The sequence below is a fragment of the Pelophylax lessonae genome, assembly GCF_965119305.1.
Source record: "Pelophylax lessonae genome assembly, chromosome: 5".
Classification (NCBI taxonomy): domain Eukaryota; kingdom Metazoa; phylum Chordata; class Amphibia; order Anura; family Ranidae; genus Pelophylax; species Pelophylax lessonae.
This window is the reverse complement of record NC_138772.1, coordinates 326,416,138-326,704,495: the sequence shown is the minus strand read 5'-3', so window position 1 is coordinate 326,704,495 and position 288,358 is coordinate 326,416,138. Positions and strand designations below refer to the sequence as shown.

The following is a 288,358-nucleotide window of genomic DNA, read 5'->3' as shown; positions in this document are numbered from 1 at the left end:
GGGGGAGTAGAAGGGGTACATGCCCTGGGCACAGTGACACTACCGACGCAGGGACATTTTTTCTTTACAGCTACATCACTGATGCAGGGCAATTTTCTCATTTCAGTGACACCACCACCAATGCAGGGAATTTTTTTTCATTTTAGTGACACCACTGAAGCAGGGACATTTATTTCTGGCCAGGGGGCAGTAAAACCATCTGGTTGAACCCCCCACCCCTCATCCACCACTGATATGCAGCAATTCAAGGGTCTTCACATACCGCAGCAGCAGCAAAAATTTAAACAGCATGTAGCACTCGTCAGGCTTTACTGCCACCAAACACAAGTCTATTGGGGCAAGGCTGCAACTGCATACAATGCATGTGATTTTGGCACAGTAATGTGGCATTTATAGGTTTAAAGCAGTTAAAACAGTGAGGAGGCAATATAACACATCCTTATCCATTGAGGGATTTGCTGAAAGGAGAGGGTTTGTGCTGGGGAAGGGTTGGGAAAGGTTTAGTAAAATTGGGGGTCGGGGGGAGGATTGTGGTAGGAGGAGAAATTTGGGGGAGGAGGGTTTTTGTCTTAAGTGGGAGAGTTTGGGGGATATTATCTGTGGGAGGAGAGATTTGAAGGAGGAGAGGCTTGGGTCCTGGGGGAAAGGGATTTGGGGGGGAAAGATTTATTCTGGGGAGGTAGGATTGTTGGGAGAGAACGTGTTCTGGGAAGACTGATTTAGGGGTGAGAGGACTTGTGCTAATATTGGATTTTGATAGTGCTATGAGAGGGGATTGGGGAGGGAATAGTTAGTATGGAGGAGGGGGGTTGGGACATCATTTGGATGAGAAGATTTGTGCTTGGGGGGATAATATTTGTGCTGGGTGGTGAGATTTAGGCAGAGAGATTAAAGAGTCCTGGGAGATTGGGGGGGAGGGACTCGTTCTGGGGGGGGGGGGGGGTAGAGGTGTAGTGCTGAGATGAGAATGAGAGGGGGATTTGGAGGGTAGAGGATTTATGCTGGGAGATTAAATTTGGGTGAGAATGTGGAATTTATTCCAGAAGAAGGAGGCTGGGGGGGGGGGGATTTGTGGGAGTTGCGGGTTAAGGGGGGAGAAGATAAGTGGTAGGAGTAGAAGTTTGTAGGGGATTTGTGCCTGAGGTGGAAATTGAGAGAATTAGTGTTTAAGTGAATTAGGTGCGATTAAGAGGGGAGAAGATTTGCCCTAGAAGGTGGATTTTAAAGGGAAGGTATTAAAAAAAAACGAACTAACAGTGTATAGCTAGCTTAACAGACTCCTTCACTATATATATATATATATATATATATATATATATATATATATATATATATATATATATATATATATATATATGTATATATATATATATATATATATATATATACTGTATATATATATATATATACTGTATATATATAGTATATATATACTGTACAATATAGTATATATGTATATATATATATATATATATATATATATATATACATATATACTATATTGTACATTACATACTTCTGACCAAAGTGTTTATTGTATCCATGGTTGCTGGTTGCTAAGCAGTCCCTGACTAAAGTTGTTCTTTAAGGTAGGCTCAGATAAAGTATTAGCTCTCCGTTTATCTTCAGTGTGCACAAAATCAATGTAATAGGAATGTTTAATTTTTCAAAATGATTGTGCTGAGGTTTATGCATGTCTGGGAGACTCTTGTTTGTAGCACAGCAATTAAAGAATATTTTATGGGTTAAAAAAGGTTTTTGTTATTTAAACGTGCCATTACCATGCCCCTCTCACTGTTAATGCAATTTGGCCATACCCACTGTTCACCGCAGTGCACTATGCATGCAGCTTTGCTGCTCTGCTTGAGATTCCCAAAAGTGCCTCAGGTGTTTTACAACCTTAGTAATGCCCCTGCAAGCATGCATATTTTTTCATAAGGGTCCTTTCACATGGGCTTTCCGCCCGGCGGACTCTGGTTTGCTCAGCAGGGAATGATCCCCCGATCCCCACTGAGCAGGCAGATGACAGGTCCGTCTCCGCTCTCTGTGCAGAGACGGACCTGTCAGATCTCTGCTCTCCTCTATGGGAGATTGGATGAAAATGGAGCGCCTGTCCTTTTTCTTCCGATCCTATCTAATCCTCCAGACAGATGGAAAATAGGGTTTCCATCCGTCTGGATTTCACAGACAGGATCGGATTGGATAGCAGCGGGTGTCAGTGGACATGTCCCCGCTGACACCCGCTGCTTCATAGGGGTGCATGGAGCATCCGATCAGATCCGCCTGAAAAACTGACAGACGGACCTGATCAGAAAGCCTGTATGAAAGGGCCAAATAGTAGTGAAAATTTACTGACTCGTGAAATTCTTCTACAAGAGCACACCAAACCAATAGCGATAAACAGGCTTTATTGAAATAGCAATAAGCCCTGTGGGAAAGGAATTGGTCAATAAAGTTTGACAGCTACAAAACTGACACATTATTAGCTACAAAAATATATATAGACACAGTGATGTGAGTAAAGAAAGCGTTTATTCCCATTAGTTGTGAATGGCCCTGCCAGAATTCACTAGTTCAATGAGAGATGAATGTGGCCTTTCGGTCGTGTTTTGGGCCTATGTTGCCAGTGTTCAGTCAGTGTGAGGTAAATATAAGCAAAGTCTTCCAGCAGTAGGGTTAGAGCTTTCATTCTCAAGATGAGGGTATTTGTAGACTACTGTTAAGTACCACTTGAGGACCAGGTCTATTTCTGACACTTGTTGTTTACAAGTTAAAATTTGTATTTTTTGCTAGAAAATTACTTAGAACTCCCAAATATTGTATATATATATATATATATATATATATATATATATATATATATATATATTTAGCAGAGACTCTGGAGAATAAAATGGCGGCTGTTGCAATATTTTTTGTCACGCGATATTTGCGCAGCGACCTTTCAAATGCAATTTTTTGGGGAAAAAATACACTTTACTGCATTAAAAAAAAAACTAAACAGTAAAGTTAGCCCAATTTTTTTCTATAATGTAAAAGATAATGTTACGCCAAGTAAATAGATACCCAACATGTCATGCTTCAAAATTGCGCAAGCTCGTGGAATGGCGACAAACATTGGTGCTTAAAACACTTGATAGGCAACGATTTCAAAATTTCTACAGGTTACCAGTTTAGAGTTACAGAGAAGATCTAGGGCTAGAATTACTGCTTTAGCTCTAACAATCGCAGTGATACCTCACATGTGCGGTTTGAACACCGTTTACATATGTGGGCGCAACTTGCATATGGGTTCGCTTCTGCATGTGAGCTCAGCGGCATGGTGCGCTTTACATTTTTTTTTTTCCTTTTCTTATTTATTTTACATTTTATATTTTATTTTTACACTGTCCCTTTAAAAAAAATAAATAAAAAATGTGATCATTTTTATTCCTATTACAAGGAATATAACATCCCTTGTAATAGAAATAAGCATGACAGGTCCTCTTTAATGTGAGGGGTCAAAAAGTCCTCAAAAACCTCAAAGACCTCAGATCTCACATCTACACTAAAAAGCAAAAAAAAAGTCATTTTTTTTTATTATGGAAAAAAAAGAGCCCTTTAAGGCCGTTGGGAGGAAGCGACGTATGACGTCGCTCTAGTCCTCCAAGGCCATAGAGTCTAGTGGGGGCCATCTTTCCCTCACTTGACTTCCTGCCTAGAGGGGGAGAAGACCGGATCTTTTTCCCTGCTATTGACGCCTCCGGTAAGCTGGGAAAATGACTGGAAGGCGGCATGAGGGGGGGCACCTCTCCCGCTGGCCATAAAAGTGATCTCGTGGTGAATCTGCTGCTGGGACCACTTTTATGGAAAAGCAGACCGCCCGTCTTTTAAAAGAATACTAATAGCTATCTGCTGCCATAACCCCAGTATTTAACATCAAACTAGCGACATAAATACATGGTGGGCGATCCGTAAGTTGTAAAGAAACCCTCCAAAAATATTTTAAGGTAGAGAAAGATGTATAGAAATAGAGCCCCCTTTTCTTTTCTATTTATTTTTTATTGAAAGTATGAAAAGGATTACAAGTTTCCAACACTGTCAAATAGTGATCGACCGATATCGTTTTTTCGTTTTCGTTCGGACGATATTAGCCGTTATTTTCGCACATGTAAAAATTACCCAAAAAAACACCAAATTCGACACAAATCTCTTAATAAACATGTTAATCTTTATTTATTAACATTTTTAACATTAAGTGCTCGTTCTTCACACCTTAACTGCATAAAAACTGATTTGAAAACTTCAATTGCAGGGACATTTGCTTTGCATTTCACATCATCTGATTGTGCATTAATGCACAGTAAAGTGCTGCAGTAGTGGACTTGCACAGTGCAATATGTTACTGCAGTGCAGTCAGTGCAAAACAGCTAGAAAAAAAGCTAGGCAACAACAACAGATACACATACACATTGGATTGGATGGACTGGAGTCAGTGGAAGAGGACCACCTCTGCAGTAAGGCACTGACTGCAACTAATGCAGTTCAGTGCAGTGCAAAACTGCTAGAAAAAAATCTAGGCAACAACAACAGCTACACAATATACACCGTGACCACACATACACACAGGGGCAGACTGGCAACTTTCAGCCCAGGGGGCAAGTACATGGTGCAGTGATTCGGCCCCCCTCCCACTCTCCTTCTTTCTGTCTTCCTCCTGACCCCCATTCCAGGCTGAAGCCCTGCTCCAGATACTCTCTACTCACCAGCTGAGTCCGGGTTCCCAACCTGGCCAGCAGGGGGGGTTGGGGTGGAGCTGGGACAGCTCAGTTGGGGCTGGCCAGGGGAGGAGAGTCTCAAGTGGGGCATGGAACAAACCTCTGCTCAGACGCAGTTTACACCATCCATGCTGGGAGTGAGGCCTGAGCTCTGTTCTTGTCTTCATCCCGCACTTGGTAGGCCAGTGGCAGAGATTTTTTACTTCTCTTCACCAGGAATCCTGGCAGAAGCTGTGCAGCCTTTTTACAGGACATCAGAACGGCCCAGGGGGCAATTGCCCCCCTGCCCCCTGGCCCAGTCCTCCCCTGCATACACAGTGGATTGGATGGACTGGAGTCAGTGAAGGAGGAATACCTCTGTAGTAAGGCACTGACTGCAACTAATGCAGTGAAGTCAGTGCAAAACTGCTAGAAAAAGAGCAAGGCAACAGCTACACATGTAACAGTGGATTGGACTGGACTGGAGTCAGTGGAGGACTACCTCCACAGTAAGGCACTGACTGCAACTAATGCAATGCATTCAGTGAAAAACTGCTAGAAAAAGAACAAGGCAACAGCTACACATGTCACAGTGGATTGGACTGGAGTCAGTGGAGGACTACCTCTGTCTGCAGTATGGCACTCACTGCAACTACTGCAGTCAGTGCAATACTGCTAGAAAAAATCACGCGAACAGCTAGACAGACTGAATTGGATTCGAGTCAGTGGACTACCTCTACAGTAGGGCACTCACTGAAACGACAGCAGTCAGTGCAAAACTGCTAGAAAAAAAGCTAGGCAACAGCTAGACATTGGATTTGGACTCTTAGCAGTAGGGCACTCACTGCAACTACAGCAGTCAGTGCAATACTGCTAGAAAAAATCACGCGAACAGCTAGACAGACTGAATTGGATTTGAGTCAGCGGACTACCTCTGCAGTAGGGCACTCACTGCAACTACAGCAGTCAGTGCAAAACTGCCAGAAAAAAGCTAGGCAACAGCTAGACTGTGGATTGGAGTCACTCAGTGGACTACCTCTGCAGTAGGGCACTCACTGCAACTACAGCAGGTGGTGCAAAACTGCTAGAAAAAAGCTAGGCAACAGTTACACATTGGATTGGATTGGACTCTTAGCAGTAGGGCACTCACTGCAGCTACAGCAGTCAGTCACAAAACTGCTACAAAAAAAGGTAGGCAACACCTAGACAGTGGATTGGAGTGGAGTAGAGTGGACACTACTCTTTTCAATACTCCCAGTTAAGTAGAACAATATTATAATGCGGAAAGCAGAACATTTCAGCATGTCCATGGACACCTGTTTAAGGTCTTCTGTTTTGTTCAAACAATGCTGCAACTTCGTAAACATGCTAAGGAGGAGTGGAGGACAGAAGAGCAGAGAGATAGAGGTATCTTCTAGCATGGGAAGCAAGTCTTTTGTAGCGTGCCTCATTTTCTCTCCACCACTGAAGAGGATGACTTCTTCTGTCAATTACGGCTTCTTTCAAATAGAGATGAAGTTCATCATCAAGGCTCATCATTGCAGATTCAGAAGAAATTGAATCCTCCGCATGAGGCCCCAATAAAACACTGAAAATGTCCTGATCAATTCGACAACGATGAAGCAGATTCTCTTCTGTTCGTTGACGTATTTTTGGACATTTGTCTGTTTTTTCAGCAAGCTACCCTTCATAAAAGTAGTGTTCTGGACTTTTCTTTTCGGCAGGAACCTCCTGCACCTCCATATCTTCTGTCAGCTATTGTTTCACCTTAGCCAATACATCATCAGAAGAGAAAGCATGGTTCTTGTATCGAGGATTCAAAAGACTTGCAAGCACAACATTTTTAATCTATTCATGCTTCTCAAAACATATATCAATCAAAGCTCTTTGGCTTGACAGACCATCATTTGAAAGTTGGAGGGTGTTGTGTGCCATGATGACACAGAGGTCTGAAATACCAGCAAGCCTCATTCCTTTAGGCATGTTTGCTCCACTGTCTCAAAGTTGCGCAAGCATCACTCGGTCTTTGATTCCCCATTCTTCAAGCATGCCTGGAAACATTTCTCTACTGTACTCAGCTGTGTGGGATCCTTGCATCACATTTGTATTCAATTGCCTTTTTGTCCATCCGCTGTCAATTAAGTGGCATGTAAGAATGAGCAGTGACTCTGACTCTGTTTGTGACCAGCACTCCGTCGTTAATGAGAGTGAGTTGCCAGCATTCTCTGGTTGCAGCATAGCCTTTACTTTGTCAACTACCTTTTGGTCTAGCTTTGCCAGCATTTTGGTTTGATAATACTTCATTGTGTAGCTTGGCTCAAGGATGGACATCAACCGCTTAAATCCTGGGTCAGACACCATTGTAAATGGCTGGTTATCAGTGACAATCATCTGTGTGATTACTCTGTCCAGCAATTGGGATCTTCCATCTGGCTCTAGAAAGTGACATCTGCTTTTTTCACAAACATATCTAGTATTGTTGCCTGGGATAGTGGAGGAGGTATTGAATCAAAATCACATTGATATGCATTTTGTTTTTTCTGTGCTGCATGATACAGTTCAATATGATGAACTCTCAGATGGGCCCAAAGATTTGACATATTTTTGTTTTTTGCAGTTACTGATCCCATGCTTATGTTGTTTATACATGTGTTGCACACTGCTGCTTTTCCTGGAGATGGTTGAGACGAGAAATAGTCCCAGAGCACACTTTTACTCTTTCTCTCCTCATCCATCTCCATTTCAACTTGAAAGACACAAAAAAGATTAACCACTTCCCGCCCGCCCTATAACAGATTGACGGTGGGAATGTGGTTGTATTATCCTGACCGGACGTCATATGACGGCGGCAGGATAATACAGCTCTGCGCGCCCCCCCGGGGGCGCGCAGAGCGGCGATCGGTGATGCGAGTTGTCAGCCTGACACCCTGCATCTCCGATCTCGGTAAAGAGACTACTGACATAGCTCTTTACCATGTGATCAGCCGTGTCCAATCACGGCTGGTCACATAGTAAACAGGAACAGCCGTTGATCGGCTTTCCTTAGTTCGTGCCTGACAGGCACGAGTAAAGGAGCGCCGATCGGCGGCTCCCCTGACGGGGGGGGGGGGGTCGGCACTGGTAATCAGATCATTGATTACCAGTGCAGACCCTCGGGGGGGATGCCACTAGAACCACCAGGGATGCCCACTATGACCCCAGGGATGCCCACTATGACCCCATGGATGCTCACTATGGCCACCAGGGATGGCAATCAGGGCTCAGGGAGCCCCCCATTGCCCTCCCCATCAGTGCTGCCGGCCAGTGCCCTCCCTATCAGTGCTGCCCACAAGTGCCTATCATTGCCATCTTTCAGTGTCACCCACCAGTGCCCATTATTGCCCACCAGTGCCGCCTATCAGTGCCCATTAGTGCCCATTAGTGCCACCCGTCAGTGCCGATCAGTGCCGCCCATCAGTGCCCATCAGTGCCCATCAGTGCCACCTATCAGTGCCCGTCAGTGCCACCTATCAGTGCCCATCAATGCCGCCTATCAGTGCCTAGCAGCGCCGCCTATCAGTGCCCACCAATGCTGCATATCTGTGCTACCTATAAGTGCCACATATCAGTGCCTATCAGTGCCGCCTATCAGTGCCACCCCATCAGTGCCACCCCATCAGTGCCTCCTCATCAGTGCCTGTCAGTGCAGTCTCATCAGTGCTCATCAGTGCAGGAAAAAACTTATTTTTTTACAAAATTGTATAACATAAACAAAAAAACTTTTTTTTTTTTTTCAAACTTTTCGGTCTTTTTTTATTTGTTTAGCAAAAAGGAAAAAACCCAGAGGTGATCAAATACCACCAAAAGAAATCTCTATTTGTGGGGGGAAAAATACATAAATTTGGTGTAGGTACAGTGTTGCATGACCGTGCAATTGTCATTCAAAATGCAACAGCGCTAAAAGGGGAAAATTGGCCTGGGCAGGAAGGGAGGAAAGTGCCCTGTATTAAAGTGGTTAAAGAAATGGCTTGCTGAAGTTGCTGCTGATGCTGGCACTGGCACCCTGTTGTCGGTTGGTGGCTGACGCCTGGCAGTGTGGCTGGCTTGGTGTCACCCTGTTGTGGATGGCTTGCTTGCCGGAACACTGTGGTGGCTGGCTGGCGTCACCCTGTTCTGGGTGGCTGGCTTGCAGGAACACTGTGGTGGCACTGGCTGGCTGGCTTGGTGTCACACTGTTATGGGTGGCTGGCTGGCCTGGTGACTTGTGTCACCTCGTTATTGGTGGCTGGCATTCAGAAACAGTCTGTGGAGGCTGGTTGGATGGCTTGGTGTCACCCTGTTATGGGGGGCTGGCTTTCAGGAACAATGTGGTGCCTCGTTGGCTTGCTTGGTGTCACCCTGTTATGGGTGGCTGGCTTGCAGGAACACTGTGGTGAGTGGCTGGCTGGCTTGGTGTCACCCTGTTATGGGTGGCTGGCTTGCAGGAACACTGTGGTGGCTGGCTGGATTGGTGTCACCCTGTTATGGGTGGTTGGCTTGCAGGAACACTGTGGTGGCTGGCTGGATTGGTGTCACCCTGTTATGGGTGGCTGACTTGCAGGAACACGGTGGTGGGTGACTGGATTGGTGTCACCCTGTTATGGGTGGCTGGCTTACAGGAACACTGTGGTGGGTGGGTGGCTGGCTTGGTGTCACCCTGTAATGGGTGGCTGGCTTTCAGGAACAGTCTGTGGTGCCTGGTTGGCTTGCTTGGTGTCACCCTGTTATGGGTGGCTGGCTTGCAGGAACACCTGTGGGTGGCTGGCTTGACGTCACCCTGCTATGGGTGGCTGGCTTTCAGGAACAGTCTGTGGTGCCTGGTTGGCTTGCTTGGTGTCACCCTGTTATGGGTGGCTGGCTTGCAGGAACACTGTGGTGGCCGGCTTGCTTGGTGTCACTCTGTTATGAGTGGCTGGCTTGCAGGAACACTGTGGTGGCTGGCTTGCTTGGTGTCACCCTGTTATGGGTGGTTGGCTTGCAGGAACACTGTGGTGGCTGGCTGGCTGGCTTGCAGGGAACACTGTGGTGGGGGGCTGGCTTGCAGGAACATTGTGGTGGGTGGCTGGCTTGCTGGAACACTGTGGTGGGGGGCTGGCTTGGGGTCATCCTGTTGTGTGGGTGGCTGGCTTGGTGTCACTCACTCACCCTGGCCTGTTGTGGCGGGTAGCCGGCTTGCTGGAACACTGGTCACCGTGGCAGGTGGCTGGCTTGGTGTCATATGGGTGGCTGGTTGCTTGCTCACTGGGCTGGCACCCTGTTGTGGTGGGTGGCTGAGGCCAGGGCCTGTGGGTGGATGGATGGCTGGCAGCGTGACCAGACCGGACTGCAGCTGGCTGTAACACGAGGCTGTGTGAGGCATGGGAGGCGGTCTTAAGTTCAGCGCACGGTGAAATGGCACCACATATGGGCCGTGCAGGCGTGTGAGGCGGTGTTAGAGGGAATAACGTGTGCGTGCAACATATACGAAATGACGTCACAAAAATATCGGCAATATCGGTAAATCAAAAGGCCGATTCCGATATATCTGGGAAAGTGCATATCGGCCCCTGATATATCGGTGTTGCCGATAATGTAGTCGATCTCTACTGTCAACATAGAAAAGGAAGTATGCCAACATATAATAACAATACATCTAAGTTCAAAATAATTGTATACAGTAGCTGTAGCCTATGAATTTATTTCGATGAGCACACCTCTTACAAAACTTTGCTCAATTATAGAGTCCCCTTTTAAATAGAGTTCCACTGGAAGCAAACAGGAACTGGCAGTAACCAGCAAGATCAGTACACACACAGATGGCTAAAGGCCCCTCACCACTAAGATGCCCTGTGAATGCCTTCTTGTCAGTAGCTCGATAACTGTCTCAGCAGACCAGATGGCAATGGATGCAATATAAGCCACAAAATCCCCAAGCTGGGCAATGATGGCTGAATACTTTACTCTGTTTCTAAATGTTCCTGAACTGATAGCACTTCTTCAGGGATCAGATGAAAAGGAACATAGCAAACCGAGGCTCCCCTCTGCAGCCAGCACTTCTCTGTCTGTTCTTTCAATGTGTGTGTCTCTCACTCCCCACTGCAACCTTGCTTCTTCCTTTGGCTCCTCTGCTTCCTCATGTTCTGGTGCCATATGGACAGGACGTGAGGGAAAAGTAGTTATTAGGTCTCGTCAACACTATTAAGTCTCTTCAACACTATATTAAGTTTCTTAAGTATATTAGGTCTTAAGTATATTAAGTATTTTAAAGAATATGTAAACTCAAAATGTCATATTCCTGCCTGCTGTACCGTGTACTTGTATGAAAAAACATCCTGTTCTCTTTGTATAAAATATACTACTAGGTAAGGTTTTACAATCTCCTTAAGTCTTAGGTATGTTAAGTCTGTTCAACACTATCCTGTATTTTGTCACAGTTTCTCTTGAGTCAGGTGTTAGGTAGGTTAACACCTTCCCACCCAGCCTGTAGTACAATGATGGCAGGGCAGAGGCACTGTTGTTCTGGGAGGAGATCATATGACGTCCTCCCAGAATACACCTCTCACGCAGCTGCCAGGCTGTGCAGCAGCACATCCTGTCAACGGCTGTGTCCACCGCTGCCAGTACCAAGTGATCGCTATGACCAATTACAGAAGATTGCATGACAATTGTAAACAACGGATGGCTTCCTTTCATGCCATCCATTGTATACAATTGTGTTGCTAGCTGTGATTGGTCCCAGTGATCACATGGTACAGACAGGGCAAATCACAGCCAATCTGTACCATGTGATTAGCTTTGGCAAATCACAGCTAATAACAACAAAACACACTGAATGAATCAGTTTTATTCAGTAACATGGTTTCTTATACCAATGAAATTCACTGGTGTAAGCAATCATAATGTGTAAAGAAAAAAAAATTCTGATCACTTCCCTAGAGTGGTACAGTGCTACTATGGTAACATTGTATTGCTCTGGTCACAGTGGGTTAGGAAAAAAAGAAAAAATAATAAAAAAAGATAAAAAGAAAAAATTGTAATATATATATATTTTTTTACATACTGTCACCAGTCAGTGTCCCTGATCACCACCACACCAGTTATATGATAACGCTGTACTGCACTAGTGACAGTATGTAAAATAAAAAAAAATGAGCTTCCTCCTCAATGAATGCATGGAAATGCTATATGATGTTCCGCCCAACCTTTACTTTGGATGGGTATAGCTCAAGGCCACTTAGATTTTAGCCTACGTATTTTGTAAATCAATGCCTGTTCACTAGGGTTGAGCGAACACCTAGATGTCCGTGTTCGACGGGTTCGGCCGAACTTTAAAAAAAAGTCCGGGTCCGTGTCCCGGACTTTTACCGAACTTTTCCCGGACACCGAACCCCATTGAAGTCAATGGGGACCCGAACTTTAAGGCACTAAAATGGCTCTAAAACACCAAAGGAAAGGGCTAGAGTGCTGCAAATGGCAGCAAAACGTAATTAAGAGCATGGCAAGTGCTCTGCAAACAAATGTGGATAGGGAAATAACTTAAAACAACAAAAAAAAAACAGAAAAATAAAACAATGTTCTTCTTCATCTCTGAAGGACGAGGCCCATATGGAGTAGGAGGGAGGTTGAGGTGGTGGTGGATGTGGCGGTGACATAGGCGTGCGCACAGGGTGTGCTGGGTGTGCCTGGGCACACCCTAATCACCTAGGGCACATAGCATTGCCAGTGAGGAGATGGGAAAGATCTCCCTGGGACCTGCTCTGCTCTATTTCTCCTTGCCTACAGGTACATGGCCCCGATACATTACTCTCCCTGCTGGCAAACACATGCATGTGTATTTCAACTTTGGGGTGCACACCTTAATGCAATAGGCTGCGCACACCTATGGGCGGTGTAGGTGGAAGCGGCGGTGGAGGAGGACCAGGGCCGGATTAACAGCATCATGGGCTTGGTGCTGAGGATTTTGAAGGGCCTTAAGGGCCGTGCCTTGCCATGCACCCAGAGGAGGAAGGGTGCAGCCATGCATGCCTAATTCAACATGGGATGCTGTCTCTGAAGCCCATAAACACATCCATGCATCGCCAACTGTCCCTCCTTGTCCGGCCTTCACGCTGTGTGGGGAGGTTCTGAGGGTGCTGCCTGGGGAAGCGAGCATAGAAGCCAGACTTCTGTGTTTACAAGTGACAGAAGAGCGGTAACAGTGAATATGGCCAACCCGGGGCCTATATAAAAGGTAGGGGCCTGGAGCTGCAGCTCCAATAGCCCCTACATTAATCTGGCCCTGAGGAGGAGGACGAGGTAGCCAACACTGCTTCTTTTCAAAAATTTTAAATGAGGGTACACCCCAAAAGAGTGAGAAAGAGCAAAAATGGAACAATGGGTGGGTAAGGTCGGTATCCATTGCTATTCTGCATAAGGTACGGAAAAGTCCCGTGGGATCCATGCCTGGTTCATTTTAATGAACGTGAGCTTGTCCACATTGTCTCTGGACAGGCGGCTGCGCTTGTCTGTTATAACGCCCCCAGCCGTGCTAAATACCCGTTCAGATAATACACTGGCTGCAGGGCACGCCAGCACCTCCAAGGCGTAAAGGGCAAGCTCAAGCCATGTGCCCAATTTGGAGACCCAGAAGTTGAAGGGGGCAGACCCGTCATTCACTACATGTAGGCGTGTGCACACATACTGCTCCACCATGTTGGTAAAATGCTGCCTCCTGCTAAGACGTTCCATCTGAGCTGCTGGTGCTGCTGTTTGTTGTGGCGTGCTGACAAAGCTTTTCCACATTTCGGCCATGCTAACCCTGCCTTCTGAGGTGCTGGCGGTGCCCTGGTTGCGTTGGCGACCTCCTCCTCCTCCTCCTCTGCCTTGTGCTTCCACTGTGGCCCCGCTGTCAGATGGGAATGCCAGCAGCATGGCGTCTACCAGCGTGCGCTTGTACTCGCGCATCTTGCGATCGCGCTCCAGTGAGTGAATTAAGGACGGTACGTTGTCCTTGTAACGGGGATCCAGCAGCGTGGCCACCCAGTAATCAGCACAAGTTAGAATGTGGGCAACTCGGCGGTCGTTGTGGAGACACTGCAGCATGTAATCGCTCATGTGTGCCAGGCTGCCCAGAGGCAACGAAAGGCTGTCCTCTGTGGGAGGTGTATCGTCCGTGTCCTCTGTATCCCCCCAGCCACGCACCAGTGATGGCCATGAGCTGGCCTGGGTGCCACCCTGCTGTGAACATGGTTCCATCTCCTCCTCCAGCTCCTCCTCCTCCTCATCCTCCTCATCCTCCAGAACTGTGCCCCTGCTGGACAATTGCGTCCCTGGCGTTTGCGTGTGCAGGAACCCACCCTCGGAGCCCCTTGCGAATGACTGCCCTGAAAGCCTTGGAAATGTTACCTCTTCATCCTCCTCCTCCTCCTCATCCTGTGCCACATCCTCTTCCATCATCGCCCGAATTGTTTTTTCAAGGAGGCATAGAAGTGGGATAGTTAAGCTGAGAACGGCGTCATTGCCACTGGCCATGTTGGTGGAGTACTCAAAACAGCGCAACAAGGCACACAGGTCTCGCATGGAGGCCCAGTTAAATTAAATAGCGGAATAGAAAATATGATCCAAAAAAAGTGTATGTATATCACACGTACACAACCACACTGGGCCCCAATTACTATTGTTTGTACCCCTAAAAGGCTAGATGAGGAGTAGGGGGAGTATGGAACAGGCAGCACCCTCAAACCTTCAGAAGTATGAGATGAACCCCAACAACTTGGAAAGGTGGATCTCTCTCACACGTACCGACACAGACTATCCCGCAATTCAATTGATCCTCAAAGGTTTTTATTGAATAGCGGAATAGGAAATATGATCAAAAAAAGTGTATGTATCTCGCACGTACACAACCACACTAGGCCCCAATTACTATTGTTTGTACCCCTAAAAGGCTAGATGAGGAGTAGGGGGGGTATGGAACAGGCAGCACCCTCAAACCTTCAGAAGTATGAGATGAACCCCAACAACTTGGAAAGGTGGATCTCTCTCACACGTACCGACACAGACTATCCCCCAATTTAACTGATCCCCAAAGGTTTTTGATTAAATAGCGGAATAGAAAATATGATCCCAAAAAAGTGTATGTATATCACACGTACACAACCACACTGGGCCCCAATTACTATTGTTTGTACCCCTAAAAGGCTAGATGAGGAGTAGGGGGAGTATGGAACAGGCAGCACCCTCAAACCTTCAGAAGTATGAGATGAACCCCAACAACTTGGAAAGGTGGATCTCTCTCACACGTACCGACACAGACTATCCCGCAATTCAATTGATCCTCAAAGGTTTTTATTGAATAGCGGAATAGGAAATATGATAAAAAAAAAGTGTATGTATATCACACGTACACAACCACACTAGGCCCCAATTACTATTGTTTGTACCCCTAAAAGGCTAGATGAGGAGTAGGGGGGGTATGGAACAGGCAGCACCCTCAAACCTTCAGAAGTATGAGATGAACCCCAACAACTTGGAAAGGTGGATCTCTCTCACACGTACCAACACAGACTATCCCCCAATTTAACTGATCCCCAAAGGTTTTTGATTAAATAGCGGAATAGAAAATATGATCCAAAAAAAGTGTATGTATATCACACGTACACAACCACACTAGGCCCCAATTACTATTGTTTGTACCCCTAAAAGGCTAGATGAGGAGTAGGGGGGGTATGGAACAGGCAGCACCCTCAAACCTTCAGAAGTATGAGATGAACCCCAACAACTTGGAAAGGTGGATCTCTCTCACACGTACCAACACAGACTATCCCCCAATTTAACTGATCCCCAAAGGTTTTTGATTAAATAGCGGAATAGAAAATATGATCCCAAAAAAGTGTATGTATATCACACGTACACAACCACACTAGGCCCCAATTACTATTGTTTGTACCCCTAAAAGGCTAGGAGTAGGGGGAGTATGGAACAGGCAGCACCCTCAAACCTTCAGAAGTATGAGATGAACCCCAACAACTTGGAAAGGTGGATCTCTCTCACACGTACCAACACAGACTATCCCCCAATTTAACTGATCCCCAAAGGTTTTTGATTAAATAGCGGAATAGAAAATATGATCCAAAAAAAGTGTATGTATATCACACGTACACAACCACACTAGGCCCCAATTACTATTGTTTGTACCCCTAAAAGGCTAGGAGTAGTGGGAGTATGGAACAGGCAGCACCCTCAAACCTTCAGAAGTATGAGATGAACCCCAACAACTTGGAAAGGTGGATCTCTCTCACACGTACCAACACAGACTATCCCCCAATTTAACTGATCCCCAAAGGTTTTTGATTAAATAGCGGAATAGAAAATATGATCCCAAAAAAGTGTATGTATATCACACGTACACAACCACACTAGGCCCCAATTACTATTGTTTGTACCCCTAAAAGGCTAGGAGTAGGGGGAGTATGGAACAGGCAGCACCCTCAAACCTTCAGAAGTATGAGATGAACCCCAACAACTTGGAAAGGTGGATCTCTCTCACACGTACCAACACAGACTATCCCCCAATTTAACTGATCCCCAAAGGTTTTTGATTAAATAGCGGAATAGAAAATATGATCCCAAAAAAGTGTATGTATATCACACGTACACAACCACACTAGGCCCCAATTACTATTGTTTGTACCCCTAAAAGGCTAGGAGTAGGGGGAGTATGGAACAGGCAGCACCCTCAAACCTTCAGAAGTATGAGATGAACCCCAACAACTTGGAAAGGTGGATCTCTCTCACACGTACCAACACAGACTATCCCCCAATTTAACTGATCCCCAAAGGTTTTTGATTAAATAGCGGAATAGAAAATATGATCCCAAAAAAGTGTATGTATATCACACGTACACAACCACACTAGGCCCCAATTACTATTGTTTGTACCCCTAAAAGGCTAGGAGTAGGGGGAGTATGGAACAGGCAGCACCCTCAAACCTTCAGAAGTATGAGATGAACCCCAACAACTTGGAAAGGTGGATCTCTCTCACACGTACCAACACAGACTATCCCCCAATTTAACTGATCCCCAAAGGTTTTTGATTAAATAGCGGAATAGAAAATATGATCCCAAAAAAGTGTATGTATATCACACGTACACAACCACACTAGGCCCCAATTACTATTGTTTGTACCCCTAAAAGGCTAGGAGTAGGGGGGAGTATGGAACAGGCAGCACCCTCAAACCTTCAGAAGTATGAGATGAACCCCAACAACTTGGAAAGGTGGATCTCTCTCACACGTACCAACACAGACTATCCCCCAATTTAACTGATCCCCAAAGGTTTTTGATTAAATAGCGGAATAGAAAATATGATCCCAAAAAAGTGTATGTATATCACACGTACACAACCACACTAGGCCCCAATTACTATTGTTTGTACCCCTAAAAGGCTAGGAGTAGGGGGAGTATGGAACAGGCAGCACCCTCAAACCTTCAGAAGTATGAGATGAACCCCAACAACTTGGAAAGGTGGATCTCTCTCACACGTACCAACACAGACTATCCCCCAATTTAACTGATCCCCAAAGGTTTTTGATTAAATAGCGGAATAGAAAATATGATCCCAAAAAAGTGTATGTATATCACACGTACACAACCACACTAGGCCCCAATTACTATTGTTTGTACCCCTAAAAGGCTAGGAGTAGGGGGAGTATGGAACAGGCAGCACCCTCAAACCTTCAGAAGTATGAGATGAACCCCAACAACTTGGAAAGGTGGATCTCTCTCACACGTACCAACACAGACTATCCCCCAATTTAACTGATCCCCAAAGGTTTTTGATTAAATAGCGGAATAGAAAATATGATCCCAAAAAAGTGTATGTATATCACACGTACACAACCACACTAGGCCCCAATTACTATTGTTTGTACCCCTAAAAGGCTAGATGAGGAGTAGGGGGAGTATGGAACAGGCAGCACCCTCAAACCTTCAGAAGTATGAGATTGTGTTCACTGTACCCCACAAAGATTGAGTTCACTGCACCCCACAATGATTGTGTTCACTGCACCCCACAAAGATTGTGTTCACTGCACCTCACAAAGATTGTGTTCACTGTACCCCCCAAAGATTGTGTTCACTGCACCCCACAAAGATTCTGTTCACTGTACCCCACAAAGATTGTGTTCACTGCACCCCAAAAAGATTGTGTTCACTGCACCCCAAAAAGGATGTTGTTCACTGCACCCCAAAAAGGATGTTGTTCACTCCACCCCAAAAAGATTGTGTTCACTGCACCCCACAAAGATTGTGTTCACTGCACCCCAAAAAGATTGTGTTCACTGCACCCCAAAAATGATTTTGTTCACTGCACCCCAAAAAGGATTTTGTTCACTGCACCCCAAAAAGGATGTTGTTCACTCCACCCCAAAAAGATTGTGTTCACTGCACCCCAAAAAGATTGTGTTCACTGCACCCCACAAAGGATTTTGTTCACTGCACCCCAAAAAGATTGTGTTCACTGCACCCCAAAAAGGATGTTGTTCACTGCACCCCAAAAAGGATTTTGTTCACTGCACCCCAAAAAGATTGTGTTCACTGCACCCCACAAAGGATTTTGTTCACTGCACCCCACAAAGATTGTGTTCACTGCACACCAAAAAGGATTGTGTTCACTGCACCCCAAAAAGATTTTGTTCACTGCAGCCCAAAAAGATTGTGTTCACTGCAGCCCAAAAAGATTGTGTTCACTGCAGCCCAAAAAGATTGTGTTCACTGCAGCCCAAAAAGATTGTGTTCACTGCAGCTCACACACAGAAAAATGGATGTGGATCACTGACACCTGCCTATCTCCAATCCCACACCACACAGCAATATCGATTGTAGTTTGTAGAACACAGTTTCCCTAAAATTCAGCAGACTCTGTCCCTAACAGGATTGAGAAGAGATCGTAGATCAGGATTGAGTGCAGATTCACCCCACCCCCCACACAGCAATATCGATTGTAGTTTGTAGAAGACACTGACCCTATAATTCAGCAGACTCTATCCCTAAAATGCCTACAACTCGCCCTGCCTAAACACTCCGACCTGTCCCTCAATTCTATCCGGACACAAATGGTTTTTTCCTGCCTATCTTTCCCTAATCAGCAGCCAGCACGTTGATGTGTGCTCTGTCCCTGAATCTAAGCAGCATAATGACGCCGCTGCGGCTGCCTCGAACTTATAAAGACTTGGTCACATGCTTCAGACGGCCAATCACAGCTACTGAGACATTTGCAGGCATGGCTGGGATGGCTTAAGGCACACCAGTTAAACGATTGTTGATTGGCTGTTGAAAGCCCGCCATGAAAAGAGCGCCAAAGCATGCAAAACCCGGAAATAAAACGACCGAACACGGATTTTTACCCGAACATACAGTAAAGTGTCCGTGTCCGTGTTCGGGTACAAAAAATCCAATTATTCGGTACGAACACGAATAATACAGTCCGTGTTCGCTCAACACTACTGTTCACTATTCACTGTCTTTGAATGCATGCGCCAGGGTTCTGGCTGTTGTAATGATTAATGTGATACCTCTTTGTCTGATTTACATTTTTTTCAATAGAAATGATTGAAAGTAAAAATAAAATTTGGGGAATTTCTTTTTTAACTTCTTCGTTTTCCAAATAATTGTGACAAAAAAAATACAACTTTAAAAAAATAGTCATGCTTCTTATAAAATACCTTAGATTGTCTACTTTCCAAAAAGGGTCATTTGGGTGTATTTGTACTGTCCTGGCATTTCCGGGCCTCAAGAAATGAGATTGATCAATCAGGATTGATCAATTTTCATATATACTGTATATAACATAGTTTGTGGACACTATTACTTTCCTACAGACTAAATAATAAACACTGATTTGGGTTATTTTTCAAAAGAAATGTAGCAGAATACATTTTGACCTAAATTTATGAAGAAAGAATATTTATTTGCAAAATGTTCTTACAGAAACAAAGAAAAATGTGTTATTTTTCAAAATGATCGGTCTTTTTATGTTTATTTAGCAAAAAACAAAAACCCAGTGGTGATAATATACCACATAAAGAAAACTCTATTTGTGTGAAAAAAAGATTTAAAAAAGTCTAATAGGTATAGTGTTGCATGACAGCGCAATTGTTATTAAAAGTGTGACAGCGCTGAAAGCTGAAAATTGGCCTGAGCAGGCAGGGAGTAAAAATGCCCAGTATTGAAGTAGTTAAGCTGTTTAAGTAAGTGGCAACTTCATGTAGGATCCCTACTCTATGCGGGAGTGTTTGTTTAACCACTTTAAGACTGGAAGAGTTGACCCCTTTTCTGACCAGGCTCTTCTTTGCTATTCGGCACTGCATTACTTTAACAGACGATTGCGCGATTGTGCGACGCTGTATCCATACAAAATGTATCCAAATCTCCAATAGAGATTTCTATTGGTGGTAATGATCACCTGTGCGATTTTTAATTTTTGCACTATAAACAAAAAAAGAGCAACAATTTTGAAAAGAAAAACAATATTTTTCACATTCTGCTATATAACATTCCCAAAAAAAAAAAAATGTAAAATTAAAATGTTTTAAGATTTTAGGCCAATTTCTTTTCTGCTACATATTTTTGGTAAAAAATTGCAATAAGCATATTTTGATTGGTTTGCGCAAAAGTTATCGCGTTTACTAACTACGGGATAGATTTATGTAATTTTTATTGTTTTTTTTTTTTTTTAGTAATGGCGGCGATCTGCGATTTTATGCAGGACTGCAAGATTGCGGCGGACAGATCGGACCCCTAACTGACATGTTTGACACTTTTGGGGGGACCAGTGACATTACTACAGTAATCAGTGCTATAAATATGCACTGTTACCATAATAATGACACTGGCAGGGAAGAGGTTAACCCTATGGGTGATCAAAGGGTTAAATGTATGCCTCATGCTTACTGACGTGTGTGTGTGGGGGTTCTGTGACCCAGACAGAGATCGCAGGTTCAGCTATGCTGAATCCTGTGATCTTTCCCTGTCTGTCACTGAAAAGATCCGCCTGCTTGGTTTACATAAGTAGGCGGGTCTTCTCACACTTTTCCCGATGATTGGGGAAGGGAGGCGGCGATTGCCGCCTCTCCTCCTCTGGCCCGACTCCCCCTGTGTCTAAAAACAGTGGGAGCGAGCCTTCGGCGCGTGAGCCGCGAGACCATTAGGAGTGCAGCGACGTAGGTCTACATCGCTGGACCCAGGGGAGCCGCACTGCCGCAGTAGGATTACTGTGAGCAGTCGGCAAGTGGTTAAATTTAGAGCTGCTAGGCTTTAGTCGGCCGAAGCTGAATTGATAGTCTAGTTATTTTGGGTCTCTCCTAAACTATTAGACTACAGAATTGTATTTTTTGCAACAACTACTGTACGTCATTATTTAGTAGAGATATATTCTTCAACCAGTAGATGGCAATGTTTATAAGTTTATAGCTGCATCTATGGTACTGTAAACTCTTTGGGGTAGATATGCTAAAACTGGCGCACTTAAAATTTGCTACAGGTTTGCACTGTAGCCAATCAGCTTCTAACTTCAGCTTGTTAAATTAATATTTGGCAATAACACCTGGAAGCTGATTGGTTTCTATGTAGAAGTGAGCCTGATTTTGCACTCACCAGCTTTAGTAAATAAACCGCTATGTCTTTTCTCTATAATAAAGTTTCTGTTACCTGTCTGTAGTTAAGCAGCATAGCCCGTGTAGACTGTACACTGTCTGTCTATTCTGTAGGGCTCTATACAGACTTTTTTAATGGATTTTGAGCCCAGACATAGCCCAGACACCCACCCAGACACTCAGTCTTAGCCTGCTACAACAGATAAGTGCAGATACAGCATCAGAAAGAAGACCGCCATAGAATAAAAGAAAATTGCCAGTAAAACAATTGCAACAAAGCTTTTTTGCAAATCTGACAAACCATAACTACTAGTCTTGGAAATGAAAATGCTGCTAATAAGAGAAAATGTATAATTGAAGTCAGACCAGAACACCCTTCTGATGAGTGGATAGAGAAAGGTCAAAAAGCTCAGAGTACAATATCTCTTAGCATAGAAGATGATCAAATCATACATATATGTAAGTGCTAAACTGCTAAAGAAATGTGGGAGGGATTACAAAAGGTGCTTGAAAGAGCTAATCTCAGCAATAAACTGTATTTGATTAGAAAGCTATACCAAACAAAACTGATAAAAGGCCAGGATATGCACGATTACATAAGGCACACCTTGGAAATGGTTGAACGCCTGAGAGGTATAGGACAAGAAATAAAAGATTTCCATGTCGCAGCACTATTAGGGTCCTTTCACATGTGTTTTCTGCCCGGCGGATCAATCCCCACTGAGCAGGCAGATGGCAGCTCTGTCTCCGCTTACTTTGCAGAGACAGACCTGTCAGATCCCAGCTTCCCTCCATGGGAGATCGGATAAAAATGGACCGCCTGTCCGTTTTCATCCGATCCTATCCCGTAATATCCTCCAGACAGATGGAAAATAGGGTTTCCATCCGTCTGGATTTCACAGACAGAATCGGATCAGATGGCAGCGGGTGTCAGCGGACATGTCACCTCTGACATCCACTGCTCCATAGAGGTGCATGGAGCATCCTATCAGGTCCGCCTGAAAAAACTGACAGGGGGACTTGATCGGAAAGCCCGTGTAAAAGGGCTTTACTCAGAAAGTTATGAAATGGTTGTCACAGCACTTGATGCACGTCCTGGTGATGAACTGACATTGGAATATGTTATGGGAAAGCTTGAGGATGCGTAAGCGTAAAACAGAAAGCAATAATAGTAACAGTGCTATTGTCACAGAGCCTGATTTAAAGACGAAAAAAAAAGAATATAGAGGTAACATGCAACAGGAAATACATGAATGTTGTGTGTGAAAGAAACAGGGCAATTTAAAAGCAGACTGCAGAATATGGAAAGCTAGAATGCAAAAACAAACTAAACTATAAAAGGCCAAAAGTGTGAAGGAAGAAACTGATTTTGCTTCAGATAATGAATGTGTTTTTCAGTCCAAAAGTTGCAGCTTATCTTTGCAGGCATGGTGTGTTGATCAGGAGCTACGAGTCACATGACAAATGACAGAGGTTTCTATATTCTCCATGACCAGAGTCAAACAGAAAAAATTACCACAGCTAATGGGCAAATAATGGAATTGGAAGTAATAGGAGACGGTTTTATTTACTGTCCTATTTTACAGTTTATTATCAGAAAGATACCTGTAAAAAATGTCCTCTATGTCCCTGCTCTTGAAATTATTCTTTTGTCAGTGAAGTAGCTCACAAAACAAGGCAATATATTGACCTTCCAAAATGACATCACAAAAGGGATATAATACTTGCAAAGGCTAAAATTACAGATGAACTGTATCAGCTGAACTGCAATGAGGTGGTTAATACTGCCAAGGAGAAAAAGCATGCAAACTGCATTTACACATGGCACAGATATATACCAAATTAGTGTAGCGCTAATAGACAAACAGAAAAAGTGCATATGAGTGCCACATAAATCTTAAATACATGTGTCGCAACAAAAAACGATAAACGATACAGTCCACAAAAAACGAGACGTCGTCCGGGGCGTGGTCACATATGACGAAACCGGTAGGGCGGTATCGGACACCACACTGACCACGCCCCTATGAACGCCGGCTTGCTTTACACTTCTGCGGGACGCCGCGGTTTTAATATTTGCCTGTATTTGTCTACGATAATAAAAGTGTGATTTTAATAAATGCTTTGGTACATCTTACTGGATTATGCTATGGTCTCCCTTAATCTTCCTTCCCATGTGTATGATATCACACACTGTTGGAGCTGCATCTGAGTCTATCGCTTCACCTCCTTACATTTGGAGTCAAGGTTGATTATTGGCTTATGGATCCATGCCCATATCCCTGTATATGTGGAGGCAAGATTGTATGCTGAATTTCTACCAAGCCCTTTGTGGCCTGTCCATTAATTTGGGGGCCCATATATTCTGGTAAGCAGCCATCTCTCATTACCTTTCATGGGTGTCTTCCCTCCTGCTTCACCATCTATTGGGATTCCATCTTTGGATTACAGCTTTCCATCCACAAACCATTCTGGGACTCACGTTTTTTGTGGACTGTATCGTTTATCATTTTTTGTTGCGTTACAACACGTGTATTTAATATTTATGTGGCACTCATATGCACTTTTTCTGTTTGTCTATTAGCGCTACACTAATTTGGTATATATTGTGTTGGATTCCTATAGTTCCAATGTTTAGCTGCTTTTATTTTTATAATTTTGGTACACTAATATTTTGAATTAATATTATTATTATTATTTCTTGTTTCACATTTAGCGCAGGGTCCCCCCTTGATATATTTTGCTACACATGGCACAGATGCCTTGGGCACAGAAGACCTGAGATAATAAAGAAATTAACTAAGAATGGCTATGCAAGTGGAATAAAAAGTAGTTCTTGTGATCAAACAATGAAATGTACCAGCTGTATAAAAGGAAAAATGGCAAGAAAAGCCTTTCCAAAGCAGAGTAACAACAGAGCTAAGAAACCTCTAGACTTAAATCATTTAGATATTTGCAGTCCAATCGAAACATTCACTCTGGAAAATAAGAGGTATTTTCTCACTTTTATGGATGACAACAGGGTGCCAGCCAGCCACCCACCCACAGCAGGGTGCCAGCCAGCCACCCACCCGCCCATCCACCAACAGCAGGGTGCCAGCCAACCACCCACTCACAGCAGTGTGCCAGCCTGCCAGCCAGCCACCCACAGCAGGGTGCCAGCCAGCCAGCCACCCACCCACAGCAGGGTGCCAGCCAGCCACCCACAGCCCCTGTGCCATCTAGCCAGCCACCCACCCACAGCAGAATGCCAGCCAGCCACCCACAACAGAGTGCCAACCAGGCAGTGATGTACCAACGGGGGGTCGGTGGGGGGGGGGAGGCCGCTGAATGCCTGATTCTCCTCATAGTTACATAGTTTGCAAGGCAGAAAAAAGACACCAGTCCATTGAGATCAACCTGTGGTGAGTGTGTGTGATAAGGGTTTATGTCAATAGTACATTGTATATCCCTGTATGTTGTGGTTGTTAAGGTGCCCATCTAATAGGTTTTTAAAACAATCAATTATCCTTACCACTCTGACGGTATAGAACCCTTTACGCAGTTTAAGGTTAAACGCTTATCTTCTAATTTTAGCGAATGGCCGTGAGTCCTTTTGTATTCCCTTTCACTGAATAGTTTGTTCCCTAAGCTAGGGTCACTAGTACAGTATTTGTACATTGATATCATATCCCCTCTCAAGCGCCTCTTCTCCAGAGAGAATAAGTTCAATGCTTGCAGTCTTTCCTCATAGGGGAGATCCTACAGTCCCTTTATCAGCTTTGTTGCCCTTCTCTGGACTCTCTCTAGTTCCAGCACATCCTTCCTGAGGACCGGTGCCCAGAACTGGACTGCATACTCCAGATGTGGCCAGACCAGAGTCTTGTAGAGTAGGAGAATTATTGTTTTATCTCTGGAGTGAATTCCCTTTTTAATACATGCCAATATTCTGTTGGCTTTGCTTGCAGCAGCTTGGCATTGCATGTCATTGCTGAGCTTGACGTCTACTAGGACCCCCAGGTCCTTTTCAATCTTTGATATACCCAAAGGCTTTCCCCCCCTAGTAAGTAACTTGCGTTTGTATTTCTGGCATCCAAATGCATTACCTTACATTTTTACATTTTTCATTTTTTCCATTGCTCCATTGCTCTTTAGCCCCCCCCCCCAGTGCACTTCAGCTCCCCCCCTGCTTTCTGGCTCCCCCAGTGCTCTTCACCTCCCTGTGCTCCCTGACTCCCCCCCTCCTCAGTGATCTCCAGTCACCCCCCCCCCGTGCTCTCTGGCTCCCCAGCGATCTTTGGCTTCCCCAGTGCTCTCTGCCCCCTCAACCCTGTGCTCTCCGTCCCCCTGATTTTCCCTGCCCCCCAGTGCCCTCCACCCCCCCCTCGCTCTCCAACCCCCCTGCAATGCTTTCCAGACCCCCCTAATTCTCCCAGATCTCCCCTCCAAATGCTCTCCAGTATTACTGTAGCTATCTGTTTATGCTGAAGGTAGGACTGTGCAGGGGAGGCAGAGAGTGTAAAAGGGGGCACTGTGATTAGAGAGATGGGGGGGCAGACTGCAAGGGACACTGTCATGGGAGGCTGTGAGATTTGCACAATAAATATTCTTGAAAACATTACACATTTTTGTGGGTATTTTTACATTTTAAAGTTTGAAGGGGTGCCAGATATAGGATCCGCCCCAGGCGCCAAATGCTCTAGGTACACCACTGCAGCCAGCTACCCACAGCAGAATGCAGCCAGCCAGCCACAGCAGGGTGCCAGCCAGGTCATGAGGGACAGCCACACCAAACATTTTGAGAAGCATAAGGAAAATAAAAATGTTTTGTTGGCATGTCTTTTGGATCCTCAAAACAAGAATCATGCTTTCTCCTCTGATGATGTACTGGTCAAGGCAAAACAATGGCTGACAGAAGATATTCAACAGGAGGTGCAGGAGGTTCCTGCCAAAATATCAAGTCAGAAAGAGCATGTTTTGTAATTTGGAAGAGCAGGATGCGGCAAAAACAGACAAACATCCAAAAAGACAAGGGAGCGAGAAGAGAAACTTCATTGTGGTCGAATTGATGCCATGTACAATGTTTTATTGGGGCCTCATGTTTAGGATTCTTCTGACTCTGCAATAATCAGCCTGGATGTTGAACTTCATCTCTATTTGAAGAAACCAGTAATTGACAGAAAAAGTGGTGATTCTCTTCAGTGGTGGAAAGAAAATGAGACACACTACAAAAGACTTGCTCATGCTAGAAGATACCGCTCTGCTCCTCGTTCCTCTGTACCAAGTGAGCGTGTTTTTAGTGAAGTGGCGGCAATATATGAAAAAACAGAAGCCGTTTAAAAGGTGAACATGCTGAAATGTTACGCTTTCTGCACTATAATATTATTCTACTTAACTGGGAGTTTTAAAGTGAGTGTAGTGTCCACTGTCTAGCTTTTGCACTGCAGTAGTGATTTAAATGTAATCATTGAAGTGCACTGCAGCAGTTTATGCCATTTTTTTTATGTTTTGGGAAGCCTTTAACAAGTTATTATTTTTCAAGCACTTTATTTTTCACAGTTGTCTACTTCTAGGCCTCATTCGTTCACACCATTGTGCAGACAGAGATGTCAGTTTTTCTGCACACGTTCTGCAAGTGCAAAAAAAAAAGAAATGGTTCTTCTCTCTACTCTTCTTCTTGTTGTGCTCTGTTCACACCACAACATGCAGATTTTTTCTGCGCAGGAATGTGCAAAGTGTCGTCATCGTCACTGTGTCGTGTGTGCAGTTTTCTGCACAGGAAAAACAAAGGATTTGACATCAACATCAGTGTGAATATAGGGCACTGATGTCTCTGCAAGTACAATCTGTGTGGTTTTCCCTTCAGTTTTCATTCAGGTATGGTGTGAAGAACGAGCCCTAAATGTAAAAATATTTTAATAAACATTAACATGTTCATGTAACGTAAATGTCGTATATAGAATAGCTTTGCATTAGCGAAATATGAAATATGAAGTGATCTGTAGAAATATGTAGTGAATTGTAGATGTAGTGTCATTTAGGGTGAATTAATGTATTATCACACACATGTCCTGTTGGTAGCATTTGAAAGGACACAGCTGGTCTCTCTGGGATAGGGTTGACACCTGGTTGCCAATTAAGGTCCCCCATGCAATTGAACAAAAATTGTCACCTTCCAGGAACTTCAAAAGAGACTGCTAGTCATTTTGGCTGTGGAAATCAGCAGAAGGCGGCCATAGGCTCCAAACAGTCTACAAGCATGGAGTGATACCATCAGATCAAAGGAATGTATTTTATCTCTCATAAAAGTTAAAATATTAGTGGCAGAGAGATGAAAATAATTCCTTCTTGTGGCTCACGTATGGGACTTCGAGTACATATAAATTTGTGTCTGTGGCATGGGTGGGGTCCTGGAGAATTGCACAAAACCGTTGTATGGCGCCTGATTGCGATGGGCAAGCAGTGTTTGATACTGTCGTGATCAGACCGATGCGCTGGTGTCAGAACTCCTATCCCTGGCCCAGTGGTCAGCGCCATTCTGGGCCAATTCAACTCTGGTCAGTTCAGAACTCAGAACTTTGGGTGGGCTGAGATGGGGGCAACCCCTTGTGGCTGATTGGGTAAGGGCTAAAGCCCAGCCCACATCAATATTCCAATAAATTGGGGATCTGAGATTTGCACATTGTTCTCCCTTGAAGCCAGTTCTGAACTGAGGAGTTCCTGCACAATTTCCAGTATGCTTCTGCCAAAGAGATAAGCTTAGGTAAAGTTTATTTCTGTCTTATTCCCTTTTTATTTTCATAGCAAATTACCAATTCTTATCTTTTTGTGTATTTTTTGTAAATGCTTTTGTTTTGTATATATTTTTTATGCACTGCCCACTTTTCGGGATATTAAATTATAAAATTAATAAGTGACTTCTGTGTACTAAGCTAGGACTCATACCTCTAGAGAGATTTTGTTTGCATTTTAGCGCCTAAATTATCGGTCTACGCTACGTGCCAATCTGTATGCAATTGCACTGTGCGTTGGCAGATTGCATGCAGATTGTACATCAGACGGAGATCTTCGTGTGTGTGGTGTCCCAGCAGACCAGTTTGCGGACAAACTGTTGGGTGGTGGCAGGCTATCGTTTTGGTGTGTGGGTGTGGGGACAGTGGGAAGAGTGATTAGCACAGGGATTCTGGCTTGTAGGATAGCTGGAGGAATCCTAGTAGTGTGTGGTAATTGCTAGACTGCTCTCCAACCCTCAGAGTGCACCAGATTGTATGTAAGATTTGTATCTGCCTGTGTGTGGTCAGCCAGCTGGATTGGAGTGGAGTCTCCCTCTAGTGGTGACCGAAGGCAGTGCAGGCTGTGAAAGTATTGCAGCCAATCTAATTACTTAGTAGGAAGTTTCTTTTTTTTCTTTAATCTGTTATCCCTTATACTTCCCCAAGTCACGATTCACCGCGTCTCGGTTAGCTAGTCGCTGTGGGAGTGGTCGAATCGTGACAGTTCAGTACCAGATTTTTGTCGAAAATTGTGTTGATTTTTCAAATCTTTAAATGTACAAAATATCGGCACCTAATATGAACTATCGGCCTAAGGGGGAGACCGGAAAATTGGTATTGGCCCTGAAAAAACACCATCGGTCGATCCCTAATTTATATCATCCTAGCCAACCACCTATAAGCTTATTGCCCATTGTGCAGGATGGAAAAAGGTAAAAATATTCATGGGACCTTGGGAAGTCAATGTTCCACAAACAAATGGTTGTTAAATTTATAGAAGTCAGTGTTCCCTCAGGCCCCTGGTGTAGAGATATAGAGGGCTGACAGATCCTCTTAGGCCTGATGTTGGGATGACTATGTATTTGGATAGTGGCGTATCCATACTTCCCAACTTCCTGAAATCACAAAAAGGAATACATTTTAGCACACAGTATATAAGAAGAGGACACGTTACTGCAACAGCCCAGGTTACATGGGCCAAAAAAGATCTATTGTGCACAAAATGATTGGTTAAACCACACAGTTGCATTTTTTTACCTTTATTTTTCCTTCATATTGGCTTTCCAAAATAATAAATGCAGTAAAATAAAGGTTGGATAAAAAGTTTAGTGCAGCATAAAACTTTTGGTAGTAAAATAGGTCATTCTTTATAGAGACATACATATCAGACAGAAATGAGCAACAACTGAGGATGCACAAAGGACAGAGGGATTTGTTCTCAAAAGAGGGACATTTGGGAGCTATGCCTAGGTTTAAGGTCAAGTATGCTGGCTAGGAGATTGAAGCACCTTAGAGGAACTTCTCCCTTATTGGGGATCCTGAGAAACTGGTCAGAAGCTTGGTCCTTGACTGAAGGGTACTGATCTTTCAATAAGGATAGCTGGTAGCAGAAGGTGGCTAAGCCTTTCAGTATTTTCCAGCCAGGACCTGATTTTATAGAATATCAGATTGACTTCAAGGTCTTCTACTGTATCTGTTAAGACTGTAAGTACTTTTGTAGCCCCTCTACTGGAGTTTGCCATGTAGATGGGTGTTCTGTGCCCTAACCCTCTCTGCCAGGAGTTTGTGTGAGTCAATAAATGTGTTTGCTCTGTAGTGACTTTTGCCTATCTGTTCACATTGTCCCAATACTGAGATGAAATGCTAGCCCACTCTGCCTTTGAGCTTTCTCATGTGATTTTGGGGGTCAGGGGGATGCTACATTCAGAATAGTATAAAATGGAAAGTTTCTGTTAACCACTTGCCAACCGCCGCAAGTACATATACTGCGGCGGTCAGCCCCGGCCAGGCAAAGTGACGTACCGGTACATCACTAGCCTGTCACTGGCTTGTGAGCCAATAGTGGACGAGCGTGCGCCCCCCCCGGCTCGTTCCCTAACAAGTCAGTGCGTGTGACCGGCGGACCCGATGTCCGCCGGTCACTCGCAATCGTTCGCCGGGAAGGGAGAAAGGCAGGAGGCTAATGTTAACAAGCCGCCTGTTATTCTCCCCTGTGTAAAAATGGAGATCAGACGGTTCTACTATGTAGGACCGTTGATCTCTGTTTTTACAGTAGTAGCCATGTCCCATCACAGTTAGAAACACGCCCCTAGGACACACTTAACCCCTCCCTCTCCAATACAGTTAACCCCTTCCCTGCCAGTGTCATTTTTGCAGTAACAGTGCATATGTATAGCACTGATTACTGCAATAATGTCACTGGTAACCCCAAAAGTGTCAAAAATGTCAGTCAAGGGTCCGATCTGTCCGCCGCAATGTCCCAGTCCCGCAAAAAAAAAACGCAGATCGCCGCCATTACTCGTTAAAAAAAATACCAAAAATGACAAAAATCTTTCCCTTTGTTAGTAAACGCGATAACTTTTGCACAAACCAATCAAAATATGCTTTTTGCGATTTTCTTTTACCAAACATATGAAGCATAAAACAAATTGGCCAAAAATGTTAAAAAATTTTGATTTTTACATTTTTTTTTTTTGGGAATTTCATATTAAAAAAATGTGAAAAATATTGTTATTTTTGTAAAATTTACGCTCTTTTTTTGTTTATAGCGCATGATCAAAAAATCGCACAGGTGATCAAATACCACCAAAAGAAAGCTCTGTTTGTGGGAAAAAAAGGACGTCAAATTCGTTTAGGTACAGCGTCGCACGACCGCGCAATTGTCCGTTAAAGTCACGCAGTAAAAAATCGCAAAAAAAACCCTGGTCAGGAAGGGGGTAAAATCTTCCGGGGCTTAAGTGGTTAAAGATCACTCTAGATTTAATAACTCAAAAAAAAAACAGTGGTGACACAGAGCTTCCACACTGACCTTTTGATAGCACCTCTCTGCATACAGTATAGGTTGTCACAGCAAACACATGGTAGACAGCAATTTAAAAAGTGCTAAGGAAATTGCAGGCTATTGGTTGTGAATGGAACAGAGAGGTCAATTACCCAGGAGAGAAATAGGAGACGAAGGGTTAAGTAGTCAGGAGTGGTAATCATTTGCCTGATTCTCTATCTCTAGGTAATTAACATGTAATAATTCAATAAATTGGTTCAAGATTGCACTAATAAGTTAATAACATTTTCATTTGAAACTTGATGTTTTTTATGATTGTGGTAACCACAACAAATGGCCGGGCACATATGACTCAGTATTTCCTTAAAATGTCATTTGTGAAATAAGATCATGAAACCTAAAATACTAAAAATTACAACTAGCCAGAGTGAGCAAAGAGGGTCTTGAAAACAGTTAAAAAAACAATTCCCTAGAACTAGAGAAGAATAATACAGTTTGCATGTTTTCATTTAATATGGCTATATGCAAACATTTGGTTATTTGCACAATTTTTAATCCCAAATCATCAGACATAAACTCCACATTGCTGGAAAAAATGGTCACCATATACAATACAATGGTGCAAAGTACTACTTGTACAGATAGTTTATCATAGCAGTAAGGTAGGAATTGCTCTCCTTCAATCAGACTGGTTTCAGTAAGGGCCCAATCACATGTAAATAGCAGATGTTTACTAAGCATTTGTGAAAATAGTTTTACACCTGTATTGTGTAATCTTATGTAGCACCCTCCTAGGTAGGTGCTAGGAAAAAGCATCTATTGCTCCTGCTGCTTATCAGGGGAGCCTGATCCATTAGTTTGCCTGTCATATGTTTCCAGGTGTGATTCACTGGGCCTGAGGGAGTGTCCCCACTGCATCCAATGAGGGAGCTAGTTGGACAGTGGAGGAAACCTAGCCAATTACACATTGTATGGCAGTGCCAGTGGGCGGGCATTCTCGCAATGCATCCTGGGATTGATCATAAATACTGAGGGGACATGCGTCTTTAGCGGGATGCAGAGTCCCAGGAGAAGGTGGACGGCTGTCTCTCCTCCTGCAGTGTGAGAGGAAGGTGGTTCAGGCAGTCGGCCTAGTGAACCAGGTGTGGAGCTGAGCTGCAGAGGATCCAGAGTGCTGACAGTGGAGCTGCTGGCAGAGTCTCTCGGAAAAACAGTGCTTGTGAGTACCAGGAGATTTGCCTAAGGGTCTGCCCAGGAAGGGGAACCACTCCAGTGAAGTCAGGGGATCGAAGAGCTAGCTCACACAGAGAGTATTACAGAAAAGGGGGTGCCGTATAGATAACCCTGAAGAATAGGGACAAGGGGGTGCCAGGAAGGACCCTGAAGAGTGTTCTGCAGTACAGTCAAGTTTACCTCAATAGTTCATTAACTACTTCTTCACCGCTACTGACAAAGTGAAGCAGCGCCCTTGCCGCAATCAGCAATATTCAGTCGTCCCAGCAGATTGAACATAGTTATATAAGTTGGAGTATCCCACTCATTCCCTTCTCCTACCCAAGTTCTCATAAAGACACAAAAACCAAAGCTATTGGACTGTTTCCTGACTGAGCTAAAACACTTGGGAAAATGTTGAACTGTCATGCTGTTGCTAATGGTAACCCGGGGGGGGGGGGGGGGGCTGTACCCAGCAGCTCCCAAGGGAGTAGTGCTACACTTACAAATGTAAGTGAAAGTGATGGTACTCATTTCTATTTCAAACAATCTCTTGTATTGCTTTGCTCTTCTATGCTCTAATATTGAACCTGCAAGCAACCATATTAAAATGTGTGAACCTGTAGACACGTCATCTATAACTGAAGTCATTGAGAATGCTTCTAAAATGCTTGTCAACTACTTCTCAATACCTGCATAGCATTTGGAAAGCATTTGATGCCAATTTTCTACGATTCTGGAACCAATGGTTAACATTCAGTGCAGTAGTTATTGACAGGCAAAAAAAGCCTATCAGGCAGAATATACATCACAAGCATGTGTCAGTGCACATTGGGGCATTTTGTAAGCCCTGATTAAAAACACCTGTGTAAACTAAGTCTAACTGCCACTGAATGTCAGTAATTTTCTTTATGTGTCACAACTAGTTGCCATAAACATCATCATCCATCAAAGTCACAGACAGTAAATGTAATATATTCCAACAGCTCAATACCGCTCACTACTTTTCAGTGTCACTTGGATGAAGTCATACAGACACAAGCTAACAGATGTTAGAAATGGTCAGCTTTATGCTTAGTGTCTGAGTGAAGTTTTAGGCCTCATTCGCACTGGAATTAACAATTATATGGATTTATTTGCATTTATAGGACATTTCTAAACACATGTAAATGCAAATATTTTTAAGGATGGGTTCACATTATTGCGATGCGGGAACCAGTGCGATACCAGTGCGGCTTCCCACATCGCATGTCTCTCGCGGGTAGCTCACACTGCCCTCTGCGAACCGCTGCAGGTGTCAGTACAAAGATCCGTTTGCAGATCGCAGTGCGAATTGACATATGTTGCAGGAATCACCCATGCGATCCGATTCTAGTGTGGGCCAAAAAAATGGTCCTGCAACATTTTTGTCCGAATGGGATGCAAATTCAGCCATACAATCTGTATTTGCATCGCACAGACATCTCATGTGATCTGAACAGCAATGCGGTGCGAATCACATGTGATGTCTGACATCGCAATAGTGTGAACCCAGCCTAAATGGTATAATTCACACTTTGCATTTTTATGTGCTCGGTTATTTTAAATTTAGTGGCATTTAGAACAAATATGAATTCTATGATTCCTGAAGCATATTAGAAACTCAAAACACATGTAAACGAATGATGCGATTGTATGCATTTAACAGATGTACTTTTAGGGGTTTTCTTCATTTTTATTGACCTGTAAATACAAATAGGGGTACAGTTACTAAAGGCAAATAAACTGTGCACGTGGCAAGTGCAGTTGCACTAATTTTTTGTAAATGTGGTAAAGCTTCACTTTGTAAAGAATACCCTATTAAGTGCAAGGAATTTTACATCATTTTTGCTTGAACATGATTGGATAATGGAAATCAACAGAGCTTTTGCACATTTACTAAGCTCTGAAATGGGATTTAACTGCCCTTGCAAACTGCACAGTCAATTTGCGTTTAGTAAATTCACCTCATAAAGTTTTTGATATGTATTATATGCATTATTGCACAATCCCACAATGTACTGAGTTCTATGCACCTTATATTTATATATACCGTAGATTTATGCACTTTATACATATTTATAGGTAATACCAATGCACTTTATATTTATTTAGATACAACATGACTTGTCACGTATTAGAGCCCATTCACATTAGCGTGACTTGTCAGGTGACTTGTCAGCCTGACAAGTCGCGGTAGGTCGTGGTCCATTGAGTAGTACAGGACCCGTTCTAATAGGAGCGACACAAGTCGCTCCGACTTAGAAAAAGGGTCCTGTACTACTTTGGGGCGACCTCGGAGCGACTTGCATAGACTTCCATTATGTGAAGTCTCTGCAAGTCGCGCCAAAGTCAGGGTGCACAGCGGTGCACGCGACTTCACAGGTTGCCCCCCAAAGTCGTGTCGCCTCAATGTGAATGGGCTCTTAATCCCGGTGCACATTTATTTATTCTATTAATTATTGTTTACCTATAATTGCACATCAACGATTGTCATATTTATTTACAGTTAAGTTCTAATAGTGCACACATTTATTGATTATTTATTGATTTTTCATGTATTTAAGATCCAATAGTGCACATATATATTATTGAACAATTATTGAATATTTATGAGTTTTTAAATAGGTGGTTATACCCTGAGATTATAAGTCGCAATTACCACCCTTGAAGCGCAGTACTTCCCCCCCCACCATTGTCTAACTAAACTGTTTGAGGTACCAGTTACTATATGAGCAGCATCAGGGGGAGAATTGTACAGAACGTTCCCATGACAGCACAAGAATAATTTCAATAAAATAGAATCTTTCTATGGGAGTATTTATTTGCAAACATTAGGATTTAGGAGTTTCATGCATTTTGATGATGCATGTTACATTGTCACATCTCAAAATGGCAAGAGATGTCATCGTTCTGAGCTAACTTTTGGTGGTTGAGGAGCATCCTGTTGTCTGGGACAGTGTTTCTCAACTCTGGTCCTCAGGGCACACTAACAGGCCAGATTTTAAGTATTACCTTGGGGAGATGCAGACTAGAATACTGCAATCACTGAGCAGCAAATTATATCACCTGTGATGTATTTCAGTTTTCTTGAAAACCTGGCCTGTTGGACCGGAGTTGAGAAGCACTGGTCTGGGCTATAGAGTACTCTGATTATTCAGGCTGGGCATTGGGAAAAAAAAAAAAGTGGATTGATGTCTGAAGCCCCTGCCCCAAACTTGAAGTGAAGATGCAAAGGAGACCAGAAGTAAGTGTGTGAGCCTATATTTTATGGTACAAAATCTTGTGGGGACTAGTTTTATTTCACCCCAAAAAAATGTATTTTGTGGCTTTAAATTGCCAAATTGCTGAATTTCATTGAGTATAACAACTTAAGGATGTGTAAAAAAACAAATACATTAAACAAAAAGTAGTGTCTAGCCCAGTGGATGGTTGCACAATAATAAAACATTTTAATTTCACATATAGTGAATACAGACTGTTAAACTATTGGATATTTGTAGGTATCAGTAATCATGACATTATAGGGCATTATGTTCTTTGGCCACTAGGTGGAGTGCCAGTTGTGGTTTAATGAAAAGTTCCTAAGGATTGGAATAAGAGCTTGGAAGTAGAAACCAAGAGTAAGTAATGCACAGAATGCATAGTTCAGGAGTAAGTGATGCAAAGAGTGCAGGGGGCAGAAGTAAGTGATGCACAGAGTACAAAGGTCCGGTTTAGGTGAAATACAGCGTATGGTGTCAGGAGTAAGTAATGTGCAGAAGTCTAGAAAGAGAATAGGTGCAAGTATCACATGAAGCAAAGGTTGGGAGTAAGTGTTATATGGAGAGAAGAGGTAATGAGTATGGGTTCTTTCACATGGGCTTTCCGCCCAGTGGACTCTGTTTTGCTCAGTGGGGATCAATCCCCCCAATCCCTGCTGAGCAGGCGGATGACAGCTCCGTCTCCGCTTACTTTGCAGAGACAGATCTGTCAGATCCCTGCTCCCCTCTATGGAAGTTCGGATGAAAACGGACCGCCTGTCTGTTTTAATTCGATCCTATCCGATCTGATCAGAGAGCAGAGGCTGACTTTTGTAAAGGAACCTGCTGGAAACAGTGTGGCCCACTGTCAAAATACAATAGCCGCAGCAGGAGATTGGTAATCTGTGCTCTACAGTATAGTGGCAGTGGAGGAATCTGTGTATGGCCAGCTTTACAAAAAACAATGTCGTTTTATATGTTGTAAATGGCTTTTAACCTAAACCTGAATTGAAATCAAACATAACAATGTGTCTTAAGGTGACAGAACAGACCTTTACCCACTTAAGGACCGGAGGGTTTTACCCTCTTAATGACCAGGCCATTTTTTTGTGATTTTGCACTGCGTTACTTTAACTGACGGTCGTGCAATGCTGTACCCAAATAAAGTTGATGTCATTTTTTGCCACCACGGCAAAAAAGCTTTCTTTTGGTGGTATTTGATCATCTCTGCGATTTTATTTTTTGAACTATAAACAAATAAAGAGTGAGAATTCTGAAAAAAAAACAATATTTTTTACTTTCTGCTATAAAACATTCTCAAGAAAAAAAAAAAGAAAAAATCTAACTTTTTCATCATTTTTAGGCCAATTTGTATTCTGCTACATATTTTTGGTAAACAAAAAATCCCAATAAGTGTATATTGATTGATTTGCGTAAAAGTTATCACGTCTACAATCTAGGGGAAAGATTTATGTCATTTTTATTTATCTAATTATTTTTTAATAGCAATGGCGGCGATCAGCGATTTTTAGTGGGACTGCAACATTGCGGCGGACAGATCAGACACTGAACTGATACTTTTGGGGGGACCAGTGTCATTACTATAGTAATCAGTGATAAAAATATGCACTGTTGCTGTACTAATGACACTGGCAGGGAAGGGGTTAACACCAGGGGTGATCAAAGTGTTAAATGTGTGCCTAGGGGATGCTTTCTAACTGTGTGGGGGTTGTATTCACAGAGACCTGTGTTTCTCAACAGGAGGAACACAGGATCTCTGTGTTCATTACTGACAGAACAGCGGTCTGCCATGTTTACATAGGCAGACTGCCATTCTGTCTCCACGGGGAGCGGATATCGCATCCGCCGGACCCGCTGATTGGCTCCCCCTCTAGCCAATCAGCACGTGCGCGCGCCTCCAGCGGCGTGCGTGTGCCCCCACTAACTGCTACACTAAACGACTTATGTGTACGTCGTTTCACATAACACAGCCAACTTGCCGCAGTATAACTATGGCGGCTGGTCAGCAAGTGGTTACTTGTGCCTGGTGATCCCATTAAATTCTGCCAAAACACCTACACAAATTTGCATAGCATTTATGCTTGTATTTTTTATTTTTTTGGGGGGCAGCGATAGCCTAGCAGTACTGCTCTGAATTATTTTTTGAGATGTAACAGTGGTTTATTTGGAGCAGAAAATATCACAAAATAAAAGTTTTGAAAGTTATTAAAGGAGTTGTAAAAGTAGGGTTTAACCCTCAAACATCAATCAACATCATCATAAGGAGCTCCAGATAAATGGCTATTGCCAGAAACATGTTGGGCATGGTCGCCCACTGAAGATTATATCAGTACCAGCCTTTGGGAGTAGTATACTGATCTTCTATTGGTCTTTTTCATTTACTTGCATTGATGATGACTGTTTGTAGGGAGCTTAAGAGAAGATTCTGGGGTGCATACCGATTTCTTACCTAGCCTTTGCTGTTGATGGCGAGTGATTATTTGTGCTCTGGTGAGTTTGCACTGCATGATGGGTGAAGGAATCGTGCACTTGTTTAACTGTGTCATTTGTGTTGTTTTGGACATATCCTTTAGTTATTTTAATTATTTTTGGTGGACATTTTCCATATATGGATTATTTTTTCATTATTTGATAACATTTTATGAGCGCTGCAAATTTTTTATGCTAATGGTACTTTGATGACCATTGCGATGTGAGCCTCGATTTCACAACGAGGTTTGATACTCACGCATTGATGCCATCTCGCTTGACAGTAGTGGGACAGTATTCACATCTACATCCAGCAGTGTCATAGGTAATCTATCTCAATTGGATTCCTAATTTCTATAAATACGCAATGACAATGAATGGCTGCATACCCCAGTTGATTGCAACCATCCTCGTCCCTTCCTAACCAGGTGTAGATGCATCACTGCCTGTGTTGACCCATTAGGCTTTTGCCAAACTGGGTCCAGTTGCTCTGGTACGCCTCCTTGATGTTGGTGGTGGCTGATTTATTCACATTTTCTAATAGCGTTGTTAACAACCACTTGGGTCACAACAAGTTGAAGATTCACATCTCCATCCCAATATGGACTTTAGATATATGGACTTTTTTCTTGATTTTGTCCTTTATAATCCTTTGGATGTTATTTTCAGTTTGTTGTTACTTTAACACGAATGATTACGTTTATTATGTACTATTCACTATTCACTGCACTATGTGTAACTGGTTACAGTAACCTCACACTTATATTTTTATTTATTTTGAAAGTTTTTACACATACATTGACACACTTTAGATACAAATAGCACTGCACATTTTGTTTTTAAAATGTTAATTGCTTAGGCAAATATTGGACATAAGTGTGTATACTACAGCTTGGGCATCATACAAAAATTGCTTGGAAAAGGTTTATGGAAAATATTAATATGGTATTTGGAAAATGCATTTTTAATGGGAAATGTTTGTTGTTTTAAAATAAATTTAATTTTTTAAAAAACGTTATACTTTTTGAATTATATCTTGTATTCGTGCCATTAAAATCCTACCATCTGTAACGCTCCTGCGTTTTTTGTTAGTGAATGGATTTGCAGCCGCAGAATTATTACACTCAGTAGTCATGTAGAGAATGTGTTGAACAACATATCCAACTCTCAGGACTTCATCACTGTGTACAGCCTGCTATGCAAATATACATACACTCAATATGATGTTCCTGGAGTGATAGAATGTATATGATAGTATAGAGGTGAGAGACAGGCAATAGAATGGTGAGCACTTAGTAGTAGTATTCAGGAGAGTGGTAGGTGATGATAGCATGCAGATAGGTTTTAGCAATCATGTATAGTAACAGGTGGTAGGGGACAGCAGATGAAGTATGCAAGAGAGAGTAACCTAGTGCAATGATAGATGATGGTAGTCCCAAGAGCTGGCAATCTATGCAGATGATAGAAATAGCTTAGATAGTAATAGTCCCTTTAGTATGCAGTAATAGATAGTGAAAGTTAGGTTTAGGAAGGAATCCCCTGCGGGGTACTTATCACTAGATGGGTTAGTAGTAGCAAGGTCCAAGAGTAATGGAGTAATCCGGTAGCGAGATACGAGATCGGTAGCGAGGTTCCGGTCTTGTTCAGGCAAGGGGAATAGCTTGAAGCTCCGGCAGCATTGGACAAGACAAGGCAACATGCGGTTTGAACGAGCAATGAGTGAGAGAAAGCCGGCGATTGAAATAGCCGCTCATAGCGGCGCCCGGCAATGACGTCATTGCCCTTAAAGATGTATGCGTTCCATTTGGATAGCAAGATGGGACGCAATATTAAGAGAGAAATGTGAAAATAAGGGTACCAGAGGTACCAGAACATTACAGTACCCCCCCCCCCCCTTAAGGCCGGCTCCGGAAGGCCTCTAGAACTGTTTTTTCCGGGTATTTCGAGTGGAAATTGCGAATCAGTCTAGGGGCATGTATATCGGAGGTATCCAGCCAGGTGTCGTCTTGGAGCCCATAGTTCTTCCATCGTACTAGATATTGGAGTCTTCTTCTATGGATACGAGAATCCAGAATCTCCTTTATCTCAAATTCTTCTCCGCCTTCAACTTGTACAGGAGGTGGAGGTGAGATGGAAGGCCTTATTCCTTGGTTAGTAGAGACACATGGAAGATGGGATGTATCTTGAGGTCTGTTGGTAATGTGAGTTGTACTGCAGCTTTTCCAATAAGCTTCTTTATTGGGAAAGGTCCCAGGAATAAAGGTCCAAGTTTTTTACTAGGGATCTTTAATCTCAAATTTTTTGTAGAAAGCCAAACAAGATCCCCAATGGCATATTGGGGAGAGGGTTTTCTACGAAGATCGTAGTACCTCTTTTGTTGGCTATGGGCATGTGAGATGGTGGTGTTGAGTAAACCCAGGGAATCCTTTATTTGGGTAAGATAATCAGAGGCCACTGGATTACTTGATGGCAAGATACGTGGTGGAAGAAGTGTGGGATGAAACCCATAGTTTAAGTAGAATGGACTTTGTTTAGTAGTGCTGTGGGTCGCGTTGTTATAGGCGAATTCTGCCAGCGGGAGGAGGTCCACCCAATCGTCTTGTAGATATGAAGTATAGCAACGTAGATATTGCTCAATGCACTGGTTGACTCTTTCTGTCTGTCCGTTGGTCTGAGGGTGGTAAGGAGAAGTAAGTTTTCGCTCTATTCGTAGAATCTGACATAGAGCTTGCCAAAACTTTGAGATAAACTGTGAACCACGGTCAGACAGAAGTGTTTTTGGAATACCATGTAACTTAAAGACATGTTTCACAAGTAATTCCGCTGTTTGCTTAGATGAAGGTATTCTTCGGATAGGAATGAAATGTTCCATCTTGGTCAGATGGTCCACTGACACTAAGATGGTGTTGAATCCTTTGGAAGGTGGTAGTTCTACTATAAAGTCTAAGGACACCACTTCCCATTGAACCTGGGGTATTGGTAAACTACAAAGTAGACCCGATGGTTTTGTAGTGTCAATTTTGGACCTTGCACAGATGTCACAAGATGAAACAAACTTTTGTACGGTCGTCTTCATGTCAGGCCACCAAAATTGCCTAGTAAGTAAATTGAATGTTTTAGTCATACCCATATGTCCTGCCATAGTTACATCATGCGACAATTCCAAGATCTTGGTTCGCATAGTAGGGGGTATGTATAGTTTATCGTTGTAATAGAGGAAGCCTTCTGCATCAGCATTTAGTTGTGGTGGAGGTGAATCCAGTCCTATGCTGTGCAAAATCTCTTCCTTCAGGGAACGGACAACACCGACAATACGTTCATAGGGTATTATAGGAACTGAGGGAACCTCGGCGTAGCTATCTTCGGTTAATCGTGAAAGCGCATCCGCTTTTTTATTTTTGTCTGCAGGAATAATGACCATCGTACCTGCCGGTGGGAAAGAGTTCTATTAGTCTGAAGGTATTAAAGGTTTTTGTGATCTGTGTATATAAGGATTGGCAATCGAGTACCCTCAAGTAGGTGTCGCCAATTCTCTAATGCCAGTTTTATGGCTAGTAACTCTTTTTCACCCACTGGGTAATTCACCTCGGGGCTGCTTAGAGACCTTGAGAAGAAAGCAACTGGGTGAAGTGGTGAAGTGTTTGTTGGTCGTTGTGAGAGAACTGCTCCTACTGCCATATTTGACGCATCTACCTCCAAAATATATTGAAGGGATGGGTCTGGATGGCGTAGTATGGGAGCAGAAGTAAAGCTTGATTTCAACAAGCAGAAAGCTCCATTTGCTTCCTCTGACCATTTGAATTGTTTTTTTGTACTTGTGAGTTGTGTGAGAGGTCTCACAATAGCAGAGAAGTTCTTGATGAACTTTCTAAAGTAGTTAGAGAATCCGAGGAATCTTTGTAATGCTTTGCGAGTTGTTGGCACAGGCCAATCTAGAATACAGGATATTTTGCTCATGTCCATTTTGATTCCATTTTTGGATATAATGTATCCTAGGAATAGTACTTCCTCTTTATGAAATAAACATTTTTTTGATTTAACATATAAATTATGTGCAAGTAGTCTTGACAACACGAGTCTCACATGTTTTATGTGTTCAGATAAGGAATGAGAATAAACAAGTATATCGTCCAGATATACCACAACACAAACATCAAGCAAGTCTCTGAATATGTAATTTATAAATCGTTGGAAGGCTGCGGGAGCATTACACAACCCAAATGGCATCATGAGGTACTCAAACAGTCCGTATCTGGTTCTGAATGCTGTCTTCCATTCATCCCCGTCACGGATTCGAATTAAGTTGTATGCCCCTTTTAGGTCCAATTTCGAAAAGTAGGAAGCTCCGCGCACCTGTTCTATAAGTTCAGGAATAAGAGGTAAAGGATAACGATCCTTTATTGTAATGGTATTCAATTGTCTGAAATCAATAATAGGCCTGAGACTTGAATCCTTATTGCGGACAAAGAAGAGTCCTGCAGCAGTGGAGGAAGTAGAAGGTCTGATGAATCCTTTCGCCAAATTTTCATCCAAGTATTCCTTGAGATGAGAGAGTTCATCCTGTGAAAGAGGATAAACGTGACCGAAAGGCAATTTGCTATTAGGGAGTAGATCGATACAACAATCATAGTCCCTATGGGGAGGCAACACTTGAGCGTTTTTCTCAAGGAAGACTTCCGACAAATCCTGATAACATATTGGTATACTCTTATCCGACACCACAGACAGGATCCTTCCATATGATGAGAGATTACACGTGGTTTCGCAGTAGTGAGAAGAGAAGGTTAGAGTTCTTGTTTTCCAATCGATGATTGGTTGATGTATGTGTAACCAGGGAAGTCCCAAAATAATGGGAAAATGTGGCGAGGTCAGTACATCAAAAGTGGTGGTCTCCACATGAGACCCGTCAGCAGTGACAAAGAGTGCCTGTGTCTGATTAGTGATGGGACCAGAGGATAACGGAATACCGTTAATGAAACTAACAGAGACAGGTTTAAGTTTTGAAATAATAGGTATTTTATTCAAGGTAACAAAACAAATATCAATGTAGTTCCCACAAGATCATGTGTCAACCATAGCCTTGGTGGTGATCCTAGTTTGGTCCCACTGTAATGTCAAATGAATAAAAAGATAAGGATTAGAAAATGAAGTTGTTAGTCCCCCTAGCAAGACATTTGAACACTCGCCCTCTTTTTTGCGGACAAGGGGACAGCCGCTTATCAAATGATCCGGGGATGCGCAGTACATGCAGAGATGTTCGGTTTTCCTCCTGGCACATTCGGAAAAGGTCAAAGGTGGGCGTATCATTCCTACCTCCATAGGAGTAGGGTCAACAGGCGACATCCGAGAAGGACTGGACAATGGCAATCCCATCTTCTCAGCCTTTCTTTCTCGCAGTCGTCTGTCAATATTGATACTGGTCTGTATCAGGCCTTCCAAGGTGTCAGGTAAATCCGCTCGGGCGAGCTCGTCTTTAACGGCTTCTGATAGGCCGAGTCTGAACTGCGTTCGCAAGGATGTGTCATTCCACCCTGAATCAAGGGACCATCTTTTGAAATCTGCCACGAAGTCCTCAACAGGTCTCCTTCCTTGTTTTAAAGCCCTCAATTGGGTATCAGCAGTATTCTGCCTATTGGGGTCTTCATATAAACTAGCGAGTTGCGCTAGGAATAAAGGATAGGAGTTAAGAAGTGGGTCATCTTTCTCAAAGTGAGAGAGAGTCTGCCCAGGCCCGGGGATCACCCGTCAGATAGGAAATAGTGGTACAGACTTTGATTTGGTCAGTGGGGTAGGTATGAGGTTTCAACAAGAAAAGCAATCGACATGCGTTTTTAAATTCACTAAATTTACTCCGATCACCAATAAACACTAGAGGAGGGTTTATCTTAGGCTCACGGGGCTGAGCAGCAGAGAGCTGCGCAAGACGGCCAACCTGCTGTCTTAAAGCCTGATTTTCGTTTTTTACCTCTGTAAGAGCAAGTATCAATGCATCTACTTGTTGTTTTAATTGCATTACTTGAGTGGGTAATTCTGCTGAATCCATATTTTTTCTGGCTCGTTCAATCTGTAACGCTCCTGCGTTTTTTGTTAGTGAATGGATTTGCAGCTGCAGAATTATTACACTCAGTAGTCATGTAGAGAATGTGTTGAACAACATATCCAACTCTCAGGACTTCATCTCTGTGTACAGCCTGTTATGCAAATATACATACACTCAATATGATGTTCCTGGAGTGATAGAATGTATATGATAGTATAGAGGTGAGAGACAGGCAATAGAATGGTGAGCACTTAGTAGTAGTATTCAGGAGAGTGGTAGGTGATGATAGTATGCAGATAGGTTTTAGCAATCATGTATAGTAACAGGTGGTAGGGGACAGCAGATGAAGTATGCAAGAGAGAGTAACCTAGTGCAATGATAGATGATGGTAGTCCCAAGAGCTGGCAATCTATGCAGATGATAGAAATAGCTTAGATAGTAATAGTCCCTTTAGTATGCAGTAATAGATAGTGAAAGTTAGGTTTAGGAAGGAATCCCCTGCGGGGTACTTATCACTAGATGGGTTAGTAGTAGCAAGGTCCAAGAGTAATGGAGTAATCCGGTAGCGAGATACGGGATCGGTAGTGAGGTTCCAGTCTTGTTCAGGCAAGGGGAATAGCTTGAAGCTCCGGCAGCATTGGACAAGACAAGGCAACATGCGGTTTGAACGAGCAATGAGTGAGAGAAAGCCGGCGATTGAAATAGCCGCTCATAGCGGCGCCCGGCAATGACGTCATTGCCCTTAAAGGTGTATGCGTTCCATTTGGATAGCAAGATGGGATGCAATATTAAGAGAGAAATGTGAAAATAAGGGTACCAGAGGTACCAGAACATTACACCATCCTTATGGGTTTTGACCCTTTCAGAATTTAAACATTTGAATTTGGGGTGTGGCACTAAAAAAGCCAATTAAATAATTGAACTGGACACAGCAGCTGGGGGGGGGGGGGGGGGGGCAAGCAGAGCGCTTCTGAACTGGAGCAGGCACAATGACATACATGTATATGATTTGGTCTGCACGCGTAGCCCATCCACAGTATATGTACTGTGGTTGGTCAGAAAATGGGTAAAACTGAAACCATCAAAGGATTTCTAAATAGCTAGTACAATGTATTTCCTGGTCTGCATTAAAACCATTACAGTAAAGGGTACCTCATTTAATTATCCAGAATTATCTTGAATTTTTTATATCTACAGAGCTATCTAAATTGAAAGTAGAACTAAAGGCAAAGCTTTTTTTGTATAGAGTAAGGTAGAGTTATAACTCTTTTTACCATCTGTGTCCCATCAGGGAGATTTCCTTCACTTCCTGTCCCATAGTCAAAACAGGAAGTGAAGGAACCCTCCAAGGTGAGGGAATTCCAGAGTGTCACCTGAGTCACCAGAACTTTTGTCCCCATTAAAAGATTTCCCTGCTACTCCTACTCCAGGGACAGTTTACTTTCTTTTTTGATGTTAATAGTAAACAGAACAAAAAGAGATCATGAATCTCCCCAATGAGAGCACAGACATCAATACAAACTGGCAGGTGTTCTAATCTCTCTCCACCCTATCCAAAACTTAATAAAAAAAAGTTTTGCCTTTAGTTACACTTTAACACTCTGAGGTAATCGCTGTGAGATTGTCCCCCTGCCAAAATAATACTCTGTTTTTTTTCTCCTCAAAAGTCACAGGATTTTAGCAGTAAGGCCAAGCAGTAAGTGCAAACAAGACAGTAAGGCTGGCCATAGATTATACAATTTTCCTACAATTTCCAGTAAAATTTTCTTGATATTTACCTTCAACTATGTAGTACAAAGGCCTGCCTAATTGGATCCAATTGAAAGTGGTGTTTAGTTTTGACCTCATATTATATGTTTTTTGATGAATCTAACAGAAAATTGTACAAGAAAGTTGAAGATGTATGGCCAGCCTTAGGCCCCATTCACACCTCAGCATTTTCTAGCTTGAAGCTCGTTACTTCAAAACGCTGGAGAAGAAAAAAAATCAATTATTCTATAAGGAGATGGGTCACATCTCCACTCCAAGTCACCTGAAGCCAAATGCCTGAAGCTTAAAAAGTTCTGGAGCTTTTTTTGTAGCTTGAATCGGGCAGATTTGAGCATTTTTGGCACATTTTTTTCCCCCATAGAAATAAATAAATGGGAACACATCGTTCGCTGGTTTTTGTGTGCATTTGCGTGATTTTCTGCTCAAATGGAAACATTTAAAAAATAAAATAGTAATAATATATGATAAAATAAATGGAAAATAGATAATAACCAAAATCATCATAAATAGTAAATTAATAAAATACATGAATAATATGTAATAATACATAGATAATAGTTACCCCCCTAACCTTAAAAAAATGATAAATAAATGATTACTATTGTTATTATTATTAATAATGATATTAAAAAATAATAATACATAAACCCCCAACAGCAAAAAAGAAATATATTACTATAATAATAAAAACAATAATAATTTATTTATTTATTTTGTGTTAGGGTTAGGGTGTTTAGCTATTTATTAGCATTATTATTATTATTATTGTTTTTGTTTTTTTGAAGGGTTAGAGGTTTAAGTTAGGGGTTAATTATGTATTTAATTATTATTACTTAGTACTCATTTATTGAATGTATTTATTATTAATGATTTGTGATTGTTTTTATTTATTTGTGTATTTATTTTACATTTATTTATTCATTTATTATTATTATTAGTAGTAGTAGTAATAGTAGTAGTAGTATTAACACCCTAACAAAAAATAATAATAATAAATAATATATAACCCTAACCCCAAATCCTAATCCTAACCTTAACTCTAACCCCTCAACCTAAGGAAAAGAAATATTAATAAATGAATAATAATAATAAAAAAGAAATAAAAGCTAATGGAAAAGCTAAAAAAGCTGAAATGCCTAGCAACAAATGATGCAACAGATGATAGTTTTCTCTATTGGCTAATAAAAAAATGCCAAAGATCAAAAAGGCTGTATAAAAACACGCAACTCGTAGATAAAAACGCGCCAAAATTGCGCATAGAAACACGTAAAAAAAACTCTCAAAGACGCTACGCTCAGGTGTGAATGCAGCCTAAATCTCATGCATAGAGGAACAATTGTTGAACTGGGCAGTAGACTAGCCTGCCTGTCATGTATGTGTGGCACACTTAGTGCATGCATTCGACACATAATTCTTAGGTATATTTACTTCAAAAAATGTTTTTGATACATTTAGTCTTTCTTTTACATTTTGGGGTCTTTAAGGTAAAACTTCCTTTAAAAGAAATTCTGCATAAGGATTCTCCAATTTTAGTGACCTACATGAAACACTTTTGTACTGTGCTGTGCTGTGCTGTGTACAGAATTGAAAATTAGTCGTCACATCTTTCTTAGAACTGATGTTAGAGTTCTTGGCAAAAAGGTATCATCTGTATAACCTAAAAACTTTTTTAAACTCAGCCTTGTTATAACCATTATCTAGAAATTTTCTGATTTAACCCATCCCCTTGTACTTAATGATACTCTAGTTTCAAACTAATCTTAAAGTAGAACTATAGGCAAAACATTTTTTTTTTTTTCATTTTGGATACAGTAAGGGAGGGTTATAACTCCTTTCAGGTCTTTTTTTTGCCATCTGTGTCCCATTGCAGAGATTTCCCTTCACTTCCTGTCCCATAACCAAACAGGAAGTGAGCAGAAACCTCTGCAAATTAAGGGAATTCGTGGGGTCCCCCAGGTCACCAAAACTAGTGTCCCCATTTGAAGTTTTACCCTCTTTTACTTTTCTGGGGACAGCCCAAAATTTGGGATTTTCTTTTACTTTAATTTTCGATGATATTGGTAAACAGGGCAAATAGAGAGGGTGAATCTTCCTAATGGGGGCTCAGACAGCAATAAAAACTAACAAGCATTCTAATCCCTCTCCATTCTGTTCAAAACTAAAATAGTTTTGCCTTTAGTTATATTTTAAGCCTACAAAATGGCTATATGGAATGTTCTTAAAGTGGTTCTAAAGGCGGGAGGTTTTGCTCCTTAATGCAGTCTAAGGTACAATACCATCTATGCGCAGAAAACCTGTGCGGTGCACAAGAGCAGCTCTCTCTCTCTATCTTCACCGGCTCAGAGGCAGCAGCCTGTGAGGAAGGAGCCAGGGCAGGGCCGAGTAGCACTCTGTGTGTCAATGGGCACATAAAACGCGGCTCATGAGCGAGCCCATATCAATATCAAGTAGCAAGCAGTTTGTTATGGCAGCACTCAGGGGGGGGGGGGGGGGGGGGGGAGATGTAAGGCAGCCCATACATTCATCTTTTTTGTTTTGTTCAACCAGTCTGATTTATCGAATATGTGAATGGGGGAATCTTCCTGTTGTGCTATTGTGTTCTGATGGTGGGGAGCCTTCACCACCATCAGAATACAATGATCAATGCTGCTGGCAGCGGGATACAGATCGATTAGTTAAAACCTGACAGGCTGGTTGTACAGAAATCGATTGGTAGAATCAAAATTCAAACGGTCCCCGCTGAACCAGCTGCATTTTAAACCATGCCGGCTTAGGAGTTTCCCAAAATTGGTTTAAAATGTGTTCTGACTCAACCCCCATGCTTGCAGTATGTGCTAATGAGGATCTTCCTCTGTACTTTTCTTTAACCAATGGAACAAGGCAAGGGTGCCCACTGTCCCCACTTATATTCATTCTAACCCTGGAACCTTTTCTGAGACATGTACACTAGAATCTGAACATCAAGGGCTTTCCTATGACACATGGACATCAGAAAGTGGCCACTTTTGCTAATTCCCAACTTGGATAAGTTATTTGTGACTAACTTTCCACCATTGCTGTATTCCTAAAAAAAGGACCTCTGGCACTGGCATGGCCATACCTATACCTGGCTTGAAAGAAATGCCATCCTGAAAATGAATGCCATGCCCAGGGTGCTAGATCTCTTTCAAGCTATTCCAATTGCGATTACACAATAGTTTCTAAAAGCTCTCTGAAAGGAATCCCTACAATTTGTTTGGGCCTGTTCGCATCCTCGGTTGCCCTATATCTATCTCACAATGTCCAAATTGAGAGGTGGGGTTGGATTCCCAGGCCATCTGAAATACTACAGGACTACAAATCTATCTTGCATATTCACATGATGCAGAGATTAGGAGCACAAGCCATAGATATCCTTGGAGCAATTATGCTTCGATAACCCCCTGCATTGCCTGCCATGGATTCAACAGGATTTGGTTCTTGACCTAAAGAACCACCTCACTATAGGCCCAACTCCTAGAGCTGTCATTTAGATGTCTCTCGTCTGTATCCAGTGTTGGGTAACTTGAAATTCCTGCTTGGCCTTTCAGATAGACGATTCTGCCAGCTTCTGATGGCTGTAAACTTAAGACTTGTGGACTTTCTCAGCGCATATGGTCTGAAGTCCAAGTTGGCTCTCCAATAGATGTTTGATCTTCCACTGAATATTAGGTGTCTTCAACAACTGGTTCACTACCTCTACTTGATTGTCTTTCCAACCGTCTGGTCTTTTCCTTTGAACAACTTTGCCTTGCTTTGGGACCATGTTTCCATATGGTCTCATTGGCATATAAACCCCTGATTCAATCAGCAAACAGTCAGACACCTTTATGCTCCCATTCCTGCTCAAATCGGAGGGATCCTGGGATTGAGTTCTCTCCTATCCAGCAAGAAGATGCTCTTTATTTTGTTTCATACTCCTCTTAAAAAAAATAGGTACCAGGAATTTGGCTACAAGGTCATTGTGGATAGATAGTGAATATGCTTCTACATATTGTTTGGATGTGCAATAAACTCAGGAGTTTTTTGTCACAGAGGAGGGACCTAATTAAAACTGACTGATTGTGACCTGGGAGATGACCCATTAAGATACCTGCTGCACCATCTCCACCTCCCCTCCTACAGGTTTGCCTTTTCAGCGTGGCCAAGGCATGCATTTGTGCCCCCCCCCCCCCCCAGAAACAGGAACTCCCCTAATGATTACACTGTGGCTCTCAAGGGTTACTGAGATACACCACATGGAAACATTACTGCCACTCTGAAAGGGAAAGAGGAAAGGTTCTGGTGCACATGTTTCCAATGGACGATGTTCGATAACAATGTTAATTATTTCCTTTAGAAATGTCAGTATTGCTGCAGCTGGCTACATACATCGCACAGATGTGCTACTTTACAGGCACATTAGGGGACCCCCCCAGGCACGATATTTAAAGGAATTTTTCATTTTTATTGTTTCACTTTAAGCATTATTAAAATCACTGTTCCTGTAAAAATTATTGTTTTACATTTTTTTTTTATTTTTTGCATTGATTCATGTCCCCCAGGGCAGTACCCGGGTCCCCATACACTTTTTGTAGCAATAACTTGCATATAAGCCTTTAAAATGAGGACTTTTGATTTCTAAGGTTCGTGTCCCTTAGACTTTAATAGAGTTTGTATGTTCGTTAGAACTTTTTCCCTGTTTGAGATGTTCTGGTGTGAACCAAACAGGGGGGTGTTCGGCCCATCACTACTTCAGACTTAAAGACTTTGTCTAAAAGACCAGCCAACTTTTACTGAAAATCAGAAGTTTGATCTTTACCAAGTTTCACATTGGTCTGCACATTTTTCGGGAGTCTAGAGCTCTCCCTCATATAATTCCTGATATTACAAAACATTATTCCCCAAACTTGCTTGATTGCTTTACAATGACATTAGCCATATTCCTAAAACTCTTAGGGGCTATTCATTCATAAGTCAAAAGATTCAATTTATTGGATACACTTTGACCTTTCTGCAAAGATCTGGCAGTTTCCTCATAACCATGTCATGGAAAGCAATATTAAAGGAGCTTTAAGAGATTAAGACCTGAATGTGGTGTCAAAAACCTTTGGCTCAAATTGTAATCCAGGTGCTTCCAACCCTTTCACAAAAGATAACCTCACAGTGACCCTTATAATGAACCTTTGGGTCTTGCACCATCTTTGCTCTTGCTCATCAACCTCAAGAGCCCAAAGGCTATTGAAGGTGGGTAAAATAAACCTCTCAATGTTCTCATACATAGCCAAAACATTGTTTACTAAAATAGAAATGCTGCCCTTTGATTTTGGCACAAAAAGAGAGGATTGGCTTTATTTTTCTCTTGGGCTGATTCCCATCATCACCTTGTTGTGTAAACATAGGGGTTGATTTACTAAAGGCAAATTGTTTTTTTACTTTGCAAGGGAAGGCGCACTTTACAAGTAATACTCTCTGGAGCTTAGTGAATGTGATGAAATTTTTTACATTACAAATTATACATAATGTGCATGTGCAAGGAAAGTTTAAAAACAGCATTTTTGCTTGCATATAATTCGATGATGGAATAGAAGTCAGTTTTCTTGCAAACAAACTGTTTGCCTTAAGTAAATTAACTGCATATAATATGTAGCTCTATGAAATGTTGGGCCAGTAATCTTTTGTTCCACAACCTTATTACTCAACCTGTTTTGTTCATTGTCCTACTTATTTCATGAACCATGTACCCCTAGTTAGCAGTAGATTGGACTTTTTCTTACAGAATATATGTGACCTGTTTATTCATTACCTGGTTAGCCTTACCATAAGTATTGTAATTCCTGTTGGTATTAGGTCCATTAGGCTTCATATTGCTCTTTATTTAGGACAATTTTTTCAAATCTATCTTGGAACCTTTTTTTTTCCATTATTTTTTTTTACAAACCACAGGGCACTGTCCATTGGGACTATTGAAGGTATGATGTGGGGATGCATCCAAAAGGTGGTATATTTAAAATAAATTTACTAATATAAGTTGCACTAATTATTACCTAAATTCACAGTAAAAATAATGATCTAAATATAAATTAACTCATAATTCCAATAATAGTGCTAACTCAAAGTTAATGATAACACCACCTGCCACCATGAAGAGTGATCTAATACCATCACCAATGGATGAGAGACTCCCTTACCGGATCTCCTCATTACAAAAGGTCAACAAGCGCTTGTAGCTCCAAACCCAGCCAAGGCCTTCGAATCATCCACAAAAGTCTTACAATAGGCTCATCTCTCTCCAGGGGTCCTTTTAATGCTCCAGTCTCTTCCACCTCATTTGACAGTGCAATGGTGTCCAGTTTGTTAAACATTACAGATGTCTGGATATACTTTCCCAGAAAATCTGTCACTTTTGTATGGCGAGAACAGCAGGGGCAGGTGACTGTGTCTGCAATACCCCTCCTGGTAATGCAGACACAGTCACCTGCCCCTGCTGTTCCCACCACACACAAGTTACAGATTTCCTGGGAAAGTATGTTCAGACATCTGTATTGTTTAACAAACTTGACACCATTACATAGTTACATAGTTAGTCAGGTTGAAAAAAGACACAAGTCCATCTGGCTCAACCAATAAAAAACAGAAAAAACAAAACAGTAATGAAAACCCAACCCATACAGTCCCATATACACAATCCTATACCCACAGGTGATCCAGAGAAAGGCGAAAAACCCAGAAAAGCATGATCCAATTTGCTACAGCAGGAGAAAAAATTCCTTCCTGATCCCCCGAGAGGCAATCTGATATTCCCTGGATCAACTTTACCTATAAATATTAGTACCCACTTATATTAAGTCCACCTCTGGAGGGAGTCTATTCCACATTTTCACAGCTCTTACAGTGAAGAAACCTTTCCGTATTTGGAGACTAAATCTGTTTTCCTCTAGACTTAAAGAGTGCCCCCTTGTCCTCTGTGTTGACCTTAAAGTGAACAACTCAACACCAAGTTCACTATATGGACCCCTTATGTATTTATACATGTTGATCCTATCCCCCTTAATCTCCTCTTCTCAAGAGAGAATAAATTCAGTTCCTCTAATCTTTTCTCATAGCTGAGCTCCTCCATGCCTCTTATCAGTTTGGTTGCCCTTCTCTGCACTTTCTCCAGTTCCCCGATATCTTTTTTAAGAACTGCTGCCCAAAACTGAACTGCATATTCCAGATGAGGTCTTACTAATGATTTGTACAGGGGCAAAATAATATCTCTCTCTCTGGAGTTCATGCCTCTGTTAATACAAGAAAGGACTTTGCTTGCTTTGGAAACTGCAGCTTGGCATTGCATGCTATTATTAAGCTTATGATCTACCAAAACCCCCAGATCCTTCTCTGCTATGGATTCCCCCAGTTCTACTCCGCCTAGTATGTATGATGCATGCATATTCTTAGCCCCAACTTTACATTTATCAACATTAAACCTCATTTGCCACATAGTTGCCCAATGAAAATGAAAATGTGCATTGAGGTCAGCTTGTAAGTCGGAGACATCCTGTAAAGAAGTTATTCCACTGCAAAGCTTGGTGTCATCTGCAAAGACTGAAATGGTACTTTTAATCCCAGACCCTATATAATTTATAAAGATATTAAAAGGTAAGGGTCCCAACACTGAACCTTGGGGTACACCACTGATAACCTTAGACCATTCAGAGTAAGAATCATTAACCACTACTCTCTGAATTCTATCTTTTAGCCAATTTTCTATCCATTTGCAAACTGGTCTTTCCCAGCCTGTGGACTTTATCTTACACATTAGCCGGGTGTGGGGAACTGTGTCAAACGCTTTTGCAAAATCCAAGTATACTGCGTCCACAGCCACCCCTCTGTCCAAGGTTTATCTTACTTCCTCATAAAAAGAAATCAGGTTTGTTTGACAACTTCTGTCTTTCATGAATCCATGCTGTCTGTTGCTTAAAATATTTTTTTTCCAGCAAGAACTCATCTCTGTGGTCTTTTTAAACTCTCCAGTATCTTCCCGACTATAGAAGTTAAATTAACAGGTCTATAGTTACTTGGCAAAGACTTTTAACACTTTTTAAATATAGGCACCACATTGGCCCTACGCCAATCCAGTGGTACTATTCCAATCCTTAAAGAGTCCCTAAAAATTTGAAACAAAGGCTTTGCAATTACAGCGCTCATTTCTTTTAGGATGCGTGGGTGGATGCCATCTGGTCCAGGCGCTTTATCCACCCTTATTCTGTCTAAATATTTTAGGACCACATCACCTTTGAGCCATTGTGGATCATTTTGGGCTGTGTCATTACCATCCTCATTATGGTCATGAGCTCCCCTATGTTCCTTTGTATACACAGAGCTGAAGAAAGTATTTAATAAATTTGCCTTCTCTTTGTCCCCAGTCACCCACTCCTGATTATTTTGTAAAGGGCCTAGATGCTCAGACCTAACCTTTTTACAATAATATATTTGAAGATTTTTTGGGGGTTTGTCCTACTATCTTTTGCAATCTGTCGTTCATTTTGAATTTTTGCATCCTTGATTTCCTTTTTACATATTCTGTTATATTCTTTGTAACAATTAAACAATGATAGTGTTCCTTCATTTTTATATTTTTTAAAAACTCTTTTCTTTTTATTTATAGCTTTTTAAACTTTGGCCATGAGCCACATAGGTTTTATTTTTAGCCTTTTAAACGTATTACCATTGCACTGTCAAATGTGGCAGAAGAGACTGGAGCCTTAAAAGGACCCCTGAAGAGAGATGAGCCTGTTGGAAGACTTCCATGGATGATTCTAAGGCCTTGGCTGGGTTTGGAGCTACAAGCGCTTGTTGATCTTTTGTAATGAGGGGTCAATAAGATCCGGTAAGGGAGTCTTTCATCCATTGGTGGCGGTAGGGTGTTATCATCAACTTTGAGTTATCACTATTATTGGACTTTTGAGTTAATTTATATTTAGATTATTATTTTTGCTGTGAATTTAGGTAATAATTAGCGCAACTAAAATTAGTAATTTTGTATTTGAACTGTGAAGATATCACACAGATTAGTTTCTGCTTATATATTATTTTTTTATGCTTACTATATCACTTTTCAGCGTGTTTTTTTCCATTTGATTTATTTATATTTAAAAGACCCAAAGGCACCAAATAGGAAAAGCTTATATATGTATTTTTATAATTTTTATACAAGGTATTATTTAATGATATAGTAGTACCAGCATGTAACTAATTTTAAATTCACTCTTCTGCATTTGGTATTTATTTGTTTATTTTCCTTATACAGAATAAATACATTAGTACGCATCAGCAGTGTATATAACTAGAAATTCCACAGTTGCTGGAAGTTAGCTAATGTTATTGTAAAAACTAGCAGCCATGTGTTAAATTGTCTTGCTGCAGAATTTATGATGCCTTATTCCAGTTGTGAAAATGCCAACAGCTCTATCATTTGTGCTGTAGAAACAAAGAATAGCATTAAAAAATGCTCTGGTTTGGTGGTAAAGTATAAATGAACATAAGGGTAGCACATTGGAATTTTAATTAAAGAATGTTCCACTTCTGAATGCTACAGTGAATTTCTTAGATCAGTTTGCAAGTAGAAATGAATGGAGGCTTGGTTTGAAACTTCTGGGCTTCAGTGCCTGTATGAATTTAGTACCAGTGATGAACCAAGGCTTTATCCAGTACCTCATATTCAACATCCAACACCACCTATATCTCCCGCTACAACTCTTCACTTGTAATATCTCTGAAGTTTGGAAGTAAGCAAAGCCCATTCTAATGAATAATAGGGAAAGAAAGCTGGGAAAGAAAAGTCTGGTCACAGGATGCGTTATATCATGTGACCAGCCTCTTTACCAATCATAGGTTGTTCTCTGCAGCAGTATGCAGAGAACACTCAATGAGAAACCACAGGATCAACATTGCATCCTGCATTTAATGAATGGTACACAAAATGCAGGAGCAGTGTGTACTAAACACTACAGTGTCCAGCAGGAAGCAACTCTTTATTATAAATGGGGATTAGAGTTTCATAAGCCTAATTTCTATGAATAATTTGTTATTGTATATGTGTTTATATATGCATATTTGTTCAGTACATATGCAGGTTCTACTTTCTGCTTGGTAGTAGTATACTAGTGATGTCTTTATTTTTTTAATTCAAGCCTATAATTTCTCCAACTGTTTACAAAAAATGCACTCCCTATGCGGCTGATATTTTATTTCACCAGTTGTTATAGTGTATTTATTCGTACACTTTTTTTTTTTTTTTTAGTTTTAAGTATTAGTTACGTGTTTTTACTCTTTGGGGTTGATTTACTAAAACAGAAAAGTGCAAAATCTGGTGCAGCTGTGCATGGTAGCCAATCAGCTTCTAAAGTCAGCTTGTTCAATTAACCACTTAAGCCCCGGAGGATTTTCCTGCTAAACGACCAGGGGGTATTTTGCGATTCTGCACTGCGTGAATTTAACAGACAATTGCGCGGTCGTGCGACGCTGTATCTAAACGAATTTGGCGTCCTTTTTTTCCCACAAACAGAGCTTTCTTTTGGTGGTATTTGATCACCCGTGCGATTTTTACTTTTTGCGCTATAAACAAAAAAAGAGCGTACATTTTGCAAAAATAACAATATTTTTCAAATTTTTTTATATGAAATTCCCCCAAAAAAAATGTAAAAATCAAAATTTTTTAAAATTTTCGGCCAATTTGTTTTATGCTACCTATGTTTGGTAAAAAAAATCGCAAAAAGCGTATTTTGATTGGTTTGCCCAAAAATTATCGCGTTTACTAACTAAGGGAAAGATTTCTGTAATTTTTGGTGTTTTTTTTTTTAACGTGTAATGGCGGCGATCTGCAATTTTTTTTTGCGGTACTGCGACATTGGGGCGGACAGATCGGACCCTTGACTGACATTTTTGACACTTTTGGGGTTACCAGTGACATTTCTACAATAATCAGTGCTATATATATGCACTGTTACTGTAAAAATACACTGGTAGTGAAGGGGTTAACTTTATTTGGGAGGGAGGGGCTGTGCGTGTCCCTAGGGGCGTGCTTTCTACTGTGATTGGCTGTGGCTTGAGCTGTAAGGACACTGATCAACGGATCTACATAGTAGATCCATGTGATCAGTGTTTTTACAGCGAGGAGAATGACAGGTGGCTTGTTTACACAAGCTGCCTGACATTCTCCCTCTCCCCCGCCGATCGGCGAGTGACCGGCGGACATCGGGTCCGCTGGTCACACGCGCGGGGGGGTCCGTGACCGCGCGGGAGCGGGAGCGCGCCTCCGCGGGCGCGCGCTCGCTCCCCAGAGCCTCACAGGCGAGCGACGTAGACCTACGTCACTCTGCCTGTGAGGGGCTGACTGCCGCAGTAAATATACTGTGAGCAGTCGGCAAGCGGTTAAAGTGGTTGTTAAGTCAACACAATAAAAACATCCCATCCCCTCTGTAACATAACGTTATGTGCCCTTGTGTCTGTGTTATATAAAAAATATCCCGTTCTGTACCTACAGTGGGTACGGAAAGTATTCAGACCCCCTTAAATTTTTCACTCTTTGTTATATTGCAGCCATTTGCTAAAATCATTTAGGTTCATCCTTCTTCCTCATGAATGTACACATAGCACCCCATACTGACAGAAAAACACAGAATTGTTGACATTGTTGCAGATTTATTAAAAAAGAAAAACTGAAATATCACATGGTCCTAAGTATTCAGACCCTTTGCTGTGACACTCATATATTTAACTCAGGTGCTTTCCATTTCTTCTGATCATCCTTGAGATGGTTCTACACCTTCATTTGAGTCCAGCTGTGTTTGATTATACTGATTGGACTTGATTAGGAAAGCCACACACCTGTCTATATACGACCTTCCAGATCACAATGCATGTCAGAGCAAATGAGAATCATGAGGTCAAAGGAACTGCCTGAAGAGCTCAGAGACAGAATTGTGGCAAGGCACAGATGTGGCCAAGGTTACAAAAAGATTTCTGCTGCACTTAAGGTTCCTAAGAGCACAGTGGCCTCCATAATCCTCAAATGGAAGATGTTTGGGACGACCAGAACCCTTCCTAGAGCTGGTCGTCCGGCCAAACTGAGCTATCGGGGGAGAAGAGCCTTGGTGAGAGAGGTAAAGAAGAACCCAAAGATCACTGTGGCTGAGCTCCAGAGATGCAGTCAGGAGATGGGAGAAAGTTGTAGAAAGTCAACCATCACTGCAGCCCTCCACCAGTCGGGGCTTTATGGCAGAGTGGCCCGACGGAAGCCTCTCCTCAGTGTAAGACACATGAAAGCCCGCATGGAGTTTGCTAAAAAACACCTGAAGGACTCCAAGATGGTGAGAAATAAGATTCTCTGGTCTGATGAGACCAAAATAGAACTTTTTGGCCTTAATTCTAAGCGGTATGTGTGGAGAAAACCAGGCACTGCTCATCACCTGTCCAATACAGTCCCAACAGTGAAGCATGGTGGTGGCAGCATCATGCTGTGGGGGTGTTTTTCAGCTGCAGGGACAGGACGACTGGTTGCAATCGAGGGAAAGATGAATGCGGCCAAGTACAGGGATATCCTGGACAAAAACCTTCTCCAGAGTGCTCTGGACCTCAGACTGGGCCGAAGGTTTACCTTCCAACAAGACAATGACCCTAAGCACACAGCTAAAATAACGAAGGAGTGGCTTCACAACAACTCCGTGACTGTTCTTGAATGGCCCAGCCAGAGCCCTGACTTAAACCCAATTGAGCATCTCTGGAGAGACCTAAAAATGGCTGTCCACCAACGTTTACCATCCAACCTGACAGAACTGGAGAGGATCTGCAAGGAGGAATGGCAGAGGATCCCCAAATCCAGGTGTGAAAGACTTGTTGCATCTTTCCCAAAAAGACTCCTGGCTGTATTTGATCAAAAGGGGGCTTCTACTAAATACTGAGCAAAGGGTCTGAATACTTAGGACCATGTGATATTTCAGTTTTTCTTTTTTAATAAATCTGCAACAATGTCAACAATTCTGTGTTTTTCTGTCAGTATGGGGTGCTATGTGTACATTCATGAGGAAGAAGAATGAACTTAAATGATTTTAGCAAATGGCTGCAATATAACAAAGAGTGAAAAATTTAAGGGGGTCTGAATACTTTCTGTACCCACTGTATACTAGAGCGTCTCCCAGTGCTCACATGACTCCTCGGCTCCCTGCTCTGTCCAGCTAACAGCTATAGTGGACGATGCTGAGCACTCCGGCTGACGTCAGCCAGGGAGGAGGGGGGGGGGGGGGGAAGAGAGAAGAGAGAACCAAGGAGTCACGAGAGCGCCGGGAGACACTCTAATATATGTACAGATCTGCATTTTTTTTTATAAAACACAGACACATAGCGCTATGTTACAGAGGGGAGGGGATAGGATGTTTTTTATTTTAGTTATAATAGCAGCAGGAGGGGAGGGGGTGGGCACTGACACAGAGCAGACTGGCAGGGAGGGAAGGGGGAGAGGACGGAGGAGAGGACAGAGAAGGACAGAGCAGAGCTGTGGATGACAGATGCACCCAAACTAACCACCGTATCAGGGCTGAGCAGGCATGATAAACCGTAGTCAGTTTACAGGGGGGAGGGTATAGCCAGGCAAGATCAGCCAGGTTTTTTTATTTGATGGAAGGGGCAAAATTACACATCACAAGCACTGTGTTGTTATTCATTCTTTAAGTGAACATGATCTGTCATACATGTTTAATTCTCTTGTACAATTTCTCTTTAGATTTATCTTAACCACTTGTCGACCACCCCATAGTACATTTACTGCTCTTCTGGGTCTTGGACGCAAGTGCAGACCGGTGGCAGCTTGCTCTGGCTGTGATTTTACACAACGAGAGCTAATCAGCGGGTCCCACCGACCTGATGTCCGCCGACACCCGCTTATTATTTGACACTGACAGATGGATCCTGTGTTTCTTTAAAGCAGAAACACTGATCCATGCCTTCCACTAGTAAAAGCACCTCCCCCATCACACTGAAATATTAGCTAGGCACACGGTTAACTCTTTGATTGCTCATGATGTTAACCTCTTCCCTGCCAGTGTCATTAGTACAGTGACAGTGCTTATTTTTAGCACTGATCACTGTAATAATGTCACTGGTTCCCAAAAAAGTGTCAGTTAGGTGTCCGATTTGTCCGCAGCAATATCACAGGCCCGCTATAAGTCCCTGATCTCCACCATTACTAGTAAAAATAAATAAATAAATATATTATTTCATAAGTTGTAGATGCAATAACTTTTGCGCAAACCAATCAATATACGCTTATAGGGATTTTCTTTTACTAAAAATATGTAGCAGAATACATATTGGCCTAAATTGATGAAGAAATTAGTTTTTTTTACATTTTTTATTAGATGTGTTTTAAAACAGAAAGTTAACAAAATATTGTTTTTTTTTTTTTTTTTCAAAATTGTCAGTCGTTCTTTGTTTATAGCTCAAAAAATAAAAAACACAGAGGTGATCAAATACCACCAAAAGAAAACTCTATTTGTGGGAAAAAGGGACATACATTTTATTTGGGTACAGTGTCGCATGACCACGCAATTGTCAGGTAAAGTAACACAGTGCTGTATCGCAAAAAATGGCCTGGTCAGGAAGGGAGTAAAACTTCCGGTGGGGAAGTGGTTAAGCTGAAGGCCACTATCAAAGCAATCTGGGCTTCCATAACACCTCAGCAGTGCCACAGGCCTATCATCTCCATGCCACGGCGCATTGATGCAGTAATTCATACATGAATTGAATTACTGAAATAAATTAACTTTTTTCTGACATTCTAATTTTATAAGATGCACATATATAAATATATATGTGTGTGTATATAGATATATGCATATATGTGTATATATAAATATATATATATATTTATATATATATATATATACAGTGCTTTGCGAAAGTATTCGGCCCCCTTGAACTTTTTGACCTTTTGCCACATTTCAGGCTTCAAACATAAAGATATAAAACTGTAATTTTTTGTGAAGAATCAACAAGTGGGACACAATCATGAAGTGGAACGAAATTTATTGGATATTTCAAACTTTTTTTAACAAATAAAAAACTGAAAAATTGGGCGTGCAAAATTATTCAGCCCCCTTAATTTAATACTTTGTAGCGCCACCTTTTGCTGCGATTACAACTGTAAGTCACTTGGGGCATGTCTCTATCAGTTTTGCACATCGAGAGACTGACATTTTTGCCCATTCCTCCTTGCAAAACAGCTCGAGCTCAGTGATTTTGGATGGAGAGCGTTTGTGAACAGTAGTTTTCCGTTCTTTCCACGGATTCTCGATTGGATTCAGGTCTGGACTTTGACTTGGCCATTTTAACACCTGGATATGTTTATTTGTGAACCATTCCATTGTAGATTTTGCTTTATGTTTTGGATCATTGTCTTGTTGGAAGACAAATCTCCATCCCAGTCTCAGGTCTTTTGCAAACTCCATCAGGTTTTCTTCCAGAATGGTCCTGTATTTGGCTCCATCCATCTTCCCATCAATTTTAACCATCTTCCCTGTCCCTACTGAAGAAAAGCAGGCCCAAACCATGATGCTGCCACCACCATGTTTGACAGTGGGGATGGTGTGTTCAGGGTGATGAGCTGTGTTGCTTTTATGCCAAACATAACGTTTTGCATTGTTGCCAAAAAGTTTGATTTTGGTTTCATCTGACCAGAGCACCTTCTTCCACATGTTTGGTGTGTCTCCCAGGTGGCTTGTGGCAAACTTTAAACGACACTTTTTATGGATATCTTTAAGAAATGGCTTTCTTCTTGCCACTCTTCCATAAAGGCCAGATTTGTGCAGTATACGACTGGTTGTTGTCCTATGGACAGATTCTTCCACCTCAGCTGTAGATCTCTGCAGTTCATCCAGAGTGATCATGGGCCTCTTGGCTGCATCTCTGATCAGTCTTTTCCTTGTATGAGCTGAAAGTTTAGAGGGACGGCCAGGTCTTCATAGATTTGCAGTGGTCTGATTCTCCTTCCATTTCAATATTATCGCTTGCACAGTGCTCCTTGGGACTTTTACAGCTTGGGAAATCTTTTTGTATCCAAATCCGCCTTTAAACTTCTCCACAACAGTATCTCGGACCTGCCTGGTGTGTTCCTTGTTCTTCATAATGCTCTCTGCGCTTTAAACGGACCTCTGAGACTATCACAGTGCAGGTGCATTTATACGGAGACTTGATTACACACAGGTGGATTCTATTTATCATCATTAGTCATTTAGGTCAACATTGGATCATTCAGAGATCCTCACTGAACTTCTGGAGAGAGTTTGCTGCACTGAAAGTAAAGGGGCTGAATAATTTTGCACGCCCAATTTTTCAGTTTTTTATTTGTTAACAAAGTTTTAAATATCCAATAAATTGCGTTCCACTTCATGATTGTGTCCCACTTGTTGTTGATTCTTCACAAAAAATTACAGTTCTATATCTTTATGTTTGAAGCCTGAAATGTGGCAAAAGGTCGCAAAGTTCAAGGGGGCCTAATACTTTCGCAAGGCACTGAACACACACTGGAATTTAAGTAGATATCTAAGTTCATTGTATAAGTACAGATTATTCATCAATTTCATTAAAATATGATGTAAGCCTGCCTTTTAGAATTTAACCCTGTCTTCTGTGTTGTGTTAGGGCAGCTCAATCATTATGAATGGGCTGCCAATACACTGTAACAGACAACAAAAAATGACCTGACCCTTTTTTACAATGCAGGTTACCAATATGTAGTGTATGTGTACAGGCCTCTACTTACAGTTCATTATACAATGGATGGCTCTGCAGTGCATTGCACATGGAGAAGGTGCCAATTCTTGTGTGTTGCGGCAATGTGTATGTCTGAATGGGTACTCCAAAAAGTCTCAGGTTTGTATATAAAAATGGTATCACCAAACAATAACATTTTCTTATAATTTTTCTTTTTGATTTTCTGATTTTAAAAGCATTTATTTAAAGTAAAGGAACCTTCACCAGTCATTTTCTTTTTCCTAAAAAAAAAAATGTTCTTTACTATGACATATCTGTATTTTGTATCAGTTTTAAATATTTGTGACTACATAGACTAAATAGTAATACTGATATGCTATTATTTGCAGAGAATAATATGTCCTATTGTTCTACATGCTACAAGACTGTTTGTTTTACATCCCATGGCAGACTGTTACTTGACTGTTACTCGAAAAATGCTGAAAGTAAAAGGCACAACAAATGTTAGCTTGTTTGTAGCCCAATCACTGTCATCTGTTTCCTTTTACACTCAGTGACCACATTTTTCATGGAAGTCTATTTTAAAAGCAAGCATGCAACCTGATAATAATTAACAAGCTGGGATGGGTGGAGGAAATAGAGAAGAGAAACCAATGAAACCATGGTGGCAAAATGGGTGGGAAGAAAAAACAGAATTTTACAGAATTTTACAAGTCACTGCTAACTGACGGGAGAAACAGCCACAAGCAGTTAGGAGAAGGAAAAGGTATGTGCCAATTTCTGAACAAAGCTGAAAGCTCACAATATGTATTTTAATGCTTACTTTAAATGCCATTAAATTTAGTATTTAGGTGTCTCTCTCTAAAAATATTTGCAGAAATTCAACTTGATTTGTACTTGAATTTTTTAATGAATGTACTAAAGAATGGGGTTCATTTACTAAAGGAGAGAGGATGTTTACTTTACACTTCACTAAATAAAGTGAAGTTGTGTCCGTCTCAACCAATCCGCCACATGCAAGCAAAAAATATGTATTTTTTCGAATTTCCCTTGTAAGTGGTTGGGTATTTATAGTGCCACTCGTAAACCTCAACTAATAATAATAATACTGGTTAACCTCAATTATCTAATATTAGCTAACTTAAGCTTTGCTATGTGAACAAACTCTTGTCTTCTAGTAAATTAACCCTAATGCACAAAAGTATACTAAGTTCCATTACTCTGCTGGATCCTTCATACTCTGCTGGAAAACTTCATCCTATGTTGAAGTTTTCTTTTACACATTTGTTTTCTATTATAGTCATATGATGGTGGACATTTGTCTTTATTTCAGCCTAGTTAATAATGTAACTATGTACCAAGGTCTTTATTAGAAACCCAACAATGTATTAAATGCATAAACAGAAGCAGTTCATATCCACTATAAGCCATAGCAACTGCATTTCCCTTTAAATCTCTTAATGCATTGTGGGGCAAATAAAAGAAAGGATCTGAATGTTTTGTTTTACGACATTTAAGGGTTGATTTACTAAAACTGGAAAGTGCAAAATCTGGTCCATTTCTGCATAGAAACCATTCAGCTTCCAAGTTTTATTTACACAGCTTAATTGAACAATATAAAGTTAGAATCTGATTGGCTACCATACGCAGCTGCACTCGATTTTGCACTCTCTAGTTTTAGTAAATCAACCCCTTAATGTGGTTCGTAAAGCCATTTTTCCCCCTTTTTTTAGTTTTGAAGGTTTCAAACCCCTCTCTGGTTTTTATTGCTGTCTATGTCCCTGGACCCTGTTAACCAGGAGGTAAGGGGAAGTCTTACACTGAAAAACTACACTGAAGTTTTGGAGATATTTCCATATTTCAATGGTTATTACTGAAGTTTAAAGTTTTACTAAATCCACAACAGTAAAATCAGTCTGTACATGCAGTAAAGCATGCTTTTTATACTCACTGTGGAACCTAAGCGGTTATTCCTCCACATTGTGTAAAAAGGCTGTTTGATTCTGTCTTCTCTGACCTTCCCCTTCTTCCACTGTCCCCAGTCAATCTCCTGATATAACAGAGCCTTTGCACATGCTCAGTTTGGTGTGTATTGCTAGAGAGTTTTTTTTTGTTTTCTTCAGAGGGTACATGTGATTAGCACAGGGCCAATCAGCACTGTCCAGGCAGAGGGTCAGGGGTCCTGCATCCAGACAGTCGGAGTAAAATAAAAACTCCTCCTAGAATCTTTAACCAGTGCTCGGCCAGACAGTAAAAGAAGTCACAAGACTACTATATACTGCTGGTGAGAAAAAGTATTTAGCAGTTTAAAGTTACTAAAATGTAGCACTATCCCCGCAGGGCCAGCTGAATAGTGACTTGAAGGGCTCCTCCGATTACCAGCACATGGTTACCTTGAGATATAGTCCATGAATCCCTCCTTGCTCCTGATGGCTCGTCCCACAAATAAACAGTCTAGGGGTGTTGGATTTTTTGGTGTTTATTTGGAATTGAGATAGGAGAAGGGAAAAGTGGGATACTCCGGCTGAACTATTCACATTGGTTGAGGACTTCTATCTTCAGGACTTCTATGTCAATTGGAAACAGCTAGGCTGCTTAATCCGCACTGTCACAAGTGTGGAAAGGGTTAAGTCTCTTGCTCTCTTTACTCTCTGACAAGACTACTTGGTGGATAATAACTTATCTTCAGCATCCCCATTCAACTGGCACCCATCCACTGACTATCCTAGGGTCAGGGGTGGCCCCCCTCAGGTCAGGCCCCTTGACACGAGATTCTTTACTCAATGTACTGCAGAGACAGATCATCCAGTGTCTCCCCTCTCAGTCAGCTTCTCTGGACCTCCGGGTTCAGTTCCTCACTGCTACTCTCCAGGCCCTCGGGACGACCCCCTGAGGCCTGCATGGCACCTCTACAGAGGAGGAGGCAACTGCCCCCCTCTCTCCGGGACTCTGATGTCCAGACGAAAGACCTCCAGCACATGTGCTCCTGGCTTTTATACAGTATCATACCATGCACAAGACACTTTCCCTCTGCCATTCATCAGGGCTGTATCAAAAGCTCATGCACCCATTCCTCAAGTTTCCTTCCACTGTCCAACATGCCTCCATATTGGATCAGTATGAAACACACTCTAGTCACACTCTGAGCACAATCAGCAAACCTCACTAACAGACCCTGCTCTCCTGGTAAGCAGACAGGGCTCAAACTATACTTTCTCACTAGCACCTACCTAGGAGGTTGCTACAAAAATAATTGCATTTCCATGTTCTGTGCACTATGGGAGACCAGATACAGTGAATGCAGGCTCCTGGGTTTAGTAGCACTTTAAAGATTGTATGTTTGTTTTAATCTACAACCATCTGCTTGGTTATTTCTTCAATAACGGCTAAGAAAATATATGTGTGTATAGCTAAGCATAGTGGAAACTTTGCAGTTGTGCTGTGAAAGAATTATCTGTCATCTTAGTCAAGTAAGAAAATGACCCCAGGTGCCGCTAGAAGACTGTGGAGATTTGGTACTGGGCTACCGAGGCGTGAAAAATTGACAGAGGACAGATTGCCTCTGGGGACCGACCATTTTTACTGTTTTGGTTTGTTAGCAGTACATGCCTTTTGACATGTGACCAGGTCAGAGGTCAATATAAAAAAAGAGACAAAACAGTAAACCATCTGTGTCCAGTCCAAGCAATAACATTTTCATGAATAGAAAAACACTAAAGAAAAAAAAATGAATTTATTTATTATGTTTTTCATTTATTTAAAGAGAAAGTTAGAAAAAATAACTACTAATTTTAAAATATTTTGGATTTACTTCTTTCAGTTTCCACAACATTGTCATTCTGACTGTTCACAAAATAAAATGAAGCAAATCTAACCAACTATGCAAACAATAAAAATAAAATAGCATAAAAACGTACCTACTTATGATGGCAATATTATGGCTCCAATGAGCAGAATAAGGTGCTATAAGACAAGTGTCAAAAATAGCTGACAAATACCAATGCGAGATCCTGCATCACACCCGACTCGCAGGCAGTTTACACTGCCATATGCGAACTGCTGGCAGTGTCAATGCAAAGTTAATTACACCCCCTGATTAGTTCGCATATCGCAGTGCGAACTGTCAATTCGGACAAGAATCGGATCAAATAGGCATGAACACCCCTGTGATCCGATTCTTGTGCAGACCAAAAAAAGGGTCCTGGGCAACTTTGGTCCGAATGTGATGCAAATTCAGCCATACAATCGGTATGGCTGAATTCACATCACACAGAAATCGCATGTGATTTGAAAAGCAGTACGGTGCGAATGACATGCGATGTCTGATATCGCTATAGTGTGAACTGGCACTAAAGCCTAACTTTAGCCACTTTTTTTTTTTTTAGCTTTGGATACAGTGTGAATTTCTGTCAGGCCCTTATTTATGTCTGTGCCCACTATATTACGATTTTCCCTCACTTCCCCCCAACTTGCACAGCCCCACTGCATGAGGAAAAAAGTATATGCAAAGCTTAACAATGAACTTCTTTTATTTGCTACCTTTTGGTTTGTTAAGAGGGGAGAGAGGGAGAGAGAGGGAGAGAGAGGGGGAGAGGGAGAGATGGAGAGCGAGAGAGAGAGAGGGGGAGGGAGAGAGAGAGAGAGAGAGAGAGAGAGAGAGGGGGGGAGAGAAAGAGAGGGAGAGGGAGAGGGAGAGAGAGAGGGGGGGAGGGAGGGAGAGAGAGGGAGGGAGAGAGAGGGAGAGAGAGAGAGGGGCAGAGAGAGAGAGAGAGAGGGGAGGGGGGAGAGAGAGGGAGGGAGAGAGAGAGAGAGGGAGAGAGAGAGGGGGGAGAGAAAGAGAGAAAGAGAGAGAGAGGGGGGGAGAGAGAGAGAGAGAGAGAGGGGGGGAGAGAGGGAGAGAGAGAGGGAGAGAGGGGGGGAGAGAGAAGGAGAAGGGGGGAGAGAGAGGGGGGAGAGAGAGAGAGAGACCTCTTCTAAAGATGATGCACAAGAAAGCCCACAAACAGTTTGCTGAAGAAAAGCAGACTAAGGACATGGATTACTGGAACCGTGTTCTGTGGTCTGATGAGACCAAGCTAAATTTATTTGCTTCAAATGGTGTTAAGTGTGTATGGCAGCAACCAGGGGAGGAGTACAAAGGCAACTGTGTCTTGTTTACAGTCAAGCATGGTGGTGGGAGTGTCATGGTCTGGGGCTGCATGAGTGGTGACGGCACTGGGGTGCTACAGTTCATTGAGGGAATCATGAATGCCAACATGTACTGTGACATACTGAAGCAGAGCATGATTCTCTCCCTTCGGCGACGGTGCCGCATATCAGTATTCCAACATGATAACGACCCCAAACACACATCCAAGACAACCACTGCCTTTCTAAAGAAGCTGAAGGTAAAGTTGATGGACTGGCCAAGCATGTCTCCAGACCTAAACCCTATTGAGCATCTGTGGGGCATTCTCAAAGGAGCGCAAGGTCTCTAACATCCACCAGCTCCGTGATGTTGGCATGGAGGAGTGGAAGAAGCTCTGGTGAACTCCATGCTCAAGAGGGTCAAGGCAGTGCTGTAAAATAATGGTGGCCACACAAAATATTGACACTTTGGGCCCAAATTGGACATTTTCACTTAGGGGTGTACTTACTTTTGTTGTCAGGGGTTTAGATATGAATGGCTGTGTGTTGAGTTATTTTGAGGGAAAGCAAATTTACACTGTTATACAAGCTGTACACTCACTACTTTACATTATAGCAAAGTGTCATTCCTTCAGTGTTGTCACATGAAAAGATATAATAAAAAAATTACAAAAATGCAAGGGGTGTACTCACTTTTGTGAGATACTGTATGTAATAGTCACATACAGCTGCAATTTGTGGATTTAGGAGGTTCAGGAGTAGAGCAAAGTCTTTTTTTCTGGCAGATGGGTGGACATTTTTCTGAACAGACAGGGTCATCAAAGGAATAAAACATGGGGAAATGTGCGGGTACTGTAGAAATGTACTTGATTTGTCTTCTTGTTTTGCTATGACATTCACTTTAATGCAAAGCATTTGAAATTGTATAATACCAATGTGCTAAAGTGATTGTACGATCACCTTGTAAAACAACCCATTCAGTTTAAAATAGAAATGAAAGGCAAAACATTTCTGTACAGATATTAAAAAAAAACACATTTCAAATAACTTTTTTTTTATAAGTGATCACATTTACTCTATTCTCAGCTGCATAAAAGCTTGGGGAGGAGAAACAACAATACACTGAACTTCCTAGTGAAAGGCTGTGCGAGGGGGACAAGTCTGATCATTGAAGGAGAGCACACTCAGCATAGCTAGAAAACTGACCATGCGGTGTTCTCCTACTTAGTTTTTAATAGGAATGAGCGAAAGGCCCGGTCCAAGCATGAGTTCGGGCCGAATATTTGCCTTTCCTGCTTTTTGATGAACACTGGAATTTGCAGAGTGTTCGCTCCAATGAACACCCTGCAATACACTGAGCGCTGCACAGTGCAATCTGCGCCCTGATTGGGCAAAGCTTTGCCCAATCAGGGCAAAGTATAATCTAAATGTTAAGGAGCAGTGCTAAGAAGCCGGCCGCAGTGACATTAACAACCGATGAGTCATCAGCAGTCAATAGGCTTCCCCGCTGACAGCTGAATAAAAAAAAAAAAAATTGCTAGTAAAAAAAAACAAAGAAATAAATGACATGAAGTCCCCTCCCTAGTCTATAAAACATAAAAAAAAAACGATGTGGGGTTTCCCCCCCAAAATTCATACCAGACCGTTATCCGGGCATGCAGCCTGGCAGGTCTGGAAAGGGGGGGGGGGTGAGGCAGCGCAGACTCCCCCCCATTCAAGGCCACATGCCCTCAACATGGGGGGTTGGGTGCTTTGGGGCGGGGGGGGGGGTTCTGTGATGTTGATGGGGAAAAGGGCCTCTTCACGACAACCCTGGTCTGTGGTTGTCAGGGTCTGCAGGCGGGGGGCTTATCGGATCCCGCCCCCCCCCCATGTGGATGGGTATCGGGTACATAGTACCCCTAACCATTCACCAAAAAAGTGTACAAAAGTAATAACCACACAAAATAGTTTTTGACAAATCCTTTATTATAAAAAAAATAAATAAATGTCTCACTTAATGTAAATCCATCGTGAAATCACGCCGTCAGTGATGTCAGAAGAGGGTGGTGCCACAGGGTGATGTAACCAGGTGGCCCCACCCCTTGCTTATATAAGAAATATGTAAAAGCAAAACGGCATGCAGTGGGAGCCCCCCCCCCAGGAGGCTAGAGTGTTTTCCTTTTTTTTTTTTTATAGTGAGTGAGTGGCATCATTGACGATTGATTTACATTGAGAACGCTATTTTTTTTTTTTTATTTTATAATAAAAGATTTGTCAAAAACTGTCTCGTGTGGTTATTACTTTAGTAAATTTTTTTAGTAAATGGGTAGGGGTACTATTTACCCGATACCCATTTACATAGGTGGGGGGTCAGGATCTGGGGGCCCTCTTGTTAAAGGGGGCTTCCAGATTCTGATAATTCGCCCTGCTGCAGACCCTGAAAACCACAGCCCAGGGTTGTCGGTCAGAGGCCCTTGCCCCCATCAACATGGGGACAAGGTGCTTTGGGGTGGGGCATGTTGAGGGCATGTGGCCTCGGATGGTTCAGGAGGGGGGCGCTCACCCTTTCCTGACTTGCCAGGCTGCATGCCCGGATAAGGGTCTGGTATGAATTTCTTTATTTTTTCAATAGCCAGTTGCTGGCAATTGTAGCCACGAGTCATTTTAAATAGGATTTGGCATGTTTTTTTTTCTTTAGAAGTGTCATTCTAAGGTCTCTATGGTCATTTCAAAAGCCCCCCCCCCCCCATAGTTAGTAAACACTCCCCTAGGCTTACATTTAAACCCTTGATCTCCCACTAGGTTAACCCCTTTCCTGCCAATGCCATTATTACAGTAACAGTGCATATTTTTAGCAGTAATTACTGTAATAATGTCACTGATCCCCCCAAAAGTGTCAAAAATGTCAGTTAGGTGTCCGATCTGTCTGCCGCAATGTTGCAAGCCCACTAAAAATTGCAGATCACTGCAATTACTAGTAAAAAATAAAAATAAATAAAAACTACATAAATCTTTCCCCTAGCTTGTAAACACGATAACTTTTGAGCAAACCAATCAATACGCTTATTAGGATTTTTTTTTTAACCAAAAATATGTAGCAGAATACAAATTGGCCTAAAAGGATGAAAAAATAAGATTTTTACATTTTTTGGGGGGGGGGAATGTTATATAGTCGAATGTAAAAAATATTGTTTTTTTTTTTCTGAATTGTCGCTCTTTTTTTTTTTTATAGCACAAAAATAAAAATTGCACAGGTGATCAAATACCACCAAAAGAAATCTCTATTTGTGGGAAAAAAAGGACATCAAATTTATTTGAGTACAGCGTCGCATGACCAGGCAATTTTCTGTTAAAATGACGCAGTGCCGAAACCCAAAAAATGGCCTGGTCATTAAGGGGGCAAATCCTTCCGTTCCAGAACTGGTTACCATCCACCTGTGTGCCTGCAGCAGCTGCTGGTGGGTGAGAAGGGGAAGGGGGCACACAGGGGGATGCCGGACAGCAGGGGGATGAGGGCACTAAGGAAGGGAGGAAGGGGGAGGAGGAGACTCCAGCAGCGCTGCAGGGGGAGAAACAAGAGGATTGTGTCTGAAATAAAGAGGTACAGGTGGCCCTCCTGCTTGGCAGATGCTCCTCTTTTGAACTGATGGAGTCCAGGCCTGGTACAGAATGGCTATACTGCCTTATCAGCGTCCCTGAATGCCAGCATTGCAGTTCATGTGAACAATGGGAAAAATGCAATACTAATTATAAAGGAGCAATGTCACTTTCATATTATGTTTTGCTTGTTTGTTAATAACATAACCAGAGCTGTCACATTACAGTAAACTTTGTTCTGCTATACATGTATTCATTTAATGAACTTTGAAGACACTTCCCAGAGAGATCACAGATTCATGTTGTTTTATTTTATGAAGTTTAATGACATTACCTACTGTTGTGTATTAAATGAAAGGATTCAATTAAATAAAAAAAAAAAAACTGCAAGGAATAGTCAGGGCTAAACTTCTGAGCTTTCCAATTTAAGATTCATATACTACAGTATATAGGTGTATACTGAGGATAAATAAGTTGGGATCTGTTCCAAAACTGTAGTGCTGTTTCACAATTTTGTTCTGTAAAGGAAACAAGATGATGAAACCTCCAATATATTATCTGAGACTATACTTGCAGCATAAACACAGAAACATCTTGTTTAGGAACTTCAAAGATTGTTACCTAATTATATAATCTCTACATCTTGTAACATATTCAATATATATTTACATATAATATCCAAGTACAAAAAGATACAAAACAATTATGTTTATGAGGGTATGGTCAAGTCTAAAATTGATTCAGCTTGCTTATTAGATCATACGGTAGTACCCTTCTTCAGGATCAATGAAGCAAGGTAAATACCTATGAGCTTTAGCTTTACATTATCACAAACCAATCAATAACTTAATAGTCTAATCGTGCATACTTTTAACCCTTTACATTACAATACATTCCAAATAATTACAGTATATGTTCAAAAAACTTTTTACTTTATTACATATAAGGGACCATAGTGGTGCAAAAAGTGATACTATATAAAATTGTAAATACAGGCATGTATATTGACCAAACAACAACACTGTATGGTCATAAGCTAGAAGAATGTTTATAAAAAAGTCTTTCCACTAATCAATTATTGTTCTTTAGTGACCAACATGTCTGAGCCTAAAGAAACAAAGCAAGAGAAGAAGAAGGACCCAGCGGGTTATACAGGTCGTAGATCTGTACCTCCAAATGTATCCAATGCTGATGAAGATGAGGTTCCAATCATGGAAACTTTTGGAGTCATACCAAGGGGTGTCAACATGAAAGGTAAAAATAAATCAATATTTAGCAGATTTTAATTTTTGTAGGTGTACAGTAAAGGAATACCAAAATATGACATTTAGAATATGTCAAAGACACCATTTAAGCTATTAATAACTTCAGCTTTGGAGCATTTTACTTGTTACACCTGTATTTAGGGTGCAACATGTAACATGTTCCAGCTCCAGCTTCCCTCATCCCTGAGCCTCCTCCCCACTGTGGGGTTCCACTCTCCCCCAGCCGCTGTCACATTTAAAATCAGCTCCGCCCACACAGCCATGTCATCCCTTCATAGTGATCTGTGAATGAATAAACTACAAGTCCCAACTTCCACTGCAGCAGACAGCTTGTAATTCTCAATGGAATACGAGCATGCTGATTGGCACATTTGTAGTCCCATTAACACCTCCTCCAGCTTTCTAACAGAAAACTTGTACAGTGGTACAGGCACAAAGCAGGAGGGAGATTGTGCAGAAGCCTGAAATTGCATCCACAATCTACTGATCATGGGTACAATGGTTTGCAGGCTCCTGTAGGAAAAAATAATAAGTGCACAATTTTTTTCTGCAAAAATGTGTGCATTTAATATTTCTTCATGAAAGGTCAAGGTACCAGATATAGATGTGTAGCACTACTCCCATGGGAGCTGCTGGTTACAGGTTTCCCTGGGTTACCATTAGCAACAGTAGAACAATCTGGCATTTCTCCAAGTGTTTTACCTCAGTCAAGAAACAGTCCAGTATCTTTGTTTTTTATGTTTTATTTGGAACTTGGATAGGAGAGGGGATGAGTGGGATACTCCAACTGAATAGAACTATGCACAATAGGCAGGGAAGACTTGAATAATGCTGATTAATGCTGAATAATGCTGAATAACGCTGAGTAATGCTGAATAACGCTGAGTAACGCTGAATTGAGCTAGTCACGGCTAGGCCACTGCTTCACTTTGCCCTTGGCTGTGAAAGGAATTAGTTGAGCTTCCTGAGGTAAACTGTATCCTAAGGCAAGCTGTACTCTGAGGTAGACTGTACTGCTGAACAACTTCAGGGCCCTTCCTGGCACCCCCTTTGTCCCTAATCTTCAGGGTTTTACTACTTGGCACCCCCTTTTCTGTAACACTCTGTGTGAGCTAGCTCCTTGATCCCCTGACTTCTCTGGAGTGGTCCCCTTTCCTAGGCAGACCCTTAGGCAGATCCCTCAGTACTCACGAAACTGTTTTTTCCCAAAGACTTCTGCCCAACAGCTCCACTGGTCAGCACACTGGATCCTCTGCAGCTTATCTCCACACCTGGTCCCTAGGCCGACCGCCTGGACCACCTTCCTCACAGTTGCAGGAGGAGAGACAGCCGTCCACCTCCTCCTGGGATTTTGCTCCCACCAAAAGATACCCTGTCACATGCCCCCTCATGATTTATTACCAATCCCAGGATGCATTGCCGCAATGCCCGCCCACTGGGACAGTCATAAACCCTGGTGTGCTATTGTTAGGCTTCCTCCACTGTCCAACAAGCTCCCTTATTGGATACAGTGGGGAAACTCCCTTAGACCCAATGAATCACACCTGGAAACATGTGACAGGCTAAACTAACAGATCTGGCTCTCCTGATAATCAGAACAGAGCCACCAAATGTGTTTTCCTAGCACCTACCTAGGAGGGTGCTACAGATGTATTATGTGTAAAAAAAAACAAAAAAAAAAAAACCCCAACTAATTCAAAACCAAAATAGAAACACAGATACAATCTCACTTGTGTAGTTCATCCAGGGACAGTTTTCCATGAGGTGTCCCCTAAAACCACCTAGGCAATAAATAAAAATATAGGTGAAATTCAAAGAAGCAAGTTTGGTATCCTGCTATAGTTGCATATTTCCATCAGGTGTCCCCAAAATCATATTTTTCAGTATTGCCCCACATCACGAGGACAGCTTTTTGTGTAAATTCAGTTACATGCATTTTGCTGTTTCTGGTTCCTGAAAGACTATGGCTTCCTACAAAATATTAGTTCCTGTTACTCTATGTATTGCTTTTATTTCCCATCTTCTGGTTCTAAAGCATTTATTTTATCTCTCCTGATTTAACACACAGTTCACTGTATCATCCCAAACCCCGCTAGTACAGTGTGATCACTACCGACAAACAAAGGAAGAAAGCAAGGCAAACATACTATGCGCTACTTATAAAATGCTCATTTGCTGCCCTTTTTTTGTTTCAGCGTTATCATGTATATTGTTTTGTCTTTTTTGTTTTCAGACAAATGATATAAGGCATACTTTTTATTTTTTGAATACTTTTATTCTTGGCAACATCAAAGGTGCTGGTGTTTTGCTGCAGCTGTTATTTTTTAACAGTGAGGCTATTATATCTGTTTGGCTTTTATAGATTACCTGGAAGTAGAATATGTTGAGCTGTACAAGCAACAGTATGAGAAAAATAAAAAAGAGCATCACACAGACAGATACTTCAACAACAAACTCATCATACGCCGTGGGCAGAAATACGACATGAGAATAAACTTCAACCGGCCATACAATCCAGAAAAGGACCAGTTTTGGGTGGAGTATGTTATTGGTAAGTTTGCAGAGTGACAGAGAATATTAAGATAAGTAACAATAGGGAAATACTGTTACATTGTTAATACTGAAATATTGTTCTTGTTATTTGAATTGTTTACGCTTTGGATTCTGTTGGTGGAAGGACTACTAAATGTGGAGTAGATGCAACTGTACATATTGCTACATATTATATGGGTCAATTCTAATTCATTTTGCATGGCATTTTGGTCAGTATAAAGTCAAACATGTTTTGTTTTTGATTAATAATATAGAAAATTGTAGAATAGATCTATTAGCTATGGGTGTTACATTTATTGTGTTTGAAAACGCACTTTTCAGTGTGTGTGTGTGTGTAAATAAGACCTTTAGAGTCCATTCACACGGTCCATAGTGTAGTACAGGAACGGTTCTAATAGGAGCGACACAAGTCGCTCCGACTTAGAAAAAGGGTCCTGTACTACTTCGGGGCGACCTGGAGCGACTTGCATAGACATTCATTTTATGAAGTCCATGCAAGTCGTGCCGAAGTCGCGCTGCACGCGAATTCACAGGTCGCCCCCGAAGTTGTGCCGCTTCAGTGTGAATGCGGTGTCATTCAAAGATAAATGTATTAAAGTAGAGAATGAAATTAATAAAAATAAAAAAAAAACCTGACAGATTGCTGTACTGACACAAATGCGGTTAGTACAGCGATCTCCCCACTGTGCTCCTTTGTTCTGGCAGCCCCCCTTTCTCACACCAGAACACGCTGATCAGTGCTCACAGCCATTGGCTGCAAGGGCTGACCAGATGCTGGTTTTCAAGCATGGCTGTTCAATATAAGCCAGACGTTAAACTGGCTTATGTCGGACAGGCTGCTGGGCTTTAAAGTGGTTCTAAAGGCAGAAGGTTTTTCATCCTAATGCATTCTATCCATTAAAATAAAAAAAGCTCCTGTGTGCAGCAGCGCCCCCAGCCCTCCTAATTAGGGCTGCTGATAAGGCAGTACAGCCAGCCCTCCTGCACTGGGCCTGGGCTCCATCAGTTCAAAAGGGCTGGCTGTACTGTCTTTTTGAAGACACTGATTCCCTTCTGCCTACCCCTGCAGCTAGCTTCTCCTCCTCTTTCTCCCTCAGGTTGCACTGCAGGGGGATTGGTTCCAGCACATGCGCCAATTCCATCTGTTGTCAAGGCCCCCCTGTGTGCCCCTTTCCTCTCATCTCCCACCGGCAGCTGCTGCAGGCTTGCAGGGGGATGTTTCAGGAAGGAGAGCAGTGGAAGGGGCCAGTAAATATGGAATTTTCTGGCCCCTGCCTTTATTGAATGAACACAATGAGCGATTAATACCAATCACTCCTGTGTCCATTTATCACTGATGCATAGTAAACTGAATTTACTATGCTTTCATTTGTGAATGAGCAGGAATCCTCAGAGCACTTCCTAATCATTCATCGGTGCAGCTCAGGTTGCAGAGAAGTGAACTGATAAATCATTTACTTTCAGCAGGGGGGCCCTATCAGGTAGGCTGTATGGGGCCCCATGATTTCAAACAGCAGCTCTGCCCCTAATACTTGCCTGAGCCCCATCTTGATCCAGCGATATTGCACAAGAGCCTGCTGTCCGGGACTCTCCCTCCTCATTAGCTGAGACAGCAGCGGGTACCATTAGCGCCCACTGCTGTCAGTCAAAATCAGTGAGCCAATGAGGAGAGAGGGGGCAGGGCTGAGGCATGACTCTGTGTCTGAATGGAAACAAACAGCAGCAGTTGGACTTGGGTGCTCCCATAGTAAGCTGATTGCTGTGGGGGCACCCGGTAGGAGCGAGGGGGCAGGAATGCCGGTGAGGAACCCAAGAAGAGGAGGGTCTTGGCTGCACTGTGCAAAACCAACTGCACAGAGCAGGAAAGTATAACATATTTGTTATTTAAAAAAGAAAAAAAAAAGACTTTATTATAATTTTAAGAATGCGTATTGAATGTTCATGTGCATCTTGCAAGGAAGAAATAAAGGCTTATAGACATATATGCTAATTTACTAAAACTAGAGAATGCAAAATCTGATACTGTACAGCTCTGCATAGTAACCAATCAGCTTCCTTTTTTTTTTTTTTCTGACTAGCTACCATGCAGAGCTGCACCTTATTTTGCACTCTCCAGTTTTAGTAAATCAACCCCATAGTATGTCTCTTCTGCAATAAAAATTCTTTCTGCTCGCAAAAACTTAAGTGCAGGGCTAAGTTTCACTTTAAGCATCCCATAAATATAGAATGTTTAATGGGAGTTATTTTACAATAACAATTTACAAATTATTTTACAAATTCCTGTTTACAGGGTAAAATAGAAGTCTGCCATTCAAATGCTCTCAGGGGCAATAATAGAAAATTAGGAAATATTTTTTTATACTTTCAAAATAAGCAGTGCCAGCAGCATCTGCCTGTGTTACTCTTAGCCTTCCCCCTGACTTTTCTCTATTCACATGCAGTACTCGTGTCTTTGGCAGTTCGAGCTGTAAGAGGTGAAAGAAGGGATGCATTAGGCCTCTTTCACACGGGCACACCACCTGACGGAGTCCGTTCTGTTCAGCGTGGGATCGATCCGCCGATCCCCACTGGCACTGAGCAGGCAGATGACAGCTCCGTCTCCGCTCTGTGTGCAGACGGAGCTGTCAGATCCGCGTTCTCCTCTATGGGGAGATCGGATGAGAATGGACCGCCTGTCCATTCTCATCCAATCCCATCCGATCCTCCAGACGGATGGAAAATAGGGTTTCCATCCGTCCAGATTTCACGGACAGGATCGGAATCGGAGTGCAGCGGGTGTCAGTGGAGATGTCACCGCGGACACCCGCTGCCCCATAGGGATGCATGGAGCATCCGATCAGGTCCGCCTGAAAAACTGACAGGCGGATCAGATCGGATCGCCCGTCTAAAAGGGGCCTAATGTGTTTGCACAGCCAGCTGAGACTCCCAGGTGACATCATAGACTAAAGATGGACATGACCATGTTTGGTCAATGACATCACATGAGCAATCCCACCCATTTGTTTACATATTGCTGTGGGGAGTGGGAGCTGCCATTCACATCTAGTGACTGACGAGATTAAACATGTTATAGGATAGCAGGTTTTTGTTTTGGTAAACCAATGGGCATCATTCATAATGATTGACCAGGATCTGCATTGATTGACAACATGATTGATGATAGATTTACATTGTTGTAATGTTTTAGGGTTTTTATTTTTAAACAGCTCGCCAACCGCCCACTGTAGCTTTACTGATTCTGCCTTTCCGAGTAGGGGGTGCGTTCGCACACCTACTGACTCGGCTGTGATTCGTCACAGCACATACCAATCACCGGGTGCTGGCCAATGATTGGCAAACGCCGATCGGCTCCGATCCTTCCTGAACAGCTCTTTGAGTATAAACAGCACAGAGCTGTGTTCAGTGACAGGGGATCTGGTTTCTTTTTCATTCTCTGCTAAGCAGGGAATGAAAACAATTAGATCTTCAGCACACACACAAACACTTGTTAGGCACATATTTAACCCCTCGATTGCCCTAGATTTTAACCCCTTCCAGCCTAGTGTCATTAGTACAGTGACAGTGCATATTATTATTACTGATCACTGTAATAATGGCACTGGTGATGTTGCTGATTGCCACCATTACTTGTAAAAACAAAAAGGAATATAAAATGAAAATTCCAGTATACATCCCATAGTTTGTAGACACTATAACTTTCATGCAATCAATATACACTTATTGTTTTTTTTTTTTACCAAAGACAAGTAGCAGAATACATTTCTGGCTAAAAGATATTTTTTTTATTATTATTATTATTATTTTTTTATGGGACACGTTTTATAGCAGAAAGTATAAAATATTGTTTTTTTTTTGTTTAAAATTGTCTGCGGTTTTTATTTATATAATAAAAAATGAAAAAACAGGAGGTGGTCAAATACCACCAAAAGAAAGCTCTATTTGTGTGAAAAAAAAATTATATAAATTTTGTTTCAGTACAGCGCTGCATGACCGCACAATTGTCAGTTAAAGTAGCACAGTGCAAAATAGCAAAAAGTTGCCTGGTCATGAAGAGGGTAAAACCTTCTAGAGCTGAAGTGGTTATTAAAGAATGTGTCAAAAAGTGTGTTAATTTACAATTGCTTTTTCAGTAAAAGTAGTTGTAAAGTCACATATATTAATTACTTTGATTCTTTGTGTTTTAGGTCCCTGTTCAGTACAGTGTGTGTGTTTTCCTAAAATTATAATTCTAAATGCCTTCCTTGCAGAGCCCTACAGTGCTGTCATGTGACATTCCTCTGCTTTCCTTCCCAAGTAAGTGAGTACAGTGGGAGGGGCCAAGATTTCCCTCTGATGAATGCAAGCTAGTAGAGGGAGGTCACATGACTGCACAACAGGGCTCTGCAAAAAAAGGTATTTGGCATTATAATTTTAGGAAAACACACACTGTGCTGAACAGGGACCTAAAACAGAGAGGATCAAAGTAATTAAAACATGTTTCTCTACTTTGCAAGCACTGGAACAGCTGCAGGGTAAAGAATTACACAGGCATGAGAGGAGAGGAGAGGAGAGGAGAGGGGCGGGAGGAGATTGGCTCTCACATAGACTACGGAAGAGACAGGGAGAGAGGGAGGGGGAGATGCAGAGACGCTGAGGAGAGAGCTGGATGATGGACACAAGCAAACTGACCACGCTATCAGAGACCAGCAGCCATGATAAACGTGGTCAGTATACAGAGGGGAAGACAGGAACAGGCAGGATCAGCCTGGTATTGTACAACATAGTAAGGGACAATTGACATGTCAAAAGCACTATGCAATATCTCGTGCCTTAAAGCGACAGGGACATTTTTTTTTGTTACAACCACTTTAATGAGTAAGGGTACATACCACATGTTTTTTTTTTAGAAAATTTCTAGTTAACCCCTGCTAATGTTTATTTTTGTTTTTAATATTTCTTAGTACTTATTATAATATTTAAGATTTTCTAGTTCATTAAATGATCAGTTAACTCTACATTTTAAACATAATATTTCAGTGCACAGCTGAAAAAAGAACTGCATTGGTCACAATAAAAAATAACAGACACTTTCCTGTCAGATGTGGAAGTTATTATAAAGGATTATCATTAGGCCAATTTAATCTAATTGGTAAAGGGTGACATTACACTGATGAGGCAAATTTGACAGAAAATATTCTATTGCAGTCACAGTGAGACTCACTTTCTCATTATAAGGCCTACCCACTGTTGGTAGATGCAGTTCATTTTCTTTTATGAAATTACTTATATACTTAAAAGTAAACTGTTTATGTTTACTGCCAAATTATATGGAAAATAGGTTCCCTCTAGTTCTCAATTGTCCCTAATTTGAAGGAACTGTGACTTTTTTGGAATCAAGTCCCTCTGCCCTTCTTACCTCCTTTGTTGTCCCTCTTTTTGGTCTGCTGTATATACCCCTATACATATATTATAAGTATACAGGATTTATATAGCGCCAACAGTTTGCACAGCGCTTTACAATATGAGGGAAGTCAAGACAGTTACAATACAATTCAATACAGGAGGAGTTAGAGGGCCCTGTTCCTTAGAGCTTACAATCTAGAAGGGAGGGTCAAGTGAAACAAAAGGCGATAACTGTGGGGGATGAGCTGATGGAAAAAATGGAAGTACAGTTGTTAGGTGTGGGTAGGATAGGCTTCTCTGAAGAAGAGGGTTTTTCAGGGATCGTCTATAAGCTAATAGAGTAGGAGATAATCGGACAGTTTGTAAGGAGTTCCATAGGATTGGAGAGGCTCTTGAAAAGTCCTAGAGGCGAGCATGGGAGGAGGTGACGAGGGAGCTAGAGAGCAGGAGGTTTTGAGAAGAATAAAGAGAGCGATTAGGCTGGTATTTTGAGACTAGGTTAGTGATGTAGCTCGGGGCTAAATTGTAGATGGCTTTGTAAGATGTTATTAGTATTTTGAATTTAATTTGTTGGATGAGCGGAAGCCAGTGGAGGGCTTGACAGAGAGGAGAAGCAGACACTGAGCGATTGGTAAGGTAGATGAGTCCAGCAGCAGCATTCATGATGGATTGAAAGGGGAATAGCCTATGTAGAGTTAAGCCAATGAGAAGGGAGTAGCAGTAGTCAAGGCGAGAGATGACCAGGGAGTGAACTAGAAGCTTTGTTGTGTCATTGGATAGAAAAAGGCGTATTTTAGAGATGTTGCAGAGGTTGAGGCGGCAAGCTTTGGACAGTGATTGAATGTGGGGCTTGAAGGAGAGTCCAGGACTACACCTAGGACCTTGGCATGTGGGGATGGGCTGATAGTTGTGCAAAATGGATGCGGTTTTAACCTCATCCAATTTGAATAATATGTGAATCGGACCGGCTTTCAATTGAGTCGGTTCACATGTGCAGGGTGGCTGCATCGCACCTGAACCGGTGAGCAGAACCGCACAGGATTCCCTCACTAAAACCGTGGCCACATATGTGTGAACCCAGCCTAAGTTTGCTTCCTAACTACTGTAAAAAAACTGTTAGACTACACTAAGCTTTTCACCCAACCTCAAAATTACTGTATTTGTTATTTGTAAAGCCAGTAGAGTGAAACGATAGCACAATAATGACAAATAATCATCAATAATTTTTATGCAATAATTCATTGTGGTCCACGCAACTGGGAGTATGGCCGGTTTGGTAGTGACCAACATTCTTTATGCTGAAGAGCGTCCCTGTTATCTTAGAAAGTTGTAAAGTATGGTCAGATTTACAGGTTGCGGATATGACATGTTCTTCCCTTGAACATTAGAATGATTTACCATTGATATTCCATAATTTACCGAGATTCGAGCTAAAGCTGTTGATTTACTTTCATCGCAAGACTGTTTTGTTCTTTTGACACACGTATTATTATTGCCAGCCTGACCTCTTGTAGATTGTTATTCTTAAACACCCAAGGCGTGTTATCATAAATCTGCAAACGACAGATTTCGTTTCAGCAGGTACATTACATCTAATCAAAAGCAATTATACTGTCTCCAGTACAGAGCTGTCATGTACTGAATTGCAAAATCTATATTATAAATTATGTTTAATATTAGGCACTTCACGTTTTCAGTTTTAAAGTAAGTTATATAAGTAACCAAAGCAAACAACAATTTATAATAGATAAAGGATATAATTTTACTGGATATGAAAGTCATTATGGCAACGTTAGGGCAAGTATCTGTTGGATCTGCTAATGCAGCCATCTATCTCTCCTTTAGAGGCAAGATTCTAGGAACATCCTTAAATAATACAAGTGCTGATGCACTTATGTCATGTGCTAATGGTATAAACAGTATCTGCATAAATCTGAAGAACATACCACAATAGGTTTATAAAGAAATTATGTATTAGCTAAGCAACATAAAAATCATTAGAAACCACTTAAAGGTATTTGCCCAGGATGCAAAGGGATTTTACAAACAGGGAAAATTCCCTGGGAGTTCTTGTGGCAGAGGCACTACTCTGTAATAGGATTCTTATAACTCTATCAATGCTGACAAACCAAGTCTGTATATGCAGTAAAGCATGCTTGTTATACTCACTGTGGAAACTAAGGGAAACTACATTGTGTAAAAAGGCTGTATGATTGTGTATACACAGATCCTCCCCTTCCTGCACTGTCCCCCTGAACAAGTCCAGATATGATGCAGTGAGTGGAGTCAGGCTGCGCGTGCTCAGTTTGGTGTGTTTTGCTAGAGAGGTTTTTTTTTTTCTTGGGAGAGTGCATGTGATCAACTCAGGGCCAATCAGCAATGTCCAGACATTTTCAGACAGCGGATTAGAGGAGAATGAATACTCCTCCTCCAGACAAAGGATCAGGAGTCCTGAAGCCTGATAGAACAAATTAAAACTCCTCCTACAAGCTTTCACCACATACTGATAAAAGTCACAAGACTGCTCTAACTGCTATATACTGCTGAGGAAAATAAGGAAAATTGTTTTCATTTTCCTTTCCTGGATCCTCCCCATGTCAGCCTACCATGGGTCAGCTCCACCCCTTCTGACCCCTCCATAACAACCTCATAAAGAGCAGCTGTCTGCCTAAGCCAGTGTTCAAAAATACCAGTCAGAAACCACCAGACAGAGAATTTAATGCTCCATTGTAATGGCCAACAGCCGCTGCTATATCAGTAGATCCAAAAACCTCAGATGATGGAAGAGCTACATTCACCCTGTAGTGTCGGATAAAGGCGTTAGGTGTGCTCCAGCTTGCTGCTCTGCACACTACTTCTGCTGAAACCTTAGCATACGCTGCCCAGAAAGCTGCCATGCCTCTCATAGAATGCATTTTGACTTCCGAGGGCGGAGGAAAACCCAGAATTTTATACGCAATCTCAATAGTTTTGACAATCCAAGAAGAGACAACTATAGGCCGTACAGCCATGCCCTTTTTTGGGCCACTGGAGAAGACAAAAAGCTGATCTTGCTTTCGGAAATCTTCAGTTCGGTTCAGATAGGTTGATAAAGAGGACACCAGATTCAGCCTTGACCATTCATCCTCTGACCTGTGCTCCAGAAATGCCGGGAAGACTGACTCATTCATGTGATTCATGTGAAATTAAGTGGCCACCTTTGGTAGAAAACTCAGAACAGGCCTGAGCACCACTCTGTCTCAAAAAAGCAATATGGCTCCTTGGCTGAGAAAGCTCACAATTCATGTACTCCTCTAGCTGAAGCAATTGCAGTGAAAAATACAGTCCTTAACGTTAAATGAAACAGAGAGCACGAGACAAGTGGTTCAAACGGAGGGGTTAAAAAGGCTTTCAAAACCAGAGGCAAATCATATTAGGGAAAAAATATTTTACTGGAGGTCTTATCTTGATTGCCACCCACAAAAACGCACCACCAGAGGATCCAACGCCCACCTCCTGTTTAACATAGCAGAAAGGCCAGAAACCTTGACTTTCAAGGAATTGTAGGCCAAACCCTTATCCAGACCATCTTGGAGGAACTTAGGAATATATTAGAGACTGAAGGGGACACAGACTCCCAATTTATTTCTGTAGATAAGCATAAAAAGGCTTTTCAAATACTGTGGTAGATAGTATTAGTTGTCTTCTTTCGAGCCTGCAACAAGGTACCCTTTACCCGATCCAACAGATTTTAAGTGCTTTAGGGATCTCCTTTCAATCTCAATGCCATTCATTGCAGACTCCCCGGGTTTGGGAGCAGCCCATTCTGTAGTAGAAGATCTTGACAAGGGGGTAGAGGAATTGGCTGGCACAGTTTCATCTTCCATGCCAACGAAAACCACAGCCTTCTGGACTAGAATGATAGCACCACTATTGCCTCTACTTTCTTTCAATGAATTGTCAACAGGACTTTGAAAATCAACGGGAGTGGTGGTAACACATAGACTAGAGGAAAATTCCATGGCTTTGAGAGTGCATCCTGGCCCAGAGCTTGCGAACGCCAAACTCGGGAGAGGTACTGCGGAAGCTGGAAATTCTTCTCCGTTGCCATCGGATCTATGGCTGGAGTTCCCCAGGCTTTGAAGATCTGTAAACATCTGGGATTGAGGCCACATTCATTTTAATCTATGAATTTTCGACTTAGGTGATAAGCTAGAACATTCTTGGACCCCGGCAGATAGGCCCCGTAAGAGAGCAGACGTTCTTTTCCTCCCCAAAAAATGATCTGGCAAGCCACCCTGGGGAGCGTCAGACTCCTGGTATCACCTTGCCAGGTTACATAAGCTACTGTGGTTATGTTGTTTGAGAGAACCTTGACTGCTTGCTCCTGTAAAATCAGCTGGAACGCTAGCAGAGTGCAAGAACAGCCTCCAATTCCAGAAGGTTTGAATTGTGTGCTGGAAATGCCTTCCGCTGGCCCTAAACATGAGCCCCCCAGCCTAAAAGACTAGCATCTGTCGTCACAACTTCTGGCTCTAGATAATCGAGTGGTACTCCATGGGACAAATTCTGAGCAATCCTCCACCAGGCCAGTAAATGTCTTATTGGAACTGGAATGCAGATTTTCTGAATCAAGGAGTGGTGATCCCATCGGTGGAGGAAATTGTACTGAAACCTTCTTCTCCACCATCTGGCCCAGGGTACCACCGGGATCATGGAGGACAGAAGAACTGCATGCCCTTCCACGCAATCAGAAATGACTTGGACATCACCTCCTCAGTCCTACTCTGAATTTCCAGAATCTCCCTTTGGAGAAGAAAGGCACGGCCCTGAATCGTATTGAACTGCACTCTTAGATCTTCCAAAATCTGTGTACATGTTCTTGAAGAAGAGATTTGGACAGGGCTAGTAGGAGAATGTCATCCAGATAGTGGACTATCTGTATGCCTTTGATTCTCAAAACCACAATGACAGACGACAACACTTTTGAAAACATTCTGGGAGCCGTACAGAGCCTGAATGGCAGACATCAAAACTGAAAATGCAAGCCATCTATTGCAAATTTAAGGAAGCAATGGTGAGCTGCATCTATGGGCATGTGTAGATAGGCATCTGTCAGATCGACCAAAGCCATCCAATTCCTTTTCTTCACTATGGAAATGATTGTTTCCAAAGACTCCATTCTGAACAGCAGGATCTTCATAAAGGAATCAAGGGCCTTTAAGACATTGTGACCAAGAACAAAGGGGAATACACTCCCTTTGCTCATTCGTGTTTGGGAACTAGCAGAATTGCCTGTGCCATTAATAATTCCTTGACGTATGCTAGTAAACATTGCCTCTTCTTTGGACAGATACCCGGGTATCCACAAAAATGACTATAAAGGGGGAAGAGCTGCAATTGCAGTGAGGACTGTGGTTTAATTGGGAGCCATGTTTGGGGGCAGCGGTGATGTGAGGGGGGCTGTGATGTAAAAGGGGAACTGTGATATGGGGGCTATGATGTGGGGGGGCTGTGATATAGGGGGCTGTGATGTGAGGGGGATCTGTAATATGGGGGGATGGGTTGTGATTGCAGGTGGGACTGTTATGTAAAGGGGGCTTGTGATTGCAAGGGGGGCTGTGATGGGGGATGGGGGCTTTAATGTGAGGAGGAGGGCTGTGATTGCAAATGGGGCTGTGATAGGAGGGGAAATCTGTGTAGTGTGGGGTTTTAATTGCAAGGGGGCCATATGTGAGGAGGGGGGAACTGTCATGTGAGGAGTAAGGCTGTGGGCTGTGATTGAAAATGGGGCTGTAATGTGAGGTGGGGGATTGTAGTTTGCAAGGGGCACTGTGATGTGAGGATTGGGGGGGGGGGGGTTATTGCAGGGAGCTGTGATGAGAGGAAGGTGGGGGGAGCTGTGATTGCATGATTGCAAGTGAGAGCTGTGATGTGAGGGCGGTCTGTGATTTCAAAGAGGCTGTGATCTTGGGAAGGCCATGATGTGAGAAGGGGGATCTGTGATTGCAAGGGGGACTATGATGTGAAAGAAGGGTCTGTGATGTGAAAGGGGGTTGTGATGTGAAAGGGCGGGGCACTAATGTAAAGGGGGCTGTGATAAGAAGGGGGTTTGGGGCTGTGAAGTCAAGGACCTGAGTCATAAAACAAAAATACGATTTGGACCTCTGCAGAAAGAAAATGCTTGGACCTTTGGGAATTTTATATGCCTTTATCTATGTATGTTTACTATATACTTTGATACCTGTTGTAATAAATATCTATGTTTTGTAATTGAATCCATTTTGTTTATCCATATTTTGGTGCCAGGATAGTCCCATTTTTGTATTTCAATAAATGTTTGTAATTTATCGCAAGGATGGTATTACCCTCTCAATACCTACATGTGCGGTCTTGGAGTAATATTATGCCAAGGCTATTTTTTTCTCTGTTAATCCTTGTGGACCACATGATTGGCTTTTACAGAACTGTGATGAAACCCACAGTTATCAAAGCGAACGGAAATATCTTTGTTTCCATGTTGACCAGTTTAACAGGTAAGAAGAAATAAACAAGGCCTGCTTGGTCCTATATGCAATCTCCACTTTTGCATTTTTAGTGCAGTTGCATGCATTAAAAATACATATGTAGGGATCAGCTGATCTCCACTGTCTGTTTTTGTAAGTGGCTGTGATGAGAGTTATTTTTGCACGACACTTCCTGTCTCTGTGGGATTGGGTTACAAAACCCCAGAAGGAGCAAGTGAAGAGATAGAGAGAGGCACTGAGCCACATGGCCTTACAATCACAGGAGCTATTATTTCACCCAGACCAGAAGTAGAGACGTTTATGCAATTTTTCCTAGATTCTAATACAAATGCAGCTGCCCATAGCTTATTGAGTGTGTATCCTAATCCTTGTGACAAAATTATCTCTGTTTTCTTATAAATAACTCACATGTGCAGTGCTAGATAGCAAAGTCTGTGCTACTGTATGTGTGCAGTGGTCACCTTCGAGTATACTGTATTAGTGGGTGAACCTGTGTATTACAATAGAGTTTATATACAGCTTATAATGTTAGTTAACCCTTTCCCTTCTGGTCTGGTATTATATAGCTATTTTTTTCTCAGGGCTCATTGGGCCAGGTTAGAGCCATGTTAGGCATCTGATGGCCACTGTCTGTATGGAGTTTGTATGTTCTCCCTGTGCTTGTGTGTGTTTCTTCCTGTTTTCTCCCACACTCCACAGAGATGTTGGTAGGTTAATTATAACAAACATTATCCCACCAGTCACCATTGATGGAGATCTGACATTTGCAAAGAGAAACTGAACTGGCAATTTGTGTCCAAATTGTTGTGAATTGAAGACAAGGGGTAGAGTTTTCAGGAGACTGCCTGGACAAATGTAACATTTCTTGATGTTCACTAGAAATGCATCCATGTGAACATTTTGTAGCTGAACAGTTGTTATTTTTTTTTTTCCTGTAACTGTTGCAACTTTTATTAAATTAATTTGACTAACCATAGTACAAGTACACAAAGCAGGGCATGCAGTATTGGAACAAAATTAATACTATTTCATCAATATTTTAGTTTTACTGTTTTTAGCATTTTAAATTAATGCTGATGGGATTCTAAATGCTTCACTGATTTTATTTTTTCAGCAGCTTTGCCTTGTGCTTAATAATAAATGAAATGGCTCTCAAGCCTTCAGCTTGACACAGTATTTATCTGAGTTTATTTCTTCAATATTCCTGGGCTTACTCATAGGTTCCTGGATTATGATGTGGTATGCTCTGTAAACAATTCATAAAAAGTGGTTTAGGAGTGTCTGCTCGGTTCAAAATAAAAAAACTGGTACTTCACTTGTGTGGTTTGAGATCCCATCCATCCATCCATCCTCTGCCAGTTTCCATGTACATTGTGCAGTCTTTGGATCTGCTGGCTTGTAGATATTTTAAAGTTTTTCTGTTGCTGTGAACCTGCGAAAAAAGTTATTCATTTTCTCTTTTTATATCTGGATTCTTTTTACAGCTCTAATATTATTGTTTAATTCCACACAGAATATTTAGCAGTAATTATGTTGAATAACACAATTAAAATGATAATAAAATCAGTTAAAACAATGAATAGTTGGGAATTCCAAAGGGGACTGCTCTGAATTATTGCCTAAATTAAATCTGTCATGAAAGAAATACAGTGGGTACGGAAAGTATTCAGACCCCCTTAAATTTTTCACTCGTTGTTATATTGCAGCCATTTGCTAAAATCATTTAAGTTCATTCTTCTTCCTCATGAATGTACACATAGCACCCCATACTGACAGAAAAACACAGAATTGTTGACATTGTTGCAGATTTATTAAAAAAGAAAAACTGAAATATCACATGGTCCTAAGTATTCAGACCCTTTGCTCAGTATTTAGTAGAAGCCCCCTTTTGATCTAATACAGCCAGGAGTCTTTTTGGGAAAGATGCAACAAGTCTTTCACACCTGGATTTGGGGATCCTCTGCCATTCCTCCTTGCAGATCCTCTCCACTTCTGTCAGGTTGGATGGTAAACGTTGGTGGACAGCCATTTTTAGGTCTCTCCAGAGATGCTCAATTGGGTTTAAGTCAGGGCTCTGGCTGGGCCATTCAAGAACAGTCACGGAGTTGTTGTGAAGCCACTCCTTCGTTATTTTAGCTGTGTGCTTAGGGTCATTGTCTTGTTGGAAGGTAAACCTTCGGCCCAGTCTGAGGTCCAGAGCACTCTGGAGAAGGTTTTTGTCCAGGATATCCCTGTACTTGGCCGCATTCATCTTTCCCTCGATTGCAACCAGTCGTCCTGTCTCTGCAGCTGAAAAACACCCCCACAGCATGATGCTGCCACCACCATGCTTCACTGTTGGGACTGTATTGGACAGGTGATGAGCAGTGCCTGGTTTTCTCCACACATACCGCTTAGAATTAAGGCCAAAAAGTTCTATTTTGGTCTCATCAGACCAGAGAATCTTATTTCTCACCATCTTGGAGTCCTTCAGGTGTTTTTTAGCAAACTCCATGCGGGCTTTCATGTGTCTTACACTGAGGAGAGGCTTCCGTCTGGCCACTCTGCCATAAAGCCCCGACTGGTGGAGGGCTGAAGTGATGGTTAACTTTCTACGACTTTCTCCCATCTCCTGACTGCATCTCTGGAGCTCAGCCACAGTGATCTTTGGGTTCTTCTTTACCTCTCTCACCATGGCTCTTCTCCCCCGATAGCTCAGTTTGGCCGGACGGCCAGCTCTAGGAAGGGTTCTGGTCGTCCCAAACGTCTTCCATTTGAGGATTATGGAGGCCACTGTGCTCTTAGGAACCTTAAGTGCAGCAGAAATCTTTTTGTAACCTTGGCCAGATCTGTGCCTTGCCACAATTCTGTCTCTGAGCTCTTCAGGCAGTTCCTTTGACCTCATGATTCTCATTTGCTCTGACATGCATTGTGATCTGGAAGGTCTTATATAGACAGGTGTGTGGCTTTCCTAATCAAGTCCAATCAGTATAATCAAACACAGCTGGACTCAAATGAAGGTGTAGAACCATCTCAAGGATGATCAGAAGAAATGGAAAGCACCTGAGTTAAATATATGAGTGTCACAGCAAAGGGTCTGAATACTTAGGACCATGTGATATTTCAGTTTTTCTTTTTTAATAAATCTGCAACAATGTCAACAATTCTGTGTTTTTCTGTCAGTATGGGGTGCTATGTGTACATTCATGAGGAAGAAGAATGAACTTAAATGATTTTAGCAAATGGCTGCAATATAACAAAGAGTGAAAAATTTAAGGGGGTCTGAATACTTTCCGTACCCACTGTATAGAGGCTGCATTTGTGGACCTTTCCTAGTAAAATGCTAGTTATCTGGCTTTCATGTTGACCCCATTTCTCCAATAATTTGGGATTGGTTCACTTAGGGCAAATAGACTGTTCACTTTGCAAGGGACGTTTCTGCAGATTTTAGTGAATAGGGTGAAGCTCTAATGACTTCCACCATCCAATAATGTGAACTAAAACAATTATTTTTTAAAAATTTTCTTGTACATTATTGCGTATTCATTGCAAAGTGAAATTCACATTGAATAAGCTCTACAGGGAATTTTCCGTTCTGATTGCAAGTTATTTTGCACAGTAAAAAGCTTATTTCCTGTAGTAACCCCTTTGAGTTACTGGCCAGAAAGAAGTATGGCAAAAAAGATTTCTGAATTTCTCTGACTTTCTTGATTTGCATATTGGTTATGCATAATTTGCCTGGAAAGTATTTGTCAGTAGATCAGGATAGCCTCCATAGGCAAACCGTATTTTGGAAAAGCGGGGAATGTGGGACTTTAAATGAGTTTTGCAACCAGGCATATCTGTTTCCAAATGAGCATCATATAGAGCCCCTACACAAGGAGAGGAACCCATCAAGAGCTGACATAAATGTACAGATTTGAAGAACCATATTTATTAATCACATATATAATTATTACAGAATGGGGATAATGCACTCATTTCATGTACAATAAAATCCATAAAATTAGGTTATATCTGACATCAATTTCTCTATAGATACAGGGTCTGGAAACATGAGATACTTGAAAACGGCTGAGTAAATATAGGCTCTACGCGTTTCGTGGACCTCCGTCCACTCATCAGGAGCTTGAAGAGAAACAGTATCTAAAATACATAAGAAATCTCAATTATACCAAAAATGTTAAGGAAAAAAGAAAAATAGGGGAAGGAGAGGAAAAAAGGGGGAATACATTTGTATGGAATGGGCACTACCTGCGATGGTGTCACATATCCAGAAGTATTCCAATTGGGAAAAATGAAAAACGAAGGTTGATCCGAGAAATGCCTGACCCGGGGCTGAGGCACGGACATCATCCAGCACGCGGGGGAGAAAGAGCAGTAACAAAGTGGAGAGCCGGTGGGTGGTTGATAATAGATGTATTGGAATCAAGGAATCTACAAATATATATACTTAATTTGTTATATGTTCCTTCAAAATAAGGAAACTAATTGATCAAAAAACCACCACCAGATCTTATTGAGACATAGTGGAAACCAAAGAATGTGAGAAACATTGCCAGAAAAAGTGAACATACCAGATGAAGAAGGGTGCAGAGAGAGCAGTGAAACCAGACTGCATGTCTCCAAGTGGGAAGATAAGTGAAAAAGTGGTGGAAAAGTAGCCAAACCACAAGAGGAAAAATAGAAAAAGGAAAGGGTTGGAGGACAAAGAAACAAAAAAAGGTGCATGTCTGTCCCATGGTGGAAGGGAATGCCAGAAAAGTGCATAATGAGAATAATGTGAGTTAAACCAGAACCAGAAGGATACATACCAACAAGTGTGACTCCACAATGGGAGGGTAAAAGGAATTGGATGGCAATGTGAATGGAAATAACCCAGCTGCATGTCCCGATGGGACATTATCCCCATTCTGTAATAATTATATATGTGATTAATAAATATGGTTCTTCAAATCTGTACATTTATGTCAGCTCTTGATGGGTTCCCCTCCTTGTGTAGGGGCTCTATATGATGCTCATTTGGAAACAGATATGCCTGGTTGCAAAACTCATTTAAAGTCCCACATTCCCCCCTTTTCCAAAATACACATTTAGGGATGGAGGCAACCAGACATACATTTTGTGACAGATCTCTTCCCCCTTTTCTTTTTTGCCAATAGTTTGGGTGGAAGACACCCGTTTACTGAAGAGGTCTGCCACTTTAAGCTTTTTTAGTCCAATACCATTTTGTTTCTCATTATACCTTATATTTCCCGTTTTAGAATTGCTTTTTAGCCATTTGAGCTTCCTTCTATATTTTTTGTCCATATTATAGAGTGGACCTGAATCACGGGGACTGGTCCGGGTTTCCGGTTCCGGGGCTGCGATGGTTGTCAGCCGCTCCTCCCCTGTACCTGCCTCTGCCTCTCTGCATCCAGGTTGGGGGTCGGGCTGTGCTACAACCATCGGCGCCATAATTTGCTCACCATGGAGTTGGCGCCCGTTGGCTTCATATTTCCATGGTTACGCTTTTCTCATCTGCGTCTGTGGCGGTTCCTCTCCGACCAACATCCAGTCAGCAGACCGGTTGTGGGAGGTTTGACTTCCGTCTATATAGACCAGACGCCATTATGGCGTTGGCATGGACTCATCCTCGCCCATCGGGACATGCAGCTGGGTTATTTCCATTCACATTGCCATCCAATTCCTTTTACCCTCCCATTGTGGAGTCACACTTGTTGGTATGTATCCTTCTGGTTCTGGTTTAACTCACATTATTCTCATTATGCACTTTTCTCGCATTCCCTTCCACCATGGGACAGACATGCACCTTTTTTTGTTTCTTTGTCCTCCCACCCTTTCCTTTTTCTATTTTTCCTCTTGTGGTTTGGCTACTTTTCCACCACTTTTTCACTTTTCTTCCCACTTGGAGACATGCAGTCTGGTTTCACTGCTCTCTCTGCACCCTTCTTCATCTGGTATGTTCACTTTTTCTGGCAATGTTTCTCACATTCTTTGGTTTCCACTATGTCTCAATAAGATCTGGTGGTGGTTTTTTGATCAATTAGTTTCCTTATTTTGAAGGAACATATAACAAATTAAGTATATATATTTGTAGATTCCTTGACTCCAATACATCTATTATCAACCACCCACCGGCTCTCCACTTTGTTACTGCTCTTTCTCCCCCGCGTGCTGGATGATGTCCGTGCCTCAGCCCCGGGTCAGGCATTTCTCGGATCAACCTTCGTTTTTCATTTTTCCCAATTGGAATACTTCTGGATATGTGACACCATCTCAGGTAGTGCCCATTCCATACAAATGTATTCCCCCTTTTTTCCTCTCCTTCCCCTATTTTTCTTTTTTCCTTAACATTTTTGGTATAATTGAGATTTCTTATGTACTTTAGATACTGTTTCTCTTCAAGCTCCTGATGAGTGGACGGAGGTCCACGAAACGCGTAGAGCCTATATTTACTCAGCCGTTTTCAAGTATCTCATGTTTCCAGACCCTGTATCTATAGAGAAATTGATGTCAGATATAACCTAATTTTATGGATTTTATTGTACATGAAATGAGTGCATTATCCCCATTCTGTAATAATTATATATGTGATTAATAAATATGGTTCTTCAAATCTGTACATTTATGTCAGCTCTTGATGGGTTCCCCTCCTTGTGTAGGGGCTCTATATGATGCTCATTTGGAAACAGATATGCCTGGTTGCAAAACTCATTTAAAGTCCCACATTCCCCCCTTTTCCAAAATACACATTTAGGGATGGAGGCAACCAGACATACATTTTGTGACAGATCTCTTCCCCCTTTTCTTTTTTGCCAATAGTTTGGGTGGAAGACACCCGTTTACTGAAGAGGTCTGCCACTTTAAGCTTTTTTAGTCCAATACCATTTTGTTTCTCATTATACCTTATATTTCCCGTTTTAGAATTGTTTTTTAGCCATTTGAGCTTCCTTCTATATTTTTTGTCCATATTATAGAGTGGACCTGAATCACGGGGACTGGTCCGGGTTTCCGGTTCCAGGGCTGCGATGGTTGTCAGCCGCTCCTCCCCTGTACCTGCCTCTGCCTCTCTGCATCCAGGTTGGGGGTCGGGCTGTGCTACAACCATCGGCGCCATAATTTGCTCACCATGGAGTTGGCGCCCGTTGGCTTCATATTTCCATGGTTACGCTTTTCTCATCTGCGTCTGTGGCGGTTCCTCTCCGACCAACATCCGGTCAGCAGACCGGTTGTGGGAGGTTTGACTTCCGCCTATATAGACCAGACGCCATTATGGCGTTGGCATGGACTCATCCTCGCCCATCGGGACATGCAGCTGGGTTATTTCCATTCACATTGCCATCCAATTCCTTTTACCCTCTCATTGTGGAGTCACACTTGTTGGTATGTATCCTTCTGGTTCTGGTTTAACTCACATTATTCTCATTATGCACTTTTCTCGCATTCCCTTCCACCATGGGACAGACATGCACCTTTTTTTGTTTCTTTGTCCTCCCACCCTTTCCTTTTTCTATTTTTCCTCTTGTGGTTTGGCTACTTTTCCACCACTTTTTCACTTTTCTTCCCACTTGGAGACATGCAGTCTGGTTTCACTGCTCTCTCTGCACCCTTCTTCATCTGGTATGTTCACTTTTTCTGGCAATGTTTCTCACATTCTTTGGTTTCCACTATGTCTCAATAAGATCTGGTGGTGGTTTTTTGATCAATTAGTTTCCTTATTTTGAAGGAACATATAACAAATTAAGTATATATATTTGTAGATTCCTTGATTCCAATACATCTATTATCAACCACCCACCGGCTCTCCACTTTGTTACTGCTCTTTCTCCCCCGCGTGCTGGATGATGTCCGTGCCTCAGCCCCGGGTCAGGCATTTCACGGATCAACCTTCGTTTTTCATTTTTCCCAATTGGAATACTTCTGGATATGTGACACCATCTCAGGTAGTGCCCATTCCATACAAATGTATTCCCCCTTTTTTCCTCTCCTTCCCCTATTTTTCTTTTTTCCTTAACATTTTTGGTATAATTGAGATTTCTTATGTATTTTAGATACTGTTTCTCTTCAAGCTCCTGATGAGTGGACGGAGGTCCACGAAACGCGTAGAGCCTATATTTACTCAGCCGTTTTCAAGTATCTCATGTTTCCAGACCCTGTATCTATAGAGAAATTGATGTCAGATATAACCTAATTTTATGGATTTTATTGTACATGAAATGAGTGCATTATCCCCATTCTGTAATAATTATATATGTGATTAATAAATATGGTTCTTCAAATCTGTACATTTATGTCAGCTCTTGATGGGTTCCCCTCCTTGTGTAGGGGCTCTATATGATGCTCATTTGGAAACAGATATGCCTGGTTGCAAAACTCATTTAAAGTCCCACATTCCCCCCTTTTCCAAAATACACATTTAGGGATGGAGGCAACCAGACATACATTTTGTGACAGATCTCTTCCCCCTTTTCTTTTTTGCCAATAGTTTGGGTGGAAGACACCCGTTTACTGAAGAGGTCTGCCACTTTAAGCTTTTTTAGTCCAATACCATTTTGTTTCTCATTATACCTTATATTTCCCGTTTTAGAATTGTTTTTTAGCCATTTGAGCTTCCTTCTATATTTTTTGTCCATATTATAGAGTGGACCTGAATCACGGGGACTGGTCCGGGTTTCCGGTTCCAGGGCTGCGATGGTTGTCAGCCGCTCCTCCCCTGTACCTGCCTCTGCCTCTCTGCATCCAGGTTGGGGGTCGGGCTGTGCTACAACCATCGGCGCCATAATTTGCTCACCATGGAGTTGGCGCCCGTTGGCGTCATATTTCCATGGTTACGCTTTTCTCATCTGCGTCTGTGGTGGTTCCTCTCCGACCAACATCCGGTCAGCAGACCGGTTGTGGGAGGTTTGACTTCCGCCTATATAGACCAGACGCCATTATGGCGTTGGCATGGACTCATCCTCGCCCATCGGGACATGCAGCTGGGTTATTTCCATTCACATTGCCATCCAATTCCTTTTACCCTCCCATTGTGGAGTCACACTTGTTGGTATGTATCCTTCTGGTTCTGGTTTAACTCACATTATTCTCATTATGCACTTTTCTCGCATTCCCTTCCACCATGGGACAAACATGCACCTTTTTTTGTTTCTTTGTCCTCCCACCCTTTCCTTTTTCTATTTTTCCTCTTGTGGTTTGGCTACTTTTCCACCACTTTTTCACTTTTCTTCCCACTTGGAGACATGCAGTCTGGTTTCACTGCTCTCTCTGCACCCTTCTTCATCTGGTATGTTCACTTTTTCTGGCAATGTTTCTCACATTCTTTGGTTTCCACTATGTCTCAATAAGATCTGGTGGTGGTTTTTTGATCAATTAGTTTCCTTATTTTGAAGGAACATATAACAAATTAAGTATATATATTTGTAGATTCCTTGATTCCAATACATCTATTATCAACCACCCACCGGCTCTCCACTTTGTTACTGCTCTTTCTCCCCCGCGTGCTGGATGATGTCCGTGCCTCAGCCCCGGGTCAGGCATTTCTCGGATCAACCTTCGTTTTTCATTTTTCCCAATTGGAATACTTCTGGATATGTGACACCATCTCAGGTAGTGCCCATTCCATACAAATGTATTCCCCCTTTTTTCCTCTCCTTCCATTATTTTTCTTTTTTCCTTAACATTTTTGGTATAATTGAGATTTCTTATGTATTTTAGATACTGTTTCTCTTCAAGCTCCTGATAAGTGGACGGAGGTCCACGAAACGCGTAGAGCCTATATTTACTCAGCCGTTTTCAAGTATCTCATGTTTCCAGACCCTGTATCTATAGAGAAATTGATGTCAGATATAACCTAATTTTATGGATTTTATTGTACATGAAATGAGTGCATTATCCCCATTCTGTAATAATTATATATGTGATTAATAAATATGGTTCTTCAAATCTGTACATTTATGTCAGCTCTTCATGGGTTCCCCTCCTTGTGTAGGGGCTCTATATGATGCTCATTTGGAAACAGATATGCCTGGTTGCAAAACTCATTTAAAGTCCCACATTCCCCCCTTTTCCAAAATACACATTTAGGGATGGAGGCAACCAGACATACATTTTGTGACAGATCTCTTCCCCCTTTTCTTTTTTGTCCATAGGCAAACCATTTAAAAAAAGATATATGATATACAGAAACATTAAACTGGATGGACTGGGGTCTTTATCAAACCTTACCAACTATATATAGCTCTTTATATTCAAAGAGAACTAGGATCCCTAGCCAATCATTCAAACTTAGTTATGTATTGATTCATTACTATCATATCAATTTTCATATCACTGAATTTCTACACAGAAGCACTGACTGATAAATAGAGAGCTTTAGAAGGTAACACCAGCGATGAGTGACATGTTTTGTCAGGCCCTGGATTTTTCTTTTTTTTTAGGTAATATTTGAAAACTTTCTGATCCATTGAGTTAACTGTACTTCTTTTGAATTAGAAAATGCGATCATTAAACCACTTAGCAATATACCTCCTAGTTACCGAGTGTGCCATTCTATATCATGCCATACACACTATGTTGTCTATTGATGTCATTACTAAACAGAGAACAGATAGAGAGGGTTGCTGAGACATGTTTTAAAACAAGGCAAGGAATATGGAGAGCAAACCTTAAAGTGTTACTCAACCCAGGACCTTACATTCGTTATATATAATATCCCACAGTACAGAGAACATGGAAATGCATCTATTTTAGACAGGGCTTTTTTTTTTCTTCTCAGAAAATAGGTAAAGGAACTCAACCACAACCCCCCAAAACCCTCCTCCACACACACACACACGCACCCTCCAAACTGCATCAGATAGTGGGTGTGGTCACATTTCACCAACAGTGGGCGGGTCTCAAAGCAGTATTTAATACAAGGAGTGCATTTTGTACATAGTGCAGAGTTTGGGAGAGGTTACACACAGAGTGCTGAGTCCGGGGGTGTGCTGCATACAGAGTGCAGAGTTCAGATGCGCTACACACAGAATGCAGAGTTTAGCCTTCTTCCACAGCGTCTTACCTCTGCATCCCCCATGTACATCTCACTTTCACCACTCTTCAGCTTTGACCTCTGCATGCTACCCCCCCCCCCCCTCCACTGCTCCCATCTTCTCATCACCTCCTTAAAAGCACCACTATGTTCTACATGTCAAACATTTGTTGCTGTAGTAAGCTGAAGCATCAGTCTCTTGTACCTCCTCACACACTGTAGTTGGCTCTGCCTCTTTAACCTTTAGGGAGATCATCCAGCGGGGGAGTCGGCATCTGCACTGCACCCCAGGAACTTGCATCTCTCTTGTCCCCATCCTGAACTCAGCTGTTGGGAGACAAGCTGTCACTTGTAAACAGAGAAGCTGGATTTCTGTGTTTATAAGAGATAGTGGTGAGCAGGGAGCAGAAGGCCTGATCCAGAGGTGGTAGAACTCAGTTCCACCAAGTTCCAGCTGAAAAAAAGTCCTGATTTCAGTACATAAAAACTGTTAAATACCTTTTCTCATCAGCAGTATATAGCAGTCTTGTGACTTGCATCAGTCGTTGCTTAAAGCTTGTAGGAGGAGTTTTCATTCTCCCCTGATCCTCTGTCTGGACAGTGCTGATTGGCCTTGTGCTAATCACATGCACCCTCCAAAGAAAAAAAAACTCTCTAGCAATGCACACCAAACTGAGCATGTGCAGCCTGACTTCTAATGCTCTATTCTATCACGAGATGGGTTGGAGTCAGTTAAAGAAGAGGAGAATCAGAGAGACAGGATCACACAGCCTTTATACACAATGCAGAGGATTAACCCCACAGTGAGTATAACAAGCATGCTTTACTGCATATACAGACTGATTTTACTGTTGTGGGTTTAGTAACAGTTTAAGCATTCCAATGGGCCCCTTCTCTTAATGATGACAATCTAGAATGATCTGACCTGCAACATTTACAGTATAAATATAGGGGTTGACACAGGAAGGAAATTGGAGCGAAATGGAAAGCTGTTTTCCTAGAACTAGAAAAGCATTTTGTCTTTTACTATTCAGGCGGACTAAACAAGGATTTCCACGTTTGCTTCAATATTTATAAACCATTCATAAAGCAGAACCTTCATTTTGAAACCACATTCTGCAAGTTCTTGGAATTTGTATTCATGTACTGCTAAGTTTTGCTGGGAAGATATACTGCTATACTTTTTCTATTAAAAAAAATCATCCTATACAGCGTTACAATCAATATTATTACCTCTTCCTACTGTGATTTTATGTTTCGTGTAGTAAACTGCAATACTTCTCAAATTCAGCAAAACACTCTCTTTACATATTACTGATTTCTAATTTAATTCTGAATGCGAGAAAACCCTATTATAGTCTTATATTCTTGGGCTAATATAACAAAATATACAGATTTCTGTATATTCTTTTTTCTGTGCACCTTGATGCTGTATTATTTATTTTCCATTTCTGTTTCCTGTCTGTGTACTTTCCTTTCTCAAATTATATTATTCCTCGAGACACAGTTCTTGAATACTTATTGCTAAGATTATAAAGCCAAAAGAATGAATTGTATGTAGGGGGTATGGGCCTATGCTGGTCTGCACACCAAAGGAGTACAGTCCAAAGCATTAAGCCTAGGGGTTTGAGTGTGCCACGAATACCAATATGAAAAATAAGAATACTTCCACACTTCCAGAAGGTATAAAAATGAAAAAAATATATAAGTTTATTCAAAGTTCATTTACATAGTTTAGGGATATATGGAATTAGGTAGACAATACAAAAATTACATATGACAATACATATTACATTTCAAAAGACCAAGAGAAAACAGAGAGAATGGTGCAAAAAGATCATTAATTTTTACGAGCTTTACAAAATGGAAGAAAAAAAGCTGGAACTACGCGTTTCGCAAAATATGCTTCTTCAGGCTCCAGCAAGTTAAGGATATAGGTACTTCTATGAAATAAACAATATATAAGCTAGTCATTCCTAGCTTTAAAATCTAAGGAATATACAATAAATATATATTCATCTAACACTGGCTAAAATGAATTAATTTGTGTTTTTAAATGAACATTCAATATCTGAATATTTATGAATATCTAATACTGAACAATATTGGTAAATAACCATACCTTTTTTAATTTTTGGTAATTATGTATGTTTTGATTAGATGTGTTGTATTATAAGAGCATGTATTTCTATTATAAAATAATACATATATTGTTTATTTCATAGAAGTACCTATATCCTTAACTTGCTGGAGCCTGAAGAAGCATATTTTGCGAAACGCGTAGTTCCAGCTTTTTTTCTTCCATTTTGTAAAGCTCGTAAAAATTAATGATCTTTTTGCACCATTCTCTCTGTTTTCTCTTGGTCTTTTGAAATGTAATATGTATTGTCATATGTAATTTTTGTATTGTCTACCTAATTCCATATATCCCTAAACTATGTAAATGAACTTTGAATAAACTTATATATTTTTTTCATTTTTATACCTTCTGGAAGTGTGGAAGTATTCTTATTTTTCATATTGGTATTCGTGGCACACTCAAACCCCTAGGCTTAATGCTTTGGACTGTACTCCTTTGGTGTGCAGATCAGCATAGGCCCATACCCCCTACATACAATTTTTGCTTTTGAGGGGAGGTGCCAACAAAATATATTTTTTAAGAGCCACTTTCCTCCTCCACCACATTTCCCAAAAGAATGAATATTTTCTTTGAGAATCTTTAGAATGAAGCTATGCTTGACCAAAAAGCCTTTTACAATCCTGTAAAAATTGTATTATTAGAACAATAATCACAGCATGCACAGTTTATACATGTTTATACAGGTAATATTCTTTTGTGAAAAACACATGAACAGATAAATACATTTAACATGCTTAGGTTACTGAGGTCCAGCTTGTGAATAGGAGTAATTGTTTGCATAAAATCATAGATAAATTATTCTCTTATGGTGAAAGATCAAACACTTCTTTTATGGATTTTATCTTTATTTGTGGATCATTTGCTGAGGGGTTAGACCTTTAAAGTCCCATCCCCTTATTTGTCTTTTCTGTATTTTCCTACTTTCTGAAATGAAAAATAGGGCACAAAGATATAAAGGCAAAGGACACACCGCTAACACACCCCCAGTTATGTAAAGCAAAGAAACATTGAAAAATGATGGAAGAAAAAGTCCAAACTCCCTTTTTTAATTCTTTGTTTTGTTGTTTTTGAAATATTTTTTTACCTTTTTGTCTAAGATTGGTGGTATCTTTTCAGTGTTTAGCATTACTCATAAGTTTCTTAGATGAGAAAGAGGGCACAAAGATATAAAGGCAAAGGACACACCTCTGACACACACCCAGTTATGTGAACCATAGAAACATAGAGGAATGGTGGCAGAAAAAGTCCAATCTCCTTTTTTTTTAATTCTTTGTTTTTTTTGTTGTTTTTGTAATTTTTTTACCTTTTTGTTTAAGTATAGAGGTATGTTTTTCCCAAGAACATCTAAATGTATTTACTGCTGAATGATTCACTACCTCTGCTGGAGGTCTGTTGCAAGCATTACCTACTTATTTGGTAAAAGTTTGATTTTTGATCTCCTTTAAAATCATTTTCTTTGGATACATAGAGCATCTTCTGATTTACAAAGTTAGATTTATGCAGGCACTTTAAGACAATGGCAAATACAGGAAGTCTCCTCCCAGATATAATCCCCATTAGGCCAAGCTCCAGTTTTGGTAGCAGACCCTGAACTAGCAGCAAGAGGGATGGGAGCTTTGTGTTCCGTGATGTACTCAAAAGAAAGGATTTTACAGGTAACCAAAAATTGGACTTTCTTTTTCGTACATCCTGGGACAAAAAGCATCTTCAATTTCATAACAATAGAAGCATTCTAAAGCAATTAAATATGGGGAGTGCACACAGAAACCAACTACCTACTACCAACTCCAAAAAGGTAAGACCCTTAACCACTTCCCAACCATCATACAGTAAAATGACGGCTGCAAGGTGGCTGTCCCATCCCGGCTGGGCGTCATATGATGTCCAGCAGGATAGGCTGCTCTGAGCTCACTCTGACTCCAATCCCCGTAAAGAGCCTATAACGTAGGTTATTTACCATGTGATCAGCTGTGTCCAATCACAGCTGATCACATAGTAAATAGGAAGTGCCGTTGATTGGCCTTCCTCAGTTCATGCCTGACAGGCGCGAGTAGAGGAGAGCCGATCGGCGGCTCTCCTGAGGGGGGGGGGTATGGGCTGGTAATCAGAGCATTGATTACCAGTGCAGACCCTTGGGGATGCCACTAGAGCCACCAGGGATTGCCCACCCATGGCCACCAGTGATGCCCACCCATGCCAGGGATGCCAATCAGTGCTCAGGGAGCCTGTTAGTTCCCTCCTCATCAGTGTTGCCCATCAGTGCCATCTATCAGTGCCACCCACCAGTGCCCATCATTGCCATCTCTCAGTGCCGCCCACCAGTGCCCATCATTGCCCATCAGTGTCACCTATCAGTGCCCATCAGTGTCGCCTATCAGTGCCCATCAGTGCCGCCTATCAGTGCCCCTCAGTGACGCCTATCAGTGACCATCAGTGTCACATATCAGTGGCCATCAGTGCTGCATATTAGTGTCTCATCATCAGTGTCTCCTCATCAGTGCCTGCCAGTGCAGCCTCATCAGTGCTCGTCAGTGCACGAAAAAATGTTTTTATTTACAAAATTTTATAACATAAACTAAAAAAACTTTTTTTTTCAAACTTTTCGGCATTTTTTTATTTGTTTAGCAAAAAAGAAAAAACCTTGCAGTGATCAAATACCACCAAAAGAAAGCTCTATTTTGGGGGAAAACATTTCATAAATTTGATTTAGCTACAGTGTTGCATGACCGCGCAATTGTCATTCAAAATGCAATAGCGCTAAAAGCTGAAAATTGGCCTGGGCAGGAAGGGGGTGTAACTGCCCTGAATGGAAGTGGCTAAATAGCCGTCTGCAAGAAACACTGACCGAAAGAAGCTTCCTCAGTGGCACGAATATCCACTTGATTAACCTTAGTAAAGACTTGAACTAAAGCCCAGGTAGCTGCTTTACGAACCTGACCTACTGAAGCCTGCTGATGAATAGCCAAGAAAGTCCCAACTCTCCTAGTATAACGGGCTTTGATGGAAAATGGTAAAATCCCATCCCTTAAGACATAAGCCTGAAAAATAAATTGCTTGATCTAAGAAGAAATGAAAGATTATAAAGCTGTGTGACCACTCTTTGGTCCTTTAGGGAGCACAAAGAGGGAATGCGACTTCTGAATAGCAGCAGTTGAGTTCATGTAACACATGATGGCACGAACCACATTCAAAGTATGCAAAACTTTGCCTTCAATCCTCTAAAGATTTGGAAAGAAGGGAGGAAGTACAATATCCTGGTTAAGACAGTATGAATAAACCACCCTAGGCAAAAAGGTCAGTTGGGGCCGTAAAAAACACCTTGTCCTGGTGGAATATCAAGAGTGGCTTCTTACATTGAGAGAGCAGCCCATTTTAAAACATTCTGTTCACTACAAAAATTTTAGAAGATATTGTTTTTTTTTGTGCTAATTTTGGAATGCATCTGAAAATAGGTCTATTCCTCAGAATAAAAGGCTGCACAACTGAGTAGGAAAGATTGATGTGGTTTCAAAAGAGGGAAAGTCCCTCTAAATGAGGGAACGTTGGGAGCTAGGTCTACATGTACTGTATAATAGTTTCATTGATGGACATACTCCTTTTAAGATTTGTTACTGATTTTAAAACCTTGTTTCTGAGTATGACTTGCAAATTTATTTGTACAAGGGGGCAACGGTAGTTATGCTGTGCATACTCTTGTTCAGATTCCTTCTTTGTAGTCCCTCTCACAATAAAAGTCAGTGAAAGTCTGGGCTGAATTCCTGAAGGAGAAGAGAATGATCACTTAGCAAAGTGAATGCTCACAGGGCTTAGTAAATAGGATTAAGCTGTGTTCATACATTTACCCATCCAATCGTGTACAAATAAATAAATACATTTACCTTACACAAACACAGGTATTCAAATGAACATGTGAGTTTATCTTTTGCTAAGCTCAGTAAGCAAAGTGGACTTTCTGTACCCCAGCACCTGCATGTAAACAAACTGCTGCTTATTACAGCAGCTGAGAGTTTGCTTACCTTTCTCTGCAGGCTGCTGCCTTTGTTGAGTAAAGCTTTACAGCCACCCAATCACTTCTACATCCATGTGAAGGTTCTATCTCCTATCCTGATTCCTCTCTGCCTCCATGTGTCCTGGGCTGACCTGTCCATCCTGGATGCCCAGGACCTCCTTGGTGGATAGCAGGACGAAGAGCTGTGGGAAATCAGCAAACATTTGTTTGCTGATCTACCCTTGGTAATATGAACCTACAAGCACTCATCTCTAAAACCTTCCAGATTCAGAGCTGTTAGGGCCATATATACTTTTGTTTTTTTCCTTGAGGGTCCTCAGTCTTGGGCATCCAGAGAAGAACAATGAGGCAATATACTTAGCATACCATGATAAATTGTGAGTGTGGCAAAATTGAATGGGGCTTATACCAAGAGCTAACGTGCTGTCTTCACAGTAGCATACAGCATGCACACAAACCTCTGGAGGAGATACTACCAGCAAGGTTAAACAGCAAGTTGTAATACAAATAAGGGCAGCCAAAGTCCTCCCACCACACCAATGTCTCAGAAACACTGTCCCAATTTTCTCTGCTGACTGACTTCAAACTACTGGAAAAAGCATCAGCAAAGTGAGCCACAAACCTTAGATTTTCCTCCCATATTGTCTCTGACGATTATCAGAAGGTAGAGCAGGATGTAGGGTGCAATATAGAGCTTCACTGATGGGTTTGCTTGCCCTCTCTTTGTGGCTCTTTTCTCTCTGTCCGACAAGTCCTCTCCCTGGCCCTGGGTGGGCTTCAGTTCCCACAGCCACACTTTCTCCTTCCCCTTTCATTATGGCCAATCAGAGTCTTCCCTCCCATCTTCCCTTGTGGTCTGTCAATCCCTTTACTGGCCAAGTAACTGCAGCACTGCTGGGAAATGGGTGCTTTAGCTCCTATACCTGCACTGTGAACAGATGATCTGGTGTAGCTTAAACCTCCATATCCCCCTTATTTATGCCCCTGGGGCTGTCAAATCCCTGTCTCTCTGGACTGGAAAAAAAAAAGTTTGAACTCAGACTGTGCTTGATTAGCTTTAACAGAGTGCAGAGGTGACATTGGGGATCTAAAAGCCCCCAGATGTCTATTATGAAGAGAACCTGTCATCTTCACTCTGCTATCACATAGGGGCATTGTCATCCTGTGACTTGAGGGTGAAAGGAAAAGAAGAAGACTGATAACCTCATTTCTCTATCACTGTTTCATGGTATATGAATGATTACATAGCTCCATTAATTTGTGTATTTTATATTTGCCTGGACATCAGCTTTAGAGAATGCCACAACATTGCCTCATCCAATTATTAAGGGATAAATACAGGCATAACCAAGAATTGAACATTTAATTAGACATAATCTCCACAAACTGAATGGGGGCGTCACTTTAGTGTAAATAATGTTTGGACTGCATGGAGGATTTTAATTTCTTGCTTCTGAGATTTTTGACCACTGTTACTGCTAAAAGATTTAACCACTGTTATTTCTTTTACAACATACTGAAATCAATAGATTGCTAATGAAATAATAGTCAAAAAGTGGTTAAATCACTTAGCAGCTAGAGGTTAAATCATTGCGTATGGCTAGATTTCAATGATTTTGCACCTCTGTGTATTTTTATTATCACCTTTAATTATAGGTCTTACTGACCATGAAATGAATTGCACCCTTGAAAAAAGTAATATAAATTTGTGACTTTAGTTTCTTAAACTGTTTTGCCTGAAGAATTTATAAATAAAAGAATCAAAGGGCAAGACCTGGTGAATAGGCACTGATACATATTTTGGCCTTTGCCAGCTCTTCTGATTCATTGTACTATTTGTAAGTTTCAGTATGTAGGATGTGCTATTCATCCCTTTCGTTCCTGTACTGCCAAACATTATTGTGATTTTTTGAACACTAATGCCTGGAACATCTATACGATGTCCAAACACTTTAGAGAAGTCCATATGGGTAATATGACTTATTTTGCTTACAATGGCATAGAGAGAGTATCTCTCACTAATCGGGGCAGTGATAGATATCGCCATTTTTTGGAACGGGAGGTTTATTGGATTTTTAAATTGCAAACCTGCACCCCTGTGGTTCAAACCATTGATGGAATGCTGATCTTTATTTAAAATAATTATTATTTGCAATATGTTTCTTTAATCTTCTCTCTGTATGTCATTTCATTTCTAATGCATTTTGAGTAGCGTTCTCTATTCACATTTCAATCAAATATTAAAAAGTTTTCTGATTCTTTTACATGCCTGTAAATAGCCTGTAAATGCCTATACATAGGCAAACACATAGGCTAACATGGAGGGGCATTTAGAGACAGAAAACAAAACATCAAACACCCTTAAAAGTGGCATTTTTGATGCCCAGCTTGCATAAGGCCTTAAGGTGATTGTGTTTTTTTTTTTCTGCACTAACTAATGTACTAGTTGGAAAATGGTCAGTGCACTGGGAATTTCTATGTATTATTGTAACAAAACAATTGCCATTTTATTTGCAATAACACTTACATTTTCAGTACAGGTTTTTGGGTATTCCCTTTTTCTTGGTCCAAGCAGAACTGATATACTAAGCTTCAGCAAAACAATTTCTGAAAAAAAAGAAAAGACACGCACACACACACACACACACACACACACACATTGTGAGTTTTTTTTTCTAATTCAACCAGTGAACTGAACAAAAGGAAACTCACACATCCCCGCATCCACACAAGCCACGTGGATGCAGGGATCTCCCCTGCTGCCCCATTGTTTTCTGACAGCAGGGGCTCCCCCTTGGTAAAATACACTGATCAGAGCTGAAGCCATTGGTTGCAGTGGTGGATTGAATGCTGGTTACCCAGCAGGACAGTTTGACAGAAGTCGTTCTAACTATCATCTTCCATTGAACAGAAGGGGCTACACACAGATCAAAATTCAGACAGTTCCTGCTGAATCCTCCTAATGTTTATCAGTGTATACCCAGCTTTAGTCAGATGGGGAAAAGAAAAGGCTATGGAATGGGAGGAGAGGGGCATTTAACAACTGTGTGATAGTGGAACAATCTCACACACAAACTGGGTGGTAAAAGGGCTGCAAACATGGAACAATAGCAGTCAATTTTTGAGAGCTTAACAACACTGGATCCTACTAACCAAAACCAAATGAAAAAAGAAATTGAAGCTATACAAAGGTAACTGCAAAAACTTAACAAGAAGCAAAACTACAGTGCCTTGAAAAAGTATTCATACCTCTTGAAATGTTCCACATTTTCTCATGTTACAACCAAAAACTTAAATGTTTTTTATTGGGGGTTTTATGTGATAGACCAATACAAAGTGGCACATGATTGTGAAATGGAAGGAAAATGATAAATGGTTTTCAAAATGTTTTACAAATATCTGAAAAAGTGTGGCATGCATTTAAAATACTTTAATTTATTGTAACAGGACAAAATGTGGAAAATTTCAAGGGGTATGAATACTTTTTCAAGGCACTGTATACCAAGTAAATACTCTTTGATCAAAACCCAAAGGAAATAAAACCAACACAACATCTATGCTTTCTACTATCAGGGACCTGAAAGTCAAGTCAGGATGCCATGTGAACATACTTTATTTACTGAAAAGTTCATCAATTTGTCAGATCACAAATGTTCAGAATTATAAATTTCAGTCCTCTTCAAAGACCTTACATTCTGCTCAAATACCAGACTGGATCATATACAGTTATTCCAAGATATAGAGGTCTTCTTCAGGAGAATGATTTTCAAGGAATATTTCCACAGTAAACAAATCAGTCCTCTGGCAAAGGAATTCATGCTTCCAGCAGGGCGTAACCCAAAACTGGACACATTTATTACTTACCAGCTTTAAAGTCTTAGTTACATCCCTGCTATCCACTCAGTCAAAATACATTTTATAAAATCTTTCACCATTTTAGGAAAACAATACATGGAAATACACAACAATTGGGCCACCGCCAGTAAACCAGCAGATAAAGGGGGTGCTGCTGTAGTTGTTATGCAAACAAATATGCACAGGAGGGAAAAAGGCCGCGTATATACTGTATAAGACTTATTGTAAGAAACTGGGTTATGATCCAACCCTTGATCTTACTCAACAACTAAATAGTCTTACTAAAATTCTACCAACCTACCTACATTCAGAACTTAACAGCGCAGTTCCAAACAATATGCTGCCCAAGATCATCAAGCTAGGAAATCCATCATAACATAGTTACATAATAGTTGAGGTTGAATAAAGACAATAGTCCATCCAGTTCAACCTGTGTAGGTGTGTGCAGATATAATTATTTCCCATTCCCCTGAATGTTTTGATCCTTGAGATGTACATCCAACAGTCTTTTAAAAGTAGCCATATTCCCCCCAGTTACTACCACTTGTGGAAGAGAATTCCACAATCTTGTAACCCTTACTGTAAAAAAAACCCTGCGTAGCCTAAGGTTAAATCTCTTCTCCTCTAATCGCATTGTATGGCCTCGTGTCCTCATGCATTCATTGCGACTGAACATTCTTTTTTCTATGTTGAGATCACCGTTGAGGTACTTGTAAATCACTATCATGTCCCCTCTCAGGCGTCTCCTTTCCAGGGAGAATAAATCAAGTGCTTGCAAGCGCTCTTCATAATTAAGGTCCTCCAATCCCCTAATCAGTTTAGTTGCTCTTCTCTGGACTCTCTGCAGCTCCAACACATCCCTTCTGAGGATTGGCGACCAGAACTGGACAGAATACTCAAGGTGTGGCCAGACCAGAGTTTTATAAAGAGGTAGGATAATAGTTTTATCTCTGGAATACATCCCCTTCCTTATGCATGCTAATATTCTGCCGGCTTTGGCAGCTGCAGCTTGACATTGCATGCTATTGCCAAGCCTGTCTTCCACTAAGACTCCCAGATCTTTCTCTTTTTTTGATTCCCCCAGGGGTCCCCCCCCCCCAAAGTATATTGGGTGTTTATGTTTTTAGTCCCCAAGTGCAATACCTTACACTTCTCCACATTAAACCTCATTTGCCATGTAGTTGGCCACCCTGTTATTTTGTTCAGGTCATTCTGTAAGATTTCTGCCTCACGATGTTAAGTTATTACCCTACTTCATTTTGTGTCATCTGCAAAAACTGAGGTTGAGCTAATGATCCGGTCCTCAATGCTATTTATGAATAAATTGAACAAAATTGGTCCCAGGACTGAGCATTGGGAGACCTCACTTTCCACCCCAGACCAGTCTGAGTATGCGTTATTTATTACCGCCCTTTGAACACGCCCCTTTAACCAGTTTTGTATTCAAGAGCAAACCTTGTGGTCGATGCCTGCAGACCTTATTTTATAAATTAAGAATTTGTGGGGGACTGTATAAAACACCTTAGCAAAATCCAGGTACACCACATCCACTGGTCTCCCCCTATCTAGCTCACAGCTCACCTCCTCATAAAATGTTAACAGATTGGTTTGACAAGGACGCCTTTTTTTTTTTTTTTCCAAAACATTTTATTGTGACAAAATGAAATGACATAAGAAGTGAACATCACTTTCAAGCAATACAAAGCAATACAAAGATCATTGAAAAGAGAAAAAAAAAACAAAAAAAACAACAGGATGAACCGCAGTATCATGTACTGAAAATAGGGTGGGTGAACAAACCATGACTCAATCATACCGGGAAGTATAGGAAAGTACAAGATCAACGTACGTTAGACATTGTAAACCGTTCAAGGAGGTGAGGACAATCTTGTTCCCCCTTCCCTTGGACAAGGACGCCTTTTAGTAAACCCGTGCTGATTAATACTGATGATGTTGTTCTCTTTAGCAAACTCTTGGATATAGTCCCTTACCATCCCCTCCAGAAGTTTACATACTATTGACGTCAGGCTGACAGGCCTATAATTTCCCGGGACATGCCTCTGCCCTTTTTTGAATATCGGTATCACGTTAGCTTTCCTCCAACTACATGGTACAGTTCCTGTCATAATACTGTCAGCAAAGATCAGGAACAGTGGTCTAGATATAACATTACTGAGTTCTTTGAGTACTCTCGGGTGTACGCCATCCGGTCCTGGTGATTTATTTGTGATAACAGGTATGGATACACTCACTAAACAAATCTCAGTCCTTGTAGTAAGTGTGCTAAAGCCTGTTGGTTAGCCAGATATACTGTTAGGCTGGCCATAAATTCTGACATTTTCTTTCCTTCAAACATGGGCTGAAGGAAACAAAATCACTCAATTCCCCCATACACACAGTCAATGTTGATGGGGAAATCCCTCCTGCTGTGCCCTTGTATTCTGACTATAACCAGCAGCAGTGATATTACTAAACAAAACCCAACAGTCTGGTTGTACTGAAGTGGATCAATGGATCCACTTCAGTACAACTAGTCTGCCCATAGATGGATTGAAATTTCGATCTTTCTGTGGCCAGCTTTAGTTTTCTGCAAGATACAACTGATTTCCTAAATAGGGTGCTACAAAATACAGCAAATACCACCAAATACACTTCTAGTGACTATGAACGTAGAATCTCTTTATTGCAACATCCCTCACAAAGATGGGATTGATGCATGTCCCAGATTTTTATCATTGTCACCGAACCCAAAATACAGTGCTGGGGATGTTTCATGGAGTATTGATCTCATTCTATCACACTATTTTGATAATTATATTTATCTTCAGTGCATGGGTACTATGGGGAATAAAATGGCACCACGATATGTCAACATATATACTGTATATACAATTTATATATATTTATGAGAGACCTGGAGAACAAATTTCCTAGTATATATATTATATATATATATATATATATATATATATATATATATATATATATATATATATATAATCACTATAGTGATGATATTTTTAACCTATAGACCTACCTATTTTTATATGCCCGTGTGCACGAGGCCTTAGAAGTACAACTGACCGATGACATATTTGATGATGGTTTGTTGTTAAATTATATTTCTTTTATCAATTGACTCCAAAAGACTGAGAACTTTTTTGCCTTTGCGCAATTTACTTTCCCCTTTGGTAAATTATATTCTTCCCTAAGAAATGTTCGGTCTACTATACACTTTGCACATACATAAATGTAACATGTAAACATAGCCTAGGGATTTCAATGTATCTTCCAAAGCAAGAATAGGGCATCAAATTTAATATTCCAATTCAAGTCAGTGCATGTTTACTCTAACCTTGATATCTGCTGTAATCAGTTGTGCCAGCTCACCATACACAATAAAATCTGACTGTACACTGGTACATAGTTTACCAAAGCTATGTAATATAAAAACCTACCTAAATTAGCCATTCAATTTGTATCCAGTTAAGTTTGCCCCTACACTACATATTTATTGGCACATTTAAAACAGATTGCATGATCAAATTGTACACTTTATGGTGCTTCACACACTGTACGATTATTAAACAAATATGTTACAATCCCTATTAGAAATGCTCAACTCTAGCAACAAGCTTTTTTTTTTCTTCCAATAAAAAATAAATGGTACTTGAGGCAAAATCTTCCAAACAGGTTTAAAGACAGCAATAAAAAAAAGTTGTCAAAGGTCCTATTCCTTTCCAACATTATCCAAATCTACGAAAAAAGTTTGGACTACAGTTGTAAGCAACTGTATGTATGTGTATTACCTATGTGAAAGTAAGTCTTATCCCCTATCACCCCCCCCCCAAATCCCTGCTCTTAGCACAAATCTTCCCCCCTAAAAAAAATTGCCCTAGCACAAGTACCCCCTACCCCCATCACCCCACTAGTGCAAATACCGCCACAATTTCCCATCCTAGTACAATCCACCCCTCCCCACAAATCACCTCATCTAACACATCACACCAAATGCCTCCTCCTAGCCCAAACCATCTCCCCCCCCCCCAATCCTCTAGCGCAAATCATCACAGATATATACCTAGTAGAACCAATCGTATTCTGTTACCCCTCAAATTCCTTCTCCCAGCACAAATCCCCCCATTACCAGATTTCCCTTCCAGCACAACAGCACACATACCCCCCCCCCCCCCAAAAAAGAAAAAAAAATCAATCCCACCCCCTCCTAGTACAAATACTCTCACCCCCCCTACTGTGTCCCCAGTTCAGTTCTCCCTTCCCTTGGCTTGGCTGCAGCTTCACTTAAACACACAGACCTCAGATATAGCGGTGTACATCACTCTGTGATGCCCTTCTTCTGAGGCTCCTCCTCATCTTGATATGTCAGAGCTGAAGAGGAGCCTAGAATAAGCCGATTTCTAAGCCTTTGCACAGGCAGCTGTCAGGAGAGATGTCGCTACTGAAGGGGAATGAGACTGCAGCTCAGGGACACCGCTGGATGTCATCTCGGGTCTATACAGAGTTTGTTTGCCTGCCCCCTACCCAGATTGTTTGCTGAGAGGAGATTAGGGCCGGTAAGTAAACTGTAAAGTCAAGATTTCACAGTCCTGATGGATGAGCGCTACAGTGATAGGAGTGTGAAGCTGGAGAGGAGAGAGAGAGCACATCCTGCACCTCCTCCTCTCTCCTCCTCTCCAGATTTGGCAAATATCATCCAACAATAAGCTGCCAGGAGTAGGGATGCCTCTTTCACTACTCCTGTCAGCATCTATTTGCAGAAACTCTCCTGGGAGCGCCCCCCCCCCTTCCACCTCCCATGCTACAGGCCCCTGGGGCAGCCACTCTTTCTTCCCTCTCTTTGTCCCGGTCCTGCTACTAATCATGAAGTGTGGAGTTTTTATACAATAAAATAAAATGGCTTCCCATATTTACACATTAGCTGATCTCACATACACAATACCAAAAAAACTTTTAATGGCAAGAGATTCTCTTCAAGATTCAATTTGCTTTGATCATTGCAGAAAAGGCATCTACCATGCAATCACTGTCTGTTTCCTGCTGCGATATCATGTTTCCTTCACTTCTACCGATTGACATTTTCTTCCTATATACAGATAAATGTCTCCTAATGAAATTTATATCGATATGATGTAAACAATGGTGTTGGCTATTTTTAGGTTACATTGTATAATAGGAATGCTGAAAATCCATCAGTATTGATTAGTCATGTGCATTTCCTAAAGTAACAAATATAATGATGAATGAAATCACTACTGACCATGGAAAACCACTTCAAATGTGTTTCTAAAAATACTTTTGAGTATTAAGTGTAACCAAATATTTTTCCACTATACTGATAGATGGAGACTGGCTAGTTAATCAAAAGAAATAGAGACATGAAACTGGTGTCTAGGGTAAACTGCCATTGCTGGTATGCAATGTCTCTTACAGCTTTGGCCTGCCTAAAGAGAACTAATTACTTTAATCTAGGGGAGGCATCAAATGTCTCTTACAAATTGTCAGATATCACTTTATTAGCTTGCGCTGCAACTGACTGCCTGGCTAATGCAGCACAAAAACCCCAATGATGTGCAAAGTGAAATAACATGTGACAAGCAATCAGCACTAATTTCTGAACTGATCTGACTTCAGCAAGCAGTTTTTTTTTTTTTTGTTCTCTGAACTTTGCAGCACTTAAAGTTGACCTGAACTGAAAAGGTGAACATTTGCTATATTATAGGAAACATCTAGACGTGCTAAGTAATAGCCTGAAAATTTGAAATTTTGTCATGAATTCCTCATAAAAAATAGCAGTGCACTTCTATGCCTAGAGCATCAAAGCTGTATATTTGCTGTGTGTGATCACCTAAGGGACTGCTAACTTTGACTGCTAGGCAGGGGCGTAACTACAGGGGTTGCAGGGGTTGCAATCGCAACCGGGCCCCATGCTCAAGGGGGCCCATGTGGCTCCCCTGTATACCGGGGGCAGCATGTAGATAAATCACTGTCCTCCTTTTTCCTTCTGTAGCTGCAGGAGGAAAATGGAGGAGATTGGTTCCTCTGTACGCTGCCCCCCGCCACTTCCTCCTATCCAGTATACTTGTGTTCTGCTGTCTCTGGGCCCCTGTGTGCTTCCCTGGTCCCCCCCCCTTCTGTGCTGCCCCCCCCCTTCAGAATGCTCCCTTCCCTCTCCTGCCAGCTGCTGCAGGGGATGTGTTACAATAGAGAAACCAGGAAGGGGTCGGTAAATATGTAATTTAACAGCTCCTTCCTTTTCTGAATGGACAGAGTCATAGTCAGTGACATTGTAAAAAAATTAAATAAAATGATAAAAAATAATACAATTAAAATACCAAAAAAAAAAAAAAAACTACTGACACCAGTGGGTGAACTTCCAGGATCGCAAAGGTCACACTTGCGACAGGAAACTGGCATTCCACCACCGTGGGGAGGCCCCAAGATGGCAGGAAGGGGGCCCACTGCAGAACTTGTGAAAGGGTCCCGCTGCGGGACCGTAATAAAGTGCCCGCAACTAGAGTAAAGGGCCCCAGGGCGCCAGGGGTCCAGGGGGCCCTTCATGGTTTCTTGCACCGGGGCCCTGAAGGTTCTAGTTACGCCTCTGCTGCTAGGTATAAGGATCAGGTTTGCTACTACCATGTTTGTGGAGAATCCTGCAAGAGATTTGCAGTCCTTGCATGTTTATGTGCAGATTCACATGCCTATGTAGGATTATTAGTGGACCTATTACATACCTGCTAACAGTCCCAGAAAGTGCAGAACTGTCCCACTTTTTTATCTTAATCCTGCTGTGTAAATTCAGCAACCGCTGGAATATCTGGTCCCCCACTTTGTATTTTTTTTTTTTTTTTTTCCATAAGAAATTTTATTAAAGTTTAAATAGACATGAAACGTGTACAGAAAAAGTGAGGTTGTCTTGGTAATACAAAGTTGACATAACAATGCAAAAACAACGGGTAAATTATATATCAGTGTGATCGTAGTGGGTCAAGAGTATTCGGATATACAACTAGGCCAGGTGGCATTATAACCTGTATGACGGGGTCCCTTGACGCAGGGGTCCCGTCTAACCAAGGGCAGGCATGGAGGAGAGATCATGAGCCACAGCGGCATCTCTTACTGGGTAGTGTTAGCCAGGTTGCATGCAGGGTATGAAAAGAATTTGGCCAATAGGCAGGAAAGGACCCACTGGGTTTAGGGTTATGAGGCGGTTACAATAGATAAAGAAGACAAACATCAATATGGGAGGGAGAGAGGGGGAGGGGAAGGAAGGGAGGGAGAGAGAGGGAAAGGGAGGGGGGGTGAGGGGGGAGTGTTACTGAAAGGGGGGAAGGGGCAGAGAAAATAAGAGGGAAGGAGGGAAAGGCGGGACGGGGTCGGAAGGGTGGTAGTGGATCACCTTAAGTTGGGTGGCAATGTGGGGTTAAAACACAAGTTTATGCTTTAGTCTTGGTGGAATGTATAAGTTTACGTGGGAGGGCCCTTGGTCTCCATAATTGATTTGTATGTGGCGGTGTCTTTAAACCGGATCCAGTCGATCCATATGGCTGAGAATTTGTGAATTCGATCATTTGAAATGCTGATCAGTTCCTCCATTACCTCAATTCCATTGAGTCTAAGGAACCCCTCTCTAGACGATGGGATGGAGGTTGATTTCCAGTGGCAAGGTAGGCAAAGTTTAGCAGCATTTAGCATATGGCGGGCAAGAACGGGCCTGCGTGCTTTATGAGTATCTGGGGTATGGTTGAGAAGAAAGTGGCCAGGGGTCAGGAGGAGGTCACAGGATGTGACTTCGCGCACCAATCTGTGTACCATCTCCCAATAGGGTTGGATAATGGCACAGTTCCACCAGATATGAAGCATGGTGCCTGGTTCCTTCTGACATCTCCAGCAGGTGTCTGGAACTCCCGGTTGGAATTTTAAGTTTAAGAGTTGGAGAGACCGCAGAAAGGGGCATCCAGGCCAGCAGGTGAAGCGCGATCTCCGAGAATGTGTTTTCAAGATTAACCACCAATTTGCAAGAGGAGTGGAGATTCCAGTCCAGAAGTCTAGCCAGGATGCAGGCCTTGTGATAGGTTTGCAAGTCAGGGAGACCCAGACCCCCTTTGTGTTTAGGGGCCGTCAGGCGGGTGAGCTTGATTCTGGGAAGTTTCCCATCGCATAGGAAGCGAGAACTGTCAGTCCGAAGGGCCGAGAAAAACGATGTCGGGAGTTGGATGGGAACCGCCTGAAAAAGATACAATAGTCTGGGAAGAATGGACATCTTAAGTAGGGCACCTCTGCTGAACCACGAGATGCGTAAAGTTTTCCACGTCCTCAAGTCCCTGCAAATAGACGACAGTAAAGGCTTATAATTGGAATCAAAGAGAGAATCGAGGCGACGAGGTATATGTATACCCAGATACGGGATGGAGGCTGGTGCCCATAGGAAGGGAAAATTGGCCTTGCAACTCTCCACTGCTGCATCAGGGAGAGTGACATTCAGGGCCATGGATTTGGAGTAATTCACTTTGAGGTTTGAAAGGGAGTGGAAGAGCGTGAGATCTTGAAGTAAGTTGGGCAAGGAGATGTGTGGTTGGGAAAGAAAAAGCAGCATATCGTCCGCAAAGGCCGCCACCTTATGGGTGGTGTCACCAATCGGAATCCCGCGGATATTGGGGTTCGAGCAGATCATGTTTAAAAAGGGTTCCAGGGAGAGTACGAAGAGGATGGGGGATAGAGGACACCCCTGTCGCGTGCCGTTGGAAAGACGGAAGGCGTCCGACAGGTGGCCATTGACCCGCACTCGGGCTATCTGATTGGTGTATAAGGCGCGTATGCTGAGAAGCATTCTCTCCCGCAGCCCTAAAGATGTCAGCATAGATGAGAGATAGTCCCAGGCCACTCTGTCGAACGCCTTCTCCGCGTCCAGGGAGAGAAAAAATCCAGGGAAGTTATGGGAGGTGAGCCAATGGTGGACGTTGAGAGCCCTAGTAGTGTTGTCCCGCGCCTCCCTTCCCGGGATGAACCCAACTTGGTCCAAAGAAACAAGGGATGGGAGGAGCGGGACAAGACGGTTTGCCAAAATTTTTGCATAAAGTTTGGCGTCCACATTTAAAAGGGAGATAGGACGATAACTGGAAACAAGCGCGTCGTCCTTGCCCTCCTTCGGGATCACTGTGATATATGCCTCTAAAAGGGATGCGGAGTGGTGTTGGGATTCTGCAAGAGTTTTAAAGGCTCTAACAAAGTGAGGTGTAAGTACGTCCTCAAAAGCTCTAAAGTAGAGCAGGGGAAGGCCATCCGGTCCAGGTGCTTTACCCGGTTTCATCTCACGAAGAGCCCTAGAAAGCTCCCCTGTGGTGATGGGAGATTCAAGAGCTTCAGCGTCTTGAGCGGAGAGGGAAGGCAGGCCATGAGATTTGAATTCTCAAGTTGGGCATCCCTCGAGGCAGTCTGAGAAGGACTGTTGTGAGCGGGGGAAAGGTTGTATAGGCCTTTATAGAATTCTTCGAACTGGCGGGCAATATCTACGTTAGAGGAGTGTAGGGTGCCAGCCGAGTCCCTGATCGTGTGTATGGAGGTGAGATTAGTTTTGGGACGGGTGGCTCGGGCCAGAGAACGGCCACTTTTATTACCTTGCTCGTAAAATATTTTACGACTGAGAACAAGTCTTCGATGTGCCTGGAGACCCAGTAGGTCCTTCAAGCGAGTGCGGACCTCCAAGAGTTCTGCTGCGGCCGCTTGAGCAAGAGAGCGCTTGTATACCATTTCAAGGATGGTCAGTCGAGAGTAGAGGTCCCGGAGGTCACGTTGGTGTTGTTTTTTCAGGGATGCTGCTAAAGATAGGAATTCGCCTCTAATTACGCATTTATGCGCTTCCCATTGGACTAAAGGATTAGTGTCGGGGGTGTCGTTGATCTCGAAATATTCCTTAAGTGTAGATGGCAAACTGGAGAGAACTGTCCCATCTTTGAGGAGCGAGGGGTTTAATCTCCATGTTTTGGACTTCGTGACAAGTTCGGGAAATCAGAGTGTCATGGTTACAGGGCTATGATCCGAGAGGACTCTAGGCTCAATAGAGGCTTCCGAGAGGAATTGCAGGTCCGGCTGTGAGAGGAAGATGTAATCAATCCTCGAGAATTTTGAGTGAGGGGCCGAAAAGAAGGAGTAGTCCTTGTCGTTAGGGAAGAGCGTCCTCCAAGAGTCATGGAGGTGCAGGGATCTAAGCTGGAGGTGGATTTGGCGTAGCGCCTGGAATGGTAGAACCGAAGTACCAGTTGAGGAATCCAGGAGGGGGTTGAGGGGGGCGTTAAAATCACCTCCAAATATCAAGAGCCCAGTAGCAAAGTCCGCGAGTTCTTGGCATACTGTTCTGAAGAAGGGTACTTGTTTGGTATTTGGCGCATATATATTGGCCAAGGTTACTGGACGGGTGTCTAGGTGTCCTTTCACAAAGAGGAACCTGCCTTCAGGGTCTTGTCTAACATCTAAAGGCTTGAAATCAACGTGTTTGGAGAGTAAAATAGAAACACCCCGTGACTTGGAACCCTCAGAAGTGGCATGGAACGTCGTGGGGAAGTGCTTGTTGGAAAAAGAAAGCGGATCGCCCGTTCTGAAATGGGTTTCTTGTACTAATACTACTTGGGCCCGTAATCGCAAGGCTTCGGCTAGGAATTGTGAGCGTTTTTCGGGGACGTTCAATCCCTGGGCATTGGATGAGAGGATCTTAATAGTGCGATGTGTTTTGATCACTGCAGGGTCAGGCATGGTAGCGTCCACCAGGGGAAGAGTTGTGTTAGGAAGTAAGACAGAAGATGCCGGAGGTTAGGGAAGGATGAGGGAAGGGGAGGAGAAACCGGGGATAAGAGGGAGAGGGTGGGGGAGGGAGGAGATAAGGAGGGGAAGTAGGTAGGGGGTGGAGGGAAAGGGAGGAAAGGAGTAGGGGGGGAAAGGTGAGGAGGAACAGGAAAAAAGGGGCCAGGAAAGAACACAAGGATGAAAAGAGCAGAAAAGATCCCCTAGCCGCCCTCTATCAGCAAATCAGATCAATCCACCGCTAGAGGGGGGGTAGGGGGGAAAGACACAAAGTGTCACAGGTCAACAAACAGTTGCGAACTGTCGTTGAGGTGGGGAACAATAGTCTGGATACGGCCCCAAGTCAGGCATGGGACGGCTCTGCACTGGGGATCAATAGATCACGTATGGGAAATGTTAGCGGGTGCCTCAAACAGGCTGGCTATGAGGGTCGGTGGAAGCATTAGGGTGATAATGAAATAAGGTGGGGATCATCGGATGCCCATCAAGGAATGAGTTTTCAACCATTGCAATCATAACAGGATCAGGGGAAGTATGGCACAATCATAAAACAAGAAATTGGTAACATTAGCTGAAACAGGTAAATTGTACCATATGAGGGTAAACATAAAGATCAACAGCGTAGCGAGTCTGCAACTGGAACGGGCAGTTAGAAAATTGTCAGTAGGTACTCTCGACCCAATCCCGGTCCTCAGTCTTCCAGGGTCGGGGAGGGGGGATGGGAGCAAGACAGAGTCAAAAGGTCCAAGGGGGATCAGAGTCAATATTGGGAGCATAGTACAGGGAGGTATGGGGGTCCCCTCAGGTTTACGTGATGTCAAGTAGAGGTTGGTCGGGAAGGGGGAATGTAGGAATACATGGGATGTGGCGAGAATGGCTTGGGGATCTTCAGTCCAGTAGGGAGGTCTGGGATGTTTAGGGAAGAAGTAGTCACAGGAGGTCAGAGGGAGAAGAGGTGGGGGGAGAATGAGAAGTCTGAGGAGGAAATACAGTCATCACTAATAGGAGTGGGGAGGATGTGGGAAGGGCAGTGGCAGACAGTCAAGGGACCAGTCATATTCATTATCCCATACATAACCACCTTATGATACATAACATCCTAGTTATACTTCATTATTCTGCTATGGCTATAGTGAGTTTACAGGCAAAGTAAAGCGAGTTATCTCCCTCACCCCCCATACCTCACTCAAGCGTTAATCCCCACATATAGTAGATTAGCAGAGGTTAGTTTCAAACCAACATGTACAACAGACAATAAGGACTAAAAATAGCAGTAAGGAAAAACCTGTTGCAGCAAATGATGTAAAGGGGGGCACGATGCCCGGGGAAGGGCGATGAATCTCGCGGTTTGCGAGATAAGGTCAGGCAGACCAATAGTCCCGGATCTTCGGGGAGGTTGCATCAGGATAATAAAACCTGTGGAGAGTCAAAAAAAGGGGGGGGGGGATAATGGGGAGAAAAAAAAAAAAAGTCAGTAGCAGTTCCATGGGTGACATAAGGGAGGGAACGATTGTTCAGGAGGGGAGGGGGGGAGAAGTGCAAGGACTAAAACATGAGAAACAGTCTTATTCAAGTAGTGTCAGCTCCCGGCAGACGGTGTTCAATAGAACAGGGGAGGGGGGCTGCTAAGTCCGAGGCGATGATTGGGATAAGGCCACAGTGGCAATGTCCAGAGTGGAGGAGCGTAAGGGGGACAAAGGAGGGCAGGGGCAAGGGGGGGGACAGGGCCGGAGTACCTTATAGATGATGCAAACAGAAATCAACGATCATCTTGAGGGGTTAAAGGATTAACTTCTCCCGATGGCTAGGTGGAGATCGGAGAGGGCTGGAGCGACGATCTTCTCTGGAACGCATGGGGGTCGCATCATGTTGGGAATGACGGCGTCTGCGCTGTCTACTCCTCTGCGCTTTAGGAGTAGTGGAGGTGGTGACTGAGATCAAGGGATCCGAGGTGTAAAACTCGCCATACCAGTCAGGTAAGTCCAGCACTGGGATCTCGAAGGCTTCGCAGAAAGCAGGGATGTCGTCAGGGACTTTCAAAGATGCAGATCTGCCTCAATAGGTGGCAAAGAGGCAAAAAGGAAAGCGCCATCTGTATGTAATCCCCCTGGTGCGGAGAGCTTCAAGTAGGGGGCGCAGGGCTCTGCGGTTCTGCAGAGTGATGGGCGAGAGGTCCTGGAAAAATTTCAGCTCCGTCCCCTCGAACTGCACACGGTCCCGGCCCCTGGCTTTCCGGAGAATGGCTTCCTTAAGGGGGTAGCACACCAGGCAGCAGATCACATCGCGAGGCGGATCGGATTCTCCCGCTCTAGGGCGTAGGGCTCGATGCGCCCTCTCAAACTCAATCGGGGTATCTGCCGGTCGTTCAAGTAGGTCATTGAAGATCGTGGTTAGCGAGGTGACCAGATCGGGGGTTTCCACTGACTCCGGGAGGCCCCGTAGCCGGATATTATGCCTCCTACCTCGGTTGTCCAGATCTTCCAGGTGGCGGTTGATCTCGATGAGGTGGGATGTATAGTGGTCTGTACCCCTCTGAAGTTGTTTGATGGCGGCCGCATGAGTGGCAGAGGCCTTCTCTGTGGTGTCCAGGCTGGCAGTTACTGAGCGCAGTTCCGCAGCTAGTTCCGAGATGGCGGAACCCAGCGTTGATTTAATGTCAGCGGCCACATTCTGGAGGTCCATGAGGCTCGGAAGAGGCACCGCTGCGGTCGGCTGGGGTAGGGATCCGGTGGATGTGGAGGATTGCGCCATAGGAGAGTCAGGCGTAGGAGCAGGGGAGGATTCTTGGTCAGGCATCACCCGTCTGGCTGAAGCGCTGCGACCCGATCGTAGCATATTAGAAAGGCTATAGGCACCCGAAAAAGCAAGATATAGATCCCCCGTGCGCGGAGCCGAGCTAACAAGCGGCCATTCGGGTCCGATGCCAAGCCACGCCCCCCCACTTTGTATGTTTTATCCCTTCTGCCAGCCCTTATATCATAACCAGACTGTCAGGGACTTGACTTGGGCTCCTAGAGGGACCTGGAGGCCAGCCACCTTCCAACCAACTATGGACCTAGGACTAAGGAGACCCCCCTCTTTGGGTTACAAGGAACCTTTTCCCCAAGAGAGTTTTATCACCTCCCTGGGTCCCCAGCTTGCTGTGAGCTATACCAGCCACCCTTTCAATGCAATTAGGGCTGGAGGACTGTTTCTGGGACCCCTTAGCATACAGTGCATAGTGGAACTATTATCTTGGAGCGATGTGTTAAGTGCAGGAGGTGGATTCCAGCATATGTGGGGTTAAGAAACTATTACAGGTTTCCTGGCATCAACTATTGTTTTCTGTAATTAGGTTTAGGTGATAAGCTCTTACTTTTAATCACCTCCAGAGTCCAGACTGCTAGGTGCCGGGAAAGAATCTATTATTTTTTTGTGTTTGATTGTTTACTTGTTTATGTAATGTCATTTTCTCTTGAGGTGGGCATTGTCTGTGATAATGTGATTAGCTTTTATCTGATGATTTTCTATATAAATGTAGTTTGCTTCTCTAATAAAGCAGTTCTTATGGTTTACTCCAAAAACTGGTGTTTCCTAGTTCTTTGGAGTAGCTGCAGCTATAGTCACTTGCCTCATGTTCCAGAGCTTGCAAAACAGATTCTTGGTGGAGATACCCAGGAGTGGTGTCAGGCAGTCTGTCACATTTGGTGGCAGCGGTGGGATGCTTCCTTGTGGCAGGAACATCTAAACTACCACCAGAGCACATTTTTGGGAGATCACTGCAGAGTGGCGCTATTCCCCACAGCAATGGAAGTGGAATTTCGGCGACGGATGTGGTGGGGGCTCACTCAGTTTGGCAGACCTTGTTCTGTAGGGGATGTACTGGTGTGGAGGGATGTAATTTGCTAGGGGCTATGGAGAGAGGCCCTACAGTTGGAGCAATAGCATTGCGGAAAGGGTCTTGCTACCCTGGAGGAGCAATACTGGCTCCAGAGAGACTTACGGATGCCCTCCCCTGGTGAGCAACCCCAGCAGGAATAGGTGACCCGAGTGGAAGGTCTGGTCTGCATCAAGATGGTGTTAATTGAAGGATATCGGGTGCTTCATTGGTATGCTACCCATGTTTGCCTGTGGCTGAAGGATGATACTCCAATAGAGGGCTATGAGTTTGATAGCGCAGGACTATTATTTTAGAGAATCTAGGAAGAATCTTCGGAAGTACAGCCGAGTGACATCCAAGATTTTAGAGAACTGGATGTTTCCAACCATCCCGGGTTGACGGATGAATTTTAATACTGCAAGAGTGGGAGGTGGAAAAGACTTACAAAGGACTGTTTGACACTGCTCAACAGAACATCCCCAGTGACCTTCAGTGCAGCATTTTCCTCTGCATAGCTCCAAATAGGTGGGCAGAAAGAAGGGAGCTTTCAGCCCCCTCAAGCATCAACTACCCTTTCAGTAAAATAAAACTTCCTAAGATTAGTTTTGAACTTTTCTCCAGTTAGTTTAAGGTCATGTCCCTGTGTTCTTAACTTTGGCTTCATATTTAAAGTGCTGCCCTCCTGAACCTTATTCACCTCCTTGATGTATTTAATGTTTTCACTAAAAAACTATATAGGGGGATCAGAACCTCCTTTCTCCTGCTGGTGATACCTCTGGTGCATCCGAGAATTCTTTTTGCCCTTGTTACCCACTGCCTGGTCACACTGTTTGCGCAGTACCCCAAATCTTTTTCCACTGTAGTGCTGGTCAGCACTGTAGCTCCAATGCTGTACTCCCTCAAGGGATTATTTTTCCCTAGGTGCATTATTGTACATTTAGAAACATTGAATTGCAGTTTCCAATGCTTTGACCAGTCTTCCAGCAGTGCCAAATCATGTTCATGTTTCAGACACCTCCAGGGATATCAACCCTAATACACACCTTTGTATCATCAACAAAAAGACATACCTTGCCCAACACATCTTTAGTCATATCACTTACATATAGATTAAATAGAACAGGACCTGGTATAGAGTCTTGTAGTACACCATTAGTGACTGGTCTTTGTTCTGAGTGAACACCATTTACAACTCTAGTATCTATCCTTTAGCCAACTGCATATACACTTAACCATCTAAGGGCTAAATCCTAGCTTGTACAACTTTTGTATTAGATCATTATTTGGAACTGTATCGAATGCCTTGCTGAAATCAAGATATGCTAAGTCTACAGCACCACCTCAGTTCAAAACATTAATATAGTCAGAAAATTAAATCAGATTAGTCTGACATGATCTGCGCTCAGTAAAGCCATGCTGCTTTGAGTCCAGCAAGTTGTGTATTTTACGTGATCAATGATCCTTTTTTTTTTAGTAATGATTCCATAAACTTGACTACAACCGATGTTAAACTCACTGGCCTGTAATTGCCAGCTTCTAGCTCGCTGCCCTTCTTGAGGATAAGTTGAATGTTAGCTGTCCACCAGTCACGGGGAACTTCTCCTGTTAGAGTAGATTGAACAGATTGATTGAAAAGATCCATTAATGGTCCGAACTATATCTCGAGTACTCTGGGATGAATACTATCAGAGCCCATTGCTTTATTAAGCTTTAAGCGAGCCAGTTCCTCTGCTACTTCTGTCTCCTAAAATCTCAAAAATGAAACATCATTACTAAGACCAATAGGATTCCCCAAATTGTTATTGTTATTGCAATTTATTTCTGAGAAGACTGAACATTAGGGATGATCGAACGGTTCGGGTCGACCATCGGTTCGGCCCGAACATTGGGTGTTCGAGGTTCGGCCGAATTTAGAACTTTTTGCCCAAAAAGTTCGGAATTCGGCAACCAGAACTGACCAAAATGCAATGGTTCAGGAAATGGGCTTTAAAAGCCCGTGATTGGACCAGAACCATTAGCAAAAGCCAATTGAGGGGGCAGGAGAATGCTAGGAATGTGATTGGAGTGACTCGGGGGTCCCTAGGCCAATCATTGGTGAATACGCCCCCCAGTATATAAGATAGCCCCCGCCAAATTCCTAGCATTGTTATACAGGACATGGAAGAGAGTGGAAGCAGTTCCGTTAATTTTACTTTAAAAGTGTCATTTAGCATTTATTAGTGTGAGGAAAGGGATATCTAGTGTAGTTAGAGTGCTCTTTTACACTTTAGTTAGCTTCAAAAATTTAGTTTCTGTAGGGAAAGTGTGAAGTGTCAGGGTGACCGTAATGTAGTGTAGGGTGAACTGACAGTGACTGCTATGGCAGGGTGACCAAACCCTTCCATATCAGGGTGACCGCTATAGAGAAAAGCTAGTTTCTCTGAAGTCACTTTCGCTGCAGGAATATGGCTTCTCACCAGTCAGCATTCTTTATGCTGCAGGCGTAGCTAGTGCTTTTTTGAGGACATGTTTGGAGTCAGACATGACAACTGAACATGTCTATAGGGGGTATATATACACACCCATGTATGTATATATACACCTAGACATATATAGGTGTGAAAGGAGCAGAAAAAACTACTTGCGCTAATGAAATAATTAACACCAATATAGTTACGCTCCTATCACACCTATATATGTCTAGGTGTGTATATACATATAAGTATGTGTGTATATACACCCGTATACACAAGTTCAGATGTTTTGCCTGCCTCCAAAGAACCCAAAAAAATGCCCAAAAAAACGCTAGCGTAAAAAAAAAAAAAAAAAACGCCCAGGTGTGTTGTTGCAGGCATTTTTGGGGGGTTTTTGGAGGCAGGCAAAACATCTGAACTTGTGTATACGGGTATATATACCACTATACACAAGTTCAGATGTTTTGCCTGCCTCTAAAGAACCCCAAAAAATGCCCAAAAAAACGCCTGCTACTACACCGGCAAGGTGTGAAAAGCGAGAAGCCACTAACCCATTCTATAATTGCACTAATACAAATGATCTTTTTTTTTATGGTTCTGAACATGCTACAGAGCTGAAACTTCACAGGTGCACCTTTTAGACCCCCAGACACAAAATCACACAAAAAAAGTTCTTAGAAATTGTCATTTTTGATAGAGAGCCAATTATTGAAAAAAAATTAAAAAAAAAAAAAATTCTTTGAATTTAGTATCTGGGGGTCTAAAAAGTGTACCTGTGAAGTTTCAGCTCTGTAGCATGTCCAGAACCAGAAAAAAAGATCATTTTTCAGTATTGCAGGGATGGTGGTACCCTCCTTTTACACCTATATGATCTTTTTTTTCTGGTTCTGGACATGCTACAGAGCTGAAACTTCACACGTACACCCTTTAGACCCACCAGACACAAAATCACACACAAAAAGTTCTTAAAAATTGTCATTTTTGATAGAGAGCCAATTGTTGAAAAAATTAAAAAAAAAATTAAAAAAAAAAAAATTCTTTGGATTTAGTATCTGGGGTGGTCGAAAAAGTGTACCTGTGAAGTTTCAGCTCTGTAGCATGTCCAGAACCATAAAAAAAAGATCGTTTGTATTAGAACACTTATAGAACAGGTTAATGGCTTCTCGCTTTTCACACCTTGCCGGTTTAGTAGCAAGCGTTTTTTTGGGCATTTTTTGGGTTCTTTGGAGTCAGGAAAAACATCTGAACTTGTGTATAGTGGTATATATACCACTATACACAAGTTCAGATGTTTTGCCTGCCTCCAAAGAACCCAAAAAAATGCCCAAAAAAACGCTAGCGTCAAAAAAAAAAAAAAAGCCCAGGTGTGTTGTTGCAGGCATTTTTTGGGGGTTTTTGGAGGCAGGCAAAACATCTGAACTTGTGTATACAGGTATATATACACACATACTTATATGTATATACACACCTAGACATATATAGGTGTGATAGTAGCAGAAATATATGCTTGCGCTAATTAAATCATTTAGACTAATATGGTTACGCTCCTATAACACCTATATATGTCTAAGTGTAAAATACATATAAGTATGTGTGTGTTCACAAGTTCAGATGTTTTGCCTGCCTCCAAAAACCCCCAAAAAATGCCTGCAACAACACACCTGGGCGTTTTTTTTTTTGACGCTAGCGTTTTTTGGGCATTTTTTTTGGGTTCTTTGGAGGCAGGCAAAACATCTGAACTTGTGTATAGTGGTATATATACACACATACTTGTATGTATTTTTACACTTAAAGATATATAGGTGTTATAGTAGCAGAAATATATGCTTGCGCTAATTAAATAATTAACATTAATATGGCTCTGATCCTATAACACCTATATATGTTTAAGTGTAAAAATACATACAAGTATGTGTGTATATATACCACTATACACAAGTTCAGATGTTTTGCCTGCCTCCAAAAACCCCAAAAAAATGCCTGCAACAACACACCTGGGCGTTTTTTTTTGGCGCTAGCGTTTTTTTGGGCATTTTCATGGGTTCTTTGGAGGCAGGCAAAACATTTGAACTTGTGTATAGTGGTATATATACACACATACTTGTATGTATTTTTACACTTAAACATATATAGGTGTTATAGGAGCAGAGCCATATTAATGTTAATTATTTAATTAGCGCAAGCATATATTTCTGCTACTATCACACCTATATATGTCTAGGTGTATATATATACATATAAGTATGTGTGTATATATACCTGTATACACAAGTGTAGATGGTTTGCCTGCCTCTAAAGAACCCAAAAATATGCCCCAAAAAACGCTAGCGCCAAAAAAAAAACGCCCAGGTGTGTTGTTGCAGGCATTTTTTTGGAGGCAGGCAAAACATCTGAACTTATATACACACATACTTGTATGTATTTTTACACTTACATATATAAAGGTGTGAAAATAGCGAAGCCATATCCCTGTTCTATAAGTGACATAATACAAACAATATTTTTTTTTCTGGTTCTGGACATGCTACAGAGCTGAAACTTCACAGGTATACTTTTAGACCCCCCAGACACTAAATACAAAGTCAAAATCAAAAAATCTCATTTTTTTTTTAATTGTTTCAATAATTAGCTCTCTATCAAAAATGACAATTTTTAAGAACTTTTTTTGTGTGATTAATAGTCCCTGGGGCATGACCCAGAACCCTAGGCTCTTTTTAGGGGCATTTATTGGGTTTTAGGGCTTCAAAATGGTGTTTTTTGATTACCGAAGTTCGGGTCCCATTGATTTCAATGGGGTTCTGAAATCCGGGCCGAACTTTCGGGAAGTTCAGATGTTCTGGCAGAACCAAACTTTTGAAAAGTTCGATCATCCCTAATCTCTACACTGGCTTCTGATTGCCCAGCAAATTAAATTTAAAATACTAACTACAACATACAAAGCCATTCGCAATTCTGCCCCGAGCTACATCTCCAATCTTATCTCCAAATATCACCCAAACTGTCCTTTCCACTCCTCTCAAGACCTCTTACTCTAAATTCCCCTTGTCTCCTCCGCCCAGGCTCACCTCCAGGACTTCTCCAGAGCCTCTCCCACCCACAGGAACTCTCTACCTCAATCTGTCCAGCTATCTCCTACTCTGGCTGCCTTCAGGCAATCCTTGAAATCTCATGTCTTCAAAATAGTCTATCATGCCTTCAACTATTCTCCTATCACTTCCATCAGCTCATTCTCCACAGTTACAACCTTTTGTACCACTTGCCCCACCGTCTTAAATTGTACGCTCTTCTGAGCAGGGCCCTCTTAACCCTCTTGTATTTTATTGATTCTAACTGTATTGTCTCCCTTTTATAATGTAAAGCACTGTGTAAACTGTTGGCGCCATATAAATCCTGTATAATAATAATAATAATAATATTAATGTGAACCCAAGGTTGAGAGTAAAGCTGGATACACATTATACAATTTCTGTTGCTCAATTTTGTTTAGATTTATCTACAACTATGTGGTGCAAGAGCCTGCCTGGTTGCATACAATTTGAAAGTGTTTAGGTTTGACCTTATATTATATGGTGTTGGTAAATCTAAGGTAAAGTTGTACAAGAAAATTGTATAAAATGTGTATGGTGTGTAGCCAGCTTAAGATTTGATGATGCACCTTCTGTTCTGCTCATTGTTCCCATTACTATTTTTTTGACTTTTGATGATCAGGCTGACAACCAAGCATACTGCTCAATTGCAAAATTCTTGATTCTTCAATTGATATTTATTATTATTCATAATTGCCTGGATTCTAGAACCGTGTGATTTTCATAGACTAGACAGATCGACAAAGAAATGTGCAGAATAATCACTACAAACATAATATCAAAATTACTACTATAAATAGGTAAATACATTTAAACTGCATAAATGGTAAATTCTAAAAAATGTTTCACAAATTCAACACATTATTTTCAACATTTTCATTATGGATAACGTAACCATGTTTTGTTTTATTCAGGTCGCTACCCACAACAGAGCAAAGGCACATATATACCAATTCCTATTGTGGATAAACTGGAAGTAGGGAAATGGGGAGCAAAAATTACTCAAATTGAAGAAAGCTCTGTCAGCTTGAATATTTTATCAGCTCCTGACTGCATCATAGGCAAATTCCGCATGTATGTTGCTGTTTTAACCCCGTATGGTATTCTGAGGACGCCTAGAAGATCTGACACTGATACATACATTCTCTTTAATCCTTGGTGCAAAGGTAAGAAATATATTATAACAGAAATTCTAGCATGCAAAACACATTTATAATGTCTCTTATAAGACAAAAATAAGCAACCTTGATTTTAGGCTCATTCCCATCACACTTACATGAAATGTAAACAAGAGGTAAACGATGGTGCAGTTCAAATTAGACATGTGCAGAACAAAAAAATTAGTTTTGTTTCCATTTGTTATTTCCATAAATTCATTTAGTTAGGTTCATTTAATAAATTTTCAGAATTTGTTTTGTTTATTCAAATTTGAAATGAATTATCCGAATTTGGTCAAACTGAGCTCAATTCGACCGAATTTGGAAAATTCTAATGGATTTGAATTAGAATTCCATTTGAAATCATCACCAGTCAATGTGTTCGTGTTATAACCAAATCCCGATGTACTCGTGGAACCCACACCATCTTTCCTAAATCTACCCTACTTTGTGCTCACTCAATTCCCACCCAGCTCTTGCTTCCCTATTACGCATCCAATCGGCAACTCGTGCAATAGAAATAGCCTGATAATGTTTTATAAATTCGGGCGCCGCTACCCGCCCCAGTCCTTTTTCCCTTAGTTAATACCGCATAAGCGATTCTAGGGTGTTTATGTAGCCATATGTATTTTAACATCATAGCTCTCAACTTCCTGAAATAAGCCTGGGGGAGAGTGATTTGAACCTTTTGAAATATTTAAAGGAGCTTTGGGAGAATATTCATTTTTACTATGTTTATTCTACCCAACCAAAAAAGGGGTCCATGTCTCAGGGAGTTCAGTTGTTCTTTCATCTTATTCAATATGGGTATGTAATTGACCTTATAAAGGGTCGCCAGGGATCTAGTTAGTTTAATGCCAAGGTATCCCAGTTTCTCTCTACACCATACAAAGGGGAATTTAAGCTGGATTGCTTGTTGTGTTGTTCTTTCCTTGATATTGTGATATTCAGAATCTCCGATTTAGTTATGTTAACTTTAAAATTTGATAGCTTCCCATATCTCTCTAATTCCCCCAGCACTTTCGGGAGTGTTAACCTAGGGTTAGAGATAAAAAACAGTACATCGTCCACATATGCGGCCACCTTGTACTCGCCGTTCCCCACTCTAACCCCTTTAATTTCTGAATTTTTATGGACAGCTGCCAATAAGGGTTCCAAGGCCAACACCAACAACATTAGGGGGAGGGGGAACCCTTGCCTAGTCCCATTATGTAACTCAAAGGGGGAGAACCGGCTGCCATTCACTCTTATTCTTGGGTGGCAATAGAAGACGGATATCCAGTGCATCATCCTATCTCCAATGCCTAGGTGTCTGAGATTTTCTAACATGAAGCTCCAATCGACCCTGTCGAAGGCCTTTTTCGGCATCTATCGACAGTAGTATGGCCGGAGTGCACTTCTTTTTCACTTCATGGATCAAAAGAAGTGACTTAAGGCAGTTGTCCCTCCCCTCTTGCCCGGGCACATATCCTACCTGAGCAATATGTATTCATCCAGCAGTAAAAGTTTTAATCTTTCTGCTATAATTTTTGTGAAATCTGTAGTTAATAGGGAAATTGGTCTTTAACTTATCTGTACTGTAGGGTCTTTCCCTTTCTTCAAAATATGAGTTATATAAGCAAGCAAAGTCTCTTCCCTTAAATTCTCTTCTTTCCCCATTGTGTTGAAATATGTACATAATTTAGAGACTAAAATGTTTGGAAATTTTGTTTCTTGCAAACAGGCCACCCTCACCATATAATGATGCAATTCTTTAGTTACCTTATACCTTTTGCTAGGTGTATTCATCCCCCTAACATTATATGTTATAAAATAAACCAAAGCCATAGGCCGAAACAGGAGCAGCTAACACATTCTTTCTAAATATAGGTCCTGTGTGGGAAGAAAAAAAAAAGGGAACCCCCCCCCATTCCTTTCTCCCCCACACCTGCCCCAAGAGGTTAACCCCTCAGGGGGCTGGACAAATGTCCAGGTCTTATTTCTTGTACGGACTTGTTGACACATAACCGTGTGTCCCTTCCCATCCATACCTTCCCAGGGGGCAACCATTCCGGTGCTCTGACCTGTTCCTGCCCACTGGACCAGCAAACCCTCCAGCCCAATCCTCCCCACCACCTCCCGAAGAAGGAGAAAGGGATGGGAGAAGAGGCTGGAGGAGGGGGAGAGAGAACAGAAAATCCCTCACACTCCACCACCAACTCCCCGAACCAACCACCAGCCCCCCTCCCCACCCGAGCCCACTGCTCCCCCCTTGGCAAGATTGGCACAACCATGGACTCCTCCCATCCTGGCAACACCGGGAGTGGTAGGTTCAATTTATTGCAAAATTCTCCCAGATCTTCTGGGAATCTCAAAACCACCATGCGGCCGTCTTTTTTCGCTTTTGGCAAGCCGGGAAATCCGATCGATAGGAGATGTTAGAGGCCCACAGCTGTTATGTCAAGGGCTTAAGAAGTCTCCTTCTTGCCAGAGTCTCAGCTGACAAGTCACTGAAGTCCGCATAGAGCTGTAAATTCACTCCTTCTAAAGTAATCCCAGGAGAATTCCAGGTTTTTTTTCCATAACTATCGTCTTTTCTTCTGTATGGTGGAACCTAACAATCACATCTCCTGGTACGCCCCCACCCTGACCCTGTGCACTGTGTCAATTTTTAAAGTTTCTGAGGACTTCTTCCCCAGCATAGGATTAAAGAGACCCCGTACTACTGTTTTCAATCTTCCTGCCCTTAATTTGCACGTTTTTCCTTTGACTTTGATTCTCCTGACTTTCTATCTTCTATAATAGGGAACGATTAGCTCTCTGCAGTAGCTTCATCTGTTTACCCAGGTTATCCAATACTCGATCATGTACATCAATCCTCCTCTCCACTTCCTCCACACGGCCGAGTACCTGTCCAATGTCTGCCCGGACTGCTGCTATATCAGATTTCAAGGATGTTTCCATTTTAGCCAGCAGTCCCACTAAGGCTTCCTTAATAAGAGGTGGTGGTATTAATCCAGGTGGTATTAATCAATAATAATTGTAAGGAGAAGAGGGGAGGGCACAGGAAAGAAAAGGATGCCCAAGCCACCTAAATAATTAACATAAAACATAAAAAAAAAGGAGGTGGTCAGGTAGCAAAAATAAAGGACAGTCCATCGTTCATAGCAGCCTGGGGTAGCTTGCAGAGGTCAAATATGAGCTCAGTCCCTTTAAGTCGCAGGTAAATCTTTCAGCCAAAGACGAAAATAAAATAGCTATTGAGAGCGCAGCAGTCGAACAGAGCATACGAAAGTAGGGGACCCTCTGTTAATTGTAAACTATTATTTGCTATAGGAGGGCATATCTCTCTATAACAGTCTTTCCCCTTCAACTAATTTAGGGGTCTTCACCCTATCTTCTACCCCTCGTAGGGCACACTTGCATTACTTAGCACAGATTCCCCCTGAGAGCAGGCTTACCCCCTCCAGCACTGCAGTCCAAGATGAGCTGGGCTCCTCTTCATCCACGTCTTCCGCAAGTGAAAGCGGAGGGGAATCCTACGACCTGTGTAGTAGTGAGGGGATCAGAAGTGCAGAGGCTTCCCGGCAGCAGTGGCAGACAGGAGCAGCAGTAGAAACAAGAAAGGCCCAGGGTCCAGGAGCCCAGGGGGCTTCGCTCAGACGGCCGAGGGGAGGCAGGGGGGGGGATCAGGCAGTGGCTTGCCTACTCCAAAGCGGGCGTTGTCATGTCATGCTGTCAGAGCTCCTCCCCCTTACCTATTCTATTCTATTCTAATCTTTTCTATTCTATTCAAATTAGTTGTTTTCTATTTGAAATTAAAATTTCAGAAGAAGATGGTTATATTCTTTCTATTTATTCCATTCTTTCTATTCTATTCTATTCCTTTATTTTCTATTCTATTTTATTCTCTTCGAAAATTCTAATTCTGTTTAAAAAAAAAAAATCAAAATCTATTTCTATTGAAAACTATTTGAATTTGATTAGAAAACAATTTGAATTCAAATTGCGACCGAAATTTTGTTTAATTTTTTCAGATTAATTGAATTAGTTACTATTGTAATTTAGAAATTCGGATACAAAATTTGTACAATACAAAAAAATTTGTCCGAATTTCAACTGGGAACTAAACAAAACGCCCATGTTTAGTTCAGATATCTTACATCCAGTGTGCTATGAGGATGGCCTCCCAGACTGCTGGATGCAGCCCTTTTTATAGACTGTAGTGATACACATCCTCCCAGGGCATCTTATTGCTGCGCTAGTTTCACAATTTTCAAACTGTGGGTCTTTATTTGTACCTGAATCCAAGGCTTTTGACCCCCTTACACTTACACTTTGCCCCCCTTACACTTTGACATTGCAGTAATGTATGAGTTTCCACAGCAAGTTAATGCTTATTATATGCCTTAGCACACTGCAGTGCTATATATTTTGGATGGCACCCCAACGTAACCCAATGGACATTTGATGCACATGTATTGTAGTGCACCACAATGTGTGGTTAAATGCTCATAGGTGTGCGCAGTCTAATGCATTTGGGTGTGCACACCAGAGCTCAAACACACATGCATGTGTGTATATACTGTATTTTTATATTTATATACATACATACACACACACACAGACGCACCCACTCCTATGGCAGAGCCAGTACAGGGAAAGAGAAGTATGGTAGCACTTCAATAATAGCAGAACTGGTCAGAGGAAGATATGTCCCATGTCCCCAGTGATAATGCTAATGCACATGGAGTGATTAGAGTGTGCCCAGGCACACCCGGCACACCCCCTGCGCACACCTATGTAAATGCTACCATGCAATGTGGATCACTGTGTCATAAAAAAGCTACATGGTCACTTATTTGTTCTCATGCTTTGGCAATCTACTTATATAATTGGACTGCATTTTTGGATAAAGTGGAGATGGAATAGAACCCCTGTCAGTTTTTATTGCTGTCTGTGCCCCCTGTTAGGGAGATTCATCCTCTCTATTTGTCCTGTTTACCATTATCATTGAAAGTGAAAGTAACAGAAAACCCCACATTTTGGGTTGTCCCCAGTAAAGTAATAGAGAGGAAATCCGCCAATGGGAACACACGTTCCCGGTGATCTGGGGGATCCTAAGGAATTCCCTTAACCATTTCTGGAACGGAAGGATTTGCCCCCTTAATAACCAGGCCATTTTTTGCGATTCGGCATTATGTAAATTTAATGGAAAATTTGTCCCACAAATAGAGCTTTTTTTTGGTGTTATTTTATCACCTCTGCGATTTTTATTTTTGCGCTATAAACAAAAAAAGAGCGACAATTCTGAAAAATGTTTTTCACTTTCTGCTATATAACATTCCCCCCAAAAAATCAAAAATCAAACTTTTTCATCGTTTTAGGCCACTTTGTATTCTGCTACATATTTTTGGTAAAAAAAAAAAATCACAATAAGCGTATTTTGATTGGTTTGCACAAAAGTTATCGCGTCTTCAAACTAGGGGAAAGATTTATATAATTTTTATTTTGTTTATTTATTTTACCAGTAATTTACCAGTAATTTATTTTAACATCTGCAGGACTGTGACATTGCGGTGGACAGATCGGACCCCTGACTGACATTTTTGACATTATTGGGGGGACCAGTGACATTACTACAGTAATCATTGCTAAAAATATGCACTGTTACTGTAACAATGACACTGGCAGGGAAGGGGTTAACCTAGTGGGTGATCAAAGAGTTAAATGTGAGCCTAGAGGAGTGTTTACTAACTGTGGGGGGGGGGGGGGCTTGTGAAATGATCATATAAACCTGTGATCCTATATAGAAGGATCACAGGCGCTCTGTGATCATTTCAGAGAGAACAATGGTCAGCTGTGTTTAGAACAGCTGTCCATCTTTCTCTCCCAGCGGGAAGCAATCATGGGTGCCCGGCGGCAGTCGCGGCCGCAGGTCCTGTGCATTGGCATCCCCGCTGCTTAGTGGGGGTGGAAGCGCGCCCCCGGCAGCGCACACTCGCCCCCCAACACCAAGCGCGTGACTGTTGTAGGGCTACGTTGGTTCACGCAGGAAGGCCAGCCCGCCGCAGGCGGTCCAGAACCTGTTAATCTGCAGGTATTTTCTCTCACTTCCTGTTTGGCTATAGGACAGGAAGTGAAGGGAAATCTATTCAATAGGACACAGATGGCGAAAAAAATCTGACAGGGGATATAACCTTCACTTACTCTATCCAAACTGAAAAAAAGTTTTGCCCGTAGTTCTACTTTAATGAAACATGTATTAACATGCTCATACATTAACATACTGCACCAAAATTAAAAGTATAAGTGGGCCCTTTGTGTTAGAGTTATTCTACCTATGTATGTAGCTATCTAATTGCCAATATCTTTAAAAACCTACATCTATTGAAACTATACCAACTTTTTACACATTAGTTTGTGATACTTTAAGGAAAGGCAGTATTTTTACAAATTTTGCTGCATTATGCAGGAACAACGTTTTAATTGCTCAGCAGCCATCTGCAGGTGACTATGGAGTCCTTGTAGAGACACATCAATCTTTGTTATGTTCTCAGTTTCTATTTGGCATCAAGCAACATTAAAATGTTTCCTGCGAAGGTGTTCACAGACATAGATGACTCCTGATCTAGTTCTTCTATTGCACATTGGGTGACTATGGCTCATGCAGCCAAGGCTTTTTTAGGGGAACAGCATACTTTCATGAACTGATCCCGAGTAAACTAGCAAACTGTATGCCCACATAATTTACTATGTGCCTGTGATGTGCACTAATATGGGCTACAGCATATACATGTGAAATTCACTAACAGGGGTTGTTTGCTGTGGAATATGCATACCTGCAAATAAATATACTGTATACTTTCTAAGCCGTGGGTAACCTAAATTAAAAAAAGTGAGTTTCTCTACTATATTTGGGTCTGTGTGCGGTTTTATTGAGCATACCATAAAGAAATGTTAGTTATCACATTAATTGTTAAAGGGAACTGTTAAAAACGTTAATTTGTAAAAAGCCTCAGTGATGTATATGCAGGTATTGTACTGCACATGCTTGCATACATAGTTCACTTTATTTATTTTTTTAATTAGTTTTAAAAATGTCAGAATGCACAGTTTGTAGTGACTTTTTTTTAAAACAGAAGATATGAAGAAAAAAAGATTTGGATGTTCACCATGCACGACAACCAGTTAAATAGGTGCAGAGATTGTGATCGTCTATGTACACATGCATGCCTGCAATCCAAGCATACCTCAAAGGGGTTGTAAAGGCAGAAGGATTTGTATCTTAATGCATTCTATGTATTAAGATAAAAAGCCTTCTGTTTGCAGCAGCCCCCCTAATACTTACCTGAGCCCCGTCTCAGTCCAGCGATGTTGCACGAGAGACTCGGCTGTCCGGGACTCTCCCTTCTCATTGGCTGAGACACAGCAGCAGTTGCCATTGGCTCCTGCTGCTGTCAATCAAAATCAGTGAACCATTGAGGAAAGAGAGGGGGCAGGGCCTGGCCACGGTTCCATGTCTGAATGGACACACAGAGCTGCAGGTTGGCTCAGGTGTCCCCCATAGCAAGCTGCTTGCTGTGGAGGGAGGGGCCAGGAGCGCCGAAGAGGGACCCAAGAAGAGGAGAATCTGGTCTGCCCTGTAAAAAACAAACTGCCCAGAGGAGGTAAGTATAACATATTTGTTATTTTGAAACAAAAAAAAAAAAACAAGACTTTAGTATTACTTTATATTCATACTTGGGTGCTGATGTGAATTTCTGCAATGCATGGCAACACACCTGCTCTATGGAGTTGATTTACTTAAGGCAAATAGACTGTGCACTTTGCAAGTACAGTTGCCCTCTGCAAGGGTATTTGCTCCAGAGGTTAGTAAATGAGGTGAAGCTTCACGTTGCAAAGAATGCCCAATCACAAGCAAGGAAAAAATATATAGAATTTTTGCTTATACATGAAAGGATGTTGGAAGTCAGCAGAGTCCCCCATTTACTTAGCTGTGGAGCAAATGCCCTTACAAAGTGCATAGTCTATTTGTCTTTAGCAAATCAACCCCTATGTGTGATGTGTTTTATCGTCATTAGTGGTTAAAGGCACCCCAGTTCATTGTACAGTAGAGCACATTGCACTGCAGAGCCCCAAAAAGCACATATTGTACATGATGATGTACATGATGATGCACTGTGCTGCCAAAATAGGGTCATGTGTTTTTTTTTTTTTTTTCAACCACCTTGGTGCATCGGAATGCCGTTAATAATGAATATAGTGCATTTATACACTGAACTGGAATGCTTAAAACATATTTCCACTTTTGCAGTTTGTTTGGGGAAAACCCCACTGTATGTTTGTTTGGTGTTCCCATTCACACTAGGAAAACATTTTTAGAAAATATTTCTTACCTTTTAAATGTTTAATAGGACAAGCTGTCATGGACGACTGCAAGGTACTTTGAATATAGGCAGTGAGAGCCTGTCCCAAACCTATCCTCATTAACAAACAATTGAAAAAGCCTAGATTCTGCACCTGTATCCTTTGTTAGGGCAGACAGGGTTCAACTCTAGGTACAATTGATAATGAAGATCTGCCTGCACAATACAGAAAGGCAGTGGCGGCCCATCCATTGAGGGCCGCCCCCCCATCCATGCGTACGGCCCCCTAATCTACATGCAGGGCGCCGGACGCATGGATTCCAATTACGTTATTTATTTATTTTAAGCACGTGATAAGAGCCAGAGGCTCTAATAGGCTTAAAAAAAGGATGGGCTTGGGGCGCAGAGCACTGTGCCCTGAGCCCACCCAGTTGTATGACAATAGCGAATGAATATTCGCTATTATTACACTGATTTTCCTCCCAGCCAATCAGGAAGCGGGCCATGAGACCCATTTCCTGATTGGCTGAAAAGAGAAGCGATTTTACTGGCCATTGGCCAGGAAGAGGGAGGAGTCGTGAGGATACTCACAGCCGTTCGGGGAAGGAGCAGGTAAGGATGCTGGCTGTCAGCCATCTGTCCCGGGAGGGGGGAGGAGGGAGGGGGTGGTAGATTCCCCCCCCCCCCAGCCGCCACTGCAGACAGGGTTAACCATGGCAATAACAGCCGCCCACAAAATTTTCCTTGCTGGAGGGTCCAAAACAAAGCATCTAAAAAGTTAAGCTGCAATTTTTTTTTTAAGATGTGCTAAGTGAATGGGGATATGTAACAAATATAAAGTAGGTGTTATTCCAATTTGGCTTCAAAAGTGGAGATACACTTTAAATTTACAAATTTGAATGCTATACTGCTCTGACAAAACAGTGATAAGGGTGGAGCTTATCTTAAAACCTAAAAACACATTGCTTCAAGCTCTTAAGCTCCAACAATGTAGTAGCTCTGGTGCAGAACTAGAAGCCCAGTAGCTGATCAACTCAGGTCCTTTGCTAAGTGATGATCCCCAGCTGTATAAGATAGCCAAGTGGTTTCCGCCCTAAATCCCACTGGACCTCCATACAGCTGCTCAAACAAACAGTTCCTAGGCTAAAGTGATCATAGGATAGCTTAGACTTTTCTAAAGGAAATTTGAGCATCATGTAGTGAGCACACATTTTGATTTATTATAATAAATAAATGAAAAAAAAAAAACAACATGGCTAATCAATATATCCTTTTGAGGTAGCGTAGCCTTTGATGCCTATAATTTGTATTGCAAACTTGTGTTTTTTATTTTCATTTGTACATTTGCATTTGTAAATGTATTTAAAAAACATATCCTTATAAAGATTTGCAACAATTTTCGATTTTTGTGCTCTCCTACATAGAGGATGCTGTTTACATGGATGATGCAAAGGAAATAGAAGAATATGTAATGAATGACGTGGGTGTCATTTTTCATGGAGAACTGAATAATATTAAGAGACGACCCTGGGAGTATGGGCAGGTGAGAATCTTGTGAATTAGTGTGCTTGAAGCTTGTCATGTAATATTAATTTCATAAGTTGATGGAATATACGCAGTGTAAAAAGGAAAGCTTTTCTGAACATGATGATAGACTGCAGTGTATAAAAGAAGCTTTTGAATTCATAAATCAATGTTTATACACATTATTTCTGCTATATGTTGTGAGTATAGGACTGTAGTCATCAAGAAACCTTTCAGAGCTTGATCCACTGTATGTGTCCTAAAGTGATTTTAAAGTAAAATAAAAAGTATTTTTTGTTAAAAATAAAACACATGTTATGGGCGGCACAGTGGTGTAGTGGTTAGCATTTTCACCTAGCAGCAAAAGGGTCGCTGATTAAAATTCCCAATTACGACTCTATCTGCCTGGCATTTGCATGTTCTCCCTGTGCCTGCGTGGGTTTCCTGGGGGTACTACAGTTTCCTACAACACTCCAAAGATATGCTGGTAGGTTAATTGGCTCCTGTCTTAATTGGCCCTAGTATGTGTATGTATGAATGTGAGTTAGGGACCTTAGATTGTAAGCTCCTTGAGGGTAGGGACTGATGACAATGTATATGTAAAGCACTGCGTAAATTGACAGCGCTATATAAGTACCTAAAATAAATAAATACTTACCTGGTCTGTGCAGTTGGTTTTGCACAGAGCAGCCCAGATCCTCCTTCTCTCGAATCCCTCTTCTGTGCTCCTGGCCCCTCCCTCCCGTTGAGTGCCATCACAGTAAGAAGCTTGCTATGGGGTCACCTGAGCCAAGCCGCAGCTCCGTGTTCATTCAGACACAGAGCCGCAGCCTGGCCCTGCCCCCTCTCCCTCCTCATTGGCTCAATTGGCAGATATATTTGTACATTTAAAATGTTTAATTTTTTTTTTTTACACTTGACAGGTACTGTTGTGGAGGGACCTGGGGGTCTAAAGACCCCAAACCCCTCCTCTGCACTTAAAAGCATTCAAAACAGGCAAGTTTGGCTGTTTTGAATGCTGTCATTTTTTTTAAACTGGCGCCGAGTACCCGGAAGTGATGTCATGACATCACTTCCAGGTTTTTACATGGAGACCCGATCAGGGCCGAATGCGGCTTTGATCGGATCTTTGGCGGTGTCTTGCCAAGGACAGTGGCCATGAGGGCTGGTTGCCCGATGTTTGGCCGAAACCAGGCACTTGGCTCTGATCGCCTCAGTCTCTAGCCGTCTGCCATCTGCCATCCAGCTTCACCCAGCTCCACCTCACCAGCTAAACTGAATTCTGCCCCTCCAGCCTTCTGCACTCTAGCTCCTCCCATGCTCCCTCTGCTCCATGTAATCTACGGTAAGACTACAGTACTTTATTTGAATGCCTGGGGAAACTGGTCCGGGTCTCCCGTGGGACGGGAGAACCGGGCGAGCCGTGGAAGGCAGCGGGGGGGGGGGGGCATCCCCTCCCACTCCTTGTCATGACTTTTCTCATCAGATTTTATGTCCCAGGCCTGCCCCATTCATTCATTGGATTTCAGTTATTTACATCATGGAGGCTCAGCATCACATGTGGGAATTACCTATCACTTCTCCAAACTGACACTTGCCCATTAAGACATCTTCATGTTTGCATAACCTGTCCCAAGAGCCAGCCTACTGCTTGCATCAGGGCTGAGGGCTCTCTAGGAGGAATGAGACAGGGTGCTGTGAGGTTTTCAGGAAGGTTTGTACAGCACCCTGCTGCTAGCCTTTCTCACCAGTCCTGGTTTGCCTTCATTGCATTCTGAAGCACAAAGACCTACAATAAAGAGGGAGAGAGAAATTAAGACAAAGAGGTAAATTATAGAAGCTGAGCCTCCTGGATGCTTCTGTACTACCAAGGGTGCCATCCACCAATCGTCCACCCCCGATCTGGGCGACTCCTTCTAGAAGAGACCACAGAAGACAATAATAGGACCTAGACCCGGGTCTCTGCAATGTGCTATGCAAGCTACAGCCACAGTCTTTGCCTTCAATGGTTTATCAGTGCCAGCAACCACATAAAATACTGTGTTTTTCCCTCAGATATGCTGAAGTCTTGTGCCTGCTTGGATGTCCCCCTACTCTACATCTGAGAATTCCTGGTGTTCTGACACCCCACTGTCAGACTAAATCAACACAGCTTTATATTGTTCCACCTTGCATTCTACATACAAAACTTAACTTTGTCATAGTTTGCATTTCAGTCTCAGGACTATTTTGATTGACTAATTAAGTTTGTTAAAGTACTGGACTGTATAGTCCAAGTTAAGGGTTTCCTTTTGGTCAGTGGGATATCTTTCCCCCTGACCCTTACAAAAAGTTTTTTGACACTTAACTTGTTTTATGCTCATATTCGTTTTTAAACAAATGGGGTTTTTTATATATTTTTTTCCATTATTTCGTTCTAAAACTGTATTTTTCACAAATTACATGTACTGTACTCTGTATCTAAGAAAATGGGTTTTCTTAACAGAAAGCAAAACAGAAACAGTTTATTCTCAGGCTGTCTCTCTCTAATTGAAAGCTCTAACCACTCTAACCAAACACCCTACTGCACACACTGCCAGTGGCAGAAATTCATGTCATGTATTATAAAACTATTGATGTATTTCAATGGAGTCCAACCACATTTGAGATCATACAATACATTTGTCCTGATGAAGAGGGGGCATCCCATTGTGTTGGATTTTTTTTATTTTTATTGATTATGTAATAAAACATATATTTGGACTCTCTGACCAATAGTGTAGCACTTTCTTACTTCTTGTATAAATGGAATTTTCTCAACATCTACTCATTTTTCGGGTGTTTTTCTGATATTTGCGAGCAGCAAAATTGAAGCAAATTAGCTTGATTAATAACATGATCTCTAACAGTGTTGAAAACCCATAATGGAAAATGTTTCACCTCTGTTTGTTTGTACTTCATTCAAGTTAAAAGTTTGCATGTATCCACAAACAAAAAAGGTATGGAGTGGAAAGTGTCACCCCACTGGCCCATTCGTCTGGATGTGTATTTTTAGTTTCAGAGATGAAACTCTGTAAACAGTTTTTTATTTCAACAAAGCAGGAAGCATTATTGTAAAAAAAGGAAAGAGTAAATATAAAAAATATTTACATCTAACCTGTATTGTACTTCTAATTTTCACATCACCTCTTAAAAAAATGTTCACATTTTGTCCCGATCAACAGACTGTATGTAACCATTTTATATTCCCTTCAAAAACCATAGGATGTAAACTGATTAAGACTGAAGCAATAAAAATGGTTACCATGAATATACCGTAGATTGCATCTGAATAGGGAATCAGCATAATTTACTCATGGGTCACTCTGTTTGACAATTCAAGAAAAATACTATCTGATGTCATTTCAGTTTGAAGAGCAGATACTTGACGCTTGCCTATATTTAATGGACAAAGCTGAATTAGATCTCTCAGGAAGAGGAAACCCTATCAAGATCAGTCGTGTTGGATCCGCAGTTGTATGTATTTCTTTTTTTTTTTTCAGCTGTATATTTGTCCAACTATGTCATAATGTAATTATGTAAACCCTCAACTGAGTTTGTTTTTTAAGCCATTAAAACGTAGTTTAGATATGTGCACTGGGGAAATGCGTGCAAAACCGGACATACATCCGTGAAGTCTTCACTGCCTTTTTTTTTTCATTAATTGGCAGAAGGGGAGGAGAGGCTTTCTCAGCTAACATGCACTTCTGCCTGCATGCCTGAGCTAAGGGCAGATCATTTCCAAAAAGTTAGTGCTATATGAATGATCTAATCTTACTCAAGATGGCCACATCTTGAAATGCTATTTTTTTTTTCAAAGTGGTTTCTCAAAAAAAAAAGGCATGGATAGAAGGATGGATGGGTGAGTTTGCTTTGCATATTAAAAATTAATTACATTTCATATCCTTCCTGATACAATCATCTCTGCCACGGACAAATTATTACAGGTAAGATATCTAGATTGAACATACTTTACCCCCAAAAGTCTATTTTTAATGCATAAGCAAACCCCCCCTGCCAACTTGCCATAAGTGTGAATTAGAACAGGGGGACTTCCTCCATATGGTATGGTCCTGTAATAAGGTCAGACCGCTCTGGTCAGCAGTCACTTTTCATTGCATTCATTTTAGAAGCCCAGAAGCCTTCAAGCCTTCAAATGGTGCCTTCTAGGTGTGTTTGAAGATGTTGAGCTTCCTACCAAGACCAATTATTTTTTTTTGTATACTGCTTTATTATGCCAGAAAAACAATTGTATTATATTGAATATGGTCTGAACCCTTACATATTGGTCTGTGGCATCGCCTAATCAATCAAATTCTCCTGGTATATATGTTGACTTGTGAGGCTAGGGGGTGCCCAACTAAGTTTACCAAAATTTGGGGTCCTCCATTATAGTTGAAACCCTCAAAGGCCCCACTACCACTTGGCGAGTTGGTTTTTACCCCCTTTTCACTCTTTTTTTCTTTTCCCCTTTTTTTTTTTACAATAATAAGGTCAGAATTCTGATGGATAATACAAAGGCGACAACGATAATAATACCTTTATGGTTTCAGGAATTTTTTTTTTTTTTTTTCACAATAATAAACTTTATTTAGAAAAAATACAAGGGGCATACATAGTGCAATACAATGAATAAAGTGCTACATGCACTCAACATAAGATAAAAATAAAATCTCTTTCAGTAACAAATGTTATGGAGCATTACATCATTGCGAATACAAAGTATGAATTCTTATAAATATTGTAGAAGAAAATATTTGGTACATACTCATTTGCTCCTTAACTTAGAATTACTTATATATAAGTTTTGATTCTCATAGTTACTGTTTTCCAAAGGTACATCACAGATGGGCCTAAAGCAGAGGTCCATCTAAGATATATAGAAGTATTGGAAAGTATAGAAAGGACTAGAAAGAAGAGAAGGGAAGAAGGGGGAGGAAAGGGGGGGGGTGGGGGAAAAGCTCTGATGTTTTGACAGCATATGACTTTCAATTTCAACCTTACATTCAGCTTTTCTTGAGATCTAAGTATTCCTGTGATACTGTAAAAATTCTCCAGGGGTACCATTGTTTATGAAACAAATCATTCCTTTCATTTTTAATGGCAAGTGTTTCTTCCATTTCGTGAATATGTCCTACTTTAACAAGCCAGTCATTAAGTGTGGGTACATTTTTCGAGTTCCATGATAATGGAATTAAGGATTTAGCTGCATTTAGGAGGTGTCGTGTCAACGACTTTTTATATTTTTTGTATGGGTATGAATTTATGTGTAAGAGGCAGCAGGCTGCATCTAGTGTCAACTTTGTCTCGGTGATATGTTTCACCCATTTCTGAATTTCCTTCCAGAATTTCTGTAGTGCTATACAGTCCCACCATAAATGAAGAAAGGTGCCAGGTTCTAGGCCACATCTCCAACAAATTTCTGAAGTATGTTTGGACCATTGAAGTAATTTAGTTGGAGTGTGGTACCACTGCGTCCTAATCTTATAGGATGTCTCCTGTAGCTTAGTGCTCAGTGAGCATTTATGAGAAAAATAACATGCTTTCTCCCATTGGGCCGAGGTAAAGGAGCAACCTAAATCTTTTTCCCATAGCGCTTTATATGGGTCCCTGAAATCAGGAGGCGTAGCAATTAGTCTTTTATAGGATTGAGATGTTGCTCCCTCAACTCGTTCCCCCTGGATGCAAAGCTCTTCAAAATCAGTCAGTGGTCTGGATGCTGCCTCGTTGAGCTTCTTACGCATGATATAATCACATAGTTGCAAATATGTCCAGAAATTTAAGGGCACACCTGCAGAACATTCTTGTTTTAATTCGTGGAAGGATTTAAGTGTTGTATCACGGAGACAATGTTTAATCCTGATAGGTCCTGACCCAGTTTCTTGTTGCGTGGTCAGGGATTGGTTTTTAATACCAGGTTGGAAGTCAGGGTTGTTTAATAAAGGCATGATTGGGCTTGGACTTGGTGATATATTGTGTTTAGTCGCAATTTTCTGAAAATTTTTTAAAGTGTTAGCTATTAGGGGATGTGACCTAATTTCCGACGGCATATTGCTGATGCTTGTCCAGAGGAGATGATGTGGTGGAGTAGTGCTCCATCCCAATTCTATACCCACCCAGTCCTTGTTCCCAGCATGGCAATGCCAGTCCAGAACTCTCGTCAGATGTGTGGCTTGATAGTATCTGTGGAAATCCGGGAGGCCAATCCCTCCGGATAATTTTGATAGGTGTAGGAATTTGAGTCTAATCCGTGGCTTTTTGTTAGCCCAGACAAATGTTCTTTGAAGGTTGGCTAGTTTGCGGAAATAAAAGGCAGGAATCTGGACCGGGAGGGCGTGGAAAACGTAGAGGAGCCTAGGCAGCACCGTCATTTTAATTATTGAGGCTCTACCAAACCATGAGAAGGTCTTAATGTTCCATTTCTTAAGGTCATTAGCAATTTGTTTTATGAGGGGGGTTAAGATTTTTTTCAACCAGGTTTTCTAGATTGGGGGTTAGTTTGATGCCCAGATATTTTAGAGCATGCGACTCCCATCTATAGGGGCAATTGTCTCTTGTGAGTTTTAGTGAGTCAGGAGAAAGGGTCAAGTTTAGTGCCTCGGATTTACTATGATTGATTTTGAAATTGGATAGAAATCTGTAGAGTTTGAATTGATTGTTCAAGTTAGGAATGGATATATGTGGTTGGGAGATGAAAAATAAGAGGTCATCAGCATAGGCTGATAATTTGAACTCTCTTGTTCCCCTATGGAAACCATGAATGTCTGGTGTCATATTAATGGTTCTAATAAGTGGTTCTAACGTGATTATAAACAGGAGGGGTGAAAGTGGGCAGCCCTGTCTTGTGCCATTTTGTAGTGAAAACGGGGTAGATAGCACATTATTAACCTTTACCCTGGCTGTAGGTTTGGAGTATAGCATTTGGATCCACTGCAGCATATTGGTTCCCAATCCAATATGTTTACAGGTATGCAACAAAAAGTCCCACGCCACCCTATCAAATGCTTTTTCTGCATCTGTAGGAATTTAATGACTATCTCAGATGATTACAAAATACAAGTAAATACTGCGCTAATGTCCAAGCAAGCAGCCAGCACAACACCGAACTAGTGCAAACAATAATGTTAACAATATGTGCAGCGCTAATGAATGATTACAATATGGTAACCATTAGTGAAACCTTATATTTGTGTAGATATCATATACATATTCAAATAATAAAAATCTAAAACTCTAAATGTAAAACTCTAAATGTAAAGTAAAAAAAAGTGACAGACTGAGCAATATTAAATCACATCATCATGAAAATGGCATTGCTTTAAATAAAAATAATGCAGAAAAATTGAGTATTTGTGTATTAGAATGAGTGTGAATCAACCAATCTTAAAAACCGTGCTCCAAGAACGAATACTGAGTGAAGATAGGAAAAATATTGCTGTGAAAAAGTCCACCACCAATCACATAAGGAGGCTTACCGGAGGGAATGGACCCAATTTGAAATACGCCTAATGGCTCGACTCATGCGTTGGTATGTGTACACCCAATAAACAAGGAAAAACTATATGTGGCTCCTCACATCAATCTCCTTAAAATTCTCTTGTACTGGTATACTCTTTAACCACCACCAATGGAAGGATTATGCAGAGAACACTCTCAGGCTTAAATTAATATTCTCCAATAGTCTCCAAGTAGATAAGTCATCAAAGAGAGGAAACAAAAAACCTCCACATAGTGCTAAACCATACAATGAGGGTGTTATTAAAAGTTCAGAACACTTACAATTAAGTTGATAAAAAAGCGCTTTCAAATAGATCTGTATACAGCAAATGTACGCAATGGCATGGACAGGACTCGACCTAACGCGTTTTGTCTACTTAGACATCATCTGGAGTCCTCTGAGAGTGTTCTCTACATAATCCTTCCATTGATGGTGGTTAAAAAAGCACAAGAGAGTTATAAGGAGATTGATGTGAGGAGCCACATATAGTTTTTCCCTGCCTATCGGGTGTACACATACCAACGCATGAGTCGGCCCATTAGTCATATGCCAAATTGGGTTCACTCATTCCGGTTAGCCTCCTTATGTGATTGGTGGTGGACTTTTTCACAGCAATACTTTTCCTATCTTTACTCAGTATTCATTCTTGGAGCACGGTTTTTAAGATCAGTTGATTCACCCCTCATTCTGATACACAAGGACTCATTTTTCTGCATTGTTTTTATTTAAAGCAATGCCATTTTCATGATGATGTGATTTAATATTGCTCACTCTGTCACTTTTCTTTACTTTACACACAAGTATTTGTAGTTTTTTGATTTTTATTATTTGCATATGTATATGAAATCTACACAGATATAAGGTTTCGCTAATGATTGCCATATAGTAACCATTCATTAGCGCTGCACATATTGTTATTATTATCTCAGATGATTGCATTTGCTCACCCTGCACGAGAAGCAGGGTTTTGAATATGGTACGATCTACTCTGGTCTGTTTACTGTTTTAGGTAATTGGTCAAGCAGATGTGACCAATTAAGATGCGTGTTTCTGAAAGCCTTTATCTCATTTACCTATTATACCAGATGTGCAGTAAATAATTTTTGTACCTTTCATCTGCCGATTTCCTGTATAAGCCTTGTCATTGGGCAAGATTTTGACTATTGATATGTTCTTATATGCCTTTTAAATGTGTAGCAGGATTCCCAGCCATTTTGCTGGTTATGGGTCCGCCAGGGTTACCGCTAACAACAACAGCACATTTAAGCATGTTCTCCAAGTGTGAGCACTGAGACAAGGAACAGTCCAGTATCTTTAGTTTTTTATGTTTATTGTGAACTTGGATGGGAGAAAGGATGAGTGGGATACTCCTCTTGCTCAACTATGCACAATTTTAGTGGGACAACTAAAAAACGCCTATTAGCACTGACTTGACGCTGGCTGGATGCCGGTCAACGCCGGATGACGCTGGTTAACGATGACTTGCTGTCTGTTAACGCTGAACTGACTTCTGACACTTTCATGTGGCACAAAGTCCTAGTTAAAGCTTACTTTACCCATCTTCATTGAGTTAGCTACTTATAAGACTGCTGCATTGCTTAACACTTCAGGGCCTGCACCAGCACCCTCTTTCGCACACACTTATCTTCAGGGCTTAAGCACTGGCACCCCCTTTCCAAGCCCCCTCTAATGGGTAGCTGGCTCCTGGATCCCTCTGACCTTCTGGAGTGGTCCCCTATCCTGGGCAGACCCCTGGGCAGTTTACAGTACTCACGACACTGCTTTCCTGGAAACTTCTGCCCCAGCAGTTCCACTCGGTCCTCAGCACACTGGATCCCTCTCTGCAGCTCAGCTCAACCTTCTGTCCTTCAGGCCGACCGCCAAGGACACCTTCACTACCACTTACAGGAGGAAAGTTAGCCGTCACCATCCTCCTGGGACTCTGCTTCCCACCAAAGACACCCTGTCATGTGCTCCCCTCAGACTTATATCCCTTTCCAGGATGCATTGCGGCAGATTCAGCCCTCTGGGATAGATTTAAGCCCTAGTGTGCTATTGGACAGGTTTCCTCCACCGTCCAATGAGAGCCCTCATTGGACACAGTGGGGAGACTCCCCAAGCTCAACAGGCACACCTGGAAACACATGACAGCCTAGCTGAACAATCAGCCCCCCCCCCAATAAGCAGGCAGGGCCCCCCTTATAGGTTTTCCTAGCTACTACCTAGGAGGGTGCTACATATGTATAACATTTATGAATCTCTTTTTATTTTCCATAAAACAAGTTTTATAAAAAGGAATTACAAAGTGTTTTCAGTTTGTGGTGCTTAGATACAGTTTAGTTGTGCTTTAATGGCATCCCAATGTACCTTAATAAGACACATGTATTTTAGTGCACCAGAATGCATGGTACAAAAGTACCAGTGTTCTGGTGTAATGTGTTCTAATTAGAAAGGTGAAAGCTCTCAAAGGATAGGCTGCCCTATTGCAGCAAATGTTGTCACTCGCAAAACACACATTAACTGCACACGCTATCGCACCTGCATAGGGGTAAATGGAGAGTTAGCAATTATTTGTTTGATTTTGTGCCGTTTCAAGAAAATGTATTTAGAGGGCAATCTGAGGGAATTAGTGCAAATACCAACTATTCAAAGTCATCCTATACAAGGAAAACTGAAAGATATCAGTCCATAGTGATCAGGAAGTAGTGACTTCTCTTTGAACAGCCTGTCACAGACCTGCCCTTTTATTGATATCTAGGTATAGATCAATAAATATACTTGGCCACTTCATATCACTTCCTAGTATCCATATATTACACAGCAATGGGTTTATTCAATGAAACAGTGGTAGAAGCAATGCACAACATATGAATTGTGGTGCACGTTGCTAACAGTCACAAACAATCATGTACTGGTCTGGCTTTTGTAAAGTATATTATGATTGGTTGCTATTGGTTCCTACACTTTTCTTCCTGTCCTGTTTATTACATGAGCTGAGCTTCTTACAACATGCAGAAAATGGCACAAATAAGCTCCAGGATTTTATTTTACCTCTAGCTCTCTCCTTTGCCAGAAGCGATCCCATAATTATTTTCACCTAAGGCTACACTTAAAATGCAACTCTATTTATTGGTGGCTATGGTCTACATGCTGCAACGGTCTAGACTGAGAAAACAGGCAAGCCGCTAAAAAAAAAAAAAAAAAAAAAAAACAGTGAAAGCTTTGTCCCTATTTACTCTTCAACCTTAGCCATAGGTAATTATTAGGTTACATGCTAATGTACTTTCTTTACAAAATAAATTGTGAAATGCCTTATTGCCTGCACGATAGGTGAACTTAAGAGTAATTCCTCCATTCACGTCTGTCAGCACACGGGTAAAAGCACACATGATTGACTCCTAGCTCTAGCCCTCTGTCTCTCTGTCTTAGTGCTGCTATACAGTGGTTTCGAGGCTGATACAAAGTCAAATATCGGTATTTACTTTATTGCATTTATTTTATGATATTTGAATCCATTATTTGGCATATTTGTTACCTGCTTGAAATCCAGCTTTTACATAAAATTCCACTTATATTTTGAGGTATTGTATTTTTGTTTGTTTCTATGGCACATTTTGCTTTTTGTGCATTTTTGTTTCTTAGCAATCAATACAGATTAGCACTATCTAAAAAAAAAAAAAAAAGCAGTGTGCCTTAGCCATAGGATTATTGTATGAAATAGTGTTTTCAACTTGTGGCTTGTTGGAACGCCAGCTCCTATATGTCTTACATTAGGGGTGCTCAAGCTTTTGAAGAGTGAGGGCCACTTAAGTAATTTGGTAATGGGTGGCAGGGCACAATGAGTTGAAATGGTTCAGAATTTAGATTTTTTTTTTTTTTTTAATAGCATAATGAACTGTTTCCTCCTGCAGCCGCTGAAAAGGGAGAGGTGGAGAAGCCAGCTTTAAGCGGTTGTAGGAGGAAATTGAAGAGGATAGGTTCCTTTAAATGCTGCCCACACAGACCCTCCTGTCCAAGTGTAAAACAGAATGTGACAGGTAGGCTGCACGGGTCAAATGGAGCATGGGGTGGGGTCACCATTGCGACCCCTGACGCTACACCAGTGGTTGGAGGTGTGTAGTAAAAATGAAGTCTCAACTAGGGGGTTTTACAGCCCCCAAACTTCAAATGTAAATGAGCCCTTACTGTACTGAGCCCCCTATAAGGCTGCTTTCACACTGATGCACCGTGGTTTATGTCCAGCACAGTGCACTTGCTGCTTAAATGCGAGTTAGCTGCTCTTTGCCATAGACATCTATTATATCTTGAGGATGTGGTGCATTTTCAGAAAGTACTCAAAACCCACAGGATAAAAGAGGAGTGTGCTTTCCTGGTTTAAGGTCGAGGGCCACATGTGATCTGGGGGCCACAGGTTGAGCACCCCTGTCTTATATTCATGTTCTAACAGTGCATGCTTTTATATCCCTTGCCACTTGTCAGAAAAGGGTGAGGTTTTAAAAAAGGAAACCTAATAATAAAGAAATGGCGGAAAAGTAGGTGTATGAATAGTTGCTTGAATAAAATTACATACCAGTAATTACCTTACAAGTCATGCTCTTGTATGCAATACAAGAGATTTTTACTTTTTTTCAGCCTTCCTAATTATGATCTGACTGATTACACATAGAGTTGAGCGAACACCCGGATGTTCGGGTTCGGCGGGTTCGACCGAACTTGAAAAAAAGTCCGGGTTCGTGACCCGGACTTAACGCGAACTTTGTCCCGATCCTGAACCCCATTGAAGTCAATGGAGATCCAAACTTTTGAGCACTAAAATGCCTCTAAAACAGATATGGAAAGGGCTAGAGGGCTGCAAATGGCAGCAAAATCATCTTAAGAGCATGGCAAGTGCTCTGCAAACAAACGTGGATAGGGAAAAAACTTAAAATAACATAAAAAATTGAAAAATAAAAAATAATCATCTTGAATGATGTAGGAGGAGGACGAGGCCCATATGGAGTAGGAGGTTGAGGTGGCGGAGGATATGGAGGTGGATATGGCAGTGTAGGTGGAAGTGGCGGCGGCAGTGGAGGAGGAGGACGAGGTAGCCAACGCTGGTTTTGGTTTTTAATAAAAAAAATTGTAAATTCGGGTATACCCCAAAAGAGTAAGAAAGATCAAATCCAGCAATGGCTGGGTAAGGCAGGTATACATGTCTATTCTGCACAAGGTACAGACAAGTCCTGTGGGATCCATGCCTGGTTCATTTTAATGAACGTGAGCTTGTCCACATTGGCTCTGGACAGGCGGCTGCGCTTGTCTGCGATAACACCCCCAGCCGTGCTAAATACACGTTCAGATAATACACTGGCTGCAGGGCAGGCCAGCGCCTCCAAGGCATAAAGGGCAAGCTCAGGCCATGTGCCCAACTTGGAGACCCAGAAGTTGAAGGGGGAAGACCCGTCATTCAGTACGTCTAGGCGTGTGCACACATACTGCTCCACCATGTTAGTGAAATGCTGCCTCCTGCTAAGACCTTCCATATCAGCTGCTGGTACAGCTGCTTGTTGTGGCATGCTGACAAAGCTTTTCCACATTTCGGCCGTGCTAACCCTGCCTTCTGAGGTGCTGGCGGTGCCCTGGCAGCATTGACGACCTCTTCCTCCTCCTCCCCTGCCTTGGCCTTGTGCTTCCACTGTGCCCCCGCTGTCAGGTGGGAATGCCACCAGCAGCACGTCTACCAGCGTGCACTTGTACTCGCGCATCTTCCGATCACGCTCCAGTGAGGGAATTAAGGACTGTACGTTGTCCTTGTAATGGGAATCCAGCAGGGTGGCCACCCAGTAATCAGCACAAGTTACTATGTGGGAAACTTGGCAGTTGTTGCGGAGACACTGCAGCATGTAATCGATCATGTGTGCCAGGCTGCACCAGTGATGGCCATGAGCTGGCCTGGGTGCCACCCTGCTGTGAACATGATTCCATATCCTCCTCTATCTCCTCATCCTCCAGAACTGTGCCCCCGCTGGACAATTGTGTCCCTGGTGTTTGTGTGTGCAGGAACCCGCCCTCGGAGCCACTTGCGAATGACTGCCCTGAAAGCCTTGGAAATGTTACCTCTTCATCCTCCTCCTGTGCCACATCCTCTTCCATCATTGCCCGAAATGTTTTTTCAAGAAGGCATAGAAGTGGGATAGTTAAGCTGAGAATGGCATCATCGGCACTGGCCATGTTGGTGGAGTACTCGAAACAGTGCAAAAAGGCACACAGGTCTCGCATGGTGGCCAAGTTATTGGTGGTGAAGTGGTGCTGTTCCGCAGAGCGACTCACGCGTGCGTGCTGCAGCTGTAACTCCACTATGGCCTGCTGCTGCTCGCACAGTCTGGCCAGCATGTGCATGGTGGAGTTCCACCTTGTGGGCACGTCACATATGAGGCGGTGAGCGGGAAGGCCAAAGTTACGCTGCAGCGCTGACAGGCAAGCGGCAGCAGGGTGAGAACGCCGAAAGTGCGCACAGACGGCCCGCACTTTGTGCAGCAGCTCTGACATATCTGGGTAATTTCTAAGGAACCTCTGCCCCACCAAATTCAGCACATGCACCAAGCAAGGGATGTGTGTCAAACCGGCTAGGCCCAGAGCTGCTATGAGATTTCACCCGTTATCGTACACCACCAGGCTTGAGGCTCACTGGCAGCAACCACTAATAGGCCTGCAGTTCAATGCCCCTCCACAACTTCTGCACGGTGTGTGGTTTTTCACCCAAACAGGCAAGTTTTAAAACTGCCTGCTGTCGTTTACCCCTGGCTGTGCTGAAGTTGGTGGTGAAGGTGTTACGCTGACCGTAAGAGGAGGCGGTAGAGGATGAGGAAGCGGAGTAGGAGGAGTTAGGAACAGGAGGCAAACTGAAGCGCTCTGCAATCCTCGGCGGTGGAAGGACATGCGCCAAACTGCTATCTGCCTCAGGCCCAGCCGCCACTGCATTTACCCAGTGTGCTTTTAGGGAAATATAACGTCCCTGACCGTGCTTACTGGTCCACGTATCCGTGGGCAGCCACCGCCATAAGGCTCTTGATACTCTGCGTCTCCACCAGCCGGAATGACAGCATTTCAAAGGCCAGGAATTTTGAAATGCTGGCATTTAGGGCCAGGGATCGCGGGTGGGTAGGGGGTACTTCCTCTTCCGGTCCAGTGTTTGGGAGATAGAAAGCGGAAAGCTCTGTGCGACCACCGTCTCTTCCTCCAAACCACTCAGGTCACCTGCATGACGTTCATTCCAAGTGGGGTCGAGGACCTCATCATCCTCCACATCGTCTTCCACCCAGTCTTCATCCCTGCAACCCTTGTCGGTCTCCACAATTTGGAATTCTGCAGCAGTTGGCACCTGTGTTTCATCATCATCCGAGACGTGCTGCAATGGTCCTCCCATGTACTCATCTGGAAACATAAGTGGTTGGGCATCGGTGCACTCAATATCTTCCACTTCTGGGGCAGGGCTAGGTGGATGGCCCTGGGAAACCATGCTAACAGAGTCATCAAAAAGAAGAAGAGATTGCTGCATGAATTGGGGCTCGGACTGCTTGGCTGATTTGCAAGGGGGTGCGGTGACAGATTGATGGACATCGGCTGCAGGTGCCAACTTTGACCTTTCAGTAGAAGACTGGGTAGGAGACAATGTGAAGGAACTGGAGGCACCGTCAGCAACCCAATCTACTATCGCCTGTACTTCTTCTGGCCTCAACATTTGTAGAGGCACATTAGGCCCTGCCAAATACTGCTGCAGGTTCTGTTGCCTACTCGCAGCTGAGGAAGGTGTTTCACCTGTGCGTGTAGCTGGCACAGATAGACCACATCCTCTCCTTGCAACAGGAGCTCCACCAGCAACACCACGACCCAGGCCACGTCCCTTATTAGACCTTCTCCTCATATTTATTGAATTTTGCATCTTTCCCAAAATGGGTTTTTATTGCAAGGCGCAATACAACAGTATGCAATGGGTGCATCTCACTGTAACATATGCGGACAGGGCCGCAATCAACTCTTTTGTCCCCTAAATAGTTTTTTTTATTGCAAGGCGCAATACAACAGTATGCAATGGGTGTATCTCACTGTAACATATGCGGACAGGGCCGCAATGAACTTTTTTTGTCCCCTAAATTGTTTTTTTATTGCAAGGCACAATACAACAGTATGCAATGGGTGTATGTCACTGTAACATATGCGGACAGGGCCGCAATAAACTCTTTTGTCCCCTAAATAGTTTTTTTTATTGCAAGGCGCAATACAACAGTATGCAATGGGTGTATCTCACTGTAACATATGCGGACCGACAGGACTGCAATCAACTTTTTTTGCCCCTAAATGTTTTTTTTTATTGCAATGCATAATACAACAGTATGCAATGGGTGTATCGCACTGTAATGTATGAATGAAAAACTGAGAAATAATTGTCCCCTTAATTGGTGCTTGTTGAATAGCAGATTTGAAATGCAGTGTCTGTCTAAATGCTGTAAGTCACAGTAAAATAAGAAGAAAAAACGTTTTTTTCTTTTTAAAATGCAGATTAAGCAGACACATATGCACTGAGGTTGCAGGAAATGCCCGCTACACTCCGCACGCCTAACTGTTGTTGTTCTATTCCGTTATTGAATAAAAAAAAAAACCCCATTTGAATGAAAAACTGAAAAATTATTTTTTTACCCTAAATACTGTAAAATAATTATTTTCCCCTCACTTCGGTGTTTTTTGAAGAGCAGGTTAGAAAAGCAATGTCTGTCTGACATACAGTCTTTAAAGTTAAATATGAAGGAACATTTTTTTTTTCTTTTTTAACTGCAGATTAAGCGCACACATATGCACTGAGGTTGCATGAAATGTGCAGCACCGCACGCCTAATAGGTTGGATACTGTTGTTCTATTCCGCTATTGTATAAAAAAAAAAAACAAAAAAAAAACATTTGAATGAAAAACTGAAAAATACATTTTTTACCCTAAATACTGTAAAAGAGTTATTTTCCCCTCACATTGGTGCTTTTTGAAGAACAGGTTATAAAAGTAATGTCTGTCTGACATACAGTCTTTAAAGTTAAACATGAAGGAAAAAATGTTTTTTCTTTTTTAAATGCAGATTAAGCACACACATATGCACTGGGGTTGTATGAAATGTGCAGCACCGCACGCCTAACAGACTAATAACATTTTTGGGTTTCTCCTTTCTTCTCCTCACTTGGCTCAGGTCAGGGCATAAAGATCGTTCACTGCACCCCCACACAATACATTCAATGTAGATCGCTGTCTAAATAAGCAGATTGTTCCTATCCTATGCTTTCCCTACAAGCAATCTCTCCAGCCTGGCCCTACAGTAAACTCCTATCTCTCCCTCCGGGCAAAAACATCATGCACTGCACCCCACACAATCAAATCAATGTAGATCGCTGTATGATAAAGCAGATTGTTCCTCCTATGCTTTCCCTACAAGCAATCTCTCCAGCCTTGCCCTATAGTAAACTCCTATCTCTCCCTCAGCAGCAGTCAGGAACCTCTCCCTACAGTAGTTATAGCAGAGTGACACGCGGCGCTGTGTGACTCCAGCTTATATAGAGTCTGGGTCACATGCTACACTGGCCTATCACAGCCATGCCATTAGTAGACATGGCTGTGATGGCTTCTAGGGCACACTAGTTAAACGCTTGCTGATTGGCTGCCTTGCACCTGTTGAAAGCGCGCCATTAAAACCGCGCCAAAACATCAAATAATGTTACTGAACAACGGACAGTACCCGAACATACAGTGAAATGTCCGGGCTCGGGTCCGGGTACCGAATACCCAAAAGTCCGGTACGAACACGAACAATACAGTCCGGGTTCGCTCAACCCTAATTACACATGCAGTCCCACCATTTGTGTTTTTAAGACATTTCACTGTGCCTGCTCAAGTCATTGTCCATTATGGCATGCGATGATATCCTACTTTACTGCAATATCCTATATAGCATAATGACTGAGAATTGTCTCTTAGTTTCCCTTTTGAACTGTAAATGATGAAGCTGCATAGGATATAGGAAGTCATGAAAGGCTTCCTACTTATAAGAAGAAGCATGTTATTATGCTTTTAGTCCTGCATGATAGAAAGTGGCAGGCCAATATCTAATGTTCAGCAATAAGTCATTTACAGTAATTGACTGAACAATAACAAAGTATAATGGTTTGTGACATCAAAGACGCAGAGAAGCTCTAGGGAAGTCAAAGAAGTTGACTTAAGACTTAATTGAGGGTAACATTTTAACATTGTTTCAAAAGCATGTAACAAGGTAGATAGTAATGGAGGCAGATAGTGTAAAAATTTTAGAATAACTGGTGGGAATAACGAATCTCACTGAGAAATATCTGTCAAATATATTATCTTGGAATTTCTTTAAATATTATAAAAGCAGTATACGCCATCCTATATAAGTTCAAGGGGTCAAACAATGCAACTAAGTGGGTTCCAGATTCAGAAGGAAGTGCAGTAATTTGTTTGCCATTTTATTTCTGAAATTCATACCTCTACTGATCAAATCCAGAGGAGATAATCCTGATATTTAATTGATTTCTTGTTGCTCTTTCCCTATTCCTATCCTAATTGTGTTTATTTTTTGCTATTCATTTTTACTTCAGCCAGGCTGCAGCTCAGATCTCAGACATCATTTCGCTACCCTACCCTTGGCACAACTTTCCTTCCTTGCCTTCTTTGTCCTTCCCTGAATGTCTGTTATGTGGAATAGATAGGTAGACTGGTAGATGGTTTTGAAGCAATGTAGTTTGCTAAAGGATAGACACACACTTGTGTGTACCTGCCAAGGAAGGACTTTTGTGTCCATGAAGAGCATAGCACAGCATAAGGATAGGTCCTTGTTACAAGAAATGAGCAAAAGTGTTTGTTTAATTTGCAGAAAATTTGAACATTGCCATTAGATTCAATAGGGAAGATAGTGTCAGAATATTTATACTGCTCTGAATATAACAGTGTCTCCATTTATGTAAATAAGCAAAGATCTGTAAGGTAGGAGAATCTCAACTTATTTCCACAAATCAATATGTAACAAGTTCTTTTTAATCGATTAATTTCTTTTTAAAAGCATATACCAATCTTAGTGAAAACAGTCTACAGCAGGGAATATATAAGAATATTTATTCACAAGACATGTATTCACAATAAATGATTAGACTTGTGATGACACCAAAAAGATAACTTTACATAAAATACAAACTCCAAACAATAAATGCAATGTGATGTGTAGCTCAATAATGAAAGTAAAAATAAAGCAAGATTACCTTCTTCCCAGGTACAGTAGAAACCATATTTAAATGTTCTATATAATCAGACCACAATTGTCTGCGAATTACTTAGCCGACAGTCACTCCACTGCAGATGGAGCGAGAATAGGCCATGCAAAACGTGAGACTAATACGCCAATATGCGCTAAATCTGATATTAATAAAAATGTATAAAAACAAAAATCAGCTCTTAGAGAAAAATCGCCATATGGTTAATACGGCTGGGATTGTAATCTCATTACCCTTAAATATGAAATGTAAAACATTTAAGGAAGAAAATAAACAATAATCAATTATAATCAAATAAACAGCAAGGTATATTTACCACACTTAAGATGGCTGCTAGCTTAAAATGGTCGTTACCAGAGTCCTAAAGATGGCTGCCTTCCCAAAATGGTGGCCAGTTAGGGAGGAGTTTCGTTTGGCATCCTTCAAAGTTTCAGATACATGATGGAGCAAAATGGAGTATGTATAGATGAGTATATGCATGGCTGTAGTAGCATGTGTGTTGTAGGTGTAATGTATGTTGTCAGTAGTGTAATGTGTCTCTCACATCTGGGTTTCCCTTTTTATATTGTATTGAACAAAAGGGCGGTAAAATTACCATAAGTCAAACCCAGAAGGATGAACTTTATCCCCATTGGTTGGGACATCTTATTCATTAACTGGTGATGTCATTGGTCAACACCTCCATTATTTTGGATATTAAAATTAAATGATGATTTCTCTATTTAAGAATATCATAAAAACAACATAAGAATCTTATCCATACTCTCATCTAATATACATGTCCATCTAATATATCCATCATGTATCTAAGTAAGGATTGAATCTGGTAACACCATTTAAAAGGAATCTATTATTAATATATATATATTTATCTATATTGGAAATGACTGTCTAAACCCAAAGACTTCACTTAGTATCACTTGTGTCATCCGCTCCGTATGTCCGCATATCATCGCATCCGTTTGCGTTATCATCCCATCCGTTTGACATAATGTAAGTCTATGGGCATTGCGGATGTCAGCGGATGACACCGCTGACATCCGATTTTGCTTCCTTTCCATTTTTTAAACGGAGGAAAAATAGGGTTCTGTTCCGTTCCAAAAAACGGAACAGAACTGAAAGGAAGAAAATCGGATGTCAGCGGATGTATTCCGCTGACATCCGCAATGCCATTGACTTACATTATATCCGTAAATCATCCGCAAAAAAATAGGATGATTTGCAGACATACGGAGCGCCCGTGTGAAAGGGCCCTAAAGAAAGTCAACAGGCTATCTATTTATTTATTACCTTAAGTCAACACAGCCTGTTTGGGTAAACCTTTTAAAGATCTCCTGAATAGACACTTTTTGTTAAAGGAGATTTAACCTTTCAGTAACCTTAACAAAAATGGATGTCACTGCTTAATATTTCTATATAGGACAAAATATGACATATTTCCATTTTTCTTTTATTTAATTTTCCCAATAATCCTGACAATAGCTTTAAAGAGTTTTTTTTGTGGTTTTTACTTATGAAATGATCTTTAAGTAGACCTTGATGGTTAGTGGAGCACCTTTCAGCTATCCTAGACCTGTGATTGTGCCAGAAAAAACTCTAAACTTAATGATATTTCTAACCCAAGGCTAAAGGTTTTTTACCTTCATATATTTTATGCATGAAGATAAAAACCTTCAGTGTGCTATTTCCCCCCCCAGCCTCAAAATACTTAACCAAGCCTGATCCTGATCCAGTGCTGTGCACAGGAGCCTTGGCTCTCCCGAGTGCCCCTCTTCTTATGGGCTGAGACAGACTCAGCCAGTGAAGAGGGAGTGGGGGGCAGGGCCGAGCCATGCTTTGTGTGTCTTGTAGACAAACAGAGCTGGCTTGGGAGTGAGCATGAACAAGTGTCCCCAGAGCAAGCAGCTTGCTCTGGGGCACTCAGCAGTAGGGAGGAGCCAGGAGCACCGAGGCTGCTCTGTGAAAAACCATTGCACAGAGCAGGTAAATATAACATGTTAGTTATTTTTAAATCAAAAAATCCAAAGCTTTCGTGTCACTTTATTCCTAGTGCTAACATTATTGCTAATAACACTAATGGTAAACCCCCCCCTCCACCCCCCAGAAACAACTCTAATTCTCTAATATTAAAGTCATGAGATTGCCATGTCAACATCAGATCAACAAAGTCATATCACACAGTGACAGGGTCTATCATGGCTTTGTTAATAAACAAAGCTACATCACACAGCCGCAACGTCTCATAGCTTTTTAAGTTAATTTTGATTAGCAGTGCTGCATTATGAAATTAGAGGCTAATTCTATTTTTTAAACAAAATCAAGTTTGGGGAAATCATCTGCCCATCTGTAATGGAGATCCTGTAAATTTGCATTCGTTTCTCATCCAGATCTTTGTATGTGCTGCTGATTCTTAAGCCTGGGTAGTAAGAACCAGCTGAATTTTTGTATGTGTGTACTGCTATCTGTCAAACACTCGTGCTGCAACATCAGCATTTCATCATCATTGCTTGCAGCGCTGATCAGTGTATTCTGATTGGGGGGGGGGGGGGTTGCCCAGTCCATACCAGGCCCTTCGGGTCTGTTATAGATTTTATTTTGTTTAAAAACTTTTATTCAGGGTGTGTAAAAAGGCAGTACAAAAAAATAGAATAGGCATTAATATATGTGAATATCTGAGTGGGTAAACCAAGGATTCCATTTATTGTCAAAGAATGTCATAGAATTATAAAGGGTATGAAAAATCTTTTCTACTATCATAATGTTATTTAATCTAGATTTCCAGTGAGTAGTAGGGACCGATGGTGACTTCCAATTTGAGGCAATGAGCCACAACATTGAAACCGTAATAAAATGAATTAGTCTCATTTGGGGTACGGTATAGATTTTAAGAAGAACCCCATATACAATTAAACCCACCCCAAAATCCATACCAAAACCTTATCTGAGCATGCAGCCTGGCAGGTCAGGAAAAGGGGGGTGTGAGTGAGCACCCCCCCTGAATCAAACCAGGCCACAGGCCCTGAACATGGGGAGTGAGTGCCCCCCACCCCAAAGCACCTTGTCCCCATGTTGATGGGGACAAGGGCCTGTTCCCGGCAACCCCGGGCTGTGGTTGTCGGGGACTGCGGGTGGGGAGCTTATCAGAATCTGGAAGCCCCCTTTAGCAAGGTGGCCTCCAGATCCTGGCCCCCCATGTGATTGGGTATACCCCTACCCATTAAACTGACAGGACATTATGCTGTGATTGGCCAAATCATACAGGTCAGGTGCATGCTTTTGCCATTTATTAGCAATCAATGCACTGCAAAAGCGCAATCAATGCATTATGAACAAAATGGGGCGCTCAGCGGGAATTTCGCCAGCCGATGAGCGCCCCATTTGTTCGTGTGTTCAACTTACGTTCGACTCGAACACAGAGCCCATCCCTACTCTGCTTTACAGTGCTTATCTTTACTTTACAGAATTCAATATGACTTGTTAGTGTTGTAGCTGCAGAACCTCTCTGCAGCAAAAGTTTGTTAAGGTTATGTTGCTTTGTTTTAATAAAAAGATGGAGACAATCTTTTGTGCAGATTCACCCTAGAGAATTCCTTTTAAAAACATATTACTCTTTATGACCTTTAATCTATTGCCAGCAGGATTTGATCTGCCAAAAAGGAAACTTTGGTTTAAGCCAACCCCTCACTAAAAATGGACAGAAATGCACAGAGCAGCCCCAGTGTCAGTGAATTGAACGTTGTATAAAAAGCATAGAGAAAACTTAAAAACTGCACAGGAAGAGATTGTTGTTATTCAGTTGTTTAGTCGTGTTCGACTCTTCGTGACCTCATGAACCATAGCTCGCAAGGCTTTTCTGTCCTCCACTGCCTCCCGGAGCTTGCTTAACTTCATGTTCATTGTTTCAATGATGCTATCTATCCATCTTGTTTTATGTTGTCCTCTTCTCCTTTTTCCTTCCATGTTTCCCAGCATCAGGGTCCTTTCCAATGAGTTCTCTCTTAGCATTAGTTGGCCAAAGTATTTGAGTTTCAGCTTCAGGTTCTGTCCTTCCTGTCAATATTCAGGGTTTATTCCCTTTAGGATTGACTGGTTTAATCTTTTTACCGTCCAAGGGACTTTCAGGAGTCATCTCCAACACCATAGTTCAAAAGCACTAATCAAGAGATTAGGGTCAGCTTAAAAACTTAGTGATCACTGAAACTCACTAAGGGTAGAACGACAGCACAAGATATCACCCCATGGATAGTTTATGGACACTATTTATTCATTTATTTATTTAATGATTGGTCATAATCAACAAAATATTTATTTGTTTAACAACAATTTTTTGGTTGTTTTGCATAAGAATATATTTTTCTTGATGTTTCAATGAGCACTTTATGTCACAGTTCCATTTTTTCTTACCTAGTGCACATACTTCACCTATAGCACTATTACTATTCATTTGTCATCGGCTGATTTATGCACGCTTGACACCATTGTACACTTTGCGATTTTTTATATTGCACTATTTTTAGCAGCACTTATTGATATTTCAGCACGTTTTGTCATCATCACTGGTTATTATATATTTATTTCCAGTTTCTATATATTTCACTTTGATTCATATATTGTCTCACTTCACAGTGGGGGGAATTTTGCAGTTGAAATTGCGATTAGTGCTGGACTTGTTGTTTTTTTTTTATTGTATTTTTTTGGTATTCATTTATGCTCATGTTATAGTAGTAGCGCCTCACTATACCTACTATTTCACATTTAAGTTTATTGTACTTAAATTAAAGGCAGCTCTACAATATACAAGTGCTATCTTCTAAAGGAAGGCGCCGTTACTCTTTACACCATTTTACGCTATCCAGAAAAAAATGACTGCCAGGGACAGATCCGGATTGAAGGTAAGTATTGCAGACTAAGCTGTATTTTTAATTTTGCTTTGCTGTTCATTTTATTTACATTAGTTCTGATTTAAGAATGTCACAGGATATAAACAATTCTTTTGCAATTTTGCAAAAATCTATCAGTACATAGTAAATAAGTGATCTCAAGAATATATCTAGGAGCCTAGTTTTGTCAGCAAAAACAGATCTAGAAAACTTGGATTTGTTTGGCCCTGTTTGCCCATATTTAACATAACCAATGCTATCATTTGTCAATTTTGACACAGGCCAGAACCTACACTATTATTTCTTAGGCTTAAGAAGATAACAAACTTTGTGTGGTAAACTGGAATATACAAACTATAAATAGTAGTAAACAAAAATACACTATCATATCAAATCATTATGGCTATAAAGGTGTTTTATGATAAATGAACAGAAGTTTAACTATTACATTTACATACCGTATTTTCTGGCATATAAGATGACTTTTGAGCCTCAAAAAATCCCCCAAAAATGGGGGGGGTCATCGTATACGCCGAGTATAAAATCTCCAAGGTACCCTAAGTGTAAATATTACCGGTAGATGTAATCTCAAGGCATTGGCTGTGTGGGAATCCTGTACCGGTATACCGTATGTACCGTAGCTTCGGCTACATACAGTATACTGCACTGAGCCCATCACGGTGAGCGATATATTCTATTATTGAATGCAAAGCCTGCTTGGATTGGCGGAGTAACATCAAACCAATCCGAGCAGGCTTTGCATTCAATAATAGAATACATCGCTCACCGTGATTGGCTCAGTGCGGTATACTGTATGTAGCCGAAGCTATGGTACATACGGTATACCGGTACAGGATTCCCGCACAGCCAGGGCCTTGAGATTACATCTACTGGTAATACTTATACTTAGGGTACCTTGGAGATATATGAGAGATTACATTTACAGTACTTATGGTACCTTGGAGATTAATAGGACACAGACAGACAGCGCTTTGAGAGATTACATCTAATACTTTCTTACAGTACCTTGGAGATACATGAGAGATCTGAGAAATCTGATGTTTTTCAATGGTGTTGCCTTGCTTCGGAAGGGGGGAAGTCTTATATAGCGAGTATAGCCAAAAAACCTATGTTTTAACTTGAAAATTAGGGGGGGTCGTCTTATATGCCCAGTCGTCTTATACGCCGGAAAATATGGTAAGTAGCATTACCTAATTTAATTATTAGAGAATGGTATTTATGTCTGCTTGTTTTTTATGGAATTTTTTTTTTTTTTTTTCAGATAAATGCCAGAGATGATAACGGTGTAGTTGCAGGAAACTGGAATAATGATTATACCTATGGTGTTGCTCCATCTGCTTGGACTGGAAGTGTAGACATCCTGCTAGAATTCTTCAGTTCTAAATTACCAGTTAGATATGGACAGTGTTGGGTCTTCGCTGGAGTATTTACTACATGTAAGCAATAAATAACACATACAAACTTCTTTACAGGTTTAGGCACTCCAATAGTTATATATTATGTGAAAATGTTTGATTAAACTGTAAAAAATGCATTGAGAACCAAACGTGTTACTCAACATTACACAGCAATACTTTTCACACTTCTTAATGTAAAATGTAGAAAAAATGTAAAGAGCAGTATGGTTACTACATGATTGGTTTGAAAGTTTCTGGTTTATTGTGGATTATAAGGCGGGATCTATTTATTTCTAAATGTCAGTTGCAGGCACAATAGTTCCTGTCACATGTATGAACCAGTAGATTTATGACAATATAGGAACTATGTTGTGAGGATCTCAAAGGATGATTAGTTCATGCTTTTTCCATGTTAATCTGAAGGCTCTGCAGTAAAGAAAAGAAACCAGTGATGGGTTAAAAACAAAAGGATGACCTAGACCTAGAGAAAGATGGCAAACCCTTAGAATTACTTAACCTTTAACTAATTTAATTAAGGCAGTTGGCTTTGTTTGCATCTGGACATTTTTTAACCCCTGTGTGTTTAATTTCTGCTCTATAATGAAAATTTAAGGGATTTAACAGACCTTTTTATCAGATCACCTGGGGGTTGATAGAATGCTACCCGTCTCTCACAGGAAGGAAATAATTTGTTTATAAACTTAAAGTGGATGTAAACCCTCACATATACTCAGTGAAGTGAACAGCCTCAGATGATACACAGGGATGAAAAAAATCTCTCTACATAAGTTTTACATGTATATCTGCTGTCTTCAGCTTGCTATATTCTTTAGAAAGTGAACGTTGTGTTACAATTTGTTCTTCCTGTTTCAGCTCTGGGAGTGTAGTCCTGGCATACACTGGTAAAAGCTGATTAAAGGGAAGGCAACCCCCCATCCCTTTCTCCACATAGGCAGAAGAACGAAGATACTTGCAGAGCTGTCCTGTGAATAGACCAGCTCTCTGCTAACCTATTTATAGCACCCATCTGGCACAAATTTCCAGCTGCTTTTATCTCCAGTCTCGGAGAACGTGTCAGAAGTTATCATGCTGATAACAGCAGACTGGAGCAGCAGAAAATCACGGGATTTAGGGCTTGGAGAGAGATAAGTAAACACTACAGATGTAGGTGCTCAGGTCAAATTTCATGAATCAGGTATACATCCATTTTAAGTGCTCTCTGCACAGCAATACCGACTTGCAGACATTTAAAAGTGCTTGCAATATAACTAGCAGTTAAGATTTTGGTTGGTTCATTTTGGTTACTCAATTTAGCTTTTAGTAAACTTACCCTTTAATTATATCCCTGCCTCTCAAGTGCAGAGTGCCTGTTAAACTCCTACCTGCCTTCTTGTTCAGGAGATTTTCACTATATGGCCCTACACAATGCCATAAATCCTTTCTCTTAAAAATTGCACACACTCACAATACCAATTCCTCTGGGTGAGCTGTTTTCTAGCCATTCTGCAAATTTCGCTTTACATCGTAATGAATGGCCACAGCAAGTTTTCACACTAAAAGGTGGGACAGGTTCGGGATATTTTCTGGAAAAAACTGTGCAACTCTGAGCAGGGCTGATCAGTGAAGTTTACTGGAATTGGGGGGATGGGGGATATGTAAGTATTTAAAAGAGAAGTATTGGTCTTTCCTTTTTTTATTAAATCATACTTACCTAGGTGGATGCAGCACCAGTCTGATGCTGCATCTGTCCCCCCACTGACTCTAAGACTAAGAACTGAGCTGTCAAACAACGCTGACCACTGATTGCTCAGTTCTCAGTGCTAAATGAGTGCGCTCACTGGAGCACTGGGCTGTGGAGGGGGCAGGAGCAGCTGGCTCAGGCTCCCAGCAGCTCACAGCTGCTCTGCCTGCAAATTTATTTTAAAGTTAAATATTACAGCCTTGCTAATTTTGTAAACAAATGGAAACTGCTGTTTAATACATTCCTGTATTCCCCAAATAAAGATTTAGTTACATATTTTATTATTGTAAATGTAGACAAGAGTATTGTCTTAGCTTTAAAATTGTTGTAGTTGGGATAATCTGGAAGAAACGAGAGCTGTGAGAGTAGGACCTTGACCAGAATGGAGTAGTGATCCCACATGTCTTTAGGATAGGGATACTGCAGGTGATATATAAAATGTGAAAAGTTTGCTAGAATTTACTCCTGTCAAAATGTAACGAACATTGACATATGTAAGTGAAGGTGAACATATGAAAATGACTGTTCAAAAACCTTAATCAGGTAAGTGGCAAAAACATAATAATTCAATGTATATGTGACACTTTAAAAGTCAAAATACAGTACACAAAAACAAATAGTGGTGAATAGACGATCAATAATAACACTAAGAGCTAAAAACAGAGTGCTCAAAGTCCAAGATGAAATGACTTAATTGGTAAATTCTATGAAAAGAAAGTTAATATGGATTCTGGCTGTGTTTAGATGGTGAGGGGGATTCTACACAACTGACACCCTCTATTGTAGTATGCAACTCCTCGGTGCTCACACAAATGGATGGCTTCCTACCAGATTCCAGATGTATCAGTGCAGGTATGAAATTAGCTGAGCCACGGTGAAAACACCGGGTGATGACAACAGCTGCTGACTCAGGACCTCCCCCGGGTGAAATCAAGCCATCAAGCCTGACTTTAATATAGATGGATGTCTCCAAACTGGAAAGGCTGAACCTTGATATATGCCTCGGATGCTAACATCACCCACGGACACTGAATCTCTCACTGATGAGACAGGACATTCCACGTTTGGCACAGTACGACATGAGGAATGAAAAATGGTGCATTATCTCTAAAACATTTATTAAAATGTAAAAATATTGCACTTACATGTGGATGGAATGTTCACAGCTTCGAAGAACATGTAGGTAACAGGAGAGCTTGGCCGCCTGCAGCACGGACCGAGCAGCGTGATGATACTGCTCCTCCGCCCTACGCCCCCTAAAACAGGCGTCCACTGGGATCGGGGATCCAATCCCAGCGGACGCCTGTTTTTTTGCAAATATTTTATTTAAGTTATGCAAGAAATTACAGGGAGAAGAACAATACAAACAACAAACAGTATAAAAAAACCGCAAACAACACCGGAAATACCACAAAATACAGGAATGACATTGGCATGGAGATAGTATCATAATAACAATACCGGGTTTAAAGCAAATGCTCACATAGGCAAGTAAAGGCCGCCACAGTTGTACTAATGATTAAGTAGAGGCCATTAGAAGCTAGACAGCCGTGACAGAAAGTAACAGGCACGTATAGGTATCTGGAGTGGACGCCTGTTTTAGGGGAAAAGCATCGGGGGCGGAGCTGTATCGTAATGCTGCTCGGTCCGTGCTGCAGGCGGCCAAGCTCTCCTGTTGCCTACCTGTTCTTCTAAGCTGTGAACATTCCATCTACATGTTAGTGCAATATTTTTATATTTTAATAAAAGTTTTAGAGATAATGCACTATTGGCCATTTTTCATTCCTCATGTCGTACTGTGCCAAACGTGGAATATCCCGTCTCATCAGTGAGAGATTCAGTGTCCGTGGGTGATGTTAGCATCCGAGGCATTTACCGAGGTTTAGCCTTTCCAGTTTGGAGACATCCATCCATATTAAAGTCAGGCTTGATTTCACCCGCGGGAGGTCCTGAGTCAGCAGCTGTTGTCATCACCCGGTGTTTTCATCGCGGCTCAGCTGATTTCATACCTGCACTGATAAATATGGAATCTGGCAAGCAGCCATCCATTTGTGTGAACACCGAGGAGTTGCATGCTACAATAGAGGGTGTCAGTTGTGTGGAATCACTCTCACCATCTCACCGCAGCCAGAATCCATATGAACATACTTTTCATAGAATTTACCTATTAAGTCATTTCATCTTGGACTTTGCGCACTCTGTTTTTAGCTCTTAGTACTATTATTGGTTGCCTATTCACCACTATTTGTTTTTGTGCACTGTTTTTTTACTTTTAAAGTTGCACATATATATTGAATTATTATGTTTTTGCCACTTACCTGATTAAGGTTTTTGGACAGTCATATTTATATGTTTACATTCACTTACATATGTCAATGTTCGTAACATTTTGACAGGAGTAGGTTCTAGCGCACTTTTCACATTTTATATTTTTTCAATTTCCCAAGGTTCAGGGAATTTCAGGTGCTGCTTTTTTTTTTTCATCCCAGGTCTAGCACATCTATTCTTTATACAACTACTACAAGTGATACTGGGCATGAATGTAATCCGAAACTGAAAAAAGATGCTGCACAAGAAAATCCTTCAGTTTCAGCATGCTCTGGAAGTTTATAATTTGTCTCACTCGGTTTTAAAGTGGATGGAAAACCCCATTCATGAAATTGAATCTGGGCACATCTATCTGTAGTGTTCACTCATCTCTCTTCAAAGCCCTAAGTCCCGTGGTTTTCTCCTGCCCCACTCTTCTGTTATCAGCATGATAACTTCTGACAAGTTCCCTGTCAACTGAGATAAAACCAGGCTAAATTTTGTGTCGGGGTGGATGCATAGAGATAGATTAGCAGAGAGCTGGTCTATTCACAGCACAGCTCTTCATGTTTCTGCCTATGTAGAGAGGGGGTATGTGCCTTTCCTCCAATCAGCTGTCTCACAAAATTCTAACAGGACGTACACTTTCTAAACAGTATTGAAAGCTGAAGACAGCACATATAAAAGTAAAACTTATGTAGGGAGATTTCACTGGCTATATGTGAAGGTTTACATCCACTTTAACTTTTGCACATTTTACAATCACGCTTTTTTGTTTGTTACATAACCACACATACATTTCTTTGAGACCCTTTCAATCCAACCAATAGGGTTATCGCCACCATACTTGGCACATTTATACAGATTTTCACCTCTGAGTAGCACTCTGCAGTAGATGGCTCTTCAGAGGGCAGTTGACAGGAATTGAGGAGATGTGGTGTAGCCTGTTTTAACATTTTCACATTTTATAAAATACGTGCTTTGCAGTGGGCTTTACAACTATCCCTTCGGGGTTATGCGCTGCCAGGCAGTTTTCCCTGCCCCTTGCTTTTTGTTTCAGTCATTGGATTTCCTAAAGCAGCTACTAATGTCAGCTCCCACGTTGGCCTTTGTTGGGATCTAAGGACCATGCTCTCACAGATACATGGTGGCCAGGAAAGGGTCATCCCCTATGCCAGTCAAAACCTAAATGCTACTGAAAGGAACTCTGCAAACCACAGTCCCTTCAAGCTGGAGCTGTTAGCAATGGTTAGCCTTGCTGAAAGCATTGCTGAGTACCTGACAGTCATGACATTTATCGTTTGTAATGAGTGCCAAGTTTTACACTTTTTTTAATCTAGTATGTTTTTCTATAGTACAGATTACAGGACACTTATGCTGGCCATACATTAGGAATTTTGTTTGGGTAATTCTTACTTAAGTTTTAACCACAGCAACCTGCAGCCTTTGATTTTATTGGTTTTCCATTTTCAGGAGCACAAATGACAAGAAAATCAAGGGACCATGCATTTCTTCTGAGAATGCAGTAAAATTGATTTCAATTGCATCTTTTGGTTGCTTAAAACTGGGAACCACTGGAAACTGTGGGTAGCAGATTGCTCAGGAGAAAAAAAATTACAAATACCAAAAAATTCTCAAACGTTAGCCAGCTACAAGGTTTACCAATCACTGACATCTGCTAGTGCACAGAAAACTTTCTGTATCAATATTTTGGGATGTATACATTTTCTACCCAAACCAGTGGAAATTTCAAAAATATTTAAATGAACATGGGAACTTGAGAAAATAGGCTTATTGACACACAGTAGGTTAAAAACCACAATCCACAAAAATAATATAAATTTTATCAAAAAAACCTTTATTATGCTAGAAAAAATATATTTTTGGAACGATCTTAGCTCTCCAAAAAATGATGCATAATAATATTAATAATAACAATAATAATAATGATAATGATAATAATAATAATAATTTAAGAGACCCAAATGCACATGGGGTCACCCAGGAAAAAAAAGTAAAAAAATAGATCTAAATGGCCAAAATAGCAAAAATGATCACCTTGGAGTAGCCTCTTACCCGTTATAGAATAACTATCAATAATGATGACAAAGCATTGATTTTAGGATGTGTATAGATATTGCCCTAAAACACCCCATATCCATCCAAAGTTTTCACCATATTGCAATTACATATTTTTTCTATATTAGATCAGAGACAGTTTTAGGTGTAAACCAAGGACTTTGTTCTATCAGACATGCTTGCCAGCAGACATGTGACCGTGACCGTGACCCGTTTAGATATCTCAAACTATTTCCCCTGTTTTCACAAGCATTATTTAACATTCCAAAGCTGAGGATGAAAATGTTTAATAAGGAAATATCAATCAGCATCAAATACATGTTAGCATTGCCAAACCAGTTGAGCTTGTATGGGAAGGGGGAGGAGGGGAGGTTTTTGGAGGATTAAGGGGTAAAATAAAGGGGGATAGGGGAAGAGTTCATGTCATGGGTTTTTAAGTTTTTCACGTCCCTCTCAGTCAGTGACATGTGCCCCCCCTCTCTCTCTCTCTCTCTCACCCCCCTTTTCTCTCTCTCTGTCACCCCTCTTTCTCTTTCTCTCTCTCTCTCCCCCCTCTCTCTCACCCCAATTCTCTCCCTCTTACCCTCCCTTTCTCTCCCCTCTCTCTCTCACCCTCTCTTTCTCTCACTCCTCTCTCTCTCACGCCCCCTCTCACCCCCACTCTCTCTCACCCCACTCTCTCTACCTCTCCCTCTCACCTCCCCTTCTCTTTCTATTCCCTCTCTCTCTCATCCCCTCTTTCTCTCACACCCACTCTCTCTCTCTCTCTTCCATTCCACGTCTCTCTCTCACCCCCCCTCTCAGTCTCTCTCACACCCTCTTTCTCTTTCTCACCCCTTTCTCTCTCTCTCCCTCTCACACCCCCTCTCTTTCTCTCACATGCCCATTCTCTCTCTCACACCCCCCTCTCGTTCTCACGCCCCTTCTCTCTCTCACCCCCTCTCTTTTACACATCCCTCTCACATTCAGTCAGGGGAAACTGAGTGGACACTGACTTACAGGGGACAGCAAGTGAGTGCCTAATGCCTAATATGTAGCATAATTTAGCCACACCCACTTTTTGCAGCACACATCACCATCTCCCTAGTCACCTCTGCAGCAGATTAGAAGGGGGCGCCACCGCAACAAAAAAAAACCCAGCAGGGCACGCATTTTTTAAGCCAGCCATGACTGAAAAATGTAGTGATTTCAAGCCTCACCTCCACAGTGGATTAGGAGGGGCCCTGGGTGAAAGAATGTCTAGCTTTGCCACTTGATGTAATAATATAGCCTAGACAATCAAAAAAAGAAAAGGTGTCCCAGCTGAGAGATCAACCAAGAATCAAAAAATACGCTATCAAACTAGGTCACAAACCAGAAACACTAATAAGAAAAGTAATCAAAGCACCTACCCTTTGCAAGTACAAGTTAACGGACACTCAGCTTTTGTCTAATACTATTACACAGGGCGCCAGTGGCGGATCTGGCAATTCTGGTGTTCAGTGACAAATGCCAATCAAGCTCCATGGTGCCGGGTAGTGAGCACAGGGCCCACTGGAGGAAGTCAGGCCCTCAAACCATCCTCATGAAGTCTGTTTCTGATTGTTTGCTCAGACACATTCACATCAGTGGCCTGCTGTAGGTAAATTTGTAGGGCTCTGGCAGTGCTCATCCTGTTCCTCCTTGCACAAAGGAGCAGATACCTGTCCTGCTCATGGGTTAAGGACCTTCTATGATCCTGTCCAGCTATCCTAGAGTAATTGCCTGTCTCCTAGAATCTCCTCCAGGCTCTTGAGACTGTGCTGAGAGACACAGCTAACCTCCTGGGAATGGCACGTATTGATGTGCCATCCTGGAGGAGTTGGACTGCCTGTTCAACCTCTATAGAGTCCAGGTATCGCCTCATGCTACCAGTAGTGACACTGACCCTAGCCAAATGCAAAACTAGTAAAAAACTATAGGGAAATGATGGGGAAAAAAATGGCAATGGCCTCCACCTGTAAAACCATTCCTGTTTTGGCGGTCGTCTCATTATTGCCCATCTAGTGCAGCTGATGTTAATTTCATTAACACCAAAGCAGCTTAAACTGATTAAAAACTCCCTCTGCTACTTAACTGACCAGATCAATATCCCAGGAGTCTACTTGACTTGATGCTATACTATGATTAAAGTCTTCCTTTACTTTTTTTGAGCAGTGTAGTATATAGTATATTAAGAACGTTTTTAGTACTTTTTTTCCAGGTGATTGTTACTGGCATCTGTCGAGGAAAGATTACAAATTAACTTTTTCTATGGGCTGCTGACATTTTTCAAAACTAGTGTACAGAATTTTAATTGGAAGGAAATATACAAAACTGTACAAAAACATTCAACAAGTGACAACTTAGCCCCCGTTCACACTTAGGCGACCTGTGAGGCGACCTGGTCGCCTTCCATAGGGAAGCTGCGTACCCGGACACAAGTCGCTCCGACTTAGAAAAAGGGTCCGGAGCTTCTTTGGGGCGACCAGGAGGCGACCGCCATAGACTTCAATGTTATGAAGTCCGTGGCGGCCGCTCCGAGGTCGCGGTGGAGGTCGCCCCTGGAAGTAGCGTCGCCTGCATGTGAACGGGGACTAAGTATATTTGTTTTTGTTTTGTTTTTGCCTTAAAGTTAGCTTTATACCTTTAGGCTCCATTCCCACCTAGGCGTATCGTTTTCAGGCGTGTTTTGGGGCGTTTTTTTGGGCGGTTTTCACGCATTTTTTTTGCATTTTTAAGGCGTTTTTTCAGGCGTTTTTGGAGGCAGGCATTAACATCTAACTAAAACACTTGTAATCTGCCAAAAAAGAAGCTCATGTACTTTTTTGAGCTTCAGGCATTTTGTTTCAGGCGACAAAATGCTCAGATGTGAACAGGGGCTATTGAAATGAATGGGATCTTGCTTGTTGAGTGTTTTGAGACTTCAGAGTTCAGCGTTTTAAGAGCGGAAAAATGTTCAGGTGTGAACAGGGCCTTAGGCCTCATTAACATAGTTGGAAAAAAAAATGCATTTACAACCATTTTGTTGTTTATGGATCTGAACACAATTGCATTGTTTCAATGGAGACATTGATGCACTGCTCACAGATCTGTAACACAAAATTCAAAAAACTGCATCCGAAGACATGCGTATACACGTATACCATTGAGAAAAAGAACAGGACATTTTTTACGCATTAAAAAACAGATTTATTTACTGATCATTTTCGCTAGAAACTTTTTTTCCTTGCCTAATGATCAGTAAAATTTTACAGTCCTACAGCCATGTGAATGTAGCCTAATGTTTCTTTTTTTTTTGCGTTTGATCTTTTAGCTAGGGACATCAGTATTATGATGTCCTAGTAAAGATGTTAATAGATAAGATGAAATTCTTTGTCGGACCGATGTCAGCAGCATTTAAAACTAGCCTTCAGTTTTGTGACCTTAAGCGTTTCATTTACAACAACATGAACACACTCTCACAGTGACTCACACTGCTGCAGGGCAAGGAATCCTGTCCATCTCATAAGCTCATATATATTCAATAAATAGGAGGGAGACCACGGAGAGCTGAAAATAATGTGCAGTACATACCAATGTTAAAACATTTTGCCCACAAGACAAAAAAGAGATAGAAAAAAAAATAAAATTATAATTTTTATTTTCATCGAGTAACTAATTTCCTTTCATTGCTAGACTATTTAATTTTTAGTATGAATACAGCAAATGAGTTCCAACTCTTTTCTTATACTACGAAAACCTGTTTCCCAAGAGACCTTATTATTATCAGTATGAAAATATTCTTTGCCATTTCTATCCCTGTGGGTGTGAGAGGGTGATAAAGCAGACCTAAATCCCGTCAGCAATATAATGCAATGGCTATTCGGCTACCTTACATGGCTGTAACTTTTGCAAGTGCACACCAGTAAATAAAATTGATGCATTTAACAGTCCAACCCAATACTCACCCTTCTTGTCATTTTTTCTTTCTTTGTTTTATACTTTTGCAGCCAGAGATGTCTTCTATTTGTGGTCAGAAAAAATTTGGATTTAGCAGGTTTTATTATACTTTTTTTTTACAAGCGCATTCTAATAGTCTGTATTACTTTGCTATAGCTGTGGCAAAATGCAGACCCTATTGCTGCAGAAAGCCTAATTAGAGCATCTCTTATAATGATTATTCAATTATCAGGCCATGTGTGGGTTATAAAAAGGCCCATAGCATTTGCTTCGTAACATCATTATCATGTTGGAAAATCTATAAACAACAAGGGAAAAAAAAGTTATATAGTTAGAGGCTCAATGCATTTAAAGCCCAAATGAACTTTCAGTTTAAATCCACTAAATGTATTCCATATGCATCAAAACAAAGGGCCTGTGAAGTCTAATGGCCTGAATACACAATTAAAATATCGCCCGATCATTTGACCACCGACTTTTGAAAAAGTATTTGTTGGTCGAAAATGTTGCCAACATACACGGCCGACCGTTACCCACCGACCATCGAAACAGTCGAATCGAAAAATATTTCCAGACATGAGTGATGAAGTTATACAGATTTCGAATGAACGACCTCAACACCAATGTATAGAATATCGTTCATTCGCAAACGAGACGACAGAATTTTTCGGGTTTTTCAAACGGTATTTTTTGTTCACAATATCGTTATCGCTCATTGATGGCTGGGCATTAACGAGTAGAATATCGGCCGATCGCTCGCTGAACGGAAATTATCGGACGATTTTCTTATCGTGTATTCGGGCCATTAGACCTCGTACACACAATCAGATTATCGGACGAATATTCTTCAGTTGTTTTGTTGCATGCTAGTTTCATATCGAAAGTGAAGAGATTAGTCAACACAAGAAAACTTTTTTATGACAGAATACAACTTCAGAAGTGATGTCATGTGTTGAATGGTTTTGTACGTATTCTTTCATTTCCAAGCATGAGTAGTCTTGCTCTTTCGATTTTTTTCAGACTAAAACTGTACTAATTAAATGAAAATTGGACATTAGGTTCACGTACGATAAACATTTTATAGCCTGCACCTTCCGTTTTTGTCGTCTGAAAAGTCAGAATCGGCTGTCAAAGCACTATACTAACAATCAGAAAATCGGCAGATCGTTCGTCCTACTAAATTTTACTTCCGATTTTCTTATCATGTTTATGGGCCTTTACAGTTGCTTTCTTCAAAAGGCAGTCACAGCTTGAGTAGAAAAGCCTGTTCTCTGTCAACAGGCTGTAGAGAAGGACTCTTGATCTTTGTGGAAGCAATGGTCTCTTTCATTGATTGAATTCTTTCAACCATGGAGGTTTAGCATCACATGTTGGCATTACCTAGGAAAGTCTGCATGAAAATGTTTTCTGCCTGGAAGCTCTCACTCTTCCAGACTGGCATCCACACCTTGCAATTATTTATTGCAGTGCGGGCACAGCTTCACTGCAAGGAATCATTTTTGCTTTCCCTGGAGCCCAACTTTAAAGCAGAATTCCACCCAAAAATACATCTAGGTCTTAAACAAAAGACCACCCCATTCCCCCCTCGTTTTTGGATATATATTTTTTTCTTCTATTTTCTAGTGTACATAGCTGTACTTCTGTCCTAACCCCGCCGCGGCGAGGTACTTAATTTCCTGCATCTGCATTGCCCCCCCCCCCCCCCGCTGCCTTCTGGGACCTGTGTGTGTCCCAGAAGATGACGGGGTTAATCAGAAAGAGCAGCGACTCGTGCATGTGCAGAAGGAGTCTGGAGGCTTCACTGCCGCTTTCTCTTAGTTACAACGGTGGCGCCTGCACCCGTGCCGATGAATAAATCGGCTTCTGGGGACCAACAAGGCGGGATCCCTGGACAGGTAAGGGTCCTTATATTAAAAGTCAGCAGCTACAGTAATTTTTTTCTTTTTTTGAGGCTGGAACTTTGCTTTAAGTTTATAGTCAGAGATTTTTTTTATAATTCACATGCCACTGTCGATGTAATTGGCCGGAAATCACTACAATGAGAGTTTCATCCAAGAGCCATTCACCAAGAGGTATATGTCTAGAGCCCTAGTGCCCAACCTGTGGTCTGAGGAATGCATGCAGCCCCTTGGTTTGGGATGTGCAGTCCTTGGATTTCAGCAGTCTCCAGTGGAACAATTGATTAGGGGTAATGATGTATATAAGCCTCATGTAACATGTTACTAGCTTTGTATTGTCTTCTGTAGCATGTCTCCAGTCACAAATGTAGCATGTCCACAGGCCCTGACCATGATTTTTTCTATTAGGTCTGCAGTCTCTGACAGTCCTCTCGAGTATAGAGTTACATATGTTGAACATCAAACAAATTTCAGTAGCGCAGGAATGGTGGAACACACCCCACCACCACATAAGAGTATATAAACATATATGAGAACTTGAACCCACATGTGACCATTAAATGACTAAGAGTTATAAAATCAAAGAATCATCCAAAGGAAAGTCCATATAGAGTTCATATGCTTAAACATACTGTATAATGCACTTGATACAAAGAATATTTTGATGGACGTGATATTAGGGGGGTCACCCCACTCTTCACCACCACCATGCCATGGAAATGCCTGAATTGAAAACTCACCAACAGGAGATGCTTACCCACTCTCATGGCTAAGCTCAGAGGGCATAAATTGCAGAGATCACACCAACATCACCCCTCAATTTCATAGACAGGACTGCATCACTCCGGTACATGTGGAAATAAAAAGGCCTCCACTAGTGCAATAGCGTTAAAAACTTTCTTTATTAAAACATAGCTAATCACATTGCACTCACTTGTAAATAGTGGTCATCATGCACATAAAGCCAGTCACCCTTCACCCTTCGGACGCTAATTCCAGGCTCCACACCGCAGTAAAAGTTCCTCCGGATGTACATCCACCTCTTTGGCAGTAACTAAGGATGCCGTATGGTCATGCTCCGACGCGTTTCGTCATATCCGACTACGTCATTGGGGACATCAACCAAGGTAGCGAGCAGTGGCAGCCCGCATATTTCTCTCAGTACAGGGTTCCTTGTAAGTCTATCTTTTTCAGATAGAGTAGGAACTGAGTTAAGTACTGTATATGTAAACCCAATCATTAAAATCTCAAATTAGCGTAGCGTCTTCCTAGTGTAGGTTGCAAGGTAAATTTTGTTTTTGACTCCTTTTTTAGTCAAGGGAGTAGTGATTGTTTGTTCTGGTCTGTTCAGGGTTTCACAGGCTAGGAGTTTGACTGCTTCTCCTTGCTTCTGAAAGAAGTTTCCAGAACATAGGGCTAATTGTCAGATGATCAACCTGAATATTTATCATGCCCTAGCCAATCCCAGGAAGAGGTTGCCCAGAAGGTGAATGAGGAAGGTGACAAATAGTTTGGAGACCAGGAGCAGTTATCTCCTTTGTGCTGGAGGGCTCCAACTTCTCTGAGGCTGCTGTCCCTCTAATGCAGCCAAGGGACTGAATAGCTTTTTTTTAGGTCTCAGCTGTGGCAGAGTTGAGAGCCTGAAGCAATCTAATTGAGGAGAGGGATGTGGTACCTCACCCTATGAGATCTGGTCTGGGGAAACACTGTCTCCTGCACTGAGAAGTGACCCGTAGAAGCTCTAAGGTGTGCAGCTAGGCTGGGACTTGTGAGTACTGGCCTTATACAGTGGTCCTGGGTGACCATGTGCTTTTGGAAAGTATATGCCAGAGATAGCTATGGACTGAGATGGCTTTCAAAGGGTCTCAGAGTAGTAGCCATTCCCTTGTGTCCTCAGCAGAGTCAGTTGATGGGAGCTTAGAGAAACATGACCTTCTGGTACTGTGCAAATCAGTGGCAGCTGGTGCTCAAATTTTTGGGGGGTGGTAAACAAACCTGGCTCCATCACTCGCACTGAAGCCCCCCCCCCCCACCCTGAGTCCACCTTTTCTTTAAGCCAATTAGAGCCTCAGGCTCTAATCATGTGCTTCAAAAAATAAAAACTTTGAAATCCATGCATCCAGCACCCTACATATAGATTAGGGGTCGGGCACATGGATTAGGGGGGGCAGCGCCCCTGCGCCTTTAATGGAGCGGCCACCACTGGTGCAAATGTTTGTATCCCATGCCCTAAACCCTCTCTTGTTTAAATTCTTTAGGCAATAAAGTTTAAGAGGACAACCCCTAGACTGAGATATTGGAGCCAGTGTGCATGGACTGGTGCTTGTGGGGAACCAGCTATTACCAGGGTTAGCACTACATTTGTTTTAACACTTTATAGTCATTTCAAAAGTTGTTTTCAATACTTTTGAATCTGCAGCTTTCATTAAAATAATGCCTGATAATCCTGCCATGAAGGTTCTTGTTCAAACACCTCCTGTTTTAGGGTGTGTCCTGATTGCACTCTTGTGTTGTCACCCTATCTATGCTTATGCCCTGCTATACTGTGGGCTGACTTGATTGCTATTTTTTGCTGCTAATGTGAATGTATTGAACTGTTATGTCATTTTTTAATTGTATGTATGTCCATGGCAGGAGTATGATGTCACCATGATGTCAGGGAGCGGGGCCTAGCTTTTATCTGATTTACTAATTTGTGGATGGTTCTTTAAATAGTTTGGTCAATGTATTTCAATTTGTCCAATGCCTGATGAAGGAAACATTGTTTTTGAGCCTATTTGGAGATCCATGGTGTGCTGGTGACATTTTTTCACTTTCACTGTTTTGTCACCCTGGATTCTGATGGCAACTACAAGTGGCTGATTCTACATACATTGCGCAGGCATGGTCCACTGTTGGCACCATAAGAAAACCTGCCCCAATAAATTATATGCAGTCATTGCTGGAGTGCAAGCATGTAGAATGTGCTTGCAAATAGGCTGCAGGAGATTATAAGTGCTGATATACAAAAATATATATATTATTTTATATAATATGATATATAAAAAAAAAAAAAAAGGTGAAAACAAGTATTTTATTTAAAAAAAAATGGAATTGTTCATGATACACTGTGCTTTAGCACACTAATTGTCATTCATTTAGGGTTTATATCTACTTTAAGACCACTGTCAGGACTTTATTGCTATTTATCGCTGTCCTGTTAGGCTAGGTTCACACCTCTGCGACTGTGATTGGACCTGATTTTCAGTGTGATTATGTAGTGTGCCTTGGTTGCATTTGACCTATTTTTTTTTTTTTTTTGCATTTGACCTATTTTTGACATGATTTTGATGTGTCTTTGATGCAATTTTGGTTTTGACCAATAATAAACATATTTGCTGCTACAAGAAAAAAGAAAGAAAAAAGTATAGAAGCATTTCCATTGAAGTCTATATGGCCAAATTTATTAAAAAAGAATAGCGCAACCTTGCAAAAGAAATGACTATTAAATATGCGCTATTCTTTTTTAATATACATGTTGCTTGGTCCATAGCTGCACCGGCTTTAGATATACATGTTCATGGTTTGCTCCCCCAATTTTTTGCTTGTTTATATGGCCAAATTTGCACTGGAATTGCACCAAGTAGTACAGGACCCATTTCCAAAATCACACCGTGCTGAGTTGCATTGATGTGAATGGGCACCATTGAAAACAAGGGGATTTCCTTTGTCATGTGATACTCAATTTGCATCTGAAATCTCACAAGTGTGAATCAGGCATTTGGTTTGGCCACATTTCTGGTTTCCCCACAATATTTGTGTGGGTTACCTGCAGTTTCGCATAGACTGTCTATTACGCCCAGCAGTTTTTGGCTCATTTTCTGAAAATTTACCAAAGATGCAGCAAGCAGTACTTTTGGTATGCTTTCAGAAAATGCACCAAACTTGCAAAAGATACTAGTGCATAGGAAACCATGGGCAACCCGCACGAAAACCACAAGTACACCCCAGCTGTAGCCAAAACGCAGTGCAGCAGTGTAAAATGTCCCTTAGGGTGATTTCACTTAGTTTACTGTCCTGGAAACATAACAGTAGAATACAGAGAGGAAATCATCTGCAAAGTGGGAGGAAATCCCTCATTGGGAGATTTCTTCTCACCTTCTGTTCAGGTGACAACTGTATAATGTTGTATTTCCCTTTACTTTCCATATCTCTGATAATGCTAGAAAGGATTCATAGAAAGGATGAGTTTTTTCACTGAGAACAGCAGCCTGTGAGCAATAAATGTAATCTGGGGAAGTTTTGAAGTATTTAAGGTAATCTAAAACCAGCATTTTTCCATTTTAGAACCCTTCTACTTTTTTAAACCCTTTTAAAACCCTTGTACTTTTTTGCCACAAAGAGATTTTTCAAGATATTTCTTCACTTCCTGTCCTGTAGACACAGTATGAACTGAGACCAAATCTAAAAAAAAATGAGTTTCCCCATTGGAAGATTACTCTGCTATTCCTTTTCTGGTCAGATTCAAAACTCGTACATTTCCCTTCATTTTTACTCCCAGTAAGATTGGTCGCTATGGTAAACAGACAAAGCAAAGGTATTTATCAAGGACACCAACACCAATAAAAGGCTAATAAGGGTTCTAATCCTTCCACAGCCTATCCGAAACTTCCAAAAAAAGTTTTGCCCTTGGTTAATACTTAACCACTTGCCGACCGCCGCACGACTATCTACGTCGGCGGTCAGCCCCTCACAGGCAAACTAACGTAGGGCTACGTTGCTTGCTTGTGAGGGTCTAGGGAGCGAGCGCGCGCCCCCGGAGGCGCGCTCCCGCTCCCGCGTGGTCACGGACCCCCCCGCGCGTGTGACCAGCGGACCCGATGTCCGCCGGCCACTCGGCGATCGGCGGGGGAGAGGGAGAATGTCAGGCAGCTTGTGTAAACAAGCTGCCTGTCATTCTCCTCGCTGTAAAGACACTGATCACATGGATCTACTATGTAGATCCGTTGATCAGTGTCCTTACAGCTCAAGCCACAGCCAATCACAGTAGAAAGCACGCCCCTAGGGACACACACAGCCCCTCCCTCCCAAATAAAGTTAACCCCTTCACTACCAGTGTATTTTTACAGTAACAGTGCATATATATAGCACTGATTACTGTAGAAATGTCACTGGTAACCCCAAAAGTGTCAAAAATGTCAGTCAAGGGTCCGATCTGTCCGCCGCAATGTCGCAGTACCGCAAAAAAAATGCAGATCGCCGCCATTACGCGTTAAAAAAAAAACAACAAAAATGACAAAAATCTTTCCCTTTGTTAGTAAACGCGATAACTTTTGCGCAAACCAATCAAAATACGCTTTTTGCGATTTTTTTTACCAAACATAGGTAGCATAAAACAAATTGGCCGAAAATGTTAAAAAATTTTGATTTTTACATTTTTTTGGGGGGAATTTCATATAAAAAAATGTGAAAAATATTGCTATTTTTGCAAAAATTGACGCTCTTTTTTTGTTTATAGTGCGTGATCAAAAAATCGCACAGGTGATCAAATACCACCAAAAGAAAGCTCTGTTTGTGGGAAAAAAAGGACGCCAAATTCGTTTAGGTACAGCGTCGCACGACCGCGCAATTGTCCGTTAAAGTCACGCAGTGCCGAATCGCAAAATACCCCCTGGTCGGAATGGGGGTAAAATCTTCCGGGGCTTATTAAAGTACATTTCAGATTTAGTAAAATGAGGTCATTCATGAGTTATATCTATCTTTGGATTCACTTAATTTTTCCTTGTATAAACTGATATTTTTGTAGGTCCTCTAAAGTGAGGATTCACCAGAAACTGCTTCTAAAAGCAGATTGGATGAAAACAGTGACATCGTGCCTATATAAGTCAATTTTAACACTTTTTTTTCCATAAATGTTTTAATAAATGAGTGAAATTGCACCAGAAGTGTGAAATAAAAGGTGCTAAAGATACAGCAGTAAATCTGCAGAAAAAGACACCCAACTCTTTGTATATGAATGTTCCAATTCTTGTATCCTATTATTATGCAGGATTTATATAGCTCCATCAGTTTGTGCAGCGCTTTGCAAAATAAAGGGAGATAGTACAGTTACAATACAATTCAATAAAAATGGATTTAGGAGGGCTTGCTCATGTGAGCTTACAATCTAAAAGGGAGAAGCCAATGATAAAAAAGGTAATTTATATTTTCTTATTATCCAATCCTGCACTGCATTAGGCATGTTCAAAATGCAGACATGTATTGTCATATGGAAATTCCTCAATGTCAGTGTCTCTGCATTCCTTCATTAGAGCCACAATCCTCAGGACATTCTACATGTTGCAATAAATTTATTCCACATGGTGAAAATCTTCAAATTAATTCTCTAGCCTGTCCACATAAGCTCTGCTCTTTGTCATTGTAAATCATAGCCACACAAATATGTGAATTAAGAGTTGCACAATTCTTTATGAATGCCTATCTCTGCACTGCATACTTCTCCACGTTTTTCAGTAGAATGGGTAAAACCTTGAATATCTATCACAGCCATTTTAAGCCATTGGTCAATGAAACCGTGGGGTACCTCAAGAGGTTCCTGGTGGCCCTTGAAGTGTGGAAGCTCAACCTCTCATTTGATGGTGCTTGCATATTTTAAGGTCCTCTTGGCAGTATTAAGCTGGCCATGCATAGTTCGAACTTTGGCCAGTTCATCAATAAATTGGCTGAATTTCAATCCATATATGAGCACTTTGGTTAAGCAAAAGTCAATCCGTTGATCAACTTCTGTACATCTACCCTGTTGGGTTTTGCCCACTTGCTAAAGCCTACAGGCTAATGTCTGAAGCTCTGATCAGTGTATTCTGACTGCAAGGAAGACTCCCCACTGAATTGTGGCATCCTGACTACTGACCACCATTGTAAGGGGTAATTTCCTTGATGGACTAAGCTTAGCAAGGGTTCCCTGGGACCTACCATTGTAAGGGGTAATTTCCTTGATGGACTAAGCTTAGCAAGGGTTCCCTTGGACCTAAAAGTTATTTGAAGAGTTTCTCTGGGGTAAAAAGGTTGAGAAAGACTACTCTATCAATTTCCTATTACTGTCTGTCAGTGACAACTGTTCCCCTTATTTCTTGTCCTGTGTCACAGGCTATCAGAAGGATTAGAAGTGAGATAAAATTTCACAGACATTTTTTTTTTATTTATTTAAAACTCTTATCATGCATTTCGAAAGGAGACGTAACCAAATGATAAATACATATGACGGGAGAGCGCGACAATATTATTATAGGGCTGATTCACTATGTAAAATAATGAAAGTTAAAAGGTAGGTGCTAAATATCCTTTCATAACTTACAAAATATTGTAAACTATAAAATGGCATTAAGTTGGTATACAAAATGTGAAAAACACACAGGTATCAAGGTGCCCTATAAAAATATTGTAGCTGTACCCCCATAGGAGCAAGTGGTTAGGATGGGTCCTTTGTTCTCTGTCTCAACCTCCTCAAGAACTTCAGCCCCTTCTACACACTAGGTTGTGTACACAAAGTATTCAATAGCACAGAAAATCACTGACAGTAATACCTGATGCCCAGTACTGGCAGTATGTCAAGAAACAGGCACTAAACAGGTTAATAAAGGCATGTCTTAGTATATTGTCACACAATATAGATGATCTTGAGAGAAAGCATAAAGATGGATTGGCTATAGTAATAACATAGCTCCCAACAGTCCCTGATTTCAAGAGACTGTCCCTGATTTGGAACAAAGTCCCTCTGTCCCTCTTTCATCCTCATTTGTCCCTCATTTTGGTCTGATCTATTTAGTTGTAAATAAAATTCACTTTTTATCTTTCAAAAGGTGTTTCCCAGTGCCAAACCCAAAAAAAAAAAAAAAAGCACGTGTGAGTTTCACTAATCATTTTTTTTTTTAAATAATTCTCCTTTAAGGGGCAAGCCAGGGTGTGTGTCCAATACCTACATATTTTTGCGAATAAGTGTCCCTCATTCCCATCTCAAAAATTTGGGAGGTATGAGTAATAACACAATTTGGTGTACGAGGTGATTCAGTAGCAAGCATTAGGCATGAGAAGACTCTTTGCACTCAGATCAGTAAACAGTACCAAGGTCACCTAAGTGCAGCTAGGGTCAGTAATATGGCTCAATTTATTGCGTTCAGGAGACTATACTGTTAAGGTGCCTTAATGGCAACTGTACTAGGCCTAGGCTAACTTGATGGGGGTACCCCTTTAAGAAGTAGTAGAAATGGGAGGGGGCCTTTGAGAAGCATTGGTGCACTTAACAACAGTCTTGATATACCAGAGTGCAGTATAGGTGAAGTATCAGTGCTATGTACTAAGTATCCTGTTTCCAGCAACTCAGTTTCCGCTAATCAGTATGCAAATAATGAGCAGTAAGCCGGATTCCTGTGATGCGGCTGTTAAATTGCTGCTGTAGAAAAGCTCCCCCTTGTTTTGCACAGATGACTCCAGTGCAAGAGAGGAAGGTGAGAGGACACTTTCATCTCCCTGCAGCAAAAGCAATTTTGATGCGATCTCCGTGGTTTCCGCAGCGTTTCCCCTGTTGTCACCGCTATAGCCGGAGCTGGCTAGTGCAGCCTGCATTGTCAGGTAGGGTTGCCACCTCATCCCTTTAAAAAGGACACACATTAATTACACAGGTTCTGTGGCAGATTAAGGTGGTAATTAAACCCACTTAGTGCCTTATGTGCATTATATTAGCATCAGAACCTGTGTAACTAATATGTGTCCTGGTTTAAAGGGATGAGGTGACAACCCTATTGTCAGGGGCCATTATACAGCATTTGCTGCAATGAGACTGTTTCCCCCTAGTGTTCAGCTTGGACTTTATTTTGTCATCTCCTGTTAGCAGAGTGAGTAACCCCAGGGAGCAAAGCATCCAGAGAACTGTAGTCCCAGGACTCGAGTTTCACATGCAAACTGGACTGTAAAGGACTATAACTACCAGCTGGCTGAAGTGAGAGAGGTGACTGCTGGGAGAGGGAATAAAAAGCCTGTGTTGGGCCAAAATCATTCTCTTGGAACCCCAGCCTGGATCTACAAGCAGGTGGCGGCCTGTGCTAGAGAGTTGCCACATGTGTGTAAGGAAGCATCCACTGCCAGCTACTTCTGGTCATTCAGCAGCAGCCTGGAGGCCGCTTTCATCACATCCATGCCAGATCCAGCTATGAAATGCGAAGTCGGGCACCATCCCTTGAGCCAGGACCCTGTAGAAGCCTGCTGCAGAGCTTCACCCTTTCTGCATTATTAAAAATTGAAAGGATTGGTGTGTGAGCACTTGCTCACCCTCTTATAATCAGAGACACTGCATGCAGACAATGTTATCTTTCTCATAACATCATGGACCCTCGCTGAAGAAGTCCCGCTTACTTTTACGGACGTAATACGTACGAGGGACGTCACGTGACCCGCGGCCGCCTCTCACTCTTCCGGGTTGGTGGACCTGATGCACGCCTGCTTGCAAACTCTGCAGATATGTGCTGTTATTTTCTTAAAAAATGTGAGTTGTTTACTTATATGGATTAAAGAGTGCTTGATTGCATACAGAGAGCATTAGATCGTTCTTTCTTTTCTCCTACACATATTGGTAACATTGTTTGAGGAGCTGACAGTGCATCGGAGGTGTAATCATTTACTACGCTTAAGGAAGAAAGTGTGAGGATGCTTTGATTTTGAGATGACATGCTGGTTGACCCTGTAGGGTCTCTTTGTTAAGGTGAGCGGCAGTGTGAACAGGTGGTGGGATTGCATGAGCACTCGTGGAGACAAGCACCTTATGGAATTTCCCTAGGACCACTTTACACTGGAGACTTTTATCTGTTTATATGGACACCTATTAACACTGGGACTCTGCATGATTATATAATTTTACCACTAGGATTGCGCTGTACTATTTTTCTATTATCTTTCTCATCACCTACACCTGTCGAACTCTGTGCTGCACTCACTCCCTGCCAGGCAGCAACAGTGTTCACGTTGCATCAGGATACCACAGGCACACTTTTTTCTCCTTACTTCTCAGGATACATCTGTATAAACTTCACTCTGCTTATTAGGATACCTGCAGTTTATTAATAAAGAGCTAGAAGAAGACGCAAGACTTCTTCACTGAAAAGTTACTAAATTTTACTTCCTCTCCCCACAGGAGAGTAAAAATAGGGAGGCTTTAAGGGCCTTACCTACACTCATTGTCATGTGAATGGGTAGAAGGTTTATGCTGAATTAAGTACAGTGTTATATCTTTTTCTGTAGATCTGTGCTGCTAAGGTACAGAAGGGAGTAGTCTGACATAAGAAAGGGTAATTTCTCTGCTCTTCTTCTACCTCTTCCCATAGGTGTCAATCTAAACAGAGTTTGCTTGAGTATAAATTGTTCATTATACCCTGCTCTCTGCTATTATTTCCTCTTTAACTGTCCTAATTGTCTAATCAGAACTTTAATCAGTGACCAGTTTATGTTATTGGATTCTTCTACTTTAAATGCTTCAGTAAACTAAGCCTAACTATTTTACCTAACTTGCGTGGGTGCTCCTGATTGTTTGCTCACTACCAAAATGTCTTAACCCAGGGTGTCAGAGGTGTCGGAAGACTTGCTAGGTTGGGGCACTCAATGGGGTACTGATTCCTTAAGCAGCCCTCCCAGGGGTAGCACTATACCGCCCTCAGGCTTCAGTCCCAGTTCCCACTGGTTTGGTCTCCTGCTGATTCTGTATTTGGGCACACAGGCAGATGTACCCACATGGACTCCTGTGGCATCAAGAGGAAGACGTTCTTAGAGCAGTCTGGTAAAAGCTATTTCACCACTCCCACTCTGCCTCAGTGTCCTCTGGGAACTATAGTATAAAGCAGGCATCACTAAATGGCGGACCGCAGTCCAAATGTGGACTGAGCTGCTGTCCCATCTGGACCTGGTCGGGCCATTTAGGAGCTGCTTCTATCTCCCAGCCTCTGCCGCTGTCATTCTCAAGACAGCACGGAGAGCGGGAGGCAGGATAGGAATGCACCACGTGAGGGAGGCACAGCTCAGCACTGGGTGTACGGCGGGAGCAGGAGCTGAAGGTGGTTACCTATTCATATTAAGCTGCATGTGATTGGTTGCTAGGATCATCAGCTGCTGGGTAATCTGGAAAGTAAACTCTTGCAGTTTCCGCTCCAGCCGTCCTTCCAGTACTGAGCTGTGTCTCCCGCACTTGGTGCATTTCTATCCTTCCTCCTGCTCTCTGTTGTCTAAGGTAGGAGTGTGAAGGGGGGCAGAGGATACTACTGGAGGGGAGGGGGGATGTCAAGAGGGCAGAGTACATCACTGTAGGAGGCAATGCTGTGCGGGGGGTGATATAAAGGGGGCAAGGCTGGGGGGGGGGGGGGTTGATGTAAAGAAGGATAGTGCTATGGGGGGGCTGTGAAGAGAGGCAGTGTTGTGGGGAGGGGGGTGATGTGGAGAGGGGGTGTTTGTGATATGAGGGGGGGGGCAGTGCAGTAGGGGGTAAGTAAAGGGGGGTAGTTCAGTGGGGGGGGGTGATGTAAAGGGGGGCAGTGGGGGAGTGATGTGAAAGGGGCAGGTGATGTAAAATGAGGGTAGGTGATTTGTGGGTGGGGCAGTGCTATGCGGTGTGTGAAGGGGGGCAGTGCTGTGGGGGAGAGATGTGAACAGTGCAGAGCACACTACTGTGTATGTGTGTTCAGGGGGTGTATTTGTGATGTGAGAGGGCAGTGCGGTGGGGGGGGTGATGTGAAGAGGGGACGGGTGATGTGAACGGGGGCGCAGTGCTGTGGGGGATTTGTAAATTTTAGATGGGCAATGTTGTGGGAGTATATGTAGTGTGAAGGAGGGAAGTGCTATGGGGGTATTTGGTATGTGAGGGGGCAGTGCTGTGGTGGGTAATGTGAAGAGGGACAGGAGATGTGAAGGAGAGCAGTGCTGTGTGTGAGGGAGGTGATGTGAAGGGGGGGGGCAGTGTTTTGTGTGTTTGTGTGTGTGTGTGTGTGGTGGGGCTGATGTGAAGGGGGCAGATGAGGGGGGGGGGTGATTATTTGAAAGGGGGGTTGAGGACACTGCTGTGAATAAAGGGAGTTCAGTACACTACTGTGAAGGGGAAAACTGTGATGTGCGGGGGACTGAGAACACTGATGTAAGAACAGCATTGTGATAAGGGGGGGGGGGGACTGTGATGGGAAGGATCTGAGCCTTTACACAAATATGTGATTCGGACGTCTGCTGGAAAAAAATTTTACTCGGACCTGTACATTTTAATTCAATACCCCTGGTGTAAAGGGTCCATGAGTCCCGTGCAATGGCTTTTGCCCTGGACTTCTATTCCCATCATCCTCAGTGTTCTGCATAGAAGTCCATAGACTTTCCTGGTTATAGCTCTCCTCTTGCTGACTGGAGGGGATGGTGCAACACAGCGTCCAGCATAGTAGTAGGAGATGAAAGCAAAACTAAGTGTGAAGAGGGCAATGTCACATGGCTACATATTTTAACTTGCATTTAAAGTAAAATAATTTTTTATTATCACTTTAAATGCTGCCTGAAGACATCTTTCTATGATATATTTAAACAATATGAACTTCAGACATTTAACAAAGAGCAGTGGTAATGTGTGAACTTTTAAACCATTAATTTCCAATCTACAACATTCTGAAACAGAGATTGAAGCACCAACCCCAGAAGGTTGAGTCTGAAATTATATTTATTTAAAAAATGTATTGAGTAAAAGAATCAATGCATTTTAGAGGTCTGATATCACCCTCTTCATTAGGGGTAAAACTGAACATTAATAGTTGAAAATAATAAATGGAAAATAAGAATATTCTTTGACTAATCTTAAAGTGACATATGCAAAGGTGTGTGTAAAAATAAAAAATAAAAATAATAAAAATAATAATTAATAAAAAAAATATTAAAAACAACAAAAATAATAAAAATAATAATATATAGTTAAATGAAAATAATAATATCTAAATATAAAACATATGTGAATGAATACAGCATGATATAAACACATAAGCACGTGAACATCTAATACAATTTAATAAATATTCTATGTGTTTAAAGTCGTTTTGAACATATAATGTTATAGACTTTTTTTTATATAGTTATAACGATGCAGGTGCCCTTAACTGATTTTGCTTAGTTTCAGGGTTTTAGGTTAAAAAGTTCTGTCATGTGACCATGCCTTTTTTCTTCCTGATAGTGTAGGGGATAGGGGTTGCGGGGGGGTTACAGGACATTGTGCAGAGATTCACTGTGCCTGTATTCGATGGTCTTTTTAGTCTAACGCATTTTACATTCTATGCATGAGCAGGAGGCGTGTTCAAGAGGCACACTGTGATTGGGAAGGTTGTATGCCAGAGGCAGATTTTGATTGTCAGGAGATGAACAGACTATCCATCCAGATGAACAGACTATCCATTGCACAGGGTCCTATAACTCCGATTGGCCAGCCAATGGCTAACCAAAAGATGAAAACTGACCACACTAACAAAGATCATTTTCTGTGCTTTGTGTGGTCACTCAGTTTAGAACAAGTAAGAAAGGTGACTGGCTGGATCAACCAGGTACTTCAGATGAAAGAAGTACATGAAAATAGAGATGGTTGAATGGTATAAAGTACACTGTCAGGGCAATAAGGATGTGGAACTCTCTTCCGCCATTGGTGGTGTCAGGGGGGAGTATTGATATTTTTAAGAGACTCTTGGACGTGCATCTTAACCCTTTCACTGCCAGGTCCGTACGGCGTGCAGACCTACAGCACTGCTTGCAGCTGGCCATTTCTCCTTCTGCTATAAGCTCATGGTCACTTCAATGACCATAAACGTATAACAAAATTGTACAGCAGATGCTGCTGAATGATCCTATACCTTTGATAAGTGGATCACAATAGGCTGATCAGAGTTATTAAGCTCCCCCCCCCCCCCATGCCACTGCTTTCCTTTCCCCAGCCTCTCCATCTCCCGCTGCTCTCTTTCATTTAAAACGGCTCCCCCCACTCTATTTTCCTATCCCTTTCATCCCCCTTCTTCCCCCCAGCACTGATTATCTCTCTCCACATCCAATCCAACCCCCCAGCCCCCACAAACCGGATCCCCTGCAGCTACCCTCAGAAGCCGGCATCCCTCTTCTGCCACTCCCGTCGGCTTCAGGTGCTCCAGGGGCTTAGAGGGGATCACAGTATCTCCCCCTGCCAGTCCGATCACCCCCTGTACTGGCCCCCACACCTTCGATCCACCCCTGCTTCGAGTGGCATCCCTTCTTCCCCTCCCGCCACCTGCAGCTGCTGACCGCCATTCAGCACCGGAGAGCTGTCAGGCTGAGGGCAGGGGGGGAGGGGTGCGGGTGTGAAGTTAGGGCTCAGGGGGGGCTTGGCACATGTGTTTACCTGTCCATTTCCATCCGATACCCTCCATTTCAATCTGCTAGATGAATGGGTAATTGGATCTTTTTTTAGGGGCCTAGATTGGATAGGATGCAGGCGGGTGTAAAAGGACACATGTACATCAGCCTCTCCATAGAGAACTGCATGAACAGAGTCGTTGCTCCCAATTTGACATCCATGTAGGTCTGCATGCATGTCCCTGAGCTCACACTGTCTGCACTCAGGGTCGTGCATCCACACCCACATGAATATCAGATTTGGAACAGCAGCCGTTGCATCCCCATTGACATAAATGGGACTGCTTGTATGGGGATGCACGGAAAACCTGTGCATCCCTGTACAGATAAACATGGCCCTCCATGGGCGTACACTTTAGTATGCCATATGTGAACGATGCATTTTGTAAGATATGTTGTGTTTATCTGCAATACAAATGATTTTAGTGTATTTTTAGTGAAAATAGCGATATGATGAACATTTGCACAATTATTGCAGGGCCCAAAAAATCAGTAGCACTTTGTTTTATTCTACAGGTCATGTGCTTTCAGAAAATGTATAGTTTGAGGGGTCTTTTTCAATTCTGAAAAATGGTAACCTCTGGATTTTTAGAGTAATTTGTTTTTATTTACAGTTTTGCATACCTTCAGTTTTCACCACATATTTATATTTAGTAGGTATTTAGCAGGAAATTTGTACATTTTGTCATCTACGAATCCACTATTCATGATTTTAGTGTATTTTTAGCGAAAATATTGTTTTGATAAACATTTGCGCAAATATTGCAGTGCCTTAAAAATCAGTAGCTCTTTCTTTTTATTCTAATATATAGTTTGGGGGTCTTTTACAAACTCTGACACTGTAAGTGAAAAAGGAAAACCTTCAGATTTTTAGAGAAACTTTTGCGTACGGCCGATTTTCCCAATTTCTCAAAAAGGTACAATTTATTCTACTGGTCTGAAAGCTGTAATGGAAATGTGGTTATTTACATTTTTGTGTATGTTCAATTTTCATCATTTTGCAAAAAGGCCTAATTTAAAAATTACAAATATTTCCTATTTATTACTCAATACAGGATAAGCTTTTATATTTAGCAGGAATTTAGCTGATATTTTGTAAAATTGACTGTGTTTATATCTGCTAAATATTATTTTAAAGAATTTTTAGCGAATACTGTATATTGTCTTGATAAACATTTGCACAAATATCACAGGGCATTAAAAGCAGTAGCACCTTCTTTTTATTCTACAGGTCACAGGTCATGTGCTTTCAAAAAATATATGGTTTGAGGGTATTTAAAAAACTCTGAAAGCTGTCAGGGAAGCATGAAACCTCTACATTCTTAGAGAAATTTTGATATTTCCATTTTTGCATATGTTCGATTTTAATCATTTCGCAAAAAGGCGCAATATAAAATTTACAAATTGTGGTTATTTATTAACTCAATACAGGTTAGGTTTTATATTTAGTAGGAATTTTTTAAAATGTGCTGTGTTTTTATCTGCTAAGAATGATTTTAGTGTATTTTTAGTGAAATGATTGTTTTGACAAACATTTGCGCAAATATCATTGTGCCCTAAAAATCATTAGCACTTTATTTGTATTCTACTGGTGATTTGCTTTAAGAAAATATATGGTTTAGGGGAGTCTTTAACAAACTCTAGAAGCTGTAAGGGAAAAAAAAAAAGCAATGGAAAAATTGTGAAAATGGCCAGCTAAGTTTAAAAGTGGAGCACAGGGCCAGGCGGCGAAAGGGTTAAAGAACACAACATACAGAGATATGGGAAATTATTATAGACACTGACACAGGCATTCTCACAGGTTGAACTGGATGGACTATTGTCTTTATTCAACCTTACCTACCATGTAACTATGGTTCAAGCCGAGCAAACGTTTGGCCCAAACGTCTCCTGTTCGCCCGTTCAGTGAACAACGGGCCACTAAGCGGGCTGTTCACCCGTCAAGCGACCCACAATGCACTGCACACTGCCCAGTGCATTCTAAGCCCTGATTGGGCAAGGCAAAATAAAAAACATTGCCAGCAATAGAAAAAAATGTTAAAAAAAACGGTGTGGGGGTCCCCCCCCCCAATCCATACAAGGCCCCATGGGTCTGGTATGAATTTTAAGGGGAACTCCATGCTAAAATGAAAACAAAAGTGGCAAGGGTAATGGTATTGTATTGCCAGAAATTTAAATGTCATTTTTTTTTTTATAAATGTCAGTTTTGCTGCAGCAGGTTTTATACATGGTACACATGTGCCACATTACAAGCAGATTAAGGGGACTCCCCCTAGGTCCACTATATTGAAAGTAATTTTTCATTTGTATTGTTTCACTTTAGGCATCATTAAAATCACTGCTCCTCTAAAAACAATATTTTTTAATTTAATACATGTCCCCAGGGCAGTACCCAGGCCCCCCTGCCCTTTTTATGTCCAATAACTTGCATATAAGCCTTCAAAATGGGTATTTTTTCTTTTTTTAAATTGGGGACCATTAGACTCCAATAGAGTTTGGGGTTCAGGTCTGAACTTCTGCGATGTTGGAGAGTTTTGGTGCGAACCGAACTGTGGGGTGTTTTTCTTAAATGATAGACACTATGATTTATAAAATACACTTATGTGAATATACACATAGTAAAAAAATATGTACAGTAACATACACTTTAAATATAAGGAAATATGAATAGACATATATGCTAGCATGTGTTCATTAAAAAAAAAAAAAAAAAAACAGGTTTATGTTGTATTTGAATAAATAAACTAAAAATAGAATTTTGTCCATAAAACATGTTTGACAGTGAATTCACTGGGGTTAGGAAGCAATACACATGTGCTTTTACAAATAAATGTGTGCCCCATGAACCTCCTACAGTGGTGATAGATAGCATTTTGCGATGATTTTAATAACTATGGGTGACACTTCATTATACTGTATAGTTATAGGCTGTGGTAGTAATTATATAAATTGGGAGGGAAATAGAGAATGATCTGCTGAGGAAAGTGAGAGCAATGAACAAGTGTGTTACCTTAGCAGAGTGTGAAGTTCAAAGTGTGGAATTTAAGACAAAAATAATATATCTGAAGGAGAAATCAGGCTACAGTGAGAACATTAAACCTGCTGTAAAGTAAAGGGTATAGTGGAATGCAATCTGTACTGAAACATGTGGGTATATACTACACCACAACAAGCTGGAGTGCAAAAACTTAAAAGACGCCAGTCTCTCATCCCTGAAGGGAACTGGGAGGGCATTCTGGAGGGAGGTGAGAGGATGGGCAGGACTTGGGGGTAGCATGCAGCTAAGAAGTAGGATGGACCAGGGGTATATGCAGGATGGGCCAATGAGTGATAGGATTTGTATATCTGTATAGAAGTGCAATCAGAACACTTAGACAGACAGGAGGAATAAGTGGCCTGGAGTGACAACAAAATGGGTAATGAGATCATCTCTGTTAGATTGGGCAATTTTTTCCAACTCACAACACATGATCTGTGTACTGGGAATTGAGGATAAATGGAACACTCAGCTATGTATACCTCCAAGGATGAGGAAGTATCTGGGGACCACACCAATGCAAAAGTGCCACCAATTCGAACATAACACCGTCATCTATCTTTAACTTCAGGTTCCAGAGCTATTGATCTACCAGAGCTTTTAATTTCCAAGTGACACAGCATAGAAGAATATATTAAAGTCAAAGCATTCAGTTTAAACTGCAATAAAAACACAATAAGCCTTAAAATAATATACAGTGCCTTGAAAAATTATTCATACCCTTTTCAATTTCCACATTTTGTCAAGTTACTACAAAATACGTAAATGTATTTTATTGAGATTTTATGTGATAGACCAACACAAAGTGGCACATAATTGTAAAGTGGAAGGAAAATGATGAATGGTTTTCAGGACTTTTTACATATAAATATCTGAAAAGTGTGGCGTACATTTGTATTTAGCTCCCTTTTTCACTGATACCACTAACTAAAATGTGGTGGAACCAATTACCTTCAGAAGTCACCTAATTAGTAAATAGAGTTTACCTGCGTGTAACTTAATCTCAGTTTAAATACAGCTGTTCTATGAAGCCCTGTGTCAGGACCTGGGTTTGAACCTGGGACCTCTTTGTTATCTGACATTGATTCTGCTCGCTGAGCTATCTGGGATGCTGGATAGTCCCCTGCCTGATCTATTGGACAACCCTGTCTGATCTATTGGACAACCCTGCCTTGTGTCTTGATTGCTATTGAACCTTTAACCCCTTGCTCCTACCATGAACTTCCTATATAAGCCTTGCCTCTGCATTTCCTGTCCCCAGATTATTGTGGTCTGATCCTGCTTACTACTTGAGCTACTTCTATTGCTGTTTGGAAATCGATCTTGGCTTGTGACCCCAACTATTAAACTCTCCTCTGGCATCGACCTTGGCTTGTGACAAAACTCTCTCCTGCACCGAACTCCTCTTGTGACCCCAACACAGATTATTGGTCTAGTGATTCAGACTTTCCTTTCTCTCGCAGACCTCAGAACTGAGCTTGCCTGACGTTGTCGGCCATTGGTCTCCACTCATTACAGGTATTCTCCTAATACCCTCAGAAGTTTGTTAGAGAAACTTAGTGAACAAACAGCATCATGAAGGCCAAAAACACACCAGGCGGGTCAGTGACAAAGTTGTGGAGAAAATTAAGGCAGGGTTAGGTTATAAAAAGTATCCCAAGCTTTGAACATCTCACAGAGCATTGTTCAATCCATCATCCAAAAATGGAAAGAGTATGGCACAACTGCAAACCTACCAAGACATGGCCATCCACCTAAACTAATATGCCAGACAAAGAGAGCATTCATCGGAGAAGCAGCCAAGATGCCCATGATAACTCTGGAGGAACTGCAGAGATCCACAGCTCAGGTGAAAGAATCTGTCCACAGGACAACTATTAATTGTGTACTCCACAAATGTGGCCTTTATGGAAGTGTGGCAAGAAGAAAGCCATTGTTGAAATAAATTCATAAGAAGTCCCTTTTGCAGTTTACCTGAAGCCATGTGGGGGACATAGTAAACATGTGGAAGAAGGTGCTCTGGTCAGATGAGACCAAAATGTAACTTTTTGGTCTAAAAGCAAAATGCTATGTGGGGCAGAAAACTAACACTGCACATCTCCCTGAACACACCATCCCCACCGTGAAACATGGTGGTGGCAGCATCATGTTGTGGAGATGCTTTTCTTCAGCAGGGAAAGGGAAGCTGGTCAGAGTTGATGGGAAGATGGATGGAGCTAAATACAGGGCAATCTTGGAAGAAAACCTGAGTCTGCAAAAGACTTTAGACTGGGGCGGAGGTTTACCTTCCAGCAGGACAATGACCCTAAACATACAGCCAGAGCTACAATGGAATGGTTTAGCATATTCATGTGTTAGAATGGCCCAGTCAAAGTCCAGACCTAAATCCAATTGAGAATCTGTGGGAAGGCTTGAAAATTGTTGTTCGCAGACACTCTCCATCCAATCTGACAGAGCTTGAGCTATTTTGCAAAGAAGAATGGGCAAAAATGTCACATCCTCTAGATGTGTAAAGCTGGTAGAGACATCCCCCAAAAAGACTTGCAATTGCAGTGACTGTAATTGCAGGGAAAGGTGATTCTACAAAGTATTGACTCCGGGGGTGGGGGGCTGAATACAAATGCACCACACTTTTCACATGCTTATTTGTAAAAAATGTTGAAAACCATTTATCATTTTCCTTTCACTTCACAATTAGGTGCCACATTGTTTTGGTCTATCACATAAAATCCCAATAAAATACATTTATGTTTTGGTTGTAACATGACAAAATGTGGAAAATTTCAAGAGGTATGAATACCTTTTCAAGGCACTTTATACCTATAGGTTGTTACTTTACAAATTATCCAATAGATCACTTGTCAAGTATTAGGTGTGCTGCCTGCTGTTTCACGCTGAAAGTAAAGTAATCCTCTAAGTCAGGGATTCCCAAACTACGGCCCGGCAGCTGTTTGCAGAACTACACATCCCATGAGGCATTGTAAAACTCTGACATTCACATACATGACTAGGCATGATGGGAATTGTAGTTCTTGAACAACTGCAGGGCCGTAGTTTGGGAATCCCTGCTCTAAGTAATTTTATTAAACAGATAATACAATAATATGTAATAATTACATATAATGTAGATTTATAGAAAGTAGAACTAAAACTAAATATAAGCTGTAATTAACCACTTGCCGACCAGTCACTGGGACTGTACTGCGGCAAAGTGGCTCGATTCCGTCCAGTGACGTAGACTCCTCCCCCTGTAGGCGCGCTCCCACTGTTTTCAGTCACAGCGGGAGTCGGGCCAGGGGAGGAGCGGCGGCGATCGCCGGCGCCGCTGCTCTTCCCCGATCGTCGGGGGAATCGAGTTTGGAGATCCGCCCGCTTGTGTAAACAGAGCGGGCGGATCTCCTAAGGGACAAACAGTGACAGATTGCAGTGTTCAGCATAACTGAACATGCAATCTGTCCCTTTGTCACTCAGTCACCTCCCCCCACACACGTTAGTAAGCACCAAGCATATTATAACCCCTCCATTTCCAATAAAATTAACCCCTTCCCTGCCAGTGTCATTTTTACAGTAACAGTGCATATTACTGTAGAAATGTCACTGGTACCCCCAAAAGTGTCAAAAATGTCAGTCAAGGGTCTGATCTGTCCGCCGCATTGTCACAGTCCCGCAAAAAAAATCGCAGATCACCGCCATTACTCGTTAAAAAAAAAACACCAAAAATGACAAAAATCTTTCCCTTAGTTAGTAAACGCAATAACTTTTGCGCAAACCAATCAAAATATGCTTATTGTGATTTTTTTTTACCAAACATAGGTAGCAGAAAACAAATTGGCCAAAAATTAAAAAAAATTTAGATTTTTACATTTTTTGGGGGGGAATTTCATATTTAAAAAATGTTAAAAATATTGTTATTTTTTCAAAATAAATGCTATTTTTTTGTTTATAGCGCAAAAAGTAAAAATCGCACAGGTGATCAAATACCACCAAAAGAAAGCTCTGTTTATGGAAAAAAAAGAACGTAAATTTCGTTTGGGCACGGTGTCGCGCGACCGCGCAATTGTCAGTTAAAGTCGCACAGCGCCGAATCGCAAAAAGTGGCCTGGACGTAAGACAGCAAAATCCTCCGGTGGTAAAGTGGTTAATGACAACCCAAAGAGGAAGCAGAGTTACTGTTCATTTCAGGGCTTTCAGATATTCTACAGCCAAAGCATCTAATAAGATCAGATTCACTGCTCCCTATCATTTTGACAGGTACTACAAAAAAGATTGACAGCACAGTCAGCCTCAAGGAGAAACTAGCTTTTTATAGCTCCTTTTGCCTAAACTTTTCTTTATGGTCAAAATATGATGGTAAAGCTTTGTAGTTTTAAGTTGGAGTATAGTTATATATAGAGCAGAAACTTAATTTAAAGTACAAAGTATTAAATTTAAATTAGCATTTTTTGTAAACGTAAGCATTGTTTGATTTATTTGAGAGTTTGTATGCATCTTATTGTCATATATCTAAATATTTAATTTATTAGTAGATTTTTGTTTCCACAGTTCTACGATGTCTTGGAATTCCTGCACGACTTATCACCAATTATTTCTCTGCTCATGACAATGATGCTAATCTACAAACTGATGTCTATTTGGATGACGAAGGAAAAACTAATACTACCCTCACCAAGGACAGCATCTGGTGAGTAAGGGCATCTTAAATCCAGGCATAACATTTCTTGAGTTGAGTGATAAAAGATAAGAATCTCTTTTAGATTTTTTTTTCCATTTCCGTCCATTTCCCTATTGGGGCACAGACAACAAAAAAAACATAATGTTTAGTACAGTGGGTAAAGGTTAGGTTTACATTACTGTGTTTGCCTTCCTGTTCCAATGACATCCATACGCATTTGTCCTTGTCCTGGTATCACAGGAATGTTACTGAGACACACAGTGCTGGGAAATCTCTTCAGTAGAGTTAGTCTAGTGGTGGACTGTCCCTCAGTGTTATTATGTCCAGTACAAGGCTATGCACCATGCATAGGTCTTGATGATGTCAGGACTTAGACCTGTGGAGGATGGGGAGAAGGCACTGTGGGTACCAGTCTTTTAGCACAGAGGACTGGATAAGTAGATCTTCTTTTCTGTGCCCCCTAGGCCTAAAAGAGCAATTACCACTCGCTGTGCACATGCAGGCCCACTGCATGGGATCATTTTTAAGTTTCCCGCAGTTGAGCTTTAAAACAATATTTCATAAGAACATTTAAGGTGGTTCGTAGTATTAATGTTGTGTTCAATCTTTTATTTCACTCTTAGGAAGTTGTGCAGTCTTTAAAGAACAGTTAAATAGTGAGTCCATCAGTGGACTTTACTTCAGTGTTGGTCAGATCCTGGTGGCTTGAATTGCCCACTGGATTCTTATAACTTTTGGAACATAAAAAGCAAGTTTTATTTTTCGAAATTTTTGATATCTGTTATTAACCCTTTGAAATTAGGATTATTGGGAAGCAAAAAGAAAATGATCATTGTACCTGAGGGTTAATTAAAGTATCTCTTGCAAAAATGTTTTTTAGTAGTTTTAAATAGAACTGGGAATGTCTTTGCCCCACGACACACGAAAGATTGGTGTGCCACTCAGGCTCGCTTGATATTCTGGGGAGTAATGTGAACGGTTCTGTGTCGGCTGCTACGGGAGTGCTGGAAAGGAGTGGAGCTCGTTCCAGCTCCTGTAGTCACTAGAGGAAGGAAGGAGGGAGGGAATCCCAGAGACCGCACATCCACAGGGTTGTATGATGGTGGAAGAGACAACCTCAACCTGGGCTCTGCCAGGCCAAGCCACGAACTTGTTTTGCTACGCACTCCGGAGCTTAGTCATGGGGATGGAGAACCTATGTGCATGGGGGAGTACAAGAGCATTACCAATAGTCATTCATAAGGGCTGTCAGGTGTATGTAGGTAATCGTCCTGGGCTGTTGGGTGAGGATGATGGAGTGGAATGTGAAAAAAAGAAAAGGATGTGCGGTGATGCTCTTATACTACCCCACGCACATGGGTTCTCCATCCCCCTGACTAAGCTCCGGGAGCGGAACAAAATGTGTTGTGGGCATGGCCTGGCGGGGGCCTAGGCTGAGGTTGTCTCTTCCACCATCATACAAACCCGTGAATATGCAGAATCGGGGATTCCCTCCTTCCTTCCTCTAATGTCTTTGCCCTATTTTGCAGATTTCCCCTACCACTTCCTGTCCCGGAGATTCAAGAGCAAATCCAGCTAATTCCTCCAAAGTGAGGGAAATCTCCCTCTTAGACAGTTGTCACAGAAACTAGGGTCTACATTGAAATATTTACCCTTACCTCCTGTTTTGGTGACCAGTGTAATATTTTGGACTTTTCATCACCTCTCCCAGTGGCAATGGTCACCAGAACAAATTTGTGAGGGTGAGTCTTGCCAGTGGGGTCATAGACAGCAATAAAAACCTGAAAGAGGTTCTAACCATTCTCTACTGTATCAAAAGCTAAAATATTACATTTTGGCTAGACGGACACCTTAACAGCGTTCTACTTGTGGTATAGTCAGTTGAGCCTTCTCCACCCCTATTACGAAATTTTGGCAACTGCCAAGACACCAAAGATATTTCAATCTGCTTTATGTGCCCCAGGATTACAGAGATATTTTAGGGACTTCTGCCACTCAGCATATTGAAATAATCATGTTATTTGTCTGTATAGTCCCTAGCATGAGCTAGTTCGTTTTCAGAAGAGAGGGTAGGAGTTTGTACTTTTCTCATGTTTTTATTGTTGTTTGTGTCCTTGCCAGGTAGATCTCCCCTTTTCATCTGTCCCTGTAACACCAGTAAAATACATTAAAGGGTACAGGTTTCACCAGGATAGGAAGAATAAAGGGCAACCAAAACCATTATAGATGTTTACCCCTACCCACTCTACTAAATAAATGTGCTTTGCTTTCTGTCTCTGTCTCCATATGAAAGATATGTCATTATTTCTTATCTTTGTGGCATACCTTGGCCAGGAAGCACAGGCAACTCTCTATAATATAGACACAGGAACAAAAACATGACTAGGGTTCCCACCCTTCCCTACTTTATTGAAAAACAAACCCTAGGTACCATCTCACTCATAATATAGATATTAAAGTATATCTAAAGCCAAAACGTGTTTTTTTTCTTTGGTTTTAGTGGTAAGTTAGATGGTTAGACATTCATTTAAGGTTTTATTGCTGTTTGTGTCACTGGTGAGGGAATTTACTTTGTATATTTGTCCTGGTGACCATCATTCCCATTAAAGAAAATAAAATTGTAGGGCTGTCCCTAGAAAAGGAAATACGAGGAGATTATTTAATAGGGACTCCTCGTATTTGCTACAGTGACAGCAGTCTTAGCAAGGTTCCTTTCACTCTGGGAGAATCTTACTTCTTCTTGTGTCAGGATAGAAGTGAAAGCTCCACTTCACATTGAGACACAAACAGAAAACAAAAAGGAAAAACTGTCAGGGGTCTTAAAATGTCCTTACCTATACAAACATACACCTGGTAATAGTAATGGTAAATGGTAAGGTGAGACAACTATCAGGCAAGCCAGCATTGGCAACCTGATTGTAGACTATGCATGATGATGATGTAATGACATTTGTCAAGGCAAGGGGGACATCTTTTCTTCTGCTTCTGGTCCTACAAAGGAAATACAGACATATATAAAATTAGATGGGCACACCTGTACCTAGTGACCAGTAATTTAATTTTTTTTTCCACTCTTATAAGGAATTTAGAACTCAGTGTATCAAAAATATACCACGCTCTCATATTCAGTCTCATGGCTTTCTGAGAGTTTTTTTCTGGATAAAGCAATGTTCTTGCACTGTTTAAAAAATTCAAGATTTGCAGATAGGTTTCCTTAAATAATTCTTTTCGTATGCTAGTGCCTCATTATATTTCTCCATTGACAAGTTTTCCTTGATCCGAGATTTTACTCTTGCTTTGAAATGGCTTGTTAGACAAGCGTTATATCTTCCTGGCTTCTTTCAGTTACTGTTTTTGCCCATTATTAATGAAATGGTCAGAGTTTAACAATTCTGTTTTTTTACTGACATTTCTTATTGCTCATACCATTTTACAAATCAGGAATGAATTAGTAGGTACTTGAGCGCTTTATTCACATTTAGCAAGGCTTGCATGATTTAAAAAGCAAACTTAACTAGATGCTTACAATGGGATATATTTTATACAATTGATGTACATTGAATGACGTAGTTACTAACATTCTATCATACATCAAAAACTGTACCTTGTGGCAACTTTAGTTTTATCATCCTCTTCTATACTATTCAAAAGTTGAAAACCAAATAGAATGTAAGTTTTACCTAAAATAAGGATTCCCATCACTAACCCCTTTTTACCCAGCCCCAGCATCCCTTTAAAGGGGTCTTTATGTCCAGGAGGGGAGAAAGGACTTCCCAATCATGTGACCACTTGATTTTCTGCCAGTCCTGCCAACTCTTGATCATTACTAGTGACCAGAGTTGTCCTTGACAGCTTAGTCACTAAGTGCTCTTAGTATGTTCTCAGCACAGAAACCTTGGCCTCTCAAGGACGCTAATGTGTAGAGTGGGCATTGGAGCTGCACATGTACATTATGTGTGTGGCAAGAGGTTAACATTATAGTTGCTTTTGTGTAATTGGCATAGAATAAAAATTCTCATGGACTGATATATTTTTGTTTATTTGTGTCCACTCATAATAGTTTTATTACCTTAGTTTTATTAATTGATTTTCAACTACTTGCAGCAATATCACACATCTGTTTGTTCTGCAGTGAAATCACTGCAGCATTGTCACCCTGTGGACATGTAGATTTAGACTTTAAGTAAGCAGCAAACAAATGAATCCCAGCTAAATGTTTAAATACCCTGAAGGTGCTTGCCCTCACTGTAGATGGGACACTGCTGGGCTCAGGACTTCAGAACAGTACTGCTCTGTGGGAGAACACAGTCAGGTATCATGTAGCATATACCCAAAGTAGTTTTATATAACAGTTTGTGTGGGTTTGTAAATGTTCCAGTGGACAGTTTGGGGATTACTAGCATGACAAGGAGGCGGGGAGACGAGGAGCCCCTGACAGTGGTTCACAATTGAGCTATATTAGGTAAAAAGTGCTGTAAGAGACTCTAGAGACTTGCTTGTGACACCCTTTGTTAATTAAAAGGATGTTTGCAAATATTCATTATTTAAAAAAAAAATAAAATTAGCTGATTATGATTATTTGTTTGAATTCTTTTCTCTTTTATAGTGAATCTGACATGGCCTCAAATATTGTCCAGGGTAACAATAGTGCTGAAATGCAGGTACCTAGTAGCATCTGCAATTATCTGTGTTAGTCTTCAATCCAATCCCTCTGTTTCTTGCAACTTAGGCTAAGCCTGTATACAAGACCTCAATTTCTCTTGCCCTGCCCATCATTCAACATTCAAATTGCAAAGTCTTCTGCCCACTGAGGTTCTGACTTTTGACAGCTGAATAGCACAGACAGGGCTTCAAGGTGGTGGTGGGGTCTTGGAGAAAATTGTGTACAGCCCATGGTCTAAGATACAAGCAGCTTTATAGGGCTACAAGGCTTCTACCTGAAGACTAACAATGTACTAACAGGTACCGCGAAATGGCTGTAATGTGGCAATGTTGGTACTTTAGGTCTTTTGCATATTTACTAAAGTTTATTTTTCTTTTTTAAATGAATTGAATACCATGAGCACTAAGAGTGGTACTTTAAAATGCATATCTTTCTCTATCAAGGAATTATCATTGCTGGAATGAGGCTTGGATGACCCGACCAGATCTTCCAGTTGGTTTTGGAGGATGGCAGGCAGTAGATGCCACACCACAGGAGACTAGTGATGGTAATTTCCTTCTTTCTATACATTTTCTCCTATGTTATGTTATGTCTACACGTTCAATACAAGACTGTCTGATCAGACAGTATGACAATATACCCTCTGCATGTATTTTCTTTATTACAGCAGTTGCTTAGCATGGAGACTGACTTTACTGTCTGATATACATAGCCTAATCTGGAAGTGTGCCGCAAATCCATATATACGAATAACACAAGAATTGCAAAGGATACTTTCAAGTAAATGTTAAAAAAAATTTTAAAATAATTATCATCCAGTAAATTTTCCTCTCTAGTTGTGTGTGTGTAAATTAATAACTAAAATAATATCAGCTGTTATGAATATGAGAACATTTATTCCCACAAACATTTTTAATAGAAAAACACAAAAAAAGGTAGATAGCTTTTGTTCTTTGATTTAAGATTAGCATCATTGCCAAACTGCAATTAAATGGTAGCAAAAACAAATTAGCACACATTTGTGTACGTGACCAAAATTTGCAAAGGTCAGTAAACTGAAAATGCACAGAAATTAACATAACTGACAACTAAGACAATTGGGGCTAGGTATAAAACATGAAAAATTTGAAGTACTGGTATATATATATATATATATATATATATATATATATATATATATATATATATATATATATATATATATATATATATATATATATATATATATTTTTTTTTTTTTTTATTAAAACGTATCCAGGCTAAGCAACCAACAAGAGCTCAACCTAGCACATCATATCCTCAGGTTCACCAGTCCATCAGGTAAATATCAACAATCATATAGACATACACTTTTTTGATAAATAAGGAGTATAAGGATAATAAAGAGGTAGCAGTAAGTTTTATAAGTTACAGCAAATAATGCTGTTTACTCCCTTTTTATATAAAAAAAAAAACAAAAAAACATATAGATACATAACTTGTTGAGAAGACAAGCGTATTCCTGCCATCTAAAAGCACCATATTTACTCTCTTACTAAATAAGGTTAGGAAATATTCTAAGTTCCTGCGATGATGGTTATTGGAGTGTAACTCAAAAGTAGAATTAGATTTAATTAAAAAGATATATGAAAAATATCCCCTATAGTACTACATAAATGTTAATATAAGGTAATCCTTGGCTTTTTGTGCATTTAATTATTTTGCTAATTGTGTCTTAGTAACAAAAAAACATAAAAAAGCTAATTTTTAGATGAAAATTATACTACTAAAATACAGCACTGAAATGCAGTTTGCTTTTTTTAAAGTTGAACTTCAGGCAGATATAAAAGACACAAATTAATGAGACTGTGTTCATTATTATGTCAAGTATTGTATTTTTTAATACAAAGCATGTAAGCACCAGAACTTGGTATTAGCCTCTTGCAATCCCTGTACAGTGGAGCTGAGACTGGGATAGGGAAAAGCAGTACAAGAAGACAATCAGTTATGCTGCAGTGTTTATGTGTTGACAAGGAATATGCTGAGAAGATGGGAGCAGAGTGAAAGAGAGATGACTTAACTAGTGTGCTGCTTCTCCTTTCATTGTCCAGTCACAGGCTGGGGGAGGTGCAAGACCTTTCTCTCTGTGTTTTTTACCTGCAGAAAGAAAAAATATATAAAAAACAATCAGGTCTCCTGCTCTGTAAGACTGAATTGTACTATATGGCACTGGCTGTGTAAATCTCAGAACTGGATGGCAGGAAAAACTAATCCCTTGTATGTATTTTCCCTGTGTAGTTAGCTGTTTAGCTGGAGTTCAGCTTTAAAAGCACAACCAACCTCCAATACTAGTAATTAATAGCAACCAATGTGAATTACTTTTTATCATTTTAATGTTGTCAAAACAATAAAAAATTATTGCAGTTAGTTTGCTATGAGCAGCAGAATTTTTCTCATGTCTTTAATACTGAGTCCAAGCTATGGATCACTCATCATTTAATTTAGGCTACAAATGTTTTCTTACAAAGTTTTCTTTTATTATGCAATACTTTTTTATTGAGTTTTAAAAATTCTGTCACAGGCATTTTAAAGTGCAAAAATACAATTTTCACTGCAGCAGTATACAGGTTTGACCTACTAGATCTAGAATTTAAAGTATACAATAGTTAAAATCTTTAATGTTGAAAATAGCACTCTAGAAAGAAACAAGAAAGAGTTAAGTGGCTGAATGGTCTAAATCCTTTCTGTTAGACTGGTGAGTTGCTGTAAGGGTTGAGGAAAGAAGGAAGGAGGGAAGGAAGGAAGGAGGAAAGGTTGGACCTAAGGAGAAGGGTGGGTAGAAGAGCCATGGTCTAGCTTGGCCTAAAGGCCAAATAGGCTGACATAATCTTCAGCAGGAAGGAAAGAAGTGTGTTAACCAGGGGCATCAGATGGAGGAGTATTTTTGCATTGTGTCAGAAAGCCTGGCCTCTGCTTTCTCATACAGCAGAGTCTGAGTGTACCTGGATTTAGTTTCAGCTATTAAGATAATGAAAGTTTTCCATGCTTTACCAATCATCTGCTTAGCAACAGTGAGGACATAGATCATACATTAAAATTGTACTTTGAGGAGACAAGGTGGTCTAATAAAATGAAGGGCAGACACCACTGCAAGAAGGTCTTCCTGGACCAATAATTAAAGTGGATGTAAACCCTCACATATACAAAGTGAAGTGAATAGCCTCAGATGATACACAGAGATGAAACAAATCTCCCTGCTTAGGTTTTACTTGTATATGTGCTGGCTTCAGCTTTCTACACTGTTTAGAAAGTGTACGTCCTGTTAGAATTTCCTCTTCCTAATTCATCTGTGGGTGTGGATTCTTGCCATACACTGTGACACAGCTGATTGGAGGAAAGGCACACACCCCCTCTCCACATAGGCAGAAACATGAAGATCTGTGCTGTGAGTAGACCACCTCTCTGCTAATCTATTTATAGCATCCACCCCAACACAAAATTCAGCCTGGTTTTATCTCAGTTGACGAAGACCTTGTCAGAAGTTATCATGCTGATACAGAGCAGGAGAAGCCACAGGACTTCTGGCTTTGAAGAGAGATAAGTACACACTACAAATATATGTGCCCAGGTTAAATTTCATGAATGGGGTTTACATCCACTTTAAGTTAGAAGGGAAAAGACAGCAGCCCACCATGTATACTAGAAGGTTCCCAGTTGTCCACATCTGCAAATAGAATTAGGAGAGTATCCAGGTACAGAATGGGAGATTCTGGTGGGTAAGTAACATCACATAATTACTTTATAATCAGTTTCAACAGCTAGTATGTTACGTGTGCAGGATTTTAATGTCACCCGTATTCGAGACCAGTACCTCACATCTGTTGCCTGCTGTTAAGTATAAGTTGGGAACTGAAATGCCGAGCAAGATGATGCTAAAGCATATATAACTGATATCATGCCTGGCGAATGTGGGTCAGCATAGCACCACTGCTGAAATAGGGTCAAAAGTAAAGGACCATCAAGGAACTTAATATGATGTTCTATAAAGTGTTTTATGTGGAGATATTGATATAGCTCTGTGATTGGCAGTTGATAAGTCTATTATAACAAAGAGCTTGTAGATTTGAGTCACCCTGCCTGAAAAATAAATTGGAAAGCTGGAAGAAATGCTGGATTGTTAAGGAAAGATGTATTGGGCTTGCCTGAGGACTGCAGGCCAGTGGATTATTTATGGGCCTCCTAGACCTGCATGGTGTGTTTCAATTAGAAATCATTATTTGTATAGAGATTGACATAGGAGTCAGCAAGGGAGATCCTTAAATCAGTAAGAACGTTAAGAACCCATGGAAAATCATAACAATGGTGGGGATGGCGGGACAATATTTTCTTTTAACTGACAGTTGCTTGATATATAGAAAAAACACAGCTTTAGCAGGAACCCCATGTTTCTTATCTGCTAAAATTGAAAGGTGTCAATAGTGTTAGCAGTTGGCTGATTGCTGTTGTTCCTCCAAATTAAATCTGGAGATATCATGTTCATGCTAAAGCTGACACTGAGGTTAGTCAGACGGTGCATAAACATACACCCTCAGGCATTATGAGCATGCATTTTTCATATACTTCCTTTTTTTTTTTTTTTATGAGGGTTGTAGAGCTTTATCTGATTACCTTTACACATCTAGCCAGCTTATCTATTGGGTGTCACTGGAGTAAACAGTAGCTCCTAGGAATCCTACTGGAATCCCAAAACTTAGCCCGAAGTCATAGATTCAAACTGAAGTCAATGTGCTGGCAAATGAAAGCCACACACATGGATTTTCAGTCATTGCAACCACTTTTTGCCCAGTTGTTGGTAGGTTGTTTTTATATGCTTGACAATTTGGTCATCGTTACTCCTACAGCTAGGGTGGTGGTACAATGTACAACCTGCACAATACCGAACATTGAGAATAGAAGGAATATAAGGGAGGGACATCAATTAGGCAATGAAGAACGCTAAACAGTACTAATTTTCTATCAGGGAAATTTAGTTTGCGTTTTAGTCCTACTTTCTTAGAGCTCTCGGTAACTGATCTGGTGATCTTAGAATACAATACATAACACAAACAATTGATCAATCAATGAATTAGTCAATCCAATAATCAATTCATAAGCACCATCATGTCAATGAACACACACGCGATATTGATCTAAAGTACATTAGTAATTAGATTGCTTGAAACAAATGCCATAAGCAATTTGCTGCTGAAGCCAGCCTGTGTGACGTGTAAATTCACATTTTCACACAATCAGCAGTTGAGAACAGAGTTTAAAGCATGTTTATGCTAAACAGTGGAACTGACACCAACCACCCAACAAAAGGCTGAAAAGTCATTTGGCCTTCTAATTAATAGCATGCTATAATATTATATTATAATACACCTACTTGAACATACAAAAAAAGCAAACAAGGTCACAGAGCAGCTATATGTGAGAAAACAAAGTATAAAGACTACATTACTACAAGGAAGCTATAAAACAATGAGAAAGAGAATGCTACGAGATTTGCCTTCTAATTTGTAATATTGATCATCTCCAGGTATGTTTAGATGTGGTCCTGCATCTGTTCAAGCCATTAAACATGGACACGTCTGCTTTCAGTTTGATACGCCTTTCCTTTTCTCTGAGGTATGTTTTTCTTCTATCTCATCATAAACTCAATTTGTAAAATAAATTCACTACAGTAAAATAATACCAGCTTCTAGTGTTTTGTTTTATCCAGCCCTGTTTCATACAATTTAAATCTGTAATGTTTTCTATAAAAGCAACAATATTTCAAAGCCTTTAAGATCTGATATGACATTTTCATTTTCCAACATTTAACTGCAACTGACTGAAATGTATATTAGTCACACTAATATTTTTTTTTTATCATTTTAAATATACTGCCAACACAAGTTAGCCCATACCAAAAAATGGTGGTCACTTTAAAATTAATTATAATTACAGCAAGATACATTTTCTAAAAGTGTATGTACACCCTAAAAACTTTTAGCCCTGCTGGAAATCGTGTTTGCTTATAACATTTTGTGTAGTCACTGTTATCAGAACTGTTCCCAGTTTTCTGTTAACTACAGAATACCTCCTCTATGTTATGGAGAAGAGAAGAAGGGAACGTGTTGTATAGTTCTAAAACACTTTCTGTCCTAGGTTGATAATGCTGTTCCTCCATACATATGGCGCTTTTCCCCTGCATGGAACCGAACGGTTTGGCTCGCTTTTGTGCTTTTCCACTGCTGGTACCGCATGGTACGGTGTAGGAACGGTTCGGTACAGTATGGTACGGCGGCAGCGCTTTTCCACTACAGTAAACCCCCCTCCATTGCGGGGGTTATGTTCCGGACCCAGCTGCGAAAAGTAAAAATCTGCGAAATAGAAAAACCCTATTAAAATGCATTGTAGGCATGTTTTTTTACTGTCACTGTACGTGTAAAAGCATTTTAAGGTCTTTAAACACACTTTTAAAACAATAGAAACTCATTTAAACACATAAAAGATACTGAGAGACATAGCAAGAGCTATGGAAAACACAAAAATATTTTATTTTTAATGATTTATATAGTAAAATAACATTACAAAAAAAACCGCAATATACCGGGACCGCAAAAACTGAACTGCGATGGAGCGGGGGTTTACTGTACATGGAACCAAACGGTATGGCTAGCTTAAACAGTACCACCTCAGTTGTGGTTCCAACAGGGCCGTACAGGTACCATATCCCACAATCCTTTGCATGCAGCCTTGACTGTTTGTCACTACTAGCCACTGATTGGTCAGAGAATCATTGTTATCCCACCCACTTACTTTAGTACTACTTTAGTGGAAAAGCAAACCATACCAAACCGCACCGAACCGTTCCAACACCGTACCATGCGGTACCATGCAGTGGAAAACCAAACCGGGCCAAGCAGGGCCGAGTAGAGCCGAGCCGGTACTTGCAGTGGAAAAGTGCCAATACAGTACCGTGAGTGAGCGTTGTTACTCTAGGACAGAAAGTGTCTTACTGGCAAGATCACCAGGTGAAAATAAAGGAATAAAAAAGTCTGATAAAAAGAATCACAGTCACTGTGATAATACAGTGATATTACAGATAATACAGATACTACAATGAATACAGTAACCACATCCACATCCAAGGGATGGTAAGCTGCAATATATTAAATTTTTATTCTTAGGTTTAGATATGCTCTGAATTGCACTTGTGTTGTTTTGTGAGCAATGTAACCATTACAGAATGTGAAAGGCATTTTGGCTTACAAGTGCTTCACGGGAAAGGCCTCTTTCACCATACAAAACTGTGCTCCATCCCACCTCATACTGACCAACTTAAAATAAACCTATGCATCTGGTTAAACTGAAACTGAGAGTTTATAAAGCTGGTACCTAGCTTCATTTTCTTTTTCATGAGTGTGTAAATGGTCTCCAAAATATTGACTACTCCTCCACCAAAGTTAGAGTTCTAACATTTTGCTGCACTGGGGTCTATTTAATAAAAAATGCTGTGTGAATGTATCAAATTTATCTAATATGTTTATTTCCTATGATCGTCAGCTCCGTCTAGTGGTCATATTGCAATTTTTTCTTGATATCATTTAAGAAAATATTGCATTATGGCCACTTGATGGCTCTGTTGGTCAAAGGATATAAACATATTATATACATTACAGGGATTATTTCACACAGCATTTTTTTTTTTTAAATAAGCACTTTAGCCTTCTCATTTTCTGATCAGATAACCACATGGATTTAATAAGCCATGTAGCACGTGTGTGGCCCTTTTGCTAATATCAGCCTATATGCCTTTTTAGACGTAAGTAGATGCTTTAAGAGAGTTCTCCAAAAATGAGAACTACGCTTAAAGCCAAGGTGCTTGCAGGCATTGGGCTGTCTAACACTCCCTAAGAGGGATACACCTTATATTACCTCCATGGCCTACGAGGGATACACCTTATATTCCCTCCATGGTCTAGGAATGAATGAAAACAGGTGACTTAAATTATATCTAAGCCCAACCACTGACATCTTACATAAACTTTAATATTTCATTAGCCATGTGGCAAGTGTGTGGCCCTTTTGCTAATATCAGCCTATATGCCTTTTTAGACGTAAGTAGATGCTTTAAGAGAGTTCTCCAAAAATGAGAACTACGCTTAAAGCCAAGGTGCTTGCAGGCATTGGGCTGTCTAACACTCCCTAAGAGGGATACACCTTATATTACCTCCATGGCCTAAGAGGGATACACCTTATAGTCCCTCATGGAGAGTTCTCCAAAAATGAGAACTACTCTTAAAGGCAAGGTCCTTCCAGGCATTGGGCTGTTCAACACTCCCTAAGAGGGAAGCGCCTTATGTTACCTCCATGGTCAAGGAAGGAAGTGAAATGTGCGACTTAAACTATATCTAACCCCAACCACTGATATCTTATATAAACTTTAACATTTTTATGTCAGTTCACAAGTTATTTACATTTCCAGTACATATGATAGTAATACCTGGTGATCCTAAAAAAGAGGTCCTTGCTAAGAGGCTTTTGTCATGCAGTGACAACTGCTTCCCCCAACTGTGCCGATCCATTGTTTATCTGTCACATGCACCTTAACTGGTTAGCATAAGCAGCCATAATGACACATAGTACAAGCATGCCCCATTGTCACTTTCATAAAGTCCACCAGAGCAATAATATGCTCCAATGCGTGTTTCAACAGGACTATGTAGTTAAAATCTGCAGAAAACCAACATTATCATCATGTAGAGATGTACAGTTATTTATGAAAAACTACTTTACTGACTATCATCCCTGTGCCCTTTGGCCAATCTATGGCTACCCTTTTTTCTAGAACACAACATACTATCTGTTAGTTTCACCCCGTTGCACTCACTTGTTATAACAAACATCTTAGGATTTTAAAAAAATCTACTTCCATGCATCAACAGCAGTAAAAATAATACTTCTTATACACTGTGGGGTTGATTTACTAAAACTGTGCACTCAGAATATGGTGCATCTGTGCATGGTAGCGAATCAGCTTCAAACTTCAGCTTGTTCAATTAAGCTTTGGCAATAAAATATGAAAGCTGATTGGTTTCTATGCAGATTAGTGCCAGATTTTGCACTCTCCAGATTTAGTAAACCCTAAATATCATGTATTTATTTAAGGAAATGTGTCCTAAAATGCATTGATCTATGTCAGAAAGCTGAGGATAAAGTGAAATATTTTGGTAAGCCACATATTTCTGTTTGTTTGTTATAGGTAAACAGTGACATTGTTTATTCAAAGGCATTGAAAGATGGATCAAAAGTGGTTCAGTATATTGATAAAACACATGTGGGACAAAAAATTGTAACTAAAGAAATAGAAGGAGATGGACCGCATGAGATAACTGATCTGTACAAGTTCTCAGAAGGTGAGGTTTGTGTGTTACTGTTGAGGAATGCTGGTCTACTACCTTAGGTTGCAGAAGTTAACTTTGGATAGACTCATGATATCAAGCTTTTAATCAACGAAACCCTGGAAAACCTATTCAGCTCATAGTCCAATTCTCCTACTTGGTAGAGAAGGCACAAATCAGTTAAATTCAACCTATTAAAAAAAAAAAAAAATTGATAACTATCATATTCCCTCTATCCACAGATGGTCCAAAGGAAAGCAAAAACCCTTATCAACAATCTGTACGGGCAAATAGGCAAATGTTCGGCCCAAACTTATGCTCGGGTTGAACCGTTCGCCCATCCCTACCAAATAGGAAACTAGCCTACCCACCCGCTAACTTTTCCTTTCTGTGTGATAGTGTGACCTCAGGAAACATATCCAACATATATATGTGTGTATATATATATATATATATATATATATATATATATATATATATATATTATCTCCTCAAGACTCACTATTCGATTTTATTCTACCAGGTTAAAAGGAATGCTAATTAGTAACATTTTAAAAGAAGCACTCTATACATAAAATAGTTCTGTTTAAGATGAGGAAATGTGACATACATAGTGTTACAGTTCAGCAAATTTATTGATGTTTATTAACAAAATTAAAGTGGTTGTAAATTCAGATGTTTTTTTCATTGCTGCATTAAGATAAAAAAAGTCTGTGTGCAGCAGCCCCCCTCCCCCCGCCCAATACTTACCTGGGCCCCATCTTGATCCAGCGATGTTGCAGAACAGTCCTGGCTGCCCAAGACTCTCCATCCTCATTGGCTGAGACAGCAGCAAGGCCCCATTGGCTCCCGCTGCAGTCAATCAAATTCAGTGATCCAATGAGGAGAGAGGTGGGGTGGGGCGCTATGTCTGAATGGACACAGGGAGCTGTGGCTTGGCTTGGGTGCCCCCATAGCAAGCTGATTGCTGTGGGGGCACTCAACAGGAGGGAGGGGCCAGGAGAGCTAAAGCGGAACCCGAGAAGAGGATCGGGGCCACTCTGTGCAAAACCAACTGCACAGAGTAGGTAAGCTTATTATGTTTATTATTTTTAATGAAAAAATAACAAGACTTCACAATCTTTTTAAGTTTATTAAAATGAACCTGTGCCCAGACTAAAGACATTATATTTTTAAATATTTTAACCACTAGTAAAAGAGCTTTAAAACGAGCCAGCTTTTACCTCCCTAGCTAACTGTAATGTGAAGTAACTCATTCTCAAAGAACCTCAAAGACAAAGACTCTTCCAGTGTTAGTCAGTTTATACCAGCATATAAATACTCATGTGTGCTTACATTAGAAGGCTGGCAGGTTGCCAAGATTGTGCTGCAATAGAAAGTAATATAAAAAAAAAAACAAGATATCTGTGCCTCTGTTGCGAATTTAAAGATGGATTGATCCACAATGCTTATAGCCACAAAAGTAAATGACGTCTTGTTAAAATGTCTGTTTACTGTTTGTTCAGAATATTATTAAATACTTTGGTGTGCAAAGTCTGGGCACAGGTTTACTTTTTATTAGAGAAACTTGGGCACTGCTATTGCTTACTTTCACCTGAAAATGCTAGTTGCCTGGCTGTTATGCAGATCTTCTGCCTCTAGACACAGACTTGGGCAGTCTTGCAGATTTGGAAAGTCATTGCTTTTCAGCATAGTTGTCCCAGGTTATAGAAACTAAAAATATTGAATCCAAAATATCAGCCTGATGACTAGATAAGTAGCATTTTGAAAAGGAGGGTTAGCAGGGTTTTTGCCATATGTTTCCTAGTTGAGATAGTTATGTTCACTTCCTGTCCTATAGTAGGCACAACAGGAAATAAAGATATCTCTCCAAAGTGAGGGAAATCCCTTTTTTGACAATTTGATAGCTGTCCCCATAACAAGTATCTCAGTTGGAAGATTGTTTTCTATTCCTGTTTTGGAAACAACTAAGAATTTTGGATTTCCCTAAGTCCTGGTGACACTGGTTATCAAAACAAATAGGGAGGGTGAATATTCCTAGCTGAGACACAGACAGCAATAAAAAAAAAAAAAAAACGAAAAAAGCTTTGGCCTTAGATTCACTTTAAAGAAGAACTGCAGTCTGCTTACATAATTTGTAATAAAAACATAGTTGCCATTCTGACGCTTCCCTCCAACCACTTTGCATAATATTTTATATATACTGTGGTTCTGTACTTGCCAAATATGCAGACATCTCCTTTCACTAAGTTTGGCTGCAGCTGTTTTAACTGTGGGAATCTGAAGCTTCTGCCTGTTCACTTCATGGATTTACACAGAAACACCGAGCTTTGCAGCTATCATTGGCTCTCCTATGACTCCTCCCTTGCTGGCAAACTCTCACGAGAGTTAAAGAGAGAGCTGTGCATGATGTTATTAGCCTAGGCTTTTTACCAGACAAGAAAGAGGAATTGGGCTCTATAAGGTATTTACTGACAGAAAAAAAGTTTTACTATCCAAAGTTAAAACAACAAGGGCAGAGGATTTAATAGATGAAAAGATGGAAAAATGACTTAAGAGCCGCTTTAAATATTTCAATAAATAACTTGGAAATTCTTTCAAAAATATATATCCAAATTACCAAATTAATTACCAAGATCAGAATAATTAATAATAATAATAATAATATTAATAATTAATAACAAACTTCCAAACCCCTGTACCCCTGCCTTCCATATAACACATATGGTCCTAGAAGTCCCCTGTAAACGTGACATTTTGTAAAAAGACAAGGAAAGAAAATCTCATAGTAATGCTTTATTATTGTCTCCCCAGCCAAAATGTTAATGCTAAAAACAATATAATATACCTGAAACCGCAGTAAAGACACAGTATACTTAAGAAAAACATTATATAAATAATCTAAATATTGTAAGCAATTAGTGCCATAATTGTAGGCCGCACACACAACATCTGGAGACAGATTCTGTTTTGTTTTGTTTTTTTATGCAATCTACTAAAACTTTTATTAGAACCATGGAAGATCTCTAAAATTTGACAAAGAAAAATGAAAGTCATCTGATACAGGTTGAACTCAGTTGAATAGAAAGTAAGATGAGGCAAAGGTGAGGTCAGGATTAATGTAAAGGTCATGACAGACATCAAGGATGACGTCCTTTGAGATGAATGGCAACATAGGTCAGCTACAGGTAATCAAGGTGGAAAATAAAGATAAAGGTACCCCATTCCTACCTACTATGTATGTGAAAATTAGAATCAGGCTGGTTACATACGGTATCTCACAAAAATGAGTACACCCCTCACATTTTTGTAAATTCTTTATTATATCTTTTCATGTGACAACACTGAAGAAATTACACTTTGCTACAATGTAAATTAGTGAGTGTACAGCTTGTATAACAGCGTAAATTTTCTGTCCCCTCAAAATAACTCTACAGATAGCCATTAATGTCTAAGCCGCTGGCAACAAAAGTGAGTACACCCCTACGTGAAAATGTCTAATTTGGCCCCAAAGTGTCAATACTTTGTGTGGCTACCATTATTTTCCAGCACTGCCTTAGCCCTCTTGGACATGCAGTTCACCAGAGTTTCACAGTTTGCCCCTGGAGTCCTCTTCCACTCCCCCATGATGACATCACGGAGCTGGTGGAGGTTAGAGACCTTACGCTCCTCCACCTTACATTTTGAGGATGCCCCACAGATGCTCAATAGGGTTTAGGTATAGAGACATGCTTGGCCAGTCCATCACCTTTACCCTCAGCTTCTTTAGCAAGGCAGTGGTCATCTTGGGGGTCTGTTTGGAGTCGTTACCATGTTGGAATACTGCCCTGCAGCCCAGTTTTTAAAGGGAGGGGATCATGCTCTGCTTCAGTATGTCACAGTACATGTTGGCATTCAAGGTTCCCTCAATGAACTGTAGCTCCCCAGTGCCGGCAGCACTCATGGAGCCCCCGACCATGACACTCCTACCACGATGCTTGAATGTAGGCAAGACACACTTGTCTTTGTACTCCTCACCTGGTTGCCGCAACATATGCTTGACACCATCTGTTCCAAATAAGTTTATCTATGTCTCATGAGACCACAGGATATGGTTCCATTAACCCATGTCCTTAGTCTGCTTGTCTTCAGCAAACTATGTGTGGGCTTTCTTGTGCATCATCTTTAGAAGAGACTTCCTTCTGGGATGACAGCTATGCAGACCAATTTGATATAGTGTACGGCGTATTGCCTGAGCACTGAAAGGCTGAACCCCCCCCCCCCCTTCAACCTCTGCAGCAATGCTGGCAGCACTCATATGTATATTTCCCAAAGACAACTTCTGGATAAGACGCTAAGCACGTGCATTCAACTGCATTGGTCGACCATGGCGAGGCCTGTTCTGAGTGGAACCTGTCCTGTTAAACTTGAGAAGGTAAATTACAAAAATGAGATTTATATAGTGCTTGCTAATATTAGTCTAAAATAAACAGTATCAAAGTGATATGGGGTATAGCAAATGGATGTGTGTTGTGGGATAAACAATAAATAGGGTAAATTACTGAAATAAATATGCACAGATAATTATACAGTGTAATACACAATAAATCATATAAATATTAAAAATTAAATGAAGTGCATGGTGATATCAATAAATATATAAAATATATATAAAAAAAGATTTTGACACAAAATGTCCAAAACCCAAAGTTCAATAGTGACTTTAGTGCATATGAGTTCAGTGCCAAAAAAATATATAAAGTGCTAGTGCAGGGTGCGAATCTTCCAGTGATCCAACCGCTGGTACTTGGGCGTGATAAGTGGGATTATACGGAGTGTACACTCACCAGATGTGGTGGGTCTTAACTACCATATGGTAAAAAGACCTTCAGAGCTTTATGGCCTCATCGATCTGAAGGAGGTATCTGCTGGGCCTTGTAGTCCCTCCGTGATCCGGGGTCCCTCTCCTGGATAGCGATCCTCAGGGTCCGTTTAGGGGGAAATAAAGTGCTCCAAATAGTGCAGTACCATTAATATTGCCTTTATTCCAAAAAGTTAGTCATCCAGTACAAGTAGTATAAAATTAGGTGGAACGCACGCTGCACAGCCAGGTGGAACGCAAGCCGGAAGTTACCGCTCTCCACCCACAGGCACCTTATTCAGCTAGCGAAACCTTTTTAATTTTATACTACTTGTAGTAGCCCCCCCCCACCTGCATTTTCTGGCACTCTTATGGCACTTTACATGGGTTGAGGGAGAACCCCCAAGGCAGAGCATCTTACTACCACTGCTGATTGTGTGTGCAGAATGTATACTGCTGCAATCACCACAAATCCTTCCTTTCTATTCATCCCATGATCAGTACTGTGCCCTCCTGACCCCCTGTACTGTACCCTCCTGACCCCTTTTACTGTGCCCTTCTGCCCCAGTGTACTGTGCCCTCCTGTACTGTGCCTTCCAGACCCTCCCCCCTGTACTGTACTTCCTGCCTCCCCCCCTGTACTGTGCCAACTTGTCCTCCCACTTTTCCCTGCTAACCCTCATACTCTGCCTTTCTGAAGCTTTGTCCTCTACTCTACTGACCTTTTATATTGTTCAGATATTTGTGTTGATTAGTCTTTGATTTATGGCATTTCTTTATTGTTTATAATCTATTTTATTGAAAGTGCTAATAAAAATGTTTTATTCTCTCAACTATTTATACTTTAATTCTTTAAAGTAGGTGCATAAATTGGGGCATGCTATTAGGGGCCCCAGATCATTACTTTGCCCAGGGGCTCTTGATGCTATTAAGATGTCCCTGAGGACAATGCCATTACAGACAATGCACATGGGGCAGATTTTCTGAGCCTATTGCAATCTATATCGGTGTCAATGGATGGATTGGGGGGCCAAAGTTGATACCTTGCCAAGGCCCTATTCTGCTTTAATATATCTCAATCCATATAAACTGTGTTATAATATTTATAGTGCTTACATATTGATATTATATAGACTCCAGCCTGCCGAAGCAGAGGAAAATTAACTGTTTCACAAGAGTTAAATATAGTTACATAGTAGGTAAGGTTGAATAAAGACAATAGTCCATCCAGTTCAACCTGTGTAGGCATGTATGTGTCAGTGTCGATAACCATTTCCCATATCCCTGTATGTTGTGTTCTTTAAGATGTCTTTTAAAAATATCAATACTCCCCGCTGACACCACCAATCGAGGAAGACTTCAACATTCTTACCGCCCTGACAGTGAAAACCCCCTGCGCAGCAAAAGGTTAAATTGCTTCTCCTCCAATCTCATTTTGTGGCCATGTGTCCTCTTACACTCCCTGAGACTGAATAGCTTTTTTCTTATGCTGGGCTCACCATTGAGGTATTTGTAAATCGCCATCATGTCCCCTCTCAAGTGTCTATTCTCCAGCGAGAATAAATTTAGTGCTTGAACAATTTACAGATTAAAATTTGGTGTGTAATAACATTTTGATGTGCTTTATATGACTTGTGTGGTAGTTGAAAAATGTTTTGGGGTGGGGGATGGTAATTTTTCTATTTTAATAAAATTAGTTAGATGGCATCCATTTATTTATTTAGAACAGAGCAATTTTTTTTTTGTTTTTTTTTTTGTTTTTTTGGGGGTGGGGGGGTATTTTCTATATGTTGTAATATGATCCACTGAGGACAGGTGGCCATTTAGTTGTAGCACTACCAACACAGGAGCCACTGGATAGATGCCCATTATCCTTTTCCCAGTAATTGCCCCACAGCCAGAAACACAATTCTAATCCTTCATTCGATTCATTAACCAGTCTGTGGTATTCTTTTCCAGATGCTTTAATGAAAACTTGAACTTGTATAGGTACTGGAGAATTGTGGGAAACTCCAGGAACCTTTAAAAGCAATTTGAGGATACTAAACTTTCCTCTTTTAGAACTGTAAGCCAAGTCCTTGCACAAGTAAATGATGGACTCAGTTTTGTAGTAGCAGCCTGAGGAGATTAATCTTCCACTTGGAAATCCGAGCAAAGTTATTTCCCAAAAAATTCAATAGACTGAGCTCTTCCGGGCCCCAGACGCAATGGGAGCCCACTCCTCCTTAAAGGCACAGGGGCTCACTGGACACCCAGCAAATAGCACAATGTCAGCAAAGGTGTCCACTATATAACCAACAGTACAAAAAAATAGCCACTGCCCAACCTATAACTGGGTTTTAACAGCAAGGAGCACATGGAAGGGCAACGCATGTCAAACAAAAACAAAGAAAAATTTCCAGATCAACTTACCAGCCAGCAGACTTGTATAAAGTACTCGAAATTTCTACTTGAGTAAAAGTACAAGTGCTCGATCAAAAAGTGACTTGAGTAGAAGTGGAAGTGCTCACAGAAAAAGTTACTTAAGTAGAAGTACTAAAGTATTCAACATTTTTTTACTTAAGTATTGCAAGTAGTTTTTTCAAAAAATTTGCTACTTAAGTACTAAAAGTAAAAAGTACCAGTAGTTTTGAAAAAAAAATTCTAGTCAAGTACTGAAAGTAGAAGTAGAAGTACTGTGTTATGTAGTTATTAAAGAAAGAAGTCAAAAGTTTGAACATCATATTGTTTTTTATTATTTCAAATGATTTATTCAAATGATTAACCTGTGTTTGTTAGTAGTTTCTTGATGCACTTTAAGCGCTGTAGCACCATTTATTTGTTTGTTTCATATTTTCTTTTTATTGGAAAGATTTGGTATAGCAGTTTTTATTATACACAGCCTTTATTTTCGTATGCGCTGATTTACAAATGACATTATACACATTTTTTTGAGCTTTATGCAACCTGCCATCTACTGTTCTGGCAGTGGTAATTTTTTTAAAAGTAACGAGTAACTATGCAGCACAAAAAAAAAAAAATACTTGAGTAGAAGTATCGAAATCATCGAAAAAATGTAGTGAAGTAAAAGTAGAAGTAGGAGAAAAAAATTATACTCTAGGAAAGTACAGATACCGCATTTCGGTACTTAAGTACAGTACTTAAGTAGTTCTACTTCGTTACTATACATCTCTGCCAGCCAGCCTGCAACAAACCAAATTATCCTGTCTAACAGTTCACGTTAAAAACAGGGGTTTAGTTTGCACACATTTGCAAATACATATATAAGCTGCAGAGACCAAAGTGCCTATGGGGCAAACAGCCCCCCCCTGGGCTATGATCTTCTCCTCAGGGAAAAAGATCCCTCTGTTAATGGTCTCAGAGTATTTATAAACACTCCCTGCCACTATCTGGGAACCTCTCCCCAGGGATTGGCCAGGGGTGCATACATATTAAGCTGCTGATTATACTCTCCCCACCTACTATCTTCCAGAACATTTCTGGACAAACAGGGGGAAGCATTAATCCTGCAGCCTCTGAAACACAGAATAGACCAGAACAATCAAACACAAAGTTAAACATTACAGAGATCCAGAACTAAATGTGCCTAGCATTGAAATATAGCTCCACTGCATACATGTGAAAAGAAAAACCTGCGCTCAGTGCTAAATTAAACTAAGCTCCTCAAAATTGAACCATGCATAAATAGCAGTGATAATCCATTAACAGCTGCATTCAGAAGCATAAAAATACAAATGCAGTGTATACATATATCAAATGCTGTTGCGCTGTGTTAAAATCTCAAATAAAATCCTAATAAGTACAAATGCAAAAACAAGAATCACAAAAAGACCTCATGAGAAATTTTGAAAGCATTAAATATAAATAAACCATACAGAAAAAGTCAAAGCAACATAGTGTCCATCCTTCATGAAAATGTATTCAATCTTGTATACTCTGTGAACCCTCCACCTCTGCACACATAGCATCTTACCAAAGCCTGACACCCTAGGTTATAGGAGGTCTACCAAAGCATGAAGCTGCTTGGATTATGGACAATAGAAATGGATCCTTATTCATAGGGTCACTTGCAGCACCTTCGATAAGGCTGTAATCTCCCTCTCACATTCCACAGTTAAAACCCAGCAAGGGAATAAACAAGCGTCCAAATGTAAAATACCACTGTTGTGTATTTTAAAATTACTAATACAATCTACTTACAGAACATCCTAATGAATGGCACAATGAATACATATAACCACCGCTGGCTTCGGCGCCGGCTCCAGCACAGCGTAGGAACTATCAGCACAAACAATGCCGTCACACCATTGACATCAATAGGACTGCCTGCATGAGGATGCACAGAACACCTGTGCATCCCTGTGGGGGTAAACATGACCTTGGATGGGCATACACTTTAGTATGCCCTGTGTGAATGAGACCTGTGTTTCCCATGTTTTGTCTTTTTTTTTTTTAATATGTTATTTTTAATATTGTTTACTTTTTTGAGAACTTTTGGAGAAACATCAGGGGTCTAAGCAGACCCCTGATGTCTCTTTTCTGAGTCAGATAAAGTGTCTTAGGTCATAGAATTCTCTTGTCCTGCAGATAAATGAATCTTTGTACAGAAGCTTCCTATTCATTCACAAACTTAAGCATAGCAAACACAGTTACCTGACTACTAAGACAATGGGAGGTTGAGAAGGAAAAGGTCTCCTTGCAAAAGGTCAGATGATCTCCTCTGAAGTAGAAGATGATGGTAATTTGAACCCTAGTCCCCCTCCTCACCAGTGTATACATGACCCAGTACTTAGAATTCAGCTGTGCCCTGAACTTGTGAAATTCAGAGGCAGTATTCTCTCTGAAAAACATTAATAGTAAAACATTTGTATTCATTTTCATTCCAGAAAGAGTGTTTGCAGAGCTCGCTATGTATTTCTAATCATAGAACTACTACAAGATAAAAATCTGAACTACACTGCTCAAAAAAAATATAGGAACACTTTGACAACACATCAGAACTAGAGTTGAGCGGACACCTGGATGTCCGTGTTCGGCGGGTTCGGCCGAACTTGAAAAAAAGACTGGGTCCGTGTCCCGGACTTTTTCCGAACTTTACCCGGACACTGAACCCCATTGAAGTCAATGGGGACCCGAACTTTCAGGCACTAAAATGGCTCTAAAACACCAATGGAAAGGGCTAGAGTGCTGCAAATGGCAGCAAAACGTAGTTACGAGCATGGCAAGTGCTCTGCAAACAAATGTGGATAGGGAAATAACTTAAAACAACAAAAAAAACAGAAAAATAAAACAATTTTCTTCATCTGTGAAGGACGAGGCCCATATGGAGTGGGAGGGAGGTTGAGGTGGTGGTGGATGTAGCGGTGTAGGTGGAAGCGGCGGTGGAGGAGGACGAGGTAGCCAACACTGCTTTTTTTCAGTCATTTTAAATGAGGGTACACCCCAAAAGAGTGAGAAAGATCAAAAATAGAACAATGGCTGGGTAAGGTCGGTATCCATCTCTATTCTGCACAAGGTACGGAAAAGTCCTGTGGGATCCATGCCTGGTTCATTTTAATGAATGTGAGCTTGTCCACATTGTCTCTGGACAGGCGGCTGCGCTTGTCTGTGATAACGCCCCCAGCCGTGCTAAATACACGTTCAGAAAATACACTGGCTGCAGGGCACGCCAGCACCTCCAAGGCGTAAAGGGCAAGCTCAGGCCATGTGCCCAATTTGGAGACCCAGAAGTTGAAGGGGGCAGACCCGTCATTCACTACATGTAGGTGTGTGCACACATACTGCTCCACCATGTTGGTGAAATGCTGCCTCCTGCTAAGATGTTCCATATGAGCTGCTGGTGCTGCTGTTTGTTGTGGCGTGCTGACAAAGCTTTTCCACATTTCGGCCATGCTAACCCTGCCTTCTGAGGTGCTGGCGGTGCCCTGGTTGCGTTGGCAACCTCTTCCTCCTCTGCCTTGGCCTTGTGCTTCCACTGTGGCCCCGCTGTCAGGTGGGAATGTCAGAAGCATCGCGTCTACCAGCGTGCGCTTGTACTCGCGCATCTTGCAATCGCGCTCCAGTGAGTGAATTAAGGACGGAACATTGTCCTTGTAACGGGGATCCAGCAGCGTGGCCACCCAGTAATCAGCACAAGTTAGAATGTGGGCAACTCAGCGGTCGTTGTGGAGACACTGCAGCATGTAATCGCTCATGTGTACCAGGCTGCCCAGAGGCAACGAAAGGCTGTCCTCTGTGGGAGGTGTATCGTCTGTGTCCTCTGTATCCCCCCAGCCACGCACCAGTGATGGACATGAGCTGGCCTGGGTGCCACCCTGCTGTGAACATGGTTCCATCTCCTCCTCCATCTCCTCCTCCTCATCCTCCTCATCCTACTCATCCTCCAGAACTTTGCCCCTGCTGGACAATTGTGTCCCTGGCATTTGTGGGTGCAGGAACCCACCCTCAGAGTCACTTGCAAATGACTGCCCTGAAAGCCTTGGAAATGTTACCACTTCATCCTCCTCCTCATCCTGTGCCACATCCTCTTCCATCATTGCCCGAATCGTTTTTTGAAGGAGGCATAGAAGTGGGATAGTTAAGCTGACAACGGCGTCATCGGCACTGGCCATGTTGGTGGAGTACTCAAAACAGCGCAACAAGGCACACAGGTCTCGCATGGAGGCCCAGTTATTGGTGGTGAAGTGGTGCTGTTCTGCAGAGCGACTCACGCGTGAGTGCTGCAGCTGAAACTCCACTATGGCCTGCTGCTGCTCGCACAGTCTTTCCAGCATGTGCAAGGTGGAGTTCCACCTTGTAGGCACGTCACATATGAGGCGGTGAGCGGGAAGGCCGAAGTTACGCTGCAGCGCTGACAGGCGAGCAGCAGCAGGGTGAGAACGCCGAAAGTGCGCACAGACGGGCCTGCACTTTCTGCAGCAGCTCTGACATATCGGGGTAATTTTTAAGGAACCTCTGCACCACCAAATTCAGCACATGCGCCAGGCAAGGGATGTGCGTCAAACCGGCTAGGCCCAGAGCTGCTATGAGATTTTGCCCGTTATCGCACACCACCAGGCCGGGCTTGAGGCTCGCTGGCAGCAACCACTCATTTGTCTGCTGTTCCATACTACTCAACAACTCCTGCGCGGTGTGTAGTTTTTCCCCCAAACAGGCAAGTTTTAAAACTGCCTGCTGTCGTTTACCCCTGGCTGTGCTGAAGTTGGTGGTGAAGGTGTTACGCTGACCGGATGAGGAGGAGGTAGAGGATGAGGAAGCGGAGTAGGAGGAGTTAGGAACAGGAGGCAAACTGAAGCGCCCTGCAATTCTCGGTGGTGGAAGGACATGCGCCAAATTGCTATCCGCCTCAGGCCCATCCGCCACTGCATTTACCCAGTGTGCCGTTAGGGAGATATAACGCCCCTGACCGTGCTTACTGGTCCACGTATCGGTAGTTAGGTGGACCTTGGCACAGATGGCGTTGCACAGTGCACACCTGATTTTTCCCCCACTTGGTTGTGCAGGGAAGGGATGGCTTACCTGGAAAAGTAGTGGCGGCTGGGCATGACGTACTGTGGGACAGCCACCGACATAAGGCTTTTAAAACTGTGCGTCTCCACCAGACGGGATGACAGCATTTCAAAGGCCAAGAATTTTGAAATGCTGGCATTCAGGGCCAGGGATCGCGGGTGGGTAGGGGGGTACTTCCTCTTCCTCTGAAGTGTTTGGAAGATGGAAAGCTGAACGCTTCCACGGGACATTGTGGAGATGGTTGGTGACCCAGGTGGTGGTGTTGCTGACAGATCGTCTGTTTGCGGGGTGGCAGGTGCCGGTATCACTACAGAGGTGGATGAAGAGGCCGAGACTGCAGCAGAAGAGGAAGCAGGAGGAGCCAGAGACCTTTCTTGGTTTTGAAGGTGTCTACTCCACTGCAGCTCGTGCTTTGCACTTAGATGCCTGATCATGCAGGTTGTGCTCAGGTTGAGAAGGTTTATGCCTCGCTTCAGGCTCTGATTGCACAGGGTGCAAACCACTCGTGTCCTGTCATCAGCACATTTTCTGAAGAACTTCCACGCTAGAGAACTCCTTTGAGCTGGCTTTGGTGCGCTCGGTCCCTTGCTGCGTTGGGCAGTAGCAGGCGTAGTGTCTAGGGCACGGCCGCTCCGCTTCTGCACCCTGCTCCCTCTTCTGCTATGCTGGTGGCTCTGTGCGACCACCGCCTCTTCCTCCAAACTACTCAGGTCACCTGCATGACCTTCATTCCATGTGGGGTTGAGGACCTCATCGTCCTCCACATCATCTTCCACCCACTCTTCACCCCTGCCCTCCTTGTCGGTCTCCACAATTCTGAGTGCCGCAGCAGTTGGCACCTGCGTTTCGTCATCATCGGAGACGTGCAGCGATGGTTCTTCTATGTACTCATCTTGAGAAATAAGTGGTTTGGCATCGCTGCACTCAGAGATACGCCAAACAAATTTAAAAAGGTGTATCTCACATGTACCAATACAGACTATGCCGTAATTTAATTTTTTACACTCAAAAAGGGTGTATATTGAATAGCGGAATAGAAGAATTTTTATAAAACGGTGTATCTCACACGTACAAACACAGACTAGGCCCCGATTACAATTTTTTGTACCCTAAAGGCAGGATGAGGATGAGGAGTAGGAGGAGTTCGGAACAGGAGGCAAAATGAAGCACCCTGCAATCCTCGGCGGTGGAAGATGCGCCCCAAAAGATTGGAAGGTGTATCTCACACGTACCGATACAGGCTATGCCCCAATTTAATTCTTTTTACCCCAAGGGTGTAGATTGAATAGCGGAATAGAAAATATGATATCAAAAGGTGTATCTATCTCACACGTACAGACGCAGACTAGGCCCCAATTACTATTTTTTGTACCCCAAAGGCAGGATAAGGAGTAGGAGGAGTTCGGAACAGGCAGGAGGCAAACTGAAACACCCTGCAATCCTCGGCGGTGTAAGATGCGCCCCAAAAATTGGAAAGGTGTATCTCACACGTACCGATAGAGACTATGCCGCAATTTAATTCTTTTTACCCCAAGGGTGTAGATTGAATAGCGGAATAGAAAATATGATATCAAAAGGTGTATCTATCTCACACGTACAGACCCAGACTAGGCCCTGATTACAATTTTTTGTACCCCAAAGGCAGGATGAGAAGTAGGAGGAGTTCGGAACAGGCAGGAGGCAAACTGAAACACCCTGCAATCCTCGGCGGTGTAAGATGAGCCCCAAAAATTGGAAAGGTGTATCTCACACGTACCGATACAGACTATGCCGCAATTTAATTCTTTTTACCCCAAGGGTATAGATTGAATAGCGGAATAGAAAATATGATATCAAAAGGTGTATCTATCTCACACGTACAGACCCAGACTAGGCCCCGATTACTATTTTTTGTACCCTAAAGGCAGGATGAGGAGTAGGAGGAGTTCGGAACAGGCAGGAGGCAAACTGAAGCACCCTGCAATCCTCGGAGGTGTAAGATGCGCCCCAAAAATTGGAAAGGTGTATCTCACACGTACCGATACTGACTATGCCGCAATTAAATTCTTTTTACCCCAAAGGGTGTAGATTGAATAGCGGAATAGAAAATATGATATAAAATTGGTGATTTTTCAATAGAACATGTGAACACAGCAGTGTCTTATGTCATTCAGCTCTGCAGCAGGCTATGAAGGGAAAAAAAAGAAAATTCCCCTTTAAGTTTGTAATTTTTAAATAGATTAGTACAGACTATGCCACAATTTAATTTTTTTAACCCAAAAGGGTGTTTATTGAATAGTGGAATAGAAGAAAGTGTATAAAATTGAAAATCACTCAATAGCACATGTGAACACAGCAGTGTCTTATCACAGTCAGCACTGGAGCAAAAAGGCTATGAAGGGGGGGAAAAAATCCCCTTTTAACTTGTAGTAAAATAGATCTAAGATGAACGCTGCACATAACTGACTGATAAAAATAGATTTTTTTCTCCCTCCTCCTCCTCCTCAGTGGGCTCAAGTGAGGGCAAAAAGATTGTTCACTGCACCACCACCCACACAGCAAAATCGATGTATACTGTCCCTGCCTAATCTCTCCAGCCTGGCCCTAATATGCTCGATAAGATTGTTCACTGCACCACCCCCCACACGGCAAAATTGATGTAGAAGACTGACCTTGCCTAATCTCCAGCCTGTCCCTAATATGCTCAATGAGATCGTTCACTGCACCAACCCCCACACAGCAAAATCGATGTAGAAGACTGACCCTGCCTAATCTCCAGCCTCACCCTAAAATGCTCTAATAACTCTCCCTGCCTGCACTCCGACCTGTCCCTGCATTCTTTTCGGACACAATTTTTCACAGAATCACTGTCTGTCCCTAATCAGCAGCCAGCACGTATGATGTGTGCTCTCTCCCTAATCTACAGCAGAATGACGCAGCGCGCTGGGGCTCTCGAACTTATAAAGACATGGTCACATGCTTCAGATGGCCAATCACAGCTACTAATACATTAGTAGGCATGGCTGGGATGGCTTAAGGCACACCAATGAAACGCTCGTTGATTGGCTGTTGAAAGCCCGCCATTAAAAGCACGCCATTACATACAAAACACGCTCAACACTAATCAGAACTCCTCCCAGATCTGGACCAGGGCATCACTAAGCTCCTGAACAGACTGAGGTGCAACCTGGTGGCGTTGGATGGACCAAAACATGGTGTCCCAAAGGTGTTCTTTTGGATTTAGGTCAGGCAAGCGTGGGGGCCATTCAATGGTATCAATTCCTTCAACCACCAGGCACTGGCTGCAAACTCTCCACATGAGGCTGGGCATAGTCATGCACCAGGAAGAACCCAGGACATACTGCACCAGCATAGGGTGTGACAATGGGTCCAAGGATTTAATCCCGATACCTAATGGCAGTCAGGGTGCCATTGTCTAGCCTGTAGAGGTCTGTGTGTCCCTCCATGGATATGCTTCCCAAGACCATCACTGACCCACCACCAAACCGGTCATTGTGAATGATGTTTCAGGCAGTATAACGTTCTCCTTGGCTTCTCCAGACCCTTTCACGCCTGTCACATGTGCTCATTGTGACCCTGCTCTCATCTGTGAAAAGCACAGGGCACCAGTGGCAGACCTGCCAATTCTGGAGTTCAATGACAAATTCCAATCGAGCTGCACGGTGCCAGGCAGTGAGCACAGGGCCCACTAGAGGACGTCGGACCCTCAGGCCGCCCTCATGAAGTCTGTACATCTGCTTCCTAAATCTGTGACCTGTTGATGGACCCAAACAAGTGATAGAATGTGGTTTCCTAATGAATGAATGTAATATACTATAAAACAAATATGGATAATTATTAAGATTTTTATTAATTATAGCATGCAACACTTTATTCAGCTCTAAATAGCTGTTTTATTTTTCAACTCCAAAAATATATGTGTATGGAACCTTCCCTTTATAATATATAAATCTAATAGGATATCTGAGGAAAGGAAGCTATTATTTTAGATAAAAGAACAAAGCCTTAAAAAACCCATGGTACAACCATGTCACGCCATAGCTGTATGTTTGTGATTAAAAATAATTTGCAGTGGCAAGACTGGAAATATTACTATGATTATGTCTTCTAGTTGCTTGCATCTGCAAGCAGACAGTTCAGTAAATATTTTAACATTAATAGCAGTTTTGGAATGAAAGTAAAAGGGAAAGGAAATTGGAAAAAAGTCCACTAAAAGAAAGCATGTCAGTGATCACCATTAAGGTTTTTCAATATTTAATGGGAGGTCTATTTGCCATGCAATCCCTGGGAGATTTGTAGTGTGAGTACTGTGCGGTTGCTTAGTTACTGGATCCCAAGAGGATGCATGCAAGGAAAGGTTGTAGAAAGAAAACCAAGCAGTTAACAGAAGAGTAGAGCAATGACATCGAACAAGAAAGGAGAAACTGTCACAGACAGTCCTAGTTCATAAGAAACACAAAGCCATGTAGTGTATATTATTATTGTAACTGGCTAGTGGCTAAAATATACTCAATATTCAAAGTTTCTATGTCATAGATAGTGTTTTAAGAAAAATGACACTGTATTGGAAAAAAAAAAATACAATGAAAGTTAGAGGGAATCTATAGTCCTTTATTGTCTTTTAGATATACCATATATATATATATATATATATATATATATATATATATATATATATATATATACTATGAAAAAGTCACTCTTTGAAGAATCTTATCAAGATGTTAGTGCTTTAAAAATGTCTTTCTATATATCATTTGTAATTAGGCAGCAGGCAGCATCTGTATCAGTTTAATATGTATTAGATTCTGTTTTATGTACTATACAGTACAATTCCCATTTAATAATAGATTTTACAGTGGGTATAGAAAATAATCACAAACCACCCCCCCCCCCTTAACCACTTTCAGACTGGAAGGATTTGCCCCCTTAATGACCAGGCCCTAATTGCGCGGTCGGGCAACGCTGTACCCAAATAAAATTGATGTCCTTTTTTTCCCACAAATAGAGCTTTCTTTTGGTGGTATTTGGTCACCTGTGCGATTTTTATTTTTTTGCGCTATATACAAAAAAAGAGCAACAATTTTGAAAAAAAAAAAAAAACAATTTTTCACATTTTGCTATAGGACATTCGCAAAAAAAAAATATAAAAATCAAAATGTTTTTAACATTTTAGGCCAATTTGTTTTCTGCTACATCTTTTTGGTAAAAAAAATCGCAATATTTTTTGCGGGACTGAGACATTGCGGCGGACCCCTAACTGACATTTTTGACACTTTTGGGGGTACCAGTGACATTACTAGAGAAATCAGTTTTAAAAATATGCACTGTTACTGTAATAATGCCACTGGCAGGGAAGAGGTTAATCCTATGGGTGATCAATGGGTTAAATGTGAGCCTTGAAGAGTGATTCTAACTGTGGGTGGGCTTGTGAAATTACCATAGAGACATGTGATCCTACAGTATATAGAAGGATCACATGAGTTCTGTGATCATTTCAGGGAGAAGAACGGTCAGCTGTGTTTACAACAGCCGACCGTCCTTCTCTCTCAGCGGGGTGCGATCACGGGTGTCAGGCAGCAATAGGAGCCGCCTGACCCTTGCATCAGCTTCCCCGCTGCCGAGTGGGGCCCCTACCTTCCCATGCGTGACCGACGTAGGTCTACGTCGGTTTGCCCAGGAGAGCCACCCTGCCGCAGTAAAAAGGCAGCGGGTGGTCACGAAGTGGTTAAAATAATCACATTTTGTTGCTTTGCAGCCTGCTATGAAGACAGACCTGCTTTTTTTTTTTTATTTGTTTATTATCCAGTTGTATTAACTAGTGCAAATTATGATATCTAAGTTAAAAATATAACACCAACATGTAAAAAAAATAAATCAAAAATCAAAAACAGATTCATTGAGTTGCAAAAAGGATCACCCCCTTATGTCAGTATTTTTTTGAACCACCTTTTGCTTTAATTACAGCCTTTAGTCTGTTGGGATATGTCTCTACTAACTTTGCACATCTAGATATTGCAATATTTGCCCACTCTTCTTTGCAGAATTGCTCAAGTTCAGATAAATTTGATGGCGACCTTTGTGGACTGCAGTCTTCAAGTCATTCCACAGATTTTCAAAAGGGCTTAAGGCTGGGCTCTGACTAGGCCATGCAAGGACATTCATCTTTTTCTCCTTCAACCACTGTGTGCTCATTTTTGCTGTGCTTTGGGTCATTGTCATGTTGAAAGGTAAACCCTCTTTCCATTGACAACTATCTGGCAGAGGGCAGCAGATTTTCCTCAAGAATTTGATGGTATTTTGCCTCATCCATTTTTCCTTCTATCCTGACAAATGTTCCAGTCCCTGCTGCAGAGGAACACCCCCATAAAAGGATATTACCATTTCCATGCTTTACTGTAGTAATGGTGTTATTTGCATGGTGAGCTGTATAGGATTTCCGCCAGACTTATTGTTTGGTGTTGACACCAAATAATACGATTTTAGTCTCATCTACCCATAACACCTTTTTCCATGTGGCTTCAGAATCTTCAAAATGCATTTAAAGATGAGGTGGTGGGTCATTTTTGGCTCTGAGGAAGAGGGTTCTCCCTTGAAATGTATCAGCCAAGCCTACACGGTCACTACCAGGTTTCCTTGCATTATCAGTGCATTGCAGCAGTCTTGGAGGTGACTTGTTCCACTTTTACTGACATGCGTGTATACATCATGCATTTGTGAGTATAATGTATGCTGTTCTTTCACTCTTTTAATAAACATTTATAGTGGTAATGCACTAGGTCGGTGTGCCCTTCTCTTGTTTTTGTTGTTTTGCAGTATGTTTGGATACCCATGGTCCTGAGAGGGCAGCAAGATCGTAGGGTATGATATCAGGGATCACACATACCACTCACTTTTATGCATACCACTTGAATGCAGGAGAAATACTGTTCAAAGAGAAGTTCTAGCCTGGGAAAAAAATTGAAAAGTCAGCAGCTACAAATACTGTAGCTGCTGATTTTTAATATAAGGACACTTACCTGTCCAGGAAGCCTGGGTGTAGGGGACGGCATCTTCACTAAGTGAAAAAGGAAGTGAAGCCTTGCGGCTTCACAGCCGGTTTCCTACTGAACATGTGCGAGTCTGCACTTTCTGAATGATCCTGCTATCTTCTGGGACCTGTGTGTCTTCCAGAAGGCGGTGGGGGGGATAGGAGGAGGAGCCGAAAATTTCATAGATTGCCACACAAGGATTTTGATGATCTCAACCGGAAGTGGGTACCTGGTTTTGACAAGTATCCGCTTCCCCCCTCCCCAAAAGTGCCAATTGTAGCAGCGGGGGGGGGGGGGCAAATAAGCAGAGCTTCCCCTTTTGGGTGGAGGTCCGCTATAAGAGAGTCAGATGGTCAGAACAACCAGGTGGAAGCTATCACATTTAGTAGTGGTAATAATACCATTACTAATGTTTCACTTTACACAGCAGTTGGAGTTTTGCTTGGCAAGTTACCCACTAGTTCAACTGTTCACACAAGACTCTCCATAGATTGTACACTGTGCAGAGGTTTCCCTCATAGTATTTACCCTGCTCGTCGAATATTGTGATCCTATAATGTTAAGCTATTTTCTCTATTGGTGAATGTTAACTCTCATGGTCAAATATTCTTAGGGTTTTTTTGTTATGATTAAATATTAGGAAATGCTACATTTGCCCAGTAAAAGGCAACAAGGAAACTATTACTCACCGATTACAAACATTTAGGCCTCTTGCACACGATACTCCTGTTTGAGCATCTCACGGCTTGAAAATGCTCAATACAGCTTTTTGAGCTAAAATACAGCCCATTAATTGTTATGTGCCTATGCACACAGGCGCGTAAACAATCGCTGTGCATTCTTCAGTAAGAACATAATAGAAAAATCTGCATTTTTGGTCAGTAATTTAAGCCTCAAAGCACGCAAATACTTGCGAATACTCACAAATACTCGTGAATACTCGTAAATACTCGCAAATACATACAAAAAAAAGGTCTGGAAAAAGGAGATGCTCAAACAGTAGTATTGTGTGCAAGAGGCCAAAAGGAGATGCTCAAACAGGAGTATCATGTGCATGTCTAATGCTATTTTGTTATGCTTGCACAAATGTTGAGACTCAAAGCAAATTTTTTATAAATAGACCCCTTAAACATAACTGCTATCCAACCAAGGGTGAATGGGACCATTGAGCGTTGTTGTATGATGCAATCCTGTTATAATTCTTCACTAGAGCATTGCTGTTTTTTGTTACACTTTGGCGGGACCATGATTTACATGCATGGTAGGTTGATTTTGCCTTTAGTAAAACACATCACGAAATACATATAAAATTGACTTCAAGGCAACATCCATCAGCACATATATTTTTCAGGCCAGATGGCTAAGTTGTAGCAGAAAATATTCAGTAAATGTAATATTTTGTATCCTATAATGATTAACTACAGCTTGCCTGCAGGCAGGATAGTAAAAACATAACTGAAAGCATCATTGAATTGAAGCTTTCAGTTACTGTAAGCTTGTTAATAATAATTAATAATATAATAAAGCAATGAAAATCACGATAGATATGAAAAGGTCAAAGTCACAGGGCCTACATAACTGGGTTTAACCAGTTAAGGACCGCCCTAGAGCAGATTTACTACTACAGGGCGGCCCCCCTGCGCACAATCACGTATATATACGGCCGGTGGACCGCTTCTCCTGTGATTACTCATAGTAGAAGCCGATCAGTGGGTGGCGGGCATTGGATGTCCGCTGGCACCAGCAGATCATTGAGCAGTGTTACAGGCAGATCTCACCCTCTGTTCTTACAGAGGGGAAAGGGATGGATTTTGTATTCCAGGGAATAGTAAAAGCACCACCCATAGTATAGTAAAACACTAGCTAGGCACACAGTTAGCCCTTTGATTGCCCTAGATGTTTAACCCCCTTCCCAACCAGTGTCATTAGTACAGTGACAATGCATATTTTAGCACTGATCACTGTTTTAGTGTCTCTGGTTCCCACAAAGTGCCTAAAGTGTCAGTTAGTGTCCACCGCAATATCGCAATCCTGCTATAACTCGCTGATTGCTGCCATTGCTAGCTTAAAAAAATAATTCCAGTATATATACCATCGTTTGTAGATGCTATAACTTTTGCGCAAACCAATCAGTATATGCTTATTGGCATTTTTTTTTACCAAAAATATGTAGCAGAATACATATTAGCCCTAATTTATGAAGACATTTTTTTTATTGAATATGTTTTAAAGCAGTAAGTAAAGTAAGAAATATTTTTCTTTTTTTTTTTTCAAAATTGTGGGTCTTTTTTGTTCATAGTGCAAAAAATAAGAAATGCAGGGGTGAAAAAATACTACCAAAAGGAAGCTATTTGGGTACAGGGTCGCATGATCGCGCAAATGTCAGTTAAAGTAACACAGTACCATATCATAAAAAATGGCCTGGTCGTGAAGGGGTGAAAAACTTCTGGAGGTTAATAGTTAAGGAGGTTTTGGCAAACAGATGGGTTTAACAATTTTGGAAGTAAAAAACATAGATACTGTATGTTACTTACTCAATTCAGAGTAACAGAGAAGCAAGAGAAGAGGTTTCACGGGATGGTCTAGAACAGGAAAGAAGCAGACCAGTCAGAGCATAGCTTGCATTGGGCAATCTTCTAACCCTCTCTCTGTGGATTGAAGAATTTTGGGACAGTATTGTTCAGTCCTTATGGCAGTCATAGCAACTGGTGGGGTTGCATGTACCTTGACATTCATTTTGCTCAATATGCAGACCAGTTTAGGTATGCTGCCCTTTTGTTATGTCCATTTGAGTGTCAATGAACTTGCTATTTACTCAAAACTGAATCTGTGGTTAATTGTGCAGTCGTCTCTAAGTCATGGTGCAAATGGAGGCCTAGCCTACAGGTTTATGCAGATAGTGAGTTTTATGTAAAGTGCCTGAAAAGGACCTGTTAAATAGAAGCCACTTTACTATTTTGTGTGAATAAACAACATGCAGCACAGGACATTTTCTATCATAAGGAATGACCAGCAAATCTGTGCTTATTCTTTCAACAATATAAGCCACCTTACCTCCTGCCCCATGTTCATATGGACACTGGAGAAACAGCGCAATAATGCAAGATGTATGTAATTAATACAAAAATAAATTGACCCAGCTCTTGATTACGTATTACTAATCACCCAACTGCATATTCCAGTCAACAGAGCCTTGTAAGGCCATGCTTAGCCATGACTGTCTTTCATTAGTACCAAACTCTTTATAATATATTTCCTTTACTAATAAACCAATTCAGCAATGGTTTTTGTATTCATTTTTATATATCTGTGAATCTTATAATAGATTTTTTTGTCTTCTCTACCAGGCTGTGAAGAGGAGAGACTGGCACTTGAAGCAGCTCTCATGTATGGTGTCAAAAAGGAAATCCGAGACGAGCTACAGCTACTCACCGAGCATGACACTACAATAGACTTTCAGGAAGATAATGCAGTATTTGGCAGTGACTTCAAAGTCATTTTAACATTCAAGAATCAAAGCTCCAATCTGTATACAGTATCAGCCTATCTAACTGGACATGTTGTATTTTACACTGGAGTCCTGAAGTCAGAATTCAAGAATAAAACCATTGAAGTAACTCTGGATCCTTCTTCTAGTAAGCATTCAAATTCATTTGCATTATATTTTTATTATATTTTTATTAATTGGGGCATTGTTACCACAAGGTAAGCTGAGTATTTGGCCACAGAAAGCATTTTTGTGTCGGTTGCACAAGCACAGTTCACGTGCACCACTGCCTGTGGTAGTCATTGAAAGAATAACAATATTCTTCTTAATGTATTACTGAATAAGTAATTTTAGCCAAAACTTTTTTGCTTAATTTTGGACAGTCATCAAAAAAGGTGCAGCACAAATATTAAAATGGGTAACAGCAGTGAATGAAACCATAATTTATAGCTAAAACACATTTTAGATGTTTTACACTAAGTATGGTGGTGGAAAAGCTAAGTTGTAAACTTGTCAAGAAGTCCAGGCCATGGAAACAGGGGCCTAGGATTTAGAGGCTCAGCAAAAACTCAGAAATATATTTGAAGATTAGCGCTATACTTTTCTCTACAATGCTCCGGGTTGTGGGTGGGACCTTGGGATCCTCACGTACAATTCAAGACTATTGACCCTGCATAATACTATATGCTATACTAACAAATACCAGCTGGAGCAGTAGGATTGAGGAGTAAGGTAAGTATTAGATCTTATCCTCTAGCCCTAGACTCAACAACCCTTGCAGTGTGTCCTCCCATAATTTTTTTTTTTTTTTCTGCCTAGAGTAGGTCTTTAAAATTGGATGTAAGTGATAGAGTCTTGCAACTTCATTGACTGTTAGGGCTACTTGGGAGGAAGGCTGTGATTTTCTAGTTGTTTTACACACCGAAAGATCCTGTGGGCTCCTGGAGCTTAGAGCAGATTTTGCACCTGCTGTGACGTCTTGATAAAATGGGAGCAAGGTTTCACAACACAGCAGCTCGGGTACATTTTTTGAATAATAATAACACAATGATCTGCGAGCTTCTATGGGTATAATGAGGGTATGCCGCTAGAACTAATCACTCCCCTTAATGTAAGTGTGTGGGTAGCTTAGAAATATATAAATTAAAGTGCTATGCAAATGTGAACTTTTGAGTTCACAAACTGCAAAAAATGTAAACAATTCAGGTGTGTATAAGTGAAATAAATGAATAAATAAATAAAGTGCTGTGCATATATGTAATGTGGATACTAAATCCACTTTGTGTATACACACTAATTTAATAGTATCCTTATTTCACTTAAAAATGACTTTCAAATCCAACATAAATAAATAAAGTGCTGTGCAAATATACAATAAATAAATCCGCCTTGTGCATACACAGAAAATAAAAAGTATCTTTATTTCACATGAAGATGACTTCCAATAAATACAATGTGTGATCCTATTGATAGTATCCAATGCAATTAGTAATGACACAATGAAATAAGTCCTTCAATAAGAAACAAAGTGCTGAATCAATAGTATCCATGATTGAATAGCTGATAACCGTGATCATATGTTTGAGAAACAGATCCCAATCACCATTGCTGAAATTTCCAAAAATATAATTCAATGTGCCACCTCCACATTTGTGACCCCCCTTAAGGTGGGTATCTCACCTTAAGGTGTGTGACCTTGTGGCTAAGCTTGGTCAAATAGAGCTTCAGATAATAATTAAGGATACTGGATGGCTTCTCTCCTTCACCATAAAAGCTCCCAGTGGGTCCGTATCACACTTGAGTGACTCACATGTATGGGAAAAAACGTTCCAAGTATTGTTTTATAAAATCACTATTTATTAAAAACATATATATTGCACTTACATTCACTGGGTGCCTGCAGCGCACCACTCTTTACACGCGATGTATCATATATCGGAATATATATTACAGTATATATAATATATAATACATATTCCGATATGTGATACATCACTTGTAAAGTGTGGTGAAAGTCATTTTTAAGTGAAATAAGGATACTATTAAATTAGTGTGTATACACAAAGTGGATTTATTATCCAAATTACATGTTTGCACAGCACTTTATTCATTTATTTCACTTATACACACCTGAATTGTTTTACATTTTTTGCAGTTTGTGAACTCATAAGTTCACATTTGTGCAATATATAAATAACATTTATATATTTCTAAGCTACCTACATTTTTTGAATGTCAATTACCATTTCTCTTTTTGGCATGTTGCAAAAGTACTATAATGACTAGAATACCTTTATACATGCATTTTATAGGAAAAAAATATAATATTTGTTTGCTATACCTTGCATTGCATAAGTTGAAAAAAATAAAAAATACTGTAGCTACCTAAAAAAAAAAAAAAAAAACAATTACTGTAACTGAAAGTCATGGTTATTATCCAAGAGCTTCACTGAGATATTTAATACTACAGTCTCATAAAGTGTATTTAAATCTAGTTTTTTAAAACATTTTGGACAGACTAGCAGTGTTTCTCAACTACAGTCCTCAGGGCACACTAACAGGCCAGATTTAAAGTATTACCTGGGGGAGATGCAGACTAGAATACTGCAATCACTGAGCAGCAAATGATATCACCTGGGATGTATTTCAATTTTCTTGCAAACCTGGTCTGTTAGTGTGCCCTGAGGACCAGGGTTGAGAAACACTGGACTATAGAATGGTTGGGACCCCTGTAAAGTCCCACTGGGGGAATATCCTCTTGTTTCCTGTCCTGACTCCTGAAATCTCTCCAAAGTAAGGGAAATTACCTCTTAGGCAATTGTCAACCTAACAAGTGTCCTACCATAATTTTTCCCATCTAATCTTGTATGGGTGACAACTAGATTTTCCCTTTCATTCAGAGCTAGTGATAGAGAAATAGAGAGGACAAATCTGCCCATCTATAATGTCCTGCATGGGTTATAAACCATTATTACCCTATCAAATATTGCAAAAAAAAAAAAAAAAAGTTTGGGCTTTCAGAACCAAACACTATAGAATATAGTAGTGCATGAGTTAAAGCTAAATTCTAGACTAACATATAAATACTCAGATAAGATCCAAATAATGGAACAGTTTTACCTGCCAAAGGATTTCTATTTTTGTTTATCCATTCCTGAAATTGAACACAGACATTTCACAAGCACAGCCAGATGAATGCCAACTCTTGCTATTTTACAGTTAAAATTTGTAGAAGGTATAGCGTGGTGTCTTCTCTCCACCCACAACCTGCTGAATGGATAGTGAAATAGCACCAGCAGACTGGTGAGGTCAACTCTCTGCTCACTTTAATCTCCCCTCCTATCACAATGTTACTTGTCAACGCATCTGCATGTAGCACATGTAGTTGGCTCCCAGTCCTGTCTCACCCTCTCTTGAAGTGCTACATAGGTGTGCGCCGCCTATTGTATTAGGGTGTGCACCCCAAAGCTCAACCACACATGCCTTTCTGTGCAGCCTCAGCTGCATTGGACAGTGAATGAATGGGAAGTGCTCTGTGCTAAACGGCTTCCTGTCCATTCACAAACTGAAGCATAGTAAACCTAGTTGTGTTCACAATGTTCATTTGGAAAAGGAAGGCGCCAGTAAATTACATATTTACTAGCCCCTTTCCCCACTCTCCATCCTGCAGCGTAGTGATTAGGGTGTGCCCAGGCACACCCCCTGCGCACGCCTATGAAGTGCTACTGTACAGGAGATCACAAGTGGCTGATAGGTAATCAAATTAAGGAACTTAGACTCATAGGGTTAATTTACTAAAGGCAAATAGACTGTTCACTTTGAAAGGGAATGCTTCCCTGTGCTTAGTAAATGAGGTGAAGCTCTGCTGACTTTCATTATCCAATCGTGTGCAAGCAAAAAAGTAGTTTTTTGTATTTTCCTTGCATGTGATTGGGTATTTTTTGAAAAGTGAACCTTCACCCGATTTACTAAGCTTTGGCAAAATGCAACTTCCCTTACAAAGTGAACAGACTATTTGTCTATAGTGGATCAACCCCATTGCATTTAAATTTAAAACAATTAGTGACGCATTAACAAATACTTTGCTATATAAATATGTGCCCTTTAAATCTGCCTGTAATTCAGTTCTAAGAAATGAGAAATAACAGCACAAAGAAAACAAGCTGGAAAATGTTTTTTGCTTGATCGTTGCAAGAAATGTTATTTAGAAGAAGAATAATGTGTTTTAATGAGAGGAAAGAAATCACTGCTGTGTTTGGCATCATCTGCCATGTGGGCAATACGTTTGAAGGAGCAATGCTTGGCATAATCTGCAAAAAGATTGTATAGTTTTAAAGCTAAACGTGCTGACATGGCTTTTTGAAGACAGTAACTTCTTTATGTATTATTAAGCTTACCTGAGGATATATGCAAAGCAAAGCCTTGCTTTGAAAGAATGCCATGCAATCAATATTTATTGCTGTTTTCATCCTTAGCAGTAACAGCAGTGTCAATAGCATGTTTTCCTTACAAACAACAGCAGACTTGCTTCGGCTAGATGAAATAGTGCTCACCCCGCTATGACTTTCCATCTTTGTCATAGAAATCCCTCTTCTGATTACCTCTGGGAAACAGGGTTACAGTCAGGTCGTTGTGGCTTTATAGCAAATCCTGACATATTTCAGTCATTCAGCTTCACTGGGCTTTTAGATATATACTAAATTATCAATGACACACCAAGGAAGTGTGGGGACTTTTTGAAGCAAGATCATAAAAGTAATACAGCTACTGCCTGCTCATAGAAACCTAGTATGTTATTGCCAGTACTACCATAGTAACGTACTATATACCCAATTACCACCCGCTTGCATGTTTTAAATAAGAATTCAAATGCAGACCTGTGCATAGTCTATTTAAGGCCTACTGACTGTTCAGTGTAAAATAGGTAAATACATTCCAAGTTCATAAACAAACAGTAAAATGTTTTCAGCTGTAATTTTAAAGTGATACTAAAGTCTTGTTTTATTTTTTTATTTAAAAATAACAAACATGTCATACTTACCAGCCCAGATCCTCTTCTTCTCGGGTCCCTCTTCGGCGCTCCTAGACCCTCCCTCCTGCCTCTTAGGGGGGGCACCTGAGCCCAGCCGCAGCACCGTGTGTCCATTCAGACACAGAGCCTTGGTTCGGCCTCGTCCCCTCTCTCTCCTCATTGGCTCACTGAATTTGATTGATTGCAATGCCAATGGCGCCTGCTGTGTGTCTCAGCCAATGAGGAGTGAGAATCCCGGACAGCTGAGTCTCTCATGCAACATCGCTGGATCAAGATGGGTTTAGGAAAGTATTAGGGAGGTCGAGGGTAGCTGCTGCACACAGTAAGTTTTTTTATCTTAATGTATAGAATGCATTAAACACTTACCGCATAGTAACGTACGTCGGCAGACTTTGCGGTAGTATACCGGGATAATGCCTCTAGCTAGAGACACCATCCCGATACCGTGGTTTACAGCCGACGGTCGGCTTTCCGTCGGTAATGACCGATGCGGCTTGGGAGCCGCTCGATCGTTACCCGGGTAAGCGGGAGGGGACGCCCCCCCCCCTCCGCCTTCCGTCCCACCGGGAGCCCCGAGCACCCAGCCGGCGCGTCCGCCGGCTGGATGGAGTCCCGATCAAAACCAGAAACGGCTTCGATCGGGTCTCTGATGACGTAACCCGGAGGCGGCGTCCATGACGTCACTTCCGGGTTACTCTGCTGCAAATGGCGGCAGATTTAAAAAACGGCTGTATGCAAAAATGCAGTTTTCGGCGTTTTGCATACATGAAAGTGTAGTGGAGGGGTCTAGGGTCTTTTAGACCCTCGATCCCTCCATAAAGAGTAGTAGCAGTAAATCGAAGTAGTTTTCTAGGAAAAAATACTGATTTTAACTTGTAAACAAAAAGTGTCCGAAATAGGGCTGGGGCTTAAGTGGTTAAGATAAAAATAAAAAAACTCCTGCCTTTAAAACCACTTTAAATATATAGAGTAAGCACACCACATAACCAAAATGCTGTAGCAATACACTGGTGTTAGGCAAATACATACAAGTATACAGCAGGTACAGATATCCCAATATGTCATGTAGCACCCTTGCCTTAAACAAGGGGCTACTGGTATATTTAGCTGTGCTTGGTGGTAACTAATCTGGATAATTTGTAGTCTTTGTGATCATTTGGGTTTTCTTTTAAGCCTGGTTTAGCTGTGATTCCTCCCCTTTGTCAATAGGTGGCACTGTTGCCTTTGGCATTAGTATGATGAGCTGCAGTGAGACTGAGTTATGAGTATGCATATCTCTTTCAGCCAAGGAGTTTCAGGTCACTGAGCATGCTGGGGGAGATTATATTATGATGAAATGAGGCGATCTAGGTCCTCCCACCCAGACCTTGGTGGAACAAGAACTTTGGAGGAACAGCTGCGTTTGGTGAGGCCTGAAGTCTAAGGATGGCCATGTGCTCGAGGCTCTGCTAGAGAAAATCTGTTTGTTGCTTGGGGGCATGGGAAAGGCTCTGCTAAAGAGAGAGCCTCTTGTTGCCTGGGGGCATGAGAAGGATGGAGTTCTGAAATGAAGTAACAGAGGTTACTCTTTTTGATCTGGGACTGTGGAGAGGCTGGGAAAGCATTGAGTTGTGAGTTTTTAGTTGCTATAATAGACAGATGTTGCTACCCTAGGTACAGAACATTGGGTGCAGGCCTATGGCCCTTGCTCTGTATTGCTGTCTACCTGGCTGTTTTGTTTTCGGAGTCTGCTGATTTGTCTGTCTACTGTCCTAGGGTGTCCTGTGCCCTAACCCTCTCTCCTGCATTTTTTCTGTTTTGAGCAATAAACTCAATTTTGTTAATCCTAAAAGTGACTGGCGACGGTCTTTTCTGCAACCGTCAATACCTACCATGCTTAAGAACCAACACCCTGAGGTAAAATGTCAGCTGGGGGTCAGGGGGAGGCACTACAGTCATATAACAACATTCATAATACAGCAAAGATATTCACTCCTCTGTCGAATCACAGCGAAAAAAAACACATTCATGCATATAGGTAGACTGAGCCACAGTTAGAACATGTAGCGCTACCCTTGCTGGAGCCACTGGTAAATATGGGTATCTCCCACCCTGCACAGCCAGGCATACAAATTTTCCACGCACGCTGAAGTCAGAGATCAGTCCTTGCAGCTTTGTTTTTATGTTTTATTAGGGGAGTTGAACTTGAGTAGGGAATAGGGTTATTATGGGATGCCCACTTGATCAACATAGAATTTTTTAGGGACAGTAGTTAGAAAAAAATATATCTGAGTGTGTGATCCATGGGTCCCATTTATTAGTGTGAAATTTCATAGAGTTGTATATAGTATGAAATTTTTTTCCATAATACGTATAGATCAAATTTATTCTTGTTTTAAGTTGTGAAACCTGGAAAGAGTTTGATTTCCAATGAATGGCAATCAAACTCTTTCTAACTATACTGCTATGTACCTATATCCAGGAACTATATTTTTGATATCCTTGTTGTTATTTTGATATCAAACTCCCATATTTAAGGGAGACAACCTGAAATTACTTAAGATGTTTATATTTCTATTTACTCTACGTGATACCATTATTTGTCATAATAATCTTGCTTGTAGAGCTACATCTCCCAGGACCCGCTAGCACTGAAAAGATGATCCAACACAGACTCAGTCAGATCCAGAGAAGTTGCCCTTTCCAGGCAGGGACCATAGGCGCCTTTAGTAGTGTAGCAGAAAAAAGTTCTTGGTGCTCAGCTGTCCTATTCCTGTGGCTACTGATCCCAGTACCGCCTCTTGAGGCAGTGCCAACCAGCCTGGCTGCAGCTGTCCCTTTTACTTGCTCTCCTGGCTACTTCTCAACAGTTCTGATTTTGAACAGACTGATTCTGCATCCTTCTTAAACTGCTTGCACCCAGTCCCTCCATTCAACAGCCCTCCTGGCTGTCTACCTCCCTGGAGATTTGCTCGGCAGTGTTATCCCATTGTCCTCTCTATGTTCCCATGCCTCCTGGTCAGGATGTTCCTGTGTGTCATGAAGAGGGGCCCCTTCCGCAACCAAGCACAGGCCTGAGTTCACCCCCCCCAGACTAGGGGGCTACTCTCAAAGGTCTCCAACAGCTCAACACTCTATCTCCATCTTCCACCCGAACTCCACACTGCCCCAGCTGGGCTGACCCTGAATATTTGGGGGGCCTGCCCCCTGCCAACTCATCTGTTGGGGATTGGTCAGGGCCCTCAGAATACTCCAGACAGCTTCTCTTCCCCTCCACTCCCATCCCTGCAGAACCTTCTGTGTGTTTCCAGAAGAAGGGGGAGGTCTCAGAGATGTTGCCTGTAAGTCATACCAGCCCTTTCTGAGTCACCCAACCCCAACCCAGAAAAACGCACAGACCTGGCTGCTAGCCAAGCCTGACATTTCACCTACTCTGTACACAAAAACCTAACTCTAGTATTCTAGCAACGATAGGCGGTGCTACTAACAAAGAAGAGCCGATGTTCTGAAGAAATACATACAGGAGTTCAGTACCCAGAATAGAGTACTGAAAAAGATAACTGAGTCAGATCCTGGTGAAAAGAGAGAGGAGGAGGAAAAACCTAAGTTTTGGGTGATTAAGAACCCACTTTCTCAAGAACCTCCCTTTCTCAAGAACCAGTTCAAGAATATATATGTGTAGCATTCACAGCATAAAGTGTACACATTTTTTTAGTTTTGGATGAAGCACATAAAGGTTAGACCCCATGTCAGGTTTTAATTACTGATGGCGCATGTTAACCTCCCTGGCGGTATGATTATGTCAGGAATTACATACCAAAAGCGGTACAATTGTTTTCATGGAAATTTGGCGTTATGTATTATAGGCCTACAATTCTTAGTAATTACTGACTTAAACCTGACCAAAACAAGAATCTAGTAGACATCCCAGATGTGATAAATTTGAAACACAAACACGTGAATTATAATCGAATCAATAATATTATTTTATTATTTAATATATAATATATATAATAAAATTATATTATTGATTAGATTATAATTCATGCATTATATATAGATATATGTGTGTATATATATATATATATATATATATAACGCATGAATTATAATTGAATCAATAATATAATTTTATATATGTATATATGTGTGTGTGCATATATATATATATATATATATATATATATATATATATATATGCATATATATATGCATATATATATATATATATACCGGTATATATATATATATATATATATATATATATGCATATATATATATATGCATATATATATATATATATATATATATATATATATATATATATATATATATATATATATATATATATATATATATATATATGCATATATATATATATATATATATATATAATATAAAATGTGTTTTGTGCAACGTTTTTTTTTTTTTTTTTTTGAATTTCCCTCCCTAGTTCCGCTCCCATGCAGGGAACGGAACTAGGAAGTGATCAGACCGGCGGAGGGACGGAGGAGCGGCGGGACTCTCTGCTGGCGATCTCAGCAATGAGAGATCATCGCTGGATCGCCAGGATAAGGTAAGAAAACACCGCTGCGCTCTCTGCAATCCACCCAGAGCGTGACTCTGGGTTACCGCTCCTGATATGAAAAATCAACCCCGAGTCACGCTCGGGATTACCGCCAAGGAGGTTAATCTGGGGAGCCATGACTAAAAACACTGAGGTTGATTTACTAAAGGCAAATATACTGTGCACTAGAAGTGCACTTCAATTACACTGCAAGTGCAGTTGCTCTAGATCTGAGGGGAAGCTCTGCTGATTTCTATCATCCAATCATGTGTAAGCAAAAATGCATTTTTTTCTTTTCCTTGCATGTTCCCCTCAGATCTAGAGCAACTGCACTTGCAGTGCACTTGTGGGTGCACTTGTGGGTGCACTTGTGGGTGCACTTACGGGTGCACTTGGAGTGCACAGACTATTTACCTTTAGTAAATCAACCCCCTTGCGCTCATTGTAGGTGTATATTGCTTTCCGTGTCCCAACTAGAGATGTTCAACCTTTTTTTTTGTCCTAGCAGCCATTTTTATTGGGACTAAAAGTGAAGGAAAATCCAACATTTTTAGAGGTCACTGGAGCAGGAAAAGAGGGGAAAACTTTCAATAGAGACTGTTGTTCCTGTCAAAGATTTCCTGTTGTTTCTACAGTACATAAGTAAGGGTAACCTACCCAATGGAGCATAGACTGCAAACAAAAAATACATTAGGGATTTCAAACATTTTCAACTCTATTCCATCTAAAATGAAAAAAAAAAAAAAAAAAATTGGCTATATATACAGTTTAACCACTTCTGAACCGGAAGGTTTTACCCCCTTAATGACCAGGCAATGTTTTACGATACGGCCAGGGGAAGACTGGGCCAGGGGGAGGGGGGGGGAATTGCCCCCTGGGCCACTCTGATAACCCGTAAAAAGGCTGCACTGCTTCTGCCACAGACATGCCTAAAGGATTCCAGGTGAAGGGATGTAAAAAGTCCCCGACCGCTGACCTACTGAGTGCGGGATGACAGAGCACAGCCCCCCCCCCCCCAGCATGGATGGCCAGTTCCATGCCCCACTGGAGACTCTTCTGCCCCAGCCAGCCCCGGCTGAGCTGTCCCAGCCCCCCCCCCCCCACCATCCCCCAGCTGGCCAGGTCGGGAACGCGTATTCAGTCGGTAAGTAGAGAGTATCTGGAGCAGGGCTTCAGCTTGGAATGGGGGTCAGGAGGATTGGCAGAGTGGGAGGGAGGGTGAGGGAAAGTGGGAGGGGGGGCCGAGTCACTGCATCATGGGCCTCTGGTTTGTACTTGAACCCCTGGGCTGAAAGTTGCCAGTCTGCCTATGGATACGGCACTTCATTATTTTATCTGACAATTGCACGGTCGTGTGACGCTGTACCCAAATAAGATTGATGTCCTTTTTTTTCCACAAATGGAATCTTTTGGTGGTATTTGATCACCTCTGCGATTTTCTTTTTTTGTGCTATAAACAACAAAATGTGCGACAATTCTGAAAAAAAAAAACAATATTTTTTACTTTCTGCTATATAACATTCCCAATAAAAAAATCTAATTTATTCATCATTTTAGGCCAAGCTGTATTTTGCTACATATTTTTGTTTAAAAAAAATCCCAATAAGTGTATATGATTGGTTTGCCCAAAAGTTATCACCTCTACAAAGTAGGGAAAAGATTTCTGTAATTTTTATTTTTTTACTAGTAATGGCGGCGATCAGCGATTTTTAGCGGGATGCGACGTTGCGGCGGACAGTAACACATTAAGTGACAAAAATATAAGGGGCTGCTGTTGCTGATTTCATTATGAAAGGGCTGCTTGGCTGTTTGTTTTGCTGTCTTCGACCCTTGCTTATAGAACCTAGGCAAGTATGCAGATACGAAAGTCAGATGTCTTTGGCCTCGTGCAGATTGGGTGCTTAGCTCGCATCTCAGATTCCGGTGTTTTCATGCAGCCAGAAAGAACAGGTGCACCATTCAGTTCTGCTGCCAGCAACCTGTAAAAGTCTATGAGAGGCTGAAAAATGCAATGGCTGGGTGAGGCTGTGCCCTTTACCAAGTGGTATTACTATTAGGGCTGTATGTGCCCAGGGATGATTGTTCAGAATGTATTCCGAGGTGCATATGGCACTAAACATTACTACCACTTGGTGCACCATCCAGCCCCATATAGTCACCGCAGAAGAGATAAAGGCCCAGGGTGTATGAGGGCTTTATCTGCATACTTGTTCAAGATCAATGATTGAAAGCAAGACAGCGTGGTAATTAGGATTTTCAAAGGGAGGGGTCAGCAATGGCAGTCTCTGTTTCATTCATGACAGGCTTGCTTAAAGTGACATCTGATTGAGCGTTAACTATTTAATAATCAAGAGGTAAAATTAGTGCCTTTGACAGCTCTTACTTTTTCCAATGCACAGATCTTTACAAGATTACTCAATAAGTTTACTACTATTTCTGTATTGCTTCAAATTCTTTGGTATGAACAGTAATTTGAAAATAAGGCTGATGCCTATCAACCATCCAGTCTTTGGAACTTATTCTAAAAATAGTATGGTAATTAGCAGAGCATGATTTAGTTTACATTTTATGCTAAGGCTTAAGCATTATATAATATATATATTATTTTAAGCATTATAAAAAATAAATCTATAAACTGAAAACATAAATAAGGCAGTGCTAGTAACTAAAAATATATGCAAATGTGATGAATAAAGTATAGTGCAGTAGCTCAGATGCCATTTTTTTGTGTTCTGTAATTTTGAAAGTGTAAATGATGGAAAAAAAATCCAACTTTTGTTGACATATTATAAGAATGTTTAGTCTGTAATTTGATGCCTTTTGGAGATTTTTCCATCTTTCCTTGGCTTCTTTATGCACATTAATACAAATTTTTACCTGGGATGCCCAAACTTTCGATCACCACTGTATATATATATATACATATATATATATATATATATATATATATATATATATGGTAAAAATGTGAAAAATATATCTAAAATTATATATATGTAGCACCCTGCAGATAGGTGCTAGATAAATGTATAGTGGGCCTTGTCTGCTTAACAGCAAGGCTGTGATTTATTTAGCTAGGGTGTCATGGTTTCCAGGTGTGTTTGCTGAGGGGGAAGTCTCCCCACTGGCTCCTGTGAGAGGCTTCTCATCAGGGCCAGATTAATGTAGGGGCTATTGGAGCTGCAGCTCCAGGCCCCTACCTTTATATAGGCCCCGGGTTGGCCATATTCACTGTTACCGCTCTTCTGTCACTTGTAAACACAGAAGTCTGGCTTCTATGCTCGCTTCCCCAGGCAGCTCCCTCAGAACCTCCCCACACAGCACGAAGGCCGGACAAGGAGGGACAGTTGCCGATGCATGGATGTGTTTATGGGCTTCAGAGACAGCATCCCATGTTGAAGTAGGCATGCATGGCTGCACCCTTCCTCCTCTGGGTGCATGCCAAGGCACGGCCCTTAAGGCCCTTCAAAATCCTCAGCACCAAGCCCATGATGCTCTTAATCCGGCCCTGCTTCTCATAGGGCAGTGGAGGAAGCCCAATCAGGGGACACAGCTTGTAACTACCCCAGAAGGCAGATTAGGCTGCAAGGGATTCTGGGAGTGGGTATAAGTTTGGAAGGAAGTGCATGGCATGGTGTCTTTGGCGGGAGAAGAGTCCCAAGAGGGAGAGTACGGCTGTCTCTCCTCCTGTCTGAGGAAGCAGATATCTTGGGGTGTCGTCTGAGTATCCAGAGAGAGCTGAGAGAGGGCTGAGGGGGATCCGGTGTGCCGAGAACCTGCGGAGAGCGAGAGGGGTCCAGTCTCAGTAAAGCCTACACAGGTCGTGAGTACTGAGGATTGCCCTTGGGGGTCTGCCTAGAGTTAGAAGGGGACCACTCCGGAAGAGGTTCTGGGATCCAGAGTCAGCAAGTTACATAGTTACATGTAAGGTCAAAAAAAGTCATCAGTCTATCCAGTTCAACCTATAAAAGTTACAAAGGGGGTACATAGTCAGTGGACCCTGAAGAGTTCAAGTTACAAAGGGGGCACCTGCAGCTGGGCCTATGTATAGAAGTATATACTTAGAAGTATATACAGTAGATATAAATAAACTAAAGCTGGCCATAGATGAATCAACATTTTGATCAAGGGATAGTTGGATTGACTTCTCTCAAATGGACAAATTGGAAAACTGTTGTTGACCAGTGGCTGCAGCCACTAATCAGTGTATTCTGATAGCACTGGGTCCTGCTGTCAGAATACAATGTCCCGACAGGGGAAATTCCTCCATTCACCTTGTTTGTGGGGATGGAGAAATCATTTTTTTTTTCATTCAGCCAGCATGTCTATGGCCATTTTAAGAGCAAAGCTTACCCTGTGACTTACTAGAATCTACTAAAAGGGTCCATTCTCAAATGTAACAGCTCTTGCTCCCCTCAGAAAAACAGTCTATGGTCAATACGATGTCTTCATTTAAATGGGTCCCATTTGGCAGAAGTGCCGCCCCCGATTGTGACATACAGTAAATTTTTGCCACAAAGCAAATGTCTGAAGAAGCATTAAAGGTGCAGTGCTGCTCTATGAGAGGACAAGACAAGACAGCCACAGAGCTCCCATGAATTTGTAATAAACACTGAAATAAACATTGAGAACAAGTGCCAAGCAGTTACTTTTATTCTATCATTTTACTTTTACTTTGTACTTTATATACTTTTACTGTATAACCAATGTTAAAGATGGAGATAAAGATTGTACTTAGTACAGCTGGCAATACACAGTTTTTTTTTCATTCAACCATTTTATTCTAACAGATTTCTCCATCTGCACAAACAAGGTGGATGAGGGAATCCACCTGCTGGGACAGTATGTTCCACTGCTTTTAGCATACACTAATCAGCAGCTGAAGCCGATTGACTGCAGCCACTGATCGAGAAAAGTTTCAGTGCTTGCCCATGTGACAGAAGTCTGTCAAATGAAGGGGGGCCACACACTGATAAGAATTCTGATTAAAATTGTTGTAAACCCCTTTACATATACCCAGTAAAGTGAACAGCCTCAGATGATACACAAAGGTGAAACAAATCCTCCTACATAGGTTTTAGTTGTTTGTTTGGAATCTTCTCCTCTCTACACCCTTTCAAAAGTGCAGATTGTGTTAAAAATCTTTCTTCATCTGTCAGCAGCATAATGGAGAGGGTGGAGAGACTGCAGTTACAGTGTGTGACAGCTGATTGGAGGAAAGGAAGACGCCCCCCTCCACATAGCAGAAGAACTGTGTTGTGAATAAACAAGCTCTGTTCTAATCTCTTTACCCCCCCCCCCTCCTCCCTTCCGACACAAATGTATCCCATGCATCAGGAAAACTTCTCAGAAGTGAGACATGCTGATAACAGAGGAAGGAAGCACCAGGGAGAAACGACACTTAAAGATTTAGAGAGAGATAAGTAAACACTGCAGATATATGTGCTTTTCTGTCAAGATCAGGGGTCAGGCTTGAAGACCAGTTGCTATAGCAGTGGAAGCTCTCACAGGAACCAGCAGGATAGGAACACAGGCAGGTCACCCTGGCAGATGACGCAGGCTCACCTGAGGTGCGGAATCTAAGTACTAACCAATGTTCACCAGAGCTCCTGATGGTGGAGATGGATTTTGCTACATGTTAGCACCAGGTCACAGTCCTCAGGATTGCCCCACCAGAAGGTGAGTAGGCCAGGGCCCAATAGCAGATATAGCAGGTAGGGATCAAGCAGAAGCGTAGTCAAGGAACAAGCCAAAGGCTGGTAACAAAAAGTTGCAAGTTGGTATTAAGCAGAAGCATACTCAAGGTGCAAGCCAAATGTTGGTAATGAATGGTAGCGAAGATACGGACGGCAGCAGGAGAGACAAAAGTGAGATATTGGCTGGAGGAGACACAATATTCTGGCAACCAGGAAGTGCATAGATATGGCTTAAATCAGGAAGTTCATAAGAGGAGCAAGGTTCAAGGCAACTAAGATTCACAGCAGGATAATTCAAGGAATTTTCCAGGCAACTGTCCAGCATTCTAGGTGGCCCAGCAAGCAGAGAACTGCCAGGCACAGCAGAGGTCTCAGGTTCAAGTCCAGGTCCAGACATTTGCTCAGGTTCCATGACTGAGGTTTACAACCACTTTAATGTATGGCCAGCTTAAGTATAGGGAATTACAGGAGTCTGATATCAATATAGAGTCAGGTTGTCACATTTGAAAATATATTTATTGATTGCAAACCTGAATAGATGAAACACGTGGAACTAAGACTTGTTATATACAGATGACACAACGATCCTTCCACAAACACTGCCTTTCCATTCTCAGTGGGCTGAATGAAAAATAATAACAGATTCCTCAATCCCCACAAGCAGGGTGGATGGAGGAATCACCCCCATCAGGACACTGTATTCTGCTGCTACCAGAATACACTGGTCAGCTTTCCGCTGATCAGAAGTCAATCAGACAATTGACTTCTGTCATGCAGGGATGGCCACCAGACATGTGCAGAATGGAAACATGTGTTTAGTTTAGTTTGGGATAGATTTGTTATGTTACTAATTTAGTTTGTCATAACCTTTCCTATTCACATTGATTAAAAATTGCGAGGAAACCCACCGACAGCTGATGAGTCATCGGTTGTTAATTTGAATCAGTTGATCACTTTTTGATCAATCTGAATTTGAATCGTTCTGAAAATTTTGAAATTGTTAGAAAACAATAAATAAACAAAAGGAAACAAATTTCAACAAAATTGTTTACTATTGTCATTCGGAGATGGGGATACCTCCACATCTAAAATTAACCAAAAACTTGTCCGAATTTAGATTCGGACCGAAACAAATTGCACATGTCTAGCGGCCACACACAGTTTAGAATTGTGATCAATGTAGGACTAGCTTACGTTCTATTGTACAGGGGATTTCAAGAGGCTGATATCAATACAGGTTCAGGTAGGTACTTTTAAAAAATTAATTTATTGATTGTAGAAAAAATAAATACTGCATTAATTGGTGTTTTTTTTTATCTCTGACTGCAGTTCAGACAGAACTTTCTCATCACCTTTCCTTCCTATGGGCAGCATCCTAAAAGTAGTCTTTTGGGAAATGAAACATAGCTACTCTATGCAGAACTAAATATTATGTGACACAGAAAAAAAGCCAATGTGAAATTTTATTTTAAAGGTGGTCTACAATTGTTGGAAATAGGTCACTGCATATCATTTTTTTGAAACAAAGTCTATTGTCCTTTGTGTTTACGTATCTGTGAACAACTTTTTTCTTTTTCCTCTAAGCATAGATATTGCACCCTGTGGATACTTTGAGCTGTCTCTTTATTTGAAATTACTTAAGAACAAATGATATGAATAGATTTCATTTTTTAGAAACCTATTCGTCATAAAGCAAAAACTGCAGTTTTGAAAAACCATAACTCTTTGCAGTTTCTTTTGAACTTTTATGTGTAATGTTCACAATGCAGCGCTCAAGTGATTTACATTAAGGCCTATTTATTAAAAGCAGAATGTGTGTTTGAAAGATACATTGAACTACACAATCAGCAGATGCTTAAATTAAGCACAAGTATTCCTGTGTTTTGAGTGTGAAGAGGCGGAATTTGTGCAATACCTTTTAGCTACTTGCAACAGGCAAGATAAGTGGTATATATTTTGTGATATGTGGAAATGCAATTCAAATGACCTCTTCAGAATGTAAATTGTGTTTCTTCTTTTCCATTACATTTTTCCATTAGCTAAAACAGTGGATGTTAATATAAAAGCCAGTGAGTACATGACCCATCTTGTGGAACAGGCATCTTTACACTTCTTCGTCACGGCTCGTATCAATGAAACAAGGAAGATAATGGCCAAGCAGAAGATTGTAGTATTGCAAGTTCCTGAGCTGCGCATTAAGGTTAGAACCACATCTTTGAAAATGGAATTAGACTGATGGTATTGTACGTAAGAACATTAAGCTGAACCTTCCTATATTGAGGCCTTCTACAGTATGCACTACTATGAACACCACTCTCACGTAAATGCAAATACAGATTAATATAGGTTAATTTTTCTAGTGCTGAGACATAATGCAGCAGATTATACTTTGAAGATTTGTATCTAATGTTTTAAAAGAAATACGTTGTGTCTTTTTACATACACTAGCAAAGGTGTACACTGAAGGGGGTCATCATATTAATGAATGCAATCCAATACCCAGCACATATAGAGGTTGAAAAGGAGTAAGGATTAGACAGGGATCAGCATCTGTGCAAAAGTATGTATGTGCCCTTTATAGCCACAGAAGGGTAATATAATATTCATATTTTGGGCTTTTTTCAGTGGGAGCTTGGCCATACACAGTTTCGGCACCTCCAGCACTCAATGTGTGTACTCCCGAGGGATGCTTGGATGTGCTGGAGAGTCTATTGATGCTGGCTTTTGGGGGATTTATTGTTGCTGGGGGGTGTAGCATTGCTGGTGGGTCTACTGTTGCTGGGGAGGATCTACTGTTGTGGGGTGGGGGTATCTATTGTTCCTGCTTGCTGGAGGTTTATATTGCTGCTGGCTGCTGGGGCATCCATTGTTGCTGGTGGGGGACCTATTGTTTCTCGGGGAACCTTATGTTTCTTGGAGGGGTCTATTGTTGTTGGGGAAATCTATTTTTACTTTGGGGGATCTATTGTTGCTTGAGGAATCTATTTTTGCTGGGGAGGATTGTTTCTGAGGGGACCTATTGTTGCTAGGGGGATTTATTTTACTGTCTTTCTTGTTATCATTATCAAATTCCATACAAATACAAAATCATACATGGTTCTGTAATTGCTAAAATGGGTGGTACTGGGAGGTAGGTAGGGGGCAGAGCCAAAGTTCAGTTCTTGGAGGTATGAAGAAAGCAAAGCCAAGGATAACCCAAGGGGAAAGGGGGAGTACCTGCATTCTCTGAGAAAAAATTCCCCTGAGAATGTTGCAGTCGGACCAGCATATAACATCCAATGATATGCAATGAAAAATGAGACCAGGATATTGTTAATATTATAGCTAATATAATAACAACACATTTTTCCATTTCCTATTTTTATTATATATGTATAAGTGGGCAACCATGTTTGCCTAATAAAAATGTGTACTATATAGTATGTATTTACTATGCATACTAAAGACTGTTTGTTCTTGACTGCTTCTATCACAAAATACTTCTAACTTATAAAATGCATTTAAATCATTTCTCGAAGGCAGAAATTGGTAATAGTGCCAAACACCTAATGGTTTATCAGAAGCATGTTTTATCCACTGTGATGCAGCATTTCCATATATACTACACATGTTAACTGCATGTCCATTAAACACACCAATGGCTGTTTAAGGTCACAACTGTTTACATATAATTATACCTTTGGGACATGTAGTAAATATTTATTGGTGTGAAGGGTTTACTGCAAACCTCTTTGATGGCTTTTCCAAGAAAAATGGATGTGTTATCTTTATTTACATGGACATGACACAATTATTGCAGCATTTTCATAATTTTACATTTACTCTCTGAAATCCGCTAAGCAATATAATGCGCCTTAAACTGTGCTGCTGATGGACGGATCTGTCATTCAATAACTTAATAAGAGGGAGACATTAACGGTGCCTGTTAATATAGATGTAATGTATCTTAGTGCAAAATAATGCACTCAGTTAAGCAAAGAATATTCATCTTGTGGCAGTTATGATTGAACTAATATATCCACACATAGCTGTGTAGGTTTTACCTTTATTATGAGGTCCAAAAACCTAATGAAAGACACTACAGGTAAGAGGGCCAGGTCATTTTGCTATGATTAGCATAGAGATCACTGGAATGCATTAATGAAAATAATTATAATCTCATCGTCGAACCCATAATGTAATGTGGTTATTTTTTAATATATGTAATATTACAATATAGTTATATGTATATTAGCAAGCTGCAGTAGCCAGGAGTATTGCTAGATCTAATAATAGCCAGCTTTAATTTCAAACTAAAAACTAATATATTTAATAAGGTTCTCCCGAGGAAAAAGTTAAAGCTGAATTCCAGGCACACGGATAAAAAGGGGACTGTTTTAGCTGTCAAAAGAGTTTGTATTTCTGCTGTTATGCAGCACTGCCACACAGTACAGTCCTACCTGGCAGGGAAGGAATTTATTCTTTATCTGCAACAGGTTCATTTTCACAGGTCTACTGCACCCAAACCCTGTGACTAAACAGTGAAAAGAGAAGCAGCACACCAAGAGGCCCAACTGCCTCTCTGCTCTTTCACTTTTTCATCAGCAAGCTCCTTGCAGTGTAACATGCCTTTTTGCACCTATTCACCCCCCCCCCCCGCCTTCCCGAGCTCTTCTGTAACAGGACTTCAACAGACCAGTGATACCAAATCAATTTAGGGTACTTACACTGTTGCTTTTAAAAAATATACATATAATGCTGTATTCGTAATTACAGAACTGTATTAGTTTGTATCTTATATTTGCCTAGAGTTCAGCTTTACAGTCATCACCTACAAAGGCTTAGGCAAAATTGATAATTTTTAGAACTTTAATATTGGTATTTTTGGTTAATAATGAGAAAGAAGCAATTGATCTCTGATTGATGGCACAGTCTTTTGTTATTTTACCCACACAATAATTATGGTACTATCTTTCTAGTAGAATGTCTATGATGAGGTGGCCTAATTGTTATAGTGGATGTTCATTATACATTTTTTAGAATATACAGACTAGAATACAAAGGCTAACATATAATTGGGTATTGTGTGTTGATTTTAGATTTAGCTGTGACATGTATCCTCATTGATATTCAGCATACATATATATATTTTTTTCACTTTAGACTATTGGAGATAAGATGGTTGGTAAGGAAATGAAAGTGGTGGTGGAGTTCACTAACCCACTAAAGAAGAAACTACAGAACGTTGTCTTGCGTGTCGGTGGTCCAGGTCTTATGAACACCAAAACTCAGATTTTCAGGTAAGGACTTGTTTTTAGATGTACCTTATTCATATAATGGTGTGCCAGTTTAAGGTTACATCAATAATCAAAGGTCCACTGTAGAGCAAACTATTGTATTCCAGGAAATTGTTTGAGATCAATGTCTGTAATGGTAGTATTCCCTATAATATTTATTTTTACATTTTTAGATAGTTTATTTAAACTTTTTTCCATGTTTGTTGTTGGAGTTGAAAGTGTTTGAAACCCAAGGAAAAATAAAAAAAAAAGAGCTCCTGTTTCCTTATATCTGGTTAAACAGCACAGTGCTTATGCTGTCTAACCTGCCCTTCTGGAAGCTGTAAAAAACTTGGCTGATCCTGCCAGTTTCTGCCCTCCCCCCTGTAAACTAATTATGGTTTATCATGGCTGCCAAGCCCTTACACAGTATTCTTTTACAGTATAAATTTTCTTTTAGTCCCCCCTCAGGCTCTTTTTGGGCACTAGGAGTAAAGAGAGCAAGCCTCATATAAGATACAAGTCAAGATTTTGAGCTTACACAAGGCTAAAAGACCAACTCCCTTGACCTTATGGTTAGCCAACCACTAAGTATGAACACTTTTACATAGAAGGATGGTGAGACAGTCACATACTCTGCCATATGAAGAAGTACCCAGTATTTCTCTTCACAACTAGGGTCAGAACACTGTGGCATAGTGATCAAAAGAAAGATGAATATCAGTTGCTAGGGAAAGTGTCAGTCGAAGCCACCGGTTTTATTAACTGTACTAAATGCACTCCTTCTTTCCCCAAAAATGTGTGGTCTAAGCAAAATAAACAGACCTGTTACTGAAATACAATTTTGACTTTTATCACTAACCACTGGGCTGCTGACTTATGCAGAGAGTACACAAGACTGCGATAGGAAGGATAGAGGTCTCATTAACGTTGACCGTGATTGAAAGGCTGACTTTAGCTTCTTAGGGCTTCTGATTTGTGGGCTTTTGTTTAAATCAGATGAGTTTTTCATTTCCATACAAATCTTTTAAAACATGTCAGAAGGTGGTAAACTGCAGATCAAATGCACTTGTCATTAAATTCTAGATGTTTTCAAAAGCGTCTCAAACTAGTATGAAACTGATGCCTTCAACACAAGACCAAGCCTGTTGACACAAGCTCTTATGTTGTGTGAGAGGAAAGATGGCAGTACGTATGGACAAGTACCTGAATCCTGATTGACAGTCTGAAACAGAGTTTGGCCTCTTTCACATGGGCATTCTGTATGTCCGTATATCACCCCATCCATTTGCGGGTGATATACGGACATAATGCATGTCAATGGGACTGCGGATGTCAGCGGATGACCATCCGCTGATATCTGATTTGCATCCTTTCAGTTCTGTTCCGTTTTTTGGAACAGAACCCTATTTTTCTTCCATTTAAAAAAATGGAAAGGACGCAAAATCGGATGTCAACGGTGTCATCCGCTGACATCCGCAATCCCCATAGACATACATTATGTCCGTATATCATCCGCAAACGGATGGGATGATATGCGGACATACGGAGCAGATGACACAAGTGTCATCCGTGTCCGTAAAAAAAAAAAGTAACTGAACGGAGGAAATAAACTGAGCAGTCATGTGAAAGAAGCCTATATGTTAATTGGTGATGCACCAATAGGTTGTTTTTTTTTTAGCAGTTCATATATGGCATTAGCAAAGAAATGGTTTCTTTATTGAGAATTTATTGAAGCAACAATAGTGGTGGTATTCAATTCCACCAGAACAGAGAGAGTGCATAGAGTTTGTCGGTGCATTTGTGCTGCACAAAGCACAAACTGACTTCAGAATAAAAATAGCAATACTTTTTCACATCATCTGCCTAATCTGAATAACACATGCACTTTAATTTACAGCTTAGTTATGGCAATACTGATGTATTGCTTGTTGGCAGATTACTGACGCTGCGATAAGAGAGTCCAATGTTATTTATTTTGCATTTACTTTATTGAAACTGATAAGTGTAAAATGCAAAATGATGTAGGTGTGAACTGAAAAAGTATATTTTGATGACTAATGTGCCTAATCCTTGCACAAATGTGGCTTACCATTTCCTCTGTTGTTGCTTGAAGCTGACTCTTGGCAGGTTATCAGCATTATATCAGCATTATATTACATTATATTGCTTGTTTCATGTATACACCAGTGAGATTATTCATTCATATGCATTAACCAATCAAGGTCTCTCTAAAGCGTAGGGGTGTGTAGAGAACACCAGGAACATGTCCTGGATGGCAGGTATATTTCCCTGTTTGTAACTATGAGATCATGCCCCAATTAGTGGGAGCTTAGATGTGCAGATCAGGTGAGGTAAGAGGTCAATTAATGGACTAAAAGGGCTTTCTGGCGGGATCGGGCAGGTGGGTTGGGACTGTGATCTCGAACATGCCTGAGCCCATCTCTATATCAAACTAGGTGGTGTAAGTGTCAAAGGATGAGACAGAACCACTGCAGGAAAGTGCTGCCAAAGGTTGTTGCCATGGTTTAACTAAGGCCAAACATCTAAGGCAGAACAATGGAAAGATACATAATCAGAAAAGACCAGTCAGTACAGGCACTGTACCAGTGAAGTAAGAACAAGTAAAGTCAGCATTAGTAGTCAATCCTAAATACATAGAGGAGGCACAGCACAAGCTAGCAAACCCTACAATGTGCCCTAAAATAGGAACTTCCTCAGGATGCGCACCAACAATGCAGTTACGCTGTACAGATATTAGGATTCTGTTTGTAGTCCAGTAACCATGTATAGTAAATGCAAGAAGCTAAAGCAAATCCCAATATATTTAGCATTTCATCGCAGGCAATATGTTATTCCTTATACCATACTTACAAAAATATCAAATAGAAATTCACAGCTTGAAGTTCACAGAGTATTAGTTTGAAACTGAGATATTTCATTAAATGTGGCCTAAAATACAGTTATAGATAGGCATTCCCTGTAACAAATTATGATACATGGACACAGAGAGCCATTAGCTTCTTTCATTGACAGAGATATGTAGATGAATTCTTATATAAGATGTCTCTCTTTCCTCAGAAAACACTGACCACTTTATTGCATGTTGTCTCGTAATAGTGAATGTTATTTTTTTCTGAATGTAGACACAATTTATAATAAAATGTATACAAAGCCCCCTTTTTTATTTTGCATAAAACAGGGAAGGATTAGAACCCTTCTCAAGTTTTTATTGCTGTATTTGTGCTGGCTAGAGAGATTTACTCTCTCTATTTTTAGGATGTCACCAGAAAACAAATATAGGGAACATTTAAACCATGGAAACATGGTATCTTTCAAAGTGGTTAAACAACACATGTTCTGCTTATAGAGACATAACATATTAGACATGTGCAGAACAGAAAATGTGTTTTGTTTTGGATAGACTCGCTATGTTACTAATTTCATTTAGTTATTGGAATTAGTTTAGTTTGGTTTCATAATTAGTTTAGTTTTGTTTTTGTTAAAAATAGTTTTTTTTTTTTTCATTAAAATTAGTTTCCTTTATTCATTTTCTAACAATTTCCAACTTTTCAGAATGATTGGGACGGGCAGTCGGGAAGTCGGCCACCTGCGTCCTTAACAACCACGAGTCATTATTTGTTAGCTGGCTTCTCCACTGACAGATGAATGTGAAGAAAAGAATTCCGGTATTGCCCAGCAATAAAAAAATGTTAAAAAAAAACCCCAGTCCATACCAGACTCTTATCTGGGCATGTGGCCTGGTATGGTTCAGGAGGGGGGGCACTATCTCCTCCCCCCCTTTCTGAACCATACCAGGCCACATGCCCTCAACATGGGGGGGGTGAGTGCTCTGGGGCAGCCCCAAAGCACCTTGTCCCCATGTTGATGGGGACAAGTGCCTCATCCCCACCACCATGGCTGGTGGTTGTGGGGGTTTGCAGGTAGGTGGTTGTGGGGGGGGGGGGGGGGGCCCAGATCCCACCCCCCCATGTGAATGAGTATCAGGTACATAGTACTCCTACCCATTCACCAAAAATGTGTACAAAAGGTAATAAAAACAAGAGACACGTTTCTGACAATTCCTTTATTGGAAAATAAAAAAAATTGTGTCCCTCAATGTAAATCTATCGTCAATCACCGACCCTAAAAAAAACAAAAAAACACTTCAACCTCCTGGGAGGCCTCCCGCAGAATTTCTGCTCTGTGCTTTGACATTTCTTATATAGGTAAGAGGCGGGGCCACCTGGGTACATCACCTGGGTATGTCAGAGCAGGCATTCGGTGGGAGGCCCTTCCAGGAGGTGGGAGCGTTTTTGATTCTTTTTTATTTTCCGGTTCAGCAGGCGGCGTGATTGACAATAGATTTACTTTGAGGGACACTATTTTATTTTTTTTTTTTTAATAAAGGAATCATCAAAAATGTGTTTCTTGTTTTTCTTACTTTTTGACACTTTTTTGGTGAACAGGTAAGGGTACTATGTACCCGATACTCATTCACATAGGTAAGGGTAGGGATCTGGAGGCCCCCTTGTTAAAGGGGGCTTCCAGATTCCAATAAGCCCCTCGCTTGCAGACCCCCACAACCACCGCCCACAGTTGTGGGGATGAGGCCCTTGTCCCCACCAACATGGGGACAAGGTGTTTTAGGGTGAGTGGGCAGAGCCCCCCCTGCCCCAAAGCACCCACTACCTCATGTTGAGGGCATGTGGCCTGGTATGGTTCAGGAGGGGGGGCGCTTGCTCGTCCCCCCACCTTTCCTGACCTGCCAGCCTGCATGCCTGTATAAGGGTCTGGTATGGATTTTGGGGGGTCTCACACAGTTTTTTTTTTTTTTGGCGTGGGGTTCCCCTTTAAAACCATATCAGACCCGAAGAGCCTGGTATGGACCTGGAAGGGACCCCCGCCATTTTTTTTTTACATTTTTCTATTGCCGGGCAATGCCGGCAATCTTTTTTTTTTATATTTATCTGTCAGTGAGGAAGCCAGCTGACAGATGATGAGTCATGGTTGTTAAGGATGCAGGCAGCTGGCTTCCAGCCTACTGCTTAACAACCTGCTATTCTTTACACAGAATTTGAATCAGTCGATCGTTCTTCGACTGATCCGAATTCTAACTGTTCTGAAAAGTTGGAATTCAAAAATGAATAAACAAAAACAAATTTTAACGCATTTCAGCAAAATTCCTTACTATTAGTTACTATTTTATTTGGAGATTCATAAACATCCGAATGACCGAAAAACTAAACATTTGTCCGCATCTGTATTCAGACCGAAATGAATTATATAACATATTGACTTTATAAAGAGTATTGGGATTGTTATGTAAAATTTATTTTCAGAAGACAGCACATGCTGTTATCTATATGTGTCCATTTGTCACTGTCATTCTGTAGCTATGCATTAGTATGATATAACATAATGTACCCGTGTTTCGGTTTTTAAGGGCACAAGAAGTAAACTTGAAGTTATATAGCCTAAAAACAATCAAGTTGTAGCCTGGTGCTTTTATATGGCCATGGGACTCCTCAATGACTGCTAATATCCTCAGATATCCTATAAATATTCTACAGGCATTGACATTTAGGCACTTCATGGTAGGGGCGTATTACACAAATTTTTGTTCACTTTTCCCCTTTATTCATGTTCTACATGCTTCTGCAAGTAGTAGAACCAAAGCTTAAAAAATTTGAAGCCATTTTTGGTATTAACATCAAGAAAGCTTAAAATAACGTTTACGGTGTATTGCCATAGTTGGGTAACCAACGGTGGATTTATTGAGAAGAAGAAAGCAATAGAGGCAGTTTACATATAAAAATAATCAGATTTGTGACTGTATTTGGATCTATAAATAACATCTGCCCTCTGATGGCTCAGCAGATTTTTTGGAAGCATTCAACGTGATATTTCTAGGCAGAGAAACATGTTTTATATTTAAACCTTTTTTAAGTAGAAAGATAGTTTAGGACTTTTTTCCCTTTTTTTCAGCTTTTTACTTTTTAGATAAACCCAGATTTGACCTACCCTTGCCCCATAAGGGGGAAATTGTAACATTCATACTGTGATGGGAGCTTACATCAAACCATGTGCAGACTGAAACCCCTTACCTGACCCCTCTTTAAATTATTGTAAAAAATATGAACTAAATTAACAACATAAGATGCTGTCCAAGGTGCTCACTGCTCAATCCGAGGTTTATTTTCAAAAAAGGTACTTGACATCAACAACAATAATCCTTGACTCCTTTCGAGTAAGCACATTAGTGTGAAATGTATCAAGGCTTTTTGTTGTTAATACAGTACTGCACTGTCAAGTGCCTTTTTAAAAATAAACTTCTGATTGAGGAGTAAGCACGTTGGACCTGCTTCTTATGGTGATGAATGGGTATGTTGTGACCAGGCATGGTCTGGGACCCGAGAATTGCCTTTGCAGTGTTGGAAAAGGAAGTTGATCTTCAGCAGTAGCTTCTGAAACGTATAAAGAAAAAAAAAATTAGGAGCTAATTTGTAAGACAAGACAAAGTAAAAGAAGGCATCCATTCCATACAGAAGAAAAAAAAACAACAATTTAGGCAGGGTTTCTTTACAGTAATGGCAAAAACAATGATTGCATTTAAACAAATTAATGAAATAATTGTCTTCCAAATAATAATAGTATATAAATATATCAATAATTGCCAGCCATGGGGGTTTTGTTTTGCCAATCTCTTGACCAAAACTGTAGAATTTGTGAGACTTAGCATAATGGACATAGTTTTTTTTTCTAACCCCAATAACTACATAACTACGTTGTAAATGACCTAGCATATGGCTTGGGCACATCATATGCCAAGTCAGCTTCGGAGAACATTTTTTTTTTGTTTATCTTTATTTCATGAGCGACATATGACATTTATTGTATATGGACTCAACAATTGGCCAAAAGATCTGACATATACAGTTACAAGGAAAATTATATAGAAATAGCCATTATATTTGTTCATAAGAACTCCCAATTTCTTTCACCTGCATAGGTGTGTGCAGCCTATTACATTAGGGTGTGCACCCCAAAGCTCAAATAAATATTTAAAAAATTAACTACTTCTACCAATGTCAGTAGTTTATTTTTATTACTTTTTTTTAGTATTACTAACTTTTTTTTTTTTTTTTACAATAATTTTTTTATTACTTTTTTTTACAATTGTTTTAGGAGCCCTATTTGGGGGCTAAACAGACCCCTGATGTCTCAATTTTGAGACAAAGAAAGGGACTGGGGAAAGAGATTCCCCAGTCCCTTTCTCTGCAGCCAACCAGCAGGGGGAATCTGCGCAGAACAGGGTGATTAGGGTGTGCCCAGGCACATCCTGTGCGCACGCTTATGTTCACCTGGCTATTTAATAAAACCTTTGAAAGGGTGTTTTCTGTGTTTTCTGTGTTTCGCCCACCAGCTAAGGCAGTGTCTCAACCTTGTTTCAGTCAAGGCAACTTTTAGAATTAGTCAAGGCACCTTTTAGAATTGTGCACAATCTTGGGGCACACCAGTCTGAGGGCTCATTTACACCAGGAGGTGCATCTGAGCATGCAAACTTTTTGCACATTTCTGTGCATCATGTTTTTTCATGGGCTGATCTATGCATGTGAAACATGCAAAAAAGGTGCCAGCATGGTTTTTAAAAATTGTGGCGCACCAAAATGCATGGTACTTCAGTATTATGCATTTTAAGTATTGTGAATGTACACCATTTACTAGATGAGTGTGGGTGCCACCGGTGCACTTCTGCAAAAAGCAGCATATTTTTCTGCGGTGCAGGAAAATGCAGGTTTTCTCACATGTTACTGTATTGCACCTGCTGTGAACAAGCCCTAAAATGTGGTTTGTGGGAGGCAGTTAGTTCAGTGGTCTGTAGGTTGTAAATCCTCTCCCCCCTAATTCTCCCTGCTAGTGCTAGAAAAAATGCCCCCCCCAAATCCCCACTGTTAGGACAAATCCTCCCTCCAAAAGTTCCCTCTTAACAGAAATCCCCCCCTCCAAAATCCCCACTCTAGCAAACATTTCCCCCCTTGAAAATCTCACCTCCTTGCACAAATCCCTCTAATCAAAAATGCCCCCTCCAAGCACAAATCCCACCTCCCAAATCACCCCTCCTAGCACACAGCCCACCCAATCCCCCCTGTTAGCTCAAATCCCCCCTGCTAACACAATCCCCCCCTCCAAAATTCCCGCCCTAGAAAAATTTCCCCTCCTCCAAAATCTCCCCTCCTAGGACAAATTTCTCAAATCCACAATGCCCCCTCCTACCAAAAATCCCCCTCCCCTATCACCCCTTCTAGTTTAAATCCCCCAAAATCACACTCCTAGCACACGTGTTGACTGTACTCTCAACTCCCCCCCCCTTCCCCCCCACCTACTCTCCCTCCTGTCCATATACAGGAGATGACACAGGAACACTGTCAGATCAGGACTGTACAGAGTTTTACTACCACCCCCTACCCACGACTTCTGCTACCAATGAGGAGAGGAGGTAGGGGGTGGATAATCAAATAGTCCAATATCAGTGTGCTCTGTCCTAACTCAGCCTGCACTTCTTCCCGGCTCCCTCATTCTCTCTATTTTTATCTGTACTCCTGCCAGAAACCCAGAAAGCTGTGTGGGTGCCCAGCATATCCTCAGTAACCAATGGCATTATCAGTTGGTAGGATATTAAGGCTTCCTAGGATTTTTAGGCATAGAGTCGTTCAAATAAGTAATCTTTTCTTTGCGCCACACAAAGAGATATTTTTTGCTCCTTGGTGGAGCAGTATGTTCGTTAATGTAAAGTGCCCAAAGCTTTTCAAAGTGAATGGATTAACCCAAAATGTTTCCAAAATTGTCAATCAGGGATAACATACAGAGAATGTACCAGGTAGTCCAGAAATATTAAAGCTAAGCATCTGCAAATCTTTAATAATTGTATTCCTATGGATATATCTTTAAAAAAGGCTAATGGCTCTAGAAGTTGAAATAAGGGATCCAATGCAAGGTTTAATACACTGCTCAAAAAAATTAAAGGAACACTTTATAATCAGAGTATAGCATCAGGTCAATTAAATTCCTGGGATATTGATCTAATCAGTTAGGTAGCAGAGGGGGTTGTTAATCAGTTTCAGCTGCTTTGGTGTTAATGAAATTAACAACAGGTGCATTAGATGTGCAACAATGAGACAACCTCCAAAACAGGAATGGTTTTGCAAGTGGAGACCACTGACATTTTTTTTGCTCTACTCATCTTTTCTGACTAATTTTTACTAGTTTTGCATTTGGTAAAGATGGCCATGTCCCTTGAAACGCGTTATGCCTATCCCCTCCCAACATCACCATAGCATTCTACCAGCTGTCATTGTCAAAGTACAGCTGGGGACGCAGCCAGTCCACACTACCTGCTATAGCTTTGGAGCCCCTGCTGCTGAATGCTTGGCAGCTATACATTGCCTCTGTGTATCTTCAGCTGGTCAGCTCTGGTGTCTCAACCCGCTTTGGTACTATCCACCGGTGGATTGGTGATTTCTGACATGTAAGTGTACTGCTTTTGATAAAGCTGTTTTTGTGCTTGGTATTAACCTCAGCGCCCTGCTTTTTGCTATTTCATAAGTGATTTATGAAACAACTCCTTGAAATAATTTAGATAAACGAAATGCCCCACTAAACAAATAGAAAAGTTATTTTAAAAATGGAAATCATTTAATGTTTGTACTGTTTGCAAGAAATATATTTGTTGAATTCATATAGGTACTGTACCAATTGTAATTAACAAAACAGGTAAAGTATAACTTTATACTGGGAAACACAACCAAATGCATTTCCTAGTAACCTATGCTATATGCTTTCTTTGTAGACTTGGTCCAAAATAGGCAAGTTAGTTTATGTCAGATATGTAAATAATGCTCACACCTATCATTTCATTATTTTCAGGGAAGTCCAGGGAAATACACCCCTGATTTTGGAAGAAAGTTTTACCCCAAGAAGAGTGGGCACCAGGAAACTAATTGCAACTCTTGATTCTGACACCCTAAGGCATGTGTATGGGGAGCTGGATTTGGAGATCTTGAGTGGAGTGTAAACAAAGACCAGTTTTTGCACATTAATGTTAACAGTATAATGACCCTAAAAATGAAACAGCGTTGAACAATTTTACAAATATGCGTAAATAAGAGATTTCTAATGTACAAATAATCCGCTTAAAATAAAAAGCCAAAAACACAGAATGACATTTCAATATAGCAGACAATACATTTTTAATATGGTAGACATTGTATAGGTGGTCTCCATTTTCATAATTTTACCTTAACTTTCCTATCTTAGCAATGTTATGGTACGTCTAAACCTGACTATGCATTCCAATATCCATCAGAATCTGACCACTCTATCCAGTTTCTAGCAAAGAAAAGCTGCTCAGTTGAAGCCAGTGTCTCCTGGTGCTAGTCGGATCTGCCATCCAAAAAACTTCACAAGTAAAATGTAGACAGTACATCACAGGGACATGTAAAGGTTGACGCGTTTCACGATACTGAAGATCGCTTACTCATAACCACACCACTCTATCCAGTATACTCTAACTGACCAGGTCAGAATACTCCCTATCTTTCTCTACAGTAAGTGTGCAGGAGGAAGCTTGTGTTAGGCCTCCTTCGCATAGTCATACTGAAGTATACACCTGTGTGAGGGACTTGGACTTGTTTTGCCTGCACAGGATGCACAGGCATTCCATGCATCCATGTGCAGGTAGACCCATTCATGTCAAATAGGATGCAGTGGCTGCACAGAAACAGCTGCTTCTCCCAGTTTGACATCCATGTGGGTGTGGGTGCAGGTACCTGAATGCACACTGTCATTGGAAGGTTTCCCCTTTATTCCTGTTCAGGTGGCAGCCAAAAATGAGTAGTAAGTGTCAGCAAGACAATTCGAAATAATGAATCTCCCTAAAAGGGGCATAGACAGCAATAAAAACTTGACATTTATATCTCTCCCTTACTCTATCCAAAACAAAAGAAGGGGTTTTGCCTTATGTTAAACTTTAAGGAGTATGGCCGTTACTTATCTGTGTAAGCACAGAGCACTGGAGTGTCAGGGCAGAAAGCAAATATTTTAGGACATTTGTGTGTAAAAATCAGTTCAAAATGATAAAATTTCATGACTATAATAAGAAAAAGGTGTGACATTTTTTTTGGGCTCTATTTCTGTAGGTTGGTGAGGTCTAAACACCCACACTGACCTACATCACGCTCATTGTCAGGTCATCAACAGGACTCATGGTGCATACTTGACCTGTCATATGTACAGGAAAAGATCGGAGACAAAATTTGCCTCTGGATCGCTTCCTATATACTTTGTCTTTCAATAGATTTTTATTCGAGATTAACAAGGACAAGAAACAACGGAAATGTTACAGGTATGAAAACTGTTACACAACAAATGATGGTTATTGAAATAGGTCAGGAGTAAAATTAAACAAACCCCTATACCAGAAAAGCCCAAAAGGGGGCTACCATCTAAGAAGTGCAGGGGGCAACCCCTGCAACAGTAGGGCGCCACTCCCGAGACACCCCAAAAGGGAGCAAACTGTGTCTCGGAGGAAGCGTATCGCTTCCTATATACTTTATATGACAGGGTTGTGGCTAAGTAGATTTGGTTTGACTTGCAACCCATGAGTCTGCAGCATCTAAACGAGCCCCTTGAAGATCTCTGCTGCCAATATCACCTTCTTGCCCGTACCAACAAAATTCATCTTACTGTGTCTTCTTTAGTGTTGCTCTGAGAATAGTAATTCTTTTAAAACTGTCTTTTAAAAGAAAAAGAAAGCACTGCAGCACAGAAAGTTTCATTAAAGATGATTCATAGTAGTGAATAACATGGAAGTCACAAGGAGTTCAGAAATACCTTGTAGCTTATTGTTTCATGGAAGGATTTATAAAGTCACGGTTATGAGAGCAGTCAAATATACAGAACATTAAACTTCTTGCTCCCAGGTAAAAACTCACACATTATCCACCTGTCTCCTTGCTCTTTGCTGAAACAAATGGTCATTTGTGACAAGTTAAACATTCTATTGTATCATTCACAATAATAGATGTGACTAGCTATCCTTTTACCCAATGACTGCTATCCTTTTAGTCATCTTATTAATAGTTGCTCTTTAGTTTTGCAATGTTTTCTTTGAAACCCTTTATGTAAGCGAAAATAACCCCTCACATTGTTTTATGCATGCATTTGTCTACTTGCTTTACATGACAATAATAAAGCATTTTGCAATAGTTATTACATGGATGTTTTTTTTTTCTTTTGTATGGCACTTGATAATTTGTATTAAAATTAACAAAATAAAGCATTTGCTGCTTACAAGCACACAAGGATATGCCTGGTTGCCCTCTTCCAGTGCCATTGGACTCCTCAGTGGTATGACTTTCTGTTGGTAAATGCTTTGACTTAGACAGCTTTCTCCCAACCTAATGGGACTTCGGCCAGCAGCAGGCTGCTCCAGCGCTGAAGACTACATTGTGGAATGGGATGGTTGACTTACTTGCTTTCTACAAAAGTCCTGGTGTTTCTAGAGCCATTGAGGTGCTGACAGGAGAATTTGTGTCACAATAATCCATATCAGCAAACCCATGGTTCTGTTATTCAGCACTTATTTATTCTTGCATCTCACGTTTTGAGCCATATGTAAAGGGAAGATAAGTACTATAAAAGACATATCTATTGGATCAAACTATGAAGATGAATAATGTGGTGTCAATACACAGACTATTGCAAATAAATAATACATGATACCAATTGAAAAGCAAAATTATCTCTCCAAAGAATACAATCGATGCAAACTGGTGGCGGTCCTTTACTGAGACTGACTGTTGTGAAGTTTATTCATTACTGGGTGCAATTCATTAGACTACACCAGGGATCGCCAAACTACAGACCTCCAGCTGTTGCGGAACTACACCTCCCATGAGGCATTGTAAAACTCTGACATTCACAGACATGACTAGGCATGATGGGAATTGTAGTTCCTGAACAAATGGAGGGCCATAGTTTGGAGAGTCCTTGACTAGACTATAATCTGGAAGGATCTGTAAATATATATATATAAATAACTAAATAACTCAACACACAGCCATTAATGTCTAAACCGCTGGCAACAAAAGTGAGTACACCCCTAAGTAAAAATGTCCAAATCTCACAAAAGTGAGTACACCCCTCACATTTTTGTAAATATGTTATTATATCTTTCCATGTGACAACACTGAAGAAATGACGCTTTGCTACAATGTAAAGTAGTGAGTGTGCAGCTTGTATAACAGTGTAAATTTTCTGTCCCCTAAAAATAACTCAACACACAGCCATTAATGTCTAAACCACTGGCAACAAAAGTAAGTACACCCCTAAGTAAAAATGTCCAAATTGGGCCCGAAGTGTCAATATTTTGTGTGGCCACCATTATTTTCCAGCACTGCCTTAAACCCTCTTGGGCATGGAGTTCACCAGAGCTTCGCAGGTTGCCACTGGAGTCCTCTTCCACTCCTCCACAATGACATCACAGAGCTGATGGATGTTAGAGACCTTGCGTTCCTCCATCTTCCGTTTGCGGATGCCCCATAGATGCTCAATAGGGTTTAGGTCTTTGGACATGCTTGGCCAATCCATCACCTGTACCCTCAGCTTCTTTAGCAAGGCAGTGGTCATCTTGGAGGTGTGTTTGGGGTCATTATCATGTTGGAATACTGCCCTGTGGCCCAGTCTCCGAAGGGAGGGGATCATGCTTTGCTTCAGTATGTCACAGTACATGTTGGCCTTCATGGTTCCCTCAATGAACTGTAGCTTCCCAGTGCCGCAGCACTCATGCAGCCCCAGACCATGACACTCCCACCTCCATGCTTGACTGTAGGCAAGACACATGTGTCTTTGTACTCCTCACCTGGTTGCCGCCACACACGTTTGACACCATCTGAACCAAATAAGTTTATCTTGGTCTCATCAGACTACAGGATATGGTTCCAGTAATCCATGTCCTTAGTCTGCTTGTCTTCAGCAAACTGTTTGCGGGCTTTTTTGTGCATCATCTTTAGAAGAGGCTTCCTTCCAGAGCAACAGCCATGCAGACCAATTTGACGCAGTGTGCAGCATATGATCTGAGCACTGACAGGCTGACCCCCCTCCCCTTCAACCTCTGTAGCAATGCTAGCAGCACTCATATGTCTTTCTCCCAAAGACAACCTCTGGATATGATGCTGAGCACATGCACTTAACTTCTTTGGTCGACCATGGCGAGGCTTGTTCTGAGTGGAACCTGTCCTTTTAAACTGCTGTATGGTCTTGGCCACCATGTGCAGCTCAGTTTCAGGGACTTGGCAACCTTCTTATAGCCTAGGCCATCTTTATCAAGAGAAACACTTCTTTTTTCCAGATCCTCAGAGAGTTCTTTGCCATGAGGTGCCATGTTGAACGTCCGGTGACCAGTATGGGAGAGTGAGAGCAATAGCACCAAATTTAACACACCTGCTCCCCCTTCACACCTGAGACCTTGTAGCACTAACAAGTCACATGACACCAGGGAGGGGAAATGGCTAATTAGGCCCAATTTGGATGTTTTGCCTTAGGGGTGAACTCACTTTTGTTGCCAGTGGTTTAGACATTATGGGCTGTGTGAGAGTTTTTTTGAGGGAACAGCAAATTTACACTGTTATACAAGCTGTACACTCACTACTTTACATTGTAAAAGTGTCATTTCTTCAGTGTTGTCACATGAAAAGATATAATAAAATATTTACAAAAATGTGATGTGTGTACTCACTTTTGTGAGATACTGTATATCAGGAATTTTTCTCTTCCTATGTTCATTTAAAAACAATTAGGGGATATACTAAAATGGAAGCGTGCAAAATCTGGCACAGCTGTGCATAGTAACAAATCAGCTTTCCAATTTTTATTGTCAAGACTCAACTGAACAAGCTTAGAAGCTGATTGGTTACCATTCACAGAGTGCTCCTGTTTTACTAAATTTCTCCCATTAAGTCCAAGGAGCTTTAAAAATATACTTTTGTATGGAACTTGTTTGCACATTTGAGGTAAAAAAAAAACAACTAATATAGTTAAATATACCTATATTGCCTCATTCAGACTATACATGCTTTATTCCAGACTATTAAGATGTTTTAGGCTTTAATAGAGATCATATGTCTATAAATATTTGCGTTACTTGAACAAGATGAGACTACATAGTTTATTACATAATCATTATGTCTGTTTACATCACATTTTTAGCCAGTAACATTCTGTATTTTGTAACTTTGTTATATCCTGTGATTTAATGCAATGAAACCTTTTATTTTATTTAAAGTGATATCAAAGCCTCCATTTTTTTTTTTAAAATAAACATTTCATACTTATCTGCTCTGTGCAATGGTTTTGCACAAAGCAACCCCATTCCTCCTAATCTCGAGTCCCCTGCCGGTACTCTTGGCTCCTCCACCCGTCGAGTGCCCCCATAGAAAGCTGCTTTCTATGGGGGTACTTGTGCAGGCTCCCTCCTGAGCCTCACTGTCTGCGTCTATCGTCACAGACAGTGGGGGCCCCCCTGCTCTTTCGTCATAGGATTTGATTGACAGGAACCTTAGAAAAACGGTGAGAAACCATAAGGCTTTAGAACCGCTTTAACCTTTGGGTAATTGGTATAATTATCCTGTTTTTCTTAATATCATAATATCAATTTTCTCTGTTATACTCTTGGTTTTACCTTCTATAATCACTACAGGTACTACACTAGAATCCTGCCATTAACTGGAAGGAGATTTAACAGAAGTAAATAACTGTCAACATACAATCATTCTGATCTATGCATCCCTACACTGGTTTTCTGATGATTGCTTATTTGCAATATAAGTTAGCTAGCTTTGATTGAAGTGAATATTTTTTTCCTTGATATAAAATAATTTAATTTACTTTTGTTGCAAATGACCTCTTCAAACAATAGGTAATTCAGTATTAATGCTGGGAAAGGTAACTGCAAATTTATATAACATCAAAGTTGTATTAATGTTTAATCAACTCTGCCTTCATTAGGTAAAGTTACTGCCTTCCAGCATGCACACAGGAAAATGTTATATCCATAGGGCATGTTCTCAGATTTTAATGACATGGTAAAATCACATGGTAAAAAGAAAAAAAAAAGAGTGTTCGGTCTTTCAATGTGTACATCATTTTAAAATGCAGAACGCAAGTCCAAACCTAAATATGTATAAAAAAACGTATTATTTTTGTGTATTTATTCCCATCCCTAGTACACTGTTTAGCCAAGGGGACAGAACCACCATTTACTGCTGAAGATCTGAAGCTTTCATTGTCACTCTCCCTGCCATCAGCTTGATCATTAGATAATAGATAAACACCCTGTACTCTTCTAAAAAATTGTCTAACCTGATTCTTGTTGGGCAATTGGGGCACTCATTTTGAAGATATTTACATACATTTAAAGCTAACCTTCAGGCAAACAGATGAAAACACATATATGTATGGAAGATGTGTTACCTGTCAAAGGATTTGCATTTCTGTCCATCTAGTTCTGCGATTTACACAGACCTAGCAAACAAAGGAGCTTGACCTAGTGACCTACCTTTTCTCTGCTGCAGTAAAAAAACACAGCTAAGTGGTTGCCATGCACAGCTGCTCCAGATTCCGTCTGCCCTAGTTCTGATAACTTTCCCCAGTGTCTACTGAATAAAAAAAAATGCAAGTACAATCAACTGTCAAGGTGTAGATTATGGCTGGGAATTTGGACCCTCCCTACTGTCTGCATGTAGGTAGAGGCATGAGCCCTGCGGGGGGGGGGGGGGGTAGGGTTTGTGGCCATATAAGACACTCAGGAAGACAACAATTGACCAGGGAAAGAGCAAGAGCAAGTTACTAAATCAATCAGCAGTATCAGAATTGGAGACAGGTAGAAGGTCAGAGCAAGCAGTGGAAAGGGTGGTCATATACCAAGCCAAAGAAAGACAGGATGTGTGGAACTTAGAACCATTGAAACTTGGGGACATGGGAACTCAGGGACACTAGGTGGCACAGGAGTCACTGGAGACACAAAAGTAAAGGGGTCACAGAAGAGAGTGCATACAGTAAGAGTCTCTGGAATAAAAGGAGTGCAAGGGGTGATGAAGGCACGGGAGTGCAGGGGTCCATGGAGGCATAGAGGTAGAGGGAACACTGGAAGCACAGAAACAGCTGGAAACATAGGTCACAGGAACTCCAGAAGAATGGAACTTGGAGCACTTAGGTGGCCTACCGGTGCAATGGAGCCTACTGCCCTGGCTAAATATATTAGGCTAAATATGTTAGTACAGGGGGTCACAGAAGAGAGTGCACAGAGTGACAGTGTCTGGAAGAACAGGAGTAAAGGGGGTGATAGAGACCCAAAAGTGCACCCAAAAGTGCACAGAGGTAGCGGGAACACTGGAGGTCCAGAGATCACTGGAAACACAGGTCACAAGAACTCCAGAAGTTTGAAATTAGGTAGCACAACATTGTGGGCAGGGACTGGCCATCAAATTGGCTATATTAATCAGCCGGTGAGATGTTGGCAACAGCTATAGCTTCCAGTCCTCTGCCACAACAAGGAAGGAACAGACCCCCAAGCACTTATTTAAAAATAGTCACCCTTATTTATCATAGTTCATTATCTTTCTAACTTCTTTATTTCTTATAGCGCTCCGTCCACCACCTCTTAAACCTGGCTATTAATGTTAATCATATTTATTATCCAACAACACACACTAACCCTTCAAACCCAGTTGTCCACCTATAACAGCCTCATTTATTGGACCTGCCCCGCCTTTTCTATCTTTGTGGAACCTCCTCTGGCAACAGCTTACACACTTTCCTGCACATAAAATACTCTACTAAAACATCTTCTCGCTGAACAGTAAGATTAATTAAGATTGTTCATTATTCAATACAGACTCTCCTGGCAGGAACATTGAAAGGTTTTCTTTTAGTGGAACATATGCAGCTTCAAAACTCGAACAACTATCTCTAACATGCTATGCCTTTACTTGGGAACAATTGTACCTAACCTCTGCTGCTATAATGTGGGAATTTATTATTGGACCCATTTTCTAGGGTTAGATCTAATTTCCTGCATAAAGAAAACACATGTGTCAAGACACATATATGCACCAGTAAAATCGAATTCATTCAGCCAAAAATCAACATAAACCTGCATAAGTCATGGGTTGAGCTTGTCATACAGAGTTGACTGAGGCAGGAAACGAAAGTTGTGGCAACGTTTGGGAAAACGAAAGCCTAGTACACACCATCAGATTTTTTTTTCTTCATTCAACCCAGCGGGCTGAACAAAAAAATAAACTGAAGTGCTAAGGACGAGATTCTGTGCTAACAATCCGATGTTAGTACAGAGGTCTCTCCGCTGAACTATTGTGTTCTGACAGGGGGGTGGCCTCCCTGCTAGAAAACACCTGGCAGCACTAATCGGATGCCGACTGGCAGGCCTTTTTCAGTCATGCCCCTTCAACAGAAGCTGGACGTTCTGCCAGCTTCTGTAGGACCGGCTGTGGTACACACATGCATATGTGTGTATGGTCCTTTAGGGTAGGTGACACCATGACACATGAGTCAGTGCATGTCGATTGACATGCACTGCCGTAGTGTGTTGTGGTGCACTGGCGTGTGCTACCATGTATTATTCAAATGCAAATGGATTGTAGAGTTGACTTTTTTTCTTGCCTTATTTTAATTTCTAACCTAATTCTAAGCACTGCAGACTATTCTTTGCATGTTACCATTTTGTAAAAACACACGTGTTCCTGCTAAAACTACTTACAATAAAACTTTTTTTTTTTTTTTTTTTTTACAAACTTTAGTGATTCATATTTCGCTGCTGCTGTATTCAAGGCAAGCTAGTAGAAAAAGTAAAAAAGATTACAAATGTCATTGAGGTTGTCGATGAAAATTGACAATGGGGGGCAGAGCCATGCACTGTGTGTCAATGGATAATATCCATTCACAGGAGTGCGGCTCAGGAGCTAGCCTGATCAAGTGCCTCCATAGCAAGAAAGCTTACTGTTGGGGGCACTCAACAGAAGGGAGGAGCCAGGACTGCCGGTAAGGGACCCAAAAAGAAGAGGATCGGGGCTGCCCATTGCACATAGCACAAAATTATAACATGTTTGTTATTTAAAAGAAAAATTAAAACCTTTGCAATCACTTTAACCTTCCTAGCGGTATTCCCGAGCGTGACTCGGGGTTAGATTTTAGAGCCAAAAGCGGTAACCCCGAGCCACACTCGGGGTAGCGCTAGGAAGATCGCTGGATCCTGGTAGAGGTTTTACTTACCTTTTCTCCAGGATCCAGCGATGTGTGCGGGCGGTATGCGGCGGTGGAGCTTCCTCCCGATCGTCTGCGAGCCCCATCTTCCGTCTCCGGCGACGTGACGTTCGCAGGGGGGTGATACCATTCAAAATAGAAAAAATTCACATTACATTGCCCCCCAGTGCCCTTTCCTGCAGTTTTACTGTACTTTTTATGTAAATATATATATATATATATATATATATATATACAATATATATATATATATATATATATATATATATATATATGCACGTATATATATATATATATATATATATATATATATATACGTAATTCTTGTAAATAAACAGCCCAAACCAACTGTATACATTATATATATACATATATATTTACGTATATATATATATATATATATATAATATATGTATACATATATATAATATATATAATAAATGTATACAGTTGGTTTGGGCTGCTCATTCACAAGAATTACATGCAAAATAATGGTACCGCTTTCAGCACCTAAAATCCTAAAGAATCCTACCGCCAGGGAGGTTAACTCACCTAAAAAAGAATGTCTTGCTTTGTCGTCGTCCCCCCCCCCGCCAGTTTCTCACCGAACCGGGCCCAGCTGCCTCCTGGGATTGCCAGATTGCCAAGTCACAGCTATCCCAGAAAATAGCGTGTTACTAAATCACAAGTTTGTGGCAAATGTCCACACATGCTCACAAATGCCACGGGGCACTAAAATGCACATGCACCAGAAGCTGGTGGCAGTTGTGCACACACTTGGAGATTTGCTGCATGTGCACAGATGCACTGACAGTCTCTGCTAAATCCCAAATGCCTGAAAGAGACGAGTCAGGCATCTGCGCATACGCTGTTTTTATGTTTTTTAGATAGCAGCATAGAACAGGGGTGAGGGGGAGATCATTTAGGAGCGGTTAAGCTCCACATTAAAGTTTAGGTAAAATGTTGCCCTATGAACTTTGTAACCCTTAAATAACATAAATAAGGGCCTGTGTTATCAGGCCTTCTTTTTTGTCAGTTCGGTTTGGCATTCCCGTACAAGTCTATTGTCTGCCTGAAGCAAGTCAAATGCACCTGGCCCAAACTGCATTCTGTAGATAATGAAAACCCAGGGCCTCTAATAAGGCAGTAAAACTAGGTCCTCTTGTACCAGGATCAGGCCCCGACAGTTCAAAAAGGGGGCCTTGGCTCCTGCTGAGCAGAAGGGTTGACTGTAGTGCCTTATTGCTGACACTTGTGACTCTTGTTAATCCCCCTCAGCTCAGCTTCTATTCTTCTTTCTCCCTCTGGCTATGCTGTAAGGGAATCGGTTCTTGGATCAGTGCCCCCTTCCCCCTGTTGTCAGGCCCCCTTGCGTGCTTCTCTTCTCCCCTGATCCCACCAGGGAATCGGTTTCAGGATGGACAGAGAGGAGAGTCCCCTTCCTTTCCTGAATAAACACAGTGAGCGATTGGTACACTCACTGTGTTCATTTATCACCGATGCATAGTAAGCTGTATTTACTAGGCTTCAGTTTGTAAATAAGCAGAAAGTCTCAGAGCAATTTCCATTCATTCACTGTCCAGTGCATCAGGGGTTGCAGAGAAAAGGACTGATGAATCTAAATCCCTAGTCCCTTTCTCTGTCTCAAATGTGATATTTCACTTAAGGCCCTCAAGAGGCAGTTAAAAAATGGAAAAAATAAATAAATAAAAAAACAAAGAAAAAAATTTAAAAAAGAAAGAGAAATTATAAAAATAAATTATAAAAAAATGAATCATTCGTTACAAATGTGCTTTGCACTCTGAGCATTTTACAAGTGCTCCTCCTGCAATAGCACATGCGTCTTATTCGATAGGGGTATGATTTCTCGCATGGCTGCAGAGCATAGTATTGCGGTCTTGGCATTTTAGCAAAAATACCATTTGACATTTTCTGTTGGGGATGGGGGATCCCAAATACCTGAAAGAGACCAGCAGGGCATCTGTGCATGAGCTGTTTTTTATTTATTTATTTATTTATTTATTTTAGATAGCAACATAGAACAGGAGATCCTTTAGAAGCAGTTTTCAGGAAGGTTGTACAGGGCCCCGGGATTTCTAACAGCAACCCTGTGAAAACCTAATATCCTTGCATTATAACTTGAATATTTTGCTAAGATGATAAAAGACATTTGATTAAACAATGAAACCATGGGGCGGAGCCAACGGCCGGCATGTGAGGACGTACAGGGGGAGAGCTCCGTCTATGTGCCTGTGATCCTGCTGTTATCCTGTGCACAAACTTGGCTTCAGTTGCTGCTGGCTGCTCGGGAGGGTTCCCTGGAATCGACGGGGTGACTCCTATGATGGTGAAGTACGGGAAGGTGCCTCCAGCGGCCCCGGGGGACAGGCTGGCTCGGTTCGCATGGGGAGCTCAAGATGGCGCCGGCCATCGGGCGGGGGAGGCGCCGATGGCGCGGGACGATGCGCACCCTGGCAGGGATGTCTGGGATGATCCGGTGGCTCCTATACCCGCTCCTATGCCTCCTAGGAAGGGAGGGAAGCAGAGGGGGCGATCGCTGGACAGACATGTGGAGTCGGTGAGTGCAGGGCTGCCGGGTTCCCCCCCCTCGGCCCCCGGGGAACCATCCTTGTCCCAGATCATGGAGGCCATACAGTTCTGCAGGTCCTCCCTTACTGAACAAATTGATGGCCTCAAGGTTGAATTCTCCTTTCTCAAACAAGATGTGGCAAAGGTGAGGGACAGGACTCATGCTGCAGAGAGGAGGCTTGCTGATGTGGAAGCTGTACTGAGACCTATGGAGACAACGGTGCAGGTCTCTAAACAGAATATATCTGATCATACATTGAAACTGGCTGACATGGAGGATCGCATGCGCCGCAATAATCTCAGATTTGTGGGTTTTCCTGAGGGTGCGGAAGCTGGGAAGCCGGAGGACTTTCTGGAGGGATGGTTGAAAGCGAACATGGATTCCGCTACTTTTACCAGAATGTTTGCCATTGAGAGGGCCCATAGGATACCTGCCAGGGCTCCCCCGAGGGGGGCTATCCCTCGCTCTTTGATTGCGAAGCTGCTACACTTCCGGGACAGAGAGAACATTCTGAGGGTGGCACGCACTGGCCCTCCGTTGGAGTATAATGGCTACCGCATTTCCATTTATCCTGACTTTTCGGCGACTACGCAGAAGCAGCGTGCTAGCTATCAGCCGGTGAAGAGGCGCCTTAGGGAGCTCAACTTGGGGTACAGCATGCTATACCCGGCTAAGCTGCGGGTGCTGGATGGGGGCAAGGCCCATTTCTTCAACAACCCTATGGAGGCGTCTGAGTGGCTGGATGCGAGGGGATCCTGAAGGAGTTTTTTGTTTTTTTGGTCTGGAGGCTGATTGGGACTGAAGCTTGTCAACTGGAGTTTGTGCACCTACATGTGGAACTGTTTTTTTTGCAGGCGGACAGACGGACTCTTTTTGGTTGGTCCGATTTTTGCTGCTCCCCTTCCCCTTTTTTTTTGGGGGGGTTTGTGTTGTTGGTTTTTTTTTGGTCGGGGAAATTTTTTTTTTTTTTTTTTTTCTTTTCCTGGCCATTCCCTTTGCCGCCCCTGGTCTCCCTGTGGTTTTTTTTTTTGCAGGGGGGAGGGGACCGGCTGTGTTTTTTGTTTTTTTCGGAGACTGAGAGACTGCCTATGTTGGGTTGCTAGGTCTTTGGGACTGGAGTTGGGGTGTATGGTCCTCTTTTAGGAGAGGGACTCTGCCTGTTTGTACTGTTGGGTGTTACGGGATGAGGCACTTGGCGGGTTGGGGCTGGGTGCAGGGGGGGGGGTGGGAGGGGAGTTGGGACGGGTTTTTGTTTTGTTTTTTTCATTTCAGGTGACCGGGGAGGCTTTACTGTGGCCAGGACTTGTGGGGGGGCATATGATTACTGTGATGCTGTGTTGGGGGGTTCTCTGGGGCTCGGGGGTGGGGTTCCTGGAGCTTTTGCTTGGAGGTAGGGCCCTGGATGGGGTCAGGGGCGGGAGCCTTCTGCTTGCGGTACATTCAGATGATGGCTGAGCGTCTGAAATTGGTGTCCTGGAATGTCCGGGGCTTGAACTCTAAGTTCAAACGTTCGTTGATTTTTGATTATCTGAAAACGCATAAGCCTCATTTGATTCTGTTGCAGGAGACTCATTTGCAGGGCTCCAGGATCCTCTCCCTAAAAAGGGCACATATTGCTCAGGGGTATCACTCTACTTATTCTTCCTATGCTAGGGGGGTCTCCATTTTAGTTACAAAAGCATTGCCCATAACGGTGCACACTGTTAAAACGGATGTGTTTGGGAGATATGTCATTCTGATTTTTAAGGTTTGCCTGAGGGTGCTAACTATTGTGAATGTGTATCTGCCTCCTCCATTCTCCCTGGCTCTCCTTGACGAGATATTTCAAGCAGCTATGGAGGTGGCGGAGGGTCTGGTGTTTTTTATGGGGGATTTCAATGCTGTCTCGAATCCTGAACTAGACAGACTGAGAGCTGTGGCTGGTTCTCCGGCCCCCCTTGCGGGGTGGTTGACCACTTATGGCTTTCGGGATGTGTGGAGATATGCGCACCCGTTGGCTAGAGAGTACTCGTGCTACTCGGAGACGCATAAATCGTTGTCTCGGGTGGACACGGTACTTGCTGAAGAGGCGGGGTTGGGCCTGGTGGACTCGGTGGAATATTTACCTAGAGTTCACTCGGATCATTCCCCCCTGGCCCTCACTCTTCGGGTGGGATTTCGGGATGGGGTTCGTCAGTGGAGGATGGAGGCCAGCTGGTTGCAGGAGGAATACATAAAAATAGCCTGTTCCAAAGCCATAGCTGCCTATTGGGGGGAGAATGGGGGGTATGGGGAGGTCCCGCTTCAATGGGAGGCGTTTAAGGCTACTTTGCGGGGGGTTTACATGACTGAATTAAAAAGTTTTAAACGTCAGCTGGCCTCTACGAGGGTGGAGAAGGAGTTGGAAGTTTCCGGGGCGGAAGAGCACTATGTGGATGCTCCAGACCCAGCTGGGTTGCTTAGGTGGAGACAGGCGACTAGGGACTTACAACTGTTCCTGACTGACCAGACGACTAGGACGATGTTGGCCCAGAGGAGGAGGGTATTTGAGTTTGGGGACAAAAATGGGCGATTGTTGGCTTTCCTGGCCCGCTCGGATCGGGTTCCGGTGCATGTGGGGTGTGTTCTGGGGGAACAGGGACGGGAGGTGACGGATCCTGCTGGTATCCTCCGGGAGTTTGCCAAATATTATGAGGACTTGTACAAGTCCTGCTCGATTAGGGATCAGTCGGAGCTGGATGATTATCTGCAGGGTGTTGAGTTCCCGCAGTTGTCGGAGGAGGACAGGGGCTTTTTGGATAGGGGGTTTTCGGTGGGGGAGATTGAGAAGGCAGTTGCGTCCTTCTCCCCCAGGAAATCCCCCGGCTTGGACGGTCTGCCGTCGGAATGGTATCACACCTTCCGGGATGTCTTGTCTCCCCGTTTGCTGTCTCTGTATAACTCTGCGAGGGAGGGTGGGGTTCTTCCCCCTTCTATGAGGGAAGCGCTGGTGGTCCTTATTCCGAAACCCGGGAAGGATCTCCGGGAATGTGGGGCGTACAGACCGATCTCGCTGATTAATGTAGACACCAAAATTTTGGCGAAGGTCCTGGCTTTAAGGTTACAGACGGTTATCCTGAAATTGATTAAGGCGGATCAGACGGGGTTTATGCCGGGGCGGTGTGCGCAAATGAATGTGCGGAGACTTTTTGTTAACCTTCAGGCAAAACACGACGTGGTTGGGGAGAGGGTTGTGGCTTCTCTGGATACACAAAAGGCCTTCGACTCCGTCGAATGGCAATATCTTTTTAGGGTGTTGGAGGCGTACGGTTTTGGCCCTATCTTTCGGTCGTGGGTGAGGTTACTGTACACAGAGCCTACGGTGAGGGTTAGGGTGAATGGGCAGATCTCTGAACCTTTCCGGATGCATAGGGGGACCAGGCAGGGGTGCCCTTTGTCGCCCCTGCTGTTCGCCCTGGCTATGGAACCTTTGGCTATGAGGTTGAGGGAGAGTATGGTCTTTCGTGGCTTGCGGGTGGGTCACATGGAAGAGCGCGTTTCTCTATATGCGGACGACATGCTCTTGTATCTGCAGGATCCGGGGCCTTCTTTGAATTATGCCATCCGAGTGATTCAGGAGTTCGGGGAGTTCTAGGGCTTTTGTATCAATTGGACCAAATCTTCCTTGTTTCCCTTGGACGAGGGGGTTGTGGCTCCGGCTGGGTGCCCCATCCCTTTGACCGATTCGTTTAGGTACTTGGGGATTGTGTTTCAGCTCCCGATCTCCAGGTTTCTGGAGAATAATCTTGTTCCGATAGTGAAGGCTTTTAGGGATAGAGTGGAGCGGTGGCGGTCGCTCCCCCTCTCGCTGCTGGGCAGAGTTAACATTTTTAAAATGATATTTTTGCCCAAATTTTTGTATGTACTCTCTAATGCCCCGGTCTATGTTCCTAGAGGGGTGTTCCGGAGGATAGATGCTATTCTTACTACTCTGCTTTGGGGTAATAAACCTTCTAGAGTGGCCTTGTCGGTGCTCAAATGCCCGGTGGCGAGAGGGGGACTGGCGGTGCCGGATCTGCGTTCTTACTATTTTGCTTCGCAGTTGGTTTTCCTGCATTGGAGATATTTTCCGCAGGTGCCTAACGCAGCGGTTGAGGTGGAGGCGGCCCTGGCCTCCTCCTTTGAATCGCTGATTAATGTCCTATATCGGGGGGGGGCTCCTGGGCGGGACCTGGGGTCGGTGATGCGTTTGCCGGGGAAAATCTTTTGGCTTTGTGCCGCGCGAATCGGGGACGATTCTTTGGTGACTTCGCCGAATAGCCCTTTGTGGTTTAATCCGGCGCTGAAGGAGTTTGTCCGTATGCAAGATGGGGGTAGTTGGGCTAGATATGGTCTGAAGTACCTACATCAGCTGTTCTATCAGGGTAGGTTGGTGTCCTTTGCACAGCTGAGGGAGACCTTTGGGATCCCCGGGACGTGGCGCTTCAGGTACTTACAACTTCAGCACGCGGTGCGGGTGCAGTTTGGGGGGGGGGTTGTGGTTTTGACTAACCCCTCGCTCGAAGCTCTGTTAATGGATCCGGAGCCGATGAAACGGATTTCCAGATACTACGGGGCGCTGTGTCCTGGGGGTTCTGGGGCAGTGGATAGGGCCAGGGCTAGGTGGGTGACCTTTATTCCTGACTTGACCGAGGAGCAGTGGGAGGAGGTATTGGAGAATTATTTGGGCACGGTTATTTCTTCGACCGATAAGATGATACAGCTGAGATATCTACACCAGACCTACTATACTCCGGTACGTCTGTTCTCTATGCGTAAGAGGGATACTGATTTGTGCCACAAGTGTTCGGGAGATCGAGGCTCCTTTCTGCATATGGTCTGGGACTGCCCTAAGGTGCGACCACTGTGGTCTCGGGTTACGAAATTTATTGCGGATAGCTTTGGTCTCCCGAATATTTGTTCTCCCCTGGTGTGTTTACTGGGGGTCGTGGAGGTGGAGGGTCTAGATATGGCCACCAAGCTGTTTCTCCGCATTCTTTTTTTCTGCGTTAGGAAATTGATCGCCAGGAGTTGGATCTATACTGCGGAGCTGACTCTTGGGATGTGGATACGGGTGGTGAATGTCGACATTGTACTGTACAGGATGACTTATGAGGCTACGGGGTCACCTAAGAAGTTTAGGAAGGTGTGGTACCGATGGGTGGACTCGGAGGCTACTTTAGTGGACCCGCAGGTTAATGGTTAGGATGGGTCTGGAGCGATATGGGGGGCGGATTGAGGCTTAGATCATTCCCCTGATGTGTGACTGTTGAGTGATTGATGTGCTCTGCCACGGACCTGGTGGTTTGGTATGGGGGGTTTCTCTGGGTTGTCACCTGTGGGGGGTTTGTTCAGATGGCCACCTCGCCTGCTCCTCCTAAGGGAGTGTGGGTGGGGAGGCCTGGTTCTTGATTCTGGGCTGAGGGGTGGGGGGTTCCGGGATGTTGTTTTCCTTTAAAAATGCAAAACTTGGGGTCCTACTGGGCGCATGGTCAGTGCGAGCTGATCGGCGGCTGTCTGAGGGGTTTTGCTTTTTTTTTTTTTTACTGTATACCATATGTGTTATGGAACATTTTTTGTTTCTGGATTTTTACCCCTTGGAGGCTGTTGTGCTATGCTGGTTATGTAATGTTTCTGTTGCACTGTGTGCCTAAGTTGGACTTCAATAAAAATCTTTTTCAAAAAAAAAAAAAAAAAAACAATGAAACCATGCTGAATTCTAGCTGTCTCAAATTTTGTTGTTTTGTTGTCTTTTTATAAATTCGGACTACATTATGCATTGTATCAGATAGGTGACACATAGATAGCCAACACAAGCAAACAAAGAACATTGTTGTCACCCTGGGACAGGATTCTTAGAACTACAGAGCATCTCTATCTACTCTTCATTCCCATAACATGGGAGAAGTATTCTGTAGATCACAGAGCCTCACTGGGCTGTGCTGATGCCTGGGACAGCATTCGAGATCTAGCAGGTTATCTTTTTGCAGTTATTAAACAGAGGCCACATTTAACAATATAATTAACAGTCCACAAAGGATAAAACATGGGAGGTTCAATATTAGGATTTACGCACATTTTAGGTATTAGTATTAGGAAGAGTTTAAGGGCTGACTTTAGGGTTTAAGTGTTGAAGATTTTAAAGGGTTCTTTTAAGGGTTATGTTAAGTGTTAGGGTAAAACAATTTTCATTGCTCAGTGTTGGGGGGCTTTGTACTTAAAACTAGCAGATCAGGCAGAAAACAAATATGCCAAGGAAAATTGACCCCAGGGAGGTAAGATGAGTATATGCTGGGAAAAGGGGGCTTGAATTATTATTTTGTTTTATTTTGCACTGCAGGGCTGAAAGAGGACATATTAATTTTAAATCATTTCTTTTAGAGTTAAACCTCTACTGATTAAAAAAAAAACACAAGAAAAAGGTCTGAAAACAAGTAATATATAACTATGGCACCTGTAACCCTACTGTTTCATTAAGCAATATGTACTAATGCAGCAGGCATGAATAAAACAAGAAACATGCATTATTACATCAAGCTAATAAAATAGCAGTCAATTTGCTATGAATTAGTAAAGTAAACATATGCCAAGGTATCCTAAATAATCAAATTTTTTATCTTAGTTTTTATACATGTAGCACCCTCCTAGGTAGGTGCTAGGAAAAAGCATATGGGTAACCCTGTCTGCATATCAGGGGGGGCCTGATCATTTAATTAGGCTGTCACATGCTTCCAGGTGTGACCTGTTGTGCCTGGGGAGTCTCCCTGCTGTGTCCAATGAGTGCTCGTATTGGACAGTGGAGGAAACCTAGCCAATAGCACACCAGGGCTGATGGCGATCTCAGTGGGCGGAATTTGCCGCAATGCACCCTGGGATGGGCTATAAGTCTGAGGGGAGCATGTGACAGGGCGGGAAGCAGAGTCCCAGGAGGAGGGTGACGGCTGTCTCTCCTCCTGTCAGCGCGAGTGAGAGTGTCTTGGGTAGTCGATCTAGAGGACGAAGGTTGAGCTGAGCTGCAGAGAAAGGGATCCAGAGTGCTGTAGACCAAATGGAGCTGCTGGGCAGAAGTTTCGGGGAAAAACATTGTCTTGAGTACTCGAAACCGCTCAGGGGTCTGTCTAGGAGAGGGGACTACTCCAAAAGGTCAGAGGGATCCGGGAGCCAGCAAACCTGTGGAGAAGGCTTAGAAAAAAGGGGTGCCAGTGTCTAAGCCCTGAAGATAAGAGAGAGAAAGAGGGTGCCGGTGTGGGCTCTGAAGTGTTTAGCAGCACAACAGTAGTACAAGTAGCTACCTCAGCAAGAAGTGCTTAAGGGAGCTCAAAGAGGACTTCTTTATGTAAGAAAGAAGTCCAAGGTCAGTTTGGAGTTAACAGGCAGCAAGTCAGCGTTATCCAGTGTCAACCGGCATTGACCGGCATCTAGCCAGCGTCAAGTCAGCGCCAATCTGCATTTTTCAGTAGTCCCTAGCAAATTGTGCATAGTTGAGACAAAGGAGTATCCCACTCATTCCCTTTCCCATCCAAGTTCTGAATAAATACAAAAAACCCAAAGATACTGGACTGGTCATTGTCTTAGTGCTCACACTTGGAGAAACATGCACAAAGGTACTTTTGTTGCACCCAGTGACCCAGGGGGACCCATATCCATCAAAACGGCTGGGAATCCTGCTACATACATACTGCAAAGACTTATGCAAAGAAGTTTTTTTTTTCCAATACGGAATATACTTTAATAATGACAGCTAATGAGGAATATATTGTGCTTGCTTGAACTGTATGCTGTTGAAACCCTTAGAAACCTTTTAAATATATAAGCCAACAATACAAAGCAGCAACAACATGGTTTACTATTCTTCAGTTATGAATGAACACAGGAGCGATCAGTTCCAATCGCTCACTGTGTTCATTCAGGAAAGGAAGGGGTTGGTAAATATAACAAATTTACTGGCCCTTGGTCTCTATCCTGAACTACTGTACCCCACAGCAGCTGACAGCCATCAGGAGGGAGCATTGCTGCAAACAGGGGGGGCAGCACACAGAGGAGCGGAATTGGAGAAGTGGAGGAGGCACAGAGGGGGCAGAAATTAAAACGTTCAGAGGGGTGATGGGTGCAGACACTGCAGATTGCCCTGCAGTGCAGCTGGCGGGACAGAGAGGGGGAGAGCCTGGCTGCATTACAGTGGAATCAAAGCTGAATCAGGGTGGGGGGTTTAGTAGAAACCAGGGCCGGAACTACAGGATTTAGCCTGGACCAGTGGGACACTGGGATTTCATTGAAACCTGGGTACAGTCCCACCCATTCCAATTTTAGTAGTACAATTGTGCTACTTACAAAGTTTCAGCCTGAAGAATCGCTGTAATTAGTAACTGTGAAATATAGGATATGCAGATAGACATCACTCACAAATATTAATTTGAATAACAGTATATAGTAATAGTACAATATAATAGTAAATCTAATTTAAAGTATACAGTAACAATATAATAGTAAATCTAATTTAAACAGTGCATCTCATTAAAATTAGGTTGAGAAAAATACATTTAAATCAATGAAATCATGCTGTACATGCAATGTCCCACAAAACCAATAACCACTCAAATGTATGTAGATAATACTCTCAAATAAATCCCAATAACTTCTTCCTTCACCAACCATGTACAACACTAAATATAAATTGAATCCACTGTGCTGGAAAATGAGAGTCCTTAAATCTGTCCGTTTAAATGTTCAAAACTTACTGTGATCCACTCCAAAACCTCTTTTCTTCACCATGTGCACACTCTTTACACTAGATGTGCTCTCACCTTTCAGGTATTACATATAAATGATAAAGGTCATAATTAGCCTTTTCATCTTCAGGGTATTTCAATAGTACTCTCCACCACTGTGCTTTAATTTTTCCTCCTCTAGCGCACGCCCTAAGGAGCCGTAGATCAACTGGGTTCCACCGAACTCCATATCCAGGCACACCGAATTTTCACAGGCACTCCAGAGACAGGGAACAGTCCATGACTTTGTGTTTTTGTGGTGTATTGAGGGTTAATAACTTGGATGGGGATGGGAGAATATGGTATGCCCACTTGATTTCAGCAACAAAACTTTGACAATGACTTCAGGCATATCCTTCCATACACAGTCGATATACCTATATATATTGACACTCCTCCTGCACTTCACTTGCTTAAAGACACCAGCTGGATCACTGTTAATAGATCTGAAAGACACAGTCAGATTTAGCAATGGCCCTTTGCAGGCAGGAACTCGAAGCCCCTTGTTGTGTATCAGAACACAGTGATCGGCCTGTACTTTCCTTCCTGTGGCTACTGGTTCCAGCACCACCTCTTTAGGTGCTGTCAACCCACCTGGCTGCAGATGCCCCTTTCACTAGCCCTTCGGACTAACTTTCCTCCACAGTCCTCCAGACTGACTTACACTAGCCCACCCGGCTGACTCTGCAGGAAATCCCCCAGGGAAGGTATGAAGTCTTGGCACACCGCTGTCTTTAGGGAGAAATGACTACATGTGGCAGTCTTCCCCCTTGTAAGTCCCCAGTAGCGCTGCTGTACTCCTACCATCTTTATACTTGCTCCTGTGCCTCCAGGAAGGGCTTCCTCTATGTGTTGTGGCAGAATCCACCCAGCCCAAGGTCATCCCCCAGACTAGGGGGCACCCTTGAGGGCCACCGACAGCCTCCACAGCACTATGTCTCCATCTTCCACCTGACTGCCCCTGCTAGCATGGCTCATGCCTATTTATGAGGTAAGCCTTGCCCCCTGCCAGCCATTTACTGGGATTTGGCTGAGGCGCTCATCAATATTCCAGGAAACTCCTCCTAACATCCACCCACTAGCTCTGGAAGTTTCTACAACCTTCTTGACCAGGAGGAGACACCAGAAGAGTTGTCGGGATGAGTCATCCAGCCCTGACTCACTGAACCCTGACCCAGAATCACAGCTCAGGCTTAGCCCTGAGCTAACTACATTTGCCTACACTAACAAACACACACTAACAAACCCACACTGGCAAACCTACACTAACAAACCTACACTAACAACTAGCACACATTAGAAGGTGCTACACTCCTTTTTATTAAAAATATAAAATTAAACACTCATATTATACTGTGCACTATATTTGTTGCACGCAAGAATATTTCTTGTTTATAAAAAAATCACCTAGGAATGCATATATTAGTGACCAGCACCACTGCTCCTCTGTCTGCCCGATCACTTCCTGGTTGAGCGTGATAACGTTACCTGACTCTTCCCTAGGCGTTAATTCACATCATGCGAGGATCCATATATTGGGATATTTCTGAGAGTATTATCTACATACATTTAGGGGGTTATTTGTGTTGTAGGACATTGCATGCACAGCATGATTTTATTGAGTTAAATGTATTTTATGCAGATTGATTTTGATGAGTAGAATAAGTAGTGGTGCACTGTTTAAGTTTAAAATTTAAA

At 41.6% G+C, this 288,358-nt stretch overlaps 1 protein-coding gene across 1 annotated transcript; it reads left to right on the top strand.

Moving 5' to 3' along the window:
- The first annotated feature begins 63,377 nt into the window (after window positions 1-63,377).
- On the top strand, window positions 63,378-266,087 carry F13A1 (coagulation factor XIII A chain). The gene is made up of 15 exons (XM_082259899.1): window positions 63,378-63,402; window positions 72,432-72,596; window positions 74,970-75,158; window positions 129,191-129,442; window positions 139,206-139,324; window positions 142,693-142,800; window positions 164,284-164,458; window positions 198,372-198,510; window positions 203,608-203,711; window positions 208,722-208,810; window positions 212,433-212,586; window positions 235,299-235,586; window positions 252,752-252,912; window positions 255,855-255,991; window positions 265,895-266,087. The coding sequence occupies exons 2-15, from the start codon at window positions 72,440-72,442 to the stop codon at window positions 266,040-266,042; spliced, it is 2,220 nt and encodes a 739-aa protein (XP_082116025.1). The 5' UTR covers window positions 63,378-63,402; window positions 72,432-72,439; the 3' UTR covers window positions 266,043-266,087.
- Window positions 266,088-288,358: the final 22,271 nt, after the last annotated feature.

What these genes read in the sequence shown, in the direction of transcription:
- F13A1 (XM_082259899.1), top strand. Translation starts at nt 72,440, where the DNA reads ATGTCTGAGCCTAAAGAAACAAAGCAAGAGAAGAAGAAGGACCCAGCG. An exon ending in GTCGTGTTGGATCCGCAGTT is followed by an intron (nt 142,801 to 164,283) that starts GTATGTATTTCT and finishes TTTTTTTTTCAG; the next exon opens with ATAAATGCCAGAGATGATAA. An exon ending in CGCCTTTCCTTTTCTCTGAG is followed by an intron (nt 208,811 to 212,432) that starts GTATGTTTTTCT and finishes TGTTTGTTATAG; the next exon opens with GTAAACAGTGACATTGTTTA.